The sequence below is a fragment of the Carcharodon carcharias genome, chromosome 14 (genome assembly GCF_017639515.1).
Source record: "Carcharodon carcharias isolate sCarCar2 chromosome 14, sCarCar2.pri, whole genome shotgun sequence".
Classification (NCBI taxonomy): domain Eukaryota; kingdom Metazoa; phylum Chordata; class Chondrichthyes; order Lamniformes; family Lamnidae; genus Carcharodon; species Carcharodon carcharias.
This window is the reverse complement of record NC_054480.1, coordinates 76563444-76851801: the sequence shown is the minus strand read 5'-3', so window position 1 is coordinate 76851801 and position 288358 is coordinate 76563444. Positions and strand designations below refer to the sequence as shown.

The window sequence follows — 288358 nt, the reverse complement described above, 5'->3', positions numbered from 1 at the left end:
TGAAATGGCCGAACAAGCCACTTAGTTCAAGCGCAATTAAGGTCAGGCAACAAGTATTGGCCTTGCCACTGATGCCCACATCCATGAAAGAAAAATTTACCACCTATTGGAGTGAAACTCCACAGTTTAAACTGTCCCCACTCTGGTCTGGAGAGGTTTTGTGTCATTGCAGGAATGTAAACCTATAAGAGGATCCTTGTGTCATTAAGCACCAGCCTTAACTTTCTGCAGTGAGTGAAATTGGTAATTTATGTGCAAACCAGCAACTGGCTGACAGTGTACTCCCAATGAGATGCAGCAGACCAACACTAATCATCCAGCAATTTGTGGCAATTCATAAGTATCTCTTCCTCAGCAGAAACTGCTGGGCCATTTACACACTGATATTGGTGCACTCATTAAACTTACTTCCCAGCAAATTAGGGGCAAATAAAACTGGACATACTAAAGCTAATTGCTGAAAATCAATTGGGAGGACTATTGCAGTAATAGAGATGCCTAAAGAATCTTTAGGAAAAACTAACTTAGGGAAGAGGACAAGTGAAAAAACAGTAGCCATAGTGCAGGTGCACAGTGAAGGCTCAGAATCGACGAAAAAAGTAGGGACAATACCTCTGATTAGTCAAGTAAATGTAGAAAAACAAATTACAGGAAGGTTTAATGGGTTTGTTTATCGAGGAGAGATGTTTCCTTATCCTTCTAATCAAGGAGGCAAACCAATAAAGATACTGAGAGACACTGATGCTGGCTGATGATACAATTTGTCTTCCAAAGGGGCTAATGAAGGAAAAAATATTTGTTGGAAGCATCCACAGAGGTTATAAACCGGTCCCATTATATGCAGTTGGACTAAAGAGTGATTTAGTGAGTGGAGAGGTTGCAGTTGGAGTAGTGCATCAAATCCCTGCAGCAGGAATTGGTTTTATCTTGGGGAATAACTTGGCTGGCTCAAAATTATTAGCCTCACTGAGGGTGTTGGAACTACCAGTGGAAGTGAAAGAAACTGAGGTGCTACAAGAGGAACATCCTGGATTGTTTCCTGACTGTGTCGTGACTAGATCTCAGGCTCATAAACTCAGACAAGAAGAGGGAGAATCTATACAAAAGGGAGATGGTGTAGAAATTAAGCTATCTGACATTATTTTCAAAAACGTAAGCAAAAAGGAGGAAGATGAAGACTGACATGATTAGCCCATCTTCTTTAGTAGAAATGTAACAGGCTGATCCTGAGTTGAGATAGTTGTGTCAAACAGCCTACTCAGAGGCTGAATCAGAACCAATGCCTGCGTGTGATTATTTAAAAGACAAAGTGCTAATGAGGAAATGGAGACTACCTCAAATACCAGCAGACAAGGAATGGGCAGTAGTTCATCAGGTATTGTAACAAAACTTTATGAGTGGCTTATGAACTTCCAGGCTAAAATGCAGGCTAAAATACTGAAACATTTTCATTGGCCCGGATTACATAAAGATGTGGTTAAATTCTGCCAGGCATGTCATACATGTCAGGTAGTGTAGAAACTCCAATCATCAATTAACTCTTAATTCGGATGCCATGTTTTGAAGAACCATTTAGCAGGGTCTTAGTAGATTATGTAGGACCCGTACCTAAAACCCAAAGTGGGGATCGGTATTTGTTATCAATTATGGATGTTTCAACAAGATTTCCTGAGGTAGTGCCTTTGGGGAAAATGATGAGAAAAGTGACAGTTGAAAAGTTATTCAATTTTTTTGCAAGATATGGATTACCTAAGGAAATACATTCAGATCAGGCCAAATTTTATGTCACAAATATTGAAAGAAATAATGAATAGTTGGGAATAAAGCAATTTATGGCTTGCTCTCAATTTAAGTCTTCAACTTATCATCCCCAATCGCAAGGGGCATAAGAAAGATGGCGTCAAACTTTAATGACCATGATTAAAGCCTATTGTCAGGAATGTCCTAATGATTGGAGTAAAGGAATTCTATTTTTACTGTTCGCCATTAGCGATTCCCATAATGAGTCAACAGGATTCAATTCTTTTGAACTGATGTATGGGCATAAGGTGAATGATCCCTTAAATTAAAGAAAAAATTATAAATCAAAGCTCAGAGACCACACATTCAACAAATTTTCAGGAAAGATCATCTAAAGCAGTGAGTTGGCCAAAGATCATTTGAAAATCGCTCAACAAATAATGCAAGCTAGAGCAGATAAAAATGCCAAAGCTCGAAATTTTGTCACTGGAGACAAGGTGTTACCTGTCTCTGGCTAATCGTTAAAAGCAAGGTTCACTGGACCTGATCAAATCAAAAAGAAACTTAATGATGTAAATTATATAGTGAGTACTCAGGACAGGAGGAAAAGTCAGCAAGTGTGTCAAATTAACATTTTAAAGCAACATTATGACAGGGAAGATAGTTAGGATAGAAGTGTATCCACAGTGGTATAAGATGTAGGGAGTGAAATAAAAATTTCAGAACACTCTGAGAATGAATCAAAAGTCGAAAATTCTAACCTCTGGTAATCAGATTGGATAATGCGGAGGTGCTTAAAAAGTTATATGTAATATTAAGCTATCTTCCAGAATATTGTCGAGGTGACTTATAAAAACTATTGCAAACTCATGAATCGATTTGTGTGAATAGGCCAAGGGTAACATCTTTGGCCATACATGATGTTAATATAGGGGATGTGTTACCCAAAAAGCAACATCCTTACAGACTAAATCCAGAGAAGTTAGCCCAAGTGAGGGAAGAGATCAAGTTCATGATGGGAAATGACATTATTGAACCAAGTCACAATAGCTGGAGCTCAACTATTGTAATGGTACCGAAACCAGATGGGTCATAGTGATTAGTGATCATAGTGATTTCAGAATGAAAAATGCTTCAGCGACTTTTCAAAGATTAACAAACAAGGTCATTGAACGATTATGCAACTGTGCGGTATATATTGATGATTTGGATGTGTTCAGCCAAATCTGGGAAGAACATTTATAACACTTTAAAGAATTCTTTGATCAGTTACAAGGAGCCAATTTGGTCATAAATATGGCAAAAAGTGAATTTGCCTAAGCGAAAGTAACTTATTTGGGCCACACAACAGGACAAAGCCAAGTAGCACCTAGAGAAGCAAAGATAAGGCCTAAGACAAAGTGAGAGATTTTGCAGTATATAGGCATGAGTGGATTCTATCAGAAGTTCGTTCTGAATTTCAGCACTGTGGTGACTCCCCTGACAATCTTGTTAAAGGCAAGAAATTTGAATGGACAAAGGAGTGTCAAATTGCCTTTGACAGCTTGAAAGCTGTACTGACTACCACACTGATTTCAGCAGCACCAAATTATGCGAAGCCATTTAAACTGGCGGGTGGCGCGAGTGATGTGGGTGTTGGTGCAGTTTTATTACAGCAGGACAAGCTGGGAATCAAACGGCCAGTCACTTACTTTTCTCAAAAGTTAACTTCTTGCCAGCAGAAATACTCAACTGTGGAAACAGAGACTTTGAGTTTGGAGCTGGCTCCACAACAGTTTGTAATCTACATATCTAACAACACTGCAGAGACTGTTATTTATATGGACTATAATCCTCTAACCTTTTTTGCAAAGTTTCATACCAAGAATCTGAGACTATTTCGTTGGAGTTTAATGCTACAACCATATAATTTGAAAATCATTCATGGAGCAGGAAGAGACAATATCATAGTAGATGCTATATCAAGAGCAAATGTGGGGGAACAGAGATGCCATGATCAGAATGGATTTGTGTAGAATATGATTTTTAAGGAAAAGTCCTTGTATATTTGATCTGAATACGCTGTTACTGCTAGAGTAAAATCTGTATAAATAAAATAGAGATAGTGATAAGAGAAGATTGTAACAGAAAATGAAAATGCCTCTTAAAGGTGCCTTTTCATATTTTTTCTGGTGGGAGGTGTTAGGAACAATGTATGACTTTAAGTTTAATTTATATTTATATTTGTGCATTAAGAAAGGTGGAACATAGTTTCAGTTTCATTTAGTTTTTTTGTGAGCTTAGTGCCAAGGAGTCTGGAGGCCCTCCTAGCAAAAAGGTCAGGTTTCCTGGACTTGTTTGTATACATGCCTTTTTAATTAGGTTTTACAATCCTTGAAATGAAGAGATGGGTTACAACTGGGTTAGTAGTTAATTGATTTTGGGGAAAGACACAAAGTAGAAAAAACTGTGCTGTTGCCTAGCAACGGGGGTCCAGTGAGAGGATGGGGGAGCTTATCAAAAACCTTGATTATTACCATGCTGTGAAAATTGAAAGTGAACGGAGACTCGCGCTGGATAGGCACGCATGCTGTAAGGAGTCCGATCAGTGGGTGAACGGAGATACAGGTCAGCTCTGATGGACAACTGAAAGAGAACCCCAGTAGGCAGCATTGAAAATGCTTGGGACAGTAAGATGAGTGTGAAAGATGAAGGATCCATGTACATGGGAGAGTGCTCGCATGAGCCTCCGAAAGGCACTGCCACACACACACTTCTCCCTCCAGATTTACTCCTGGTCTGGCTGCATGCAGCTGAACTGCTAAATGTGGGGAGGACTTGCAAAGCCTGTAAATGGATCTGAAAGACAATATTATACATTATTGAGTGAAAGTGAATATATTATCGGATTATAAAGTGACAAAATGTATTCGCCCTTGAAACCACTTGTGATCAGAAATTCTTAACTTTTCTAGGCCTACCACATCTTCTAGTTGCTGCCCTGACATCCTCAGTAGGGGCAGAGACAACCTGTGCCCTGCTGCCTCTGATGACTTTGGCGTGGGTCCTCTGGAGAGCTGAGGCCTTGAGGGCCCCAGCTTACTTTATTTGTCCTCCTGTGGGCCAGCTGCTCCCTCTGCGGTGACAGAGGATGAGGTTGAGGGGTCACAGGCAAAGGGGACTCAGAGGGTGAGGACAGCCTCTGAGATTTCCAAGTAGATGACCCAAGGGTGTCCAACTGCCACTTCTCCTCCCTTTGGGTGCCCGAGGGCCCCGGCCTGACTCCTTGAGGGGAGGGAGCGCCTGGAGGGACATCAAGGGGCCCCGTTACCCTCTCGCGTTGCCACTACAGGAACTCACCCATGCCTGCCACAATGGAGTGCAGGTTTGCACACATCTCCACATTCTGCTGGACCAGGGTCTCCATGGTGTCCGCTATCCTCCCCATGGAGACCTCTATATGCGCACCTGTGGGCACCACTTCATCTGAGAGCAGGCTGACACACTCTTCTGACTCGCATGCCGCTCTGTTGAGGCTTTCCAACAGTTCTGCGTGATGTTGCCCCACCTTCTGCTGACTCCACGATGAGTTGGAAGGTTGACTCAAGAGGCTCATTATCTGACTCAGACCTCACAGATGCTTCTTCCCCAGCAGTCCTCCGAGTGCCAGAGAGTTCGGCTGAAATTGCCTCCTCCTGCTGTGGACGCAAGCGTGTGCAGTGACCGCCAGATTGTGAAACTGAGCCTGCTCTAGATCTAGGTCCCACCGAGGTGTGTGTCTCTGCACTGGTGGTGAGTGTGGGTAAGCACTGTGATGGGTCTTCCAGGCTGCTTATTTCAATTTTCCAATGGAAAATTTTCCAATGCAGTTTTCCAATGGAAGTGGTGTCCTCTTGGCTGGAGAGGAGGACATGGATGAAGCTGAGGGATTGGCTGGCTGAGGGCGTTGGTCCCTTGGCAGAGCTAATTAGAGATAATTAGTGCATGGCAGCAAAGTCAAAAGCAGGAAAGAGAGCACTCACAGTTATGTTGAGAGAGGGATGATGTGGTATAGGGACCTCACGTGGGTGTTCACCACCGACCTCACCGTCACCATAGGCACGGTCCATGACCTCACCAGTCAGCATGATGGCATGCTCCTCAAAGTGAGTGAGGGGCCTAACTCCACCCCGGTCTTGGACCTCTTCCTGCTGTTGTGAGCCAGTTTGTCCTGCATGAAACAGATGGAGAGAGTGTGAGCAGAACACATGGCACTGGGTGGAATGTTTGTGTGGTGAGCGGAGCCATGGACAGGATGAGGATGCGAGCTCCAGAGGATATGAGCCTGATGGAGATGTGAGGGTGTGTGTGAGAGTTAGTGGTGTTGTCCCTTGAGATGAGAGATCCCTACAGATGCGTGATGGGTTTGTGTGTGTGTTGAGAGTGATGAGGTGGTTGATTTACACTGGCGGAACGGATGAGGCCATTCATCCTCTTCCTGCACTGGATGGCTGAACTCCTCTGCCCTCCATTGGCGCTAAGTGCCGCTGCCACCGCCTCCCAGGCCGGATTGGTGACTCTGGTGGACCTTCTGCAGCCAGAGCATGGGTAGAGGACATCATGCAAGCCTCAACAGTGTATAAAAGGCACCCCAGAGAGGCATCTCTAAATTTGGGGCTGCCTTCTTCTTTGATTTTGGAGCCATCTGTTGCCTGGAGCAGTCCTGGTTGTAGTCATGAAGTAAGCTGTGATCTGGAGCACTTTAAATATGGCGCCCAGGACAAGTAAGTGCTGAGGTCACAGCGTGGCAGGCAAATCCAAACCTGCCTGCCAGCGATCAGGTGTGTTTACCATGAATGCATTATTAATGAGGTGGGATATGTGGGAAGCAGACGATATGGTGCCTAAACCTGCCATTGGGACAGTGAGAAAAACTTCATTTCTCATGCCCATAGGAAAAGACAGAAAAGAAGTTCAGTGTGTGTGTGTCAGAGTGAAGGCAGGAGTTCTCGGCTCTCTGATAAAAAATACTGTAAGGCTGCTGGGGACTGAGTTTAGGGGACTCGTGTGTTTGCTCTGCAGTTGAAGTAATAGTGGGCTGAATTTTACCATCGGCGAGCAGGGGGCGGGGCCTGCTCCCCAATGCGTAAAATGATGCGGGATGACTTTGGGTGGAACCCCCGATGTCACCGCGCCCCATTTAAATTTTCAGGAAGGCTGGGGCGCAGCAAAATCAGCTGCGGGCCCGCCAACCTGACAGTGGCCAATTGAGGCCATTGACAGGATCATTTAAACAATTAAAGGACCTGCCTGTCCAACCTTAAGGTTGGCTGGTCGGCCAAGAGCCCTGGCGGCAAATAGAGAAAACATGAAAACTCATCCACCGGCGGGGTTTTAAAATTTTTAATAAAGTTATTCAGTAAATTATGAATATGTCCCAACTCATGTGACATTGTCACATGACAGGGACATGTAAGGGATTTTTTTTTCTATTTTTAATATTTTTCAAAGTCCAGGCGATCTCCCTGAGGCTGCACTTAGCCTCAGGGAGATGAGTGAGCTCTTTCATGCACAAGCGCAAAACAGCACACTCTCATCTTTAGGGAATCCACCCATGCCCACACAGGGAGCACATAGCGCTTCCCATCTGACATCACGTAAGGCCCGCCCACGTAAAATGACAGTGCGGCCCGCTTCGCTGGCGGGGATCAGCTCCCTGCCCACCAGAGATTGGGTCGGGCCTGCCCACCCGACAGGCAGAAAATTCTGCCCAGTGACTTTAGAGTGCGGTTTAGGGCGTCTCAGGGAGAGATACAAGCTGGAAAAAAGCATCTAGTGAATGCTCAGAAATCCGCTGGAAGAAAACCATTTGCAACTGGTCCAACCCAAGTAAGAAACCTTGGTGTTAAGGCAGTGGTAAATCTCCACTGGGATATGTGTCTGAAAGGGTACTGATGGGATAAAAGGAATAGTATGGGTTTGAATCGTTTTCTTATGTTTGTACTGAGATCCTTCCAACCTTTTTGCCTGGTGCAATATAGTTCTTTTCTTCCTAGTTTAATAAACGTTTTATCCTTTATGTTAACAGTTCATCAGCCGACTCCTGTGAATTTGTTCAGTAACTTTCCTCCATAGTTTCTAAAGAAAAACAAAGCTAGGACCTATGAAGCCAGGTTTCACTCTGGGATCTGACTTGTCCAGTAGTAACATCAGCTGGGATCATTACAGGAGCATAGTGTGAAAATGAGGGCCAGATCATTAGGTGGCGTAGTTAGAAAACACTTCACACACAAAGGGTGTTAGAAGTTTGAAACTCTTTTCCACCAATGATGCTAAATCAATTGTTAATTTTAAAAGGATAAATTTCTGTCATGCACAGGTATTAAGAAATATCAGCAAAAGTAGGTATATGGAGTTAGATTGCAAATTAGCCAAGATCTTATTGAACAGTAGAACAATCTTGAGCGGGTAAATGGCCTCCTCATGCTGTGTGTTCCTACGAGGTGCAGGGAGGTTGAGGGTGAGAGTTGATGGTGTTTCTTGTCTGAAGCAGCAGCCAAAGTGGGCAGAAAGTAGGAGCTTAGAATACATGGAGCAGAGCTAGAGCACGCAAAGAACATCCTGAGGAGCAGATCTTGGCACAAGGAGAGGACCAGTTCAATATCTTCAGGAAATAAAAACTGAGAGTGCTGGAAAAACTCAGCAGGTCTGGCAGCGTCTGTGGAGGGAGAAACAGAGTTAACATTTCGAGTTGAATAGGACTCTTCTTCAATATCTTGAGGACCTGTTTTAAGCAAAAAGCTGCAGTTCACTTAAAAAATCTTCTGTATTTAAAGAAACTGATTTGAGCTACAGCCAAATGAAGTCACAGTGAAACTCTGCCCTTCAATAGATAAAATTTAAATCCAAACAACTAAGAATGTGAAATAAACACAACGCATTATAAGACCATCACCACAAGCTCATCCCAATTTCAGTAGTCACCCTCTCACCCTACCCTACCTTGCTTTCCCTCCCCAGAAGTACATCTAATTGCCCCTTGCCCACTTCAAAGCCCTTTGCTGGAATTTATCCACAGCTGGATCACCCACTGGGTGAAGATATTCCCCTGGCATGCCAGGCTTATGTGCCCATTTTTGAATTTGCACAGAAGGGCAAAGAGGGGAGGGGTGGGATTTAGAAGAAGAAAAATCTAGTTCAGAAAGGGGAGTTCAGTGCCAGTCAGATCAGTGTGAGCCAAAGTTGTATAACCCAGGACCTCTCTCACATTCCGCTTTAGGTTAAAGCACAGCTGAAGCCACTTAGTAGCTGTGGCTGAAGGTGAAAGGTCAGTTCTCACACCTGGGATTTGTTTATATTTGCTATACTGATGGCAATAAGTCACCAAACTCCCAGAAACAGGACACACAAGACTGGCTCCTGACCTGTCAGCCCAGACAACAACTATTTCTGGTACTGCTCCCCTTTAATTATGAAGGAAGGCAGCGCAAGGCAGGACAGTAATAACAAATGGGGTGACCAGAGTTTACATGCATCTGAATGTTTTGCTTACAATCACGCACAAGGTGTCAGAGTGAGCAGGGTAGAACCTATTCAGCATTGAATATAGTTGGCTCCACTACCATCCCAGGGTCAATCCTCAGTGTGTGAAAAAGAGAAAGAGCAAACTTGTATTTATATAGCACCTGTCACAACCTCAGAATGCCATAAGTGATTCACAGCCCATTCATTTGTCTTTTAGTATAGGTAAGCACAACAAACTGTTCATGCACAGCAAGATTCCACAGTCAGTTATAAGACGCTGATCAGGTAATCTGCTTTGGTGATGTAGGTGAAGGGATGAATATTGGTCATACACTGAGAATATCATGGACTCTACCCACTCATATAACCTCCTTTTACCAAGATGTACATAATAGCCTATCATGAACTCTACACTAATCTCATGCCTTCCAAAGCAAGCAAAACTCCAACTTATTTATATTATACATCCTTTACCAGGACCCTTCTCTGAAATAATGATCCCTAATGTTTCCTTGATTGCAACAGCTTGGGAAACATGGGGTGGGGTGGTTTCATGGAGCCCCCAAGAGCAGGAAACATGGTGTGCTGGGTGACTGAATTAGGCAGGATGTGAAATTTCAATTTGCCGACAGTGGGTTGAGATGGAGAGATTAAGTCAGTGACGTGTTTGCAGTATGTTGATCTTCACAAAGTCCCGTGATGGGCTCGTACTTATAGTACATTTGCATGCCATGAAACCTAAAACAGTTTTCAATAAAGTCCTACTCTTGGGATAAAGTCAGGGTTGCATAAGAATCTCATTGCACCTGGTTCACATTCCTTGAAGTTAGCGGGCACCAATTGGCTTTGTGCAGTTGTGTTTAAGGTCAGGGGTTTTCCTTGTTGAACTCTACGGTACAAGGGAGGGGAACGGGGAAGTGGACTCTTGCATGGGGGCTCAGGACAGTCAAGAGTAAGTCAGTGATGAGGAGTTTGTGGAGTGGGGTCAGAGGCATGGAGGAATGGAAGAGGGGTCCAGGGGAGGACAGAGGGTGGGGTCGGGGACATGGAGGAGTGAAATGAGCAAGTTCTGGTGTACTGGCTGTGTTCGGGGATGGGGACAGTCAGTCAGGGTAAGAAAACGAGGGGCCTAAAGATCAGTGTCAGTACTATCTGAACGTGTGTCCACCTTAATAGTGTTGGCTGGCAGAGCCCTTACAGGGCTTTGAGTTCACCAACAACATCTCCATTATTCCCACTGAGAGTAATCTCAGACAATGTCCTTTACAATGCAGAGAAGGGAGGCCCAGCTGACCCTGCAAGTTCAGCCATGTCCCACCAGGCGATGAGTACAACACTGGACACTAACATGAGCATTCAAGAAAGAGTGAACAAAAAACACAGCATTGTTTCTTCCACAATAAAGTAAATGTCCCTAACTCCCCTGTAACCATCAGTGTGCCAACTATGAGGCATTCCCGTACATTTAGCTCTCTGACTAAGCTAGTCTCAACAAATAACAATGATACGCACATGAATAAAACTAAGCCAATGTAATATGGGATATTTAAAATTTAATTTTGAAAAACACCAATGCCACCTTTTTGCTCTCAAATCTTTTGTAAATTGCAATGGCATTGGGCAGGAAAATTTTGGCCATGACACAGAGCCTCCCCATTTGACCAGAAGACTCTTTATTCTTGTCATGATCTAACGTGAGAAGTTAGCAATCACATGTAGTGACAAAAGATCTACATAAGCCATCTGCAAAAAATTGGTATTAACTGCATGACAAAAAAAATCCTCACTACCTTTGCTGTTGAAAATTCCATAAAAACATTAAATAGGCAATAACATTCCATCACTCTGGAGTCCCTCTCTTCAAAGGCTGTGCCTTAAAAAAAATCAGCTATTACAATTAAAACAATACAGGGCCTGGCTACGCAGTGTAAAAATACAACACTAACTGTACACAGTTTTGTACAGTTTCTTCACACCTAAGCCATTGATCCAAACTACAAATAAGTTCACATTTCTTGTCTTCGCGAATAAAATAAAATAGATCAAGCTTAGACAAAGATCTATTTTTACATCTGGATTGATTTAATCGTCATCCTCATCATCTTCTTCCTCTTCATCTTCATCCTCTCCTTCCTTGCAGCCTGAGCAGGCTTGGCAGCAGATTTCTCACCAGTGTCGCCCTTGCATTTGGCACAATAGGCAGCAACTTTTTTTTCATAATTCTCCTTTAACTTGGATGCCTTCTGCTCATATGGTAGTTTATCCTTGGATTGCACTGTAGACCACATCTCTCCCAGCTTCTTTGCAACATCCCCAATGGACATTCCAGGAGATTCACTCTTGATCTTTGGACATTTCTCAGAGCAGCAAATTAAAAATGCTGATGGTGGTCTCTTAGGGGCATTTGGATCCTTCTTCTTGTCCCCCTTTTGAGGGACATAGTTCTTCATATCCCATTTAAAGCAGACCTTGTCATTCTTAGCCAAGTCTTCAAACTTTGACTTCTTTTTGCTTAACATGGTCTTCCACCTTTCTGAACATTTCTTTGAGAACTCTGCAAAATTGACGGTGGCTTCAGGGTGTATCTTCTTGTGCTCCTCTCTACAAGCCTGCACAAAGTATGCGTATGAGGGACATCTTGCCCCGGGATTTATTGGGATCTTTTCTAATCATGGCTGGTTTGTATCAGGCTCACACTACTCAAGGTGTCAATGGACTACAAAGCCACACATGGCGCTGGTTAACAGAGCTGCCAGTAGATGCAGCATCGTCAATTGATAGCAGGTTTCAATGAAAAGCTTCCCCAGCTGATAAACGTGACATGTTTTGTGTGCGCACCACTGGCATTTAGAATTTTAATTATAATCACGTGGAAAAAGGCAAAAAGAAAGTGGAAGTGACAACAGTTCCAGTACAACCTGGGGAATGACACATTGTTGACAAAATCCCAGCCATAATAGTTAACAGGACATGCAGCCAACCCTGTCTGAACAGTTCCTTGTAACCTTCAGGCAGAATTGATCATCCCTGTCTGTATTTATCCCTCTAACCTTCAGTGCTGCTCTGAATGTTGGCACGTGCGGTGACACAGTGAAAATAGTGGGGCCACTACAAGCCTCATGTTTATTCTTTTAGGATGTAACTCGTCAAGAAAAACCCAACTGGGGAAAACATTTATAAAAGCACAAATGATGTCACTGTACATGACAACGAGAGCAATTTTCCACATTTCCTTGGAATGGTATAACCATCATGTTTGATCAAACTTTATGCTGGTCTTGCCAATTGGTGCATAACACCAGCAACAGCTGGAGGGGAGGTTAACTGAAGGTCAGAGCATTTTGTGAGGTTTGAAATCCACTCTTATCGAGTCCAGTCTTTACCAAAGAAAAATAAATCCCATATGACCAGCCCTAAGTTCAGAAACCAACCACTCTGAGGTCAAACAGACCGCTCAGCAGGAGGAAAGGACCAACCTTGAAACAGTCTGCCCCGCAGCAATAACCCACCTGAGCAGGACAAACAAGCTGAGGGTCTGGCTTCTGCCCCACAGGGGACAGGAAGTCCCACCCATGGGATCTAGGAGCTAATCTGATTGGCCAGAATCTCCAGCAGTCCCAAAAGCGCCAGAATGATGTGGTAAAACAAAAACAGAATTACCTGGAAAAACTCAGCAGGTCTGGCAGCATCAGCAGAGAACAAAAGAGTTGACGTTTTGAGTCCTCATGACCCTTCGACAGAACTAGTTCTATCGAAGGGTTATGAGGACTCGAAACGTCAACTCTTTTCTTCTCCGCCGATGCTGCCAGGCCTGCTGAGATTTTCCAGGTAATTCTGTTTTTGTTTTGGATTTCCAGCATCTGCAGTTTTTTTGTTTTTATTAGAATGATGTGGTGGCGGCTGCTGGGACTGCAGGGAGGTGCAGGAGAAAGAGCCATGGTGACCAGAGAGAGACAGGGAGATCCCAGGCTTTCAGGGTGGGCAGGGATCGGAAAGCCGAGGGAGTGGGGGGAAAGGATGGTGGGGGAGGGGGAGGGGTGGGGAGCCGGATTTTGGAGGGTACTTGGAGAGGAACTGGGAAGTGACCCCCAAAGCGCACAGGTTATGCCCTGACTGAAATGCATCCCCCCTTCCCTCTCCCCTGCACCCCCATCCCTCTTCCCCATCCCCTCTTCCCACACACCTCCCCCGCCAGTTTCCCCATCCCCTCCCCTCCCCGTTCCTCTTCCCCCTCCCCTCCCCTCTTCCTCTCACCCTCCCCTCTTACCCCATCCCTCTTCCCCCTCCCCGTCCCTCTCCCCCTCCCCTCCCTGTGCCTCTCCCCCTCCCCTCCCTGTTCCTCTTCCCCCTCCCCTCCCCTCTTCCTCTCACTCTCCCCTCTTACCCGATCCCTCTTCCCTCTCCCCGGCCCTCTCCCCCCTCCCCTCCCCATTACCTCTTCCCCCTCCCCGTCCCTCTTCCCCCTCCCCCGCCCCTCTTCCCCCTCCCCCGCCCCTCTTCCCCCTCCCCGTCCCTCTTCCCCCTCCCCGTCCCTCTTCCCCCTCCCCGTCCCTCTTCCCCCTCCCCTCCCTGTGCCTCTCCCCCTCCCCTCCCTGTTCCTCTTCCCCCTCCCCTCCCCTCTTCCTCTCACTCTCCCCTCTTACCCGATCCCTCTTCCCTCTCCCCGGCCCTCTCCCCCCTCCCCTCCCCATTACCTCTTCCCCCTCCCCGTCCCTCTTCCCCCTCCCCCGCCCCTCTTCCTCTCACCCTCCCCTCTTACCCCATCCCTCTTCCCCCTCCCCGTCCCTCTCCCCCTCCCCTCCCTGTGCCTCTCCCCCTCCCCTCCCTGTTCCTCTTCCCCCTCCCCTCCCCTCTTCCTCTCACTCTCCCCTCTTACCCGATCCCTCTTCCCTCTCCCCGGCCCTCTCCCCCCTCCCCTCCCCATTACCTCTTCCCCCTCCCCGTCCCTCTTCCCCCTCCCCCGCCCCTCTTCCCCCTCCCCGTCCCTCTTCCCCCTCCCCGTCCCTCTTCCCCCTCCCCGTTCCTCTTCCCCCTCCCCCGCCCCTCTTCCCCCTCCCCGTCCCTCTTCCCCCTCCCCGTCCCTCTTCCCCCTCCCCGTCCCTCTTCCCCCTCCCCCGCCCCTCTTCCCCCTCCCCGTCCCTCTCCCCCTCCCCTCCCTGTGCCTCTCCCCCTCCCCTCCCTGTTCCTCTTCCCCCTCCCCTCCCCTCTTCCTCTCACTCTCCCCTCTTACCCGATCCCTCTTCCCTCTCCCCGGCCCTCTCCCCCCTCCCCTCCCCATTACCTCTTCCCCCTCCCCGTCCCTCTTCCCCCTCCCCCGCCCCTCTTCCCCCTCCCCGTCCCTCTTCCCCCTCCCCGTCCCTCTTCCCCCTCCCCGTTCCTCTTCCCCCTCCCCCGCCCCTCTTCCCCCTCCCCGTCCCTCTTCCCCCTCCCCGTCCCTCTTCCCCCTCCCCGTCCCTCTTCCCCCTCCCCCGCCCCTCTTCCTCCTCCCCCGCCCCTCTTCCCCCGCCCTCTTCCCCCACACCACCCCCCCACCTCTCTTCCGCCTACCATCCTCCCACGCATCTTACCCCTCCCCTCCCCCACCCCTCTTCCCCCTCCCCTCACACCTCTTCCCCCTCCCCCCTTCACCCTCCACCCACACCCCACTTCCCCCTCCCCCCACCTCCCTCTTCCCCTTCCCCTCCCCCACCCACTTCTGCCTCCACACCCCCCTTTACCCCACCCACATCCCCTCTCCCCATCCCCTCCCTCCTCCACGCACCTATTCCACCTGCCCTCCCCCACAGCCCTCTTCCCCCAACCCCCACTGCTCTTACCCCTCCCCCCACCCCTCTTGCCCCTCCCGCCACTCTTCTTCCCCCTCCTTTACCCCCAACCCTCTTCCACCTCCCACCCACCCACGTCCCCTCCCCCTACACCCTTCCCCTCCGTCCACTCGTTCCCCCTCATCCACCCCCTCTTACCCTCCAACCCCCTCTTCCCCTATCCCCCATTCACCTCCCCTCTTCCCCCTCCCCTCCTCCACCCCCTCTTCCCCCACCCACCTCTTCCCCCTCCACTCCCCCCACCCACCTCTTCCCCCTCCACTCCCCCACCCCCTCTTCCCCTCCCCTCCCACCCCTCTTCCCCCTCCCCTACCCCTTCCCCCAACCCCCCTCCTCTTCCCCTCCTCTTCTCCCTCCACCCTCTTCCTCCTCTCCCCACCCCTCTTCCCCCTCCCGTACCCCTTCCCTCCACCCCTCCTCTCCCCCTCTTCTCCCTCCACCCTCTTCCTCCTCACCTACCCCTTTCCCCCTACCCTATCCCCCACCGCTCTTCCCCCTATCTTACCCCTCATCCCCTCACCCCTCTTCCCCCTCCCTACCCCTTTTCGCCCCACCCCACTTCCCCCTCCCGTCCCCCCACCCCACTTCCCCCTCTCCCCCACCCCTCTTCCCCTACCCCTCTCCCCTCCCTCACTCCTCTTCCTCTCTCCTCCCCCCTTTCCCCCCTCCCTGCCCTCTCTTTCCCTCCCCCTTTACCCCTCCCCCACCCCTTCCTTACTCCTCTTCCCCCTCCCCTACCTCACCCCCTCCCTTCTCCCCCTCCCCTCCCCCCCTCTATCTCTTCCCCCTCCCCTCCTTCATCTCTCCTCCCCCTCTCTCTCTTCCCCCTCCCCCATCTCCACCGCGACACGGCCATAAAATTCCAGCTCAGGGATAACACCCCTCCTCTTCTTTGAAATAGTGCTGTAGGATCGTTTACATCCACCTGAAAGAGTAGACATGGCTTTAACTTCTCACTCGAAGGATGACACCTCCAACGGTGCAGCATTCCCTCAGTACTGCACTGAAGTGTCAGCCTGCAACATGTGCACAATTCTCTGGAGTTGCACTTAAACCCATATTCAGAGTGGCGATTGCTACACATTGAGCCACAGCTGGGTTTGGGGTTTGGGCTTAGACTTGGAGAGAGAAAACAGGAAGGGAAATTTGGGGGTTTTTCGCTCAAACAAAAAGAGGATGCTTGTAGCAAAACTGGAAGCTACGAGGCCAAAACTGGATAACCCTGGTGAACAGGTGCAGGAATTGTGATGAGCTGTTAACCCACGCCCTTCAAAGTGATGCAGGCAGAAAGCAAACTACAAGTTGTCTGTTGAGCTTGGCCTAAATAGCCAAGTGGTTATGGTACTGGGTTTGTAACCCCAAGATCAAGAGTTCAAATCTCACAATGGCAAACTATGTAACTTCATCTGAAACAGATGGAAATGGGTTTGTACTCGAAAGAGTTACAAGTTGTCTGTTAAGTGCAATGAAGTGTGCAGTCCATCGCTGAATGTGCTGTTGAGTGGCTCCACACCAAGTTCATATGAAGCTAACATCACTTAAAGCTAGCCTGCACTATTAAAGCTGGAACAAAAACAAAAATACCTGGAAAAACTCAGCAGGTCTGACAGCATCTGCAGAGAGGGATACAGTTGATGTTTCAAGTCCGTATGACCCTTCATCTATTAAAGCTGCACTGTGCCTCTTGAAGATGAGGTGCATTGTGGATGCAGCAGGAGCTGAAATTGATAACAGAAGAGTTGAAAGTCAGCAAGAAGCTGCCTTTATTAAACTACCAGAGTTATGGACTAATTCTGTTCCTGGGTTTGAAATAATGTATCACCTTCCTGGTCTCACTTGGAAAAAGGAAGACACCAGACAACCTGGAGCAAAGCTCAGTTAGTTGTATGAGCTGCGTGCCAGATCATCCACACTGAAGTACAAGGGCAGAAACAGATGAAAGAAGCTCCTCGATCGATAGAGAGTAAGCAACGCGGGCTGTAATACAATCATAGAGCTGAGATGATGTCAACTTGATGAAGGAGATTGAACTGTCAGCTCCAATCATCTCCAGGAATTTATTTTCTGTACAGACTTGTAAAGAGAATCAGCAGGTTCGGGGGCATCAGCTGCAAAGATTAGGTTTAATGGGGAAAGAAAGTTTACTTTTGATCAAAGCTTTCTACTATTTTACGTTGAAATATCGCCGATAAAAGTATTATTCGCCAATCTTAAAAGTCCAATTTTTTTGACCTGCCACACCTGATCCCCTCATTACTCAGTGACAGCCTGTACCCATGAGGAAAATTCAATTTCTGTATAGGGGCTTATCTATGAGTCAGGTGCCACTCACTTTGTTGGGGTATATCAATGACCCGGGGCGACACTCTGTGTTGGGGTGGAGGGAGGTGTCACAGACAGAATGTATGTGCCCTCTTACTTCCCACAATCGGTATGTTTTGTCTGAAGGGATGTGTGTGTCTTTTCTTACCCTTGAAGTGTGTATTCCAATTAAATAATGAATTAAATTCAGCAGCAAGCTTTTGTGAGTTTGAAATAAAGAAGGTTATTTATTCTCACAGCTTTCCCCAAGTTAGTGCAACGTCACACACTCAGTCTGACATGCACACAAAGGTTGGATACAGATAAAGATAGTGCACTTTTATAGATTACAGTTTTCCAGTCTCCCATGTGACAGGCCTGTGGTTTCTTGAATGATTTTGATGATTTAAAGTTGAAGTGACGGTCATGTAAAGCAAAGGGTTCACTGCAGGGTGTGAGGTTTCTTATCATCAAATACCTAGGAGGTTGGTTCTCAGGTGAACTTTGAAACCTGAATAGTTAAGTACTTTGGCTACTTGATGACTTGCAGCTTGTTTCAGAGAGTCTGGTTCTCAGACTGGCTGATGACTGATAAATCTGATGGGTCCTGGGATAAATCTGATGGGTCCTGGGATAATAAAGGTACAGTCCCTGAAACCAACTTTGATCACATGACTGCTGGGTTAACACTCCTGGGGCCCACTCGGTCTAGTTTGGAGGCTATCATGATACAATGTGAAGTTGATAGCAGCCATTGATCTTTGATCTTCCTTTTTGTCCAGTGTGAAACATGGAGACAAGCTACCTGGAAACTCCATAGTGTTTAGGTGTTGGCTCATCCTTAAACAATGAAATGTGTGAATTCCACAAATGGATGTGAGGTACTTTCACCTACGTCCATATTTAATTAGTTATTCACCGGACTCTTGATACTGGCTGCATTCCAAATGCCAAAAGTCACATTATTTGTGGAAGCCATCTTAACAGTTTGTTTGTGTCCAATCTTTAAAAGGATTGACTGAAAGTTCATAATATTACATGCCTGTACAGGGCATGATGGGATATCTGTGATCTAGGGGTCAGTCTCTGGCTTCCATTCTGAATTTTTTCACAGCTACAAACCACAACTTTGAGCCTGTCACTTCATCTCTCTGCATGCCAGGATATCACTGAGCTGCCTCTCTACAAATAAAGTTGCTTTAATGCTGTACATAGGGACAACAGAAAATATGAAACAAATAACAAGACTAGGATCCATTGGTTTAATAAGCCCACCCCAATTCTTCAACTGCATATTTGCACTTTACCCCATCATAGATCACATCCAACACCTTTAATCACCTTTCACAATGAGGTACTCTACCATACCTAAGCATCTCCTGAGGGAAAGAACTGTATAAAATGGTTAATTACTAAACTTCATAATATTAATTTCACATTGTCATTATTCAACCTTAGTATTACCCAACCTTAATGGAACTCCCTTTCGCCAAGTCCATGGATCAAAGACATTGAACTGAGGTGTATAGTATTTAGGAATTTGATCCAAAAAGCCAACGTAAATATACACATCAAAGGTTCGTTCCTACTTTTTATTATTTATGTCAATCTTTAGTCAATAAAAATCACATTTAGGGACTTTAATAAATGTCACAATGCAAATCGATATTTTTAACTCTATGCACACTTCCAGCTAAGTTTAACCAACCAATGTGCTCGGTCCTTTACCAATAAAGTCTTTAATTATCAAATCCAGTAAGTGGTAGTTTGAATGTACTGTCAGACAATTTGTTGGCTGGACACCAAGATTCACAGGATCAGGACTACGTGTGAATACATGGTAATGACGTGGTAGTAAAGGTTAAAGTCACAACATAGCCCTCAGTAAGATTAGATTTCAGAACACTTTGAAAACATGGGGCTGACCAGATCAGGACTGTACAAATTAGCAACACCCAAAAATCTGAACAGCACCAAAAAAGAACAGTTTAAAGCTAGGTTTGGAGGCACTGTTGGTTCAGCCAGTTTAATAACGATCATCTCAGGCATTCAGATTGGAAAGTTCTCATGCTTCATTCCCAGTTGACGATCATGTTAACATGCTAAAACTAGCATCAATATCCCTGGGTTAGCTGGGTTAGGAAGGAAAATCAGCCAAGAATTTAACTTCCTAATTTATGCCCATTGATTCATAGAGAGACTGGGTACAGTGGGTGAAAGGATTGCTTGGTGACAGAAGAGTTAATGACCAGATTTTTAACAGGGATATCCGAACATTGCTTGATACAGAGGATACCTGTTATTGCTGCATTAGACAAGATTAAAAGCTCTTTATCTGAATCCACACAGCATTCATAACAAGATGGATCAAATGACATAGAATAAATAAGTATTATAGGATAGCCATTACTGAGACATGATTGCAGGCTAACCTGAATATTCAAGGGCATTTGAAGGACAGGAAGAATGGAGAAGAAGATCAGGTTACTCTGCTAATCAAGAATGAGATCAGTACGGTAGTGAGAAATGATCTTGGTTCATAAGATCAAAATGCGGAATCAGTTTGGATGGAGATAAGAAATAGCAAACAAAAGAAGACACTGGTAGGAATGGTTTTTAGCACCCCCCCCCCCCCCCTCCACCCCCCCCCCCCAACAATGGCTACACTGTAGGACAGAGTTTAAACAAAAAAATAATAGGGGCTTGTAACAAAGGGACTGCAATAATCATGGGAGATTTTAATCTTCAAATAGATTGGATGAATCAAATTTGCAAAGATAGCCTGTTGGATGAGCTCATAGAGTGTATTCATGACAGTTTCTTGGAACTATATGCTCTGGAACCAACCCAGGGACAGGCTATTTAGGCCTGGTAATGTGTAATGAGCTCATAGTAAACATTTAGGCAAGAGTGATCAAAACATTTACAGAATTTCACATTCAGATTATGGGTGGGAAATGTGAATCTAAAACAATTGTATTAAACTTAAATAAAGGCAACTACAAGGCTATCAAGATATTTGACAATGTGGACTTGAAAATAGGTTATAGGATAAGACAATGACAGACTTTAAGCAGATATTTCATAACTTTCAAGAAAGATATATTCCACTGAGAAAGAAAGACTCTATGAGAAGGATGCACAATCCGTGACTAATTAAGGAAGCTAAGGATGGTATCAAATTGAAAGATAAAGTGTAAAATGCTGCAAAGATCAGTATTCATCTGGAAGATTAGGAACATTTTAGAAAGCATCAAAGGATGATGAAAAAAATAATAAAGGGAGAAATTAGATTACGAGAGAAAACTAGCAAGAAAAATAAAAACAGGCAGTAAAAGCTTCTACAAGTATATAAAAAGGGGGAATGTAGCTAAAGTAAATGTTAGACCCTTGGAGGATGAGACTGGGGAATTAATAATAGGAAACAGGGAAATGGCAGAGGCTTTGAACAAGTATTTTGTATCTGTCTTCACAGTAAGAATGTTTGATCTGATTATGATGCACATGATCATACTCCAATGGCTGTTGACATCGGTGAGTGAGTGCTTTATGCCATGTGGCTGTGCGATATTTAATTCTGTCACCAGGTAGCTAAGAGGCCCCCATTCCCCATCTCCCCATCCCCAATGGCTAGTGGCTGAAACTCGGCTGCTCTCCAGGGCCTCTTCCTTTATACATTAGCCATGAGATGAACCTTTGGTTCTCTGCCTCTCCCTCCTGTTCTGTGCTCTCACCTTCTGCAAGGAGGGAAAGAAGAAACCTATGAGGGTGAGTGATGGAATCTGCTAAACAGGTAGAAGGAGAGCATTTGTCAACAGTAACTATGTGGGAGAGGCATAAGATTGAATAAGTGAGCTTCAGTGGTTGATGGATAGATGGGGATGTAAGTGGATAGTTAGAGAGGGATGGGTTTACCTGTCAGGCAAGTTGGTGGGGGGAGTGATCTGCCTGAGTAGGCCTTAGAAGACACAGTGAGAGGTTTGGGGTGATGCACACATCAGAATGTAGGTGAATGTGGCACTATACACCTTTCCTGACCTGGTTGGGTTATTGCACCATTTCCTGCATTGGACCTAAGAACATGGTACCACACTCCCACTGTTAACCACTACCTCCAACCAGGAGTCCATCCAATCACATTACATCACACGGACAGGAAATATTTCAGTAATCGAGCTGAAAGGTTAACAGTAAATAGAGTTGTTGTGATCTGTTGTGCACTGTCTGAGGAAGATTAAATAATAACTTTCAAAAGACAATTGGAAAAATAATTGAAGGGAAAGAGCAGGGGAATGGGACTGCTCATTCACAGCTCTCAAGGAGCCAGCATAGGCACAATGGACTGAATGGCCTCTGACAAAGTCAGATTCAGCATTCTTTCACTTGCTCACCTGCTGATAAAAGAAAATCAGCCTGTGCCTACAGTCAGGTCCCAATTCTGTGGGGCTCCTGGGGGGGCAGTTTGGGACATTCAGAGGCCTCAACAGCAAAGTACCAATCATCTTGGCAGCAGCTCTCAGCAGAACAAGTAAACAGGAAGATGGGAAAGCACATGGTCCCACAGGATTGTGCTGTGGTTTGAGTCAACTCTGTCAGTGTCCCAATAATGACACAAAATACTGGAAATTATCAAGCAGAATTGTTTGTGTGACCCTGTGAGCAGAACAGGAGAAGGATGGGCATTGGGTAGTGGTGTTAAAGCTCAGTGAGTGGCTCCAGGAGAATGACTCCCCTGGTAGAAAACGGGAACAGCTATTCCATTCTGGCTTTTTCAGTAATTTAACAAGTACAAGTCAAGCACGTTATCATTCTCTCTCTCTCCCTCCCTCCCCCCTCCCTCTCCCTCACCATCCATCTCTATATCTCTCTCTCCTTCTCTGTCTCTCTCTCTCTCTCCCTCTCCATCTCTTCTTCTCTATCTCTCTCTCCCTCGCCCCCTCTTCATCTCCATTTCTTTATCTCTCTCACTCCCTCCATCACTCTCTCCCCCTCTCTCTCCCTCTCCCCCTCTTCTTCTGTTTCCCCCTCTACCTCTTTCTCTCCCCACTCTATCTCCCCCACCCCCTCGTTATCTCTTTCCCTCTCCATTTCTTGTCTCTCCCCATCTTTCTCCCTCTCCCCCCCTCTCTCTTTCTATGCCTTTTTCTCTCTCCGTCTCCCATTCTTGCCCTCTCTCTCACCCCCCCTCTATTTCCCCCCACTCCTTTCCTCTCTCTGTCCCTCTCTATCTCCCCCTCTCACCTTCTCTCCCTCTCTGCCTCTCTTTCTCTCTCTCCCTCTCTGTCTTTTCCGCCTCTATCTCTCCCTCTACCCCCCTCTCTCTCCCTCTCTATATCTCTCTCTCTTCCCCCTCTTTCTCTCCCTCTCCCCCTCTCCCTTTTTCCCTCTCTATATCTCTCTCCTTCTCTTCTCTCTCTCTCCCTCTCTCCTCTCTCCCTTCCTCTCCATCTCTCTCTCTTCCTCACCCCCTCTTTCGCCATCTTCATTTCTTTGTCTCTCTCTCTCATTCTCTGTCTCACTCTTTCCCCTCTCCCTCTCCTCTGTTTCCCTCTCTATATCTCTCTCTCCACCCTCTCTCTCCCTCTCCCCCTCTTTCTCCCTCTCCACCTCTTTCTCTCTCTCCCTCTCCATTTCTCTGACTCTCCCCTTCTCTCTACCTCTCCCTCTCTTGCCCTCCTCTCTTTCCCCCTCTCTCCTTCCCATCTCTCTCCCTATCTCTCCCTCTCCCATTCTCTCCATCTCCTCCATCTCTCTCTCTTCACCCCTCCCTCCCCCCCTCTCTTTCTCTCTTCTTCCTCTCCTCCTCTTCCTCTCTCTCTCCCCTCTCTCTGTTTCCCTCTCTATCTCCCTCTCCCTCATTCTCTCCCCCTCTCTCTCCCTCTCCCCCATCTTTCTCTCTCCCTCTCTCCTCCTCTCTGCCTCCCCTCTCTCTCCAACTCTCTCCCTTTCCATTTCTCTATCTCTCCCCCTCTGTCCCTCTCCTCCTCTCTCTCCCTCTTGATCTGTCTTTCTCTCTCCCCCTCTCCCTCGCCCCCTCTATCTCTCCCTCTCTCTCCCTCCCTCTTTATCTCTCTGTCTCTCACTCTCCCCCTCTCTCTCCCTGTATATCTCTCTCTCCCTCTCTCCCTCTCTTTCTCTCTCCTCCTCTCATCCTCTGTCTCTTCCCCCCCGCCCATCTCCCCCTCCCCACTTCTCTGGTAATCTGAGGTGCAATACACCTTTTAAGAGAATGTGAATAGATTAAACCATGTGACTGTATGACCCAATCGCTGTGTAGTGTGGGCTGTAATGTTAAGAGTTAGTCTAAAGTAGTGTCTGGTTGGAGAAGCACACGTCATGTTAGTGCTCTGTTGTCTGTGTAAATAAATAGCATGTGCTTCATTTCATAGTGGTCTCTGCATCTACAGTATATTGTAATCAACTCACCTGCCGACAGGTAAGCATGCAACTGGTTCGCAGGCAAAGCGGTCCCACAGTAGAACATAACACTCTCTCTTTCTCTCTCTAACTCCTTCTCCATCTTCCCCTGCTTTCTCTCTCTCCCTATCTCTCTCTCCCCCCCTCTCTCTCTCTCTCTCTCCCCCTCTCTATTCTTCTGCCTCTCCCCCTCTCTATTTTTCTCTCTCCACCCCTCTCTATCCCTCACCCCTCCACCCTCTCTCTATCGCCCCCATCTCTCTCTCCCTCTTCCCATCTTTCTCCCTGTCCCCCTCTTTCTCCCGCTCCTCCCTCTCCCCTCTCTCTCCCCTTCTCCATCTCTCTCTCTCCCACTTTTCTATCTCCCTCTTCCACCCCCCATCTTCCCTTCTATTCTGTCTCCCTCTCTCTCCCCCACTTCCCCTCTCCCTCTTTTCCTCTATATCTCCCTGTCTCTCTTCTCTCCCACCCTCACCCTCTCCCTACCCCCCTCTCTTTCTTTCCACCCTGCTCTTCTGAAGATATCAATACTCAGGATCCAGGTGACCTCCAGTCCCGTTATTCTCAGCCATTATTTGTGTGAGCACATCAGCAGCTATTTGGCATGGTGTGCATCACAGCCCAGCCTGCTCTGACCCTCATCTGACCTACAACATGCAGAAGTTTCCCAGCTGGATCTCAGACTCTCAGTGCTGGAAGAAAGTGAATGAACAGCATGAAAGTTAACAGATTAATTCGGAGAGCCTCTTTCATTTAAACTGTGACGGCAGGGGAACACAGAAACACACTCGGCTGACAAGGTCAGAAAGCGTTTCCTCAGGCAAACAGTGATGAGGATCTGAAATAGGTTCTCATCAGGAAAATGGATCTTAAACTATGAAGCCATACAAAGGCAGTTAGAGAGTGTGATGTTGGATTTTAAACAACTGTGGAAGGATGAGGTAAAAGGGCTGAATGACTTCGCTCATCCGTATTTACATTTTTGATCTTTCCTGAACTTAAGAAAGCTGTAAAAAAAACTGAGAGAGGGAGTGTGAGAAATGGAGAGAGAGGGAGTGTGAGAAAGTGTAAGGGAAAGAGTGTAGGAAACACAGAGGAAGGGAATATGAGAAATGGAGAGAGAGGGGGTGTGAGAAACTAAAAGGGAAGGAGTGTGAGAAACTGAGAGGGAGCATGAGAAAGTCAGAGAGTTAGTGTGAGAAACAGAGAGGGAGAGCCTGAGAAGCAGAGAGAGAGTGCAAGAAACAGAGAGGGAGTGTGGGAAACAGAGAAGGAATGTGAGAAACAGAGAGGGAGTGTGAAAAAGTGAAAGAGAGTGTGAGAAACAGAGAGGGGGAGTCTGAGAAACAGAGAGGGAGGGAGTGTGAGAAACAGAGGGAGGAAATGTGAGAAACAGAGAAGGAGTGTTAGAAACAGGGAGAGGGAGTGTGAGAAACAGAGAGGGTGAAAAAGTGAGGAGAGAGATTGTGAGAAACAGGGAGGGAATGTGAGAAACCGAGGGGGAGTATGAGAAATTGAGAGAAAGCAAATGTGAGAAACTCAGAGACCTTGGGAATCTGAGGAGAGATAGTCTGAGACACTGAGAGAGAGGGAGTGGGAATTTGAGAAACTGAGTGTGAGAAACAGAGAGAAGGAGGATGAGAAAGAGGAAGGACAGCAGGAACATTTAGAAGGAGGAGAAAATGGGGATAAGGGAGATCCATGTGTGACATGGGCTCTGGTGCCAGCATTATGGAGACCCAGAAGGTCCTGACCATTTCTGGTGCAGCCACGTACAACCATGTTGAATGCATCACGAGAGAGTCATCACATCAATCAGTTGTTCCAGTTGATCTGGGGCAACTTTGTCAAACTGTGCTTGTATACTGAACACTGTGCTACTCACTCCCAGCTGAACATGTACACTGAATGCTGTGCTTACTCACTCCCAGGTGAACATCTACATTGAACATTCTGCTACTCACTCCCAGCTAAACATGTACACTGAAAACTGTGCTACTCACTCCCAGGTGAACATGTACACTGAATGCTGTGCTACTCACTCCCAGCTGAACATGTACACTGAAAATTGTGCTACTTCCTCCCAGGTGAACATGTACACTGAAAGCTGTGCTGCTCACTCCAGCTAAACAAGTACACTGAACGCTGTGCTACTCACTCCCAGGTGAACATGTACATTGAACACTGCTACTCACTCCCAGCTAAACATGTACACTGAACACTGTGCTACTCATTTCCAGCTAAACATGTACATTTTCATGGTGAACCAGCTGTGCAGCAGTTCAGAGGGCATTGGTTACAGGGCCTCTGTGAGTACAGCATAGCAAGAAATGAAGCAGCGTCTGCAGTGAGGCCGAGAAGAGTGGGAGAAGGAGACAGGATTTACAGAGAAGGCCCTATTATCAGGCTTCTGAGAGCATTATTCTTATTCACCACATGTATGACATGTATGGGTCTTTCAAAGGGTGCAGAGAATTACCAGAACTAAGGATAAGAGATTTTAGCTACAAAGTTAGGTTGGAGAAGCTGGGGTTGTTCTCCTTGGAGCAAGTGAGGTTGAAGCAGGTTTGATGGAGGTGTACATGAGTGTGACAGGATTAGATATGTACACAAGGACAACCTTTTCCCATTGGCTGATGGGATATGGGAGATACTGATTTAAGGTTTTGGACAAGAGATGCAGGGGGAATGTGAGGAAGAACATTTTTATACAGAGTGGTAATGAGCTGGAACTCACTGAGAGAGTGAATGGAAACTCGCAAGAGTGGTGGAAACAAAGACGATCAATGATTTCAAAAGGAAATTGGACATAGATACATTGAAACATAAAAAATAGGAGCAGGAGTAGATCATTCGCCCCTTTAAGCCTGCTCCACCATTCAATATGATCATGGCTGATCCTCCATCTCAATGCCATACTGCTGCACTCTCCCTATACCCCTCGACGCCTTTAGAGCCTAGAAACCTAACAATTTCCTTTTAAATATATTCAGTGACTGGGCCTCCACAGCCTTCTGTGGTAAAGAATTCCACAGGTTCACTAGACCCCACCTCCACAGCCAGAGGAAATATCATTCCTGTATCCAGTTTGCCCATCCCTGTCAGAATTTTATGCTTTTCAATGAGATCTCCTCTCATTCTTCTAAACTCCAGTAAATACAGGCCTAGTCGGCCCAATATCTCCTCATACAACAATCCTGCCATCCTATGAATCATCCGGTGAACCTTCACTGCACTCCCTCTATGGCAAGTATATCCTTTCTTAGGTAAGGAGGCCTAAACTGCACACATTACTCTAGGTGTGGGTTCGCCAAAGCCCTGTACAGCTGCAGTAAGACATCCTTGCTCCTGTACCCAAGTCCTCTTGCTATGAAGGCCAACATACCATTTGGCTTCTTGGCTGCTTGCTGCATTTGCAAGCTTGCTTTCAGTGACTGGTGTACAAGGACATCCAGGTCCCTTTGTACATCAATATTTCCCAATCTATCACCATTTAAATAATGCTCTGCCATTCTGTTTTTCTTACTGAAGTGGATAACTTCACACTTACCCACGTTATACTGCATCTGCCCACTCATTGAACTTGTCTAAATTGCCTTCAAGTCTCTTAACACCCTCCTCATCACTTACATTCCCACCTAGTTTGTTGTCATCATCAAACTTGGAAATCTTACATTTGGTTCCCTCATCCAAATCATTGATATATATTGTGAATAGCTGGGGCCCAAGCACTGATCCCTGCGGTGCCGCACTAGTCACCCCCTGCCACTCTTAAAAAGACCCATTTATTCCTACTCTCTGTTTTCTGTCTGCTAACCAATAACTAATCCATGCCAATGTATTACCCCGTAATCCCATGTGCTTTAATTTTACACACTAACCTCTTAGGTGGGAATCTATCAAAAGCTTTCTGAAAATCCAAATACACCACATCCACTGGTTCTCCCTTATCTATTCTGCTGGTTACGTCCTCAAAAAACTCCAGTAGTTTTGTCAAACATGATTTCCCTTTCATAAATCCATCTTGACTTTGTCAAACCTATTGATATTTTCTAAGTGTCCTGTTATCACATTCTTTATAATAGGCCCTAGCATTTTCTAGCATAACTACGCTAGATATGTTAGATATACGCTAGATTTAACTAGACTGATGTTAGGCTAACCTGTCTGTAATTTGCTATTTACTCCCTCCCTCCTTTTTTTAAGCAGTGGGGTTACATTTGTCACCCTCCAATCTGCCAGGACTGTTCCAGACTCTACAGAATTTTGGAAGATGATGACCAACTTCTTTAGTTCCCTGGGATGTAGATTATCGGCCTCTTGAAATTTACCAGCTTTCAGTCCCATTAATTTCTCCAGCACCGTTTCTTTAGTAATACTAATTGCCTTCAATTCTTCCTTCTCACTAGATCCTCGATTCCCTAGTATTTCTCAGAAGTTATTTATATCTTCTTCCATGAAGACAGAACGGGCACTTGAAAGAAATAAACTGCAGGGTTACAGGGATAGTGTGGGGGAAGGGATTGCTCCATGGAGTGCCAGCATGGACTCAAAGGGCCAAATAGCCTCCTTCTGTGCTATACATGACTCTAAGGCTCTGTGACCTCACATAGAACCAGCCTGAGGCCACTCAGGTTCAACAAGAATGTAGACAGTACCACCAGTGGCTCTTAAGGTCACAATTTCATTGAACTTCGATGCACATAGATCTTTCCAGGTAAGAGCAGGTGACTTTTCCAACATCTCCCATTTCACCCACCATTGATATATCCAGGGGGTGACAGAGGCCATCTATGCCAAGAGAGGTAAATAAATTGTTTTCCCCCTCAGCAGAGAGAAACAGGGTGAGAAAGCACCAGGCTTTGCTAGGAAGGTGGGTTTCCCAATGGTGCAGGTGCCATTGACTGTACACACATAGCTCTGCACGCATGTCATTGGGGAGAGTTATAGGAACCACAAGGGCTACCAATCCATGAGAGCATAGTTGGTATGCAGCCATACACAGTACATTATGCCCGTTATCCCGACAGTTATTTGGATTGGTGCCTCCACAGAGAACCTGATCTGGCTCCTCAGGGACATTTCTCACGGCTCCCTTCCACCACCTGACCATGTGAGGACAATTTGCGCACAACGAGATCCAGGGAATCACCAGGAGCATCTTGGGGAAAACTATCTGCACTTCGGAAGCAACACTTCCGCCCCTGGACCACTTGAGGAGAGCTCTAGGGAACAATGCAAAGCAAGAGGTCCATGACCACACCATTTGCAGCTTCACTTCATGCAAATAACAGAATGATGTAAATTGTGAAGTGGGACAATATCATAGCTGATCCCATACTGCGGAGAACTATCTTAGGCTCAGGGGAAAGTGTGCCTCACCCTTACCAGTTCTCTTCTTCTTGTATTTCATGCCATTTTCTCCCGCAAGACAGAGGGCAGAATATCAGTGGTTGCTTTGTGCTGTGTAAGGGTGACATGCCTGTCATTGCTGAATAGCTGGAGGTATGTGGAGGCAGCAGGAGGTGGATATGAGGCTTCCACCATTGGAAGGTGATTTGTGAGGGTGAGTTGGGGTATCTGAAAGTTAGATGTGAGTCCTGAGTGCCAGGGGAGTGCTGCTGGGTGAGTGATGGTGGTGCGGTGCAGCATGAGCAGTTAGTTGTGGGGTGAGTATCACGTGAAGATGCATTCACTGACCTTAACACCATGAGGTCATTCAACTTCTTCTGGCACTGCTGCCAGGTCCTCTGGGCCAGACTCTGGGAGTTGGCCTCCCTGGCCACCTGCTGTCATTCCCTTCGGAGGGTTCCTGCTGAAGCATGGTGTCTGTCCTCCTGTTCACCTCCATGACTAAGGCCTCCAGAACCATACCCAATGAACCACCTCTGCCCCGGTGCTCCAATTCCCTTCTATCCAATATTGCAGCACTGACAGTCAGCAGAACCCTTCTTTGATTTAGTGCAGCTCCCCTTTAAGAGGTGCAGACTGCCTTTAAGAGCTAGAGGCTAGCTGGAGCTTATGCTAGCCTTGCACACTGTAAAGGCCCCTGTTGTACATGCAGCTAGTCAGCAACACAGGCTGCACTGGGCTGCACGCATAAATCATGGAAATAAGGGGGCAGCACAAAGTTAGTATGCCATCTGCCTGGACGGGAATGGGGGGCACAGGCAGAGTGGGAATCATAGAACCAGAGTAAAGTTACAATGCAGAAAGAGGCCATTCAGCCCATTGTGTCTGTGCCGGCCAAAAAGAGAAAAAAGAAACTAGCCACTCATTTTAATCCCACTTCCCAGCACCTGGTCCATAGCCTTTAAGTTAAAGCACTTCAGATGCAGATCCAGGTACCTTTTCAATGAGTTGAGCATTTCAGCCTCAACCACCAATTTAGGTAGTGAATTCCAGATATCTATCACCCTACAAGTGAGAAAGTTTGACCCCTTGTCCCCTCTAATCCTTCTACCAATCATCTTAAATCTATGTCCCCTGGTAATTGACCCCTCAGCTAGGGGAAACAAGTCTTTCCTTTCTACCCTATCCAAGCCCCTCATAATTTTGTACACCTCAATTAGGTCACCCCTCAACCTCTTCTGTTCTAAAACAACTCCAACCTAGTCAATCTTTCCTCATAGCTGCATTTCTCAAGCCCCGACAACATTTTTGTATTCCTTTGTATTCTCTCCAGAACAATTATGTCCTTTTGTAATGCAGTGACCAGTACGCAAAATTCCAGCTGTGGCCTAACCAGCGAATTATAAAGTTCCACCATTACATTCCTGCTCTTGTATTCAATACCTCAACCAATAAAGGAAAGCATCCCATATGCTTTCTTTACCACCTTATCCACCTGTCCATGACAACAATGCCTAAAAACTGGCTTAACGAATTTTTAGCCTATAAAGTCTGGGCAATTCCTGGGGGCTGTTCCTGTTCCATCATTGTACATGTGGCAGCAAAATCAAGCTAACGACAGGGGAGGGGGAAGTTTCCTAGTCATTTGGGGTAAGAGGCAAAGGACGCACCCTGTGACCTGAGGAGTAGAATGGAGTAGAGGCTATGGAGGCTGAGGGAGGAGATTTAGAAAAGTGAGTGGAGCTGTTTGTTCGGAGGATGAGGCATGGAAATCAAGCGCAGCTCAATAATGGAGCAACACTCCCATCTACTGGCACTCAATGACTCTGCAATTAAAATGTCTGGACCATTTAAATCTGGCAAGCACTGGAAGCTTATTCCCCAATCAAAGTACAATACATTACAAAGACAATCTTCAGTGGAACAAAAAAGCTTGCAATTTCTTTCCATTTTGAGACATCCAATCAGCTGTGATTCAACTGGTAGCTCTCTCACTTCTAATCAGAAAGGGCATGAGATCAAATCTCACTGCAGAGACTAGAGCAGTCTGACACTCCGGCGCAACACTAAGGGACTGCAGCACTATTGGACATTTCATCTTTCGCATGAGGCATTTAACCAAGGCTTCATATGCCTTTGCCTTCAGTTCCCACCACAAACTCCATTCTCTAACCATCAACACTCCCTCGAAACAATCTGTGACTGAACCAGGCTGTTTACAAATGTAGCGTCATATTTCACCCAAGACAAGTGTCTGACCACATGTGGGCGAGTGAGGCTGGATCGAGCTGTCACTTTCACGAAGGGGAAATAGTCTGTGACAGTCACCATCTAGACTAACACACAGGAATCGCCTGTGACAGTCACCGTCTAGACTAATACACAGGATTCATCTATGACAGTCACCGTCTAGACTAACACACAGGATTTGTCTGTGACAGTCACCATCTAGACTAACACACAGGAATCGCCTGTGACAGTCACCGTCTAGACTAATACACAGGATTCATCTATGACAGTCACCGTCTAGACTAACACACAGGATTTGTCTGTGACGGTCACTGTCTAGACTAACACACAGGATTCTTCTGTGACAGTCACCATCTAGGCTAACGCGCAGGATTCTTCTGTGACAGTCACCGTCTAGGCTAACACACAGGACTCGTCTATGACAGTCACCATCTAGACTAACACAGAATTTACCTGTGACAGTCACCGTCTAGGCTAACACATAGGGTTCTTCTGTGACAGTCACCGTCTAGGCTAACACACAGGATTCTTCTGTGACAATCACCATCTAGGCTAACACACAGGATTCTTCTGTGATAGTCACTGTCTAGGCTAACACACAGGGTTCTTCTGTGACAGTCATTGTCTTGACTAACACACAGAATTCACCAGTGACAGTCACCATCTAGACTAACACAGAGATTTCACCTGTGACAGTCACCTTCTAGGCTAACACACAGGAATCATCTGTGACAGTCACCATCGAGACAAACACACAGGAATCATCTGTGGCAGACACTGTCTAGGCTGACACACAGAATCCGTCTGTGACCATCACCGTCTAGACTAACACACAGGATTCATCTGTGACAGTCACTGTCTAGGCTAACACACAGGAACCATCTGTGACAGTCACCATCAAGGCTAACAAACAGGAATAGTCTTTGACAGTCACCATCTAGACTAACATACAGGATTCGTCTGTGACACTCACCGTCTAGACTAACACACAGGATTCATTTGTGACAGTCCATCTAGACTAACACACAGGATTCGTCTGTGACAGTCAACATCTAGGCTAACACACAGGATTCATCTGTGACAACCACTGCCTAGACTAACAGATAGGATTCATCTGTGACAATCACCGTCTTGGCTAACACACAGGATTCATCTGTGACAGTCACCATCGAGGCTAACATACAAGATTCGTCAGTGACAGTCTCCACCTAGACTAACACACAGGATTCAGCTGTGATAGTCATTGTCTAGGCTAACACTCGGATTCATCTGTGACAGTCACCGTCTAGGTTAACACACAGGAATCATCTGTGACAGTCACTGTCTAGACTAACACACAGGATTCGTCTGTGACAGTCACCATCTAGACTAACACACAGGATTCAGCTGTGACAATCGCTGTCTAGGCTAACACACAGGATTCATCTGTGACAGTCACCGTCTAGGCTAACGCACAGGATTCGTCTGTGGCAGTCACCATCTAGACTAATACACAGTATTCGTCTGTGACAGTCACTATCTAGACTACCACACAGGATTCGTCTGTGACAGTCACCATCTAGGCTAACACACAGGACTCATCTGTGACAGTCACCACCTAGACTAACACACAGGAATCATCTGTGACAGTCCAGCATCTAGACTAAGAGGCAGGAATGGTCTTTGATAGTCAGTGTCTAGGCTTACAGACAGGAATGGACTGTTTCAGTCAATGTCTAGATTAACTGCGAAACCAGAAGGCAGATTGCAAGCGGAGCGAGGTGATTCTCGTTTGGTGAGTGGAGAGTTTTAAGTATCCAGGTAACCAGTATCCAGTATTTGAAAAATCTGTTCTGCAATTAGTATTTAACTGGTACTTACGTAGATTAAGTTTCTTCCAGCCTTAGACAGGAATAAACAAGCGCTGCTGGGGAGCAGCTGATTAGTTAATTGGCTAACTAGTCCAATCTAGTTGTTGTAGTCTGCACCGAAGGCTACAGCTATAGAGGTCTAGATGCAAGCAAAGTGAGCTAATACAAATTTGAGTTTCTTTCTTTTTTCTTACTTTGACACGGTGGAAGGAGCCGGTCAGTGAATAACTGGTAAACCAATTCAGAATTAAGAAATGTATAACTATTAGTTGTAGGTGATGCTCGCATTTAATAAGCACAGTAAATTGTAGTATACATAGGAATTATAAATTGAGAAAGTAATTAAATGAACTGAATAACATGAGTTACATTGGCAGGATAGATGTTGTGTTACAGCTGTGGAAAGTGGAGCTCCTGGATGCCAACACAATCCAGGACAAACACATCAGCAGAAAGTGTAAGCAGCTAGAGGGATTCCAGATCAGGATTATTGATCTGGTAGCCAAACTGCAGACACTGCACAACATCAGGGAGGGGACAAAATACCTGGACACGTTGTACCAGAAGACGGTCACACCTCTTAGAAAATATCACCTGTTATGGTTAGTGGTGAGGGAAGGGACGATGTGACCATGAGCGTGACAGGTAATGGGACCGAGCAGACAATAGTGGAGGAACCTCAGTCTTTGCAATTATCAAACAGGTTTGAGATACTCACTAAACCTGTGAAAGCGAGGTCTTCAAGGTGGATGAGCAAGCTGAACATGGCACTGAGGTACAGGAAGCTGTTCAAGTAGGGGGACGAAACAGAAATGTAGTGGCAGTAGGGGACAGTATAGTGAAGGGGATTGATACTGTTCTCTGCAACAAAAGGTGAGATTCCAGAAGGCAATGTTACCTCTCCAGTGCCAGAGTTCAGGAAATCTGCTCAGGGCTGGAGACAAACTTACATTGGGAAGGGGAAGAATCCAGTTGTTGTGTTCATGTAGGTACCAATGACATAGGTAGGACAAGAAAAGAGGTTCTGCATAGTCAGTATGAATAGCTAGGCACCAAATTAAGAAGCCGAGCCTCAAAGGTAATAATCTCTGCATTATTACCTGAGACACATGCAAATTGGCATAGGACAAATAAGAATAGAGAAACTTATACATGGCTTAAAGACTAGTGTGGGAGAACTGGGTTCCAGTTTGTGGGGCACTGGCACCAGTATTTGGGAGGGTAAGGGTTGTACCATTGGGATGGTCTATCCCTGAAACCCGTGCTGGGACCAGTGTTCAAGCAAGCCGCATAACTAGGGAAGTAGAGAGCATTTTAAACTAAATAGTGGGGGCAAGGGATCAAATTTGGGAAGATGTGGTAAATCAAAGAGTAGAGACAAGGCAAGAGAGAAAAATATTAATAAAAGAAATGATAAACAGACTGCGACAGGACAGGAAGGGATAGAGAGTATAAATCAAAGAGTAAATCAGCAAATAAAGCTAGAGGTTACAAAAATAATAAAAGAACAAGACTAAAGGCTCTGTATCTGAATGCATGTAGCACTTGAAACAAAATAGGTGAATTGATAGTGCAAATAAATATGTACAATCTGATAGCCATTACAAAGACATGGCTGCAGGATGACATTGACTGGAACCTGAACACTGACATTTAGGAAGGGTAGGAAGCTAGGAAAAGGTGGAGGGGTGGCTCTATTAATTAATTAATGATGGTATTAGCACATTATAGAGGGATGATCTAAGTTCAGGGAACCAGAATGTAGAAGCAATTTGATAGGGATAAGAAATTATAAAGGCAAGAAGTCACTTGTGGGAATGATGTACACACCCACCCCCTCCAGACCCCCCTCCAGTAACCCCATGGTAGAATGGGGTACAAAGGAAGAAATAATGGGAGCTTGTCAGAAAGGTAAGGTGATAATTATAGCATATTTTAATTTACATATAGACTGGAAAAATCAGATGAACAAAGATAGCCTAGGTGAGGAATTCCTAGAATGTTTTTGGAATAGTTTCTTAGAACAGCACGTTCTGGAGCCAACCAGAGAGCAGGCTATATTAGACATGGTATTGTACAATGAGAAAGGATTAATTAATGACCTCATAATTAAGGCATGCTTAGGTAGCAGCAATCATAATCCGATTTATTTTTACATTCAGTTTGAGGGAGAGAAGAGTGGGTCTAAGACTAGTACTTTAAACTTAAATAAGGTGTTAGAATCATTTTTTTTTTATTCGTTCATAGGATGTGGGCTTCGCTGGCTGGGCCAGCATTTATTGTCACCCCTACCTGCACTTGATAAGGTGGTGCTGAGCTGCCTTCTTAAACTGCTGCAGTCCATGTGGTGTAGATTGTCATGAAGCTATTACTGTATATAATATTTTGGAAAATATTTTTCTTTTAAAATAGAGGTTTAGTCTGTGGGTGTGTCTTACTTGGATTAAAACCAGCTAGTCTGGGTGCTTTGATGTGTACTAGTTTTGGTATGTAAGAGAGATAGCGTAAATTTGCATTTTTTGAATAGAGAATTCAAGAAGTAGGGTGAAAACGGACACCTATCTAGCAGCTACCAAGCAGTATGTTTACATTATTATTAAAATTGGTACTATAAAAGGGGTTTTATTGTTAGAGAGGTTTAATTCAGAGGTTGTTGATACAATGAGAATTAACATTCAATGGGCACTGGTAGGTATAACAAGACAACCGTTTTGGGTGTGCAGAGCAGAGGCAATCTGAGACCAAAAGGCAGCTGCAAGCTTCCAACTGGCTCCACAGGAACCAAAGTGAAAGGAACCTCATTTTGAATTTGTAAGGTGAAAATACTTTGCCTGGTGTTTGGCTAAGTCTATGGGTTGCTGTTGCCTTAACGGAGATTAGTTTGGGAATTCATTAAAAGTTATGATGGTAGTGATTTGTAGCCATATGTATTATTTTAACCTGTGTAAATTAATAAAATGTTTCAATTAGTTTAATGTAAAATATCGAGAACTGGCGGTCTGATTCCTGAATTTAGAGTCACATCTCAAACATAACTCTTAAAATTATAGGCTATGACAGTTGTTTAAAGTTTCCCTCTGGAGTTTTTTAATAACTCTGCTTTACCAACTGCATTGGTCATGACATAGGTACACCCACAGTGCTTTTAGGAAGGGTGTTTCAGGATTTTGACCCAGCAACAGTGAAGGAACGGCAATATACTTCCATGTTAGGATGGTGAGTGACTTGGAGGGGGACTTCCAGGTGGTGGGGTTCCCATTTATCTGCTGCCCTTGTCTTTCTAGATGGTAGAACCTATTTGGTAATTGATAAGGAGTTGTTTGTTTGAACTGCAAAGCATTTTAATTAATGAAAAGCTGGGAGACAAAAAGGCAAGCACATGGCAGAGGGAAAAAATGCTGAAGTTGTGAACCTGCATGTTTGGAAGGCAGTCTTGTTGGAGAACAAGCTGAGGAAGGAACGCTACCTTGATTGGTTCCCTCTCTCTACCTTGCCTAAAATTGTGTGTGGCTATCAACCTGTAGTCAGAGAACCCTCATCTGAGTGTGACCAGTCTGCATTTGGACCTGCATAGCTGGGACCAGTGGTGAGGATGTCCAAGCATCTACCAGGACCAGCAGCCCATCTTCACACGAGAGAACTCCAGGTCGATAGCACCGAGACTCTGTGGACTTTACCCTTTATTTTATAATGACCATCCTCCAAAGCCCAACTCTGCAGAGAGACTCTATCTGTTTGTCATTTGTTTGTCTTGTGTGCCTCTGTATGTGTGCTAGGGGATTCCTTCTGGAAGAGATAGGTAGTTATACTTCCCCATTACAATTGTGTGTTAACCAGTACTGGCAACTTGTTAAAAGAAGTTTTGTTAAAAATAAATTATTCATTGAGTTTTTGAAAGAAGCCTGGTCTCTTTTCTTCTGGGTACTAGAGGTATAGGTACACAATTGGCCATTTTGGTGAGAAAATTAAACATTTAAATTAACGGTACGGCCTGTGGAATAGTGGGGTTTGATAATTCACCCACTCCTCCCATCCCAGTCGTAACAAAGGGCAATTATGAGGAAATGAAAGCAGAGCTAGCTAAAGTGAATTGGCAAATGAGGTTAAGGGGCAAGTCAATAGAGATGCAGCGACAGATATTTAAGGGGATGCTTCAGAATACACAAAATAGATACATTCCAATGAGAAAGAAAAATTCCAAGGGGAGGGCCCACCATCTGTAGTTAACTAAAAAAGTTAAAGATAGTGTCAAACTTAAATAAAAAGCATATAATTGCACAAAGATGGAGGCAGGTCAGAAGATTGGACAGAATATAAAAAACAGCAAAGACTGACTAACAGATTAAAAAAGAGAGAGAGATAGTAAGAGTTTCAGTAGATATTTTAAAAAGAAGAGTTAACAAAGTGGTCCTATAGTAAATGAGTCTGAGGAATTAATAATGGAAAATAAAGAGAAGGCAGATGAATTAAACAGGTAGTTTGCATCAGTTTTCACTATAGAGGATACAAGTAACATCCCAGAAATAGCTGTAAATCAGGAAATGGAAGGGAAAGAGGGCCTCAAGAAAATTACAATCACCAGGAAATGGTACTGAGCAAATTGTTGGAGCTACAGGCTGACAGATCCCTGGGTCCTGACGGGCTTCACCCTAGGGTCTTTAAAAAAGTGGATAGTGAGATAGTTGATGCATTGGTTTTAATTTTCCAAAGTTTCCTAGATTCGGGGAAAATTCCATTAGATTGGAAAATAGCTAACATAACTACTTTATTCATAAAGGGAGGGAGACAGAGAGCAGGAAACTACAGACCAATTAGCTTAACATCTGTCATAGGGAAAACATTAGAAACTATTATTAAAGATTATAACATATAGCAGGGCACTTAGAAAATTCAAGGCAATCATACAGAGTCAGCATGGTTTTGTGAAAGGGAAATCATGTTTCACCAATTTATTGGAGTTCTTTGAAGAAGTAACTTGTGCTGTAGATAAAGGGGAACCAGTACTGTACTTAGATTTTGAGAAGGCATTTGATGAAGTACCACATCAAAGGTTATAGTGGAAAATAAAAGCTCATGGTGTAGGAGTTATATATTGGCATGGATAGAAGATTGGCTAGCTAACAGAGTAGGATTTAGATAGGTTAATTAATTGGGCAAATGGAGTACAATGTGGGAAATGCAAAATTGTCCATTTTGGCAGGCAGAAAGAAAATGTATTATCTAAATGATGAGAGATTGCAGAGCTTTGAGATGCAGAGGAATCTGGGTGTCCTCCTGCATGAATCACAAAAGGTTAGTATGCAGGTGCAGCAAGTAATTAGGAAAGCTAATGAAATGTTATCATTTATTGGGAGAAGAATTGAATACATTGGTAGGGAGGTTATGCTTCAGTTGTACAGGGCATTGGTGTACAGTATTGGTCTCCTTATTTAAGAAAGGATGTAAATGCATTGGGCAAAGTTCAGAGAAGTTTTACTAGACTAATATCTGGAATGGGTGGGTTGCCTTATGAGGACAGGGTGGGCATGTTTCTACTGGAATTTAGAATAAGAGGCAATTTAATTGAAACCTTTAAGATCCTGAGGGATCTTGACAGGGTGGATGTGGAAAGGATGTTTCCTCTTGTGGGAGAATCTAGAATGAGGAGGTCACTGTTTAAAATAAGGGGTCACCCATTTAAGACAGATAAGGAGAAATTGTTTCTCTCAGAGGGTTGAGAGTCTTTGGAACTCTCTTCCTCAAAAGGCAGTGGAAGCAGAGTTTTGAATATTTTTAAGGTAGGACTAGATAGATTCTTGATTAACAAGGGGGTGAAAGGTTATCGTGGGTAGGCAGGAATGTGGGGTTGAAGTTACATTCAGATCAGCCGTGATCTTATTGAATGGCAGAGCAGGCTTGAGGGGCCAAGTGGCCTATTCCTGCTCCTAATTCGTATGTCCATATATATGTATGTAACACAGCAACTCAGAGAAATTTCTAAAAAGAGAGTCACTCCCAAAACCAGAATGGAAAGTGGAAAGAGAAATCTACAAGGAATGAAGTAAAAGATTTTAAACTTCCCGAAATAAGAAAAACTGGATATAACTTAGAATGAGAGGAAGAGTGGTAGAGAATAGAGATGGAGGGAGATTAGTTAGACAGAGGATATATGGTGTAGGAAGGTTAGAAATAGAATATGTCAAGGTAGAGTAGGTATAAGTGGAGTAGAGAAAAGATACAAATAGAACAGAGAGAGGTCGAGTGGAAAGAGGTCGGTGGAGGTAAACAGGTAGGAATTGTCACAATAGAAATGTTCACATTGAATGGGAGTAATTAGCCATGAACAGCATTTCCCTTGGGTCAGACACCATAACATACTTTAATATCATAGCCTAGGGTTGTAAACATTAACAGGTGAACAGTTAACACAGTCAAAGGCTTTCTGTACTGTGTTACTATTGGTGTCCGGTTATTTATGTTTGATGGTTTAGCAACAGCTGAAAAAGGGAGATCATATGATTGGATTAGTATCGGTATGATGATAGGCACAGACTAATTCCTCAGCTCAGTCTAACTCACACTAACTGCCTTGCAATCAGAAGCAGAAGCATTCACAGTCACAGGCCTTGCTGGACAATGAATACTGTATCTGTGATATCAGGAAAATGCTAGCTGCAGGCTGCATTTTACCAGCACACCACATTTTGCAAACAACTAAAGAGGAAGATAAGGAGTTAGAGAGAAAGAGGATTAAGAGAGAGAGAGAGATGGATAGGTTTTTGTTAGATGAGAATGTCAAGGGATATTGGTAAATGGGCTTAGGTACAAAGCAACCAGTGCCTAAGTGAATGGCTGAGCAGGCTATGGGGCTGAATATCCTTTCCCTGTTCCGAATGTTTCCAGACTACTAATCATAACAGAACAAATGAAAGTGCCTGTGAGGAGATGGCTGCCAGCTTCCTGGACCAATATTCAGAAGCTGTCTGCAGTTGGGTCCATTCCCTCAGTTTGAAGGATGCCCATGCAGTTCCAAGTTTTTTAAAAGGGAATCAGGCAGAAGGGGGTATAACTATAGGTCTAATAGCTTGACTTTTGGTAATTGGTAAGATGCTGAGGGCAATCATTTGAGGTACCATACAAAATTATAAGAGAGTGAAAGCCATATGCCAAAGCCATGCAACATGGTTTCTGGAAGAGAAAGCCCTGTCTCAGCGGTAACCTCCTGCTGTGGATTGAGAATCAGCTGAACTCCAACAGGTAAAAATGGATTTGGATCTGGTTGGAGATTGGTACCATTGCTGACCCTCAAGGATCAGGTTTCAGATCTTGGCTCTTTAATATTTTTATTTAGGTGCCGGTGTTGGGAGAATGATTTGCAAGACCTGTCCGAGAGTCAGGACCGTAGACTCGACTGCTCGACTACTGGAACAGATCACAATGGCCTGGTGACTAGCAAGTCAAGTTTAACTTAAAAAAGAGTAATGTTATTGCACGTGGGCAGTTGAAATGCTGAATATTTCTACACCCTACGGGGACCAGACTTAAAGGCAGTGTGAAGAGAGATCTCAGTGCACCAATCTCAAAGAGAATTTATGAACAAATCTGTGAGACTACAGCTAAAGCAACAGTGTTCAAAATTGTATTCACAGAACAGTTCACTACAAAATAAAACATACCATATTGTAGTAGACCTTGATCCAGGCTTGTCATTAAAAACATGCAATAATAAACTCACTATACACATAAAATACGATGCTTCTCAAATTGAAAGTTAGCCCAAGACAAAAATAATGAAAAAACAACTTCTACAGCAAACATTCAGCCAAATTGAATACTATTTAAATAAACATTTATTGATGTTTTAAAGACACATGATAGCTTTGACTTGAACTTTGATATGTTCCAGACACAGTTGGAATACTGTGTCCAGTTCTGATCTCCTCACATGATGGGTGATACTGAGGCTTTGGGAAGTATGTAGAGGAGAGACACCAGACTAATCTGCAGTTTAAAGCACTTGACATCAAGATAGGCTTAAAAAGCTGGAACTCTACATTTTAGACAAGTATAGACTTTGGGGTGATCTGATTAAGGTTTAGAAGATGATTATGTTTGAGTTGATGATTCATTGTCATTTAAATAGATTGCGAGGGCAGGGCTCACTATATTCAGTTTTATAAGATCAGATCGATGTTAGGTGTCAAGAGAAGGTTTTTTTGCCAGAGAACATTGAAACTCTGAAACAGGATGCCAGGTTATGTAGTGGATGCTGATTCATTTAATTCCTGTTTCTGGCTGGGGTGGAGATCACCTCTTATATGAGGTAGTTACTGTGAGGAATAATCAGGGCCAGGGTGATATGGATCAGTTTCTCTCACCAAGAGGAGTCAGAGAGGAATTTTCCAGCTTTTTTCTTTAATTGGTTTCTTACCTTTCCCAGGAGGTCACACGGCCCTGGATGGATGGGGTGGGGTGTGTCTGCGTTGTCATACATGCAGCACATGGTTGTAAGGGTCAACCTGGAGGGACCAGAATGTCTTTCCTTGCGTGTTCATTTGTGAACTGTGTGACTTAAACTAAATAGGAAATGGTAACCTGTCACATTATAATCCAGGTTATAGTGGCTTGTGGCTTAGGGGCCATCAATCAAACTCTGATGAAAGACACAAATCGTTATCTGTCCTGTTACTAAACATTGGGACATTATCTCCATAATACCCAAAACACCCATATTGCAAACTCAATATGCACACCAGCTTATCCGGCATCTATTTCACTTTGAACTGATGCATGGAACCTGGAGGGTAAATAATAAACCTGTTTTCAATGATCTGCAGACACTCACAATTATAGCACTCTCTTCAGACTTAGCACAGGTCTCCAGCGAGGTACTGAGACTTAAGCAATTCAATTAAAAATAAAATACTGAAGCAGCAAATGAATTTGTCAAATTATGTCCCAGATCTTCTGGCCCTAATGGTGGTGAACACTGAGATGTTCATTGCTACTGAGGGCCAGGCGAGCAGCACAACTTCTGGGGAGATGACTAATGCTGGAATCCGGGACTTGTGCTTAATCAGAAATGGTTCCATGGGAACCCATGTTCACCATCCCACCACGATCTGTCAATGTGTAAACTGATTGCCCGATACTTATCCAGTTATTTACACTGGTTTATTTAGGGTTGTTCCTAACAAGGTTAGAGCCTGTTCCAGGAGAGAAGCGCTTTAAATCACTCCAGCAACCACACCCACCCAACCCTGGCACGCCTCTGGCTCTGCTCACCCCAACCTTGCCCCCCCCATCCCCCAACTCTGGCTCTTCTCTGACATTGGTGAGACTGAGGAGGCATCCACCTCCCCTTCACTCCAGAAGGTCCAAGTCAATGAAATAGAAATCCAGGTTCAGTGCAATGAGCATTATTGTAATGTCCATCTCATTGGAACAGAGGATTTCCAGACCAGGAAGGACCTAACTCCACTTCTAGTTCACCTTCTACCAACCTGCAGGCCACATGGAACAATGATGGTTAAATTATATCTAATCTCATCAGTGGGGTCAATTTCTACTTTCCAGATGAGAACATATCAGTGAGAATGTTGACCATGGAGGCCATCATCACTAAGCGTGATCCTGAGCAGTGATGGCTTCCATGGCCAACTTTCCCTCTGATATATTGTAAGGGTGCCCCCTTTTCCCTCAGACACCCTCCTCATACTCATATTCATGACACCAGATTCGCAAGTGTATGGCTTAAACAGAATGATCAGCGAGACAGGTTTCTTCTGATAATCACAATTGTTTTATTGAATCACCCACAGCCCTCAGAGAAGGGCTGCATTCAGCAACCATGAAATACAGTTACAATTACAGTTACGTTACCTGGAACCCTAAATTATTAGAGGCTAAACCCCCACCTGTTCCTAATACAGATACTTCTGTGACTAACTAAAATAACACAGGAAAAAACAAAAATCAAAACATCATCATTAAAACATCAAGTTCCCAGTACCAAACAAAAAGTCACCATGACTCAGCTTAAACTTATAAAACCACAGGCAAAACACCACATCTTGTCTCAAAACCTTGCAACCCTTCGGCCATTATCACCACGATATGGCTGAAACCACTTATAGTCCCCAACATGGCTGGTCTGTCCAGTGTCAATTGTAGACCCTAAGTCAAGGTGACCAGTCCTGACCCTCCTTCCAACTACAGCCCAGATACTCAGATCTGCTCTTCTTCCATAATAATTTAACTCAGACATGTCAAAACATATTTCTCGTTCTTCCAATGTCCATTTAGTTGATTCCATGCAAAGTCCAGATAAATATCATCAGTTCCTGCTGGTTGAAACAATACAGGGTTTTCCAAGGAATTCACTCATTTCTGTTGAAGGGTCATGAGGACTCAAAACATCAACTCTTTTCTTCTCCGCCGATGCTGCCAGACCTGCTGAGTTTTCCAGGTAATTCTGTTTTTGTTTTGGATTTCCAGCATCCGCAGTTTCTTGTTTTTATCTATTTGTATATTGATGAATATTATCTATTCTCATTGTATGAGCAATTCTCTTGCTGTTTGAGGCGGCACAGTAACAGCACCTGGCTCCAAAGTTAATGAGGGTTTGAATGACCCTATTCCAGTACTATTGTTTGTGGTGCAGACCTTAATTACATAATTCCTTGAGTGTATTGTAATCAGACTTACTTGATTGCATCAGTCAGTGGCAGGTAATGGCATTTCCCTGTTACCATTGTTCCCTGATAGCAGTCCGTCAATGTCCAAACCCTTTTGCTGGATGTCTGAATTAACCGCTTGCTGTCCGGCCCTGTACTGTTGGCTGCAGCTTGGCTTTTGTACTTTTATAGCTCCAAACATGAGATCAAAACATGTCCCTGGATTTGGATTTTATATTCCATAAATTTCCCTGTCAGAGGGGATTCCAACCCTACAAAATTCTCACCTGAAGTGAGCTAAAATTGACAACATTGATAGTGATTAGTCAACCATCCCGCCATCATTGTTCCATGTGAGGAGGATAGGATCTTCCACACCATTCAACAACCGCCCCTACCCCCCCACCCCCCCCCAACGCCCCCCCCCCCACCACCGCCACTTCCCACATTGATCCAGTCTGTACAGCTCAGTAAACATAATAAAAATGACACTGGCATATTGGCACCACCTTACAAAAACACTCTGTACTGTACACTCATAGGTCTTATATTTGCAAACATAACAACCATCCTGCATCAGCACCAGCCTTGAGTGAGCAGGTAATCTTTTCTTAGTTGAGGGAGGAATGTTGACAAAGGAGAGTTCCCTGTCTGTTTCTGAATGGTGCCATGGGGGTGGGCAGGATGGATTCTGTGGTGAAGGTACTGGACTATCAATCCAGAAATAATCAACTCAAATTGATATCCAAGAATTTGGATCTAGGAAGAATGGCCATGAATGCAGTTGGTTTGTTAGAAAGACCCATTAGTTCATTCATGTCCTTCAGGGAAGGAAACCTGCTGTCCTTTTTTGTTATCCATTCATAGAATGCAGGCATCGCTGGTTAGGCTAACATTTATTGTCCATCCCTAATTGCCCTTGAGAAGGTAGAGGTGAACTGCCTTCTTGAACCGCTGCAGTCCATGTGGTGTAGGTACACCCACAGTGCTCTTAGGGAGGGAGTTCCAGGATTTTGGCCTAGCGACAGTGAAGAAACAGTTATATATTTCCAAGTCAGGATGGTGAGTGGCTTGGAGGGGAACTTCCAGGTGGTGGTGTTCTCATGTATCTGCTGCCCTTGTCCTTCTTGATGGTAGTGGTTGTGGGTTTGGCAGGTGCTTTCTAAGAAGCCTTGGTGAATTCCTGCAGTGCATCTTGTAGATGGTACACACTGCTGCTACTGTGCGTCGGTGGTGGGAGTGAATGTTTGTGGATGTGGTACCAATCAAGTGGTTGCTTTGTCCTGGATGGTGTTGAACTTCTTGAATGTTGTTGGAGCTGCACTCATCCAAGCAAGCGGAGAGTATTCCATCACACTCCTGACTTGTGCCTTGTAAAAGTTTAGGCTGCATGTAATTCTAGTCCCTCAAAAAATGGTTGATTCTTAATGCTGTCTGGCAATTAGGGATGGACATTATAAATGCTACCTTCCCTGTGCTATCCATAACCAGGGATAAATGTAAACCTGGATAGAGGCTAGGCACAACAGCTGTAAGCAGCTGGGACAGTGCAGCACTCCTTCAGTACTGGTCACAAATCCTGCCACCGAGCTCTAATCCACAACGTTCTGTCGTAAATATGAGAGTGACAGTAACTCAGCTATGAGGGTGTCTAGACAACTGATGTCACAGTCATGGGGAAAGGCATCCCAGCACTCCGGATCTTCATCTTGCACTCAGAACCTTTGGTCTTATCATCTGGCTTCAGGATCACAAAGGGAAAACTCTTCTCAACAGAGATGGAATTTCAGTAATTACTGGGAAGCTGCAAAACTGAAGCCTTTTTTTTGTTTAGTCTTTTACTAGCAACAGGGGCTGGGGTCTTAATGAGAATGGGAGCCAGTTCTCCACAGGGCAGTTTTTATAGGTTATCAGTTCCTATGTTTGTGCAGCCCTGATGACCCCTTGGCATCTGATTTAAATTGACTGCTTACGTTGGTGAGAGCAATCTGTCAGATGAAAAATGAAAGGAGATGTGTCTGCATCTTTATAGTGCTGCTTTCAACACTCTTATTCTACTAATACACTAAGTTTGCACATCTCAGCTCTAAAGTTATTTCAGGTTTGAACATCGGAGCTGAAACAGATGTTAAGAGCTATGACCTTGGAGGGTTTCTTGGCCCTCACAGATCAGCTCAATGCACAGTGTTCTTTTCATCTCCCTCTCTCCCTCCGCCACTTTCATCCACATCAAACCCGTGTCCAAAAATGGGACAAAAACCCTCAGCATATCGGAAGGTATCAGTGAAAATAAGAAGACTTCAACCCTTTCCAAGGCACCACTCAGACCTGGAGAGCTCATTAATTGAAGTCTAACCTCTGGTAGAGTTCTGTCTCTGACTCACAGATTCACCCCACTCTAAAAATTAATACCATCTTTGTTTTCAGAAAAATTAAATATTTCTGTTAGATTTAACATCAAGACCAGCCTTATTTATAATTTAATCCTCAAAACTATAAAGTGCTTAAACATTAATATCAGCATTAACTGATATATTAAGCATTCAGTATATATAATAATGTGTAAAAAGTTGTTAAGTCCATCCTATTGCTGGTTGGTTGGCGATTTAAACATGCTACAGTTCTGAGCTCAGTAGCACAAATGTTTACAAATCTAAACACCTCAAACATTTTGAAGGAATGATTCCACCATTAGCATAGTCGAAAAACTGGGTGTAAATCATACTTAAACATCAGCTGGTTAGCTAAAAGTTCAAGAATTCACTACAATCATTTGCATATTCACAAGCATAAAATAAACCATGAACCAGCATAATCAGACAGTGTTATCAAAGGTAATTGTTTATTTTCCTTTGCATAAAAAAATTCACTGATATATTTCAGATTAGTAACAGTGATTTATTTCAGATCAGTAACATTGATATATTTCAGATCAGTAACAGTGTTTTATTTCAGATCAGCAACAGTGATATATTTCCAATCAGTAACAGTGATATATTTCAGATCAGTAACAGTGATTTTATTTCAGATCAGTAACAGTGATATATTTCAGATCAGTAACAGTGATATATTTCAGATCAGAAACAGTGATATATTTCAGATCAGCAACAGTGATATATTTCAGATCAGTAACAGTGATTTATTTCAGATCAGTAACATTGATATATTTCAGATCAGTAACAGTGATTTATTTCAGATCAGTAACAGTGATATATTTCAGATCAGTAACAATGATAAATTTCAGACTGGTAACACTGCTGTATTTCAGGTCAGTAGCGCTGATGTATTTTGTAGAGTAAGGGGTTAATATCCAATGCATACATGATGCTGATTTAATAATGATGTCCAATTATACGTCTGAGAAGTAAGAGAGATCTTGGAGGGACCAGAGGTTCTTGTTTGGAGATCCGGACGTGTAAATACTTGCTAAAAATAACTGGGTCTTGCTAAGAAGACTATGGACTCCAGCAGCACACTTTTGTGAGACTAGACAATCCCCAATTCCAGTCTAAACCCCCACCACACAACAAAATATGGTGGCATTGAGTAAAAAACCCAGCAAAGGCTGAAAGAAGCTACAGGGCTGGGAAGAACAGAGAAATTAGAAGGAAGGAGAAACAAAAAAATTCCAGGACTCACCAAGACATCAAACAATTGCAGGAGCAGCAGAGGCAAACGATGACACAAGCCTGGAGACCAGACAGCAGTGAGCACAGGCCTGAAACAGCAAGCAGCAGTGGAGAGGATGATCAAATGCAGCAACAATTCTAGGGCTCAGAAGAAGTATGGAATCCACCCTACCAATCCTGGAACCATTTCAGAGTGTGGAAGACCCACAACAAGCCCAGAGTGGAACAACTGGAGAAAAAGGTTCACAAGGTACAGAACTGCTTCAGAATTGCATAAGAAGAGTCCAGAAAGCCAGGTCAGTAACCTAATTTATGCTGTAGGAGCTATCGCTGACAACTTGATAGCCAGAAAGGGGGTTGATGAGAATTCAGCTTCTTCAGAAGTTCTGCAGGCTTTTGACTCTTACCTCAGAACTTAAAAATAGAGAGGGCTAGTTTTAACAGAAGGAATTGAAGGCCAGCATGGATTCATTTATCATCAATCTCTATAGGCTGGCAAGGAACAATGATAATGGAATTTTAAAAGGCAAGGTGATTTGCAGTAGGATTGTTGTAGGGTGTTAGACAAAGCATTATCTGATCTCTTAAAGAATCAAGAGGATTTGACACTAGTGAAACCACTGCAGATTACGAGACAAAAGTAAGGAAGGAAACAGAACTCGACGTTTATTCATGTGGAAGGAGAGGTCCCGTGGAGAAGATCGGGCAAGACCATTCAATTTGTAGGCCATAAAATGGAAAACATGCCAAAGCCTAAGCCTGCCAAAAGGGTAATAAAAATTACGCCAAATGATATTTTAAAATGACCCCAGTGTGGTGGGAACAAACTACACAAATGAGAAGAATGTCCAATGGGGGCGGGGGAGCGGGTGTGGGGGGTGTCCAGTGGTGAGTGTTATGGCCCCTAGCTGAGGTTACCTCTGGATAAGCCTGATCCCAGAGTGGAACCCGGCTTGATAGATCCTAATTTTTATTTGTTTGTTTAGATACATGGAGAGGGGCTACTGAACAGAGTCACTGGAGCCAGCTGATGAACTTTTAACAAAAGCACAAAATATTTATTAAACAAGAAAAGATGAACTGTATTACAATACTCCTTCACTCAATGCTATACCTTTACAGGTATATACAGATTTGTAAGGATAACACAAGTTACAATAGCTAGTTTATACTCTAATGTTCACAGTAAGTGCACAGTCCATGTAAACCAATAGGCGACCTGTGGTCAAACACACCACGCTCTGAAACCAAGTGACAGATGCCACCCTGGACAGATGCTACAGATCTCTCCTCAGCTCTCCACAGACAACTGTTGCACCATCAGCCAACCAGTCTCACTAAACTCCAATTTTCACATGAGGTCTCATTTTGGAATCTTCTCCCAAACCGACGCTTTCTCACAGACGCTTTCCACAAGGGTTCACCTCCAGGGTTTCGAACTCCCCTGATGATGTTCCTCTCCCCTGGATAACCACATGCATTCAAGCTGTCTTCCATGCTCTTTGTCACCGACTCAGCTGTCAACAGTACACCACTGCTTCACATGCCGATAGCAAAGAGTTACAGACCTTCAGTTGTCTCTTTGGACCATCTGGCCTCTTGCAAGATGTTCTCACTTTAAATATGCCTTCTGCAGCTTTTGTATCTTTAAATCTGAAGCTTGGAGCCTTTCTCTCTGCCGCTCACTCTTAACTTCACTTAACAGAGCCCTTTCCAAGTTCCTGTCCTTCCCTTTGACTAGACGGTCCTCTTGGGACTTTATCCTGTTCCACTCCTGTGGATTTTGGGTTCTTTTCTTTAGCTTGGCACTGGCTATCTGTCCTCTTGGTTGCAGTCTCTCCTGGGCAGCCACTTTCAAAACCAACTGAACTCGAACAGCTTCCAAAACAAACTGTTGTTTCTAGCTTTTCTGTGTGTGTGTCTGTGGGAGGGACCTGGCTCTCTGGACCTCTGTTGCTAGGCAACAGCCCAGTTCCTGTACTCTTGTTTCTTTAACTTAGCTGCAACAGTCGTAAACTCTCATTAGATATGCAGGCACCTTTTAAAATGAAACTAAAACTCAATTTGACCTTTTCTTAACACACAGATGCAGAAAAACAAATCAAATTTAAACATTAAAGTTAAAACTCATTCCTAACATCCACAAATATGAATATAGCTTACTTAAACTATCTCTATTTCCTAACGGGGGCAGAATGCCACAACTGTGGAAAAACAGGTCACTTTAAAACTGTTTGTCAGTCAGAAACACTGACAACCTGTAGAAGGAAGGAGATCATTTTAAAGTAGAGCTTTGTACAAGAAGTGGAAGAACCACAAGAACATAAATTAACCTTGTCAGCAGAGATAAATAACACTGAAAACAAGTATTGAGTGCTAAACTTTAAGTGAATGACACCCCACAGACCTTAAATTAGACACAGGAGCAGGAGTTTCTATCTTAGCAGCTTTAGTAAAATGGCTCAAACAGATTACATTGCAACCATATAAATACTGTGGCTACAAGAGTAGGTCAGAGGCTAGGAATCCTGAGGCAAGTAACTCACCACCTGACTCCCCAAAGCCTGTCCACCATCTACAAGGCACAAGTCAAGAGTGTGATGGAATACTCTTCACTGGCCTGGATGGGTGCAGCTCCCACAACACTCAAGAAGCTCAACACAATCCAGGACAAAGCCTGCTTGATTGGTACCCCTTCCACAAACATTCACTCCCTCCACCACTGACACACAGTAGCAGCAGTGTGTACCATCCACAAAATGCACTGCAGAAACTCACCAAGCCTCCTTAGACAGTATCTTCCAAACCCACAACCACTACTATCTAGAAGGACAAGGGCAGCAGACACATGGGAACACCGCCACCTGGTAGCTCCCCTCCAAGTCACTCACCATCCTGACTTGGAAATATATCGCCGTTCCTTCACTGTCGCTGGGTCAAAATCCTGGAACTCCCTCCCTAACAACACTGTGGGTGTACCTACACCACAGACTGCAGCGGTTCAAGAAGGCAGCTCACCATCACCTTCTCAAGGGTAACTAGAGATGGGCAATAAATGCTGGCCTAGCCAGCAATGCCCACATCCCATGAAACACTTTTTAAAAACCTATTATATTACAAGGTCCTGGGGGACATTCACAGTGGAAGGCCAGCTCATGGTGAAGTTGAAAATGATTTTTTCATTCTTTCACAGAATGTGGGCATCGCTGGCTGGGTCAGCATTTATTGCCATCCCTAATTGCCCTTGAGAAGATGGTGGTGAGCTGCCTTCTTGAATTGCTGCAGTCCATGTGGTGTAGGTACACCCATAGTTCTGTTAGGAAGGGAGTTCCAGGATTTTGACCCAGCAACAGTGAAGGAACGGTGATATATTTTCAAGCACATCGTGTTGTTCCCACAATGGCAGCTGGTGAAATTTGAATTCAATTAATACATCTGGAATATAAAGCCAGCCTCAGTAATGGTGCCCATGAAACTGTCAGCAAATGTTGTAAAACCAATCTGGTTCACTAATACCTGTTAGGGAAGGAAGTAATTTAACTGCTCTGGCCTACATGTGACTCCAGACCCACAGTAATGTGATTGACCCTTAACTGCCTTCTGAAATGGCCTAGCAAGCCACACAGTTCAAGGGCATTTAGGGATGGCCAACAAATGCTGGTCTTGCCAGTGACACCCACGTCCCATGAAAGAAGAAAACAAATAAAAAAGATGTCAGGATGGTGAGTGACTTGGAGGTGAACTTCCAGGTGGTGGTGTTCCCATGCATCTGCTGCCCTTGTCCTTCTAGATGGTAATGGTTGTGGGTTTGGAAGGTGCTGTCTAAGGAATTTTGGTGAGTTGCTGAAGTGCATCTTGTAGATGGTACATACTGATGCTACTGTGTGTCGGTGGTGGAGGGAATAGATGTTGAAGGTGGTGGGTGAAGTGCCAATCAAGCGGGCTGCTTTGTCCTGGACGGTGTTGAGCTTCTTGAGTGTTGTGGGAGCTGCACTCATCCAGGCAAGTGAAGAATATTCCATCACACTCCTGATTTGTGCTTTGTAAATGGTGGATAGGCTTTGGGGAGTCAGGAGGTGAGTTACTCATCACAAGATTCCTAGCCTCTGACCTACTCTTGTAGCCACAGTATTTATTTGGCTAGTCCAGTTCAGTTTCTGGTCAATGGTAACCCGCAGGATGTTGATTGTGGGGGACTCAGTGATGGTAATGCCATTGAATGTCAAGGGGCAATGGTTGGATTCTCCCTTTTTGGGGATTGTCATTGCCTTGGACTTGTGCGAATGTTACTTGCCTTATATGTCACTTAAAAGTCCATGCCCGACTGTTGTCCAGGTCTTGCTGCATCTGGACATGAACTGCTTTAGTATCTGAGGAGTCGTGAATGGTGAATTGTGCAATCATCAGCGAACTTCCCCACTTCTAACCTTATGATGGAAGGAAGGTCATTGATGAAGCACTGAAGATGGTTGGGCCTAGGACACTAACCCAAGGAACTCCTGCAGGGATGTCCTGGAACTGAGATGATTGATCTCCAACAACCACAACCATCTTCCTTTGTGCTAAGTATGACTCCAACCAGCAAAGAGTTTTCCTCTGATTCCCATTGACTCCAGATTTGCTCAGGCTCCTTGATCAAATGTTGCCTTGATGTCAAGGGCAGTCATTCTCAACTCACCTTGGGTTGCTGCTCTTTTGTCCATGTTTGAACCAAGGCTGTAATGAGGTCAGGAACTGAGTAGCTCTGGTGGATTCCAAACTGAGTGAGCAGGTTACTGCAAAGCAGGTGCTGCTTTATAGCACTGTTGATGACCCCTTCCATCACTTTACTGATGATCAAGAGTAGACTGTTGGGGAGGTCATTGGCTAGATTGGAGTTGTCCAGCTTTTTGTGGACAGGGCATACCTGGGCAATTTTCCACATTGTTGGATAGATGCCAGTGTTGTAGCTGTACTGGGACAGCTTGGCTAGGAGCATGGGAAGTTCCGGAGCACAAGTCTTCAGTATTACTGCCAGAATATTGTCAGTGCCCATAGCCTTTGCAGCATCCAGTGCCTTCAGCCGTTTCTTGATGTCACGTGGAGTGAATCAAATTGGCTGAAGACTGACATTTGTGATGCTGGGGACCTCCAGAGGAGGCCGAGATGGATTTTCCCCTCAGCACTTGTGGCTGAAGATAGTTGCAAATGCTTCAGTCTTATTTTTTGCATTGATGGACATTGAAGTCCCCCACCCAGAGTACATTCCATGCCCTTGCCACCCTCAGTACTTCTTCCAAGTGGTGTTCAACATGGATGAGTACTGATCAGCTGAGGGGGGTTGGTATGTGGAAATCAGAAAATGTTTCCTTACCCATGTTTGACCTGATGCACTGGGACTTCATGGGATTTGGAGCCAAGATTGAGAACACCCAGAGCGTCTCCCTCCCGACTGTATACCACTGTGCCGCCCCCTCTAAAGTTGGTGATTGTGGTGCCTGGGTCATTGTCTGTAAAGTATGATTCATTGAGTATGTCAGGCTGCTGCTTGACTAGTCTGTGGGACAGCTCTTCTAACAAGCCCCCAGGGTTGATAGGACTGGCTTTGCCATTGTCGTTTCCAGTGCTTAGTGCTTAGGTTGATGCTGGGTGGTCCTTCTGAATTCGTTCCTTGTTTTAGGCTTTGTAACAGCTTTAATACAACTGACTGGCTTGCTCAGCCAATTGACAATGGTTTCATGGTCACTATTACCAAGACTAGCTAATTAATTTCAGATTTATTTATTGAATTTATTCCACCAGCTGCTGTGATGGGTTTTGAACCTGTACCCCCCCAGAGCATTAGCCTGGGCCTCTGGGTTACTAGTCCAGTGAAATTAGCACTACCCTCCCGCCTCTTCTTAATAAAGATTGAGAAATCCTTGAACCTCTCTATGCAATTCAAAATCAAGAATGCTCACTACTAAGTAAAAAGGCATGCCTAAATCTGAAATTAATCTGTAAGGTGGATAAAGTTGCTGATGAGAATTACAGCACTACATCTGAAACAAACTCCCAAAATTGTTTGCAGGTCTGGGAAAATTAAAGAACGAGTACCACGTCACCCTACAAGCTGGTGCCAGTTTGTCTCTTTCCACTGAGGAAAGTCCCTCACATACTCTTGGACAAAGCCAAGATCAAAATAGAAAATATGCAACAATGAGGGGTTATCTCACCGATCACCATGCCGACAAAATGATGTTCAGGAGTAGTTATGATTCCAAAGCCAAATGGCTCTATAAAAATCTGCGAGGATTTAACTCAACTAAACAAACAGTGGAACGTGAGATCCACTCAATGGCCTCAGTGAATGAGATCCTTGCCAAAATAGCCAAGAGTACTTTATTTACCAAATTGAATGTGAACAGTGGATTTTGGCAGTTGCCTTTGGCCAAAGAATCCAGATTGCTGACCACATTATGATGCCCATTGGTCGTTATCGTTTTAATAGATTGCCCTTTGGAATAGCGTCCGCTCCAGAAATTTTCCAGAGAACAATGTCTCACACACTAAAGCATGGAAGGAGTAATGTGCCATAAGGATGACATAATTATACATTGTTCCATGAGAAAGGAGCATGTTCGCAGGGCGAGTCCAGCCCTGAGAGCCTTACAGACGTGAGCTTGCCAAACCTAAGATCAATTTCTAGGTCACATAGTACAGGCCAATAGAATCAGTTAATCCACAAAAAACAGAAGTTACAAGAGATTTTCCACAACTCAGGACCATAACTAAGCTTCAAAGGTTCCAAGGGATGGTGAATCAAGTAGTCAAGTTCCTACCTACTTAGGCAGAGGTCAACGAGCACTTCAGGTTACTGCTGAGACCAGGTCGACAGTGGGGCTGGAATGTGGACCAGTGAAATGCTTTCCAAAGGGTTAAACATCTTCTAATCTCTTCTGAAATCTTGGCATATTATGACCCAGACTTGCCCTCTGGGGATAGTACTATTTCAAGTGCAAAAGGATGGCAAGCATAAACCAATCTACTATGCCTCTAGGTCACTGACAGAAAAGGAACAACAATACACCATGATCAAAAAAGAAGCTTTGGCAACAATGTGGGCATGTGAAAAATTTTCAGACAATGCTATGGGATTATGATTCAAAATCAAAATAAACCATAAACTACCAGTCACCCTTCTGAACACGAAAGAAATTACAGTTACCACCCAGAATCCAGCAGAAACCTTCCTTATCGATATTGATGATTATTCACCGATGCATATTATAACAGCAGAAACAGCCATTCAATCCCTGGAGAGAATCTAATCAATGCATGGGATTCCGATTATAGTAATGTCTGACAATAGGTCCCAATTTGCAAATGAGCAATTCCAAAACTTCAAGAATGAAATATGGCTTTGTTCATGTAACCAGTTCACCTCCCTATCCTCAAGCAAAGGAAAGGCCAAGAGAGGGGCATGAACCATTAAGGATTTATTAAAGATTTTGCTTTGACATTAATCCAGCTCTGAATATCAAAGTTCACCACTACAGACTAGTTTCTCACCATCAAAGTTACTAATGGGTAGGAGATTGAGAACACAGCTTCCATCTTTGACACAAAAATCCAAACCCAATGTCGCCACAAATGACCATGAGAGGGTAAAACAGTGTGAGAAAGAATGGAGAAGCAACCAGGCTTCGAGCTTTAATCACAGGCACAGAACAAATGTGTTACCAGTGCTGAAGCGTGGGGAGAGAGTATGGGTCAGAGACCAACAGAGGGAAGGTACAATCATTGAAAAAACTCCACAACCAAGATCGTACAGGATTGAGACAGACCAAGGTATCATATGGAGAAACCAGAGCGCCTTAATATCCTTGGAGAAAAAGCCACTCGAAACTTGGGTTTACTACTCAGATCCCGATGAAGAGGAAAGACTTACTACAAGCTGTACAGCCACCCAGGAGAGGAACACTCACACTAACAGAAGGGAGAGAATTGAATATCCTTAAACAAAAAAGGAGATTAGAACAAAGTCAGGGAAAATGGTCAAAGCACCGCCGAGACTAACCCTGTGAAGTCTGAGATTTGGAAGAGAGATGTGGGAGGATATATATAGTCAGGATAAAGACTTGGGCAGAGAAGTAGAATAAAGGGTTAACATTAGAAGCACATGATGCTGGTGTAATAATGATGTCAGATCATGACAGAGTAGTAAGCAAGATCGAGAAGGTTGCAGAAACTCTTAACTCATGCAGGTCCAAATGTGTAAAGACTCCCTGTAAATAAAAGACTAAGGACTTGGGCAATATACTTTTGGGAGACTAAACAATCCAAAAACCCCATCAAAACCCCTAGAACACAACAGCATTTTCTTTCAAATTGACAACACTGATGTATTCTGTAACACTGATACATTTCAGATCACTAACACTAATATATTTCAGATCAGTAACACTGATACATTTCAGATCACTAACACTAATATATTTCAGATCAGTAACACTGATACATTTCAGATCACTAACACTAATATATTACAGATCAATAACACTGATACATTTCAGATCACTAACACTGAAACATTTCAGATCATTAACACTAATATATTACAGATCACTAACACTGTTATAATTCACATCGGTAACAGATATATTTCAGGTCAGTAATACTGATATATTTCAGATCACTAACACATTTCACATCAATAAAACTGATACATTTCACATTGGTAACAGATATAATTCAGATCAGTAACACTGATATACTGATATACTTCAAATCGGTAACACTGATATATTTCACATCTGGTACTACATATATTTCAGATCAGTAACGCTGATTATTTCAGATCTCTAACACTGATATATTTCACATCTGGTACTATATATATTTCAGATCGGTAACGCTGATTATTTCAGATCGCTAACACTGATATATTTCACATCGGTAATAGATTTAATTCAGATCAGTGTCATGAAGCTATTAATGTATATAATATTTCTGAAAATATTTTCTTTTTGAAATAGTGGTTTAGTTTGTGGGTATATCTTACTTGGATTAAAGCCAGCTAGTCTGGGTGTTTTGATGTGCTACTTTGAGATGTAAACAGAGAGATAACATGAATTTGCATTTTTTGAATAGAGCATTCAAAAAGTGGGGTGAAAACCTGATGCCTTTCTAACAGCTACCAAGCAATATGTTTATATTAATAAAATTTGTAAAATGAATGGGGTTTCATTGTTAAAAGGTAAAGTTCAAAGAGACTGGTGATACAATGAGAATTTGAATTCAATCAGTGGTTTCAGTAGTTTTCGGGTGTGCAGGCAAAGGCAATGTAAGATCAAAAGGCAGCTGCAAACCTCCAACTGGCTCCACAGTGAAAGGAACCTCATTTTGAATTTGTAAGGTGAAAATGCTTTGCCTGGTGTCTGGTTAAGTCTATGGGTTGCTGTTGCCTTAATGAGATTTGTTTTAAAAATTATGATAGTAGTAATTTGTAGCCATGTGTACATATATTTTAGCCAGTGTAAATTAATAAAATGTTTCCATTAGTTAATGTAAGGCCTCAAGAACTAGTGGTCTGATTCCCGAGTTTAGAGTCGCATCTCAAACATAACACTTAAAATTATAGGTTATGACAGTTGTTTCAAGTTTCCATCTGGGATTTTTAAATAACTCCGCTTTATCAATTGCATTGGCCATAACGATCCTTAACACTGATATATTTCACACCGGTAACACTAGTATATTTCAGATCGGTAACACTGATATATTTCACATCGGTAACACTGGTATACTTCAGATCAGTAACACTGGTACACTTCAGATCAGTAACACTGGTACACTTCAGATCAGTAACACTGGTATATTTCACATCGGTAACACTAGTATATTTCAGATCAGTAACACTGATATATTTCACATCGGTAACACTGGTATACTTCAGATCAGTAACACTGGTACACTTCAGATCAGTAACACTGGTACACTTCAGATCAGTAACACTGGTATATTTCACATCGGTAACACTGATATATTTCACATCGGTAACACTGGTATACTTAAGATCAGTAACACTGATATATTTCACATCGGTAACACTGATATATTTCACATTGATAACACTGGTATACTTCAGATCAGTAACACTGACATATTTCACATCGGTAACACTGACATATTTCAGATTGGTAACACTGGAACTGGTATATTTCAGATTGATAACAATGATACCTTTCACATTTGATCAAGTGCGGCATCAAGGAGCCCAAGCAAAACTGGAGTCAAAGGGAATCAGTGGGAAAACTGTCCTCTGGCTGGAGTCATACCCAACACAAAGGAAACTGGTTGTGGTTGTTGAAGGTCAGTCATCTGAGTTCCAGAGCATCGCTGCAGGAGTGCCTCAGGATAGTGTCCTAGGCCCAATCATCTTCAGCTCCTTCAAAAATGACCTTCCTTCCATCATAAAGTCAGAAGTGGGCATGTTTGCTGATGATTGTACAATGTTCAGCACCATTCACAACTCCTCAGATACTGAAGCAGTCCATGACCAAATGCAGCAAGACCTGGACAATATCCAGGCTTGGGCTTACAAGCGGCAAGTAACCTTCATTCCACACAAGTGCCAGGCAATGAAAATCTCCAACAAGAGAGAGTCCAACCATTGGCCCTTGACATTCAATGGCATTACCATTGCTGAATACCCACTATCAAAATCCTGGGGGTTATCATTGACCGGAAACTGAACTGAACTAGCCATATAAATACAATGGCTGCAATTGCAAGTCAGGGGCTAGGAATCCTGCGGCAAGTAACTCACCTCCTGACTTCCCAAAGGCTGTCCACCATCTACAAGGCACAAGTCAGGAGTATGTCATGATCATAAAGGAAAAAGCACTGAATTGCATCTGGAAATAATGGACTTTAAAAATAAGACCAGAGTTTTTAACAATGCACACAAGCCACTGGCTGGAATGCTGCACTTGGACACCTTAAGATGTAATGGAACCCCACCCAAACAAGGTACTTCTAAAGATATCCAGAAACTAATTGCTCCCTCCGGTAGAGACAATGGGACATATTGGGAGATTAGTATGAAATCTTGTGGGCAATACCCAGACAGATTTGTGAATTCGCTTCCCACTTGGAATATACAAAGAAGGGGTTAAAAGTGAGCTGAAAAGCTGCCCTGGTGTTTGTCTGTTGGTGGGTGTTCTGAGAGAGCAAGTGTTGGAAGTTTGACTCAGAAGTAACAGCCACACACAGTACTCCTGCAAATTGCCATTTTGCAGCTATCCCAATCTCTCTCCCTCTCTACTGGAGTCAACTCTACTGGAACCTCAAAACTGACTATTCATCCACCAGAGCCAACTCTACTGGAACTTCGAATCTGACTATTCATCTACATGGTCAATTCTACTGAAATCGTGAATCGCAATGGCTATGCATGTGTTTTATCCTTTCTTGCTTTTAATAATTATTAACTTACTCTTACCTTTAACTCAACAAAGTCTGATCAAATTGGCTCGTTCAAAACCAGAACGATTGGGTCTGGGAAAAAGGTATCCGTGAAAGGGACCCTTTTTAGATTAAATCTTGTTGCAACCAACAGAAGGGTTGTGGGGGTTGGGGCTGCTGAATAAAGACAGGGAGCCAGTTCATTCCCCGTCACCCAGGATGTAACAATTTGGGGGTCCCAGCCAGACAGTGACAAATAGTGGGAGCTCACCTGGATCAACATCTTTGGGGAATCTCACCTGGGCGTGTGTCATAACAACTGTGATGGAATATTCTCCGCTTGCCTGGAAGACTGCAGCTCCAACAATACTCAGGACAAAGCAGCCGCTTGATTGGCACCCTTCCACAAGCACTGATGAACAATAGCAGCAGGCTCTCTGGGGGCAACTGCTGCCCGGCCTTGGAGGCGACTGTGGTTGTTGTCAGGGGCGGGGGCAACTGCTGCCCTGGCATTGGACCCCATGCACAAGAAATCGAGGTGGGGGGCAGGGTAGGTGAAGGAAGTGACCACACATTATAAATTGAGCATTCCTCTGCAACTGAGACAGATCAGGTGCAGTCACAGTGATATGGTTGGGGTCAGGCTCCTAGCCTACCTGCCCATGGAAACAACACAGAGACACTAAAGGGCCACCAAGCGCTCTATACCTTCCTCACTCTGCATCCCCCACCACCCTGGCACAGACTGTGAGTTTGCAACCTGCACACGTTGTACAATCTCCTCGCCAACACTGGCCATGTAGCAGTCACTGCTGGAGGCTCTCACAGCCCCTTGCAATCTCAGCATCCTGGTTTGGACCAGTGTCCCCCATGTTGCAGGTTGACAGGGCATCCATGCAGCGCACTCATCTCTGACCATCCGAGGGGTGACCAGCGCTGTCCGGGAAGCATTAAGGGTGGTCACACATGGCTAGGAAAGATGCTAAGTACACCTATGATCACCACGTCTCTCTCTCTCTTTCATGCTGCGGGGGGACTACGTCAGGATCATGAATCCTGGTAACCTAGCTGTGTGCCTGATGGCCTACAGGGACTGTAGAAGACAGAGGAGAGAACGACTGAGGCATCTGGCTGCACAAAGGCAGGAGCAGAAACCTCATGAAGAAGGGGCAGCTGGGGCTCCCGTACACGCTACCCAGGAGTGACAGTGAGCCCTGGCTGGTCGGCACCTAGCGATACCCAGGATCTATAGACGCCGCCTGCCATTCCTGCAGATGACTGAGAACCAGTGTCGCTGACGACTGTGCATGTTTAGGGACTTGGTGGCTCACACCTGTCACTTACTGCAGGACTTGTGCCAATGGGACATGGAGGGCATCCACTGCCAGTGGATGTGAAAGTGACTGTGGCGCTCAATTTCTATGCCAGTGGCTCCTTTCAGGGCTCCACAGGTGACCTCTGTGGGATTTCACAATCCGCCACCCAGAAATGCATCCATGAGGTTATGGATGCCCCTTCTCCATGGCACACAACTTTGTGCATTTCGCCTAGGACTGGGACAGCCAGGATGTAAGGGCCATTGGATTCACCCTGATCTCGGGATTTCCGCAGGTGCAGGGTGAGATTTACTGCACCCATGTAGCGCTCAGGTCTCCATCGCTACACTCAGTGGATTTCATCAACTGCAAGGGCTTCCACTCACTGAACGTGCAGCTGGTATGTGACCACCAGAAACACATCCTGCAGGTGTGCGCATGGTTTCCAGAGAGTGTGCACGACGCCTACATCCTGAGTCACTCGCAGATCCCTGGAGTCTTCCAGGGTCCTCAGAAGCTGCAGGGTTGGGTCCTCGGGGACAAGGGCTCCCCACAGAGGCCGTGGCTGATGACACCTGTGTGGCGGTCTCAGACTGCAGCAGAGCGACGCTATAATGAGGCTCATGCAGCAGCTCGTAACTTGGTGGAACAAACCATCGGGATGCTGAAGATGAGGTTCCGGTGCCTGGACCGGTCTGGTGGACCCTGAAATATAGTCACAGAGGGCGTCACACATCATCGTCATCTGCTGCACCCTTTACAATGTGGCACTGCAATGGGACGAGGAGCTGGCCGAGGAGGAGATGGAGGAGCTGCGTGTCTCTTCCGATGAGGAGTTTGCTGACAGGGATGAAGCTGAGGGGGTCCTTGGTGGTGACAATGATGGGGATGAGGCTCTTGCACTGGCCAGATGAGGCAGGTACACTCAGGAGACCATCATAGCTGCCAGATTTGTGGAGGATGATGACAACACGCAGTAAGGTGTCCCCGTAGATCCTCACATCGCAGTTGTGAACATTTGGCTCCAGTCTAGCTTATCTCAGCGCCAATACCCTCTGTGAGAATGCTCCTGTCATGGAGATACAGTGGAGGCCCTAATTGCTCAATCACAGGAGGATGATGACTACATGCAGTGAGGACACTCTATAGATCTTCACACAGTCTCTGAGAATGTCTGTCTCCTGTCCACGATCAGAGACGCAGCCAAGAAACTTTAGACACATCTAATGCTTTGTCCGCCTTCAGCACCTCAGCCCTTCAGGAGCTGGTACACACCATCACTGGTCGCAGATGCTGGTGTGATGGGGGCCAGCCCCACCTTAAAGGCGCTGAGAGCACACAGAGAGTATGAGAGAACTCTGTGGCGCCTGCCCACTACATTCTGGCAGCAATGACCAGCACTACCGAGGTGCAGGCATCAGTAATGTTTCCAGGGAGTGTGAGGCTGGACCATCACTTTGGTCTGAAGGCTGCACGGAGCACAGGGAAGAGGCCCTGGACTGAGATACCTGCCTTTATCTTGTGCAGAAAGGTTTCACATCTGAGTGACAGGAACACTGCTCAGCAGAACAAGGAGCCATAGGCAGGTAGACATTCTTGAGACTTTATTGACAATAGTGAACATTATGTACAAGTGATTAACACACATGCCCAGGCTGTGCAACTAATTCTCCTTAACTATCCTAATCCTGCCGCTACATCTTGGTGATCCCTGGACATCCACAGCAGAAGTGGAGACAGCCTGCTGACTGTGACGCCCTGTCTGTGATGACTTTGGCGGGCATCCTCTGGAGGGTTGAGACTTGGAGGGCCCTGGTCTGCTTTCGGGTTCCTGCTGTGTGGCAGTGGCACCCTCCTTGGCCTGTGGAGCTGGAGCTGCTGAGGTCACAGGAGATTCGGTCTGACACTCCCAGAGTCACCTGGATATATGGCCCCTGAGCATGCACCTGCTGATCCTCCTCCCTATGGGTGCCTGAGGGCCTCAGGCTGGCTCCTGGAGAGGAAGGGTAGCTGAAGTGAAACTGAGCTGTCCAGCACCCCTCTCATGTACACACTGTTGGAGGCCAATGATGGCATCAGCGATGGAGTTAAGCCCACACAGCAGTGCAGGAGCGATGTCCTGGACCAAGGTCTCCATGGTGGCCACCATCCTGCCAGTGTTGACCTCGGTGCGTTGCAATGCCGGCACTATCGCCTCAGCCTGAAGACAGACGGACTCCTCCATCGTGCCTTGCAATTTGAGGAATGCAGTGGACATCCCTTCCTGATGTTTCGGAACTTGCTTTTGCAGCTCCAGCAACTGTGACATGACTGAGTTCAGAGTCTTGTCATCTGCCCTCCAGCAGTCCTCTGAGTGCTGGAGACCTGGGAAGTCCCTGCTGCCTCCTGCTGTGGATCAGACTGTGCGATCTGCTCACCAGATTGTGATCCCGAGGCTACTCTAAAGCTAGGTGTCTATCTCTCTCTGGTAGAGGGTGTGGGTGAGCGCGGTGACGGGACATCAGGGAAGGTGCCTTCAGACTCCTCTTTGGAGGTTTCTTTGGAGCTTGATTGGAGGCCCTGGTTCAGGGACTCTGTCGGCTGTTTGGCAGATGTACCTGCGAAAGCAAGGGGAGAGAGTGCATAGCAGTACCTGTGAAAGAGGACACATCACTCACAGCATGGTTGTCTGATGGATGTTGCACTGCTGGACCCTCACTTGGCAGAGCAGCGACAATCTCACCGTCAGCACAGGACCCGTCCCGGTCATCGCCGGCCAGCTGGGTGGCTCTGTTTTCGAAGTCTGTGAGGACCTTGAATTCTGGCATCCCTCCACCTGTCTGCGACCTTTCCCTCCTGTTGTGAGCCAGTTTGTCCTGCATAGATAGAGATGGGGAAAGCGTATCATGATGCCTGCTGGGCCAGATGATAAGTCTGCCTGGCCTGTGTGGGTGGTGAGTGGTCCCATGGATGGGATGAGGACAATGACGGTGTGTGTGAAAGAGTGAATAGTAAGGTCCCTTGCACTGGCAGTGAGTGAGGGCCCTGTGGATGTGTGATGGGTTTGTGAGTGTGAGAGTTGGGAGTGATGAAAAGAGTGACTTACCCCGGCGGAATGGAGAAGATCATTCATCCTTTTACGGCACTGGGTGGCTGTCCTCTGAGTACCGCTGCCACTGCCTCCCAAGCTGGGTTGGTGACATTGCTACCCATCCTGCAGCTGGAGCAGGGGTAGTGCACATCCCGGCAGCTTCCACGGCATCCAGCAGCCTCACAGCATGGTTGTCTGATGGATGAAGCGGGGGCTGTAGTCTTTTTTCCTTTGCTGGCCATGTCTCCCAGGCAGCAGTGGTGAGCTGGTGGTGATGAGCGCTTTGCTGGCGGCTGCCTTTTAAAGATAGTGGCTAATGTGATGCAACAGCGGGGTGATGGCGAGAGGGCGAATGAGAGCCCGTCCACCATGGAAACGGTGTGTTTTCCAGGAATGCATAATGAGGCGGGTTTGAGACGATACAGCGTGAAAACCCACCATAATCCGCCAGTAATTTCAAAAGGACTTCAAAACTTGAAAGTATATCATTCTGTTATTTCATTGGTGTACCGAGGCAATGCCTTTTAATGTGTAAAAATCTTTAAATGTTCCAACCATTGCCCATGCAGGTAAGTATACCAGCTCAACATGAAGACCCTCCTCAAAGGGTCACAAATGGATACAATCATCTTTGACATTAGGTCAATCATCCCAGCTCCAGGATATCACTGCAGGAGTTCCTCAGGGTAGTGTCCTAGGCCCAACAATATTGAGCTATTTCATCAATGACCTTCCTTCCATCATAAGGTCAGAAATAGGGATGTTCACTGATGATTGCACAATGTTCAGCACCATTTGTGACTCCTCAGATACTGAAGCAGTCCATGTCCATACGCAGCAAGACCTGGGTTTGGGCTGATGAGTGGCAAGTAACATTCATGCCATGCAAGTGCCAGGCAATGACTATCTCCAGCAAAAGAAAATCCAACCATCGCCACTTGACATTCAATGGCATTACCATCACTGAATCCCCCACTATCAACATCCTAAGCATTACCAATGACCAGAAACCTATCTGGACCAACCATATAAATACTGTGGCTACAAGAGCAGGTCAGATGCTAGGAATCCTATGACAAGTGACTCACCTCCTGACTCCCCAAAGCCTGTCTACTATCTACAAGGCACAAGTCAGGAGTGTAATAGAATATTCTTCACTTGCCTGGATGAGTGCACTCCAACAACATTCAATACCATCCAGGACAAAGCAGCCCGCTTGATTGGCACTTCATCCAGCACCTTCAACATCTATTCCCTCCACCACTGACGCGCAGTGGCAGGAGTGTGTACCATCTTTCAAACCCGCAACCTCTACCACCTAAAATAACAAGGGCAGCAGACACATGGGAACACCACTACCTGTAAGCACTCCTCCAAGTCACTCACCATCGTGACTTGGAAATATATCGCCGTTCCTTCACTGTGGCTGGCTCAAAATCCTGGAACTCCCTCACTAACAGCACAATGTGTGTACCCACACCACATGGACTGCTGCGGTTCAAGAAGGCAGCTCAGCACCACCTTCTCAAGGGCAACTAGGGATGGGCAATAAATGCTGGCCTAGCCAGCGAAGCCCACATCCCATAAAAAAGAATATTTTCTTTAAAAAGTAGAAATTTGCCATGCTTATTATTTGAAGCCCCACTCCAGAGACCTTAGCCACATAAATTAAGGTTGATGCTCATTAAGGCTGATGCTCCAGTGCAGTACTGAGGGAGTTCTACAATGTCAGAGCTGGCTCCTTTCAGATGAGCCATTAATCCAAAGCCCTGTCTGCCTTCATTGGAAGATATGAAAGATTCCATGTATTTCAGAGAGGAGCAGACAATCTATCCCTGATGTTCTGGTCAATAATTATCCCTCAACCAGCGTCACAAAAAAATGATTATTTGATCATTATCTCGCTGCTGTTTGTAGGGACTTGCTATGGATAAACTGCCCTGTTTCCCTACAATACTACAGTGTCTATACGTCAAAAAGCATTTCAGTGGCTGTAAAGCATCGGGGGAGCCCTGTGTTCATAAAAGGTGCTATAGAAATGCAAGTTTATCTTTATTCACGAACTGGGAGTCAGGCCAGTTTTGTGTGCAGAGTTGGATTCTGAAGTAATGTTTTTTAAACCAGCATTAAAGATTGTCAAAATTTGATTTGCATATGATGTTTTAAATTCCACCATCTTTTGCACTGCTTTGGCCAATATCACCCAGATTGTGCTGATAAAACTAGTATAAGCGAGTGGAAACTTTCCTTTGCAACTTTTATACATCTCTCTTGCTCCCTCCACATGAAATTCTACACAATACTGTATGACATAGTTTTATAGCAATTAAATTAAAATATTATATAAAGAATATTTTAAAAGATGACATATACCCAGATGTTTTTTTTTGTTCAACTGCTTTTCCTGCACTTGTTTTCCACTAGGACTCAGTATGTCCAGGCATGCTGTTTAATTAGGTTCTTTGACCAAACTGACCATTGCTTTAAGGTCAGCTCTGGCTCAATAACCACTTTAAATTGATTTAAATCTCCCTACTTAACAGGCAAAGGCTAAAGGTTACTGTTGCTGTAACATAGAGATATTAATAACAGTGTGACATTAGCAGGCTTCAGGACAGCCTGATTGACCCTTTCCTTATACTCTCTCTGCACACGGCAACTTCTTTGCTTCATTGCAATCTTCACAACTGGCAACTACGCAGCTTTTGTAATGCCGACTGTACCAGAACCTTCAGCCCAAAAAAATGAAGAGCATTCAGATCAATCATACAGAGTAGCTGACCGACCTGCTGAATTGTGGACATTGGCTGAAGATACACAGTGTAGCATTGAAGTGATGCCTTCCACAATTGGATAGGGTCATGTGCACAGATCTGCAGTTGGCTGAGGCACCAGAGGATACCAACTTGTGTGGAACTATGGACCCTGAACAGGAGAGAAAAGAAGATCGAAGAAAACTATTAGATTTTCTCAATCTTCAGAGTGATGCCCTCTAATATGCAGTCATTGTCATTAATAATGGCCATTCTTCATCAAGGATATTAATAACAACATTCTAAGCTTAATCTTCAGCTCCCTGATCCCAAAATAATCACAAAGACTGGCCAGTCAATCCATCTTAATCCAACCATCCAGAACATTCCAAAAGACTCCTATAGACACATCTAACTGTTTTTTGAATCGTTCCAAAAATTTCTATCCCCATTGCATTATCTGGGCATTTATTCCTTGTGTTGGTCTCTCTCTCTCTCTCTGCAAGGAAGAATATCTTTACCCTTTACTTGTTTGAGCCTGTATACACATCTCAAAATTTAAGTTTTGAATCTTGATTCTCAATTTACATTGTCCATATCATGCTACTTCCTATTTGATTCTCCGTTCTTTCTCATTAATTCAGATTCTCAGACTAGGGATCAGCTTTGTGATCCTTCTCTGCATTGTCTCCAGGGCTCAATGAGTCCTTTGTGTCTGACTGTGGTTGGATGAGAACATTCTATAGACTGACCTTGACCTGCTAGGTTAGCCTTATAGTTCACCAGCTCACTGGTCTTGTTGCTGCTCTGCTGGCTGGATATGATGCATATCAGACTCCAAGCTCTCATTCAACAACTTCTGCAGCATTTCAAGAAGGCTGTTTACCACCACCTTCTCAAGGGCAGTTAGGAATGGACAATAAACGCTGGCCCAGCCAGCGATGCCCACATCCAGCAAAGTGATTTTAAAAGAAATTCCGACATCAGTCACTGATTGTGTTGGGAGTTTCACCTTCCCATGTGCAGTACTTTACACTCGTCCAAGTTAAATTCTACCTACCATTGTCCTGCTCCACACACACATTCTGTGTGCGTTCCCTGTACATAACCAACTCCCAGCTTTTGGATCTGCACTTCCTTTTTACAGCACATTCTCTGAAATACTCAATATTCTTTCCAGCCGGATGCCAGCAAGTATAAGAATCGATCCACGGAGGCACACAAAGAGAGCGATGATGTCAATAGAAACTATGGAGAGATCATCCTTTCATCTCTGGATGGGGTACCAGTCTAGGCTGGAAGAACAAAAGGCTTCTCTGTTTGCTAAGGACCTACCTGTCCTGGGAGCGTTTGATGGGGACAGTGTAAAGGGAGCTTTATTCTGTATCTAACCCTCTGCTGCACCTGACCTGGGAATGTTAAATGGGGACAGTGCAGAGGGAGATTTATTCTGTATCTAACCCTGTACTATACCTGCCCTGGGAGTGTTTGATGGGACAGTGTAGAGGGAGCTTTACTCTGTATCTAACCCTGTGCTGTACCTACTCTGGGAATGTTTGATGGGACAGTGTAGAGGACGCTTTACACTGTATCTAACCCCACACTGTACCTGCTCTGTGAGTATTTTATGGGGACAGTGTAGAGGGAGAATTACTGTGGATTTATTACCGTTGCTGTACCTGCCTCTGGTTTATTTGATACTAGAGACGATAAAATTATATGAAAATGCTCCATTCCGAGCACCTAGATTCTTCACCACGAACCTGAGATTTCCACAGAAAGGTTACAACCTTCGTGAGTGTGGAAATAATTAAATGAAGCAAATGATGTCCTTCAGGAAGTTTCTAGTGGAATGATTCTTTCCCAAGAGTCTGGGTGCCTTGTCTAGAGCAAAGGCTGTCACATTTCTCTGTTTGCCAGCTGTTTTTCTTGCTTTTTGAGCTTTTATGAGGTGCTTTAATTTAAAAACAGGAAACGGATTTGCCTTTCAGTTGTCTGTGGATCTATAGTCTTTATATTGCAACCGGTGAGCTATAACTGGAGAGTAATGAGTGAGAAAATATGTGTTTAAACGGACATTATTGTGCCAAGTCTTACCCACAGAGATCTCCCAGTCAGTCTCCAACCAGTCTCCCGGTATTCTCTCTAGAACCATGGAACAGGGAAACAGTCCAAATCGGTTTTACAATTGATTGAACCATCTCAGAATGACACAGCAGTGCCAGAGCCCTGAGGGGAGTTGGTGGTGTAGTGATATTGTCACTGGGCTAGTAATCCAGAGGCCTAGGCTAATACTCTGGGGACCTGGGTTCAAGTCCCACTAAAGCAGCTGGTGGAATTTAAATTCAGTTAATAAAATCTGGAATTGAAAAGCTAATTTCAGTAATGGTGACCATGAAACTCTCATTGGTTGTTGTAAGAACCCATCTGATTCACTAATGTTCTTTACCTGGTCTGACCTATGTGACTCCAGACTACAACAATGTGGTTGACTCTTAACTGCTCTCTGATATAGTCTAGTGAGCCACTCAGTTCAAGGACAGTTAGGGTAGGGCAACAATTGCTGGCCCTGCCCATGTACAATGAAAGAATACATTAAAAAGCAGCCCACCAAGCCTCTGTCTGCTCTCTTTAAGATCTACCCATTTGTTCCACTTCCTGTTCTTTCCTCAAAGTTAATATTTGCTTTTTAAGTATTAATCGACTTCTCTTTTGAAATACGCTTTCACCATCCTTTCAGACAACATGTTCCAGATCACAAAAACTCACTGAGCAAAGAAAACCCCCTCATCTACTACCCCCTGGTTACCTGGTTCTTTTCCCAATTATCCTAAATGTGTATTCTCTGGTTAACAGCCCTCCTGCCAGTAGAAGCAGTTTCTCCCAAGTCTCCTCTATCAAAATCCTTCATGATTTTGAACACCTCTATCGAATCTCCTCTCAATCTTGTCTGCTCTAAAGAGATCAGTCCCAGCTTTTCCAGCCTATCCATATAACTCCAGTCCCTTATCCCTGCTACCATTCTCGTAAGTCTCCACTGCATCCTCTCTAAGGCCTTGACATCCTTCTGAAAGTGTGGTGCCCAGAATCATACACAATACTCTAGCTGGGTCCTAACCAGTGTTTTTTAAAGGTTCATTATAACTACCTTGCTGTTTACTCTCTGCCTCTTATGTCTAAAGCCAAAGTCTAAAACCAAAGCAAAGGAGCAGGGAAGAAGGGCCTTAGAGTAATTGATATTATTTGATATTAAATATCTTCCAAAAGGTTTAAGTTAATTTAAAGGAATACGTCATGGCAGGACAGTTCAAAGCCATGGTGTGCTCCTCCTGCTCTTCGTGGGAAGTCGGGAACATTTCCAGTGCCTGGGGCCAGCATGTGTGCGGGAAATGTCTCCAGTTGCAGCTCCTGGAAGCCCAGGTTTTGGAGCTGGAGCAGCGGCTGAGGGCACTGTGGACCATCCGCAAGGTGGAGAGTATTGTGGATAGCATGTATAGAGAGGTGGTCACACTGCAAGCTAAGAATCCACAGGCAGGAAGGGAATGGGTAATCACCAGGCAGACCAAGAGGGCTAGGCAGACAGTGCAAGAATCTCCTGTGGCTGTTCCCCTGAAAAACAGGTATACCACTTTGGATACTATTGAGGGAATGGCCTCTCGGGGGAAGCAGCAACAGCCAAATTCATTGCAGCACAATAGGCTCTGCTATACAGGGGAGGAGCAAAAAGTGTCGGAATGCAATAGTTATAGGGGATTCAATTGTAAGGGAAATAGATAGGCATTTCTGTGGCCACAAGCAAAACTCCAGGATGGTATGTTGCTCCCCTAGCGCTGGAGTCAAGGATGTCTCAGAGTGGCTGCAGGACATTCTGAAGGGGGAGGGTGAACAGCCAGTGGTCGTGGCACACATTGGTACAAACAACGTAGGTAAAAAAGGGATGAGGTCCTAAAAGCAGAATATAGGGAGTTGGAAAGTAAGTTGAAAAGTAGGACCACAAAGGTAGTGATCTCAGGATTACTACCAGTGCCACATGCCAGTCAGAGTAGAAATAGCAGGATATATCAGATGAATACGTGGCTGAAGAGATGATGTGAAGGGGAGGGTTTCAGATTCCTGGAACATTGGGACTGGTTCTGGGGGAGGTGGGACTAGTACAAACTGGATGGGTTACACCTGGGCAGGACCGGGACTGATGTCCTACGGGGAATATTTGCCAGAGTGGTTGGGGAGGGTTTAAACTAAAATGGCAGGGGGATGGAAACCTATGCAAGGAGTCAGAGGAGGGGGAATCAAGGACAAGAACAGAAGACAGAAAGGGAAATAAGAAAAGTGATGGGCAGAGAAATCAAGGGCAAGAATCAAACAGGACCTCAATGAAAAATAGTGATAACGGGACAAGTAATGTTAAAAAATAAGCCTTAAGACTTTGTGCCTTAACATGAGGAGCATTCGCAATAAAGTGGATGAATTAACCACGCAAATAGATGTAAACAGGTATGATATAGACATGGCTGCAGGGTGACCAGGGATGGGAACTGAACATCCAGGGGTATTCAGTATTTAGGAAGGACAGACAAAAAGGAAAAGGTGGTGGAGTTGCACTGCTGGTTAAAGAGGAAATTAACGCAATAGTGAGGAAAGATATTAGCTCCGATGATGTGTAATCTGTATGGGTAGAGCTGAGAAACACTAAGGGGCAAAAAATGTTAGTGGGGGTTATATATAGACCCCCAAACTGTAGTGGTAATGTTGAGAATGGCATTAAACAGGAAATTAGAGACACATGCAAGAAAGGAACATCTGGAATTATGGGTGGCTTTAATCTGCATATTGATTGGGCAAATCAAATTAGTAACAATACCATCGAGGAGGAATTCCTGGAGTGTATACGGGATGATTTTCTGGACCAATACACTGAGGAACCATCCTAGACAGGGTATAGTGTAATGAGAAAGGAATAATTGGCAATCTAGTTGTGCGAGACCCCTTGGAGATGAGCAACCATAATATGATAGAATTCTTCATCAAGATGGAGAGTGACGTAGTTGATTCTGAGACTAGGCTCTTGAATCTTAAGAAAGGAAACTACGGTGGTATGAGGCACGGGTTGGCTATGATGGATTGGGAAACGTTACTTAAAGGGATGACATTAGATAGACAATGGCAAACGTTCAAAGAGTGCATGGGTGAGCTGCAACAATTGTTTATTCCTGTCTGGCGCAAAAGCAAATTGGGAAAGGTGACTAAACCATGGCTTACAACGGAAATTAGAGATAGTATTAGATCCAAGGAAGAGGCATACAAATTGGCCAGAAAAAAACAACAGACCTGAGGATTGGGAGCAGTTTAGAATTCAGCAAAGGAGGACCAAGGGATTGATTAAGAACGGGAAAATAGAGTACAAGAGTAAGCTTGCGAGGAACATAAAAACTGACTGTAAAAGTTTCTATAGGTATGTGAAGAGAAAAAGATTAGTGAAGACAAATGTAGGTCCCTTACAGTCAGAAACAGGGGAATTTATAATGGGGAACAAAGAAATGGCTGACCAACTAAATACATACTTTGGTTCTGTCTTCACAAAGGAGGACACAAAAAACATACCAGAAATGTTGGGGAATCCAGAGTTTAGTGAGCAGGAGAGGCTGAAAGAAATCAGTATTAGTAGGGAAATGGTGTTGGGGAAATTGAAGGGGTTGGAAGGCCGATAAATCCCCAAGGCCTGATAATCTACATCCCAGAATACTTAAGGAAGTGGCACTAGAAATAGTGGATGCGTTGGTGGTCATTTTCTGAGATTCTATAGACTCTGGAACAGTTCCTACAGATTGGAGGGTAGTTAATGTAACCCCCTATTTAAAAAGGGAGGTGGAGAGAAAACAGGGAATTATAGACCAGTCAGCCTGACATCGGTAGTGGGGAAAATTCTAGAGTCCATTATAAAAGATTTAATAACTGAGCACTTGGTAAACAGTGGCAGAATCGGACAGGGTCAGCATGGATTTACGAAAGGGAAATCATGCTTGACAAATCTACTGGATGTAACTAGTAGAGTTGATGAGGAGGTTTATTTGGACTTTCAGGAGGCTTTCAACAAAGTCCCACCTAAGAAATTAGCATGTAAAATTAAAGTGCATGGGATTGGGGGTAGTGTATTGAGATGGATAGAAAACCGGTTGGCCGACAGCAAACAAAGAATAGGAATAAACGGGTCTTTTTCTGAATGGCAGGCAGTGACCAGTGGGGTACCGCAGGGATCGATGCTGGGACCCCAGTTATTCACAATATAATGATTTAGATGAAGGAACTAAATGTAATATCTCCAAATTTGCAGACGCCACAAAGTTGGGTGGGAGGGTGAGCTGTGAGGAGGATGCAGAGATGCTTCAGTGTGATTTGGACAAGCTGAGTGAGTGGGCAAATGCATGGCAGATGCAGTATAATGTGGATAAATGTGAGGTTATCCACTTTGGTAGCAAAATCAGGAAGGCAGATTATTATCTGAATGACTATATATTGAGAGAGGGGAATGTGCAACGAGACCTGGATGTCCTCGCACACCAGTCGCTGAAGGTAAGCATGCAGGAGCAGCAGGCAGTAAAGAAGGCAAATGGTATATTGGCCTTCATAGCGAGAGGATTCGAGTATAGGAGCAGGGATGTCTTGCTGCAATTATACAGGGCCTTGGTGAGACCTCATCTGGAATATTGTGTGCAGTTTTGGTCTCCTTATCTGAGGAAGGATGTTCTCGTTATAGAGGGAGTGCAACGAAGGTTTTGCGGACTGATTTCTAGGATGACGGGACTGACATATGAGGAAGAGATTGAGTCGGTTAGGATTATATTCGCTGGAGTTCAGAAGAATGAAGGGTGATCTCATAGATGCAGGAAGGATGTTCCTGATGGTCGGGGAGTCCAGAACCAGGGGTCACAGTCTGACGATACGGGGTAGACCATTTAGGACAGAGATGAGGAGAAATTTCTTCACCCAGACAGTGGTGAGCCTGTGGAATTCGCTACTGCAGAAAGTAGTTGAGACCAAAACATTGTATGTTTTCAAGAAGGAGTTAGATATAGCTCTTGGGGTGAAAGGGATCAAAGGACATGGGGAGAAAGCGGGAGCAGGCTATTGAGTGGATGATCAGCCATGATCTTGATGAATGGCAGAGCAGGCTCGAAGGACCGAATGGCCTACTCCTGCTCCTAGTTTCTATGTTTCTATGGCCAGGATCTTTTGGTCGGCAAGTGGTGGGGGCCGGGGTGGGGGGGGCACTTGCCAACACGTAAAATGATGCAGGATGATGTCGGGCGGAACTCCTGACATCACCTGCGTCATCTCCATTTTCAGGTAGGTGGGGGGTGCAACCAAATCAGCTGTGCATCCACCGACCTGTCAACGGCCAACTGAGGCCATTTAAAAACTAATTGACTTAACTAATGGACCTGACCATCCAACCTTAAGGTTGGTGGGTAGGCCGGGAGCGCTGGTGGGCTTCCGAAAAAGCATGAAACCTCATCCATGGGGGGATAAGTTCTCATGAAGGTTTTTAAATATTTAATAAAGGTCAGAGTTAAAGTGATGGACATGTCCCAACTCATGTGACAATGTCACATGAGGGCACATGTCAGGGAAATTTTGTTTCTGCTCCTTGACCATTTTTAAGTTTGGCGCCAATCTCCATGATGCAACACTTAGCCTCAGAGAGATGAGTGCACTCTTTCGTGCGCATGTACAACAGAGCGCACTCTCGGCCTTGGGATTCCTCCACCCCCATCCACACATGGAGCACATAGCGCTTCCGAGCGGACGTCACGGTGGGCAGGCCTTAATTGGCCCGCCCACGTAAAATGGCGGCATGCCCCCGATCGGGGTGCCAATCAGAGGCATGCCTCCATGCGCCCGCTCCTGCACTACCGGCGCCCCCCCCACCCCCGAGGGGAAAATTCTTCCCTATGGGCAAAATTTTGCTGTCAGCGAGCAGGGGGCAGGGCCCACTCGCCGACGCATAAAATGATGAGGGATGACATCAGAAAGAACACCCAACGTCATCCCGCCCCATTTAAATTTTCAGAAAGGCGGTGCACAGCCAAATTAGCTGGCCACCCACTGACCTGTCAATGGCCAATTGAGGCCATTGACAGGAACAATTATACAGTTAAAGGCCAGGAGCCCAGGTGGGCAATAGAAAAAACATGAAACCTCATCCACTGGTGGGATGAGGTTTCATGTAGGGTTTTGAACAGTTTAATAAAGTTTTAGAGTAATTTATGAACGTGTCCCATCTCATGTGACATTGTTAAGGATTTGTTTTTTCTATTTTAAATGTTTTTAAAAGTGTCAGTGATCTCCCTGAGACAGCACTTAGCCTCAGGGAGATGTGCGCTCTTTCGTGTGCATGCGCAAAAGAGTGCACTATCGCTTTTGGGGAATCAACCCCACCCCTCCACACAGGAAGCACTTCCCACTGGACGTCACGCTGAGTGGGCCTTAATTGGCCTGCCCACATAAAATGGCGATGGGGCCTGCTTCTCCTACGGAGATCAGCTCCCCGCCCTCCAGAGATTGGGTTGGGCCCGCCCGCCCGACAGGCAGAAAATTCTGCCCTATGTTTCTATTCTGTGCGCCTTTTGAAACTGACTTCTTAATTTGGCCCGACACCAACATAGCCTGTTAAAGAAACAGTACATGTAAGAAAAATGCTGGAAGACGACAGCAGCGCCTGTCTGCGTCTCAATAGCCTTTGACTCAGTGGTGTTATTGCCACCTCTGAGTGGAAGGTGTAGGGCTCAAACCCACTCTTTCAGCACCAACAAGTGGAGACAGGGGCCCAGATTTTCATCCATGAGGCAGAAATTGTGAGTCAACCCATTTCACAAACTTCACGATCCTGCCCCTTGCCCAGCATTTGAAACCCATTCTATTTTCATCACAGGGTGGCAGGGAAGGGCTGAAGCCTGTGCTACGATCCCCTGAAGAGGATGGAGGCAGAAATGGGGGCAGGCAGAGGGTGAGGTGGACAGTTTAGAAAGCCTGCCTCAGTTCACTGGGACATCAACACAGTTCTGTCAACGACTGTTGGGCCTAGTCCTCACCTCCTTTACTCACCACCCCCTCAATACCCTATATCCCCTCATTCTCCCAAGCCCTTCTATGCCCCCTCCATACATCTGAAACCCATTCACATAGTATCATTGAGATGTTCATGAAACTGTCAAATAAACAAATAGCCTTTCAAAAACCTCCTGAAAAATTTTAATCCTTTTAGGAGCTCATAAAACTGCCAATCAAACAGCCAATCAAACTCCACTTCAAAAATAGTTAATTCTTTTAAGTGCTCCAAAGGGGGTCCTCAGGATTGTGTCAGTATAGGGGCCCATGGAAGTGTGTCAGTATTTGGAGCAATGCCCCAGCAGTGTGTCAGTACTTACAGTGCCCCCGGGAGTATGCCAATATGAACAGCTGGTCCCCTGGTGTGTGTCAGTATATAGAGGGAGTCCCCAGGAGTGTGTCATTATTTATGAGGGGAAGAATTTTTCCCCCATCGGGAGGACATGCAGGAGCTGGCATACCCCCGATTGTCACCCCCAGTCAGGGGCGCGCTGCCATTTTATGTGGGCAGGCCAATTAAGGCCCTCCCTTAAGAAGGTATGCTATTGTTTCATAAAGCTCTGGTTAGATCACATTTGGACTATTGCATTAGGATACTGAGGCTAAAAGGGTTAAATTTTGAGTACAGGTTACATAAGCACCACACCAGACAGACTGCAGAGATTCAAGAAGGCAGCTCACCATCACCTTCTAAAGGGCAATTAGGGACGGGCCTTGCCAGTGATGCCCACATCCCTTGAAAAATCTAAAAATACTAAGGGCTTGCATTCCCTTGAGTTTAGAAGATTAAGGAGTATCTAACTGAGGAGTTAAAGATGATTAAAGGATTCAATAGGATAGGGAGAAGCAATTTTCTCTGGTAAGGGAGTCTGGAACAAGGAAACATAACCTTAAAACTAGAGTCAGGGTGTTCAGGAGTGAAATCAGGAAACACTTCTTCACTAAAAGGGTGGTAGAAATCTGGAACTCTCTTCCTCCCAAATGGGGAGACTCAGGGGGACCCCTTGAAGCCACAAGGTTGAACATTTTAAGCACTGGTATTTTAGAAACTGCACCCCTTGCAGGGTGGATTTGCATTTAATGAAGGCAGACTGACTTGAATTTCTTTAGCATCTTTCACAACCTCAGAATGCCACAAAGCACTTCACAGCCAATTAAGTACTTCGGAAGTATAATCACGATTGTAATGTAGGAAATGCAGCAACTAATATGCGTCCAGTAGGATACCACAATCAGCAATGAGATACATGACCAGATAATATGTTATTACTGATGTTGGTTGAGGGATACTGTGGTAAAGTGGAGTACCATGTACCTTTTAGAGAATGCAAGTGGACTAACCATGTGACAGTACTGACCAATCATTGTACAGTGCGGGCTACTGGTTAACTGTAAGTCTAGAGCTGCAGGTGGTTTTGGGAGAATGCAAGGATTGAGTGCTCTGCCTCTGTTATAATAAACAATCACAGTTTGTTCTTATGTCGGTCTCTCTCCGTTACTGATAGTGAGCATCAACTAACAAGTGTATATGAGGGCGCGTAATTCGAGTTTATTCAACTAGTGAACTCATAGACCCAAAACATAAAAGGTACATTTTGACCAGGACACTGGGAAGAACTTCCTGATTCTTCTTTGATCAATTACCACCACATGAGAACGCTGACAGGGCCCTGGTTTAACATTTCATCTGAAAGTACTGATGGGGAGTTTCCGGATCTGTAATGAATGCTTGATGTGCAATACGAAGTGAGAACAAAAGCAATTCATGAGTTTCATCCAAGAGTTGGACGTTATTGTGAACTTTAACTTGACAGATTTCCCAGTGACAATAATGACATTTGTACCCCTGTGCTGCCAATCTGACATCCAGAAAAACCATGTTATAAAGGAGAATGAAAAGTGCAGTCGTTATGTTGCCCAATGAGTAATCCAGAAATCTAGACTAATAGTCAAGAGAACATGGGTCAGAATTTTACAACTGCTCGCGCGCCAAGGCCAAAATCCTGCCCATGAATTCTAGCCGGATTATGGCAGCTTGAGGATTTGAATTCAATTTTATTAAAAGGATGATATCAATAGCAGTGACCATGAAGTTATTGAATTGTCATAAAAACCCAACTAGTCCACACAAGTCCCCCTTCTAGACCATAATCCACGGCAAAATTGTCTCTAGGGGAACAGAATTAGTAGGAGCAGCTATATAGATTTATAGAAGGCAAAATGCATATGGAACATTTGACTGAGTTCTTCACTGAAATAACAGAGGGCTGTTGTGCACATTGACTTTTGAAATGCATTCGATAAAGCATCACATAAGATATCCATTACACGTGTTAGCATAATTGAAGTTCATGTTATTTAAGGGGCAATGGTAGCGTGAGTACACAATTGGCATGAAACAAGAAAGCAGAAAGCAGTGGTAAATGCTATTTGTTTCAAACAAGAGGGAAATTGTTCAGATACCAGAAGAAAGTATTGAAAATTGAAAATGAGAAGAAAGGACAGTTTCACATATGATACTGTGTACAATCAAGTTAATGGAAGGCAAACTTCCTGACCACCTGAATAATTGATTAAATTAGCAACCTGAAAACTCATTTACCAAGACCAAAACTGGGAGCGGTGGAGACTTTGACTGATGCACCATATAAAGTAATACACAAACCTATGTCATGTCCAGTATATTATTCAGTTAATACTGCTAAAAAAAAACCTGTTAAAATGGCTGCTGCAAACATACAGCCATTGGCATTTGGACTACAGACAGAAGCAAGTCTCAGTCAAATACCTAATTAAATATGGCATCCGCATTGCTTTGTTTAATGCAGGGGAAACCCAAAAAAACTATGAAATTACCCAACTGCCCCTCTACATGTCTCATACTGGACAAAAGATCAAAATTCAATTTGTGGCAGATGGGAGTGAATGCCACTATCAACTTCCTATTGTATCACGATGGTTTTCCCCATCCAAACTAGACTGGGTAGACCTCAGAGGTGTTACCCCACAACACAGGATGCAGAGATTTACCAGAATGGTACCAGGGGTGAGGGACTCCTTAGAGAGAGAGAGCATTCAGGGAATATTTAATAGAGATGTTCAAAATTATAAGAGGTTTTGACAGAGCAGATAGAAGAAACGGTTTCCATTAACAGGAGGTTAGTAACCAGAGGACACATAATTAAGATAATTGGAAAAAAATCCAGGGACAAAATGAAGAGAATGTTTTAATGCAGCAAGCCAGGGAAGAATTATAAAACAAAAGCAAAAATGCTTCAGATGTTGGAGATCTGAAATAAAGACAGAAAATATTGAAAAGCTCAGCAGATCTGGCAGTTACAGTGGAGAGAGAAACAACGTTAATGTTCCAGCTCCAACATGACTCTTCTTCAGAACTGAATTTTAAAAACAAGCCTGACCTTTTGTTGATGCTCACTTCTTAGGTTAATCTTTATCCAATTTCCCAGAGAGGTCTAGAAGAATCATTAGGCCCCTCATTTATATGTGTAAGGAGCTTGACACCTCTTTTATGTGGCAACTACCTGTCACCTAGAAAATGGCCCCATCGATATGGGGCGTGGCTTTTAGTCACACTTTGGACCCTGAACCTGATCCTTTTTTATGCTTGTAAATGGGTAACACAGATGGAATAGTGTCTGAAAAGTAGAAAGGAAATGGGAGAATAAGGAATGGTACCTGGTGTGATCATTTCGTAGCTGATATAAGGACAGATTTTTAAAAAATAACAGGTGAGATGAAGGGCAATATGAAATAGAGGGTCAGGGTAGCCATGATATAGATTCAGATGGAGCAGTTGAAGAGGAATTGAGAGGATGTATTTAGCAGCGCATTGCAGAGCCTAAATTGTATAGAACTCCTAGAGCAATAAGGAGTGTGACCTTTCCAATGCAAATTTACCAACATGAAAAGGCCTCCTTAGTCCAGAGAGAAAGGGCCATCTATCGTGGAGCTAAAAGCATGTTTATAGGTTGGGTGTCGGTGGGGGGGCAGAATCGACCCAGATTTGCACTAAGTGCAATAGCGGGTGGGTAAAACGACAGTCGGGATTTTCCGTGCCCACTGGGGTTGGGTGTGTTCGATGGCATTAGCGGACAATATGGTGTGATCGGTTTTACGATGGCATGAAACCAGTTGCGGTTGTCCGCTCAGCCCGCCAATGGATGTCAGGACCCTCATTATAATACATTTGCATATCATTATTAGGCCAGCCCGCCGGAATCGTGTCCCCACGCTGGATCGTCCACCCACATTGGTGGGAAAACACACCGCGTGTTTCACGACGGCACTTGGCGAGCTGCACTTCGCTCGGGACTTCGAGGTTTGTTTGTCTACCTTGCTTCGGGCAGCACTCATGGTCATCAGCACCAGGCTTCACAGGCAGCACCACATCACTTTCAGGGGGGCTCACGGCAGGTCTGTACCTACCAGATTAGCCATATGTGGATGGCTTTTCAACAGCTGCAAGGCTAGGTCTTGCTTGGGAGGGGGGAGAAGTGGCCTCAGTCAAGGGAAGGGGTTGCAGGACGGGGGCTGTACTGGGAAAGGAAGGTATCCCAGGGTGTTTGAGGGCCCACTTGTTGATCTGTGCAAGTGGCCTCAAGATGGTGAAGGCTGAGGAGGCAGACTCCAGAGGAGGGGGTAACGCAATATTGGTCAAGGAATCAATTACAGCAGTAAGGAGGGATGACATCTTAGAAGCCTCCTCAGATGAAGCCATATGGGTAGAACTTTAAAACAAAAAAGGAGCAATCACAATGCTGGGAGTGTACTATAGGCCCCAAACAGTCAGAGAGAAATAGAAGAGCAGATATGAATGCAAATTTCAGAGAAATGTGAAAATAATAAGGTATTAATAGTGGGGGTTTCAACTTACCCAAAATTAATTGGGTTAGTCATAGTGTGATAGGTTTAGAGGGAGTGGAATTCTTAAAATGCATCCAGGAGAGCTTTTTAAGCCAGTTCGTAGAAGTTCCTACAAGAGAGGGGGAGGTCCTGGACTTAGTTTTAGGGAATGAAGCTGGGCAAGTGGTAAAGATATCAGCAGGGGAGCATTTTGCAGATAGTGATCAAAAATCCATTAGATTCAAGATTGTAACGGAAAAGGACAAGGATGGGCCAGAAATCAGAGTTCTAAATTGGGGGAAGGCCAGTTTTAATAAGATCAGATATGATTTGGCCAGAGTGGACTGGAAGCAACCACTTTTAGGTAAATCAGAGCCTTGGGACTCATTCAAGAAGGAAATAGGGAGAGTACAGGGCCAACATATTCCAGTAAAGACAAAGGGTGGGACCAATAAATCCAGGGAACTCTGCATATTGAGGAAATTACAGGATTGGATAAAGAGAAAAAGGAGGCTTATGACAGATACCGAAGGTTCAAATCAGCGGAAGCCCGAGAGGAGTATGGAACGTATAGGGGAGATCTTAAAAAGGAAATTAGGAGAGGAAAAAGGGGGCATGGAAAAATATTGTCAGATCAAATAAAGGAAAATCCAAAGTTATTTTACATGTATATTAAGAGTAAGAGGATAACTAGGGAAAGAGTAGGCTCCATTAAAGACCATAGTGGTAATTTGTGTGTGGAACCGGAAGATGTAGGTAGGGTTTTAATGAATACTTTATGTCGGTGTTCACAAGTGAAAGGGACAACGTGGGTATGGAAATCAGGCAGAAGGACTGTGATATAATTAAAGAACTTAGCATAGAAAGGGAGGGGCTTCTAAGTGGTCTGGCAGGCTTGAAAGTAGATAAATCTCCAGGCCCGGATGAAATGTATCCCAGGCTATTGAATGAGGCAAGGGAGGAGATAGCAGGGGGGCTGGCAATAATTTTCAATACCTCTCTGGCCATAGGAGAGGTGCCAGAGAACTGGAGCACAGCCATTGTGCTACCGTTATTCAAAAAGGGAGGAAGGGATAAACCAGGGAACTTACAGGCCAGTCAGTCTAACCTCAGTGATGGGGAAACTATTGGAAGCAATTCTGAGGAACAGAATTAATCTACACTTGGAGAGGCAGGGATTAATCAAGGACAGTCAGCATGGTTTTGTTAAGGGGAGGTCATGTCTGACCAATTTGATTGAATTTTTCAAAGAGGTGACCAGATGTGTAAATGAGGGCAATGCATTTGACGTAGTCTACTTGGACTTCAGCAAGGCTTTTGATAAGGTCCTGCATGGGAAACTGATAATGAAGGTAAGATCCCATGAGATCCAAGGCAATTTGGCAAATTGGATTCAGAATTAGCTGAGTGGCAGGAAGCAGAGGGTGATGGTCGAGGGGTGTTTTTGTGACTGGATGCCTGTGTCCAGTGGGGGTTCCACAGGGATCGGTGTTGGGTCCCTTGCTCTTTGTGGTATATATAAACGATTTAGACTTGAATGTAGTGGGGTTGATCAGAAAGTTCACGGATGACACGAAAATTGGTGGGGTGGTAAATAGTGAGGAGGGTAGCCTTAGATTACAGGAGGATATAGACAGGCTGGTCAGATGGGCTGATCAGTGGCAAATGGAATTTAATCCAGATAAGTGTGAAGTGATGCATTTGGGCAGGACAAACAAGGCATGGGAATACATGATGAATGGTAGGACCCTGGGAAGTACCGAGGATTAGAGGGACTTTGATGTGCATGTCCACCGGTCCCTTAAGATAGCGGAACAGATAGATAAGATGGTTAAGAAGGCATATGGGATACTTGCCTTTATTAGCCGAGGCATAGGATATAAGAGCAGGGAGGTTATGCTGGGACTGTATAAAATGCTGGTTGGGCCACAGCTAGTGTATTGCGTGTAGTTCTGGAATCCGCATTATAGGAAGGATGTGATTGCACTAGAGAGTGTGCAGAGGAGATTTACCGGGATGCAGCCTGGGCTGGAGAGTTTTAGTTATAAGGAGAGATTGGATAGACTGGGGTTATTTTCCCTGGGGCAGAGCAGATTGAGGGGGGACATGATTGAGGTGTATAAAATTATGAGGGGCATAGATAGGGTAGACAGGAGGGAGTTTTTCCCCTTGGTGGAGGGATCAATAGCCAGGGGGCATAGATTTAAGGTAAGGGGCAGGAGGTTTAGAGGGGATGTGAGGAACGATTTTTTCACCCAGAGGCTGGTGGGAATCTGGAACTCACTGCCTGAAAGGGTGGTAGAGGCAGAAACCCTCATAACATTTCAGAAGTATTTGGATAGGCACTTGCAATGCCATGGTATACAAGGCTATGGGCCTAGTGCTGGAAAATAGGATTAGAATAGTTAGGTAATTGTTTGACCGACGCAGACTCGATGGGCCGAAGGGCCTTTTTATGTGCTGTAGACCCCTATGGCTCTAGGAGATGAGGCCAGATAAAGATGTGAGGGTACATGTGTGAGGACAGGTGGTGATGTTGCTTGTGCTGGCAGTAAGTGAGATGCTAGTGAATGTGTGATGGGCTTGAGTGCGTGAGTTTAGACTGATGAGATGGTTGCCATACCCTGGCTGCACGAATGAGATCATTCATCCTCTTTCTGCACTGGATGGCCAACTTCTTCGGTGCAGCAATGGCACTGATCACCAGTGCCACCACCTCCCAAGCCTGGTTGGTCATGCCATTGCCCATCCTGCAGCCACAGCGGGGATAGGGTACATTATGACCGGCCTCCACTGTGTCCGAAAGGCATTCCAGTGACACGTCACTAAAGCTGGGGGCTGCAATCTTTTTCCCTTTCATGGACATCTTCTGTGCAGCAGTCCTGGGCTGGAAGCACTGAGAGGTTTGCGTGTGACTGCACTTTAAATATCAAGCCTGGCATGAGAAAGTGGTGAGGTGATGGCATGGCGGGCGAATGAGAGCCCACCCTCGTGGTCAGTGGGCAAAACGTTGTTTTACCCTCCCGATACCACACTTAGTGCAAACCTGGGACGATTCAGCCCGAGGTTTTACCTGCCGGCTACAGCGGTGGCTTTTCATGCCGTTTAATCTCAAATAGGCTGCACTGATTGTGCAGTCCCGGGAAATACACAATTTCCATGGCAGGTCGGCTCTCATTCGCCCCCAACGCCATCACCTCACCACTTCAACATGCCGGGCGCCATATTTAAAGCCCAGCCATGCGCACACATCTCAGTGTTTCCAGCCCACAACTACTGAAGAGAAAATGTCCACAAAAGGCAAAAAAGACTGCAGCCCCCAGGCTTAAGGACGCATCACTGGAATGCCCATGGAGGCCCACCATGATGTCCTCTACTCCTGCTCTGGCTGCAGGGCAGGCAACAGCATCACCAATCCAGCATAGGTGGCCATGGCAGCGGTGGTCAGCACCAATGCCCTGCAAAACAGAACAGCTGCTCAGTGCCGCTACAGGATGAATGGTCTCATCAGGTCCACCAGGGTAATTCACTCTCCTCATCACACACACTCACAAACCCATCACACATCCACAGGGATCTCACACCTCAAGGGACAACACCACTAACTCTCACACACACCCTCACATCTCCATCAGGCTCATACCCTCTCGAGCTCACGTCCTCACCCTGTCCATGGCTCCACTCACCACACAAACATTCCACACAGTGCCATGTGTCCTGCTCACACTCTCCATCTGTTTCCATGCAGGAGAAGCTGGCTCACGTCAGCAGGGAGAGGTCCCAGACCGAGGGTGGAGTGGCCCACATTAGGCCTCTCACTCACTTTGAGGATTGTGCCATCATGCTAACTGGTGAGGATGTGGACCATGCCTGTGGCAATGGTAAGTTTGGCAGTGAACACCCACCTAAGGATCTTGCACCACAGCATCCCTCCCTCAATGAGACTAAGTGCTCTCTTTCCTGCTTTTGACTCTGCTGCCATGCATTAATTGTCTCTATGTTGGTTCACAGGGAGCTCTGTCAAGCGACCGACACCCTCAGCTAGCCAATCCCTCAGCTCCATCCACATCCTCATCTGCAGCCAATAGGACACCTCCTCCATTGAAGAACTGGAATTAAGCAGCCTGGAAGACCTGTCACAGTGCTTACCCACACCCTCCACCACCACAGAGACACTCACCTCAGTGGGACCTAGATCTAGAGCAGGCTCAGGTTCACAACACCTGTCCGCAGTAGGAGGAGGCAGGTTAAGTTGAGCTCCCAAGCATTCGGATGACTGCTGGGAAAGAGGCATCTGTGAGGTCCGAGTCAGATGATGAACCTCTGGATTCAGCCTTCCAACTCATCCTGGAGTCAGCAGAAGGTGGGGGAACATCACGCAGAGCTGTTGGAAGCCCTTAACAGAGTGGCACCCGAGTTGAAGGAGTGCATCCACCTGCTCTCTGATGAAGTGGTGCCCACATATGCACACATGGGGATCTCCATGGGGAGGATGGTGTACGCCCTGGAGACCCTGGTCCAGTAGAATGCGGAGATGCACACAGACCTGCACTCAATCATGGTAGCCATGGGTGAGTTCCTGTATTGGTAATGCGAGAGGGAAGTGGGGCACCTCGGCATCCCTTCAGGTGTTCCTTCCCCTCAAGGAGGCAGGCTGGGGCCCTCAGGCACCCTAGAGGAGGAGGAGCAACACTGGTCATCCACTCAGGAATCTCAGAGGCTGTCCTCTCCCTCTGAGTCCCCTTTGCTTGTGAGCCCCTCAACTTTGTCCTCTATCATTGCAGAGGGAGCAGCTGACCAACGAGTGATTCTGGAGGGAGAAGTGGATGTGGGGCAGGGCCTTTCAGAGCCTCGTGCAAATACTCTCCCACACACATGGGTCCATCACGTATCACACTCACCTCGATGTCCTGAGCATTTTGAACGCTGCTTGCTGGGGTTCGCTTTCAGTTGTCCATCTGAGCTGACCTGCATCAAACTCCTATGGAGCACTTGATTTCACCCACTATGATTCTCATTTCACTTTCGATTTGGACAGCATGGTCTGGATTTGCTTTTTCATCAGCTCCCCTGTCTTTTCCCCTACCACAGTCACCCATTTGCTTTCCACCATCACAGCTGACCGCCCCCACCACCCTCGCATCACCTTCCACCTCCCCTCCGTGACCTACCAGCCACAACCATTTTCCTTCTGGGATGTCCAGATGAATGTGCACATTCCCTTCCTTCCCAAAATCCACCCCCACCCCCGGCCACCCCCCACACCCCACATTCGCTTCCCCGGCCACCTCCTTTCCACCCCCAGGGTCCATGTCTGCTTCCACGTTTTCATCAAGCACCCTCGCCATCCCTCCTATCACTACCACTGCACCTTCACCCTCCCACCTCACTCTGTCCTCGGTTATTCCCACCATTTGTTCATACCATACCCACCCTCAGCTCATTCCCCAGGAGGAAGACATGGACCTATCTGACCCCTCCCATGCATGTTCACATGCACAATCCCCACTCTGCACCCCTTCCCCCCCTTCACACCACTTCCACCCCCCAAGCTCGACCCCACTTAGTCCCTCCCCTTCCCAACTCCTTCCTCCAGCCTTACACCTACCCCTTTCCTCCTTCCTCCACTCTTACTTCTCCCTCCACCCTTATTCCCTCCCTTCTCCGCCCCCTTTGTTCCCCTGGGTACCTTCCCCTCTCTGCACGCCTTGGACACTCTCCCCTTGCCTTCCCTTACACCTTCCACCCCCTCTTACAACTACCTTATCAGTTGCCAATATCTCTCCCGTTCTCCCTCCCCCAGCCTCCCTGACATCTTTATTCCCAACCTCACCTCCCGACACCTTCACTTCCCCCACCCAACCTCACCCCCAACACGTTCATTCTCCCCCCCCTCCCAACCCCATCCCGATATCTTTCTCTCTCAGCCAATCCTTGACCTTCCTCTCCCACCCTCTCTGTCATCAACCATTGTGAGCATCAACAGTGACTTTCCAATTTCCATGACTTGCTTCACAGCAGAACCATGTCCATGAGAATCCACCCAGCATGCCATCAATGCTGGCATCCTCCAGTGTGCCATTTGCTGTCGGGCTCTAGCATCTTCTGCTCCTCGGATGTCCGCGATGTGAGCAAGACCCTGGCGATTAAGTCCTGACTTCTGCATGTCACACTTGTCAAAATGTGTTCTACTGACGTGTTTTCCTGCTGACGTGTGCAGACGATCCAGTGGGGGGGGGGGGGGGGGGGGGGGTGTAATGATTCAAGCAGGCAGGCCTAATAATAATATGCTGATGTGTTACAATGAGGTTCCCGATGTCCGAAGGTGGAGAACTCAGCTCAATATAGGCAAGCTGAGCAGAATGATTGCGAACTGGTTTCACACCGTCGTGAAACCGATTTCACCAAAATGTCCGCTCACAGCACCAAACATGCCCGACGCTGGCAGGCATGGAAAATCCCGGCGTGGGTTTCTGAGGTTAAGCAGTAATAAGTTGACCAGTGCTCCACCAGATGGCACTTGTGACATCTCAAAGTTTGCCAGTGCCTCGCTCTGAGACTTTAACCACAACTTCCTCCAGTCAGTCAAAAACAAAGTTATAACTTCACGCAAATAGTGCAATTTTACTGCTATTTATACATATCAATGGCAAAGTTGGTAGAAGTCTTATCCCTCAGCCAGGAAGTTATTGGTAAAATTGTTGTTTATATAATAAAAGTAAAAAAGGAATAAAAAACCACTTCCACCCAAACCCTGTAGAGACTTTTAATTTTTATTTTTACACACCTGTATTGATAGGAAGTTAATAACACTTTTTAAAATTTATTCTTTCATGGGACGTGGGTGTCAATGGCAAGGCCAGCATTCGTTGCCCATCCCTAATTGCCCTTAAACTGAGTGGTATGCGAGCATTTCAGAATGAGTCTTGTGTGCATAATTTGTCTCTTTCAAAACAAGGAATATATTTTTTAAATTGGACAGAGAGGCTGGACAACCCATCCATCCCACACCAAAATTAACCCCATAGTTTCACTGAACAGCACTCCAATGTTTCAATAACCAAGCCAATCCTAGCTACTGTAGAGTTCCATCTCCAGGTAGTATGAGGCTTAATTTTATGGTGCAGACAGTGGCAGACCAAATGTGTTTTATAAAAAAACTCACATCTCTGAGCTTTTGAACTGGGTTGCTTGTCGGGGGACACTGTAAAATGGAACCGGTGTCTACATGCGAAAGACAGTTAGCGTTCATAAAAACTTAGACAGTACTTGCACATCATCTACAAATTATAAAGCCAACACTGACAGGTGTTTATAGGCAGTTCATCTTCCTGTTCCCTTGGCCAGGAAATAGTGTGTAGTGATGGGAAACAGTTAAACATCATGACAATTGGGTTTGGAATCAAAAAAGAAAGCAATAGAACTTTAATGCTTATACCAAACAAAAACTAGGAGCCATGTGGTATGGTCATACCACTCAAGACAATTTTGGCGGGGGAAGGCAGTGACATAGTGTTATGGGCACTAGACTAGTAATCCAGAGACCCAGGGTAATGCTCTGAGGACCTGGGTTTGAATCCTACCACAGCACTGCAATCTGAATTCAATAAAAATCTGGAATTAAAAGTGAAAAGAAACCATTGTGTGAAAAACCCATCTGATTCACTAATGCCCTTTAGGGAAGGAAATCTGCCATCCTTACCTGGTCTGGCCTACATGTGACTCCAGACCCACAGCAATGTGGTTGACTCTGAAATGGTCTAGCAAGCCACTCAGTTCTCAAGGGCAATTAGGGATGGGAAATAAGTGCTGGCCTAGCCAGCAACACCCCATCACATGAACGAATAAAAAAAAATCTATAACAAAAACAATGGCAGGTAGGGCAACAGGCCCCAACTCTAGACCAACCACTTAGAAAGTGTGACAGACTAATAGAATCTCCCCATTTGATTTTCCATCTACCTCTTTTGACCTCTTTAATCTACATCCTACCACTCTGTGATGCCATGTATGGTGGTTTCACATATTCTTCAGAAGAATTTTTAAGCAGTGGTTTCACCTGCCTGTTCCAGTGGATATTAAGAATCCTGTCTGGTTATTTGAAAAGCAGATGAATAAGTGCTCCTAATGTCCTAATCAAGATACCTCTTTCAACTAATTCCACTAGAAAAGATTGCGGTCATTTATCTGATTGCAGTCTGGAGGAACGTTGCTGCACTGTTAGCCTACAGTTGCTGTATTTCACAGTAATTCATTACACAGGATGCCATGAGACACTTGGTCAGCGATTACAGAAAAAGTAGCAATTTTCTTTCCGCCACTGAGGAGCCCTATTCACCCAGGATATCCAAAATCATCTCGATGTCAACTGAAGGATTTGGATTTCGTTACATGTGTTTTCTCTTTTCAATTACTAAACCAAATTTATAATATTCTCATCAGTAAGAAGGAAGGATATATTTCTTGCTGACAGTGACCAGTGCTTGTGGTTGAGTGTAAAACCTGATGCTCACAAAGAACATTTGGTGAAAATTTTAATTAGCCAGAGATGGACATGTCATCAGATACCTTAGCAAAAAATTATTTCAGTAAACAGCGGGCTGGATTTTAGCCAGATTGAGGTTGTAGATTGATAATGCATTGCTAGTCAGCACTTGCACCTTTCAAGGTACATTTTCAGCATATGGGTTCAATATCTTCAATATTTGAATAGCATCATATAAAGAGCAAGTTATTAACATCTCACATACTGAGGAGACCTACAAAACTCTACAAAAAAGTACTTCTCCTTCATGTAATAGCACAAGATGGGCTTTTAAAGATAATAAAGTTACATCTCATCAATTTAAAACTAGGCAGGGAAAGACAAGAAGTTTTTTAAAGCATTGCCAGTCATCTCAGTAGTAGTAAGCTGTGTGAGTGATCCAGTTGGGTTTTTCCTCTCTTGCCCGCTTAGCTGAGCTATGGGATGTGAAGATGGATTTGTAAGCCTCCGATTTCTCTCCAGTTTCTGTAAGAGATCGCTTGGTGATGCCAGAAGCAGGTTTACCAGTTTTCCCAGATGCAGTGGATGTGGAAGATGATGCTGACTGTGCATTTGCTAGAAAAAAAAGTAAATACGGAAACTATTAGTCATTTGCTTCTGTTGTGCCACCCTTCCCAACAGTACAGGCTTACAAGTAGAGTGGTGATAAGATTGCAGTGGTGAACTGGTGTTTCAGATTGGCCACTGGGAGCTCCTTTAAATTATGTCCTATGCCTATGAGCTATTCAGTTGTTAGTGGCTTGAACAACCCCCCCATCAATTTAACATGCATAATCACACTTCAAATAATGTTGAATCCCCAAATGATCACTGCCTATCTGTCAAGAGTAAGGCTCAGGTTTTACATCAAACTCAAGAGAATTATCTTCTAAACGTTCTGAATGACAGTGGCATCAGTTATGTTATTTTCTGGAAAACCACTAAAAACAGTTAAAAAAAATCCATCCTAAATGGTCTCACATTGCACACAAACATGATCAAAGATTGGCCCCCCCAATCACACACACGCTGTAGTTTGACATGGGAGGAAGATTTTTTACCTGAAGACAGAGCAACAGAGCATAATTTTAAAATTAGAATTAGGCCATTTAGAATTGAATCAGGAAATACTTCATCACATAAAGGATAGTGAAAATCTGGAACTCTTTTCCCCACACCCACCAAAACACTGCAGATGCTGGTGGTCAATTGAAATGCTCAAGATTGAGATCACAGATTTTCGTTAGACAGGGCATCATGAAATATGGATTAATGATCACCTGGAAAACAAAAGCCACCATTTTCGGACCTGGGCATAAACTTTATCCCCTCCTCAGCTCCCTATGCAGATTGAACCAGACTGGGCAAAACCTTGGTATTCTGTTCAATCACAGTTGAGCTTTGAATTCCAAAACATTTCTACCACCAAGACTGCTTACTTCCGCTTCTGTAATATTACACACCTTCACTTTGTTCCTTTACTATTACTGGATCAAAATCATACAATACCCTTCCTAACAGCACTGTGGGTGTATCTACAATATATGGACTGCAGCAGTTCAAGGTGGTGGCTCACCACCACCTTCTCAAGGTCAATTGGGGATAGGCATTAAATGTTGGCATAGTCAGCGATGCCCACATCCTGTGAAACAATAAATTTTTAAAAAATTACAACCAGTTCAGAACTCAATTGCACACATCCTGCTCTGCACTAAATTCCATTCACATTGCACTCCTAACCTTGCTAAACTCTATGAGCTTCCTATCAACTACTGCATTAAATTTACAACTTTCCAAACAGCCACTTTTTCCACTAAGCATTCAGTTCACTTCTCATAAACCTGCATCATAATTGGTTTCCATTTTTTTATTCCCTTAATCTATATTTTAATTCTCTCTCCCATACAAAGAGCTTTGGGATCTTCTGAATGCTAAAGACCCTAAATGAATATAAGGTACTCAAACAGTGCAACCTTTGGTCAACTCCCTCAGGGATGATTATTTTTGTTTTGGGTGACACTTGGAAACTAATCCAGGTAAAAATTTCAGGCTCTATTCAGTGGCATCCAAATCAAATACAGCTAATCAAGCAAACATGCCCAGTTAAACACAAAACCATCAATGCTTTTGTCTTCTATTAAAAATTACACAGTTTTTTTCAATGTAGCCATTAGCTACAATCTTGTAATTTTAGCGTAAAGAGTCAGCAGAGATTCAGGGCTTTAAAAGTAAATGACTGGTGTGTTAGACAGTTGATACATTTTTCCATCAACTTTTCCTCACCACTTCTCCTGAAGGAATTAATGTTTTGTCAGGTAATGCCGCCACAGGAGTTGGTCAACTATCAGTGTCTTCCAGAGTGGCTATTTTTCACTTAAAAGGCTGGGCAGTGAGCATCAACAGGCCATGGAGGAAATCACAGCAGGATTGATGGTGTGTTTACACCCCATGTTCAGACAGGCATATCTTTTAAGTACTGAATCATGACTGAAAGCAAGTACTGAGGTGACATTTCGTTCCCTACATAACATAAGAACATGAGAACTAGGAGCAGGAGTAGGTAATTCAGTCCCTCAATCCTGCCCCGTCATTCAATACAATCACGGCTGATTTCATTTCGGTCTCAACTTTAATTTCCCGCTCTCTCCCCATAACCTTTCAACCCATTACTAATTAAAAATCTGTCTATCTCCTCAAATTCATTCAGCGTCCCGGCATCCACTGCACTCTGAGGTAGTGAATTCCACAGAATCACAACCCTTTGAGAAATGTAATTCCTCCTTATCTCTGATTTAATCTGCCACCCCTTAGCCTAAAACTATGGCCTCTCGTTTTAGAATGCCCCACAAGAGGAAGCATCCGCTCCACGTCTTCTTTGTCTATTCCCTTTAGCGTCTTATATACCTCAATTAGGTCTCCTCTCATCCTTCTAAACTCTAGCGAGTATACGCCTAAACTGTTCAATCTCTCCTCATAAAACAAGCCGCGCATCTCTGGAATCAATCCTGTGAATCTCCTCTGAACCGCCTGCAGTGCAACTACATCCTCCCTCAAGTAAGGGGACCAAAGCTGTGCACAGTACTCCTGGTGCGATCTTGTACAGTTGCAACAACACTTCCCTATTTTTCTACTCTATTCCTTTAGCAATAAATGCCAAAATTCCATTTGCTTTCTTTATTACCTGCTGTACCTGCAGAATAGCTTTCAGCGATTCATACACAAGAACACCCAGATCCCTCAGCACTGAAGCATTCTGAAGTTTCTCTCCATTTCAACAATAAGTCGCCTTTTTATTCTTCCGACCAAAATGGATAACCTCACACTTATCCACGTTAAACTCCATCTGTCAAATTTTGGCCCATTCACCTAACCTGTCCATAGCCATTTGTAAATTTCTTATTTCTTCATTGCAACTTACTTTCTAACCTATTTTGGTGTCATCTGCAAATTTAGCTATAGTATCTTCTATCCCTGAATCCAAGTCAATATAGATTATAAATAGTTGGGGCCCAAGGACCAAACCCTATGGCACCCCACTAGTTACAGCTTGCCATCCAGAAAAAGACCCATTTATCCCAACTCTCTACTTTCTGTTGGTTAGCCAATCCTCTATCCAAGCCTATTACCATATTACCCCTAACTCTGTGTGATCTTATCTTGTGTTTAATCTTTTGTGCGGTACCTTATCAAAGGCCTTCTGGAAGTCCAGATATACTACATCTACAGGATCCCCATTATCCACTTGGCTTGTCACATCTTCAAAGAGCTCTAGCAAATTAATCAAACACAATTTACCTTCATAAAACCTTGCTGACTCAGATGGATTGTATTGGACTTTCCAAATGCCCCATTACTTCCTTAATAATGGATTTACTCAATGACAGACGTTGTGACATCAAGGTCACAAAGATCAAACAAAATGTCCCTATTATCGCTTCCATCTGAGATCAGCTAACTCAAGGAAGACAAAAAAAATCCAACTGCAACTTGCTGATTTATATAGCTTAATATTAAACTGAGGAATCTGCATAATCCAGTGACTCAACCAAGGTAAACACTTCTCTGAACTTTGACAAATGCAAAATAGAACCACCAAAAGAAATAGAAGCATTGTAATAGCTGTACAGTGCTTCTGACAACCCAAATCCACTCCCAGCTCTTAAGTACACTGCCAACCACAAAAGTAAAACAAGGCAACATTGTGGGAACATAGAAGCAAAAGACTGCATATGCTGGAAATCTGAAACAAAAACAGAAAATGCTGGAAAAGCTCAGCAGGTCTAACAGCACCTGTGAAGGGGAAAAAAGAGTTAACTTTTTGAGTCTGTATGACTCTTCAGAGCTAAAGAGAAGTAAAATGTGATGAAATTTATACTGTTTAAGGGAAGCGGAGCAGGTGAAGCTGGGTAGAAGGCCAGTGATAGGTGGAGGCAAAGGAGAGATTTGCCATGTCATGGACAAAAGGACAAAGGGGTGTTAATGATAGTGGTACTGGCTAAAAGAGGCACTGATAGTGGCATTAAGGTCAGAAAGCAGAATATGATAATAGCAGGACAAGGGTAAGCACTCTGGAAAGAACATGAACAAGTGACAGATGGCCCTTGTGGGGTCGGGGGGGGGGGGGGGGGCACTGGTGGTGGAAGGGGATTGTTTAGGCCTCTGTTCAAGGAAGAAGTGGAGACCCCTCAGACCATCCTGCACGTCCATGGTGAAGAGGAGGCGGTTGGGGCCAGGGAACTGGAAATTTTTGGTATCATGTAGGGCATCAGAGGAATCGCGGATGTAGGTGGGAAGAGACTAGACAAGGGGAGAGAAAACAGAGTCAAGATAGGAAGAAATTAGTTCAATGGGGCAGGAACAGGCTGACACGATCGGACTACTGGGACAGTCCTGTTTGTGGATTTTGGGGAGGAGGTAGAAGCGGGCAGTCCGGGGTAGGATTATTAACAAACAGGACTGTCCCGGTAGACTGATCTTGTCAGCCTGTTCCTGCCCCAGCTCATTTCTTCCTACCTTGACTCCATTCTCTGTTCCCAATTGTCTCACTTCTGCCAAATAAAAGTTGTGGCTATAGATGCCCACTTGGGTCCAAGTTATGTCTGTCTCTTTATGAGGTATGTGGAACATTCCTTGTTCCAATCCTACTTGGGTCCCCTCCCACAACTCTTATTTTGGTACATTGATGACTGTTTCGGTGCTGCTTCATGCTCTCGTCTGGACCTGGAAAAATTTATCAATTTTGCTTCCAATTTCCCTTCATCACCTTCGCATGGTCCATCACTGACACTTCCCTTTCCTTCCTTGACCTGTCTCCATTTCTGGTGATAGACTGTCCACCAATATTCACTCAAGCTCACAGACTCCCACAGCTACCTCGGCTACAGTTCCTCACACCAGCTTCCTGTAAGGACTCCATCCCATTCTCCCAGTTCCTTTGCCTCTGTCACATCGGTCCTGATGATGCCACTTTCCAAAACAGCACTTCTGACATGTCTTTCTTCTTCCTTAACCAAGGTTTCCCATCCACCATGGTTGACAGGGCCCGCAATTGTGTCTGACCCATCTCCTGCGCCTCTGCCCTCACACCTTCCTCTCCCTCCCAGAACCACGATAGGGTCCCCCTTGTTCTTATTTTTAACCCCACCAGCCTCCGCAGTCAAAGGATCATCCTCTGCCATTTCTGCCAACTCTAGTATGATGCCACCACCAAGCACATCTTCCCTACACCCCACCCCTGTTGGCATTCCGTAGGGACCGTTCCCTCTGGGACACCCTGGTCCACTCCTCCATCACCCGCTACACCTCAACCCCCTCCCATGGCACCTTCCCATGCAACTGCAGAAGATGCAACATCTGCCCCTTTACTTCCCCCCCATCTCACCGTTGAAGGGCCCAAACACTCCTTTCAGGTGAAGCAGCGCTTCACTTGCACCTCCTTCAATTTGGTCTACTGCATTCTATGCTCCCAATGCGGTCTCCTCTACATTGGAGAGACCAAATGCAGACTGGGTGACTGCTCTGTGGCACACCTTTGGCCTGTCTGCAAGCATAACCCAGACCTTCCTGTACCTTGCCATTTCAACACACCACCCTGCTCTCATGCCCAAATGTCCGTCCTTGGCCTCCTGCAATGTTGCAGTGAAGCTCAACGCAAACTGGAGGAACAGCATCTCATCTTTTGACTAGACACTTTACAGCCTTCCGGACTTACCATTGAGTTCAACGCCTTCAGACCATGAACTCTCTCCTCCATCCTCACCCCCTTTTTTATCCCCTTTTTTCAACATTCATCTTCATTTTTTAATTTTTATTTTTTCATTCTTATTTTTTATCCACTTATTTTTGTTATCATTATCATTGTTTTATCCCCACCTTTTATCCTATCTTCAGTCTTTTTCCCGCCATCATCCCCTCCCCCCAGCCCACACCCACAAGGGCCTTCTGTCACTTGTTCATGTTGTTCTTTTCTGAGTGCTTACCCTTGTCCTGCTATTATCACAGTCTGCTTTCTATCCTTAATGCCACCATCAGCACCTCTTTTAGCCAGTACCACTACCATTAACACCCCTTTGTTCTTTTGTTTATGACATCTTTGTCAATCTCTCCTTTGCCTTCTTCTATCACTGCCCTTCTATCCAGCTTCACCTGCTCCACCCCCCTTAAACTGTATAAATTTAATCACATTTTACTTCTCTTTAGCTCTGAAGAGTCATACAGTCTCGAAACGTTAACTCTTTTTTTTCTCTCCACAGATGCTGTTAGACCTAAGTTTTTCCAACATTACGGGAACATTGCACCAAGAACAAAATTTGGCTAAGTAATAGAAGGTTGATTTAACTTCTTAGCCACCAAGGGAAAGCTAAACTCTTGTTCCTCAAACTGACTGCACTGTTTTTACCCAGTGTGAACTAATTTTGAATACTAACCAATTAAAAACATATTGATAAGTGCCATTTATTATTAATGCAGTGGCAGACAGCATGCTTCCTGGCCATTACATTCAGAGAGAATGAGGTATGTGTCAGGTCATTTCAGCAACTCTTATTTTCTTCAAGTTGCCTCTCGGGAATGATATTACAAGATAAGTAAAAATTACTCATTGCACATCCCCAAATCTTGGCCAGGTAGCCTAGCAGCCTTGGTGTATCTGGGAAGGTTCTGAGCATTTCTCTGAACACCTCCCAAGCAATCAGAAGTGCAGGTGCACAGACTGGTGTGCAGAGATGTTTCATCTCATCAATGAACAGTAACACTTTATATTGTAATTACAGGATTTTAATCCTAATTCTGTTCCAATGGCAGGCAGAGTGGAATCCAAATTTTTGTTTAACAATCTCTTTCAATTTTAAAAAAGGAATCAAATATAAAAATCTTACAAGCTGTTTAATAAGTACTACATTAGAAAAAAGATTGAAAATCCCCTAAATTCAAATTGGAGATTCATTAATAAGTTGTGGTCACACTGATTAAACTACAACTTGATGCAGTTTTTCCATAGCTGATAATGATTGGTACTTTGTTACCTGGAAAGATCCTCAAAAACACAGCACAGCTACTGTCAAGCTATGTTTACAACCTCAATGATTTGTTAACGTCTTCACTGATGTCTATGTTGAAAGTCTATAGATTGGACAACAGCCCCGCCTACCCTACCAGCAGATCAGATTCCAGTTTGGGATGAGACTTGATCACTGTGTGGAGAAGGCTGGATGGACCTGTCCATCATTTTCATATGTATGTATCACCAGCATTTGCTGTTTATATTTGCCACTGACAGCTCTTTGAGTCTATGGCAGAGATGCCAGTTTCCACCATTGTTACACAACCTCCAAAGCAAGAGTATCAGATTACTTATCCAATTGTCCATTTCCATCAAAGGCCAACCCGTGGAGAAAAGGGCATCAGTAAACCAAATAGATAACTAGCAAACAGGGATTACTGGCTTGCAACTGATCACATTTATAAAGTCAGTGCACATGAGACAGTTCACTCAAGGGTTTTGTTATGTTCCTAGAGGGGACAAACCAAATTAAGTAGGATATAAGTGCCATTTTTCTGAAATCTTGAGATTAAGACAAGGCGACACAGTGCAAACTAGTAACTTCACACTGAAATTCTTTGTGCAGAGAGTGATCAAAACTTTGGAATGAATAATGATGGATGAGAACCATTGAATCATTCAAGAAACAATTGGAGATCCAGGATAAACACAATTTGCTTGAAAGTAGAAAAAATACAGACAGCAAATAAACTCTTTACAATGCAGTTTATGCCAGTAGCTGAACTTGAGATCTTATCTCTCAAGTACGACAGCCAGAACCGAAACAGACATTACAAGAGAAACCAACCTGTACTGGTAGTGCTTGAATAACCATTCAGCATTTTGTCAATGGTTGCTTTATTTTCTTTGGGTTTCTCGGTCGATGGCCCTGGCATTTCTATGTAAAGAAAATAAGAAACAGTGAGCAAATTTACATACTAATAATTTGGAATGTTGTATCAGGAGATTAAGAGTCTAATTTCATATTTATTTTGGAACTTTTCAGCCTTATGTTTATAGCTCAGCTACAACATGCCCCTGCATCATTTTCAATTTGAGCTGGTGCTGCAGCATTATTCGAGTGGTCGATCTTGAATAAGCAGAACATTTTCTCTTCCTTTCAAGGTCCTTGTGTCCTTGTTATTGTCCCACATGTGCTAGTCACCAAAGGTAGAGAGGCAGTAAAGTTTTGGGAGAAATTTCTAGAGCTTCGGGTCATGGTGGCTGAAAGCACAGCCACCATTGGTGGAACCAAAAAATCAGGGATATGTAAGAGACCAGAATTGGAGGAGTGCAGAGGTCACAAAGGCTTGCAGAGTTGAAGAAAGTTACAGAGATATGGAAGGCCAAAGCCTTGGAGGGACTTGAAAAGAAGAATGAGGATTTTAACACCGAGGTGCTTTCAGGTTGGGGAAAGTGTAGATCAGCAAGCAAAAGATGATAGGTGAATAAGACTTGGAGCAAGTTGGGGTATGGTTAGCAGAGTTTGGATGAACATGAATTTATGTAGCATGGAATGTAGGAGGTTGACCAGAAAAGCATTGGTATAATCAAATGTAGAGATAACAAAGGCAAGGATGAGGATTTCAACAGTAGACAAACAGGAACAGGGTCAACCTAACAGGGTGATGTTTGAGGTGGAAATGGCTGTCTTAGTGATGGACTGGATTTGTGGTCAAAAACTCATCTTGAGTTCAAACACAACACAAAGATTGCCAATGGTCTAGCCAACTTTAGACAGCTGCCTGGGTTGGAAATAGCTGGCCAAGGAACAGTGTATGACAGGCAAAGACAATGATTTCAGCCTTCCCGATATTTACGATTGGTGTAGCAAGGCAGTGTCAGATGGCAAGATCAAGACAGTGGCCGTGCATATGGGTAGGAAACTTAACATGTCGGGAGAGATTTAGGGAGGAAGAGAGGGCAGCAAATTCAGAGGAGACAGGGTAAGAAAAGTTGGGATGAGGTTGAAATCACAGGATGAGAAGTCATTCACATGTGACCTTTCCAGTAAAGCACTGATTGCAGACAGTGAGGGAAGGGAATTGCAAGTTTCAATTTATTTCTCCTCCCTTGTCCATAACAGTACTCTACCTCACAAACCCCAATCCTTCAATGTTTATATTTTCTACTCTCCTGCTGCCATCCCTGGCTGGATTCCCTCTTAGATAATCTTATAGGTTCCTTCAGTGTTTCTCTCTTGGCATCTTCTAAAAAGCCCAAGGCATGTCACTGCCACCTAACAAACAACCCCAGTCTACTCACTTCCCTGCCCTGCGTCCCTGCCAGGGGCTAATCTTTCCAACCTCCATCCCATCCCTCAAATTGCTGCCAGTTCTCACCCTTTGAATTTTGCAAATAGATCCACTATCATCACCCCTCTCCACATCTCCCTCCAGAATGTGCGTTCACTTGTGAACTAGGCCCTTGCCACCCATGAGCTTATTTGGAGATCACGTTCAGATCATGGTATTGATGAGACATGGCTCATGAGTGACGATACCTTTCCACATAATGAAATTTCTCCACCCAGCTAATACTTTCTACTGCTTGCCCTACTCAAACCATCACAGTAGCGTTGTAACCCTTAACTCTAAATCACACCTTAGTCTGTCTCCCTACCCCTCCCTGAGCTTCTTACCTTTTACAGCTCTTTCACATCTCTGTTTTAAAAAAAAATCTCATTCTCCGCCCAAGTATCTTTTCTACTTTCCTCCCTCAGTCTCTACTGGTGGATGTATGCGTTTCTTAGCCCTGGAGGATGTGGTCAATTTAAATATCAGCAGCAGACTTTCATGGGCTTAAATAAAGAAGATTATTTATTCACATACTCACCCCAAAAAATCTAAATGCTACGTCAGTCACACATCACACACTGAAGAATGATGCAGTTAAAGAAGATAGTGCACTTTTACAAGGGTTAACCCAAAAGAATAGTTCACAGATCATGTGTTTAGCTTGTTGTAGGAAAATCATTCTTTGTAGGTTTGGTGAAGAAGAAAGTCTTTTCCATTCTTTAATTGTAGTTTAGATGGCTGGAGTTAGATATTAGGATTGCCACATGATTCCTTTGAAAAGATGAATGTTCAGAAGGTCAAGAGGTTTGGCACTTGCAGCTTTTGTATCAGGTCCAAAATCTTTACTGATGAACTTGAAGTTTGGAATCAGGGTAAGAGGTGTTTTAAAGACTTTATAACCTTCCGGTTCTAAAGAGGCAGAGGTGGTACCGTCTTATTGTTTCTGTTGTTCTGCAGTCTTCAGTGGTCTCTTAAAAAAACTGGCCAAGCTTCTTACGGGGTCTTTAATTAAACTTATTATCTCAAGCAAGTTTCGATCACATGACCAATACTGGTTTTGTCCACCCGGAATAGACTAGCTGAAAGCCATTGCTCCAAAATGAAGATAAAAGATGATTTCTTCACACTTACTCAGGATGAACTAGTTTCTACCCAGCTCTCATCGTTAGGGTTCAAATTTGGAATCACAGAGTCTAGAGTTGTGTTTTGGGTGAATCTCCAAATGATAGCCAGTGTTCTGCCTGAGTGTGTCCATTCAAGGGGGAGGCCCCTTCCCATGGTTATTCAGGCAGGCACTTTTTGGAATGTTTGAGATAGTCTATGTTGAATAAGCAAGGGTCACCTGACTCATGGCAGCCATCTTAAGAGTTCATCAATGTCTATTTCAAAATATATAGACAACTCCAGAAGCTTCTATATGAACACAGAGTCCATATTTAAAGTTGTGAATAGGACATGCCTTCACTGGGCATGACAGTCATCGATAGCGGAGTAAAGAAAGGAGGCAGATGAATGGCAGGAGATGAAAAAGACCAAAGAAGAGGTAGAGAAAGTGAAATAGAAGTGATGGGCTCAGGTCCGAATAGCAGCAAAACCATTCATATGAATGGATACAGGGAAACTAATCTATATGTGCGTGGTTATGTGCTAGTTAAAAGATAGCCATGCTTGAAAATACACAAGTACTAGGGAGGAGACAACACTTGGGAAAAACTAGATTTAAAGTCATAGATCCGCTAAAATTGCCATAGGTTATTTGGTGGGAAGTGCTTCGTCATCTTAATTTCCAAAAATTGAAATATTTCCTGGGGCTGCTATGTACACTATGTTATGTATCCCTTTCAGAACCCCAACGCCAACTATCGTCAAAGACAATCAGTCCAAGAACCAACTAACCTAGAATTCCAGCCCAAGTATGAAAAGGTACCTCCCTGCCCTTGCAACTTCAGTCTATACCACCACACCAAATGAAGATACAGTAGAAAGTCAGTTGAGTATCCTTCATCCAAATATTCAGGTTCCATATTTCCAAACTCTTTCTACATCTAAAATGGAATTCACAACGGCCCTAATGTTTGGTATTCATCCAGTGGAACGGGTCAATGAGGATGTGAACACGGATGGAGGATTCTTCATCCTATTTATCCGGATCTGGTGGGTGCCGGCAAACATCATCCGTATGAAAGCCTGAGATATCCAATACACAGTGTGCCATCAACTGAAGTTAATGAGAGTTTTCCTTCCATGTCTGGTTCTACTGCTCCAATAATGCAGATTCTGCTGCATATGGTGTTTCATCTCACATATCATGAATCAGTGGGGTAGAAACCATTATGGCTAATAGAGGAAACTCAGCTGGCAGCCCACGACCTAAGATGCATTGGTAAAGGCTCTAGCATCAATCTATTCACTGGACCCTGCCAGTGAGTGATAGCTTCCATTCAAATGCATCAACACCATTTGGGTCCCCAAAAAGGAGGGTTGAGGAGTAACAAGTGGTTCAAAGTAGTTTATTGAGAACATACGAACATACAAATTAGGAGCCGGGGTAGGCCATTCGGCTCCTCGAGCCTGCTCTGCAATTCAATAAGATCATGGCTGACTAACTGTGGCCTAAACTCCACATTCATGCCTACCCCCTAATACCCTTTGACTCCCTTGTTAGTCAAGAATCTATCTACCCCTGCCTTAAAAATATTAAATTACCCTGCCTCTACTACTCTCTGTGGAAGAGTGGTCCAAAGACTTGTAGCCTGCAGAGAAAAAAAAATCTTCTCATCTCCATCTTAAATGGAAGATCCCTTACTTTTAAATTGTGTCACCTAATTCTGGTCTCTCCTAAAAAGGGACACATCCTTTCAGCATCCACCCTATCAAATCCCCTCAGGATTTTAAATGCTTCAATAAGATAAATGCCCACCCTTTCCTCATAAAATAATCCTCCATCACAGGTATCAGTTGAGAAGCAATAGTTTGAATACAACAGGTAATCAGAACAAGCATCGTAGACTTATGACAGGTGAGATGATTTCCCGGTCCTTGATCAGATAGACAGAACGGCCGAATCTCTGCTGCTTGCCATAACGATCTCTTCCACACCTTCAGACTGATCAGTGTGTTAAGCTGAAGTTGGTATGAATCCACCCCTAGGAGTCCGCTCCCTTCATTTGCGATTTTACATTCTCAGGTGCCCTTTTATATAAGTTTTATAAGTTTTGGGGGCTGGTAGCCATCTCCTGCTGATCACTCATTCAATCACATTGTCCCATTCAATTGTCCAATTACCAAAGTATAGGTGTCCAAGGCACTCTCCTGGCCTAGGTCTCAACATCAATATCATCTTTGCTCATCTCTTGTAAAGACATCTTACTACCTTCTTAGATATACGGACATGACTCCTCCGAACTTATCAGATCTAGCTATACTTAGACAAAGGTCTGTTCCTTGGTCAGATAGTGGCCTGATGAATAGACCACACGTCAGCAGAAAGACTTTAAACAGAGAAGGAGGGAGAGGGAGGTGGAGAGAGAGAGAGAGTATTCAATTAATTTCTTAAAATTTTATAAGGCTAATAGAAAGCCATTTCTTACACCATGGTGAACTGCACTTATTAATAGGACCACCCCATAATGACTGAGTTGGAGGTACAAGCCCAGGATTTACACCACCAGTACTGCTGTCAGCCAACAAATGTTCTATGGTTATGGCTCATGAAGGCAGCTCAGCACTACATCTTACTGTTCCACCTAACCTGTCATCATAATCCACTGCACTGTCAGATGAGGAATGAACAAATGTTAGTCAGTCAGTGCTAACGTTAACAAAGAAAAGGAGGATAATGAAACTCACAAATGCTTGGGTTCAGAAGAGAAGTCAGGTGAGAGGAAAGATTCCAAACTGTCAACCAGCACATCATGAACAAGTAGCCATAATGCCAAACTGCGCCCCTTGAGCAAAAAGCAAAAAGAGGCAAAAGGAGAGGGGCTAATAATAATCATGAACACCATCATGACATGACACCAATGAGGCCTCCAAGGAACCTGGATGCATGTGTCAACTCCACCATGACAATGCCAAACCACAAATAAAACTGCTTAATCTCCACTATGTTGTGTCAGTCATTCTCTTAGAACAAATCAGAGAGTGTAGTTTGAATCCAAAAGCTACCTTCTTAAATGGAGAGAAGAGAAGATTTTTGTATTAGTAGGAGAGCAGTCACTGCCCCTTTGGGCTGCACATCCTGGTCTTGGAAATAACCACAGTGCAGTGAACCACATGTAAGAACTCTATGTCACACACAAAAACAAAAATAGCTGGAAATACTCAGCAGGTCTGACAGCATCTGCGGAGAGGAATACAGTTAACATTTCGAGTCCGCATGACTCTTCATCAGAACTCTATGTGCCTGGTTTAGCTGAAGGCAATGAGCAAGAGAGACATGTCGTCTATCATCTTCCTCCCCATGGAAGAAACTTTGTTCTGCCAAACAGGTAATAAACTGGCAAATTCTTTCTGGGACTGATTTGCAAATGTTACGTGCATTTGTCGCATCCATCTAAAAGGGCGGGGTGGGGTGGGGACGAGTTGGCACAAATTGGTGAACCGCTGGATCTCTGCATCAAAAAATGTCCAAAAACAGCCCAAAAGGAAAAAAAAATCCTCTTCACAGTGCAAAAAAGGAGTTAGTGTCAATTTTTTTTATATCCCAGTATGCTTCAATGAAACTTACAAAGATGTGAGACTGTTTTGAAACAAACTTCCAAAAGTCCTGTTTTGCTTGCTTTATATTCAGTTAGTCATACTACTTAAGAAGAAAACTTTTGATGCCTTTGGCTTGCAGCATTCCGAGCAAAAGCACTTGTCTTATTCAATTAATACATGACCACTCCCTTGTAATTGGCTGGAAGGGATCATTAGTCAATGGACAAAATATTTTACAGAACTTCCCTTGCCTTTGTGATCAGATATATCTGGAGGGCCAACATAATGTACGCATTAGAAAAGCTAGTTCATTTCATCTACAGGGACTTATTTTATGTAAAATGAGCAAAACTATATTTTTGTGTTATTAGACTTTACAACGTTGTATTTTAAGGTAGCTGGGCATTATGTGTACTTGAAAATTGAAAGGCCTTTGATTAAGGCCCTTGGTAAGACTTATAATATTGCAACAGATAATTTTGCAGATTCTAGTTATTGAAGGTTTGTCATGGGCTTATTTAGATGTGCTACAATTCCTGCACATTGTACTGTTTAAACATAACTTATGAAAAACACAAAGAAAATCCAACATGGACTGACTGGACTGAATGGCTCATTGCTGCTATATTTATCCACAGCCATCCTGAATCATCACCATAACCACATGAAGCTGATGTATGAGCCAACTTCTAGAATGGGATTCTACTCCCTCTCTTGTTTTTCTCCCTTCTCAGAGCAATTTTTGCAGTGACAATTTTACAAGGACAAAGAAACCTTTGAGTGGGTTAAATGACCTGTAAGTAAAGCCTCCACTTTATTGGTTACTGAACCAACCGTTGAACTTGTTTGGAACTTCAACTGAAGGATGGCGTTTGGACCTTCACCCTGCCCATATGAATCCATATGAATGTGACCAAGAAGCATAACAAACAACAAACAGTTCCTGAGAAAGATCCTTGCTAGCACTTGATACGGTGGGAGCAGAGATGTGCTTCTAATGATTTCACAGTCTCTTTGCACTAAGTGGAGGCATATTTTAATATTCTTCTATTAAGATCATCTTGCAATTAAGTGGTCTTTTAGAGAAATGAAACACAGAAATGCTGCAAATATACAGCCTTTGTGGCCGCACCTTTGAAAAATAATGAAGCTTTGCAAGTTAAAATAGATGAGCTTGAAATATCAAAGAAAGCTATTCTCTATGTAATTGGGTTTCCAGGATTGGTCTCTGAACTGATACAAATAAAAGGTACGCACTGTGGGAAATGACACAAAGATCTGAAAATAATAATAAAATGTAAAAACTCAGATCCAGAGCAAGGGCTCAGACTGTACTGGAAAATTATATGGCTGCAGAATATGAACTTTTTAAAGGCATAGTGTGTCTGTTGAAATTTCCCATTGTTGGTGGCAGTGGAGAGTGGACGGGGAGGATGGCTGGGAAAGTGCATGAGGGGACAGGTTTGGTGGTGGCAAGCTGCAGCCTTGAGTCACTTTTGACTATGAACTGAAGTTACCCCAAAAATTCTGTTAAAATTCTATTACGGAGTGTGGGTGGGGGAGGGGGTGAGGGACACGGTGGGAAAAGTGAGTGAGGAAGGGTGGAATAAGTGAGGATGAGGAGGGGAAGGCTGGGGAAAATGTGAGGGCCAGGGTGGGGAGGGGGAGGGGCCAGAGTGGGGAGAGAGGGGACCAGGGTAGGGAAGGAAGGGGGAGCTGGAGATAAGGATAAGGGAGTGGGGAGGCAGAGAGGAGGGAGGGAAATGGGATGAATAATGAGGGAGGGGAAGGGGGTGCCCAGGGGCGGGGCAAGGGGCACACGGGGATGGGGCAGGGGCCATGCGAGGGAGCGCAATACATATAGTGTGCAAAGTGGTGCAAGAGAGAGTGAGGGAAAGAGTAAGAGTGAGAGCAGGAGCACTGGCTTGGTGGGGGGACACACACACACACACACACACACACACACACACACACACACACACACACACACACACACACAAGCAAGAGACAGTCAGAGGGGATGTGTGTTATTAGTAACAGGCCTGAATTAAGAAAAAGGAATTCTGAGGGAGTTCACAAGGCCAACTTTTAAGGAACAAATTTCCGTTCCTTATATGGAAACCTGATGCAGTTATCAGCATTTCTCGGCTATTTCTTGCCCAGAGTTATTCCTCTTAGAAATTACATTTTTTGAAAATGATTGCCAGCAGGAATACAAAGGAAAACAGAATGAACAAGGCAAAACATATAAAACAGGAAAATTAGTGTACATTTTACACGGTCTTGTATGTTACTGATAGTAACTTAGAAGACAGGGTATAACAACAGGACAATATACTATTAATACAAACTGCATTCTGGATATAAGCAAAAATTTACATTGAGGTAGAGCTATCCTCCTGCATATATCAATGAGAGAAGCTGTTTTCTTGGGTTGTCCCTTCATGCCAGCAGACTATAAGAGAGATCTACGTGCCAGTCAAGCAACCAGGCACATTGGCAGCAGTACTGATTTGAGTGGTGCCTGTGCAATTACAACATATATACATGATGTCATCTACACAAATTGCTGGGATCATACTGGGGTCAAGGGAGGTTTATTCAGTGGTAGCAGTTATTAACAGGATGCTGGTGCCCACGAAAGCATTCTTATTACTGAGAAGAAGAAATGATTGCAGCAAGGCCACAGGGCATGAAAATACCATTCTAGGGTGCCACTTTGGAAATCTAGCAAAATAACACTATTTCTTTTTGGAGTAGAGGGGAGTCCTGCAATGAGGAACATAACCCAGTAGTATGGGTAGAAGCTGGTGTCTCAGTTCCAGGAGGTGGGAAACAAACTTGTTTGTCTCCGCAATGTAAGCAATGTAATGAAAGGGTTAATGACTGACAACAAGTTCAGAGCAGTATTTGTTTTATGGAAATTGGATTGGTGTAATACCTCCTAATAAAATCGATACTTGTTAATGACAATGACACTGCTGAACTGAATAGGATAATTTACATTGAAATAGAAAAATTAATTGCAGTAAACTGACTGAAGCCAGACAGATAATCACAGCAGGATAGGAGGAAGTCCTCTTATGGCTAAGCCAATGGAAGACAACTAGGGAATATGCTAACCAACCAACAGCTGATCTTGCATCCAACTAATCAATCACACGCAGAGGAGATTGTGATGGTATTCTAAAAGCAGGTACAGTGTCTCTAAACCGGCTACATCAGGACCAAGGCCATGCTGGATTTCAGATCTTGCCAGATTTTGGGTCAGGCGTCTAGGGCCATGGGTGGTAGGGTGATCAACTCCTGGGGAGAAAAATAAGGGATACTCAGGTAAGAGGGTATGTTGGAGTAGGGTAGGTGGGGGGTGCTGCCAGAGCTGTAGGAGTAAGGAGGCGTGGGGTGGACAGCCAGAGCTGTGAGAGGGCGAAAATGGAAAGAGAATGGTTACTGCACATGCATGAGATCTATCAACCCAAATTAAACAAAAAACAGCAGCCCGGATGCATGCAACCTGGGTCACAGGACAGCGGGCTCAATTAAGGGACAATCCTGTAAAATAAGGGATGGTTGGTCACCCAGATGGGCGATTCCGATTTGATGGGATCAAGGGTCACCTGGAGCATAAAACTAGACCCGTGCGCATGCAGCTATGGATAAAGTTGCTCACCATCCTGACTTGGAAATATATTTCCGTTCCTTCACTGTCGCTGGGTCAAAATCCTGGAACTCCCTCTCTAACAGCACAGTGGCTGTACCTATACCACATGGACTGCAGCAGTTGAAAAAGGCAGCTCACCACCACCTTCACTAGGGATGGGCAATAAATGCTGGCCCAGCCAGTGAAGCCCATGAATGAATAAAAAAGAACTAGACCTAGTCTGGAGCTACACTGCACCAATGCAGCATCTAGCCGGATTGTCCAGGTAAGTTTTTTTTTATTTTACTCAAATAAAATTGATGCATGGCACAATCTACAAATGTTTGGTTTTTGGACAACTCAGCTTTGAGGCACGACTGTAGAAACAAAAGAACAGTGTAAAAACAAAATACTGTAGATGCTGGAAATCTGAAATAAAAACAAAGAATTCTGTAAATACTCAACATCTGTGGAGAGAAACAGAGTTAACACTTCAGGTGATGGCCTTTCATCAGAACTGAAGGAAGATAGATTTTTAAGAGTTTTATGCCTGTAGAAGGGGGAGGGGGCAGAAAGAACAAAAGGAAAAGTCCATGACAGGGTAGAGGACAGAAGATATTAACAAACACAAAGATTTCATGATATAAAAGCCAAAGATATTGGTAATCGGTATAGTTAAGAAACAAAGGTTGTGTCCCAGTGAGGCATGAATGGCTACATAGCAAGCATCTGAATGCAACATGAAGGGATAAAGAAAGAAACAGGGTGGAAAAAAAATAAATAAGCATGGAACAAGATGGAGGCAGAGGTTAGGGTATAAAGTCACTGAACTCAATATTGAGTCCAGAAGGCTGTAGGGTGTTGAGTTGAAATACGTATATATCTTTGTGTATATAAACCCTTAAAAAAAGCCCACACAGCAGAGGCTGCAGAAAGAAGGCAGAAGATATTTGTCGAATGGAAGAGTCCTGGTGAACCAAGCATTCAACCAATCTTGGTCACAGATCATACTTCAGTGACCTACAGTCATCTCAGACTGACCACTGAGGGGTAAATGCATGATTGAAAATGCTTAGTTTAAAATTCTCAATAAAGATATGGATTTAGTGTGGAATTGTGTCAATCATAATTCTTAGTCTCCAAGCTTACGAGGGGTAAAATCACCTACAGCATGCTGACACTTAGCTGAATCTTACAATCCCGCCTTCAGGCGTTATGGCAATCTTGGTGGAACATTAGAACAAGATTACACCAAACTCTGGCAATAATCCACCTATTTTTCAAATGCACAGGCATTCTGATTTTCTTGGAGACCACTCTATATAGTTATCATGCTTGTGTCCCATTTAAAAGTGGCAAGCAATAAATTAACTGCACTGCCAACTCCAATTCTTTTTAGGTGCTGCAAGATCAGGGACTTTCAGTGGCTTCTGGGTTGCACACACATGACATGGTATTCTGGAATTTTCGGTGTCTTGTGGTTTAAATGCCATTAATGTTAAGTTTTCTGTGTAACTGTACACAAGTAACAAGGTTAAACACACTGGTCCATAATTTATGCCAGTGGCAAAGTGGCAGTTGACTTTGAAGAAAGCTGCTCACAAAGATCTAGCAATCTCTGTAGCATGGATTTCACTTTTCCTGACATTAATTTCACTCCAACGTCAGCTTTAGGGGATCTCAGGCGTCCAGAAACAGAGGAAAAGCAGCCAATTACATTGAAGAATTATCTTTGGTAAAAAGCTCCGATTATCCTTCACCCTTTAGTCATTTAGCAGAAAGCAAAATAAAGATTGGGAATTAATCCCAGACAAATGGGATTAAGGTAGAAGCTGAAACCTCAGTCAGAGAAATAATTCTTCTTATTTTGAAAGTCTTTTTTTTAAATCAAAATGGAGACATTTGACGTTCCACAAATATAAAATTAGCTTTTCAGGACCAGAGAGGTTTAATAAAATAATTATGACATAGAATGCTGCTAAAAACCCCATTACCCCTCATTCAACAAGGCATAATTTTTTTCACATATTTATAGCAAGACGAACACATAAAAAGTGAAGGTTCACACCAAATCAAGTGATTTCTAAGGTTTCTGCCTACAAGGGCTGTAACAGTGCATTCTGTGGAAGAGCAGAGAATCATTGACAGCACTTGTGGATTTCTGCTGTGTAACAGCATCTGTACAAATGCGAGTTTCACAGAGCAGTGAAGACAAACGCCTACAGTTTTGACAATATCATAACCGCAAAAGACGGGCCATTAGAGTCTCACGCACAGGTCAGGGCGTCCTATCCACAAAGCTTTTTGAATCACTGGAAAATCAGGGACTGTGCAAAGCAGAAAGTCAGAGTGACCTGTGATTCCTCAATATCATTTTTAAAAAATAAATAAAAATCTTTAAGATAGTTTAGATTTCTTACAATGTTAATTTTTGTCTTTTGTGCTGCTTCAGAGTGAAGTGACATTACATGAAGTCACATAAAACAGTAAGAGCAAAAAAATTAGTTTTGAGTGTCTTGAATTACTGCATAACAATCAAATGAGAGCTGTACAAGCATCATGGTTGCTACAGACTGTTTTGTGGTCTACTTTACAAAGGCTGTGTCTGTGGAACATCTTGGAAGTTTAGAATTTGCTGCAAAATTATTCATTTCATGATCTTCGAGCCAGGGAAATGTATTTTAGTGACAAATTTTATACAGTACCTTCAGTAAGTGCAGACTTCGCAGCAGCCTGAGTTGCCTTAGATTTCTTTGCTTTCTGGGGGGGCAAAAAACAAGTGGTAATATCCAACATGAAAATAATATGCAGCAACATGATATAGTGTCGTTCACAGCTAAAAGGTCTGAAGCCAGCAACATGACACTCCACAGACAATGATGGTGAGGTTCTGCTCTTCCAACTGATACATTTAGCAATTCACAGAACAATGCAGAACTAAACCATACAATCATTGTCATCCTTATTCTATGCTGAGTTAGTTATTCCCAGTAAGGCATTACAATAAATCCTAACCTCCTTGAGTGAAAACAAACATGCAGGATTGTTATTTTCCGATCCTTATTCAATGATTCCCTGGTCATGTCCACAGCAGATAAGGGCAGGATGAAGTTTGACGGCACAGCCTCTAAATTTTATGCTTTGTCACTGCTTGCAGTGTAGCACACAAGGAATGACCACTTGTTCCATGGACTGGAAAGGCATGGAAAAATGTTTTCCAGCAGGAATCAAAGGCTTCAGGTGAGAATGAGAGAAAAAAAAATGGAGTGGAAAGGAAAAACCTCAAAAAAATTGTGAGGTTGAACAAAGGGTTTTAAACAAAGCTAAATAGAAATATAGAAACTAGGAGTTTCAAGAAACTTCGAGCCTGCTCCGCCATTCATTATGCTCATGGCTGATCATCCAACTCAATAGCCTGCTCCTACTTTCTCCCCAAACCCTTTGATCCCTTTCGTCCCTAGAGCCACATCTAACTCCTTCTTGAAAATATACAATGTTTTGGTCTCAACTACTTTCTGTGGTAACAAATTCTACAGGCTCACCACTCTCTGGATGAAGAAATTTCTCCTCATCTCAGTCCTAAATAGTCTACCCCATATCCTCAGACTGTGACCCCCTGGTTCTGGACTCCCCCACCATCAGGAACATCCTTCCTGTATCTACCCTGTCTAGTCCTGTTAGAATTATATAGGATTCTATGAGATCCCCCCTCATTCTTCTGAACTCCAGCGAATATAATCCTAATCAACTCAATCTCCCCTCATATGTCAGTCCCGCTATCCCAGGAATCATAGGAGTAAGTACATTCAAAGGTACAACTATGAATGTGTGGCAAGCAGGGGATGCAACCTTTCAATGCAGGTGGCACATGGAGAATGAACTTTCATACAACATGGTCGTGGGCTCCACACATTGTTCGGTTCCAGCTACCCTTTCCCATGCTACATGGGCCTGAGATTGCCAAATTTGACGGCGTTTTTTCTGGGACAAAAGTGGAGTAGGGGGATAGCGGGGAGGGACAATGCGGCTCGCCATTATGAAGGACCAATTGTGAACTTGCTTGGAACTGTAACGGGTTTGACTTGGGACCACTGACACCACAAAAGGAATGCCAAACTTTCAGTAAATTGTCAGACAAGCAGTTCAGAGTTTTGTACTCTTTGAAATAATGCAAAAGTTACTTTAAGTGGGGTTAGAACAACTGATGCTTGTTTTCATTGAACTGAAGCTGGGTAAAGCTCATAGATGCATACAGCACTGCTTAGAGGCTACTGCTCCAAAACAATATAGCCTAGTCTTACAAGTCAAAGAGAGCTGGCAATTTCCAGCAAATCTGTGGGATTTTCAGTTGTAGGCTAGATACATACCAAAAACAAATGCAATTGCTTAAAGTAAGCTGTGCCTAGGCCATGAAGTTCCATGAACAGATTGTCAGTGGTTCAATTAAATTGTTTGCTTATTACCACTGATGGCAGCCAATCCAAGCAACTGGGCACCTCCAGTTATTGTTAGTGTCTCCTTGTAACTTTAAGAGGACCTGCAAGATGTCACTGAAACATCATCTGCAAATGCATGAAGCTCAATCTTACCCAGCCACTCAGCGCTGCAAGCAAGACAATCAAAAATATGGTCACAGGCTGTATGACTAGGAAAATAGTGATAACAACAAATCCTTCAACGCTGTCAAAAGTTTCACTAAAATATTCTTTTTCATGTTGCACTATTTTTCCTCTTTTCCCAAGAGTGAGAAAGCAAGAAAATGTCACAGAGGTGAAGCTCATCCACAGTGAAAACAGAAGTGTTGTAGAGGCCTAGAAATTGACCCCAAAGTTTTTCCAGCCAGAAGCGTACAAGTCTTCATATTGGGAAAGGACAAACAAGAGGCCAATTACCCACACCTGAAACAAGCTTTAGGTCCTTAGCCTATGCAAATAAGGGGCCTAATGCCTGCTTGAGGTTCCATTCCAACATTGTAGGCTATACTCAGGGAAACCAGACCAACAGAATGTTTGCAACAAAATTGAAAATTAACTTAACCTGAAATTGGAGTTGTAGGAAGCAGAAATGCTTCTCCTGATCCCACAATAAAGGGCTTTGCTAATCACTGCTGCTCCCAACCCTAAGGTGCCCAGCTCCTGTTCTCCACCCGCCCACTCACCCGGCTCTCACAATTCCCTCCCCTGCAAATGATAATCCACAAGCCCCGATATTTCCCCAATAGGGAATTCAGAAGAAACTTCTTCACCCAAAAAGAGTAGTAAGAATATAGAACCAGCTACCACAGGGTGTGGTGAAGTGAATAGCACAGATGTATAAAGGGAACCTAAACAGGCATTTGAGGGATAAGGGGATAGAGGGTTATGATGGTAGATTTAGATGAGGAAAGATGGGAGGAGGCTTGAGTGGGGCATAAAAACCATCATTGACAGGTTGGGCCAAATGGACTGTTTCTGCATTGTGTAGCAAATGTAATTTCACCATCCCCATCCCCCCCAGCCCCAGTGACGACAAACCCCGAACACAACACACGGCCCCACACTCTTCCGCCATCCTCTTCCCCGATTGGACCCAAAGCACTTACCTGAGGGCCTCCTCAAATTAATTTCACAGAAGTCCTCTCCATTCACTGCCAGCAGGCTGTAGTGCCATCCTGACTCTAAGACAATGAGGGGTGAGGCCCAATATCATGGGTGCCTCAGGTCCCACCATTCTGATGCAGGGTTTATACTCATCACTACCCCCACGTGACCCAAGATGAGCTCTCCCAAATTTCTCAGTCAACTCAATAGCTTCGATAAAGTCCTTTCATTAGTACAATGGATCATGGGCTCCCTCTGCTTTCATACAACTCCTCAGCTGTCTTTTGCTCCCTTGCAAATATTGGGAATACTGCTATGCTTGTGCTAGACCATCTCTCTGGAAAAGTTATGAGCAACTAATGAGGATGTTGTATCTCGATTGTACTGAGGTGATCTACAATCTCCAATTCCTCCATAACTACCTGTTTTAAAAACCACACATTTCCTTTCGGTTTAGTGAGCAGCACAGTTAACATGGCGGAAATGGTAGCACTATTGGCTGAGAAAGAAAATATTACAGGATAGGAAATAGAGAGGTAAGAGGAAGTAAGCTAAGAAAATAGCCAGTTGTCCCGTAGCCTACCGAAACCCACCACGGACAAGAAGGAGGAAGATGTGAAATGTTAACAATCCTCACTATGTTTAACTTGTACCTTATGTGCGTGCAGATAAATGTTAAAATGAAATTGTAAGCTTTGTGTGAAAATCAGGAAAGCATTCTTGGAGCACAGCCAAAATAAAATGAACTTTTTGCGTGATTAATTGCATAAGTATGGTGGCCAGCTTGTTTTTTTAACTTCCCTTTTCTTTGTATTCTATGTCTCGTAGCCTGTGGATTGTGTTCTAATTTGATGCAACATATCTTGTAAACTAAAATAAAAGCAAAAAACTGCGGATGCTGGAAATCCAAAACAAAAACAAAAATACCTGGAAAAACACAGCAGGTCTGGCAGCATCAAGGAGAGGAACACAGTTAACGTTTCGAGTCTGAATGACCCTTCAACAGAATGAAGTAAAAATAGAAAAGAGGTGAAATATAAACTGGTTTTAAGGGGGGGGGAGACAGGTAGAGCTGGACAGAGGGCCAGTGATAGTTGGAGATTGCCGAAAGATGTCACGGACAAAAGGACAAAGAGGTGTTGAAGGTGATTATATTATCTGAGGAATGTGCTAATTAAGGGTAGAAAGCAAGACAAGCAAGATACAGATAGCCCTAGTGGGGGTGGGGTGGGGTGAAGGAATCAAAAAAGGCTAAAAGGTAGAGATAAAACAATGGATGGAAATATACTTAAAAATAACGGAAGTAGGTGGGAAAAGAAAAATCTATATAAATTCTTGGAAAAAAAGGGGGGGGGGGGGGAAATCGGAAAGCGGATGGGGATGGAGGAGAGAGTTCATGACCTAAAATTGTTGAACTCAATATTCAGTCCGGAAGGCTATAAAGTGCCTAGTCGGAAGATGAGGTGCTGTTCCTCCAGTTTGCCTTGTCCTTCACTGGGATAATGCAGCAAGCCAAGGATGGACATGTGGGCATGAGAACAGGGTGGAGTGTTGAAATGGCAAGCGACAGGGAGGTCTGGGTAATGCTTGCCTTCTGCCTATCCTTCTTTCTCCCACCCAAGGACTCCTATTTCACTTTCTACTAGCTGCCAGCACTCCCCTGTAACCTTCACCTCCCCTCCAAAGCAATACTGTTTAAGGTCATTTACTATCCTTTGTTTTTGATTGGATTTGCCAGATTAGAAAATTAAGCACAGTCTAGTTCTGTTGGATCTGTGGACCCTTTTACACTTGCCCCGTTTTCTGTCATAATTTCTGAAGGGTGCATGTAGGAAGAGTGGTTCCAATTTCAGTCATTCCACGCAAATATTGCCACAGCATCATGCACCTCATTTTCCATCACTTCCACCTTCTTTGTGCCATTTACTCTCATGGCAGGTATCCAAAGCTTTCAGGAAAAGACAGGAGGATATGTAAAAGGTCTAGTATCAACATTCATTACATCAGTTTAAAGCTAATTTCTGCCAAATTTTTAGAGGGTTTTTATATTTTAAACCTTCTTGTCAGCTACGTTGGTAACATCGACCTTTAGTCATTTCTCATGGACAATGACATTTTCTATCCCCCTGCACCTCCATTCCTGACGGGGAACAATAGGTATCCTATTGGGAATCTCACTGTACTGTTGCTTTTTGAAAGCTAAGGAACAGCAAAAGAAGTCAGGTTGGTTAGGCAGCACGCATCCACAGTATCCCCATGCCAGAGTATAAGCTATTTCATGTAAAAAGCTGACTCACAGAGCACCTCATCACAGGCATCTCATGGCCAGTGGCTATTAATATCAGGATTCCCTTACGTTTTTTGCTAGTCACCTCAGGCTGCCATTAATGATATTAGTCAGCTAGTTGTGTTCAGGTGCAGTGAATCAATCACAGACGCATTATTTGCTACAACATTTTCATTTACTTTTCATGAATTCATGACAGGGCACTGGAATTTTACAGACTAGCAGGATTTCTGAAAGTCTAAAGATTATACTTCATAATAGCCCCACCATTGATGGCCATGCCTTCAACTGTCTAGGCACCAAGCACAAAGGAAGATGGTTGTGGTTGTTGGAGGTCAGTCATCTCAGCTCCAGGACATCACTGCAGGAGTTCCTCAGGGCAGTGTTCTCGGCCCAACCATCTTCAGCTGCTTCATTAATGATCTTCCCTCCATCATTAAGGTCAGAAGTGAGGATGTTCGCCAATGATTGCACAATGTTCAGTACCATTCGCAATTCAGATACTGAAGTAGTCCATGGCCAGATGCGGCAAGGCCTAGACAATATCCAGGCTTGGGCTGACAAGTGGCAAGTAACATTCGCGCCACCAAGTGTCAGGCAATGACTGTCTCCAACAAGAGAGAATCTACCCATCACCCCTTGACGTTCAATGGCATGACAATCACTGAATCCCCCCACTATCAACATCCTGAGGGTTACCATTGACCAAAACTGAACTGGGCTAGCCTTATAAATACTATGGCTACAAGAGCAGGTCAGAGACTAGGAATCCTGCGACGAGTAACTCACCTCCTGACTCCCCAAACCTGTCCACCTTCTACAATGCACAACTCAGTAGTGTGATGGAATATTCCCCACTTGCCTGGATGAGTGCAGCTCCCACAACACTTAAGACGCTTGACACCATCCAGGACAAAGCAGCCTACTTGTTTGGCACCACATTCACAAACATTCACTCCCTCCACCACCGATGCACAGTAGCAGCAGTGTGTACCATCTACAAGGTGCACTGCAGGAATTCACTAAGGCTCCTTCGACAGTACCTTTCAAACCCACGACCAGTACCATGTAGAAGGACAAAGGCAGCAGATAGTAGGGAACGCCACCACATGGAAATCCCCTCCAAGTTACTCACCATCCTGACTTGGAAATATATCACTGTTCCTTCACTGTCGCTGGGTCAAAATTCTGGAACTCCCTCCCTAATAGCACTGTGGGTGTACCTACACCACATGAACTGCAGCAGTTCAAGGTGGCAAGCAAGCTCTGGAATTCCCTCCCCACACATCTCCGACCCTCTACCTCACTTTCTTCCTTTAAGACAGTTCTTAAAAGCTAACTCTTTGACCAAGCACTTGGTCACCTGACCTAATGTCACCTTTGTGGCTCAGTGTCATATTTTGTTTTATATTGCTCCTGTGAACCACCTTGGGACGTTTCATTATGTTAAAGGCATTATTTAAATATAAGTTGCTGTTGTTGTTGTGTATTCATGCAGTCCTCAATACTCCATTGTTCAGTGCTATTAATTACACCAATAGGAAAGCACTCCACTCTTTTTTAGTGTGTGTCGGGTTTACAAAATTCATAACAATGTTGATGCTTGCCCCGTTAAGCTGTTGGCAGTCTTTAAATCCTGCAGCAGCATGCTATTTTCCCTCCCAATCCGAGGCTATTCCAACACATGAAGCTCCACCCCAAATTCCAGGGTCTGGCAATGAAAGTTACAACAGGATCAGTACCAACAGCTGGTGGGCATGAACCCCATGCAGCCAACAAATCCAGGCCTTGATCTCTACAGCATATTAGTCTTTGTATTTCCTTTGATATTCAATTTTTAAACATTTAATTCTCATTGTGCATTATAACAGGCCAACTTCCAAGCTGCAATCCACTACCCTATCAAACACTTATAAAAGTTCAAAGATTCTGAATTTGATAACTTCTAAGAAATGAATGAAATAAAACAGACAGTTAAAGAAATACACAGTAAGCTCATCAGGATCTCAGATGACAAGTGACTGGCTAAATTCTTATATGTAGACCCTTTGTCAGAAATGAAACTTAACAGAATTGTTCAAAAATAATTGTTTCCTGTTTTTTAAAAGACAGTAAGTAATTCAGAACAAAACCAACTCTTCATTTACCAGTAATTTTTCCCCAAACTTTAACTCTATCTACCCCTTCAAATATTTGCTTTCTTATTCTAGTCCAAGAGAGTGAATCCCTACGAGCTTGCTCAATGCTTTTTAATAGATTTAAACTCAGTGATACTAAAACATACACTTTGTTTGCTCTGCTTCCTCTAATGTTCTTGTATTCGAGGTGTTGTTAATGACTGTTGTTGGAGTCATCCAAGGTAGGGTTTAACATCAATTTTATTCAAAACATGAGAGTAACTATATCTAGAATGAGACTTCATCATTGTTACTAGGTTACAAGAGGGAATCCAATCATGATAGTCCTATGATATCACATCTCTTCCAAGATGTTGTGAACTGTCTCATTTACATAAATCATTTCCACTACACTTCCTGCCTTGGAAAATATATCTGCATGTCCACAATACCAGTGCACATTTTTTCCATGCTTGTATTAGAGAAAGTGGCTTGCTGCCGCATATCATAATTCTCAGACAGGATGTTGTGTGGTTATGTTTTTACATGGAAGGTTAAGTGGGCCCATATACAGTTGGTTCATACTGAAAGCAAGATCAGCAGCAGATTGGAATAACTGAATTCTACAACAGCCCTCAAAGGTTTAACGGAAAATGTGTGTTTTGGATGTGGTACTTGAGGCAAAACATGAGTTGATGCTGGACAGAGCTGACACTACTACCTTTTAACTGTTCACAGTCTGCAATGTTTTTGCTACAAAAAGACTAGCAAGCAAGTGAGGCTATCTTTGTGCAGTTTACACATTGGCCAGAACTTTCCGTCGGTGATTTGGGGGTGGGGCCCGCTCGCCGACGGGAAAATGATGCGGGATGACGTCGGGAGGAATCCCCGACGTCATCCCGGTCCCTTTAAATTTTCAGGAAGGCGGGCGGACAGTGAAATCAGCCAATTGAGGCCATTGACAGAGTACTTAAAGTAATTAAAGGCCCTGCCCGTCCAACCTAAGGCTGACAGGCAGGCCAGGAGGCCAGGAGCCCCAGTGGGCTTCTGATAATACATGAAATCTCATCCACTGGCAGGATGAGGTTTCATGTTCCTTTTTAAAAACTTTAATAAATGTAATGTTATATTTATTAACATGTCCCATCTCGTGTGACATTGTCACATGAGGGGGACATGTTAATAATACTTTCATTTCTCTAATTTTAAAGTTTTTTAGACTGCTACTAATCTCCCTGAGACAGCACTTAGTCTTAGGGAGCAGTGCGTTCTTTCCCGCGCATGCTGGGGATTCCCTCTCTCCAACCCCGCCCCCCGCACAGGAAGCACATAGCGCTTCCTGTCAGGCAGGCTGCTGGGCGGGCCTTAATGGGCCTGCCCACTCAAAATGGCAGCGGGCCCCGTTTCGGTGGTGGGGGTCAGCTGTCTGCCCGCCGCCGAGCCAGTGGGGCCCGCACGCCCACCAAGGGCAAATTTGTGCCCTTTGTCAGGGATGTGGCCAGTAGCCTGTTCAAAAATCACACCAGAAGTCAAACATAATACCAAAAATACAAACTGACACGGTGAAAATGAACTTTTTAAAACTTGTTTCTGCACAGGGAGCAGTTAGTGTGAAGCCACCTTGTGATTTCCACTCCATGCCTTTCACATCTTAACTAAATGCTGTTTAACTAACTACTTTACAACACAGTTTAAAGCTGAAGCTGCAACATATGCACTGGATGAAAACTATAATAGAATAACTATCCATTAAAATTAGTTGCAAACAAACAATAGTAGAAGCAGAGTTCAGGCATGCATTGACAATAAAATCTCCAATGTATCTTTTTCATGGAAAGCATTCCTGATCACCCACATTCTACCCTCTGTAAGCTTCAGGTCATCCAAAACTCTGCTGCCCATGTCTTAACTTGCAACAAGTCCCATTCCCTAATCACCCTTGTGCTCGCTGATCTACACTGGCACTCAGTCAAGCAACTCCTTAATTTTAAAATTTTCATCATTGTTTTCAAATCTCTTCACAGCCTCATTCCTCCATACCTCTCATCTCTTTCAGCCCCACAAAGCTTGTAAATATCTGCCCTCCTCTAATTCTAATCACTTGAACATTCCAGATTTTAATCGCTCCAACATTGGTGGCCACGATTTCAGTGTCCTAGGCCCTAAAGTTGTGGAATACCCTTTTATACCTCCCCACATCTCTATCTCACTTTTTCCCTTTGAGGCACTTCTTAAAACCTACCTCTTTGGCCAAGCTTTTGTTTAATGGAACCAATATCTCATGTCTCCTGTCATACCTTTTCTTTTATAATGCTTCTGTGAAGCACCTTGGGATGTTTCATTACCCTAACGTGGCTATATAAACGTAATTTGTAGATGTAAACTTTAGATTAGATATTGTGGATTTGGAAAAAAGATTTCAATTTATGTTGTCCGCTCTAATCAATCTCCCATTGCATCCTCCAAATGTTTTTTGCCTCAAGACACCAAATGTGAAGAGTCCGTGAGGCTTTTTGAACCCTAAAACACATGGCATTCAATCTATCACCTCTACCTCCTCAGATCCCTCTAGCCCCAGCTGTACACTTTTTAGGTACTCTACCCCTTGTATATTTCACACTTCTTCCTCAATGTCCCCCCACTAACCTTATGTCAAGCTCACCACTTTCTCCTTTGACCTATCTGAGCTGATGACCATCATGTTCCCCATCTCAGTCTGATTTTCTTTACATCATTTGAAACTATTGTTATTACTGCCCTTCTGAGAGGGTTTATAATAATGCTCCTTAATAATATATGAACATACAAACTAGGAACAGGAGTAGGCCACTCAGCTCTTTGAGCCTGCTCCGCCATTGAATAAGATCATAGCCTCTTCTCCACATTCCCAACTACTCCAATAACCTTCCACCTCCTTGCTTATCAAGAATCTATCTACCTCTGCCTTAAAAATATTTAAAGGCTCTGCTTCCAATACCTTTTGTTCATTTAGCTTGGGAGAGGGACAGCAAGAGGGAGGAAATAAGTGAAGGAGCGAGAGGAGCTGTGAGTGGGGGAGTCAGGAAGGGAAGCGGCAAGCGGGAGGCCGGGTAGCGTAAGGGTTGACGAGCCGGAGGGTACAGTGAGCGGGAGGGCTTGGCAAAGGAAATGGTGAGCAGGAGAAAGAGATGGCGGCTGGGAGAGAGACAGCAACTGGAAGAGAAGTGGCGAGCAGGAAAGGATACTCCAAAATAGTACCAATTAATTCATCTGATGCTACATCTGCCTGGCATAAAATGACACTAAAACAGAAATCCTGACGCTAAGAGCCCCATTAAATGACATTAAAGTCAAATAAATTAAAATGAGGCAACTTAAAACAGGAACTTAATATACCTACTGCTTGGCATTCATGGCCTACTTCTGCTCCTGTTTTGTAGGTTCATATATAAATTCGTATGCTTCTTACCTCCTAATTGTAAAACCCTTGCATGTGGAGTATTGTAAAAATTCATATTGTTGTTGTACCACTTTTTTCTCCAGATTATACTTTCCCCCCTCTTCCTTCAGAATCTAAAACAAAGTCTTGCTTTTAGGTCCACTTATCTAAAATCATGATCCCATGGTTTATGCTAGGGAATGGGGTCTGGACCGGTTCAGTCCTTGCTTATTAAAGAATTGAAGAGAACACAACTTAGGACATCACCACTCAATACACATATACTTCTGCAATATGATCAAAAAGAAAGATGGCTGTGTTTAAAAGGATAAAATGGCAAACACAATATTACATCAGGAATCCCTAAAATGGTCGCAAGGTCAGACAAGGCTAGTTGGATAATCAGTAGTAAGAAAACTTAAATAACTGAGCTTAGCGGAGACTCCATGGACCATGGTGGCTCTTTTCTCTACACTATGTTTTTACCTTTTGATTTCTTACCTTCAACAGTTTGGCTTTGAGTTTTCTTTCCTCCATTTTTCTTTGAAGTTCTGCTATTTCCTCTTTACTTCCATTCAGTACAATCACATCATCTTCTTTGAAAGATTCCCCACACTAAAGAAAAAGGAAAAAATGAATTAAAATATTTATTTCACCGACCAGCCATATAAATACCACAAGTGGTCTTATTAGCCCAAGTGAGCAAAAACATTTAGTTATGCGATCAAAGAAACCCAACACTTGCATTATTATTTCAAGCATCTAAGGGGGATAGAAATGTGTCTGACTGTAGTTAGAATGTTTTACAAAAACATACTTGATGAGCCCTTATGTTAATCTTGCATTTATTTTGATTCTGACTTCCTAACACCTGCACGCAACTTTCTTCTACAAACTAAGCAAACAATCAGCCACTCAGAACAAGCCAGTTGAGAATAGCAATTTATAGGCTCCAACTGCATTTACGCAGACCACAATACACAGACACAGTCAAAGCATGATTGGACACATGTCAACAAAAGAAGATGGCCAATTTTTGTAATTTTAGGTCATTGTATATTCAGTTTGCTTGTTACAGTACAGCATAGTATAAAGAAATATCCTTAAACTTACACTCAGTTAGGTTTGTTAAAGGGATAGTCTTGAAGTTTTGTTTGCTAAGCCTGCCTGTACTGGAATACCACTGATACATAACTTGGCATGCTGCATTTCCATCATTGCGTCACTTCCAGTAACTGGGATCACTGCTTTAGTAGGCATCAATTCACAGAACCAGCTGCAACACTTAGTGAATGAAGCTTAGCTTGATGATCATTCCAGCTGCTGGACAAGCCTGGTATTGTGGCTCCTTCCTATCTCCCCCAGACTTGTGAATCCATTCACAGTGACTCTGGGGCGTCCTGTCTCCTCCCTCGGGATTCTCAATCAGCTGAGGCCCTGTTAATCCAGTTATTTGCCCATTTCCAGACCTTTTTTGGTCCAGTGCCTGCCCAGCGATCGCTTACCAATAACTCGCTCTGCCAATGCATCAGATCCCTGGCAAAAACAAAAATACCTGGAAAAACTCAGCAGGTCTGGCAGCATCTGCGGAGAGGAGCACAGTTAACATTTCGAGTCCGAATGACCCTCAGCAGAACAGTTCTGTTAAAGGGTCATTCGGACTCAAAACGTTAACTGTGCTCCTCTCCGCAGATGCTGTCAGAGCTGCTGAGTTGTTCCAGGTATTTTTGTTTTTGTTTTGGATTTCCAGCATTCACAGTTTTTTGCTTTTATCAGATCCCTGGGCCTGACATCGACCTTCCTGTTGCACAAGCTCTCAGCTGTGCTATTTGAGCAAAGGAAGAAAGTCAAAATAAGAACCCACAGCACGCACCCGAACAGCAACATCACAGCAATGGGTCCCGTTCGCATTTTATAGACTCCCTGGAAAGTTTCTAAGGATCCAGAGGGATCCACAAACCTCAACTTGAGAGCCACACATATAAGGGTGCACAAAACAAAATTAGTGATAAACTCATACAAGTCTTTAGTTGGACTGCAATTGGTAGATTGTGTGCAGCTTTGGACACTTCAATGCAGAAACAATATAAAAACAAATGAAAAGTTGTAGTGCAGATTCACTGGAATATTACCAAGGGTTACGGTTATGAAGAGACATTTGACAAGTTAGGGCTTTTCCCCACCAGAGTTGAAGAGGTTATGGAGTGACATAGTAAAGCTTTTCAATATATTAATGCAAGAAATAGGAGGCGTAGGCTATATAGTACCTTGAGCCTGCCCCACCATTTAATCAGGGCACAGCTGATCTCCTACCTAAACTCTACTTTCCCACCATACTCCCACATATCTTGATTCCCTTTGTCTTGAATATCTTCAACAACTGAGCATCCATAGCTCTCCGAGGTAGGGCATTCCAAAGATTTTCAACCTCCAAGTGAAGAAATTTCCCATCTCAGTCCTAAATGGCTGAATTTTAACCTGATTACACTACATCCACTTATCTAAGTCACCAAATCTTTGACTCCTAATTCTAGATTTCCCACCCAGGGAAAACAGCTTCTCAGTATCTACCTTGTCAAGTTTTCTAAGAATATTATACATTTCAACAAGATCACCTCTAATTCTTCTAAACTCCAGAGACCATAGGTTCATTCCACTCAATCTCTCCTACAGGAGGCCAGTCAGCCTGTTGAGTTTGCATCAGTTCTCTGCAAAATCAATTCATCTTGTCTCCCTCCCTCACCCTTTCCCAAAGTTTTGCAAATTTTCTCTTTTAAGGTGCTTATCCAATTCTATTTTGAAATCCTTGATTGAGTCTGCCTCCATCACCCTCTCAGGAGTGCATTCCAGATCCTCACCATTTGCTGCATGAAGTTTTTATTCATGTCATCTTTGGCTCTTTGCCAATCACCTTAAATCTGTGCCTTCTGGTTCTTGCCCCCTTCTGCCAATGGAAACAATTTTTTTTCCATTCACTCTGTGTGAACCGCTCATGATTTTGAACATCTCTATCAAATCTCCTCTCAACCTTCCCTCCCCATGGCCAATATTTATCCCTCAATCAACATCACAGAAACAGAGTATCACATTGTTGTTTGTGAAAGCTTGCTCTGCACAAATTAGCTGGCACATTTCCTACATTATAACAGTGACTACGCTTCAAAAGTGCTTAATTGATGATAAAAATGCTATGGAACTTACAGTGGTTGTGAAAGGCACTATATAAATGCAAATCTTTCTTTCATAGGAAACTGTCTCATCCCAGGAATCAATCTAGTGAAACTTCATTGCATCCCCTCCAAGACAATTACATCCTTCGTTAGATAAGAAGACTAAAACTGTTCACAATACTCACCTGGTGTGGTCTCACCAAGATCCTATCCAACTGCAATAAAGTTTCCTTACTCTTAGACTCCATTTGCAATAAAGGTCTTCATACCGTTTGCCTTCCTAATGCTTTATCTGCATGTTAACTTCTTGTGAGTCTAGTACAAAGACACCCAAGTCCCTCCACATACTAATGTTTACTTGCCTCACTTTTCAGAAAATACTCTGCTTTTCTATTCTTCTTATCAAAGTGGATAATTTCTTATCTTCCCAAATTACACTCCACCTGTCACATTCTTGCCTACTTAATTAACCGGACTATATACTTTTCCAGCTTCTTTGCACTTTCTTTACAGCATAACTAGTTTGAGATAGTCACAAACTTTGATACATTATACTTGGTTTCTTCATCTAAGTCACTGATAGCTTGTAAATAGCTGAGGCTTGAGCACTGATCCTTGTGGTTCCCACTAGTTAGAAGCTGCTAACTGAAAATGACTGTTTTCTGTCTGCTAACCAAACCTCACACCAAGCTAATATATTACCCCCCAATCTCACGAGCCTTAATTCTTGTGTAACAACCTCGTGTGGTACTTGACAAAAAAAATCATCTCTAATTGCAGTTGGCAATGTCGTGGTGAATTGCCTTCCTCAATAAAACAGAGTGGCTTCCTCAGCTATTTAAGAGGGCAGTTCAGCGTCAATCACATTGCTGTGGGTCTGGAGTCACATATAGGCCTAACTGGCTAAGTACAGCAGATTTCTTCCCCCTTCCTTTTGTTTTTTCCAATAAATTATATAGATTTTTCTTTTCCCACCTATTTCCATTATTTTTAAATATTTTTAAATCTTTTATGCTCGCCCCACCTCCACTAGAGCTATACCTTGAGTGCCTTACCATCCATTCCTAATTAGCACATTCGTTTAGATAATATCACCAACTTTAACACCTATGTGTTCTTTTGTTCTGTTGTCTGTGACATCTTTTGATGATCTGCTTCTATCTCTGCTTGTTTGTCCCTACAACCACACCAACCCCCTCCACTTCTCTCCCCCCACCTAAACACCCCTACCCCTCCAGCACACCTTAAACCAGCTTATATTTCACCCCTTTCTTGGATTCACTCAAGTTCTGTCGAAGGGTCAGGAGGACGAGAAACGTCAACTCTTTTCTTCTCCACCGATGTTGCCAGACCTGCTGAGTTTTTTCAGGTAATTCTGTTTTTGTTTTGGATTTCCAGCATCCGCAGTTTTTTTGTTTTTATTACAGCAGATTTCCTTCCCTCATTAGTGAACGAGATGTGTTTTTACAACACTTCAGTAATTTGATGGTTGCCATTACCAAAACTGGCTTTTTATTCTAGATTTATTCCATTAATTGAATTTGAATTCCCCAGATGTCATGGTGAATTTGAACTCGCTTGTCTGGATGATTAGCTCAAGCCTCTGGATTACTACGCCAGTAATATAACCACTATGCTACCATACCCCATACCTAATTAAATACCTTTTGAAAATGCACAATACTACATCCATTGATTTCTCCCTCATCTACATTTTCACAAAACTCAAATAGATTTGTCAAGCATAATTTCATTTTCATAAATAAAAACAGAAACTGCTCGAAATGCTCAGCAGGTCTGGCAGCATCTTTGGAGAGAGAAATTGAGTCAACATTTCAGTTCTGTGACCTTTCATCAGAATCTTTAAGATAGCCACACAGCTGCAGATGGACACATCTTAAAAGGATCACTTCTTTGTGCACTGCCTGTTTGTCCCTTGCTGCGTGGCTGCACACCCATGCAGCTTAGAGGAAATTTTGCAACTGATGTCAGGCTAACTGGCCTTAGTTCTTTGTTTCCCCTCTCTCATCTTTCTTCAATTGTGAAGGGTTATAATAGGATATGATAACTAGCCATACATGATTTCACTCTTCAATCAGCCCTAACATGAACTCCCCTATCCCGGCACCTCCTCATGCATGTGCAACAGATGCAACTGCCCTTTTACTTTCTCCCTTCTTACTATCCAAGGCATCTACATTCCTTCCAGTTGAAACAGAAATTTATTTGTACTTCTTTTAATTTATTACAGTGTATTTACTGATTACAACGTGGTCTTCCTCTTCACTGGGGAGATCAGAGTTTGGGTGACTGTTTTGTAGGGGCAAGTTTGTTCAGAAAACAGGCATGACTTAGTTTCTAGTCCCTTGTTATTTTACTTCTCTACTCCACTCCCATTTTGAACGCATCACTCTAGGTCTCCCAAACTGTCTAATGAAGCTCAACGGGAGTTTGACGATCAGCATCTTATTTTTCAACTAAGCCTTCCAGATTCAACAATAACTACAACAATTTGAGATCATAACGACTGCTCCCATTGTTCATTGGACAGCAGCTACCGGTAATGATTCTGCCATGCTCATTTATACCTCCTCTATCTTCTGTTACTTTTCTTGTCCCATTACCATTTTGTTTTGTCTTGCACCTTCATTCCTTTTGTCATGTAATTGGTTCTGCTTTGCACCCATCACAAATCTTTCCTTTTGTGTTCTCCCCTCCCCCCATTTTGCTGCCTCTGCATTTGTCCACAAACTTTTACAACTCTAACTTTTCCAGTTCTGATGAAATGTTAACTCTGTTTCTTTCTGCACAGATATTGCCTGACCTGCTGACTATTTCCAGCACTGTTTTTATTTCAGATTTTCAGCATCACAATATTTTGCTTTTGGAGTATTTAGAGGGCTCAAATTGAAGGTGGTTACACAAAGTATTAAATGAAAAGATGGAAAAAATTTCTTCACACAAGTGGTTGGAAAGCGAACATTGCAAGTGCAGAGTTCATTAATTCTTTCAACAGAAAATGAGATAGCAATTTGGAAGAGAATATGGTGAACAAGGATGTAATTAGGCTAGGTGGTTAATGTAGAGAAGAAACAGACCAAGTAGGTTGAATGATCTCTGTGCTGTACAATTCTACAACTTCATTGTTTCAAACATATTTAATTGGCCTGACTAGGAAATGGAAGTGGGGAGGGAAGTCAGGAAAATTACAGGCACCAAAGAAGTGGTACTGAGTAAATTGTTGGAGCTGCAGGCTGACAAGTGCCCTATGTGCTGATGGACTTCATCCTAGGGTCTTAAAAGAAGTGTCTAGTGAGATAGTTGATGCATTGATTTTAATTTTCCAAAACTCCCTAGATTCAGGAAGGTCCCATTGGATTGTAAGCTACCAAATGTAACTCATTATTTAAAAAGGGAGACTGAGGGAGGCAAGGGAGGAGATTGCTGGGGCCTTGACAGAAATCTTTGTATCTTCATTGGCTACGGGTGAGATCCCAGAGGACTGGAGAACGGCCAATGTTGTTCCATCGTTTAACAAGGGTAGCAGAGATAATCCAGGAAATTACAGGCCGGTGAGCCTTATGTCAGTGGTAGGGAAATTATTGGAGAAGATACTTCGTGACAGGATTTACTACCATTTGGAAGCAAACGGGCATATTAGTGAGAGGCAGCATGGTTTTGTGAAGGGGAGGTCATGTCTCACTAATTTGATCGAGTTTTTCGAGGAAGTGACAAAGATGATCGACGATGGAAGGGCAGTGGATGTTATCTACATGGATTTCAGTAAGGCTTTTGACAAGGCCCCTCATGGCAGATTGGTACAGAAGGTAAAGTTGCACAGGATCAGAGGAGAGCTAGCAAGATGGATACAGAATTGGCTTGGTCATAGGAGACAAAGGGTAGCAGTGGAAGGGTGCTTTTCTGAATGGAGAGCTGTGACTAGTGGTGTTCCACAGGGATCAGTGCTGGGATCTTTGCTGTTTGTAGTATACATAAATGATTTGGAGGAAAATGTAACGGGGCTAATTAGTAAGTTTGCAGATGACATTAAGGTTGGAGGAGTTGCAGATAGTGAAGAGGATTGTCAAAAGATATAACGGGATATAGATCAGTTGGAGACTTGGGCAGAGAACGGCAGATGGAGTTTAATCCGGACAAATGCAAGGTAATGCACTTTGGAAGGTCTAATACAGGCAGGAATTATACAGTAAATGGCAGAACCCTTAAGTGCATCGACGAGCAGAGGGATCTGAGTGTACAGGTCCACAGGTCACTGAAAGTGGCAATGCAGGTGGACAAGGTAGTCAGGAAGGCATATGTATTGAATATAAAAGCTGGGAAGTCATGCTGCAGCTGTATAGAACCTTGGTTAGGCCACACTTGGAATATTCCTGCAATTCTGGTCGCCACATTACCAGAAGGTATGGTGGTGTTGGAGAGGGTGCAGAGAAGGTCTGCCAGGATGCTGCCTGGTCTGGAGTTTATTAGCTATGAGGAGAGATTGGAGAAACTTGGATTGTTCTCACTAGAGCAATGGAGATTGAGGGGCGACTTGATGGAAGTTTACAAAATTATGAGTGGCATGGACAGAGTAGATAGTCAGAAGCTTTTTCCCAGGGTGGAAGAGTCAGTTACTAGGGGACATAGATTTAAGGTGAGAGGAGAAAACTTTAGAGGAGATGTGCGGGGAAAGTTTTTTTACACAGAGGGTAGTGAGTCTCTGGAATTCGCTGCTAGAGGAGGTGGTGGAAGCAGGTACGATAGTGGTGTTTAAAAGGCAGCTTGACAAATACATGAATAGGGTGGGAATAGAGGGATACAGACCCCAGAAGTGCAAAATGTTATAGTTTGACAGGCAATATGATCGGCGCAGGCTTGGAGGGCTGAAGGGCCTGTTCATGTGCTGTTCTTTCTTCTTGAAAGCGGAAAACTACAGACCAGTTAGTTTAACATCTGTTGTAGGGAAAATGTTAGAAGCTATTATTAAAGAAGTTATAACAGGGCACTTGGATAAACTCACGGTCATCAGGCACATTCAACATAGTTTTGTGAAATGGAAATCATGTTTAGCCAACTTATTGGAGTTCTTTGAGGAAGTAACATGTGCTGTGCATAAAGGGGAACCAGTGGATATACTGTACTTAGATTTCCAGAAGGCATGTGATAAAGTGCCACATCAAAGGTTACTGCAGAAAATAAAAGCTCATGGTATAGGGGGTAACATATTGGCATGGATAGAAGATTGGCTGGCTAACAGGAAGCAGAGAGTAGGCATAAATGGGTCAATGTAACGAGTGGTGTGTCACAGGGGTGATTGCTGGGACCTCAACTGCTCACAATTTATATAAATGACTTGGATGAAAGGACTGTTGCCAAATCTGCTGATGACTTAAAGATAGGTAGGAAACCAAGTTCTGAAGAGGACAAAAAGAAACAGATAGGTTAAGTGAGCAGGCAAAGACCTGGCAAATGGAGTATAATGTAGGGAAATGTGAAATTATCATTTTGGCAGGAAGAATAAAAGAGAAGCACAATTTCAAAACAGTGAGAGATTGCAGGGTTCTGAGGTGCAGAGGGATCTGAGTGTCTTGGTGCATGAATCACAAAAGGCTAGTATGCAAGTACAGCAAGTAATTAGGAAAGCTAATAAAATTTTATCATTTATTTTAAGGGGAATTGAATACAAAAGTAGGGAGGCTATACTTCAGTTGTACAGGGCACTAGTGAGACCACATTTGGAGTACTGTGTACCAGGATTGATCAACTTATTTGAGGAAGGACGTAAATGCAATGAAAGCAGTTCAGGGAAGGTTTACCAGACTAATACCTGGAATGGGTGGGCTGTCTTAGGAGGAAAGGTTGGACAGATGAGGCTTGTATCTGCTGGAGTTTAGAAGAGTAAGAGGCGACTTGATTGAAACATATAAATTCCTGAGGGGTCTTGACAGGGTGGATGTGGAGAGGATGTTTCCTCTTGTGGAAAAGTCTAGAACTAGGGGTCACTGTTTAAAAATAAGGGGTTGCCCAGTTAAAACAGAGATTAGGTGAAATTTTTTCACTCAGATGATCGTGAATCTTTGGAACACTCTTCCTGAGAAGATGGTGGAAGCAGAGTATTTGAATATTTATAAGGCAGAGGTGGATAGATTCTTGGTAAGCAAGGGGGTGCTAGGTTATCAGGGGTAGGTGTGATGCAGATTTCAGGTTACTATCAGATCAGTTGTGATCTTATTAAATGGCGGAGCAGGCTTAAGGGGCTGAATGGCCTACTCTTGCTCCTTGTTCGAATCTTCCGAACAGCAGTGATGACATGCAGATTATTGCTGCATTCGAAGATTCACACAATCCAACCTGCTGCACATTTCTTCTGGGATGTCCCGATCACGGCTGTCAAAGAAGTGTACAGAGCAGCATCCCTCGGGGAACTCCGTTGGAGCAGTGATGAGGTGGGTAGGTGGATAGGTGAAGGAATGAGTAGTTGGGTGGTAGTTGGGTCAGGGCAGGAGGGTATTCCGATTGGGCTGAGGAGTAGTCAAATGGTCAAGTGATAGTTGAGTGCTCGAGGGCAGGTGATTGGGGTGAGCGTCAGTTGTGTAAGGTGTTAGACTACATCTTAACCTTGTCTTACATTTGCTGGATAACCATCCAGGTAAAAACTGCAGAACTGTCCAAAGTCCCCAACTCCAGTTCAAAATCAGAAACTTTCAGAGGATCCCAGGGAGCAGGGGAATTGCCCATCAGAAGTTTAAACTTCCCAGGAAATTTCTACCTAGATCCACATGTCAGGACTTCCAGAGAGTCCTATCACGCACCTTCAGTCCTATGTCCAATCTCGGACTATCCAGAGACTGGAAGGTTTGGCTCATTATTTTTATTTTTAAGATTCTTCTCTTGTCCTCTACACTGATCATCACTCATCTCGTACTCCCAAAGGGACTGGACAACACAACTAAGTGGAGGCTGAAGGTTTTTGAATACCCCAGCCAAGACATCCTTCATAGGTGAGCCCAGATTCTCCAGGAGAAATTTTATACTGCTCTGCATGATGGACTCTGGGTGGTGGCAGATTTCCCACCCATCTTACAACACCTAATTTTCTTTCCCACTGATTTTATGCAGAATTTGCTTGTCATGTTTTCCTTCATCACAACAGTAACCACATCTCAATAGTTCTTCATTGGCAGTGAAGTGTTTAGGGGCACTGAGGTCATGAAAGGCATTACATCAACATAAGACACACTGTGTGAGAAGGTCCAAACTTCTACTGCAGCTCTGAATTTAAACACTTGGATGAGAATTCTAAATTCGAGATGTTGGGGACTAGGAATTTATCCCCTATCAGCAATTACTGGAATGCTAAGTGAGCAGAATCTAACGTGGGATACAATACGAACAACAGGTTCTTGGGTAATGCTTAAGGGGGTGGGGGGCGGATCACAAGAGTATTGGAATAATTCAGTCTGGATGTGAGAATGGGAGGTTTCAGTGATAGGATAGGCAGAGGTAGAGTTGGAGGCAAACGACATTGCAGGGAAGTAGTTTTTGTGACAGAAAGCATGTAGTCAGAAACTCAGCTGATGCTCGAATGTGTCACTCAAATTGCAAACAGTCTGGTTTAGCTTGAGAAAATGGCCAGGGGAGTGGATGAAATTTCATTGAGCAATGGGGTATTTTAACACAGAATTTGCTCTGCAGTACATGTAATACCCCATAAGCATGACCCTCTAAAATTTAAGCAACCTAGGTTGGTGAGTGTCTGAATCAGGCCTGCCATATAATAACTGTGGTGCCCTTGGACCCTGCTGCTGATTTAGCGCCATCATTGGAGAACTTGCAGAACCACACCTCATTGCAGTGTTCTGTGAGGATCTGCTGCATGTAGCAAGGAAACTGCAAACATGGTTGCAGTAACTGAAGGGGTTAAATGAAATAAAACACAGAAGCTTTTACAGTAAGTTGTTCCATTCCCTGAAATGAATGTAAACACAAATGATAAAAATCAGCACTTGAGCTCCAATATCAACATTAATCTCAGATCACTGAACCAAACGTTCTAAAAATTGACTTGACGATAATGTTCAGAGATACACAGCTGTGATAAACACAGCTGATAGCCCCTTAACAGACAAGCCAAAACTACTTTCCCAGGACATGCTTTTCCACCATATTGTCTTTTGTTCTGTTTCTTGGAGAATCTATTATAGCCAGTGTTTTGAATAAGAATTCAACACACTCTTCAACGTGTCTTGTAGTGCCTTTGTTTATACGTCATTCAGTGCTTTAATGTTTACATTTGGAGAATGGGAACCTGTCCAAGAACATTTTAATCAAAAATAAATTTTCCAAAAGCAAAATAACTGCAGATGCTGGAAATCTGACATAAAAACAGAAAATGACAAAAATACTTAGCAGGTTTATCACATCTGTGGAGCGATAAATAGTTAACATTTCAGATCGATGACCTTTCATTCAAAGATCAAAACTGAAATGGTAACTCTGTCTCTCCACAGATGCTATGTGGCCTGATTATTTCTAGAATTTTCTGTTTTTATAATAAACTTTCCATCTCTGGCTGCTCAATATCCTTCAAATTGATCTTGCATCAGTGAACTGAGGTATCAATAATTCATTCAAAGGACTGTCAGATTTCACAGCTTTTATTTGAGAAACAGATATATTCAATGATGTGTTTTAATTTATTCATTCATGGGATGCGGGCTTCGCTGGCTGGGGCAGCATTTATTGCCCATCCCTCATTGCCCTTGAGAAGGCGGTGGGGAGCTGCCTTCTTGAACTGCTACAGTCAATGCAGTGTAGGTACACCCACAGTGCTGTTAGAAAAGAAATTCCAGGATTTTGACCCAGTGGCAGTAAAGGAATAGTGATATAGTTCCAAGTCAGGATGGTGTGTGGCTTGGTGATGCTCTAATGCACCCCTTGTCCTTCCAGGCAGTAGAGGTCACAGGTTGGAAGGTGAGCCTTGGTGAGCTGCTGTAGTCCATCTTGTAGATGGTACACACTGCTGCTACTGTGCGTCGGTAGTAGAGGGGGCTGCTTTGTCCTGGATGCTTCTTGAGTGTTGTTGGAGCTTATCCAGGCAAGTGGGCAGTATTCCATCACACTCTTGACTTGACCCTTGTAGAAGGTGGACTGGCTTTAGGGAGGCAGGGGTGAGTTAATCTCCACAGAATTCCCAGCTTCTGACCTGCTTTTGCAGCCACAGTTGTTTCTGGTCAATGGTAACCCCGCAGAATATTGATAGTGGAAGATCCAGTGATGGTAATGTCAAGGGTTAGATCCTCTCTTGTTGGAGATGGCCATTGTGTGGCACAAATGTCACTTAGCAACCCAAGCCTGGATGTTGTCCAGGACTTGCTACATAAGGACAGGGACTGTTTCTATATCTGATGAGTCACGAATGGTGATGAAATTATAAAATCATCAGGGAACATCCCCCCTTCTGACCTTATGATGGAGGGAAGGTCATTGATGAAGCAGCTGAAGATGGTTGAGCCAAGGCCACCACCCTGAGGAACTCTTGCAGCAACATCCTGGAACTGAGATGATTGACCTCCAAACAACTACAACCATTTTCCTCTGTGCTAGGTATGACTCCAACCTGTGAAGAGCTTTCCCCGATTCCCATTGACTTCAGTTTTGCTAGGGCTCCTTGATGCCACATTAGGTCAAATGTTGACTTGACGTCAAGGGCAGTCACTCTCACCTCACCATTATACCATTGGAGCTATAAGGAGGAGTTGCCATGGGGGTGGGTGGGGGGTGCAATGGGTTATCATGGATTGGCATGTATGGGTCGTGAGTGGAGGGATGAAGATATGTGAGGGGTGAGGGAAAGAGGGCCTAATGTTTAACAAAACAATTAGGTTGTAGTGCCAGAAAGCTTAGATGCGCCTTTTAAACAGCATGCCTCGGCAGCCCTTGTGGCCGCCTCTGATCTGTGTCCAGGGCAGCAGGTCTGACTTAATCACGTACCTGCCACCCCAAATGGAGCCCACCATTTGGGTGTTTCTCTGAGGCGGGCATGGCAAGCCAGGACATTTCCTGGAGGCTCTGCCTGCCCTCTTAGGTGGATGTCTGGGATGAAGGGCTTATCCTATGAAAGGTTAAACAGGCTGGGCCTATACCCATTGGAGTTCAGAAGAATAGGAGGTGGTCTTATTGAAACATTTAAAATTCTGAAGGGACTTGGATACCAGGAGGATGTTTCCACATGGCAGAGAGGAGAGGGGGTGGGAGTGGCTGCCAAGCCGGTTGGGGGGGGCGTTCCAAGAGTGTGGAAATGTGGCTGCGAGCAGGAGGGAGTAAGCAACCACCAGGTGGGGGAAAGAGACTGGCTGCTGGCAGGCTGCGGGGGGTGGGGAGTGGTGCTGGTGGTGAAGAAAAGATACGCTGCTGGTGGGGGAGAAGAAGAGGCTGGCTGCTGGTGAGAGCGCGTGTATGCCTGAGTGCGAGTGAGAGCACGCACACGTGCCTAAGTCAGCGAGACACTTTGTGTGTGGTTGGGTGCGTGCGTGCGTGAGTGGGAGTGCGCATGTTAGAGACAGAGAGAGAGAACAAAAAGTGTATGAGTGAGCAAGAGAACGTGTGAGCAAGTGTGTGTGTGAGTGTGTATGAGAGACTGCATGTGCGTGCAAGAGAGAGTCTGGCTCACTCCGTCTCAGAGTTCGCACTCACCCTCACCCCCCACACACCAACACACTCACCAACTCACACAGTGGGATTGGGTGTGGGTAAGGGTGAGTGAATAAGTACCCAGAGACTGAGAGAGAGCCGGAAAAACACAATTTGATCTCTCACACTCTAATATTAATTACTCATCATTTTAAATCATCAATTTAATGCTTTGACATTGCCTTATTTTTGCTCAGCAAGTTGTTTCTTTTCTTCATACCTCAAAGTTTTTTTGAAATTCATGTTCAATGTTGCCCCAAATCTTATCTTTTCAAAATTTGCTCATCTGTCCCTTATGAGAGAAAAAAATTGAAATGTGGCCTCTTGCACAAAAGGATTTGACAAGCCTGAGTTAGAGTGATGTGTCCTGTATGAGCTGGCCCAAATATCGAGCCGAATGCCCTATGTGCAACAAGAAGACATATTTATAAAGTAAAAACAGAATTACCTGGAAAAACTCAGCAGGTCTGGCAGCATCGACGGAGAAGAAAAAAGTTGACTGGTTTAAGGTGGGGTGGGGGGGAGAGATTGTGGAGGGGGGAGGTGGGGTTGTGGTTGTAGGGACAAGCAAGCAGTGATAGGAGCAGATAATCAAAAGATGTCACAGACAAAAGAACAAAGAGGTGTTGAAGATGGTGATATTAGAAAGGAAATATGGCTGTGAAAGTGGGTTTTAGTAAACACCTTATCAAACACCAGGAGAGAAATGGAAAGCAATGAAGATGAACAAGGCAAAAGAGAGATATGGAAATCCGGTCGGAGAGAGGAGCAGTACTTCTTCAAGGTAGGCACTTCTTGAAGAGAAGTGACAGTCAATAAACGAGTTTTTCCAGGTAATTCTATTTTTGTTTTGGATTTCCAGCACCTGCAGTTTTTTGTTTTTATCTCTGTGTTTAATCACCACCCCCCCAACTTCTCTCCCCCCACCACCCCACCGCCCCCACCTTAAACCAGCTTATATTTCACCCCTCTCCTAATTTTACTCAGTTCTGTTGAAGGGTCATGAGGACCCGAAACGTCAACTTTTTTCCTCTCTGCCGATACTGCCAGACCTGCTGAGTTTTTCCAGGTAATTCTGTTTTTGTTTTGGATTTCCAGCATCCGCAGTTTTTTGTTTTTATATTTATAAAGTGCTTTTTAACATAATAAAGCATCCCAAGGCACTTCACAGGAGCATTATAAAACAAAATAAGACACTGGGCCACATAAACAAATATTAGGTCAGAGGACAAAAAAGTTTAATTGAAGAAGCAGAATTTAAGGAGCGCTCAAAGGGGGAAAGTGAAATAGAGGGGCGGAGTAGTGTAGGGAGGGAATTCCAGAGCTTAGAGCCTAGACAGCTGAAGGCTAAAGGAGAGATTAAAATCGGAGGTGCTTATGAGGCCAGGTTTAGGAGAGTACTGATATCTCAGAGATTCAAGAGGCTGGTGGAGATTACAGAGATAGGAGAGGGCAAGGCCATGGACGGATTTGAAAGTAAGGATGAGAATTTTAAAATCAAGACTTTCCTGACCAGGAGCCAATGAGGTCAGCAAGCACAGGATTGATAGGTGAAGAGACTTGGTGCGAGTTATGACATGGGCAGTAAAGATTTGGATGACCTCAAGTTTACAGATGGTAGAATGTGGGAGACTAGCCAGGAGTGCATTGGAATATTTAAGTCTAGAGGAAACAAAGTGATGAATGAGCATTTCAGCAGATGAGCTGAGGCGGGGTGGAGTCGGGTAATGTTAGGAAGGTGGTCCTAGTGACGAAATCAATATGTGGTGAGAAGCTCTTCCCAGGGTAATATATGACGCCAAGAAAATGCTGGAAATAGTCATCAAGTCTGGCAACATCCGTGGAAAGAGAAACAGTTAACATTTCTGGTTTATGACCTGTCAGCAGAACAATCTGCTTTAGCTTCAGGCTGTTGCCTGGGAGAGGAATGGAGTGGGTAACTAGGGAACTGACTTTGCAGCAGGGACCAAAGACAATGGCTTCAGTCTTCACAACATTTAATAGGAGAAAATTTCTGCTCATCCAGTACTGAATATCAGATAAGCAGTCCGATAATTTACCGACAATGGAGGATTCAAGAGAGGTGGTGATGAGGTAAAGTCTAGTGTTGTCAGTGTACAGTGAAAAGTAATGCTGTCCTTTCAGATACTGTCAGTGGGGGGCAGGTAGCATGCATGTATAAACATAGAAACTAGGAGCAGGAGTAGGCCATTCGGCCCTTCGAGCCTGCTCCGCCTTTCAATATGATCATGGCTGATCCTCTATCTCAACGCCATATTCCCGCTTTCTCTCCATACCCCTTGATACCCCTAATAACCAAAAAATTATAAATTTATTTCCTGAATATACTGAGTGACACAGCCTCCACAGCCTTCTGTGGTAGGGGCTTCCACAGGTTGACCACCCTCCGAGTGAAGAAATTTTTCATCTCAGTCCTAAATGACCTGCCCTGTACCCTGAGACTGTGGCCCCTGTTTCTAGGATCCCCACAGGGGAAACATCCTCCTGCATATAGTCTGTCTAGCCTTGTTTGAATTTTATACGTTTCAATCAGATCCCCTCTCAATCTTCTAAACTCTAGTGAATACAGGCCCAATCAAACCAATCTCTCCTCAAAAGACAATTCTGCCATCCCCGGTATCAGCCTAGTGAACTTTCGCTGCACTCCCCTATGGCAAGTATATGCTTTCTTGGGTAGGGAGACCAAAATTGCACGCAATACTCCAGGTGTTGTCTCACCAAGGCCTTGTATAACTGCAGTAAGATATCTCTACTTCTGAACTCAAATCCTCTTGCAATGAAGGCCAACATAGCATTTCCCTTCCTAATTGCTTGCTGCACCTGCCTGTTTACTTTCATTGACTGGTATACAAGGACACCCACATCTCTTTGTATGTCCATATTCCCCAATATATCACCATTTAAATAATACTCTGCCTTTCTGTTTTTTACACCAAAGCGTATAACTTCACATTTATCCACATTATACTGCATCTGCCATGTGTTTACCCCAACACTCAACTTGTCTAAATTGCCCTGAAGCCTCCTTACATCCTCCTCACAACTCTGCTCAGTTTTGTGTCATGGAGTTATACAGCACAGAAACAGGCCCTTCGGCCCATCACGTCTGTGCCAGCCATCAAGCGCCTATCTAATCTAATCCCATTTCCAGCACTTGGCCCCTAGCCCTGTACGCTATGGCATTTCAAGTGCTCATCTAAATACTCCTTATATGTTTTGAGGATTCCTGCCTCTACCACCCCCTCAGGCAATGTGTTCCAGATTCCAACCACCCTCTGGGTGAAAAAAATTTTCCTCAAATTCCCTCCTGCCCCTTACTTTAAATCTATGCCCTCTGGTTGACACCTCCACTAAGGGGAAAAGTTTCTTCCTATCTACCATGTCTATGCCACTCATAATTTTGTATACCTCTAAAGATCCCCCCTCTGCCTCTGATCTAAGAAAAACAACTCTAGCCTATCCAGTCTCTCTTCATTGCTAAAACACTCCAGCCCAGGCAACATCCTCATGAATCTTCTCTGCACCTTCTTCAAGTAATCACATCCTTCCTATAGTGTGATGACCAGAATTGCACACATTTCTCCAGCTGTGGCCTAACTAGCATTTTATACAGCTCCAACATAACCTCCCTACTCTTATATTCTATGCCTCGGCTAATAAAGGCAAGTATTCCAAATGCCTTCTTAACCACCTTAGCTATCTATGCTGCTGGACATCAATGGACATGTACACCAAGGACCCTCTGATCCTCTGTACTTCCTAGGGTCCTACCACTCATTCGTGTTAGTCCTCCCAAAATGTATCACCTCTCAGTTCAGGATTACATTTCATTTGCCACTGCTCTGCCCATGTTACCAACCCATCTATATCATCTTGTAATCTAAGGCTTTCCTCCTCACGATTTACAATGCCACCAATTTTCATGTCATCAGCGAACTTACTAATCATACCTTCTATATTCACATCTAAATCATTAATGTACACTACAAACAGCAAACGTCCCAGCACTGATCCCTGCGGTACACCACTAGTCACCGCCTGCCACCTGGAAAAATACCCATTTATTCCCACTCTCTGTTTCTGGTCTGTCAGCCAATTCTCAATCCATGCCAGTATATTACACACCCCCACCCCCCCCATCCCATGTGCTTTAATTTTGCCCACGAGCCTCTTAAGTGGGACCTTATCAAAAGTGTTCTTGAAATCTAAATACACCACATCCACTGGTTCTCCTTTATCTATTCTACTAGTTACATCCTCAAAAAACTTCTGTAGATTAGTTAAACATGATTTCCCTTTCATAAACCCATGCCGACTTTGTCTAATCACGTTAATGCTTTCCAAGTGTTCTGTTACCAAGTCCTTTATAATAGACTCTAGCATTTTCCCCACTACTGATGTTAGGTGAACTGGTCTGTAATTCTCTGTTTTTGATCTCCCGCCTTTTTAAATAGTGGGGTTACATTTGCCACCCTCAAATCTGCAGGAACTGTTCCAGAGTCCATAGAACTTTGGAAGATGACCACCAATCCATCCAATATTTCCAAGGCCACTTCCTTTATTACTCTGGGATATAAATTAAGATAGAGAAATAGGAGGAGTCCAAGCATAGACCAGGGGGAATGGTGCAGGATCAGGAAGATAAGATGTTGCAACTGATACTCTGGCTACAATTAGATAAATAAGAATGGAACAGACAAATGCAGTCTCACCAGCTGGACGACAGTGGAGAGGCATTGGAGGAGGATGGTATGGTCAACCATGCCAAAGGCTGCAGACAGGTCGGGAAGGACAAGGAGGGGTAATTTACCTTTGTCACAGTTACTTAGGATGTCATTTCAGTACTGTGTCAGGGACAGAAACCAGGTTGTAAGGATTTAAACATGGAGTTTCAGTAAAGATGGGTGCAGATTTGGGAGGTGACAACATGTTCAAAGACTATAAGAGGAAAGGGAGGGTGAAAGTGGAGCGGTAGTTTGCAAGGATGGTAGAGTCAGAGCTTGATTTTTTGATGAGGGGGAGATGAATACAAATTTACAGGAGACAGGACCAACACCTTAAGAAAGAGAACCATTTGTACTACCCGCTAACATGAGGACCAACAGGGAAAATTAATCAGTGGTCAGCAGCTTAGTGGAAATAGGATTGAAGGTGCAGGAGATGGTCTCATGGGCAGGATGAGCTCAGGAGGGTATGAGGGGAGACAGGAGAGAAACTAGAAAAACATGAGAGTTCAGAGCTAGGGCAGGTGGGAGCTTTAAAAGGAAGTTTCACCTGGTGAGCAAATGGAAAGTGAGGGGGTTGGGGAGGGTTGCAATTGGTCTTGGATCTTACTGAGAAAGAAGACCCTGTGGTCCTTACACTTATTGTTGGAGGTAAGGGTGGAAAAGATGGGGAGAGCAGTTTAAGAAGACAGTCTGCAGTAGATAAAAAAAGCTGAAAGTTATCTTTGCATTCCAGGATGATCATGTAACACTAAGCAGTTTATCAGATGGGAACAAGGCCTGATATTGCTTTATGCCCAGTCAGAAGTAGTGGTAGATGGGGAAGTATGCCAATGCCTTTCAAGTCTGTGCTTCTTGGGCTTAAAGGGGTGAGATAAATGCCAGGAGGGGGAAACAGAATGAGAGAGAAAGTAATGGTTTTATTGGGGAATAGGGCAAAGTGAGAGTTGAGGTCCAGTTGAGTAAAAAAGTAGCTTCAGAAATATTGTAGCGAAGAGTGCTGTCACGAAGAGATTGATGTCAATAATGTTATTGGAAATTATTTTTAAGTTGGAATTGTATTAGGGTCTGTGTCTGTGTGACTCAATTGGATTAAAGCCAGCTAGTCTGGGTCCTTTGATGTATGGTAGTTTGAGATGTTAATTAGATAAACATAAGGATAGAAGGAAAAGAGTACATTTGCATTTGTTGAATAAACCATTCAAAAGAATGGGTAAAATCTTGCACCTAGCTGGGAGACACCAAGCAATGTGCTTATATTACTAATAAAATTGGTGCAATGAAAGGATTATTGTTTGAAATAAAATTAAAAACCTAGTAATACAATGGAAAATTTACATTCAAAGGGGAAGCTAGGTATAAACAGAAAAGGAGTTTGTGCGAATAGGTCAGAAGCATTTAATATTTAACCAGTCTGTAAGCCTACAACTGTGTCTGAAAAGGAACCAAATTGAAAGGAACCTCATTTTGAATTTGTATTGTCAAATGTGCTTTGCCTGGTATCTGTTCAAAGTCTATGGGCTATTGCTGCCTTGGTGAAGATTTACCTGGCAGAGATTAATTTGGGGTATTATGGTAGTAATTTGTAGACACATATGTATTTAATTAGTTGTTAAATTAATAAATGATTAATTTAGTTCTAGGTAAAAAACCTCTTGAGACTTGGTGGTTTTATTCCTGAATTCAGAGCTGCATCTCAAACATGCCAAATTCTTTATTTCATTTGAGAAGATAGCTAAACAGTTGAAATGGCCACAGGAATACTGGACATTATTATTACAGTCTAAGTTGGTGGATAGAGTGCATGAAGTATATGCTTCTCTGTCTGAAGAAGTATCGACGAATTATGATGTAGTGAAACAGACTATATTGAGTGCATGTCAGTTGGTTCCTGAAACATACAGGCAGAAGTTTAGGAATGTGAGAAAACAGCCTGGGCAAACTTATTATGAGTTTGAGAGAGTAAAACAAATTAATTTTGACCAGTGGGTACTGGCATTAAAAATAGGCACAACATATGCAGCCCTTAGGGAAGTAATTGTTTTAGAAGAATTTAAAGACTCAATTCCTTCCGTAGTGAGAACTCATGTGGAGGAACAGTGGGTTGATTCTGTAAGGCAAGCAGCAGAAGTAGCTGATGATTGAGAGTTATGTCATAGAGCTAAACCTTTTTTCCGTCACCCTTTCAAATCCGAAAAGGATAGAAAGTGGGAAGGTGAAAGGAAGGTATGTAGTCAGGGAAGAGGAGCAGCTGGAAATTCCCAGGAAGGTTTTTCTCAGAATAAAAAGGAAGGTGCTGAGTGTAGGAGTGACATTTGAAAATTGAGGTAATAAATATAACAAAATGGGGCACTCAAGCACAGTGTGTTGGAAATTACTGAGAAAATTTGTTGGAATTATTGGGGTGCAGAAAGATTCTGGAAGTAAAAGTACTGTGGGTTCTACGGTTCAGGCACAGGAGAAACCAGTGGTTTGAGTACAAGTAAAACAGGAAGAATTGGTGAAGGGTAAAGAAGTAGGAATGTGTTCACAATTTACCCAAGATAATTCTGAGAAGCAGTTGCTGAAATGTTTAAAGATTTTGTGTGTGAAGGGCAAGTCTTTTCATGTGCACACGGTGGAGTAGGTAAAGATTTTAAAATTTTAAGAGGCACAGGGGCAGGTCAATTCTTAATGTTGTGGGATAGTGATATTTGTTGTTCAGAAGGAGTACTGCAGGAGCAGGTAATGACATTATCATCGTTGAATTCCCCACTATCAAAACCTGGGGGTTATCATTGACCAGAAACTGAATTGGACTAACCATAAAAATACCGTGGCTACAAGAGCAGGTCAGAGGCTAGGAATCCTGCAGTGAGTAACTCACCTCCTGACTCCCCAAAGCCCGTCCACCATCTGAAAGGCACAAGTCAGGAATGTGATGGAATACTCTCCACTTGCCCGAGTGCAGCTCCAACAACATTCAAGAGGCTCGATGCCATCCAGGACAAAGCAGCCCGCTTGATTGTTTGTGGATGGGGTGCCAGTCACTCCCTCCACCATCAGGGAACAATGGCAACAGTGTGTTTGCAGCAACTCACCAAGGCTCCTCAAACAGCACCTTCCATAAGATCATAAGATGTAGGAGCAGAAGTAGGTCATTTAGCGCATCGAATCTGCTCCACCATTCAACGTGATCATGGCTGATCTGATAATCTTCAACTTCCCTTTTCCTGCCTTTTCCCCATAACCTTTGATTCCCTTACTGATTAAAAATCTGTCTATCTCAGCCTTGAATATACTTAACGACCCAACCTCTACAGCCCTCTGCAGTAAAGAATTCCACCGATTGGCTACCCTCAGAGAAGAAATTCCTTCTCATCTCGGTTTTAAATGGGCACCTCCTTACTCTGAGATTACGCCCTCTGGTCTTAGACTCTCTCCCAAGCAGAAACAACCACTCAGCATCTACCCTGCCAAGCCCCCTAAGAATCTTATGTTTCAATAAGGTCACCTCTCATTCTTCCAAACTCCAATGAGTATAGGCCCAAACTACTCAACCCCTCCCCATAACAAAATGCCTTCAAACTCAGGGTCAACTTAGTGAACCTTGTCTGGACTGCTTCCAATGTCAGTATATCTTTCCTTAGATAAGGGGACTAAAATTGTTCACAGTATTCTAGGTCTGGTCTAACTAGTGCCTTGTATAGTTTTAGCAAGACTTCCCTATTTTTATACTCCATTCCCTTTCAAATAAAGGCCAACATTCCATTTATTACCTGTTGAACTTGCATGTTAGTTTTTTGGAATTCATACAAAAGGACTCCCACCATCTACAAGGCAGAAGTCAGGAGTGTGATGGAATACTCTCCATTTGCCTGGATGAGTGCAGCTCCAACAACACTCAAGAAGCTTGATGTCATCCAGGACAAAGCAGCCCACTTGATTGGCACCCCATCCACAGACATTCACTCCCTCCACCACCCACGACCACTACCATCTAGAAGGACAAGGGTAGCTGATACATGGGAACACCACTACCTGTAAGTTCCCATCCAAGCCACAAACCATCCTGACTTGGAAATATATCACCGTTCCTTCATTGTCACTGGGTCAAAATCCTGGAACTCCCTCACTAACAGCACTGTGGATGTACCTACACCACAGGGGCTGCAACTGTTCAAGAAGGCAGCTCACCACTACCGCCGAATGGGCAATAAATGCTTGCCTAGCCAGCAATGGCCACAACCGTTGAATGAACCAATAAATGAATGATTATAAAAAAAAGTGCAGTTATAAGTGAACTGGGGGACAGTTTTCTTCCAGGGCAGATTCGGAAGCTGGTCGGGTTGGAATGTGGTCAGGCTGTGGAGTGGAGAGTGACACAGGGAAGTGATGAGAGGTGACTTTATTTGTAATCGATATGATAGGACTAGCAAGACCAAGTGAAATGGCAGGGAAAAGGGGATGGCCGTGAATATTGGTTGGGTTCAGATGAGTCTGTGCCAACCCGATTTGGCTTGTGAACTCCAAGTACACATTAGCTCTGATATCTAGCTACAGTTTCAGAGTGAATATCAGTGGGTTAAAGGATTACTAGTCACAGATAGCACATTGGGGCATTACATATAGTCAGTTATTGTGTTACTGTTGTTTGGAAGAAGGCGAGCATTGCTATTTTACTACCAATCAGTGCAAGCTCTAAACTAAGTTTGCAAAACATATATGTAAATACATGTCACATGGCAAATAAGATTGGTAAGCAGCAGGAGCAAATAGCCACATGGATATATGATATCATGGTGATAACAGAGACCTGGCTCAAAAGAATGGTAGGAGCAGGTGCTAAATATTCCCAGATACAAGGAAGGAAAGGAGGGGTGCCTGTAATGGTTAGAGAGAATGTAATACAGTGCTTTACAGAAAGGATGTCCTGGAGAGGCCAAAGAGAGAGTAGTGGTGAAAGGTTGTTTTCCAGACTGGAGGAAGATATGCAGTGGGGTTTCCCAAGAGTCGGTACCAGGACCAATGCTTTTCTTGAACTATATTAATGACTATGACTTGTGTGTGCAGGGCACAAGTGCAAAACATATAGATAATGTAAAACCTGAAAGCATTGTAAACTATGAGGAGGATATCGACTGACATCAAGAGGGCATAGACAGGCTGGTGAAATATGCGAATGCGTGGCAGATGAAATTTAATGCAGGGAAGTGTGAAGTTGTGCATTTTGGTAAGAAGAATGAAGAAAGACAATACTAGATAAAGGACACAATTATAAAGGGGTGCAGGAACAGAGAGATCTGGGAGTAATGTGCACAAATCATTGAAGGTGGCAGGGCAGGTTGAGAAAATGGTTAGAATAGCATGAGATCCTAGGCTTTATAAATAAAGGCACAAAGTTCAAAAGCAAGGGAGTTATGATGAACCTTTATAAAACACTGCTTCAGCCTCAACTGAAATATTCTGGGCACTGCACATTAAGGAGGATGCAAAGGCTTCAGAAAGGGCGCAAAAAAGATTTTAGGAATGAGGGACTCCAGTTACATGGATAGACTGAATAAGTTGGGGCTGTTCTCCTAAGAGGAGAAAACTGAGAGAAGATTTGACAGAAATGTTCAGAATCTTTGAGGGGTCTGTACAGAGTAGAGAAAGGAAAACTGTTCCCATTGGCTGAAAGGCCATGAATCAGAGAACACTGATTTATGGTGAATGGCAAAAGAACCAACTATGGCAACATGAGGAAAAATGTTTTTAGTATCAGAAATGCACTACCTGTGGGTGTGGTGTAGGCTGATACAAGCTTTCAAAAGGGAATTTGATAACCATTTGAAATTTAAAAATGCAGGGCTATGGGAAAAGGCTGGGGGAGTGGGACTAGTGGAGTTTCTCTTGCAGAGAGCTGGCATGGATTCAATAGGCCAAATGACCTCCTTCTGCACTATAACCATTCTATGATTCAACTTCAATGAGTTACCTTTACTTACTATCAAAATCAAAGATAATCCCACCTCTAGTTTTCCCCCTGCAAATTGTTCCTCAGGCCTCAGTTCCCTTCTCCTTCACCTGCTCACAGGTGGCCTCTTGGTTCTTGGAACGTTTTGCTGGCTGGTGTGAAACCACGACCAAAATGGCTTAAAGGACAGAAACGCAATTTAACGTTCCTAGTTACAGGGATTCAAATGGCATCGAGAAGGGTGTAGAAAAGCAGCATGGGGGAGGGAATCACAATATGAGAGAGTGTGAGAGAGTGTGTGTGTGTGTGTGTGTGTGTGTGTGTGTGTGTGTGTGTGTTTATATAGTGTGTTCAGCAGTGCTGCTTTAAAGGGCCGTCACCTGGTCATGGTTCCAGCAGGCACCCAACACAGCATTACCTGAACAAGGATAGTAAGACAAAAGTGGTGTTGAAGTTGGTGATATTAACTAAGGAATGTGCTAATTAAGGGTAGAAAGCAGGACAAGCGAGGTACAGATAGCCCTAGTGGGGGTGGGGGTGAAGGGAAGGGATCGAATAGGCTAAAAGGTAGAGATAAAACAAAGGATGGAAATACATTTAAAAATAATGGAAGTAGGTGGGAAAAGAAAAATCTATATAAATTATTGGAAAAAAAAAAGGGTGTGGGTATCGGAAAGGGGGTGGGGTGGGGATGGAGGAGAGAGTTCATGATCTAAAACTGTTGAACTCAAGCGACAGGGAGGTCTGGGTCATGCTTGCGGACAGACCAAAGGTCTTCTGCAAAGTGGTCACCCAGTCTGCGTTTGGTCTCTCCAATGTGGAGGAAACCACATTGGGAGCAACGAATGCAGTAGACTAAATTGAGGGAAGTGCAAGTGAAATGCTGCTTCACTTTAAAGGAGTGTTTGGGCCCTTGGACAGTGAGGAGAGGGGAAGTAAAGGAGCATGTGTTGCACCTTCTGCGGTTGCATGGGAAGATGCCGTGGGAGGGGGTTGAGGTGTAGGGGGTGATGGAGGAGTGGACCAGGGTGTCCTGGAGGGAACGATCCCTGCGGAATGCCGCCAGGGTGGGTGAAGGGAAGATGCATTTGGTGGTGGCATCATGCTGGAGTTGGCAGAAATGGTGGAGGATGATCCTTTGAATGCGGAGGCTGATAAGTGAGGACAAGGGGGATCCTATCATGGTTCTGAGAGGGAGAGGAAGGTATGAGAGAGGACACGGCCCATCTCCCGCACATCCGCCCTCACACCTTCCTCTCCCAGCATGACCCAGACCTCCCTGTCGCTTGCCATTTCAACACTCCACCCTGCTCTCATGCCCACATGTCCATCCTTAGCCTGCTGCATTGTTCCAGTGAAGCTCAACCCAAACTGGAGGAACAGCACCTCATCTTCGGACTAGGCACTTTACAGCCTTCCGGATTGAATATTGAGTTCAACAGTTTTAGATCATGAACTCTCTCCTCCATCCCCACCCCCTTTCCGATACCCACACCCTTTTTTTTCCAATAATTTATATAGATTTTTCTTTTCCCACCTATTTCCATTATTTTTAAATGTATTTCCATCCATTGTTTTATCTCTACCTTTTAGCCTATTTTGACCCCTTCCCTTCACCCCACCCCACGCCGACTAAGGCTATCTGTACCTTGCTTGTCCTGCTTTCTCCCTTAATTAGCACATTCCTTAGATAATATCACCACCTTCAACACCTCTTTGTCCTTTTGTCTATGACATCTTTTGGCTATCTCCAACTATCACTGGCCCTCTATCCAGCTCTACCTGTCCCACCAACCTCCCACCCTTTTAAACCAGCTTATATTTCACCTCTTTTCTATTTTTCCTTAGTTCTGTTGAAGAGTCATACGGACTCGAAACGTTAACTGTGTTCCTCTCCTCAGATGTTGCCAGACCTGCTGAGTTTTTCCAGGTATTTTTATTTTTGTTTTGGATTTCCAGCATCCGCAGTTTTTTGCTTTTATCCTCCTTAAATTTATTCAGTGTCCACAGATTCGCGACCTTTTGAGAGAAGCAATTCCTCCTCATCTCTGATTTAAATCTACCACCCCTTAGCCTAAAACTATGACCTCTCGCTCTAGAATGCCCCACAAGGGGGAACATCCGCTCCACGTCTTCTTTGTCTATCCCCTTTAGCATCTTATGTACCTCAATTAGATCTCCTCTCATCCTTCTAAACTTTAGCAAGTATAGGCCTAAACTGCTCAATCTGTCCTCATAAGACAAGCCCTGCAATTCTGGATCTCAAACTAGTACATATCAAAGCACCCAGACTAGCTGGCTTTAATCCAATCAAGACACCCCTGCAGATTAAACCTCTATTTTACAAGCAAAATATTTTCCAAAATGTTATATACATTAATAGCTTCATGACAGAGTCTGTATGGTGTAGTGGAGAAAGAAATCTAGAAGGACACACTCACAAATCATTAAAAGTAACAATTTAATTAACAAAACCTTTTAAAAAAACTGGTGTGTGGTGGTTCATTTGTAGAGAAATGGAATTGAAAAGCAAGGGTGTTATGTTAAATATATATGGAACATTGATTAGACCACAATTAGGGTACAGTGTACAACACCCAAGAGCTGAGGAGCCAGAAGAAGACAACAATCATGGTGACATGATGGGAATGGCATCCCACCTTCTAACCTTTAAACATCAGCTTATCAAAGACTCTGTGCCTGCTTCCCATCATTTACCAAGTCTCATTCAGCCAGCACCCTTGTCCTTGTTGGCCTTTTTGTTTGTTTTCACAATATGGCCATCACCGGCAAATCTGCATTTATTGTGCATCACTGGTTAACCTCGAAAAAGTTGTGGAGGGCCTTTACCTTTCACAATTAGTTGATGGTGTTCCCAAAATGGTGTTAGGTAGGGAATTCCAGGATATTGAAGTAGCAACACCGAAAGAATGGAAATATATGTCCAAGGATGGTGTGCAACTTGGACAAGAGCATGGAAGTGACATCATTCCAATGACATTACTGCTCTCGTTCTTCTCAGTGTCAAGGCTGTGGGGGTGGGGGGAGGTACATTTGGGTAATCTTGACACTGCTGCAGCACATCCAGTACATTGTATATATTACAGCCACAGTTGGGATGGATAAGGAATCCAATTGCAGGAGTACCAACAAGTTTGAGACTGGATGGTATCGAGTCTCTTGTGTATTGCTGCAGCTTCAAACATTTAATTGAGTACTCCAGCACACTCCTGACATCAATCGCGTAGATGGCTGCAAAGCAGTGAGCCAACCATTGCAGAGTATCCAGTCTCTGTCATGCTCTTATTGCCAGTGTTGATATGGTTGATCCAGTTCAGTTTCTATCCACTAGTGATGCCCAAGATGCTGATAATGAGGGACTCAGTTATGCCGTTAAAGGTCCAGGAGCGATGGCTTGGCTTTCTTTTGCTCAAGTTAGTTATTACTTGGCACTGATGTGGCAGAAATTGTTACCTGCCAATAGCTTACACAAAAATAAATGTTATCCAAGTCCTGCTGTAGGTTGGCATAGGCTGATAGGGAGCTATGAATGGAGTTTAACGTTGTTGCATCATCAATAACCTTATTATGCAGGAAGTTGGTTGAACAGCTTCTCTGAGAATCTCCTGCATTGGGATTGCAATGTTCAGCCTTCAATAATCATGACCATCTTCCTTTGCATCAAGTATAACTCTAGCTACTGGAAAACTCTTTCTTCTATCCCTAATGATTTCAGCTTTCCTTAGGCTCTATGCTTCCATAGTGGATCAAATGTTGCCTCACTATCAATGCAGTTACTCTCATCCATTTCAGCTCCTGGTCACTTAATTCCTCAAATTTTAAATACTCATGTTTAAATCCTTCCATAACCTCTTCTCTGTAATCTAATTGTGCATTGATGCATTATGGAAAGGTTTTTTACACTGAAGACCCATATAATTGCAAATTATTGATTGTCATTTCCATTCTGACTAGCCTGCAGTTGTAAAGACCAACCAGCTATAACTAAATTTCTGATCGGGCTATTTCTTCCATCCCCCATTTCCAAAGTGTAGATTCTCAGCAAAGAAGCCCGTTCAGATACAATGATAAGGAGTAGGAGAAGGCCATTGAGAGATTATTGAGGGAAACCAAAAGTAATGGTGTGGGAGCGAGAAGGGAAGCCATTACAAGTAATTCCATTCTACAATTAGTTAGATAAGAATGGAACCAGGCAAGTGAAGCGATCCCAGCTGGATGACAGCATTGGAGAAGTGTTACGATTATGAGGTTTATATCATTGTTATGTTTTGGGACTGTCTTCAATTTAGGTTAAAATAAAGTTTGCCTGACAACAGGCCTGGGTGACAGAGCCGTTAAAAGATTAAAAGGGAAGCCCAGGGGGTTTTTCTGAAAGGAAGGTGTAAGGTGTTCACACTTTGAGACAATGGCAGTGACATCTGTACTTACAGTAGTTAGACTGTTTGACTCCAAGGTCCCAGGAAGGTGTTGAGAAAGTCAGGTTGTATACAGTTATGCTTTGAATTGTCCTTTTACTTCCGAGATAGAAAGAGTTGTGTCTAAAAAATACTAATCCAGATTTCTACCTGGATACAAGGCCCATGTGATTCATGTGACCATGGAGGTAGAAACCCCTCCCCTCTCAAACTCTCAGATATGGGCAATCTGCCAGGATCTGGGGGAGAGGGCGCAGCTAAAGGCCCAAAGTCTCTATGGTTCACCATGCAAGAATACATTGGAAGCTTGTACTCTGATTCGTGAGGGTTTGAAATGAGGCTGAAAGATTTGCCCAGTTTGCACCAGAGGGATTATCGCCAGGAGAAACCCTCACCATGAAAGACCATTCTGCAGTTGGTAGTTACCAGAGTAGGAAAGGAAAGGAACTAAATTAAACCCCCAGAAGCTAAGAATCACGTTGGACTGGGAAAATCAAATGAAAACTTAAGGGACATCGTATACCGGTGAGGTGGACTTTTTGGTTGTGTTCGAAGTAAAAGGGGAAAGTTCTGTTCTGTAGTCTGAAGTATAAGTTGCCTATGTCATGCCCAGTCATATTTGTGACTATTAAGATATGAACATTATTCAATGTGGACCCTTTAAAACGGGCCTTTATTTTAAAAAAATCTATAAAGGTGGTCATAGGTCAGTTGACCTGGCATGTGTCTACAAGAACCAACTCACGTCTCTGGAAAGTCATTAAATTGTAAATATACATGCGTGGAGTCCTCTTCTTTGAAAAGGCATGCTGGCTACAAAATCACCTGTGAATTTACACTTCCTATTATCAGGACATCTACAAAAATTCAAATATAATGGTCCTTCCAGACTTCCAGAATCAGTGTCTGCGAACAAGAAATTTTAACAAAGGGAGTGAGGTGAAACTAGTTTATCACAAGCAGGACTAGTCAGGAGCAGTTAAGTCTGAAGACCAACAGGACACAAGACAGATCATTGTCCAGGAAGACGACAGGGCCCGTTCCTAACAGCTAGTTAGCTGAGGCGGAGAGAGAGGCACTAATTTGTTCCACCTGAAAAAGAAAACTCCTTTTTCCTGAAGCTCGGCTACAACTTCATAAGAAAAACGCACAGACTTTTAACTTCCATTTACCTTCAAAGAACCATGAGAGATTCGTTCTAGACCTGCAATGCTTGCATCTTAAAAGGGCTGATTTAAACACATGATTGAATGTCTTGTTATTTTGTTAATAACCCAAGTGCATGCTTCATCTCTAGAATTCATATTTTCTTGTGTGTATGCGCACGTACGTCTGTCAGTTTTGAAGGAGTGAGCGTTTTAATTATGTTTACATTTTGGGGTGTTATGTGAATAAACATTTATCTTTTCTTCTGATTTAAGCTTATCAGAAAGCCTGTTTCATGTTCTTTAGAGTCACAACACTAATAAACGGGTTTAAAACACTCCACCTAAAAATATACATCTTGTTGAGGACAAGAAAAAGGTGAACGAAAAGGGGAAAAGCGATCCCACCACCTCTCCCCATCTGTAACACCTACAACAATAGTGTTTAGTGAATAATACTTTTAGTCTGTTAAAGTCTGAAAATATGAAATCTTGAACAAAAACAGAATTACCTGGAAAAACTCAGCAGGTCTGGCAGCATCGGCGGAGAAGAAAAGAGTTGACGTTTCGAGTCCTCATGACCCTTCGACAGAACTGGATTTCCAGCATCCGCAATATGAAATCTTGGCTGTGTCATCCTATCAGGTATCAACTGGAAGTTCACATTTTTCTTTTAAAGTTATTGGTCTCTACAAGGATCACAACAGTATGATCAACCTTGATCAAGGAGGACAAGGGCAAGTTTATCTTTGTCACAATCACAGGATATTATTTGTGACTTTGATAAGAAATCATAAGCTAGAGAAGGAAAATCCATCTTTAGGGACAATAAATTGAAGCTTTGTTTTTCATAAACAGAATATTAGGAAACAGCTTGATCTTACTGTATGGAAACTGTACTTCGCATTCATGTGTTAGGAACATAGGAAATAGGAACAGGATTCGGAAAAGGAGAAAGTGTGATGTGAGGAAAAATGTTTTCACCCCGAGGGTGGTTGGAGTCTGGAACAAACTTCCTGAAAGGGTGGTGGAGGCAGGCTCAATCAAACTATTCAAAAAAGAACCACCTGAAAAAAGAGAATGTGCAAGGTTATGGGGATAAGACAGTGGAGTGGGACTAGGTGCAATGCTCTTTCAGAGAGCCAGTGCAGGCTTGATGGGCTGAATGGCCTCTTTCTGCACTGTAAAGATACTGTGATAGGAGTAGGCCATTCAGCCCCTTGAGCCTGCTCCATCATTTAACTAGATCATGGCTGATCATTTACTTCAACGCCAATTTCCCACACTATCCACATATCCCTAGACGTCTAGAAATCTATCAACCTGTGTCTTGAATATACTCAATGACCGAGCCTCCACAACCCTCTGGGGTACAGAATTCCAAAGATTCACCACCCTCTGAATGAAGAAATTCCTCCTTATCTCAGACCTAAATGGCCTATCTCTTATTCTGCGATAGTATACCCTGATTCTGGACCCCCACAGAATGCTAGCATTTCCAAACTCTGATGCAACTGCGTATGTATCTAAGAATGGAGTCCCTTACAAAAAATAAATCTGGGACTGTGTAATGGATGAGAACTGTTTAGACAGTTAGGTCCTCTACTAAAGGTCAGAACCTTTTGATCTCAATTGGATATTAAACAAACCACTTTTTTTATTAGGACATTCAGCAGCGTATTGTTCCTGTAGCACTCAGCTACATATTGCAAAATCAGTGATCTGTTTCATACCTTAAATATTGTATCAGTCACCAGCCCACAAGGCTTGGCATCAAACAACCACCACTACAGCACAGTGTACTGAACCAAACACTTAAGGCTTAAACATTTTTACATCACTGATTATAGAACCTTAGAAGGTTAAAGCACAGAAGGAGGCAATATACCCCATCATGGCCATGTTAGTTCTCCAAGTTCAGTTCAACTACTCCCACTCCTTCGTTCTTTTCCCGTAGTTTTTTTTCTGTACAGATAATTATCCATTTTCCTTCGAAAGCCATGATTGTATCTGCCTACACCACATTCTCAGGCACTGCATCCTAAAAAGGCTTTGACTGATATCATAACAATCATAGGAAATTTATGACACAGGAGACCTTTCCGCCTACCATGTCCATGCTGGTCAATGAGGAGCTACTCAACATAATCCTACCTGCACTAGGTCCATGGTCTTGCTGGTCACAACTCTTCATGTCGCCTCTGGCATTTTTGTCAAACACCTTAAAACGGTGTTCTCTGGTTCTCGACTCAATGGCAATGGGAAATTTCTCCCCATCTTCCAGGCCCCTCATGATTTTGAACACCTCTCCTGACAACCTTCTTTACTTGAATGAGAACAACACAGCTTCTCAATCTATCCACATAACTGTAGTTCCTCAACGCTGGAACCACTCTTGTAAATCTTTTCTGCACTCTCTCTAATGCCTTCACATTCTTCCTAAGCGTACTGTCTAGAATAAAACAAAATAGGCCAGTTGAGGGCAAATCAGTGTTTTATAAAGTTCTCCAACCCTTCCTTGTTTTCAAAGAGGTACATGCTGATGAAGCTTCTAGCCTTGCACTCATCAGGATAAATGCACGAATACCAAATCCCAAATGACCACAAAAATCCACGCCACAGGAGAAAAAGCCACTGACTGGCTGGCAAGTTGACTCTGATTGGCCAAGATGTTGCAAAGGGGCACTATCGGCTTGCCAAGCTCACAGGCAAAGTATTTCAAAAATCTGAGCAACAGATTAAGCAAGCCATTTCACACTGCTACTATGCAGTGGCTACTTTCCATTAACAGGATGCTGCCATTAAGTCCAAAAAGACATTCTGCCTACCACACAATTGAGCAATGACTTGTAAATAAACCATCTGTCGTCTGAAGCTATTCCTCCTAGCCAACATGTTTTTTCAGTCAGCTACAGTAAACTGAGCTGAATTCACATTGCACTACATGATATATCAACAGATAGTATACGGAGTAAAGATCCTGTTTCAATCCCTGGGCCATACTATTATTGAATAAAATAATAACCAGAAAAAAGGTGCACTACTGATAGTAGAGGACACATGGTTAGCTTGTGGGAATGAACAATGACCTCACGAGAATATCTAACATGAAAATCCAAAAACTGTGATAACTACTGTAGAATTACAGCTCAAGATGTTGTGAGGCATCTTCTGCTTAGGAGTTTGTTCTGTACTCATAAATTGTTTGTTTTTAATTGAAATTTCTGGATGTATAAATTATTCATTTTATTCCCGATTGACCCCTCAAACTTATTTCATACTCTGTTGCTCTTTTAATGCTTTTTCATTGTCACATTGAGATCTTCAAATAGCAGCCAGTTTTCAATTCTAGTTATGAAAAAGGCTTCTTTTGGCATCCTATCCAGTATCTCTTCTTCTCCCATTTCGTTTTCTTTAATTTGACTAAAGGGCTCACATCCTCTAGCAAAGACGAGGGATCCATACCCAAAACATTAACTTGTCTTTTCTGTCTCCTGAAGGACTTGTTGCTCTGTATTCTTTGCATTCTCTCTTTTTATTTAAATATTAACTTCTCAACATCATATTTGCTGGTGATCTGTTACTGTACACTGAAATGGTTATTTTTGTTTTTAACCTCTGACAGATTATTCTCCATGATTCAAGGACAAAGTGAGGTCAAACACAGTTCAATGTTTCATACTTTACAGTTGACTGTTTTCACTTCAGAATCATGTTCTTTTCCCAGGGTTGAAAGTAAAACTATTCAAATTTGAGTGGGAAATGCTTTATTCCATGGTCCAAAGTCTGAACCTTTTAGATGCCTGGACAGAAGCAAACGTAACACATGGGAGTTATTTTATATTAGATTTCGTAATAATTTGGTGCACAGTAAGAGGCAGAAAGTAGTTGCAGCACTGACAAGCTCGAACTGTAAAGCAAGTTTTAATCATTTATGACTGAAAATCATATAATGGTTCCAGCACAGGAGGCCGCCATTGGGCCCATCAAGTCTTGCAAGAGGAATCCAGATAGTCCCACTCCACTCCTTTCCCTGTCGCCTAATTCCTTTTCACTAATCTGATCCCTTTTTGAAAGCCATGATTGAATCTGCCTCCACTACATTTTCAGGCAATGCATTCCAGGTCATAACCACTCACTGCGTATAAAAGATTTTCTCATATTACCTTTGGTTTGTTTGCCAATCAACTGAAATCTGTTTCCTTTGGTTCTCGATCCATCTGCCACTGAGAACAGTTTCTCCCTATCTACTCTGTCAAGACCCCTCACAATTTTGAACACCTCTATTAAATCTCAAAACCTTCTTAATTCTAAGGAGAATAACCCCAGCTTCTCAAATATATCCCTGTTACCAAAGACCTTCGTCCCTGGAACAATTCTTGTAAATCTTTGCTGCACCCTCTAAGGTCTGTACATCCTCCCTTAAAAGGCAGTGCCCTGATTTGGATAAAATACTCTAGTTTTTGCTTAAAGTGTTTTATAAATTTTTGTGATAAATAATTAAATAATTGAAGATACGGATAAAGATTATCAATTTGCTTAGTTTTAACTTTAACTGTATAGACTGATAACATTTTACATTTTATTGCAACAACCTTACTGAAAATTTCCAAATTATCACCAAAAAAAAGTTATGCTTTCATTACCTCACCAATACTCTCCTTTTCTTTCCTGAAGGAGCAACCTTGAAGTGCCTGGCTCCTCCTGAGCTGCCCTTTAGGTCTACCCCAAATGTGAGCCTAGGCTGTATGCTACCAGAGAGACAACAGCCAAGCCCCATCATGCCCTCAGTATAACTACATTTTTGTAAAGCAATCAAGAGTAGGAACTCTAGCTGAGTAATTGTTAAATTAGTAGATGTGAATGGTAAAGTGAAGGGCTGGTTGAGCAAATAAGGTCCTAAACCTGAAACTGTTTTTAAATCTATATACTAAATAAAGGTCTTTCCATGGTATGTACCTCCAGGCACAAATGCTGCTTCGGCATTGGCCCAGAACTTCCATGGATTGGCAATCACCATTGGATTGCCACTCGGCTCCTTTTTACATACCCAAGTCTGGGGCTTTCTCACCCAAACTTCCAGAAGCTCCAGGAGTCCTTTCTGTGCAGAGTAGCAAGTGCTGGGGGAAGTGAAACCACACCCTATTTTTATAGCACAAGCTGCCATCAACCAGTTTAAAGATCCCAGTCACTTTGACTGAAGAGGAGATTAGAGCCACTTTGACAAAAGAGGAGATAAGGTAAGGCATGTGCCAGTGTAAGGTAAAGTATGATGGGTTGAGCGGGAGTCGGGTGGTCAGAGGACAGGTGGGGGGTAGTCGGGGGTGGGGTCGGTAGTGCAATCGGGGTGGGGTGTAATCAGGGATGCGAGGGATGGAGCGTGGAGGGAGTAGTTGGGGGAAAGTGGGTAGTCGGGGGAGTTGTTCAGGGGGTTGAAGGAATGGTCTGGGGTGGTGGGGAGAGGAGGTCAGTTGGGAGGTGAGGGGGTGGTAGTCAGAGGATGGGGGGTGCTGTTGGGGGAGTCGGAAGGGTAGTTGGGAGTTGGGGGAGTCAGGGTGGGAGTCGGGACATCGGATGGGTAGTCGCAGGGAAGTCGGGGGATCAGTAGGGTAGTTGGGGTTGGGGTGTAATTGGGGGGCAATGGGGATGGGAGGGTAATCAGGGTGTCAGGTCACTAGTACAGTTACCCAGGAGTGAGAAGTGGTTTTATTATTTCTATATTTTCCTGGATAGTTAATTATTCTGCTAAAAGAATCAGAACCATTTGAAATCTCTGATTTAAATTGGGTAATTTCTCAACGGAAGTTTAAACTTCCCAAGCAATTCCAGTGCAGCCCTTGTGTGGGGACTTCCAGGGGGGCCCCCCATCGCCTCTTCTCGGGTACCTCAGGGGTATGGCCCGCTGGGGAATGGAAGACTTCAGCCGACGTCAACTTCCTATGAAAGCATTTATAATGGCAAAATCTCATCAAATCTCAAAATTTCACCATTGCACTCCATTGGTAAATCAATCAAGTCACTCAAAAAGCCTTCTGTAAAGCAATTCCTTGTCTTTTTTCTTATTGACTCAACTTTCTAATCCGTGTCAGATTGTAGATATAAAAAAACCCACATATTTCACAATATGATTTAACTCATCCACTGAATTGTCTTACATGTTTATTATCTTCATTAAAGATTGGAGAACAATCTCTTCCAAAATTCTTGCCTGAGAATGGAATTTTTTCCACAGTATGGTAATTCTGTAAATCGAAGGCTGATCCTGTGATTTAAACTGCAGTGCATAATTTCCCAAAATGCAGAAATTACATTTGAGCTAGCCAAATAATGGGATACATATCTCAATCTCTAATAAATTATGTTTGGCTTTTTTCTAAGAAAAGGTAGAGGTCAAATTTCAACGAGATTCTATATATGCGAGAGAGCTAAAAACATGGCAGACTGTACAGGTTCCATACCTTTTGCAGCTTTTGTTGGTTTTGATATGTAAATACCCTCATTTGAGAGAGCTGACTGAGACACGCTCCCTCATTCTTCAAAATCATTTGAACTTTTAATTTGAATTTTGAAAACAAACAAAACCTCATCATCTGAATTTTATTGATAGTAAGAAATTGTAAACATTCTCCTAACTGATCCCTGAGGCAAAGGCACAGATGGGGGAGGGAAGGCAAACAATGACAAATAGCGAGACACACTTACGTGTAGCAATCACAAAAGATCAATTTAATTAGAAGTTGAAATTTGTACTACTGGCCCGAAGATGTTCCTACCGCCATTTTAAGCCTTAAACTGGCATGGTTTAAGTAAGTAGGCAAAGGAATATATACGTTCACAACACTTACACTGTCCCAAATTATTTGTTATAGGTGCCAATTATACTGTTGCTCCTTAAACTATGTCAACTATTTTGGACACTCCAACAGCTGTTCACACCTCATGATTGTGTGTCATTAAAAGTCTTGATTGTGAGACGGTGACAATGAAGGAACTGTGATATAAATCCAAGTCAGGATGCTGCATAACTGGAGGGGAACCTGGAGATGGTGGCGTTCCCATGTGCCTGCTGGCCTCGTCCTTCTGGGTTGTACAGTTTGCGTTTAGGAGGTACTTTCAAAGTAGCCTTGCAGAGTTGAAGTGCATCTTGTAGATGGTACACTCTGTGCCAATGGAGGGACTGAATGTTTAAGGTGGTGGATGAGGTCCCTATCGAGCAGACTACTATGTCCTGGACTGTGTCAAGATTAGAGTGTTGTTGGAACTGCACTCGACCAAGCAAACAAAGAATATTCCATTACATTGGACTTGTGACTGGTAGATAGTGGAAAGGCTTTGGGGAGCCAGGAAATGAGGTACTTGCCACAGAATACCTAGCCTCTGTTGTGTTCTTGTAGCCACAGTAATTGTGTGGTTGGTCCAGTTAAATATATGATAAATGGTGATCCCCAAGATGCTGACAGTAGGTGAATTCAATGATGGTAATGACAATGAATGTTACAAACAGGTGGTTAAATTCTCTCTTGTTGGGGATGGTCAATGCCTTGTGCAGCACTATTGTTACTTGCCACTCATCTGCCCAAGCCTGCATATTGTCCTAATCATGCTTTATGTATCCAGAGAATGTTTCGTTATTTGAAGATTGCAAATGGAACCAAACATGGAACCACGAGAAAACATCCCCAATTCTGATGTTACAATGGTCATTGGTGTACCAGCTGAAGATGGTTGGGCCTGTTCACTACCCTGGCGAACTCCTGCAGCGATGACTCGCTTCCAACAACCACAAACACCTTACTTTGTACTAGGTATGGCTCCAGTCACTGCAGAAGTTCCACCCAATTCCCATGATTTAATTTTACTTGGGTTCCTTGATGCCACACTCAGTGAAATGCTGCCTTGATGTCAAGGAATGTGACTCTCACCTCATCTCTGGAATTCAGCTCTTTTGTCTATAAGGCTGTAAGGGGGTCTGGGGGAACTCAAACTGAGCAGTGAGCTGGTTGTTGCTGAGTAAGTATTGTTTGTGATGGGGTGGTAAATGGGCGGATTGCACTTGTTCTGCTTTTGGTGGAAAGGACATGAGCTGGGTAATTTTTCACTTTTTTGATTAGCTAAGAACATAAAAAATAGGGGCTGTAGACCATTCAGCGCTTCAAGCCCACTCCACCATTCAATGAGATCATAGCTGATTTACTTCATCACCATTTTCCTGCACTATCCCCATATCCCTTGATGTTTTTAATATGTAGAAATATATCAATCTCAATCTTGAACATACTCAACAACTGAGCCTCCGCAGCCCTCTGGGGCAGAGAATTCCAAAGATTCGCCAGCTTCTTGAGTGAAGAAATTCCTATTCATCTCGGTCGTATTTGGCCTGCCCATTATTTGGAGACTGTTCCAGCCAGGGGAACCATTCTTCCTGCATCTACCCTGTCAAGTCCTGTAAGAATTTTGTATGTTTGAATGAGATCACCTGACATTCTTCTAGACGCGAGAAAATAAAGATGCAGCCTATTTAATCTTTCCTCATAGGACAATCCCCCCCATCCCAGGAATTAGGTTGGTGAACCTTCGTTGCACTCCCTCTAAGGCAAGTATATCTTTCCATAAGTAAGGAGGCCAAAGCTGCACACAATACTCCCAAGGCTTTATATAATTGCGGTATTACATCTTTATGTATATAGTCAAATCCTCTTGTAATAAAAGCCAACATACCATTTGCCTTCTGAATTGCTTGCTGTACCTGTAGGTCAGCTTTCAGTGACTCAAGAACAAGAACACCCAAGTCTCTTTGAAGTTCAACATATCGCAGCCTTTCACCATTTAGGAAATGCTCGTATTTTTGTTTTTTACTACTGAAGTGAATAACCACACATTGCTCCACATTGTATTACATCTACCAAATTTTTGTCCACTTGCCTAGCATCTCCAAATCCCCTTGAAGTATCTTTGCATCCTGCTCACAACTCACATTTCCACCTAAAATGAAAGCAAAATACAGTGGGTGCAGGAAATCCAAAATAAGAGTCATACAGACTCAAAATGTTAACTCTGTTTCTCTCTCCACAGATGCTGCCAGGCCTGCCGAGTTTTTCCAGCATTTTCTGTTTTTATTTTATACTTTCACCTAGTTTTGTGTCACCTGCAAACTTGGAAATATTACATTTAATCCCCACATTCAAATCATCAATATAGATTGTGAATAGCTGGGGTCCAAACACTTACCCTTGCGGTACCCTACTAGTCACAGCCTGCCAACTTGAGAATGACCCATTTATTCCTCCTCTGTTTTTTGTCCGTTAACCAGTTCTCAATCCATGCCAGTATATACCCCCAATCCCATGTGCTCTAACTTTGTTTACTAACCACTTGTGTGGGACCTTACCAAAAGATTTTTGAAAATCTAAATATACCACATCCACCGATTCCCCCTTATCTATTCTGCTAGTTTCATCCTCAAAAAACTCCAAGAAGTCTATTGAAACATGATTTCCCTTTCATAAACCCATGTTGACTCTGCCCAATTCTACCATTATTTTCTAAGTGTCCTGTTATCATATCATTTAATATAGATTCAAGCACTTTCCCCACAACTGATGTTAGGCTAACAGATCTGTAGTTCCCCGTTTTCTCTCTCCCTCCTTTCTTAAATAGTGGGGTTACATTTGCCACCTTTCAATCTGTAGAAACCATTCCAAAATGTATAGAATTTTGAAAGATGACCACCAGTGCATCTGCTATCTCTTTAACCACCTCTTTCAACACTCTGGGACATAGATCATCAGGTCCAAGGGATTTAAGTCCCATTAATTTCTCTAGTACTATTTATTTTTAAACTAATATTAATAGCTTTCAGTTTCTTGTTTACACTAATCCCTTGAATTGTCCAGTATTTCTGGGAGGTTTTGGTATTTTCCTCCGTGAAGGCAGACACAAACATTGTTTAGTTTCTCTGCCACTACCTTATTACCCATTACAAAATCTCCTGACTCTGTTTGCAATAGACCCACATTTGTTTTTGCTAATCTTTTCCTTTTTACATACCTTTGGAAGCTTTTACAGTCACTTCTATGTTTCTCACTAGTTTACTCTTATATTCCATTTTTCCTTTCTTAATCTTCTTCTTTGCCCTTCTTTGCAGAACTCTAAAGTGTTCCCAATCCTCAGGCTTACCTTTATACACCTCTTCCTTCGATCTAATACAATCCTTGATTTCTTTTGTTAGCCACGATTGGGACACTTTCATTGCTGGGTTTTTATACATTAAAGGAATGTATTTTTGATGTAAACTATGTATTAGTTCTTTAAATGCTAGCCATTACCTATCTATCGTCATACCTTCTAAGGTAGTTTCACAATTCACCATAATCAATTTGCCCCTCATACCTTGATAGTTTCCTTTGTTTAGGTTTAAGACCCTAGCTTCTGAATGAACTACATCATTTCCAAACTTAATGTAAAATTCTATCATTTTATGGTCACTTGTTCCTCAAGGCTCCTTTACAACAAAATTATTAATTAGCCCCTTTTCATTGCACAATACTAGGTCTAAAATAGCGCACTCCATAGTTGGTTCCTCAACATGCTGCTCTAGAAAATTATCTCACATACATTCCAAGAATTCATCCTCCACAACATTAGTAATAATTAGGTTTACCGAATGTGGCATCAAGGAGACCTAGCAAAACGGGAGTCAATGGGAATCGGGGAAAACTCTCCACAGGTTGGATCCATACCTAGCACAAAGAAAGATGGTTGTGATTGTGGAGGTCAGTCACCTCAGCTCCAGGACATCACTACTGGGGTTCTTCAAGGTAGTGTCCTCAGCCCAACCATCTTCAGCTACTTTATCAGTGACCTTTCTTCCATCATAAGGTCAGAAGTGGGGATGATCGCTGATGATTGCACAATATTCAGCACCATTCTCAACTCCTCAGATACTGAAGCAGCCCATGTCCAAATGCAACAATATCCAGGCTTGGGCCGACAACTGACAAGTAACATTCACAGCACACGTGTCAGGCAATGACCATCTCCAACAAGAGAGAATCCAACCATCGCCCTTTGATGTTCAATGGCATTACCATTGCTGAATCCCCCACTATCAACATCCTGGGGGTTACCATTGACCAGGAACTGAACTGGCCATATAAATACTGTGGCTGCAACAGCAGGTCAGAGGCTAGGAATTGTACAACGAGTAACTTGCCTCCTGACTCCCCAAAGCCTGTCCACCATCTACAAGGCACAAGTCAGGAGTGTGATGCAATACTCCCCACTTGCCGGGATGAGTGCAGCTCCCACAACACTCAAGCTTGACACCGCCCAGGACAAAGCAGCCTGCTTGATTGGCACCACATCCACAAATATTCACTCTCTCCACCACCGACGCACAGTAGCAGCAGTGTGTACCATCTACAAGATACACTGCAGTAATTTACCAAGGCTCCTTAGACAGCACCTTCCAAACCCACAACTAGTACCATCTCGAAGGACAAGTAAAGCAGACAGATGGGAACACCACCACCTGGAAGTTCCCCTCCAAATCACTCACCATCCTGACTTGTAAATATATCACCGTTCTTTCACAGTCACTGGGTCAAACTCCTGGAACTCCCTTCCTAACAGCACTATGGGTGTACCTACACCACGTGGATTGCAGTGGGTCAAGGCAGCAGCTCACCACCACCTTCTCAAGGACAACTAGGGGTGGGGAATAAATGCTGGCCCACAGCCAGCGAAGCCCATGAATGAATTTTTTAAAAACCCGATCCATATATAATTTGAAATGCCCCATGATTACCGTATTACTTTTGTTACACATGCTTCTAATTTCCTGGTTTATACTGTGATTTACATTACCACTGCTGTTTAAACAACTCCCATCAATGTTTTCTGTCTCTTGCTGTTTCTTAGTTCCACCCACACTGATGCTACATTTTGATCTTTAGAACAAAGTCATCTCTTACTACAGTACTAATGCATTCTAATTCGGTGGGAGGTGGTGGCACAGTGTTATTGTCACTGGACTAGTAATCCAGAGACAGAGGGTAGTGCTCTGAGTACCTGGGTTCAAATCTCTCCACAGCAGGTGGTGGAATTTGAAATCGCAATCACATCCTCCTGTCCCTCAACCTAAGGGGTGAGATTGCCTTCTGGAGCAGAAGTACATAGGTAAATTTCCCCCTCCCTGATGCATCGCAATGTCTGCAGCTCAGCCTGCAGCTCATTAGCTCGGAGCCAAAGCACCTCAAGCCGCAGACACTTACTACAGATATGGTTGTCATGGATTGTGGTGGCACAGAGGAGCTCCCACATGCTGCAGCTGCGGGACATCACCTGTCCTGCAATCTTTATTGTGTTACTTAAATTTATTTTTCTTCATTAATTTATAGTTCCCCTCTTCACCGAACCCCCTCACTCACCAAGCTCCTGGCTTCACAATCAGCACACTCAATGCAGATGGCAATGTTGTAGCTGGACTGGACAACTTGGCTAGAAGCATTGTTAGTTCTGGAGCACAAGTTTTCAGCAGTACAGCTGGGATACCCATAGTCTTTCCTGTGTCAAGTGCAGTCATTTCTTGGCATCACATTGAGTGAACTAAATTGACTGAAGACTGACAGCTGCGATGATAGCGACCTTAGTAGGAAACCGAGATCGATCATCCACTTGGCACTTTTGGCTGAACATGGCTGCAAACATTTCAGCCTTGTCTTTTGCACTTGTACTGGACTCCGCCATCATTGAGAAAGGGTATATACATGGAGGCTTCTCTGCTCATTAGTTGTTTAAATGTCCACCAACATTCATAACTCTATGTGGCTGCAGAATTTTGACTTTGGGATCACTTACCTCTATCATGTTTTGTGGTTTCACAGGTTAATATCTCATTTTTAGGTACACCTGGTGCTGCTCTTGGCATGGTCTCCCAAAGTCCTCATTGAGCCAGGGTTAGTCGCCACAAAGTTTGAGTGCTGGTCGCTCTGATCAATACTAGCATGGACAGATGGATCTATGACAAGTATTGTCAAATGGATTTTTCTCTCATGTTTGTTCTCACCACCCTTCTGCAAGCCCAATCTGGAAGCTATGCCCTTCAGGACTTGGCCAGCTTAGAAGTACTGATGCTGCTGAGCCTTTCTTAGAAATGGATATTAAATTCCTCCTCACAGTACACTTTGTGCCCTTTCTATCCTCAGTGCTTCTTCCAAGGAGTATTCAACATGGAGCAATACAGATTCATTAGATGGGGGAGGGCAGTAGGTGGAAACCAGCAGGAGGTTTCCTTGCCGATGTTTGACCTGATGTCATGAGATTTTATGGGGTCCAGAGTCAATGTTGAGGATTGCCAGTAACATTTTTCCTGGACAGTATATCACTGTGGTAGGTCTGCCCTCAGATGTTGGCTGCAAGTTATGATTCTTTGAGTATGATTGTCAGGCTGTTGCTTGACGAATCTGTGGGCCAGCTCTTCCAATTTTGGCACAAGTCTCTACATGTTAATATGGAGGACTTTGCAGAGTCGACTGAGCAGGATGTATCTTTGTCATGTCCAAAGCCAAAGCTTCAGTCAATGCCAGGTGCCCCATCTGGTTTGATTATTATTGTAACTTTTGAAGCCGTTTGGCCACTTCAGAGCACAGTTAAGAGTTAATCACATTGCTGTGGATCTGGAGTCACATATGGCCCAGAACAAGTCAACACCAGGTACAGGACATTAGTGAACCAGATGGATTTTTTATGACAATCTGATATCTTCATGGTCACCATTAACAACACTAACTTTTTTATTCCTGATTTATTCTAAGAGATGTTGATTGCCTGCATAACACACTGAAGCCACCACTGGTCGCATTCCAATCTTTCTCCAGGTTCAAGGGATGCTCCTTCCAAAGGCAGACTTCCTTTACCAGAATTACAATGTTCCCTCTGGGATACTTTTAAAGCTGGTTTCAAATTGCATTCTATACCAGAGCCTGGCAGGATAAAATTCCATCCTGTCGAGAAACTCCAGTTTTAGTGCCTTGGTATCATCATTCTCCAAATTCCAGAGTGGATTCAGGTGCCCAACGTAAGTAAGTTTGTCACTCTGCTTTATAAAAATGCTTTGGCTACATCGGCCACTACTCAACAACTTGTCATTCAATGGCAAGATTTAGGGTCATAACAAAGAAACTGCTTTGCTATATGAACTAGGTACAGAAATCGCACACATGCCTGCACATGCATTTCTCCATCCTTCCTAATACTAGGTTGATTTGTAAGATAAATATGAAAATAAACTAACAAACCTATTTATTGTAGTTAATAAATGAACATATTGTAGTTATCAAATGGGAATAAGCTAGTTTCGCATTAACAGTTGCACATTAATTTTCAGTATTTCAGTGATTTGTCACTATTTATTGATTTTTTAAAAAACTCAGCATTAATCACACTATCTTAAGAACTGTTACACCTCCCTGCCCTTGCTCCTATCAGGGCCTGCATTCCTCTCAATGGCCCACCCAATGCCAGTTTCCACTGTTGATGCACTAGATCAGGGATCCCTCTCTCACTATCAGTCATGATGGTGGTCCCAGCCAGTTCTCCAAGCCACAAACCATCCTGACTTGGAACTATAATAACCATTACTTCACTGTTGTTGGATCAAAATCCTGGAACTCCCTCCCTAACAGCACTATGGGTGTATCTACACCACATGGGCTGCAGCGGTACAAGGCAGTGGCTCACCACCACCTTCGAAGGCAAATAGGGATGGGCAATAAAGAGGCTGGCCTCGCCCCATTAAAGAATTTTAAAAAGTAACAGATTCATAAACCGGGGCATTGAAGGGTCATGAGGACTCGAAACGTCAACTCTTTTCTTCTCCGCCGATGCTGCCAGGCCTGCTGAGTTTTTCCAGGTAATTCTGTTTTTGTTTTGGATTTCCAGCATCCGCAGTTTTTTGTTTTTATCTCATTCTTGAGATGTCAGCTGTTAGTCAGTTTTTGCTTATTTTTAAGGCTAATTTGCATGTTCCCATTAGCTGCACCAGCCCTGCTTTGGGGGCTGGCAGTGTGTTCTTACTGAGCAGTTTTATTCAGAAGGGTAAAACCACAGCAGTAATGTCAGTAACAATGGCTCAAGTCTAGACTTTTCTTGCTCATTACAGTTTCAACAGAAAGGCAGGAGGTTTTTTGCAGTAGGGGTCAAAATCCAAGAGATGCAAAACTTTAAACATGATGAAGTGCCCAGATTGCAACTTTGAAATTCACACTTAATATATGTCTGCGTTTTGCATGTATTTTGTGAGCAGCCAGTTCTTGCAGTATAGATACTACCGCAGGCTTTTGCAAACATTAGCTTTTTGAACAGAGAGCAGCAATAAAGATGCGCTGATCTGTACTAATTAATTCCGTTACGAAGAGTAGTTAAACATTAACATTGCTGCCACCATTCTCCAATGTTTTTATGCCATTTTGGGTCAACATTTTTACAGGTTTGTTTATTAATCCGCTCAAGAAGTCAAAGATTTTCACAATTAGTATTGAGAGTTCAATTCCAACAGCAGATTTCCGCTTTAGTTTTCAGTCGTAACTAACTGTAGAGGTTGAAGATACTCCTTCCATAATTGGTTTTGGTTAGAGTTGCTTACATGACATTGAAACAAACTGTTCTTAAATCAATATGGGTCTAGTTCTGTGACCGTCTTACCTTGCTTGGTGGTGATAATTTCATCCTGCACCTGCACAATATTTTACAATAGCTTTTACCATTATTAATCATCTTACTAGGTCACTAGTCTTCAACCTAAGGCACAGTAAAATTTACAAGGGATCTTCTTGGAACAGGAGCAGAAGTTGAAGTGCTCAATGCAGGATTAGTTTCAACTATGGTTTCAAACAAGGTTATAAAGGTTTGGAGAAAAGATGAAGTAAATCAGAAAGCAGTCAGGAGGTGACGTCAATTGTGAGATTTCTTTTAAAAAAAAGTTTAAAATTATGGGAGGCAGGGAAACCTGGAGGTCAGGAATTCAAAAGCATTGAAATTTAGGAAAAGCACAAGTTAAAATAGGATGCAAAGAGAGTCATGACTCCAGGGAAAGGAGTAGCACTCAGCAAGGCACTACTATGTTTGGTGCTTCTGTCATTCAGGGGCAGGCGGCCAACATCTTTACATTTGTATTGTTGAAGACAGCTTCCTTAACATGTCAACAGAATTTGGAAGGCAACAAAAATGAGAAACTATTATTCTGCTTCAAGGAAAAAGAACTGGCTTGCCAATTTGAAGGCAGGGAGTCAGAGCACAGGTATTCTCTGGCTAGAGGTGATAAACATACAAGTACATTAACATAGCACACAGAGCTTTGATATGAGCAAAGTTCAGAGGAGCACCACCTATAGTTTCAGCAGAATCAGAACAACAAGGTAGATTCTGATGGATAAAGACGGTGTGGGAGGTGAGAGAAGAATTAAGTATCTCATAAGATCCTTCTATAACAAAATCCTGTTCCCCTTTTTTTAAAAAAACTGTTGCCTGTCACAATCTAATCAACAGCATGTTAATCATGCAGCCAGCATTCAAAGTAATGGATTGGTGCAACGATGATAACCAATCCGTATCGTGCTAAAAACTCCTCCCTCTTCTGAGCAAATTCTCAGAAACAACTCCTAAGTCAACTGCTGATGTCGACTGCAGCTGCCAGCTAAGGAAGTGCTGCTTGCTTGTGACACAACCAGCTTTTCTGGGCGAAAATACAGCATGTTGCTGATCGGTGAAAGCAGTGTGTGAATTCACATCAAACTCAAATGTTTTACCAGCATGGTGCTACACGGAATGACTAATCACAAAGCTTGCTGTCATTCCACATCATAGTGATGCAAGGTAAGGTGTCCATTTTAAAACTCAGTTTTTATACTCCATCAGTCTCATCTCTGAAAGCTGGGACTCTTGCTAAAACTACAACCGTAGTGTGGCATGGATCCATTTAAAGTCAATGAAATGATCAAATGGGAATGTTGTACATTAGAAAGTAGGAAAACAGCACGGATACATTAAGTTACTGCTGTGTCCATGCACAGCAAGTGAAACGTCAAAGCGACAAGGCCAATTCTACTCAAGAACATTTCATTTCACTACGAATCTGAAATGTGCCACATTAACCTTTCTTACATAACTGCATCAGAGATATAAGTATATTCAGATAGAAAGGAAACAAGATTTAAAAAGAGTTATTTAGACTTCACAAATAATTCAAACTTGTGTAAAGTATACACTAAAAACCATAGCTAGCACAGGAACAAAGTCTGCAGTTCTGTTGCCTCAAGCATTTCCAAAACAAATAAATTCAGCTCAAGTCTACATAGTGCAAACATGTTGTTTCAAACCATTTTTTAAAAATATCAGCGCTGAATGTACAAACGTAAAACAGGCATCACTGTCTTTGCCTTCAAAGTGTACTGTGCTTTGAACTCTGAATGTTATAAGAAAAAAATTGTTTGCCTTTTCCACGTAGCTTTTTCACCCAGAGAGAACTGCAACAAACCACCGGTGGCCAGATCAGTTAGAACATTCTTTCAACAGTCAAAAACCCTTCTTCACAGTGCAGAAGCTTATAGCCCTTATCCGTCTAATGATTTTGGGAAAAGCATATTACAAATGCCACAACCCGACAACAGTTTTGCCCATCAACAATTCAGACTGGACTGCAAAATGATATAAGGGCCCTGAATCTGTAAGAACATAATAATAGCATGGAATGACAGGGGTCACTGAATCTGGAGAAGGCAGGTTTTCACTATTGAGCAATTCTACAAAAGTGAATGCACCAATGCCTGAAACGGAGTCAAGGCACTAGATCATGACCTTAAAGCTGCCTTCACATTATCACAATACCTCCACTTTATATCAGAACAACATCTAATTGTTACAGTTAGATACTTCTCTTCAATAAACACCACATATAGTTCAATAGTCCACCTCAAGGAAAAAATACATGTTACAAGTATACTTCAATAAGATAGGAAACATTTCAACTTCTGATGTAGACAGAGGTAAGAAACTGTGGTTTCCATCCGCCTGCTATATGACAGCGCCCCTCAAAAAAGTGCCTTATTTCTCTATGACCTTCAGATAGTACTTGCTGCTAAGAGGCATAGCAGCTCTAATGCAGTATCAACCAGGGTGATTGCACTGGAGGGGGTGCAAAGGAGATTCGCCAGGATGTTGCCTGGGATGAAATATTTAAGTTATGAAAAAGGTTGAATAGACTTGACAAAAACAGAATTACCTGGAAAAACTCAGCAGGTCTGGCAGCATCGGCGGAGAAGAAAAGAGTTGACGTTTCGAGTCCTCATGACCCTTCGACAGAACTATTCTTCTCCGCCGATGCTGCCAGACCTGCTGAGTTTTTCCAGGTAATTCTGTTTTTGTTTTGGATTTCCAGCATCCGCAGTTTTTTTGTTTTTATCTCTGTGTTGAATAGACTTGGGTTGTTTTCGTTGGAGCAGAGAAGACCGAAGGGCGACCTGATCGAGGTGTACAAGATTATGAGGGGCATGGACAGGGTGAATGGGGAGCAGCTGTTCCCCTTAGTTGAAGGGTCAGTCACACAGGGACATAAGTTCAAGTGACGGGCAGGAGGTTTAGAGGGGATGTGAGGAAAAACTTTTTTACCCAGAGGGTGGTGACGGTCTGGAATGCACTGCCTGGGAGGGTGGTGGAGGCGGGTTGCCTCACATCCTTTAAAAAGTACCTGGATGAACACTTGGCACATCATAACATTCAAGGCAATGGGCCAAGTGCTGGTAAATGAGATTAGGTAGGTAGGTCAGGTGTTTCTCACGTGTCGGTGCAGACTCTATGGGACGAAGGGCCTCTTCTGCACTCTGATTCTGTAACCAGGGGTGTTGATGAGGATAATGCATTTGATTTGGTCAAAATGGACTTTAGCAAGGCTTTTGATAAGGTCCCTCATGGCAAGCTGGTCAAGAAAGTGGCAATGTTGGATCCAAGGCAAAGTGGCATGTTGGATCCAAAATTGGCTGAGAGGCGGGAAGCAGAGGGTGATGGGACAGGGATGTTTCTGCGATTGGAAGTTAGTTTCCAGTGGGGTTCCGCTGGGCTCGGTGCTGGGGCCCTTGCTGCTTGTGGTGTACGTAAATGATTTGGACTTATATGTAGGGGGTATGATCAAGAAGTTTGCGGATGACACAAAAATTGGTAGGGTGGTAAATAGCGAGTAGGATAGCCATAAACTGCAGGAGGATATCAATGGATTGGTCAGATGGACGAGTAGTGGCAAATGGAATTCAACCCAGAAAAGTGTGAGGTAATGCACTTGGGGAAGGCTAACAAGGCATGGGATTACACTATGAATGGTAGGACCCTGGAAAGTACTGACGATCAGAGGGACCTTGGTGTACATATCCAGAGATCCCTGAAGGTGGCAGGGCAGGTGGATAAAATGGTTAAGAAGTCATATGGGATACTTGCCTTTATTAGACGAGACATAGAAAACAACATCAGGGTGATTATGCTGGAACTGTATAAAACACTGGTTAGACCACAACTGGAGTACTGTGTGCAGTTCTGGTCACCACATTATAGGAAGGATGTGATTGCACTGTAGAGGGTGCAGAGGAGATTTACCAGGATGCTGCCTGGGCTGGAGGGTCTGAGATATGAGGGAAGATTGGATAGGCTGGGGTTGTTTTCCTTGAAGCAACAAAGATTGAGAAGGGGCCTGATAGAGGTGTATAAGATTATGAGGGGCCTAGATAGGGTGGATAGGAAGGCATTTTTTCCATTAGTAGAGGGGTCAATAAGTAGGAGCAGAGATTTAAGATAAGGACTAAGGTAGAAGGCTAAGAGGCAAGTTGAGGAGAGTTTTTCACCCAGAGGGTGGTGGGTGTCTGGAACTCGCTGCCTGAAAGGGTGGCTGAGTCAGAAACTCTTGTAACATTTAAGAAGTGCTTAGACATTCACTTGTGTTGCCATAGCCTTCAGGACTATGGGCCAAGCACTGGAAAATGGGATTAGTGTAGTCAGATCTTTGTTGGCCAGTGCGGACACAGTGGGCCAAATGGTCTCCTTCTGTGCTGTAGACGTCAATGAGTCTATGAACACATTCCAGGACAAAGGAAAGGTGGGCTGTCAGGGAATTTGTTTGAGGTTATGCTTCAGTTATACAGGGCATCGGCAAGACCACATCTGGATTACTGTGTACAATATTGGCCTCCTTAATTAAGGAAGGATGCAAGTGCATTGCAAGCAGTTCAGAGAAAGTTGACTAGACTAATACCTGAAATGGGCAGGCTGTCTTATGAGGAAAGGTTGGACAGGCTAGGCTTGTATCTGCTCAAGTTTAGAAGAGTAAGAGGTAACTTGATTGAAACATATAAGATCCTGAGGGGTTTTGGCAGGGTGGATGTGGAGAGGATGTTTCCTCTTATGGGAGAATCTAGAAGGGTCACTGTTTAAAAATAAAGACAGATGAGGAGAAATTTTTCTCTGCGGATTGAGACACTTTGGAACTTTCTTCCTCAAAAAGCATTGGAAGCAGTCTTTAAATATCTTTAAGGCAGAGGTAGATAGACTCTTGATAAGCAAGGATATGAAAGGTTATTGGGGGTAGGCGGGACTGCGGAGTTGAGTCCATGATCTTATTGAATGGCGGAGAAGGCTCAAGGGGCCAAGTGGCCTACTCCTGTCCCTAGTTTGTATGTTCATATATTATTATGGAGCATTATTATAAACCCTCTCAGAAGGGCAGTAATAGCAATAGTTTTGAAGTATGTAAAGAAAACCAGAGGCAGAGATGGGGAACATGATGATCATCAGCTCAGACAGGTCAAAGGAGAAAGTGGTGAGCTTGACATAAGGTTAGTGGGGGTACATTGAGGAAGAAGTGTGAAATATACGAGGGGTAGAGTACCTAAAAGGTGTACAGCTGGGGCTAGAGCGACCTGAGGAGGTAGAGGCGATAGATTCAATGCCCTGTGTTTTGGGGCTTATAAAGTCTCATGGACTCTTCACATTTGGTGTCTGAGGCAATGAGTATTTAGAGGATGAATGGGAGGCTGATTAGAAGAAATGGATAGTGATGGTAGAGACACCAATTTCTCTCCATCACATGGCTGACCCATGTTGAAACCCTCCAACTCTTAGCACCCACCGCTGGTGTATGTTAGAAGGACTTACAAGTTGATACTCAACCTGTTTGGTTGCATTACGGACATACCTTCCTTGGCCATCAATTCCTGGAGTGGGACTTGAACCTGGAGCTTCTGGCTCAGAGACAGGGCGCTACCACTGCGCCACAAGAACTTCTTTAGTGTAAATGACAGTGGGTTAATTTAATGTCAAAAAGAGATCAGATTGGGAGAAAAATAAAGGCTATAGAAAAGTTAAAAAGTGGCTTTTATTTTTATTTTCACATTTAAAATGTTCAACAATTAAAGCCTGAAGGAATAAGACTCAAGACCAGTACTGTAGATGGCAGTTTATGAAGGTCAACCTGATGCCAAAAATCAAGCTTTTGCATTTATTTGTTGTATTTTTCCGCTATGAAATGCTATGCTCACATTAGTATTCGGCCTCAAGTTTTCATCCCAGAAATGCATGTTTTACTTACCTTACACTGTAAGCTGGTGCATGGGATCAAGCAGGCAATACAGGCTGGGCTGCCAAGGTGCGCCCACACGGGCTGGGCTGCCAAGGTGCGCCCACACGGGCTGGGCTGCCAAGGTGCGCCCACACGGGCTGGGCTGCCAAGGTGCGCCCACACGGGCTGGGCTGCCAAGGTGCGCCCACACGGGCTGGGCTGCCAAGGTGCGCCCACACGGGCTGGGCTGCCAAGGTGCGCCCACACGGGCTGGGCTGCCAAGGTGCGCCCACACGGGCTGGGCTGCCAAGGTGCGCCCACACGGGCTGGGCTGCGAAAATGCACAGGAATTTAACATGCCCATATACAGCAGACCGCACATGGCATGGTGAGTGAGAAATAGAAACGGGTCCTCCAGCAAGATGAACAAAGTAGCAAGTTGTTTTCAAGCTAACAGTTGTAGGAGTTGCTAACCCATCAAATAACCACGATGCAACGAGAAAATTTGGGGCTAGTAAAAAAAACTGGTGTGAGAATGAGGGGAAGAGAATCCGCTCTGAAGAAGATACCCAAGACCAAATGCACCTTGACAACAGGCACTGGCCAGTTCTTGAGTAGCATGGGTTGGAATGAGTCCTCAAAAATCAGTGGAATGGTTACATCATCACCAGAAATGCAAATACACTTAAGCGGGCCAAATCAAACTCTGAGTTCAGCAAAGGTTTCAAACCAATAGCTAGTTGGTGTAGCCGCTATAGGGAAAAAAACAGGCTTGCATTGCAGCAGGTGACCAAGATTGGTCGGAGACTACCAAAAGACCTCAATGTCAAAACGTCCAGCTTCCAGCAACTCATCATTCAGGCAGAGGCAAAAACACGAGTACCCATTATGTCGCATCAGCAACAGCGATGAAAGCCTCTGAGTTTCAATATGCCCAGCAACCAAACTGTAGCATGGAAAGGTTCGAAAATATTTCTAGTGAAAATGACAGGACATGAGGAGACAAGATGCACAGTGGTACTAGCCGACATGGCTGATAGTACATAATTAAAGCCTATGGTAATTTTCAAACATAAAACCATGCTGAACATCAAGTTCCCTGCAGGAGTTTTTGTGCATGTCCAGGACAATAGCTAGTTGGATTAGGAATGAGTGAAGTTATGAGTTGATAATGTATAGAATAGGCGTCTTGGTGGCGTACGTAAAGCATGCAGCTTACTCATGTGGGACATGTTCAGATCCCATATAACTGACGAAATTAAGAGATGCCGGTGAAGAAATAACAGCCACATTGCAGTTACACCAGAGTTTAATGTCTGTAGTTCAACCTTTGGATGTGTGCCCCAGCAAACCATTCAAGGATCATGTTCACGCCGAATGGAATAGGTGGATGGTTGACAGAGAGAAACATTTACAAAGAGTGGCAATGAGTATTGATGTTTTGTGTGGCTTCATTGGCAAATTGTGGGACACTATTAATGTACCAAGTGTCAAAAGATCATTCAAAAAATAAGAATATCCAAGTCAATGGATGGAGATGATGATGATGATCATTTGTTGTGGAAGGATAATACTAAAGCAAAAGCACCATACCTGATCCAGAGTGGGATCCTCACAATGATGTCATAACCAAGCTGACTCAGAATGAGTTCAATGAACTCTTTGCATCTGATGCAGAAAACAAGAATTTGACGGTTTTAAACCACTTTGATTGTGGTTGAAGGTACCTTTGTACAATTAATTAATTCAATAAACTATGCCACATTAATTTGAATTATCATTATGCTTCTTTTTCACATTTCAAAATGGTGGTCAGCCACACCGGCAATTTGCATTTTGTACTCGACATATAAGTCGACCCCTTTTTTGGGAGGATTTCTCGAGGTTTCATAGATTGACTTCCACGCTGTGATCCATGGTAATAGTTAATTTTCAATGCCAGAGTTTCACTGCCAGTAATTAAAGGCTACTACAGCATTAAAAGAATCTGATCACTAATCTAGGATTAATTAATATGCGAAGATTTTAAATGGCTCCAAAAGACTCCTTTGTCATTTCAGATCAGCTCTAACTTTCTGTGGTGAGTTCAGTTTGTATATTATTTAGTTTATACAGCAAGTTCACACTGCTCAATTCATTTCAACTGTGAGCAAGATAGTGAGATGCTGTTTTTGTGAAGCTAATAGCAGAGTATCACATCTCGAATAGCATCTTTTGAATTTGTGTTTAATCGTGAATTTGCCTTCATTAGAAGTTGCTGTAGCATTTGTGAAGATATTATTTTGACAGCAAACTATTGGCTATTATAACGCATCAGCTCTGATGATGCCACCTTCAACAACAATAATTCTCCAATGGCCTCCTTTAGCCTTAGCCAAGGTTTCTCCTCCATCGTAGTTCAAAGGATCCTTTAATGAACCCATCCCATTTCCCATGTGTTTGCCCTTATTCCTTCTCCTCCCTTGCAGAAATGTTTTTTAAGGTCCCCCTTAGCCTTAACTTCCACCGCCACCAGCTTTCCCATTCAAAGGATTGCCTTCTGTCACTTCCACAGCCTCCAGAACAATCCCATCTTGTCCACCCCTCCATTCTCACTTTCTGATGAGACTGTTTCCTGTGACATTCTGATTCATTATCTCCATCGCTCTTATTACCTGCTCTCCTACTTCAATACTTCCCACGCAAGTGCACAATATACAATAGCTACTCATTTACCATCTTCCACACAACTATGCATGGTGGTGGGAACACCACCACCTACAAGTTCCCCTCCAAGCCACATACCATCTTAACTTGCAGCTATATCACTGTTGCTTCAGTGTCAGTGAGTCAAAATCCTGGAATCCCCTTCCTAACAGCACTTATAATAGTACCTGCACCAGGTGGACTGCAGTGGCTCAAGAAGGTGGCTCACCACTTCTTTCTCGAGGGCAACTAGAGACGGGCAACAAATTCTGGCCAACACCCACATCACACAGAAGAATAATAAAAAAAAACATTATTCCTGCATGAGACAGCAATTTATATATAGCTCTGCCAAACTGGTATGCTGCGTTCACTGCTCATTATGTAAGATGTACAGCACAGAAACAGGCCATCTGGGCCAACCAATCTTTCTTCCCAGGACAATCCCACCAGAAGCTGCTAAAGGAAATAGTCACAGCCCCATTACTTGACATATTCAAGACTCATCTTTAGATTATTTCCATTTAAAAGATTTCATTATCAGGACTACAATTTCAGCAGGTCATGCCTGGTTTAGCTAGCGCTACCCACATAAATATTGGCTATATTAGGATAAAAGTCTGGTATGCTGACACAATTAAAGCAAAAGTAGAAATCAGTTCATGCCAGAGTTTATGCTCTAGTCGAGCCTCCTCCCATCCTTCCTCATCTAAATCCATCATTGTAACCCTCTAACTTAAGTGAAGTGCAGGAAATAACTATGGTTTTCAAACAGAGACCAGATATTTCTATTCTGTTTAAAGAATTATATATTTAGAAGGAGTATGTAGAACACATGAACATATTTAGGTGGGTAGAATTTAAAGGAAAATTGATTACTTGGGCTTAATAACTTCATAACTTTTGTTTTCAGTGTGTTCAACAATGCAGTTGTTAACTTTGGATGTTCCCAAACATCATGCAGAGGCAAAGCTGCAGTAACAAACATAAGAAAATCTAATCAGCAGTTAGAATCAGTGTAACTGATTCAATTGGGCACTAATAATGACTATTTTTCTTTCCGCTTCCACCAGCATTGTCTTTAACATCCAATTATTGCTAAAGTGTTTGGAAGTTTATTAAGGGGTAAATGATTAACTTATTTGTCATTTTGACCTGGAGTTTGTGGTCAGCAGAGAAACAAAAACACTCGCTGATCTCAAAGCAAGTCTCATTGGAAAATCGAACAATCTGACAAGCATTTTGCCTCTATCACCATGCAGTGATGCTGCAACTGACTGCAGCGCTCTTTATTGGGGGTTTCACAGTGTAAGACTGCAGTGATGGCATAAGACTGCCCAAGCAGCCCTTCATTGAAGGATTTTCAGTCACCCAACTGAAATAAAACCACTGAGAAATGTTTACATTGAGCAAATTAAAGATAGAGGCATACATACGGGATGAAGGTAGATGCTAAAGTATTGTGAAGAAAATTCTTAAATTTAAAAGAAAAATTAGCTTAAAAATCTATTAAACCTTTAGCAACACCCCAAAATTACAAAATTATCGTATCAACTTTATTGTTCAAATTTTGCTGATCACATCACTTTTAAAAACTAAATTACACCTGACTGAACAAGCTGTAACATTTCATGTGGTTTCTAACAATGATATGAGGTGGGAAAGTGGAAGCTCTGTCTGATTTCAGTGATGGCTAGCACTGCGGGATGTCCACAGTGCAGCCCATGTTGGAGAACTGAGTGGCAAACCGCAACTTCAGGATTTCCATGCTCAACAGCACATGCCGGATATCCTGAAGTTACCATCAGTTTCAGAGGAGTAATTAGGGTGAACACTGGCAGTCACCGTCAATTTTCACAACCCTCAAAATCCAGGCCAATGTGCTATTTACTTTTCAGGATACTTCATTCAGCTAATATAATTTAAAACAAATATAAATTCTCAGAAAGGTTTTGTTACATTTTAGTATGATAAAGTGCTAATAAATGCCAGTACTAATACAATCAGTTATTTAAAAAATTAGGTATATGGAAGTAGACAATTAGAAAGAGAAATAGACAGATTAAATGAATGGACAAACCTGTAGCAAATACAGTTCAATACAAGGAACCATGAGTTCATCTACTTTGGATCCAAGAAAGACCAATCAGATTATTTAATGAGAAACTACAGAAGAGGTAAGAGATTTTAGTATCCTGGCACACAAATTCATTAAAAGCTGATGCACAGGGACAGTAATCAAACATGTTTAATAAAATGTTATAATCACAAGATGCTGCAATACAAAGGGGAAGAAATTATACTTTAATTGTACAGAGAATTGGTCAGACCTCATCCAGAGCACTGTATTCAGTTCTTGACACTAAACCTCAAGAGAATCTAATGCTTTTGGAGGAGATATAATGCAGATTCACCAGGATAGCACCAGGGTTTAAAGACTGTAATTATGAGAAAAGGTTGCATAAACGTGACTTGAATTTTCTTGCGTTTAGAATGCTGAAGGGTGATTAAATTGAGTTGTTTAAAATGATAAAACAATTCAAAGTAGAAACAAAGAATATAACTCCTCTATGGTGGATTTTAGATCAAGGGGGCACAATCTTAAAACTAAAGCTCTACCATTTAGGACTGAAATCAGGAAGCATTTTGCACACAAAAGGTAGTGGTAATCTATAACCCTTCGTGTGGCGGTGAGGTGAGGCCATGCGGGGGTTTGAAAATGAGGGCAAGATTTTTAAAATCAAGGAATTGCTGGACTGGGAGTTAATGTAATGATCTGGATGAACAGTGGAACAGGCTCAAAAGGGATGAATAGCCAATTCCTATTCCCATGTGAGTGAGTGCAGGGGAGATGGGTGATGGGACTTGTTAATATACAAGTACCAGAGCTGTGGATGAGTTTAAGTTTAAGGAGGGTGCAAGGTAGGAGACAGGCCCAGAGTGCATTGGAATAATTGAGCTTAGATGTAAGAGATGGATGAAGGTTTCAGCAGCTGAAGCAGGGGCAAAGATAGGCAACATTACAGAGGTAGAAGTGGATGATCTTGATCCTGGGGAGGATATGGGAAAGGAAACACATCACAGGGTCAAACAGAATGCGAAGTCTGCAAATGTTCTGCTTCAGCCTCAAAAAGTTGCCAAGGAGAGGGTTGGAGTTTGTGGCTAGGGAATGGTGCGTGTAGTGGGGATCAACAACAATGGCTCAGTCTTCCCAAAAGTTAATTGGCAGCGTGACAAATCAGAAGCAGTGGATGGGTTCAGGATGTTGTGGTGAATGAGAACAGTGTGCAGTCAACATCTATGTGGAACCTGATGTGATTTCAGATGGTGGTGCTGAGGGGCAGCATGTAAGTGATGAATTAGAGGGAGCCAAGATAAATTTTTTGGGTCTCCAGAGGCAAGGAAGAACAGCTGTTGCTGATGTTTCTTTGGCCGCTAATGGATATAAATAGACCCAAATAAGTGCAGTCCCACCTAATTGAGCAATGGAGGAAAGGCGTTGCAGGGGGATGATGTGGTCAACTATGCAAAAGCTGCAGACAAGTGGAAGAGGATGAGGAGGGACAGTTTACCACAGAGTAAGAATATCAAGGAAAATGGATCAAAGGTGGATAAAAGGAGCCGAAATATATATTAGCCACAAGCTAAAACAGGCTCAAAGAGCTGAAAGGCCTACCCTTGTTTCTATGCAAAATACGAAATAGGTGGAATAAAATAACTTTTCTTTTGCTATGCTCCTTAAAGTAGGAATGTCTGTGCTATTTAACAACAATTGACCACCCTATTTTAGAATCAAGTAATTTATGTACATACAGCATTGGTCAGATGCAAAGTAACCTTTTACAGTCTCAACAATGAACCTTCAACAGTAGACTGTCCTGCACAAATCAATGTAACATTTTTCACTCCAACACTAATTATTCATTAGTCACAGTATTTTACAGGACACATGGAGATAATTGTCCATGAAACCCATGAGGGCAATGGTAGCATAATGGTAATGTTACTGGATTAGCATTCCAGAAGCCTGGACTAATGCTTCAGAAGTACAGACTCAAATTCCACTACAAGAGCTGGGGAAATTTAAATTCAATTCATTAATAAATCTGGATTAAAATGTTAGTCTCATTAACTACCGGATTGAAGCCTGGACTAATGTTTCAGAGGTAAAGATTCAAATTCCACTACAAGAACTGAGGAAATTTAAATTCAATTAATTAATAAATCTGGATTAAAATGCTGGTCTCATTAACTACCAGATTGTCGTTTAAAAAAACTCTGGTTCACTAATGACTTTCGGGGAGGAAATCTGCCATTTTTACCTGGTCTTATCTTTCCACGTCTTTCACTTCACCAAAAGAATAAAGGGAGAGGTTTGGAGAAATTTCTTTGCAAAGAACATTAATATATGAACTCCTGTGCCAGAAACGGCAGTGGATACAAGCTTTGTAATGGAATTGCACAAATATTTGGGAAAACGTAAAAGGTTACGGGGCAAGTGCAGGGGAGTGAGACTTCACTACATTTACTCCTCTTTCAGATTCTCATCAACTTCTAAGAATCCTCCAATCCATCAATCCATCCTACTGATATTTCTGTCGCACTTTGCTAATTCTAGCTTGAACTAATCTTTGTTAAGAATTTCTCTTCTTTACTCTATTTTGTTTGACCATTGTAACAGACATGAGGTTTAATTCCCTTGAGGATTGTAAGATCATCTGGACCCTGTCAGAATCATTCCATTGTCCCAGGACAAACATACACCTATGCTATACTATTACTTTAATCTCTCTTATGCCCAGTCCCCTACTCCACTGGAAATTTAATCACCACACCCTTTTCAAACTACCTCATTCCCATACTTATTTGAGACCGCTGCTAATTCCCCAATTACTCATCATTTTAAACACCCTAGTCTGATTCAAGACAGTTTTAATATGGCCTTGCTGGTTGCTAAACCAGGAGCTCTGCACTCAAGCGCTCCAGTTAATCAATCAGTCATTATCTTGGACATCTCAAATCTTTGACCATGTACAGCATGTCAATTTATAAACTACTCATACAGCCTCCTACTAAAGCTGTTTCTCTCAAATTATCCACATGCTGTACTTAATGGCTTATCATAGACTTTAACTCTATTAACTCAGGAGTCCATCAGGATGCTGTTGTATAATATAGCCTCTTCTTCATAGCACTGACATCTTTCAACAAACAAGCAATCCTTATCCAATGTCCAAATCAGGATGACTCTTTTGCCAATGCTGAAATAGCCATTACACCAAGTAATGTCATTTACCGAAATACTGCAATGGCTGCAGTCTTTACTAAATGAGCAGAAACAGTGATGGTTTCACTAAAATCTGATCACTTAATGTTGCATTCAGATGGGCTCCCATAGCACTGACTATTTTCCAAGCTGTAACTTCAATTATGCACACTAAACGTGATGTTGCAACTTTTGCAGATCATTGGCAATTTCAGTTTGTTTACAAGAAAAGTCTCAATTGCTTTTAATCCAAAGAAAAGGGAATTCATTTTACAGTGCTCATATACCTATCCAAAACACTATGGAATTGTTATTTTTCCAGGTAACGTTCTGCCGATACATTGGGGTCAACCTTTTTAACTTGCTTTGCACAGGCTCTGTCATTACCTGCAACCTCATGGTGGCTTTGGCTCCAAGAGATTATCCTGGATTTTGATATACTTTCTTGGGACACATAAGGCTGAAAACTAAGTTTCGCATTCACTCTTGTTTTTGCAGAGATCTGTAAGCCCCATGCCAAGGCACTGTACATTCATTTTACAGTATGAATGTCTTGAACAGGGAGTTATGGGTAAGATGGTCACAGAGCTGGGTGGGAGTCAACAGCATATTCACGCAAGTTCTGTCGAAGGGCCATGAGGACTCGAAACGTCAACTCTTTTCTTCTCCGCCGATGCTGCCAGACCTGCTGAGTTTTTCCAGGTAATTCTGTTTTTGTTTAGCATATTCATAAACTTGATCAAAATGGAACATTGGATAGTAGAGGATACCTGCAGAGGATGCATGGATTGAGGGTGAGCTTTTCAGGAGGAATGTGATGACTTATTTTGTAAGGGAGTAGGGTGATGGCCACTGAAAGGGAAATACTGACCATATCAACTAGAATGGAGACCAGCTAGATAGTGGTTAGGCATTGGGTCAGAGAAGAATCAAGGTAATAGCAAGAGTGTCAAAAACAAAATTAATTTGGAAAGCGTGGGGAGCAAAAGATGGAGCTATTATCTAAAATAAGAATTCAGAACTAGACTGGTAGGATAATAGGAGCTTTGGAGCAGAAGAAAGGAAAGTGATTTGGATCTTCAAAGCAAAGAAATCCACAAGCTTGTTTCCACATTTGGGATTTGAAAGGAAGTGGTTTAATGAGATGGGTGGTTATGAGGGAAAAAGAAAAAGAGCCTGGATTGCGTGGCTTCCAGAATGAACCGGAGTAGTCAGTTTTGGCTGCAGAGAGCAATGTATTGCATGATTCAGCATGGTTGCACGTAAATATTTTTATTCATAGAAGACTAAATTTTGAGTTGAATTGCACATCTAAAAACAAGGAATTCATAACATGTTTTCTAAAGCTGAGGGTATCCAGAGATACTTCTACCACCTCCTGCTTCATTTCTTCTCAGTCTTATCAAACTTGTCTCTTCCATGACACCCCAACTATTTGCACTCTGGACCTTGCAAAAGCAGTTCTGTCCTTGGCCCCATGCTCACAGACAACCTTATTTCATCCTGACACTGGTCTCTAATTCCTTGCAAAACCACCATCATCACACTCCTTTGACTCAGGCAACCAGTCCTCCTGAAATACTCTCCATAAATGAATGCACCATGCTACCACTTTGTCTTAAAAACCCCTTAAGGGCCTGTGTCTGATAACCCCCTCCTCCTTCCATGAAATTTCTCTCCTTGATCTACTCATTAACAACCTCACGGTCTTAAATGCTCAGAGATTTTTTTTCTTAAAGAATGCTTTCTGGATGCAAATTGCTGTAGTGGCAGAACAGTTTCACTTCCAAGGTTATATAGGAAGGGACCCATTCTGCCAGCAATATTTGATGGGCTTTAGCCCTTAGTATTGTACTAACACTTTTACTGATTGCAGTCACTGTATTTTAGGGCTATAATACACTTCAGTAGTAGGTTTAAACAGATTCGACTTTAGGACCACTTCTCAAAAATAATTAATTCAACATTTTTAAAAAATTTGTTCAGTGTTTCCTATTTGTAAAGGCATCCTTATCCCAAAATTACGAGCTTCAGCATCAGAAGATACTTAGAGAAACTATGTGCTTGTGTGGGAGGAGCCTGTATGAACAACGAAAGATCATGCTTGTGAGATCATTCTTACAACTGCACGTATTAATTCAGCTCTTCCATGTAACCACTACAAACTCAGTCAAACAGATTGCATTCCTCCTGGCTTGCCTCTTCAATGTTTTAATAAAATATTCCAAAAATGACTAATTTATTTTTAAGATGTTTAACTAAGACAGAAATTAAATTTCTGAACGACTAGAGCACCCCCTCCTGATTGTTATCAGTGTTTCTGGCCAGAAAGTGAGTGACTGCACATTGAACGACAGCTGGGTCAGGGCACACAGGACAACTGGCTGTGGCACTTTCATTGTCTGCCAAACCAACGTATAGAGTCACATACCTCCAACAGCTACTTGACTGAGGTACCAGATGGCAACTAGAGTCCATGAACCCATACTCCTGGAGTCAGCACTTCCAGTTTAAGAAAGGGGAGCAAATGCCAAAAACATTTCAGAGGCTCACCATTGTCTCTCTTTCAAAATACCTGTGAGAAAGCAAATCAGCAGGTTTGTGACACAAATCCTACAGGTGCTCAGGGTCAACTGGAAGGAAGACATCAGGTTCATGTAAAGATTTAGACAAATTTAATACCTATGCTCATTTCTAAGCAGCAGGAAAGCTGTGTGAAAAGTTCAATCAATTTTTGTTTTTCAAACTCGAAAAGATTATGTAGCCAAATAGGGAAGAGAGTCTAGAGGGGACCAACACTAATGCACTGAACAAGTTAATCACCTGCCAGCTCTCACCCAGTTGCATCCCCTGCAACAGTCATTAAGCAGATGCCTGTGCTTCTGAAGAGTGCTGAGCAGTTCATGTTGGGACCCCGACAGGTTAGATTATTGCAATCCATCATACACAGTGCTCAGACTATTCCCAATATGTGCAGTAATAACATCAACACAATGTTATTATATCCAAATCCAAATAATCCAAAGTTACTTGAAGAACAAATCATGAAAGCAAACTCAGGAAAGCTTGAGCTTATGTTTCAAGTAGTAGGGGCCGTGAAGATTTGCCGGACAATGCTGAATGGTAACACACTGGCAATATTTCTGTCGCTTAAGATTATAATCAGAGGTTGCAAATGAGTTCATACACTTCAATCCAAATTACTAAATTATATTTACTGTAATTTCCTGCTAGTACAAATATGACATAGAACGCAGCTCTTCACAGCTAAGAATTCAGTATACAGTTCAAGAACAAATGCAACTTTAGGATAAAGGGTCACCCATTTAAGACTGAGATGAGGAGAAATTTCTTTAGAGTTGTGAATCTTTCAAATTCTCTACAGAGCTGTGGATGCTCAACCATCGATTATATTCAAGACTCAAATCAATAAGACTTGTGGACACCAAGGGAATCAAGACATGAGGGAATAGAATGGGAAACTGGAGTTAAAATCAACGATCAGCCATGATCTCACTGAATGGCAAAGCAGGGATTGTATGACCTACTTTTGTTCCTATATCTTATGTTATTATGTCAAATTATTTCCCCGCAGAGCAAAGGCTACATATTCCTAATCTCTATTCAATGCACATCCATCTTTCCTGTGCTTAGAAAAAATCTCTTTCCTCTCCACATAATAAATGACTCATCACAAGTAAGGGGAACTTATTTGTTGTGGCTGAAATGCCTCTTTTTCTAAAGAAGCCTTAGGGGAACAGAGCTACAATCTGAAACATTCCTTGCGCAAGATTGCTGATTCGCTCTTCCTTCCTAAGTGGCTTCACTTCCTTGATACACATTCAATATTGTCTCTATGGTTGCAATTTAAGTTCCTATCGAAAGTGCAGAGCTAAACATATCAAATTGTACAAGCACCATGAGGCTAGTGTTACAGATAGTTCCATTATGACAGTAAAGGAAAGGTTAGTCAGGTGGGGAGGAAATTTAGTGCTTTGGTGAAGGCCTTTGTGGGGAGGGATGGTTAACGCTGAAATGGGGCTTACTATGGTGGCTTAGTATTGAGGTGTGGGTTTTACTGAGGGGATTAAATTGTGTGGTCTAGTCAAGGGGTTACATTGAGCTTAATTTGCCACGGTGGCATTCTAGTGAGGGATCAATGACTAGGCTGGGCACAAGAGTTGGGAGGGGGCATTGGCTGCCATGAGAAGGGCCAAGGAATGGTACACCTGCATGACAAGATCACATCCATGTCTGTGGTGATCTAGGCCATGCCAGCTAGTGCCTTCTAACCATAACAACAACTTCATGAGTTAATGGCTAAGACAGTAAACCTGACAAAATCTGGAGTGCAGTCCCACCGGGCAGTTAGTGTTTCCCTCAAGTTAGCACTTTCTGACAACTCCTGTAACCACTAAGCCCCAGTCATATGAGCTTTAGTCTTTCTTCTGCATACCAGCTTATGATGCTACTCCTATAGATGCTAGGGAAGTCTGCACCCTCTAAAACCTGGCCTAGGCTATGCAGCAAACATAAAAAGGTAACCTTTTGGCTTGGAAGCTGGAATGTGAGGACTATACGCCTTGGCATGAAAAAAGCCCCATATTTCACAGCAAGTGTACATAAGGCGGTCCTGATTGACCGTGGAGTACACAAGATTGGTGTCAACATTGCTGCTCCACAAGAAACCAGATTAGCCTACACAGGCTCTACTCATGAGGCTAATTACACTTTCTATTGGTGTGGAAAGAGCACTGTAAGCATGGTGTAGGTTTTGCAGTGAGCAACCGGCTGACACAGTCAATTAAGTCACCAGTAACAACCTTGGAGCGCTTCATCTCCCTGCAGCTATCACCTGGAGGTGCAGTCAACATCATATGCACCCACGCACTAACGCTATGTGCCAGCATCTCCAACAAAGACTTGTTCTGAGGAATATTTAAAGTGCCGAGAGGCTATTCATCCTAGGTGACTTCAATGCATGAGTTAGGCAAGACAGTGATTTATGGCCAACGTTGCTCAGTCGTCATGGGGTGGGCAAGATCAACAATAATGGAATACACCTTCATGAGCATTGTGCCCTGAATGAACTCTGCATCATCAATGCCTTCTTCCAGGGCAGACATCACAAGGTATCATGGTGTCACCCAAGGTCTGGACATTGGCAACTAGCCTAGGTCATCATGAGAAGGTGCAATCTGCCCAGTGCTCTCTACACCTGCATCTACCACAGCGCAGATCACGACACCAACCACTCTCTCATCACATGAAGGTGAATACCAAGAGTTTTACATTCCAAACACAACGACAAACCATACATCAACATCCTTGCGTAAGTAATGAACTAAATACCAGCACTTCACACTGTCACTAGAATGAGTGCTAGCCATCAAAATTTTACCAGGAAGCATCGATGCTGCTATCAATGAAGCCTGGAAGTAGCTAAGCTCAGTTTTCTGTGAAGCAGCATTTAGTAAAGGCGGAACCAACAACAAGGCCTGGTCTGCGACTTACTCAGCTGATATAACATCTGTCATTCATGCAAGAACAAAGACTACATGATGCACAACATAAACCCAACAGCTAAAACACTGTACAACCTGAAAGTAGTCAAGACAGCCATGCAAAAGACAGGGAGATACTGCGCAAATTAACACTGGATCAACTAACGTCAAGAAATCAAAACTGTTTGCAACAATGGAAATATACAAACTATGTATGCAGGAATCAAGAGGGGGCTTGGTCTTACCATCAGATAAATTGCCTCCCTGAAGTCAGCAGATTGTAAAGTACTCACTGACAGAAATAAACAGAGGTCCTGCTGGTCTGAATACAACTGTGAACTACTCCTGTCAGACAGAAATCTCCCAGTCACGTTTAACACTCTCCTGTTAATTGGATCCTTAATTGGGTCCACACTGGTTGATGAAGTTAAAACTAAGACACAGTGTCTTTCTTTGCTGGAGAGAGTCTATTGACTTAGTTCACAGTCAACACTAGACAGACACCAGTGTCCCAGCCATCCCCATTTATAGGTGTTCCAATACCCATCACTTGGTTAACAAAGTAATGGACATTAAACCTCAACAATGTAATAATAAAACATTGACACCCCACAGCTTCCTGTCATGGAATTAGATGAAGAACTCTCAACACACAAACCCGAGAAGGGCATTGACTGCTCAGCAAACAGAAAGGCACCTGGCAAATATGGAGACCCAGGCAAACTACTCAAACACTGACAGTCCCATCTATTGCCATACCTTTATGATCTTCTCCTTCTCTGCTGGGAAGTAGGCTCCATTCCACTAGATAAAAACAAAAAACTGCAGATGCTGGAAATCCAAAACAAAAACAGAATTACCTGGAAAAACTCAGCAGGTCTGGCAGCATCGGTGGAGAAGAAAAGAGTTAATGTTTCCAATCCTACTCCGGCCCCCTTCCACAACTCTTTCTCCGGTACATTGATGATTACTTCGGTGCTGCTTCATGCTCTCGTCGGGATTTGGAAAAATTTATCAATTTTGCTTCCAATCTCCACCCCTCCATCATTTTCACGTGGTCCATCTCTAACACTTCCCGTCCCTTCCTTGACCTCTCTGTCTCAATCTCTGGTGATAGACTGTCCACCAATATCCATTACAAGCCTACCGACTCCCATAGCTACCTCGACTACAGCTCCTCACACCCCACTTCCTGTAAGGACTCCATCGCATCTGTTCCGATGATGCTACCTTTAAAAACAGTTCCTCTGACATGTCCTCCTTCTTCCTTAACCAAGATTTTCCACCCACGGTTGTCGACAGGGCCCTCAACCGTGTCCGGCCCATCTCCCGCGCATCTGCCCTCACGCCTTCTCCTCCCTCCCAGAAACATGATAGGGTCCCCCTTGTCCTCACTTATCACCCCACCAGCCTCCGCATTCAAAGGATCATCCTCTGCCATTTCCGCCAACTCCAGCATGATGCCACCACCAAACACATCTTCCCTTCATCCCCCCTGTCGGCATTCCGTAGGGATCGTTCCCTCCAGGACACCCTGGTCCACTCCTCCATCACCCCCTACTCCTCAACCCCCATCTATGGCACCTCCCCATGCCCACGCAAAAGATGTAACACCTGCCCCTTCACTTCCTCTCTCCTCACCGTCCAAGGGCCCAAACACTCCTTTCAAGTGAAGCAGCATTTCACTTGCATTTCCCCCAATTTAGTCTACTGTATTCATTGCTCCCAATGCAGTCTCCTCTACATTGGAAAGACCAAACGTAAACTGGACGACCGCTTTGCAGAACACCTGCGGTCTGTCTGTAAGAATGACCTAAACCTCCCTGTCGCTTGCCATTTTAACACTCCACCCTGCTCTCTTGTCCACATGTCTGTCCTTGGCTTGCTGCATTGTTCCAGTGAAGCACAACGCAAACTGGAGGAACAGCACCTCATCTTCCGACTAGGCACTTTACAGCCTTCCGGACTGAATATTGAATTCAACAACTTTAGGTCTTGAACTCCCTCCTCCATCTCCAACCCCTTTCTGTTTCTTCCCCCTTACTTTTGTTTTTTCCAATAAATTATAGATTTTTCTTTTCCCACCTATTTCCATTACTTTTAAATATTTTGAAATCTTTTATGCTCCCTCCACCCCCACTAGAGCTATACCTTGAGTGACCTACCATCCATTCTTAATTAGCACATTCGTTTAGATAATATCACCAACTTCAACACCTCTGTGTTCTTTTGTTCTTTTGTCTGTGACATCTTTTGATTATCTGCTCCTATCACTGTTTGCTTGTCCCTACCACCACACCCCCCCCTCCACTTCTTTTCCCTTACCCAACCCACCCCCCCCCCCCACCCCCCACCTTAAACCAGCTTATATTTCACCCCTCTCCTTGGATGCACCTAGTTCTGATGAAGGGTCATGAGGACTCGAAACGTCAACTCTTCTTCTCCACCGATGCTGCCAGACCTGCTGAGTTTTTCCAGGTAATTCTATTTTTGTTTTCCATTCCACTAGAGATGCATGAATCATCACACTATACAAAAAAAGGCAACAGAGGAGGCTGCAACAAATAAAGGGGCATCTCACTCCTTAGCATAATGGGGAAGGCCTCAGCTTGGGTCATATTTAAAAGACTCCGCCAACTCTCATACTGAGTGTACCCAGTAGCACAATGCAGTTTCCATGCCGGCAGATCTACTGATTTTCGACATGATTTTCTCCATACACCAGCAATAAGTGTAGGGAACAGGGGATATACCTCTTTACCTTACTTTCATGGATCTCACTAAGGCATATAACACTGTCAGCAGAGCAGGACACTGCAAGGTTCTGGAGAAAATTGGCTGTCCATCAAAGATCCTCAGTTTCATCCGCTCCTTCCAAGACAACATGCACTGCACTGTGCAGTTTGATGCTCCACTTCCGACAACTTCAAAGTGAAAATTGGAATGAAACAGGGCTATGTTTTAACCCGGACTCTGTTTGACATCATCTTCTCCATGCTCCTGACCTTTGCCTTCCAATATGGAAGGAGTCCAACTTTCACACTAGGTGAGATGGAAAGCTCTACAATCTACTAAAACTGAAAATGAAGACAAAAACACATCACATCCTCCTCATGGAACTCCTCTACACTGATGACATTGCACTAGTCGCCCACACGGAAACTCAGTTTCAATTCTCAAGGACTGTCTCTTCCATGCTCATAGCTTGTTCTCCCTGACTATAAAGTGTCAAAAAAAGTCTGATCATGGGACATCTCCCTTGTATCTTCTCCCTTGATCACTTGAAGTAACACCCCACTCAAAGTGGTTAACAAATTCTGCTACCTCAGGGCCATGGTGACAGACAATCTGTCTCAATGCAGAGCTTGATGCATGCACAGGGAAAGCAGCCACCTTTGGCTGACTCAAAACTCACATGAATAAATAAAAACTGACCATTACGATCAAGTTGATGGTTTATAAGGCCTATATTCTCAGCACCTTGTTGTATGATTGAAACATGGACAACTTATAGATGCAAGAAAAGATCAACAATTTCCATCTTCGCTGTCTGTGGCAAATTATGGGTAGACCCTGGCAAGATAAATTCATGACTGCGGCAGTCCTCTCAAAGGCAGAGCTCCCAAGTTTGTTGATACTCATCAAACACAGATGGCTTCATTGGTAGAAGCACGTCGGCAGGATGGAGGTGGTCGCATGCTCAAGGACTTTCTGTATCGTGAGGTAGCTGGAGCCAGATGACTAGTAGAAAATCCAAAGCTCTGCTTCAAGGATGCTTGCAAGCTTAATATGGAGGCCCAACATCACACCAGGGAGTCACTAGCTGAAGACTGAGGAAAATGGCAATACCTCCTGCGGATCAGTGTACACTACCACAATGACCAGCGGCTACAGCAATTTGGTAACAGACTCTAACGCCAAAAACAACAACCCACAACGACACTTGGTAGCTTCATGTGTGGAACTTGTGGCAGAATCTGCCTCTAAAGGATTGGCCCCTTCAGCCATGAGCATACGTGCACCATATGAAGACACCCCACCTAAAATGGGCTGTTTGCCATGTGTCCAACATCGTTCATTGATGGTGACATAGAATTATGTTAAATTTACAGCATGGAAACTGGCTATTCGGCCCTACAAGTATTTAGGTGCCACAGAAGCCTCCTTCACCCCTACTACATTTCCTTCTGTTCCTTTCTATATCATCTATTATCTAGCTTCCCCTTAAATGCATTTCCCTATGGGTGAGTTTTCTTTACAACATGTTATGACACAACAGTTGGTAAAGGTTGAATTGTTTAAATCCCAGAGGGAAACTTGAACACCTGTCATAACCTATATTTTCAACTGGTACATTTGAGATGCAGCTCTGAATTCAGGAATAAAACCACAAAACCGAGATTTTTTAATATAAAACTAAATTAAACATTTATTAATTTAACAACTAATTAAATACATATGTGTCTACAAATTACTACCATAATAACTTTTAAACAAGTCCCCAAATTAATCTCTCCCAGGTAAATCTTCACCAAGGCAACAATAACCCATTGACTTTAAACAGACACAAGACAAAAGCACATTTGACCTTACAAATTCAAAATGAGGTTCCTTTCAATTTGCAGACAGTTGTTGGTTAGATTTTACATTCCTCTGACTCACACCCACAAACTCCTTTCTATTTATACCTAGCTTCCCCTTTGAATGTAAATTTTCCATTGTATTACTAGGTTTTTTCAATTTTACCTCTCCTAACAATAATCCTTCCATTCCATCAATTTTATTAGTAATATAAACTCTTGGTGTCAGCTAGGTGCAAGATTTTATCCATTCTTTTGAACAGTTTATTCAACAAATGCAAATTGCACTTTATCTTTTACTGCTTAAGTTTATCTAATTAACATCTCAAGCCACTATACATCAAAACACCCAGGCTAACTGGCTTTAATTCAATTAAGACACACTCATAGAAACAGGCCCTACCACAAATCCAAGATCTCTTCCTGACTTATTGTCTGATTTCTATTCCTTGCTCACTGACTCTTAGAAACTAAAATTGAGGAGTCCAGTGTTAACAGAGCAGTCAAATACTGTATTGCAAAATCTAACTTTCAGTTTCCTTCACTTTACAAATATCCAAAAGGTCTCAGTACCTGACATTCTTTGCAATCACTAAATATCAACATAGGTTTGAAATCAGCTCCACAGGGCTATTTCCAACACTCAGCAAGAAAGGATTATTTTTAAATCATTTTTCCAAATATTTCACACAGCTTTCTCACGTTCATCAGAAATATTCTAGTTTGCTATCACTTTTTTTTCATTTGAACATTATAAGCAGAAGCAGGTAACAATTCCTATATGCAAATCCCAAATGTGGAAGCAAATCTATTCAGATGCTTAGTTTTTAAAATACGTCCCTGGTTGTTTGATAACTAAATCTTTTAACTATTGTTGTAACTAATTTTGAAAGTCACAGGTGAATTCTGGAAAAATGTTGCTTGAAGTGTTAAACCTCGTATTTGAGTGTTTAACTTACAGACAAATATGTATGACACGTAGAACAAAAACAAAAATATCTGGAAAAACTCAGCAGGTCTGACAGCATCTGTGGAGAGAAACAGAGTTAACGTTTTGAGTTCGTATGACTCTTCATCAGAACTAAGGAAAAATAGAAAAGAGGTGAAATATAAACAGGTTTAAGGGGTGGGACAGGTAGAGCTGGATAGAAGGCCAGTGATAGGTGGAAATAGCCAAAAGATGTCATAGACAAAAGGACAACAAGGTGTTGATGGTGGTGATATTCGCTAAGAAATGTGCTAATGGGGACATTAAAGGTAGAAAGCAGGACACAGGGGACAGATAGCCCTAGTAGGGGTGGGGGGGATCGAAATAGGCTAAAAGGTAGAGATAAAACAATGGATGGAATACATTTAAAAATAATGGAAATAGGTGGGAAAAGAAAAATCCATATAAATTATTGGAAAAAGGGGGGTCGGAAAGGGGGTGGGGATAGAGGAAAGAGTTCATGACCTAAAATTGTTGAACTCAATTTTCAGTCCAGAAGGCTGTAAAGTGCTTAGTCGGAAGATGAAGTGCTGTTCCTCCAGTTTGCGTTGAGCTTCACTGGAACATTGCAGCAAGCCAAGGATGGACATGTGGGCATGAGAGCAGGGTGGTGTGCTGAAATGGCAAGCAACAGGGAGGTCTGGGTCATGCTTGCGGACAGACCGAAGGTGTTCCGCAAAGCGGTCACCAGTCTGCGTTTGGTCTCTCCAAAGTAGAGGAAACCGCATTGGGAGCGGCAAATACAGTAGACCAAATTGAGAGAAGTGCAAGTGAAATGCTGCTTCACTTTAAAGGAGTGTTTGAGCCCTTGGACGGTGAGGAGGGGGGGAAGTAAAGGGGCAGGTGTTGCAACTTCTGCGGTTACATGGGAAGGTGCTGTGGGAGGGGATTGAGGTGTAGGGGGTGATGGAGGAGTGGACCAGGGTGTCCCGGAGGGAACGATCCCTGCAAAATGCTAACAGGGGTGGGTGAAGGGAAGATGTGTTTGGTGGTGGCATCATGCTGGAGTTGGCGGAAATGGCGGAGGATGATCCTTTGAATGCGGAGGCTGGTGGGGTGCTAAGTGAGGACAAGGGGGACCCTATCATGGTTCTGGAAGGGAGTGTCCTCACTTATTACCTCACCAGCCTCCGCATTCAAAGGATCATCCTCCGCCATTTCCGCCAACTCCAGCATGATGCCACCATCAAACACATCTTCCCTTCACCACCCCCCGGCAGCATTTCGCTGGGGTCGTTCCCTCCAGGACACCCTGGTCCACTCCTCCATCACCCCCTACACCTCAACCCCCTCCCACTGCACCTTCCCATGTAACTGCAGAAGGTGCGACACCTGCCCCTTTACTTCCCTCCTCCTCACCATCCAAGGACCCAAACACTCCTTTCAAGTGAAGCAGCACTTCACTTGCACTTCCCTCAATTTAGTCTACTGCATTTGCTGCTTCCAATGTGGTTTCCTCCACATTGGAGAGACCAGACACAGACAGGATGACCGCTTTGCGGAACACCTTCGGTCTGTCCACAAGACTGACCCAGACCTCCCTGTTGCATGTCATTTCAACACACCATCCTTGCTCTCATGCCCACATGTCCGTCCTTGGCCTGCTGCAATGTTCCAGTGAAGCTCAATGCAAACTGGATGAACAGCACCTCATCTAACGACTAGGCACTTTACAGCCTTCCGGACTGAATATTGAGTTCAACTATTTTAGATCGTGAACTCTCTCCTCCATCCCCACCCCCTTTCCATTCCCCCCTTTTTTCCAATAATTTATATAGATTTTTTTTTCCCCACCTATTTCCATTATTTTTAAATGTATTTCCATCCATTGTTTTATCTCTACCTTTTAGCCGATTTCGATCCCTTGCCCACTACCCCACCCCGCACTAGGGCTATGTGTACCTTGCTCGTCCTGCTTTCTACATTTAATGTCACCTATTAGCACATTCCTTAGATAATATCACCACCTTCAACACCTCTTTGTCCTTTTGTCTATGACATTTTTTGGCTATCTCCACCTATCACTGGCCCTCTATCCAGCTCTACTTGTCCCATCCCCCCCCTTAAACCAGCTTATATTTCACCTCTTTTCTATTTTTGCTTAGTTCTGTTGAAGAGTCATACGGACTCGAAACATTAACTGTGTTCCTCTCTGCAGATGCTGTCAGACCTGCTGAGTTTTTCCAGGTATTTTTATTTTTGTTTTGGATTTCCAGCATCCGCAGTTTTTTGCTTTTATCTTAATGTACAACAACAGTTGGCCTCTTCAACAATTTGGACACAATAGTTTTTATTTACTAGAATGGTTTTTTATTCTTTCACGGGATGTGGACATCACTGGCGAAGCCTGCATTTACTGCCCATTCCTAATTGCCACTGAAGATGGTGGTGAGCTGCCTTCTGGAACTGCTGCAAGCCATGCATGTAGGTACGCCCACAGTGCTGTTAGGAAGGAAGTTCCAGGATTTTGACCCAGTGACAGTGAAGGAAAGGCGATATATTTCTAAGTCAGGATGGTGTGTGGCTTGGAGGGGAACTTGCAGCAGTGGTGTTCCCATGGATCCAGTGTCTTTGTCCTTCTAGGCAGCACAGGTCACGTGTTTGCAAGGTGCTGTCAAAGAGGTCTTGTTGAGTTGCAGCAATGCATTTCATGGATGGTACACACTGCTGCCACTGTACATCAGTGGCAGAGGGAGTGAATGTTGAAAGTGGCAGATGTGCAGGGTGCCAATCAAGCGGGCTGCTTTGTCCTTTATGGTGTCAAGTTTTTCGAGCGCTGTGGGAGCTGCATTCATCCAGGCAAGTGGAGAGTATTCCATCACGCTCCTGACTTGTGCTTCGTAGATGGTGGATAGGCTTTGAGGAGTCAGGAGGTGAGTTACTCACTGCAGGATTGCAAGCCTCTGAACTGCTCTTGTAGCCACAGTATTTATATTTGTGGTCAAGTTCCGTTTCTGGTCAATGGTAATGCCCAGAATGTTAAAAGTGTGGGATTCAGTCTTGCTACTGCCATTGAAGATCAAGTGAAGTTTATGTCTTGCTAAATTTATATTAAATATACTTAAATAAATGGTTATAACTAAATGGGAGAAAGAACTGATTACTATTGCTCTTTTTCAAACCCCTCAATTTTCTGATGTCTTTTCCTGAAGATTAAGTCATTGGTTTATTTAACCAAGGGGCAACAAGAGAGTCAAATCTTGTCTTCACCCTATATCACAGAGCACATATTCAAGTATAGATCACTGAATTGCCTGAACCCTGAAGTTATTTGCCACACCCGAATCCTACCCTTACTAAGATCATAAAATCCAACACAATATAGTGCCTTGAAATTAGCAGTAATCAACTCTTTACATCTAATTCAATATCCAAAATATTAACTTTTTATTCATGCTGCATTTAAGGTAAACGAAACAGGTCATTAACCCTGCTATTATTCTTTGCAGATAAACAGACAGGAAAGCTGGCATCTCAACAGCGACATGGTCTCTGACAGAGGGTTAAAACTTTAATATGACCAGATCTAGAATGAAAAAGTACTTCGGGTCAACTCTTCTAATAAGTGTAATCATATATGCAGCAGTCACCATATTTTTATATTATGCTAAGAATACCACTGTGCAAAAAAACAGCAACAGTGGGTCTCAGTGCAATTTCAGTAGATACTGTCCTGCAATTTTAAATGGTGAGGAGGAAGCATACCAACTTGGAGACAATTGTCAAAAGCAGTGGAAGCCAGAAACATTTCACATTCAAGAACCAGTTAACTGCTTCCAAATCAAACGAGAACATCACTTCATAACAGGTGTTCTGTCACAAGAAGAAGCCAGCTATCCCCTAGCCTACATTATCACTATTCACAAAGAGCTTGAAATGTTTGTAAAACTTCTGCGAGCAATTTATAATCCACAAAATGTTTATTGCATTCATATTGACCAGAAGTCACCAGAAGATTACAAGAGAAAGGTAAAGAGCTTGACTGACTGCTTTGATAATATCTTTATAGCTTCGAAATTAGAACGTGTAATTTATGCTGGATTTTCACGCCTGCAAGCAGACATAAATTGTATGAAAGATCTTGTAAGCTCAAGAGTTAAATGGAAGCATGTCATCAACCTCTGTGGACAAGATTTCCCAATTAAAACTAACCAGGAAATCATTTGGCACATCAAAAGTAAATGGGAGGGTAAGAATATCACACCAGGAACACGGCAACCACCAAATATGAAATACAGGACACAGTACAGTTACAAAGAGGAGATCAATAATGGTAACGCTTACATTTATCAACTTAACCAGAAGAAAACCAAACCACCATTGGAGCTCACTATTTATTTTGGAACAGCATACTATGCACTCACAAGAAAATTTGTGCAATTTGTACTAGAAGATGCATATGCCAAAGCACTTCTTGAGTGGTCCCAGGACACATACAGCCCTGATGAACATTACTGGGTGACACTGAATCGCTTAAAGGGTAAGCTCAAAAAAAGTCAGCTTGACTAATCGCTAATTAGACATTAAGTAAAAGGTTTCTTATGGATAATGGAGCTGAACGTGATGGGGTACTTTTTAGAAACAAACATGTCCCAAGTTTCATGTCCCAGGAACACAAACCAGTCATTGAGGGTAGCGTGCCCAGCTTGCAGCCGATATTCAGCCTGCACTTGGGCTGCACACTTACCAAAAAAAAGTGTTAATATCAAAGTCTGTTCTCAGGTCTGCATAAAGGGAACAAAGTCTCAAACAGGCAATTTGTTAACAGAACAAAATGATACAAATTAGCTGGCGGTGTCAGAAAGATAAAATGTAGGAAACAAGAATGCCCAACAGATAAGTAGAAGTGCTCTTTCAGATTTGGACTGTGGACGTAGTGCTGAGCATTGTGGTTTTATACTGTACGTACATTCCTACCTTGTAACATAAATTAAACCACTTGCACACCAGGCACTCAAAAAGTGTACAGGTGCTCCTTTTTCAGTAATATTCACCCTCAACTAGATGAATTAAAAAATATTTTTATTTCCTACATTTGTCCTCTCTGATATACCAATATGTAGCAGTTTTGTATTGTTAACAAACTGCCCCTTAGGAACTAGGTTGACATTCATTTCACTTGGGGCTTTTATTAGCCAGACCAGGCAGGAGACTTTAATATTACGGCTCAGAATTTACTGCGTTGGTGTTATTAGTGCCAATTGTCACAAGTATGAGTGTTGTTCCTACTCTGATCCAAAGCCAAGATTCCCTGAGAAAATCATCATATGCACAGAGCTAGTAATGGTGATCCAAGGAGTTTTCAAGCAGTTTTAGCTAGAACTCTAGTCAGAGAAACCATATGCATAGGGCTGGTTCATTCAGAGACAGTGGTGCTACTGTTCAACTGTCCTTCTAAATTAGTATATTAAATTAATATAAAAACAAAAAAACTGCGGATGCTGGAAATCCAAAACAAAAACAGAATTACCTGGAAAAACTCAGCAGGTCTGGCAGCATCGGCGGAGAAGAAAAGAGTTGACGTTTCGAGTCCTCATGACCCTTCGACAGAACTTGCGTTCGAGTCCAAGAAAGAGTTGAAATATAAGCTGGTTTAAGGTGTGTGTGTGGGGGGCGGAGAGATAGAGAGACAAAGAGGTGGGGGGGGGGGGGGGGTGGTTGTAGGGACAAACAAGCAGTGATAGAAGCAGATCATCAAAAGATGTCAACGACAATAGTACAATAGAACACATAGGTATTAAATTGTTTTGTGATATTCTTGAAATATACTTTTGCAGTTACATCCCAGGACGTTGTTATTTCATAAATCCTAAATGAGCATGGCCAAATCAGAGGTGTAGAACTTAACTGTACCTCTGCAATTGGTTCAGCATTTCTAAAGGTAAATTTGAGTTTAATTCTGAAAAGGAAGTGGTGATTACTATCAAAAGTCAGTACTTTCAATAACTTGGTTGGTCTTTGTAGGGATAAAGTAATTATCATTTTTAAAAGCGACCCACGAAGTGTCTATAATTTTTGCACCCTTGGGACCAGATACCCATTATATTGTTGTTGAAAGATCAGCAGTATCACGAAGTCATCTTTTGCTACACTACATTTGAATTTAATCAGTTGTCTATCTCACGATTGTACCAGCAGTAACTGATTTATTGAGCCCAACTCTCCAGTGCCTTTCCAAGCTGATGTTTTAAAGTGGCAAACAGGCCTAAATGCAACACATTGGACCTAGATATGACCCTTTCCAGATTTTGCCAATTGTTCCAGCAGAGCAGTACTGATATCTCAGCAAATTATGGCATTGCTGTTATTCACTAACGCCATAATTTCCCACGATTTTAATAGCAATAGTGATGGCATTCTCTATTATTTCATCATTGCTTTGGCACTGCGACCTAACTAATTGCAGATCAGCCAGTCTTGGCAGGATTCAAACCCTCGCTCAGGTCTCTCTAGTCTAATATATTTTCACCTGTAGATATACTTGCCCGATAACACTCAGTAATTTTTCCTACTAGATAGCGTTCCAACTTGCTCACTTAAATAGAGTCTATTCTACAAATGTATTATTACACACATGCTTGGAGGGAGCTGGGATGGGTGACTCTTCAACATTCCATTGTTATTTGAGGCTCATTAATTATGTACTTGTGTCCTATAGCTCCAAGTTCAGAGTAAATAAATGAACCATAGTCAATGCCAAGTTACTATATCCTTTTTTTTCAAAAATGTTTGAAGGTTTAGTTCAGAACATGGTTGAGTGTTAAAATATGGAGGCCAAGGATTGAAAGATTTTATGGATTATGATGGTTCTTGAGTTGATGAGATCATCTACCTTTCACCAAGGATGCCGAGAATCGAAATGTTTTGCTTGATTCACCTTTGCTAGCCAGGGTAATATTTTCTGTGGAGATTGAATAAGTTAGGTTAAGTTCTAAATGAGAGTACATTGCAAATAGTTTGTGAAGAGAACCCATTTGATGGGTTCAATGGCCCTTTCCAATCCATATTTAATCTTCATTTTGATTCTACTGACTGCTGCTGTCTACTCTCTCTGTTTTCATTTTAGCTATCCTCCAGTGACTTTTTAGACACATTTTTTTGAATTCTTGCATCTTTGAAAAAAGTTCGAGTTTTTGGGTAAATCTGGCCACCTTATATAGCCACTGTGTCCGTTTTTATCTACATTTTGTCTATTTACTCGCCATCACTTCCCCACTCCATTACATATTTTTCAGCCAGTTGGAAGAGGAGACCAGTAGTCACTTTTTACTCAGTTTTAGATTTATTCACAAAGTGAGACATTTCAGATGTATAGCTTCAAACACCACAAGTATCCTTCAGCAGTGTCAACAATTGTCTCATTATATGTGGGCAAGTAATTATCCAATGAGTGCCCCTATCTATAAACATTTAAATTTATACAGTTAACAGGTTCCCTTTTTTCTTTCTCTAAATAAAACTAAATAATACTCAAAAACAATATTTCAAAATAAATCAAAGAGGAATAAAATAATTTTCATTGTTTTCTATAAAGCATCTCATTAGAAAATGCCCCACTTCTCGGACGCCCAATAATCTTTTGGTATAAACCCTCGCTTTTCGTGAAACAATTAGATAATTGATGACTTGCATCAATCCATTTGATCTTGGAGGCTTCCTTTTTTTTCTAACATTTATTTCATTCTAGCAGGGTCAGTCTTTAATCTTTTCTCACACACTTTTTGTTGAGTGAACATTATCCTACAAGAACAATTATTTAGGTAACATTCAACAGGCAAACTGTTTTCAGTGCACCCTTTTCAATTTCCTCTAACATATTTGACATATAGAATTCCACATCCACTGCTTCCACAAAAAGCAGTGTTTTTGCTGCTAAAGTACCTTTAACAACCCATTTTATTTTCTTAGCTTCTCAGGCCAAAGGACAGCATTTCCAATTTTCACTTACCAAAAATATCATAAACGTAGCAATACTCAAATATCCATCTGGATGACTGGCATGATTAGTGCCTCTAAAAAAAGAGTAATTTCATGTCTTTTGGGTCCCCCAAGGCTGGAAACTGAGTACATATTTTTCCATATTTAATTTTAAAAATGTTTATTTTCCCTTAAAACATCATCAACTTTAGGATGCTACATCGTAGTACTTAGTCCCAATACATCAAAACTAGCATCTTATCCAAGTGCATAACCGATTCAACTGACCAACCAAGCTTTGCAACTGCTCGGTTTCTCCATTAGGTGTGACATAATCTTTCTTTGATACCTAGCACGATTAACCAGGATAGGAGTAACACTCTTTAAATAGGGTTGCTGATTCAAAGTTATTCCAGACATATTCTGCTTAATGTCTAAACCAATATATTTAAAAGCCCCTGAAGCCTGACTTCCAATCTTAAATTCCACTTTAATCCAATTAATAACACATTTCTCAAATTCCACTGGACCATCACATAAGAGAGCCTTGTACGCTATGGCATTTCAAGTGTTCATCTAAATAGTTCTTAAATGTCGTGAGGGTTCCTGCCTCTACCACCCTTTCAGGTAGTGAGTTCCAGATAACTCCCTGGGTGAAAAAGATTTTCCTCAAATCGCCTCTAAACCTTCTGCCCCTTACCTTAAACCTATGCCCTCTGGTTACTGACCCCTCCACTAAGGGGAAAAGTTTCTTCCTACCTACCCTATCTATGCCCCTCATAATTTTGTACATCTCAATCAGGTCCCCCCTTCTCCGCTCTAAGGAAAACAATCCCAGCCTACATAGTCTCTCTTCATAGCTGAAACGTTCCAGCCCAGGCAACATCCTGGTGAATCTCCTCTACACCCTCTCTAGTGCAATCACAGATCTGCACACAGAACCCTAGAACTGCACACACTACTCCAGATGTGGCTTAACTAACTAGCTCCATCATAGCCTCCCTGCTCTTGTATTCAGTGCCTCGACTAATAAAGGCAAGTATCCCATATGCCTTCTTAACCACCTTATCTACCTGTCCTGCTGCCTTCAAGGATCTATGGACATGTACACCAAGGTCCCTCTGGTCCTCTGTACTTCCTAAAGTCCTACCATTCATCGTGTACTCCCTTGCCTTGTTAGTCCTCCCAAAATACATCACCAAACACCTTTCAGGGTTAACTTCCATTTGCCGCTGCTCTGCCCATCTTACCAGTCAGTCTATATCGCCTTGCAGTCTAAGGTTTTCCTCCTCGCTATTTACACCATCAATTTTGTGTCATCTGTTAACTTACTGATCATACCTCCTATATTCATGTCTAGATCATTAATGTACACTACAAACAGCAAGGGACTCAGCACCAAACCCTGTAGCATGCCACTGGACACAGGCTTCCAGTCACAAAAACAACCATTGACCATCACCCTCTGCCTCCTGCCACTAAGGCAATTTTGGATCCAATTTTCCAAAATGCCCTGGATCCCATGGCCTTTTACCTTCTTGACCATCTCAAGACTGTCTGGAACCCTCATTGCATTGTGTAATCTATTCAAGCTTCAGCATCTACTTGCACTTCAATGTTTCTTGGGACAAATACTGTAAAATCCTCTTTTACAAAATTGAAGACTCTCCAATACGTGATTGTCTTCTAACAGAGTCACTCAAAGGCTCACTATTAGAACTCGAACTGTGCTTTCTTACTTTCTATTCTTTTACCCCTTTCTGCCATTCCACAGACCTCAACTCTTGGCCATCATCTTGAACATTTAACCAATAGTTAAACTTGCCAGTAGCTTTTCCTGCGTCACCCACGCTAGTTGTATCACTCCATTCAATGGACTCTTCTGGAACATATGTCATCCAAGTGCCCACTTTAGGCAAATGGCCTTTGGATGTGATAGAACTAACCTGTCTGACATGATCACTCAGCCTACAACCACTCAACACTGATCTATTTCTAAACACATGAATATGTGAGGTACAGGATGCCTCATCACTTTCTATTAGCTGCTCAGATTGAGGGTTTGTAATCAATCCTGATTTACTGTGAGGAATGAACCTTAATAGTTTGATTAACATGTTGGATAACCACTGCCTTACCATCAATTCCCTTACCAGGACCTTTCCATTCCTTATGGCTCCCTCTTTTGTAATACACAATATCCCCAGAATCAAAGATGATCTCAGACTGTCTTATGCAATGCATTGGAGCTCTCTAAAGTTTCTTCGAGATCTCAGCTGTGATGAAAGCCTTTTTTCCTGCATGTATAGCATTCAAAATGTGCAGAAATAATGGAACGAATCATAGTTCCCTCTATGGCCCAGCACAGAAGGTAATTTGGGATTCCTCGCATAGACCATTTGATGAGGACTATACCCTCCAACCACCTGAACTGAGTTCTTAACAAGAACTGCCCATGCCAGTGCAGTCATCAACTTGAAGTTTGGTTGCTTTGCTAAGATTTTATGCAGCATGTCATCTACCACCATGTGATTCCTTTCACAGGTTCCACTGCTGAAAGGACTTTCATAACCACAATGTTCATATTTTCATACATCTCTAAAGTTGTCATTAGCAAATTCCCCTCCATCATCAGTCAGAAAGTCAGTGCTCCAAGTCCAGTCCCTGTCCATTTCTCTTGGACTTTACCTACAATTACCTTTCGTCCTTGCTATGCATTATTGTTGAAAGACTAAATCTGGTTACCATGTCTATAAAGTGTAAAATGTAAATATTTCAGTTTTTGTCCCATACCTTTAGAGCTACAGCAACTCTCTCACTAAAATCATGTGCCAATGGAAGGCTGACAATAGGACATGCCGTTTGTGCCGATACCTTTTACATAGTTCAAATTTTGCACTAATTTCGATAAGCCTTGTATACTCCTCATTAACCGCACCCACATCCTTTAACAGCATTTTTAGTCTTTGACAAGGGTGAGCAAATTGTCGATGCAGCTTTAAGACAATATCACCTGACACTTTTAACACTTTTCTAATATTTTGATTAGAAACAGAAGGTTTCATTAAAGGGATACAATTACACCCCGATTGGGAAAACTGCAGGTCCACTGACCTTCCAAAAACAATTGATTTAGCATATTCCAGGTTCAGTTCCATTTGTGCCTTTTTCATGGAAGGCTTACTTAACAGCAAAGGTATCTCACTGGAGACCACATTAGTACTAATAAGGTGGCCTACTGCTGCTGTTTTGCGTAGCATCGCCAAACTTTTTAGTGGCCTCGATGTGTTGTCATGCAAAAACCTAGAACAATTAGAACTTTCATACTTCCTGACCTTATGCCATCCTCACCACTGAGTGAATCTAGATAACATTTTAGCCAATCTGTTCCACACACACACTGCCAAGGTGCAACCACTATTCAACACTGCACAGTTAAATGAATCTGTGACTAATAAACTCATCACCAGACTAAAGCTTCTTGTGAGTAGTACAATTCCTTCAGGCTGATCATTGTCGTCTTCAGCCTCTGAACTGCCTGTGCCATATGTCACTTCGAGAACTCTGCTGTTCTGCTTTGGGCAGTTCATCGCATAATGATATTTTTGAGTCACACGTGAAGTATCTGTTAATTGTTCCCCATGCATTCCAGGGGTTCATTCACATACTATTGCTGCTCCAATCCTGTCATCTACTGAGGTATCCAATTCTGCCAAAAGTACTTTCATCCTCATTGCCTCCGTCTTTAGCTCTTCCTTTGTGCTGGCAGCTGCAACCAGTATCTGGACCATCTTGAAATGCCACAATCATTGGCTCCTCCATCCTTAGTGACACTGCGGAATGTCCCACTCGTGCCATCAAGGCTGCTGGAAAGGAATGCTTTCTCAGGAATTTTTCCAAGGCCCCAGCCATCTGCTCCAAGAGTTAGTCTCTTTCCAAGAACCAAACGCCAGTTAAGACCAGAAGCCTGTTCGTGTTTGATACCTTAGCACAATCCAATAATTTAAATGCAAGCAATGAACAAGGAATCGCCAAATAAATTTCTGCAATCCTTTATACAGTACGTTAAAGTCTATGAAATATTCTCAATGGAATGACTGTCCGTCCTTTGAAATCTACCAAAACCTGACCATGTCAGGTAGGCTTTCAATAAATCATCTTTTTAGTAAATTTCATCTATGAAACCTAATGGAAGAGCCAAACCTTCATCCATATCCAACCAAAAATACTTGGCTTCTGATTTTACTTTTGTTAGGAACCGACAATGCCAAGGCCATATCTTGTTTCCTCTTTGGTAGAGATGTAAACCAGGCCCACATATTTACTTCATTCTTCCACTGGTCATAAGATTCAGACTCTGAGAACATTAGGTAATCATACCCTGATAATTTACACTTGTTTTCAGCCATTCTTTACAAAAGCTACTCTGAATGTAATCTTCTGTCTTAAAATAAATCTTAGCTTCTAACCTTTACCTTTAGACAACCATCCTTTGCTTTCATATTACATATCTCATAGCCAGTTGGTGAAGGAAACCAGAAGTCAATTTTCACACAGTTTAAGATGTATTCACAAAATTGACATTACAAATGTTCCTAACTCTACAACAACAACACCAGTGTCAATAAGTGTCTCTTTATATATGCACATATCTAGTAATTATCTACTGACAGTACCCCATCTGTGGGCACTTAACCTTAATTTATATAATTCATACCACCACCCCACAATGTAGGGAAAAATGTTCTTTCCATGTTGTTTAAGTAAAGAAATTTTTAAGGGCATTTTGGGGTATATACTGTTTAAGAAAATCCCGTTATTCATTTCTCTCCAGATGCACCTGGTACAACTCCAAATGTTTCATGGGAAGGCAATATACGGGCAGTAAAATGGGCACCTATTGCAGGACCATCACTTGATGAATGTTATGGTAAGAAGCAGAGAATGCTTAACTCTATTTTATTGTCAAAGCCTCTTAAGGTGTTTATGTGCGCACATGTCTCTACCTCCCCTGAAGTAGATAGATTCTTGATAAACAAGGATGTAGAAGGTTATCGGGAGTAGGCGGGAGGTTACAATCAGATCATCCATGATCTTATTGAATGGCAGAGCAGTCTCAAGGGGTTGACTTGCCTACTCCTGCTCCTAACTCATATGCTCCTAAGCATCTTCACTGAATTGTAATTTAACAGTTCTGGAGTCGTGGTCCAATCCAAAGTAAGACAGTACAAGATTCTCTGAAGCAAGCTGTCCTTCATTGCATAGCTTAATACTGCAAGGAATATAATTCCTGTACAGCATTGAACTGGGATTATAAATTTACATGCTGTTTTTGTGTGGACATTCCTTAAAACAGTTAAATTTTAACTTTTGGGAAAGGAACTCTGTATGCAAGTGCAAGTTCACATTGTGCAAGGCTCTCTCCTATGCAGGAGAATTGCAGATAGAAATAAGGTACTACATGTGTTTAAACAATTGAGTTGCCAGTCTCAGATTATCAGCTTTGTTGTAGCGTACTGAGGATCAGCACTTTATTAAAGGATGTCTTTATTTTTCAGGACATTATGTCCACGATATCTGTGTGTATGGACTCAGAGATCTAAAATGGATCATTGCACAGCCAGATATGTTTGCCAATAAATTCGAAATGTCAACATCCCCTCTGACTGTTAAGTGTATGGAGCACTGGTACAGGAATCGCGTACTTGATCAAACCTCAGCAACTATACAGCCGCACTGGTTCCTTGAGGACTAAGAGCATTTTGTTATGAAGATGAAGATTCAAACAAGAAGGAAAGTCGCTTCAAAAGCAAATACTATAATTGGAAGTTACTCTCAGGGACATTCTAGAACATATTCTCTACACGTCCACCACAAAGCTTTTAGGTGTAAATCATTTTGGGAAGTAGCTGTTTTTGTTCATGGGTATCATGAAGATTAATGCAAATATATAACACAGTGAATGAACTATTAATTCCTTATTGATCCATATAAAATACATAGATCTATATAAAGTGCATTCTGCTTGGGACCATTACTGTAATTTTGTTAATGGAAAATATCACTTGCGTAGCCACTGTATAGCGACAGCGTGAAACAGCTTGCTTAACATTTAGCTCTGAAAAAGTCATATGGACTCAAAACGTTAACTCTGTTTTTCTCTCCACTGAAGCTGTCAGACCTGCTGAGTTTTTCCAGCATTTTTTGTTTTTGTTTCAGGTTTCCAGCATCTGCAATATTTTGCTTTTAGCTTGCTTAACATGTTGTTCAAATTTTGGAGATAGTTTGCATTTCCAAAGTAATTTTAGATGGACTGGGCATTTTTCAAGTCCAAAAATGACAGCTTTTGGTCTATTTGTAAGTTTGAGCAATACATAGCAAACAATGATCAGATCAAGATAACCAATATTCTGCAGAATAGCTTTGATGTGCTCTATTTCTGCCTCAAGCTTGAAAGGTGAGCAAATGCTAAGGCCCATTTACAAGATTGCTGATAAGGCCAATCTTACAGTGTGTGGAGCTACAGGAATCCCAACACATATATTGACCAGGGAAGGTAAACTTGTGTTGGATAGTAGTGAAAAAAACTTTAGCGCATTTCTCAATTAGCATGTTAAGGAACAGGATGGAGTGGTTTCTGTCGAGGTTCATCCCGAGCAGTTCTGTGACACAGGACTCTGTGCTCTACAGGCTGTTCCCAGGGACACACACCGAGACAAACATCAACTGCAGCTGGAGGATCATCAACTCGGTGAAAGATGTTCTTTGGTCTGCACGAGACTTGTTGGTCTTCCAGTGCAAGAGTTGTCCCCGACCGAGTGTTGCAGACTGGCACATTCCAAAGTCCAGGACTACGTGCTGAGGGACGCACTAAAGCTCGGGGCAGCCACCACAAAGGTGCAATGGGGAAGGGTTGCTGTCTAAGACCTTTCTGCCAGTGCACTGAGGGACTGGGAACTGTTTAGAGCCCCTCGGGCTGTACAGCTCAAAATGAATGTCTGCATATGATTGTAATATTCATTTATTGTATTAATGCACATCATGATACATGTTGTAAAAGTTGAACCTGATTGTACCTTTGTGATGGTGATTTTGAAATGGTTTGGTATGTTCTTCCAGATATTTTATCAATAAAGTATATTTTTCCAAAAAAAAAGCATGTTAAGGAACAGTAGCAAGTTAGAATGCCCCATTTCAAAGTTAATTTGGGTGCGGGATGGAGCATATTAAGGTGTGTAAGGAAATCCTTACATGCGGCTGCAGATTCAAAGATCAGGAACAGATCATCTACGTATTGAAAATAAGCACAAGATAGGAGGTTAGGACTTATTCCATCAAAAAATCGGAAAAGTGCCCATCTACCTCAAATTACCCTGGAAAGGCAAAGTTTCTGCATTTTCATTTAAAATGGTTCAAACACACAAGCATAGTACAATTTCAATTTTCATGGATCTTAGTATTATATTTTATCATGTCTTAATATTTATGTACATATATTCATTTAATAAAATTATCAAATTTAAAATTTGTACAATTAAACTTAATTACATTACTAATATTAAATCCACAATTTTGTTAAATGCATGTGCTGAATAGGTAAGGTCAAAAAAGATAAATTACTGTACAATAAAATAGGCTATTGTCATGACTAGTAAGGATGTCATATTCCCAACTTTCAAGACACAGACTTCAGTTGATGTGGACTTTTTGAAATTGACTTAAAATAGTGAACAATGCTGCAAAGATGCCAGCTGAGACACAGGTGACTTTTATAACTTCAGCACAAAGAAGTGCCTCAGGTCTCCAGAAAATTCTTAGTGTAAATGATGGTGGATGGGGTGCCCTCCCTGGGATGGGCAAACTGGAGATGAAGCCACTTGTGTAAGTCAGCAGGTCTGACGGCATCTGCTGAGTTTTTCCAGGTATTTTTGTTTTTGTTCTAGATTTCCAGCATCCGCAGTATTTTGCTTTCATCCACTTGTAATTTACAGCCTCATTGTCTGTGTATTTACCAAAAATCAAAATCAATAGCACCCAGACACAATGTGTGCAAGTTCGATCCAAGAGAGGTGCAGAGTAACCAGTTTATCACAAGCAGGTGCGAATAGCCACCATTAAACCCCAATTCTGTTGGAATGGCTCCTAGCTTCGAATCATTCATGTGGACAATAGAAGAATTGATAATGTGGTCACATGATATTATTCCAACAACCAGGGAGAAAGTGATCAGTTTGGAAAGCATCGGGACAAGATGCACCATTCCTTCAACCAGAAGGACAGAACCCTGCCTAACAACCAGTCAACCCAGGCAGTGTGGGCGGGGGTGGGTGAGGAGTGGGAATGACACTAATCTGTTTTCACTTCTACAGAAACTCTGCCGTAAGCTCATGTGGAAAGCCAAACACTTCCAACTTCCACTCATTTCCAAAGAACAGGAGAGAACCCATTCAGGCCTGTAACATGTGCATCTTAAAGGACTATTTATTTAACGACGTGATTTGCTTCTTGTTATTCTGTTAATTATCTAGTTGCATGTTTCGTTCTCGAATCCATCTGTGTGTGTGTGTGTGTGTGTGTGTGTGTATGCGCATGAGGGAGTATTGCTTTTACGTTTCACAATGTCATATGAATAAACACTTTCTTTTCTTCTGATTTAAACTTAGCCGAAAGTCTGCTTTGTATCTATTACTAAAAGTTGCAACACTCAAAAGGTTCAAGGCACTCCTTCTAAGCCACACATCTTGTTGCGGACAACCAAGAGATGAGGAGAATGGGGAAAAGTTATCCCACTATCTCTCTTCTATCCGTAACCCTCTAAACAGGGATTCCAGAATTCCGTAATTCCACGTCTGGTGCCAGCTTACTTCATTGGTAGCCCTCTGATCTCTACATTGGAAGGCTGTAAATTCAAGGTTCAATACAGAATTTGAGCAGAAAATCTAGACTAACAGTCAGTGCTGTGTCAAGGGTATGCTGAATTTTTGGAGGAAGATGTTGATCCATTCTGAAGCCAGATGGTGAAGCCTAGATTTATTTACAGATTGCAACATTATAAATGTCTGTCACCCCCTAACCAACACCCAGTGTCCCACAAGTCTCTCTTTATCTGTACTCAAAGTACTTGAGTACTCAAAGTACTCAAAGTATCAATGACCTCCGACTGTATGCCCTTAACCTTAATATTAAAAAATGTCCTTAACCTTATTACCATTAGCAGATGCCCTTTTTTAATTCAAAACTTTACAACAGACAAACAATATTTCAAAATAAATCAAAAAGAAAAGAAAATGAGAAAAGAAAATATTATCCATATTCTATATACTGTAATACAAGACACTCCTCTTCTAGGACGTCCAACAGTCTCTTTGTGCAACCAACCCATTTTGCAAAACAATCCAATGCTGGAGTTGCATCGACCAATTTTATTTTGGAGACTTTTATTCTTTCTAGCATCCTCTTACACTAACAAGGTCAATCCTTGGCCATTTTTCAGTCACAGCTTTTTGCTGAATGTACATTATCCCACAGAGAATGATTATCCATATAATGTTCAATGGGAAACTATTCGCAGAACGCCCCTTATATAGAATTTCCCCTAAAATACTTGATAAGTAAAATCACATCTCAATTGCTTCTACAAAAACCAGTGTTTTCACAGCTAAGTGCTTTTAACCACCCTTTTTATTTTCTTACCAAGGCCAAGGAACAACATTTTCCATTTTCATTCCCATCCTATTATAAAAGCAGCTGTATTCGAATACCCCTCCGGAAGACATCACTAAAAAAGACCAACTCCATGTCCTTTGGGTTAAGGTTGACCAAGGCTAGAAACTTGAGTACGCAGTTTTCCAATTTTTTTGTTTGGTTTGCCCTTAAAATATTCGCAATTGCAGCATGTTTCATCATAGCACTTAGTTCGAATACATCAAAACTGGCACCTGGTCTTGTCCGAGCGCATAGCCAGTTCGACTGTCCAACGAAGCTTCTTAACCGTCTTTTTCTTTAGATATAAGATCGTCTTTCTGTGACGAGCAACACTGTCTAGATAAGGTTCAAGGTTACTCCAGGCCTATTCTGCTTAATTTAGCCTACATATGTAAACATATGTAGCCTACATATGTAAAGGCCCCAAAGTCTGACTTCCATCTTAAATTCCCCTTTAATCGTATTTATATCAAATTGCTCAAATTTCACCGAACCTCCCCAGAGAAAATCACTGGATGGATCATAAAGATGATTGAAAGAAAGAAAGAAAGGAAGACTCTAGGAGAGGGATACATCATCCATGGCAAACTAAGAAAGTTAAGGACAGTGTCAAATTTAACAAAAAAGTGCACAAAACTGCAAAGCTTAGTGGTAAGTTTGAACAAATTTTAGAAAGCTGCAAAGAAAGGCCAATAAAATGATGGAGAATTTGGAGCATGAGAGAAAGCCAGCTAGAAATATAAAAACATATCGTAAAATCTCCTAGGAGTGTTTAAAAAGGAAAAGAGTAGCTAAAGTGATCACTTATCCCCAAGAGGGTGAGACTGGGTAATTAACAATGGGAAACAATGAAGTGACGGAACTGCTGAACAGGTGTTTTGTGTTTATCTTCACTGTGGAAGACACAAAAACATCCCAAGAATACTTGAAAATCAAGAGGCAAAAGGGAGGGAGTGGCTCAAAACAATCACAATCACTGGGGAAAAGGGTTTTTTTTATTCACTGGGTGTTGGTGTCGTTGGCTAGGCAAGCAGTTATTGCCCATCCCGAATTGCCCTTGTTCAGAGAGCACTTCAGAGTCAACAACATTGCTGTGGGTCTGGAGTCACATGTAGGCCAAACCAGGTAAGGACAGCAGATTTCCTTCTGTGAACCAGATGGGTTTTTACAACAATCAACAATGGTTTCATGGTCATCGTTAGACTTTTAATTCCAGGTTTTTATTGAACTCAAATTCCACCATCTGTCGTGGCAGGATTCGAGCCTGGGTCCCCAGAGCATTATCCTGGTCTCTGGATTACTAGTCCAGTGACAATACCACTATGACGTTGTCTCTCCCAAAAGGTACTAGTAAAACTATTAGAATTAAGTCTGACAAGTCCCCTGGGCCCAATGGCCTGCATCCTAGGGTCTTAAAAGAAGTGACTGCAGAGATAGTAGGTGCATTGTTTGTGATCTTCCAAAATTCTCTATATGCTGGAAAGGCAGGTTGTTAAATCACAAATTCAAGAAAGGAGGGAGACAGAAAGCAGGAAACTATAGGCCAGTTAGCTGATCAAAGGGAAAATACTAGAATCCATTGTTAAGGAGGTAATAGCAGGACATTTAGAAAAATCATAATGCAATTAGGCATAGTCAACATGGTTTTTGTGAATGGGAAATCATGTTTGACCAATTTGTGTACTTGGATTTCCAAAAAGCATTCAATAAGGTACCACATTAAAGGTTACTTCACAAAATAAGAGCTTGTGTACACAGCAACATATTTGTATAGACAGAAGATTGGTTAGCTAAAAGGAAGCAGTGAGTATGAATAACTAGGTCATTTTCGGGTTGACAAGCTATTACTAGTGAAATGCCACAGGGATCAGTGCTGGGTCTCAAATATTTACCATCCATATTAATGACTTGGAAGAAGGGACTGAATGTACAGCAGCCAAAAATTTGGCAGATGGAGCATAATGTGGAAAAAAATAAACTTGTCCACTTTGGCAGGAAGAGTAAAAAAGCAGTATATTATTTAAATAGAGAGAGACTACAGAACTCTATAGTAGAGGGACCTGAGTGTCCTGGTACGTGAATCACAAAAAGTTAGTATGCAGGTACAGCAGGTGATTAGGAAGGCAAGTGAAAACGTCGGCATTTATTGCAAGGGGAATCGAATATAAAAATAGGGAACTGTTGCTACAGCTGTACAGGGTCTTAGTGAGATCATATCTGGAGTACTGTGTATAGTTTTGGTCTCCTCACTTAAAAAATGATATAATTGCTTTAGAAGCTGTTCATAAAAAGTTCGCTTGACCGATTCCTAGGATGAAGGGGTTATCTTATGAGGAAAGGTTGAACAGGTTGGGCCTATATCCACTGGAGTTTAGAAGAATGAGAGGCGATCTCATTGAAAGATAAGATCCTGAGGGCACTTCACAGGGTGGATGTTGAGTGTCTAGAATTAGGTGACCCAGTTTAAAAATGAAGGTCTCCAATTTAAGACTGAAATGAGGAGAAGTTTTTTTTCTCTCAAAGGGTTATGAATTATGTTCCAGAGAGCAGTGAAGGTTGAGTCATTGAATATATTCAAGGCTGAGATAGATAGATTTTTGATTGACAATGGAATCAAGGCTTGTGGGGAGGGCAGGCAGGGAAAGTGAAGTTGAGGCCACCATCAGATCAGCTATGATCTTATCAAATGGCGGGGTAGCTCAAGGGTCTGAATGGTCTACTCCCGCTTCTAGTTCTTGTGAGAGCTTCCTTTGTGGTACCAATAGAATATTGCTGAATCTGCTTTCAGTTGGGTACAGCCTACTTTCAGCAAGACAGACCTAACCGAGAAATACCTTATTTGTTTCAATTCCACAGCTTCCCTTCTACATCACTTGCATCTTTGGGCGATTTCAAAAACATTTTTCCCTAATTTTTTTCTTCCTGAAAAATGTAGCTTTTACATTAATTAACCTACATTCCCAAAAATATGTGGCCAATAGAGCTCAGAAAATTTCCAAGGTTACTTTTCCCATTGTAGAGGAGTCCACTGTAACATCTTGACCTCTAAGGATCGCTTCGAAATCCTAAGGCACTAGTCTCTCTATAGCCTCATAAGTCCCACTCGGGGAATTTTTTCCATACATATCCATCTATGAATAAGGCTGGCAGTCTCCTTTCTGGCACTTCAACAGTAAACACCAAACTCCTTCCAACTAATCAACTCTTTTTCTTTTGCCTCTCTTACTAATTTATCTTCTAATTTGTTGGCAGCCAGCAAAACATCCCCTCTAAGGACTTATACTTCTATTAGTCTCCTTTATTTGTTCAATAATTTTTGTTCTATTGCATAATCTAGTCAAATTATAGCCTCTATTTGCACTTCTGTGTCTTTCTGGACTACTACCACATGCCTTTCAAAATCTATCAAAGTCTGGCCATGACCTGTAGGCATCTAATAGATCATCTTTTTTGTAAATTTCATCCAGAAGCTTAATAGAGGGTCCAACCCATCATCAGTATCCAACTGTGGGCATCCAGCTCACAAAATGCTTTCTTCTGATTTTACTTTTGTTAGGAAGCGACAATGCCAAGGCCATACTTCTGTTTTCTTTTCAGTAAGGATTATATAACACGTGTCCACATGTGCACTTAGCTTTCTGCTGGTCATAAAGTTCAGATTCAGAGAACATCAGTGGGTAATCATACTCTGATACTTGCTTTCAGCCATTCTTCACAAAAGTAACTCAGATTACCATCTTCTATCTGAAAAAAAAATCTTAGTTTTCAATCTTCATCTTTAAGCAACCATCCTCTGCTACCACAGTAATTCATTCTGAAGCCAGATGGTGAAATAGGAAATCAGATTTTCATTTACTATCAGATTTATTTACAGGGTGTAACATTACAAATGTCTGCCAACTCCTTAACCAAACCCAGTGTCCCATAAGTCTCTCTTTGTATTTACTCAAGATACTTAATTAATCAATGCCTCTACCTGTTTATCCTTAATCTTAGTAATACAATTATTTACATACCATTAACAGAAGAGTGAGGGCATTCCCCCAGTATCCAGCCATAAGTTGCCCCTCAAATAACTTTATCAAAACAGATTAATTGCGTTCATATTACTAATGTGCAACCTTGTTGTGAACAAATTGGCTGCCATATTTTGCTTACATAAACCAGTAGCTACATGTCAAGGAATAATTACTGGTCCTGAGGACATGCAAGCTGCTTTATAAATTCAAAATGAGCAGCAGAATGTTACTGCATAAACATGGAAAATGGTAGTCACAGGGACTGTCATTACTGCATCAGTACATACCAAATATAAATCCACACACACCAGTGTCACAGATGGTACTGAAACATTTAAAATGTAGTCCAATAATGACCATAAAATACAATGCAAAGGTCAGGATAGTGGATTTTCGCAATCAAAACATTCAAGGCCAACAATCTGATCAATTCATTATAATATTAATACAGCAACAAAGGAAAACAGCACTGAAATGTTTTCAGTCCCCGAATGTGATTCTTGTAAATAAAAACATTTCAAAACTTATGCAACATACTTCTGTTTTAATTTTCTACCTCAAATTACTCAGGAGGGCCTCCCTCATTCAAAACTAACATACTGCTGGCCCATTAGGTTGGCTGAGACATAGGCCCACTTGCAGTCCCTTCCCTTTTCAAAATGATTAAAATTGTAAGGATGCTTCTGGAGACAGTGCTGTAATATAATTAGTGCATTAACTGATCATATCAAGCCTTGACTTTGAAATCAACTTTAAAAACATCAAAAACAGGTAAATAGATAAAAGCTTAACAAATGGAAGGAGAAAGGCTTCACTGCAACTAATTCCACTTCTTAAAAACAAAAGTGATAATTCATCAAGAAAAATGGTCACAGAAACTAATGAATACCCAAGATTCTTCAATGAAAAGTTAAAGATTTCAGCTAAAGAAATATCATTGAACTGAACATAAGAGCTAGAGTTGGCCATGCAGCTCCAAGGGGTTATTCCATCATTCAATTAGATCATCGCTAATCTGCACCTCAAATCCATTTATCTACCCTTAAAGGCAAAGCATTCTAACAATATCAGTCTTCAAAATTTGAAATGATCCAGCACCCATAGCCTTGGTGGGGAGAGCATTCCAGATTTCCACTACTATTTGTGTGTAGAAGTGCTTCCCAATTTCACTCCTAAATGGCTGAGCTCTAACTTTAAAATTACGCCATCTTGTTCTGGATTCCCCACCAGAAGAAACAGTTACTCTGCAATTACGGTATCAAATTCCTTTCTCAATTTAAACACTTCAAGTAGATCACCCATCAACTTTCTAAACTCAAAGGAATACAACTAAGTTTAAAAACCTATTCTCATAATTTACCCCTTCAAAACCTGGTATCAGTCTTGTTAATCTGTGCTGCAAAGCCTCTCCAAGGCCAATGCAACCTTCCTAATGTGCAGTGCCTATAACTGAATGCAGAATTACAATACAGTCTAACCAAGGCCCTGTAAAACTGACACATAGCTGGTTGCTCTGTGATCCAGCCCATATGATCAAAGCCAACATTGTGTTAGCCTTCTTGATCAGTTTTTGCAACTGTACACTGGTTTTTAGTAGTTTGAGTTTATGGCCTGTAGATCTCTTTCCTTCTCCATAGCTTCTAGTTTCTCAACATTAACAAATATTCTGATTTGCTTTTCTTAGATCCAAAATGGATAATCTCACACTTCCCCACATTGGAACTCCATCAGTTTTGCCCTCTCATGTAAACTGTCTATATCGCTTTGTAACTTTCTGCTCCCATCTACACAATTTTTGTTAGATTAAAAGGAAATCAAAATGCAGGGCAAGTCCTTTTTGCAAAGTGCTTTCCCATTTTTTTTAAAAAGGTCAAATCACCCTCTTACAAGGAAACTTTGATTGCACAAACTTTAAAAAAGGATCAATTTTATAGCCACCATAGACACTGCAATTGGGGTCTCTATGATAGGTCACTTTGTGTACCCCACAGTATTTGTATTGCAAACAGTGGGACACAACTCCAAACTAGCACGAGCGCCATTCTGGGACCACTGCTCCTACAAAACCATACAAAAGGAGTGGCATGCACTCCCAAACGCTGGGCATCAATGGCTTTGTGAACAATTCAGTACAAAACAGACAATGCAGTTGAAAAATATTCAGTTACACGCTGGATACAAGTCAAGTGGAGCCTGAATGCAATTTCATTCTCGTTAGTTATCCAGAAATCAAAGACTACATTTAAAACATCTGCTTACTGCTGGAAAAGTCTCCTACCCTCACAGATGATTAGCAGTCAAACCACCGACGTTCTGGATTTACAACATCTCCAACCAGTCTGCATTTGCTATAATTGACGAGGTTACAATTGCCGGTTTTCAAAAATAATATTGTGGAGATAGAAATAAGTGTAAGTAAGGAGGCTGAAGCAGCAGCAATATGCAAATGCAAATCGTTGTGGAGAAAACCTAATTTTATATTGGAGAGCTAGATATAGTGAGGAAAGAGGAAAGATAGGGGTTGGTGAGAGGAGGCAACCAGTCCAATATCTGAATATTTAACTTGAGGCAAAAGGAAGTTCTCAAAGAGGCAGAAATGAACACAATTGTTTTCTCCAGCCAGACACATTTATAGCCTTATTGTAAACATTCAGCAAGACTTAAAGTTTATTGGACACAGCTTTCCAATTTCCTACCTTGTGGCAAACTTCAGTCTTTATCTCTTTCATAGCACGCTCTGAGAAAACACAGCCACAGGCACGGAGGTAGCAAAATCTGTAAAGAAATCAGTGAGATTACTAATGACAGCAGTGAACCAACCTCAGACCTTGTTTAACTTGACCTAGATTCTAAATGCAGAGGTAAAGAGGGAGATGGCATGGGGGAGATGGAAGGGGCGCATGGGGGAGATGGAAGGGGCGCATGGGGGAGATGGAAGGGGCGCATGGGGGAGATGGAAGGGGCGCATGGGGGAGGGGTGTTGGCAGGAAGACAACACAGGGGTGTACAGGGAGACACATGGTGGGAGGGGAAGACAGCACGGGAGGGGAGAGGGGGAATGCTGCTAATATCCAGCAGTTTTAACTGATATAGTTGTCGATTTCACTGTCCTTCTGCACAATAATTGGTTGATAAACACTTCTGAACACAAGTCTCCCAGATCGCCTCCATTGGGAGTAGGTCACTGGAGTTCTGCTGTTAATCAGTTGATAATCTGTTCAAGTGACCTTCCAGTTAATGTTGACTCAAACTTTCCCTCTTTCACTCTCTAATAAACAGATGAATACCAGAGGACAAACCTCCTGGTTTATCAAAAAATTGCAGATATCAAGATGGAGATATAGGAACAAATATTCCAAATATCTGGACAAATTGATTTTGAAACTTTGGGTCCTTTGTCACCACAGTAATAATCACCATCTAACTGTTTCCCAGAATGGCAGCAATGGTGAAATAGCAGCAGAACGAAACTAACCATACAGGAAAAAAATGAGATAGCAGAAAGAAGCATTTTAGGTTGCACTCAGAGTAAACTCAAGGGAAGCACTGCAGACTTAAGGGCAGGCAGAATGCCTTCTTTAATGGTCATTAAAAGTTGTCCTGGCAGAAGATTTTTTCATTTTGTACAAAATCCAAACATTTATCTAGTTTACAACCCATTAATTAAATGTATTTGCATTTAAACGCATTAGTCACATTCATTTGTGCCTACAATTCTCACCAGTCATACAGGCCAGATGTCAAAGATAAATAAAATTCAAACAACTCACTTCTGTCGTCCATTCATTTCCAAGCCAACCACGGGACAGATGAAAACAGCTCGCTGCAGATCCTCAAACTTGTCACCTTTGGTGTTGGCCTTGTCACCTTTCCAGGCTGGATTGTCAGTCAAATTTAGCTCCTTCACATCCTGAGGATCAAACAAAGCACAGCAAAACAAGTCACAATATCGTGTTCCAATAAACTTCATCTGGGCAGGTGGAATTGATTGCTTTGTCTTGGTGCGCAGTTTGACTTCAGGTCTTGAGACAGAATGCATTTTAAAATCCATATCCACCTCAGAGCATCTTGGCTCAAATTAACAAAGTTTATCTCATTAACTCATTGATGCCCTGAGAACATATGGCCACAGAGGTAGATTTTAAATTAATCTTCAGGGGGAAAAAATGCTATCCCCCATGGTGCACTGTTAAAAGAAAAAAAATCAACAGGGAACCGTAAAGAACCTATCTTTATTTTTCTTGGACTGCAGTTTAAAATTGGACTGTGGCTTTATAAACTACCACGGCTGCAGTTGAAAGACATGCTGACTCGAGCAGGATGAGGAATATACAATGTTGCTATCTCCTGGAACAGCGTGTGCCAGGTTGGGCAAAATGGTGCCAGAAAGGGGAACTGCCTAGCAACAACATTTTATCTGGATCCTGATCAGGTGACCAAGGTTTTGTGTGATAGCAGGGAGCAGAGAAATCCTAGCCTATAAAGAAAACACATTTAAAACCTCTCTCTCCTGTGTGTGTAAGATTCCAGTAAATCTATAAGGCGAGCTAGCTGGCTTTTTCTTCATACCTCTGTAACCTGCACTCTCTGAAAAATCCCGTCAAGAAAAAAATCACAATTAAAGACATCGAAAGGCAAGTTTTCAACCAGTGAACTACAGACTGAAAGTGCTGAAAGACCATCTTGTGTCATTAATAATGAACTGCAAAGAATTTGGGAAGACATCAGTCAAAATCAACCCATCTAATCCCGAACTCTGGATTGGTGCTATTGAACTGATTTATCTCACCCTTAAAATCCATGTTTTGTATGTCATGTGTGCGCGTGTGTAGGGCTGCATGTTTGTGTATAGGGGTTAAGAAGGGGTAGAGTTTAAGTTATAAAGTTAAAAATTAGCAGTTCATATTTATTTCTTTTGCCAATAGTTAAAGACGATTTGTTTAATAAATAGTTATTTATTTATTAACTTTACAAACCTGGTGCTCGTATTCTGTTAAATTAAACAGTTAGGTAGAATTGGGCAATTTGGTAGTCTAATCAAACTTTTCACATTTGTCTCAGCTCGGGGAGCAGTGGGGCTTGTTATTACAGTGCACTAATCCCATTGAGTCATGACAGAAACCAAACAGCTTGTCAGATGGAAACACAAATAACCATCACAGAAAGGTGAAAAAGACCCCTTGGCAGTTTTGGCTGTAAGCCAGGTGAAACATTGCCTAAATCCAAATAGAAAACATACAGAATGGAAGCTGTCACCATTAAGGGAAGTAACGCCTGAGAACGGGCATCATATGAGGGCAGGGAGGAAGCTCTAGAATACCAAATGCAGAATACTTGCATAGGAGGTCTGACTTGCAGACTAAGCAGAATGACTACAACATAAAGGACTTGGCAACGAGACAGAAAATATTCAATGTTAAACATGATGGCTGAAATGGAGCAGCATTAGTAGATTGTACATTAGCACAATGCCCAACTCCACTGGGATGTGAATCCAGCTCAGACTATTGAAATGAAGGTTGTTGCTCTGTCTCTATGTCTATCTCTCTCTCTGGTGCCTGCAAAAGTTCTATATAACATGAGTATGAATTTTCTCAGCCCCAAGTTTAAGTGGGTATGGACTCAGCAGAAATGTGCTGTTTCAATATTAATTGGCAATTTAATTCAGATAAGTCATCAGGATCTTACATTAGGATAATGGTAATCTTAAACTACTGCAAAGCCACATTCCTAAACAAGAGCAAAGAGTTTTTAATTGTTTCTACATTGTTACTGACTACTGTCATGGGTGATTCAACTGGTTAAGTAAGACAGCACTGAAACACTGGCTCACTTCAAACCATATTAACATTCTTTTTTCAATTATCAAACATGCCTTTACTTCCTGAAGAACCTTCAATTGTTCAATGACCTTCACAACAACTTCCAAGTACCACCTCTCAATACTGAGAAATACCTGCTCAAAAGCCACAGAAATGTTTTTTTCTACTCCCAAGGCTTTGATTTATTTAACTCAGCATGAACATCTTGTCAGCAAATCCATGTTTTATTTTGAAGTCCTGCAACCTATACAGAAACATCATGAAACAGGCAAACGGCTCCAGAAACATGGCATTCTTTCCTATTATTGCTAGTTATTTCCAAAACTGAGCTATTTTGTCCTTTGAATAACATGAAGGGGTCACTTTCAGATACCAGGCATTTTCCTCTTTTTTCTACCTCACTGCTTGTTCAAGCCTCTTCAATATCACTCCTATTCATTCAGATTGATCTCCAAACAACCCCATTACCTTACTTGCCCTGATGCAAGTCTTAGTTTGGAATTTTACAGGTTCCTGAAATTGCTGTTCCCACAATCACCTTATCCAAACACAGGGCAGGACCAGAAAGTTGAAGTGACTTGCGCCGCAGAACGGGGAGGGCAATCATGTGCACCCTGCCTCAATGCTTATGCATACACACGGTTCGTGTCAAGTCGCTTGGCGGGGCAGGCAGAAAGTCAGCTTCTCTGCCTCATGTCCGGACACCATATTTAAAAAGCACCCAGAGAGCCAATCATTAACAGCGCCAGGACCCTGGAACAAAGATGAGCAGCAGAAGGCAGCAAGCTCCAGCCCCACGGTTTAGCAATGCCTCCCTGGAGCATCTCCTCTAGGCCACCAAGGAACAGCAGGATGTCCTGTTCCCAAAGGATGGCAGTAGGGGGCCCACCTGACTGACCACGGCAACCTGGGAGGAGGTCATCAGAGAGGTCAATGCCAGTGGGGTCCAGAGGAGGATCACCCTACAGTGCCACAAATGGATGAATGATCTCATCCGCTCTGCTAGGGAAGGTGAGCCCCAAACTCTCCCAAATCACATCACCACTCATTTTGTGCTTCTGTTATGGGATGCGGGCATCACTCTCAAGGCCAGCATTTCTGTTGTCCATCCCTAAATGCCCTTGAGATGGTGGTAGGCTTCTGTCTTAATGAAGTGCTGCAGTCCACGTGATGTGCAGGATTGACCCAGCCACAGTGAAGGCATAACCATGGGGTGTGAAGTAGAGGGTAACTTGCAGGAGGTGCAGTTCCCATGCATCTGCTGCCCTTGTCTTTCTAACTGGTAGAGTTTGGGATTGGAGGGTGCTATTTTAAGAAACCTTGGTGACTTGATGCTTGCATCTTGTACTTGGTACACACTGCTGCCACTGTACATCAGAGGTGGAGGGAGTGAATACTGAGGTGGATGGGGGATCAATCAAGCAGCCTGCTTTGTCCTGGATGGTGTCCAGCTTCTTGAGTGTTGTTGTAGCTGCACTCATGCAGGGATGTGGAGAGTATTCATCACACTCCTCCCTTGTGCCATGTGCATGGTGGTCAGGTTTTGGGGAATCAGGAGGTCGGTTATTACAGCCTATGGCCTGGTCTTTCATCATAAGTGCTCACAATCCAATTATCCGCCTTTATGCAGGAGAAAACGGCCTACAACAGGAGGGAGGGGGAGTTGCCTAAGCTCAGGACCCTAAATTTGAGTAGCAGTCTGCTGAGCTAGCAGAGGAGGATTGCAGCCATCTCTGTGCTACGGATGAGGTTGGCCTCCCCCAGGCATCTAATGTATAATTCTGAGAACCTCACAGAATCAAGATGATTGAGGGGGGGTCAACACTTGAGCCAGCCTATGCAGTCAGTCATTCTCTCTGCTCTAGGTGCCAACAGGAGGTCAGGCCCTGCATCAGAAGTGAGCCCCAGGCCACAGAATACCCCGGAATAAGACGAAGACCACTTCACACCTGCAGAGCCATCACAGCGTTCACCTGCACCCTCCACCAGCTCAGAGAGACACATCTTGGTGGCTTATATATCTTGTTTATGTTCAGGCTCACATTCTGGTGGTCACCTTACAGACACATGTCAACAGCAGGAGGCAGTGACAGGCAAGGTCTCTGGCACTCAGAGGAGTGCTGGAGAAGAGGCCCCTGCTAAGTCTGAGTCAGATGATGAGCCTCTGGAAGCAGCCAAAGAGACACAGGGAACATCAGGCAGGGCTATAAGAGGCCATCAACAGAGTGGCACAAGAGACGAAGGAGTATGTCTGAGAGTTCTTGCAGCTCCAGTATGCGAGTGCATGGAAATCCCCATGGGGAGGATGACAGACGCCATGGAGATCCTGGTCCAGTGGAATGCACAATTTCTTCCAGATTTGGGCTTAGACCTGCACTTCATTGCTCTAGCTATGGTTGTGCTTTTGCAATGGCTATGCAAGAAGGGGATGGGGTACCTCGACTTCTCTCCAGGTGCTCCTTCGGGATGGGTCCTCGTGCACCCAAAGGGAGGAGGAGCGTTCTGGGGACACTCTGGGGGCATCCACCCAGGACCCTCCAAGGGTGTCCAGGTGTACTCAATCCCCTCTGCCTGTGAACCCATCAGCTCCAGCTTCTGAGGCCTCAGAGGGTGGACCTGCTCCTGAGCAGGAGACTCAAAGAATGCCAGGGCCCTCCAGGCCTCGGACTTCCAGAGGGCACCCACCAAAGTCATCACAGACAAGAAGACATGGTAGTTGGCAGGCTGCCTCTACCTCTGCTGCAGATGTCAGGAACGTACCCAGACGACAGGGTAGAGTGGGGAAAATTAAGAAGTTTTAAATTAACACTGGCGGCGCAGGTGTACAATCATTGTATATCATTTTGGCACTTGTAAATATATGTTAGCATGCACTAATTGGAAGCCTCCTGAATTCATTCTTGCTGCTAATTGTTTTAGTGGTCATGTGCACTCCACCCCTTCCAGGGTAACCAAGGGCGGGTCATCCTCCCCTAAGACTTGGCTGCATATGGAGACATTGCTCTTTGACAAGGGTGATGATAGCCATTTGCAAGAGGCCACTCACACTATTATGTTTGTCACCACTGCCCTTGAGACTCTATAGAGACACCTCATTATAATGGAAAGATTAACCACATGAGCGCTTGTCAGGCAGGTCCATTCCCCGGCAGAATGGAAGTCTGCAGTCACGAGTTAGCTGCTATTCACCTGCTTGCCCCTTGAAGGAATCCCCCTCCATCCCCCCCTAACTCTGACTGGAGTCGAAGGCAAATCGCTCAAAGTGAACGGCAACACTACACCTTGCTGAGATCTCATTGTAATGAGAACCCTCTAGCCGCTGTATTGGCTTCACCAGACATTGAGGATTTGCAAAGCAAAAAGCTCTCAAGCGGACATGATTATTAGGATATCCCTTTAGTTGTCCAGTTGTGCTGATCTTCAGCTCCACCTACCTGGGAAGGCCCTCCCCTCAGCTTGATTTTTTGCGTTGGACATCGAGGTTGTTGCCTCGGTGTTGAGCTGCCTCTATCTCAGGATGGTGCATGTCACGTATTAGACTGTCTCTACTTCCTTTTCCCCTCCTCCCGTCACCCACTAATCTTCCCCCATCACCACTGAACCCCTCCACGTGACTTTCACTCGCCCCTCGTTAACCCTCGAGTCTCATGAGGGTGAGGGGGTAGGGTGGCAGATCAGTGGGTATGGGGGTAGGATGGGTGTGGCACTTGGGCGGGTGAGTGTGAGAGGAGCACCCTGGGACAGGCAGTCAGCAGCATCTAGAGGAGAATGCGAGAGCAGGACCCTGGGACAGGCAGTCAGCAGCACCTAGAGGAGAGTGCGAGAGGAGGACCCTGGGCAAGCAGTCAGCAGCACCTGAGAGTGAGAGAGGACCCTATGACAGGCAGTCAGCAGCACCTAGAGGAGAGTGTGAAAGGAGGAGTCTGGGACAGGCAGTCAGCAGCACCTAGAGGAGAGTGCGAGAGGAGGAACCTGGGCAGGCAGTCAGCAGCACCTGAGAGTGAGTGAGGAGGACCCTGGGACAGGCAGTCAGCAGCACCTAGAGGAGAGTGCGAGAGGAGGACCCTGGGCAGGCAGTCTGCAGCACCTGAGAGTGAGTGAGGAGGACCCTGGGCTGGCAGTCAGCAGCACCTGAGAGTGAGAGGAGGACAACCCTGTGACAGGCAGTCAGCAGCACCCAGAGGATCCAGTCTATCTAGAGGATTTAGCATCTAGTCTATACTCAAGTAGGAGTAAGGGTAAAATAAAAGCAAGGGTCCACATTCCATTTAGTTAAGATATGTCCGGGGAGCTCAGTCCTGTGATTTGCACATCCCGTGCTATGTGGGAAATCCTAGACGCTCCTGGCGGTCTGGATGACCATGCGTGCAGGAAGCAACTCTGGAGCAACTCGAGCTCTGGATTTTGGAGCTTGAGAAGCATCTAGGGGACTACGATGCATTCACGAGACTGGGAGGTTTGTGGATAGCACGTTTCAGGATGTGGTCACCCTGCAGCTTAAGGAAGGGCAAGCAGAGGGGGAATGGGCGACCACCAGACAAAAGAAGGGGACCAGGCAGGTAGTGAGGGAACCCCCCGAGTGCATCTCGCTCGCAAACCGTTTTTCGGCCTTGGAAAATGGTGAGAATGACCATTCCTCTGTGGAGGCCAACAATGACAAAGGCCATGGCACTGTGGGTGGTCCAGGTGCTCAGGACAGGTGGAAGAAGCGTGGAAGGGCAATAGTGGTAGGGGATTCATTGTTGAGGGGAGTAGACAGGCGCTTCTGCGGCCATAGACGTGACTGCAGGATGGTATGTTGCCACACGGGTGCCAGGATCAAGGATGTTATGGAACGGCTATAGGACATTCTGAAGGGGGAAGGTGAATAGCCAGAGATCATGGTCCATGTTGGGACCAATGACATAGGAAGAAAGAGAAATGAGGTCCTGCAAGCACACTTTAGGGAGTTAGGTAGGAAATTGAAAAGCAGGATTTCAAAGGTAGTAATCTCCAGTTCACTCCCAGTGCCACGCAGTAGTGAGTATAGGAACAGAAGGATAGAGTAGATGAATGCATGGCTGGAGAGATGGTGCAGGAGGGAGGGCTTTAGATTCCTGGGACAGTGGGACCGTTTCTTGGCAAGGTGGGACCTGTACAAGTTGGACAGGTTACATCTGAACAGGAATGGGACCAACATCCTCGCAGGGAGGTTTGCTAATGCTTTTGGGACGGATTTAAACTAAATTGTCAGGGGAATGAGATCCTGAAAAGTAGTTCAGAGGGGAGAGAAGGTGAGATGGAATTAGAAGTTAAAATGCTAGTATGAGAGCCTGGAAGGCAGAAGAAACATAGGCTAGATAGAAAAGAAGCGAGTTTAGCTAAATGGAATACATTTTAATGCAAGGAGCCTGAAGAATAAGACAGATGAGCTGAGGGCACAGCTAGGCACATGGAAGTATGATATCATAGCTATGACTGAGACTTGGCTAAAAGAAGGGCAGGATCAGCAGCTCAACATTCCCGGTTATAGGGTATTCGGACGAGGTAGAGGAGGGGTGGTGCAATATTGATCAAGGAATCAATTATAACAGTGAGGATATCTTGGAAGGATCATCAAGTGAAGCCATATGGGCAGAAGTAAAAAACACAAAAGGGGCAAACACGGTGTTGCGGTGTGTACTATAGGCCCCCCATCTCAGGGAGAGATAGAGGATCAAATATGTAATGAAATTTCAGAGAAGTGTAAGAATAATAGGGCAGTAATTGTAGGGGATTTTAACTACCCAAATATTATCTGGGATAGTTTTATTGTGCAAAGTAGGAAGGGAGCAAAATTCTTAAATTGCATCCAGAACTTTTTTAGCCAGTACATAGAAAATCCAACAAGGGAGGGGGCAGTTCTGGACTTAATATTCCGAAATAAGCCCGGGAAGGTGGGAGGCATATCAGTAAGGGAGCATTTTGGAGATAGTGACCTAACTCAGTTAGATTTAGGATAGTTATGGAAAAGGATAAGGTTGGGCCGAGAATAAAAGTTCTAAACTGGGGAAAAGCTAATTTTACTAAGATGAGATGCGATTTGGCCCAAGTAGACTGGGAGCAGCTACTTGCAGATAAAACTGTGTCAGAGCAGTGGGAGGTATTCAAGGAGGAAATAGCGAAAATACAGAGCAAATATGTTCCCGTAAAGGCAAAAGGGGGGACCAAGTCCAGAGAACCCTGGATGTCAAGGGACATAAAGGTTAGGATTAAGAAAAAAAAGCTTATGGAAGATACCAAGGGCTCAATATGGCAGAGTCCTAGAGGAGTATAAAACGTGCAGAGGGAAACTTAAAAGGAAATTAGGGAAGCTAAGAGAGTGCATGAGAAAGCATTGGTGGGTAGAATAAAAGGAAAACCCTAAAGGAATTTTTAATATATAAAGGGTAAGAGAATAACTAGGCAAAGAGTAGGGCTGATTAGGGACCATTGAGATAACCTGTGTGTGGACCTGGAAGATGTGGGTACAGTCCTCAATGAATACTTTACATGGGTCTTCACAATGGCAAAGGACGATGCAGATATAGACATCAGGGTGGAGGACTGTGAAATATTAGAGGATATTAACATAGAGAGAGAGGAGGTACTAGTGGGTTTAGCAGCCTTAAAAGTGGATAAATCCACAGGCCCAGGTGAGATGTAACCCAAGCTGTTGAGGGAGGCAAGGGAAGAGATATCGGGGGTCCTGGCAGTAATTTTCAAATCCTCTCTGGCCACAGGTGAGGTGCCAGAGGACTGGAGGATTGTTAACATTGTCCCATTATTAAAAATGAGAGGAAGAGATAGACCAGGAAATTACAGGTCAGTCAGTCTAACCTCGGTGGCAGGTAAGTTACTAGAAAGAATTCTGAGGACAGAATATAGCTGCACTTGGAGAGATATGGATTATTCAGGGATAGTCAGAATGGATTTTTTAAGGGAAGGCCGCGTTTGACAAATTTGATCGAATTTTTTGAGGAGATTACCAGGAGTGTTGAAGAGGGTAATGCATTTGATGTAATCTACATGGACTTTAACAAGGCTTTTGATAAAGTCCCTCATGACAGGCTGGTCAAGAAAGTAAGAGCCCATGGGATCCAAGACAAAGTGGCATGTTGGATCCAAAATTGTCTGAGAAGCAGGAAGCAGAGGGTGATGGGAGAGGGATGTTTCTGTGACTGGAAGTTAGTTTCCAGTGGGGTTCCACAGGGCTCTGTGCTGGGGCCCTTGCTGTTTGTGGTGTACATAAATGATCTGGACTTAAACGTAGGGGGTATGATCAAGAAGTTCACGGATGACATGGAAATTGGTAGGGTGGTAAACAGTGAGGAGGATAGTCGTTAACTGCAGGAGGATATCAATGGACTGGTCAGATGGACAGAGTAGTGGCAAATGTAATTCAACTCAGAAAATTGAGAAGTAATGCACTTGCGGAGGCTAACAAGGCAAGGGATTACATTATGAATGGTAGGACCCTGGAAAGTATTGAAGATCAGAGGAACCTTAGTGTGCATATTCAGAGATCCCTGAAGGTAGCAGGGCAGGTAGATAAGGTGGTTAAGAATGCATATGGGACTCTTGCCTTTATTAGCCAAAGCACAGAATACAAGAGATGGGAGGTTATGCTGGAACTGTATAAAATGCTGGTTAGGCCACAACTGGAGTACAGTGGGTAGTTCTGGGCACTACATTATAGTGTATAGTACAAGGGTGATTGCACTGGAGAGGGCGCAGAGGAGATTTACCAGGATGCTGCCTGGGCTGGAGGGTCTGGGGTATGAGGGAAGATTGGATAGGCTGGAGTTATTTTCCTCGAAGCAGCAAAGGTTGAGAGGGTACCTGATAGAGGTGTTTAAGATTATGAGGGGCATAGATAGGGTGGAGAGGAAGGCATTTTTTTCCTTTAGTAGAGGAGTCAATAACCAGGGGGCATAGATTTAAGATAAGAGGTAGAAGGCTAAGGGGAGTTGAGGAGAAATTTTTTTTACCCAGAGGGTGATGGGATTTTGGAACTCACATTCTAAAAGGGTGGTTGAGTCAGAAACTCTCATAACATTTAAGAAGTGTTTAGATATTCACTTGCATTGCCATAGCCTCCAGGGCTATGGGCCAAGCGCTGGAAAATGGGATTAGTGTAGTCAGATCTTTGTTGACCGGTGCAGACACGATGAACCGAACCACCTCCTTCTGTGCTGTAGACATCTATGAAGTGAGAGGGAGCGTGGCAGATAAGTAGGTGAGGGGGTAGGGCGTAAGTGGGTGGGTGAATGGTAGGTAGGTGGGTGAGGGGTAGGGCAGCAGCTAAGTGGGTGATGGGGTAGTCGAATGGTCAGGTGGGTAGTCAGGTCAGTGGGGGTAGTCAGGTAGTTGCCGGGGGCTAGCTGGAGGGTAGTGGAGTAGTCAGGTCAAGTGGGTAAGGAGGTGGTAACCAATAGTCAGGGATGGGTAGGGGGGGCTGTTGGGTGGTCCGAGGTAGTCAGGGGGTCGGGGGGGTGTGGTTAGTTGGGTGGGGGGCAACTGAGGTTATAGTCGAGATGAATAGTCAGCTGGTCAGGGTAGGGGCGTCAGTGGTTTAGTTACCAAAGAGTTAGAACTGGTTTTAATCCTTCTAGCATTTCCTTCATAACTACTCTGGTAAGGAAGTCGGAACCATCCAAAGTCCCCAATCTCCAACTCTTAAGTTAGAATTTCAGAGGGTTCCAGACACAGGGGAACTGCCCATGGGAACAAACTTCCCGGACAATTCCCACATAGTCTGTGCGGGGAAACCTCTGAGGGGGTCTCCTGGTACATTTTGGGGTACCTTCACGGTATGACCATCCAGAGATCAGAAGTTCTGGGCCCATCGATTGATATGATCAGTAGGTACCCATTATGCAGGTCACAGCCATCTTCCTTGAACAAGGATTTCCCCATGTCGCATCAACACACATCACTGCACAATTCCACTATGTTCTACAAGCTCCATTTACAGGGCAGCATCAAATCCAATGGATAGAACCTTCTCAAATAGCAGGTGTAGAACTTTTTTTTTAACCCAGCCTTTATCCAGATTGACTTTCTTACATACCATCTTTACAGCAATTGACTGGTCAATATAACATTGCAAAACTGGTCAACAAGCTTTAGTATCTGATCTGCCATTAATGCATTTGAATATAGAGCAGAGGCATATGATATGGACAGAGCAGTCAGAGACAGCCGGGAGAGCCTTAATAGCTTTAGAGGTAGATGAGGAAGCAGCAGTAAGAGTAGCCATATGACTGGAAAAGACAAGCTACACTGCTAGGGGCAACAGGTTACAGGAAACAGTGGGATAGGCTTCAACTATATTTTGTTATTAAAATATTTGGTTTGAAATCTAAAGGCTTAAAAGGTTAGAAATAAAAGAAGTGTTCCAATAAAAATTAACAAATAAACAGTTTAAATTTATTGTTGAAAAATGCAGCATGAAAATGTAAAAAAAAATCACCAAGTATTTGAATTGGCAAAGGAAAATACTGTGGACGCTGGAAATCAAACAAGAACAAAAAATGCTGGAAAAACTCAGCAGGTCTGATAGCATCTGTGGAGAGAAAGACAGAGTTAATGTTTCGAGTCCATATGACTCTTCTTCAGAGCTAAAGGGAAGTAGAAATGTGGTGAAATATATACTGGTTAAGCAGGGTGGGACAGATAAGCTGGATCGAAGGCCAGCAATAACTGGAGGCAAAGGAGAGATTGCAAAAGATGTCATAAACAAGTGGGGGCAAAGGAGAGATTGCAAGAGATGTCAAACAAGTGGAGGCAAAGGAGAGATTGCAAGAGATGTCATAAACAAGTGGAGGCAAAGGAGAGATTGCAAAAGATGTCATAAACAAGTGGAGGCAAAGGAGAGATTGCAAGAGATGTCATAAACAAGTGGAGGCAAAGGAGAGATTGCAAAAGATGTCAAACAAGTGGAGGCAAAGGAGAGATTGCAAGAAATGTCATAAACAAGTGGAGGCAAAGGAGAGATTGCAAAAGATGTCATAAACAAAAGGTCAAAGGGGTGTTAATAGTGGTGGTACTGGTTAAAGGAGGTGCTAAGGGTGACATTAGGAGAAGAAAGCAGAATGTGCTAATGACCAGACCAGCGTAAGCACTCTGAAAAGAACAACATGAGCAAGTGACAGATGGCCCTGATGGGGTGGGGGGGAGGGAACAAAAGATCAAAACTAGACTAAAAGCTGGGGATAAAACAATGAATAAAAATGGAAATAAATTTTAAAAACAATAATAAAAATAAGTGGGAAAAAATTTAAAAATAAAAACGAATATTGAAAAAAGGGGGTCAAAAAGGGGGTGAGGGTGGAGGAGAGAGTTCATGGTCTGAAGTTGTAGAACTCAACGTTAAGTCTGGAAGGCTATAAAGTGCCTAATCAGAAGATGAGGTGCTATTCCTCTAGTTTGCATTGAGCTTCACTGGAACATTGCAGCAGGCCAAGAACAGACATGTGGGCATGAGAGCAGGGTGGTGTGCTGAAATGGGAAGTGACAGGAAGGCCTGGATCATGCTTGCGGACAGACCAAAGGCGTCCAGTCACCAGTCTGGTTTTGGTCTCTCCAATGTACAGGAGGCCGCATTGGGAGTAGCGAATGCAGTAGACCAAATTGAGGGAAGTGCAAGTGAAATGCTGCTTCACTTGAAAGGAGTGTTTGGGCCCTTGGACAGTAAGGAAGGGGGAGGTGAAGGGGCAGGCGTTGCACCTTCTGCAATTGCATGGGAAGGTGCCGTGGGAGGGGGATGAGATGTTGAGGGTGATGGAGGAGTGGACCAGGGTGTCCCAGAGGGAACGGTCCCTACTGAATGCCAACAGGGGGGTTGAAGGGAAGATGTGTTTGATGGTGGCATCATGCTGGAGTTGGCAGAAATGGTGAAGGATGATCCTTTGAATGCGGAAACTGGTGGGGTGAAAAGTGAGGACAAGCAGGTGCAGAATATGAATTTGAATTGGCAAACCTGACTCGACTTTAAATTTGAGATAGATGGCAAAAGTCATAATAGCACAAATATCCAATTAAAAATAGTTACATTTCCAAACAATTAATAAAACTGATCAGGTAACAATTCTGTGCATCTACATTACCAAAAACCAGTTGCATAATTCAAGATTACTGATAAAATGGCCACAAGTGTGGCTGAAAGGCAGTCTGATTGCACTGCCACAATGTCACTGTACAGGTGTTTTATGTCCCCTATTGGCTAAGATTAGGTACCACATCAGGAAGGCAGGAGCATAGAAACTGAAATAAGTTCATCCATTACAAAAATTCTAGCAACCTCAGCTTGTACACCTGTCCTCATTAACAAAGTAAAACCCAAAAATATTCTTTCAGTATTCCCTCAGAGGTGCTTTGAGAACTCTTGAGATGTGGCTATCACTGACAAGGTCATCGGTTATTCTTGGGAAAGCAGTGGCAGGCCTTCTTGTAGTGAAGGTACCCCCAAAGTCCTGTTAGGTAGGAAATTACAGGATTCTCACCCAGCAGCAAGGAGAAATGGTGATATATGCTTATGTCAGGTTGGCATGTGACCAGGTGGAGAACTTGGAGGTGATGATGATCCCATGCCCATTTACGGAGAACATTCTGAAAAATATCTTACAAACAAATTTTCTAACTACACATGGTCAGGTGGCTTCTGATCACTCTGGTAGGTGCTCTAGAGTAGCTGCTCTAAATTTGGATTCAGGTGGGAGCAGGCCTGGCATTGCCTGATTCTAGGAAAGCCTGCCAGAAGGTGAGTTCACTTTATGAACCAAAATAAGACTGCTCTAATTGATTACTTTTCAAATTAAAGTCACAGGTATTCTCCTTCGATTTTCCTCCCTATTAAGACCAGAAATGACAGAAGTATAAATGCATTGAATATTTTATAAATATTTGAACCAAACAGTACATTTTGAATCAGCAGCACATCGGGGCTTGCAGAGGCAGCAGTGGCTCAGAAGATTTGTTTAAAAGGTCAGACCACAGCATGCACACACCTAGAACTGAAAGGTTTTCTGATAATAACAGTCTGGAAGCAGTTCAATAAAAACCTTTGGATGAAGTGCTACATATTTGGCTAGTTAATAGCATACAGCCCTGTGGGATTAACAGGGTATTCTTGGGTTGGATAAGGAACTTGTTGCATTCTCAGACAGAAGGTGTTGTTAACAGCAATTCTATTTGCTACTGCTGGAATTCCACACAGATCAATGTTAGAGCCACTCTGCACCACTTTTATTAATGATCTGGCAGAAGTGCCACAAGTTTGCAGATAATACTAAGAATTGTGCTGATGTCAGGAACTTAAGTGAGAAATTAGGTCAGGGTAAGTCTAGATGCAATGGGAGCAAATATCATTGTTTGGCATATGTCATTTAATATGCCTAAATGTAGTGCTATACATGCAGATAGAGTCAACATCAATCAAGTGTACACCAAGCAGGGTTACAAGCTAAAGGTCATTGAACAAGAGGAAGACTTCAATGTTATAAACCATGAACCTCTGAAGGTTCATGACATGAGAATATTGTGAAAGCCAACAAAGTATTAGGATGATAAAAGCAAAATACAGTGAATGCTGAAAATCTGAAATAAAAACTGAAAATGCTGAAAATATTCAGCTGGTCTAGCAACATCTGTGGAGGGGGAAACAGAATTAACGTTTTGTGTCCAATATGATTCTTTTTTGGAACTGACTTAGACCTTTACTTGCCTAGTGGCACATGAGGCAGACAAAGCACATGCTTAATTTGCTTTCCATAGCTAGCTTTTTCTGGAATACATCACCAGCCTGTTGCCAGAGGCTATAGCTTAAGGAGAACCACTCCACATAAAGCATGGCTGGCGAGGAGACTCTCCCACTCTTACCGGCCCATGTATCAGAAGGATTTACAGGTTGATAATCAACCCACTTGGTCACATTATAATCACACCTTCCACGGCCATCAAGTCCTTCAGTGGGACACGTTTGGAACTGAAGAGAGGTAGAAGTGTGATGGGTTTCACATTGTTGAGAAAGGCAGGAGGGTCAGGTAGATCAAAAGGGAAGATCAGGATTGGTTAGAGAGTGGGAGAGACTAAATGACAAGGATGTCATAGAACAAAAGATAAAGGGACTGGTAATGCTTATAGGAAAGAAACAAAACATTGGTCCAGAAGAAGTGTTAATGGCAGAATAAAGGACAGCTCTGTCTGAAAGCAAAAACATGAAAACAAAATACAGACTGGTTCTTGGCAAAAAAAAAAACAAAATAGAGGACTGAATTCATGATTTGAAGTTGTTGAGCTCAATGTCGAGTCCAGAAGGCTGCAAAATGCTTAACTGGAAGATGCGGTGCTGGCTGTTCTCCAGCTTGCATTGGGCTTCATTGGAACATTGCAGCAATCCGAGGACAGAGCATGAGAGCAAGATGGTGAGTTAAAATGGCAAGTGACAGGAACGTTGAGGTCATGCTTGCAGACTGAGCAAAGGTGTTCCACAAAGTGGTCCCCCAGTCTACATTTGGTCTCCCCAGTGTAGAGGAGAAGCATTGTGAGCAGCGAAATACAATCTTACATGACAGTAACTCAAACCTGATTTCCTCTAGCACCTTGAATCACTCCACACCTAGAAGGTCATCATCCACAATTTTGTCACCAATGAAATTCAATACAAACTATGTGCCTTAATTACAAAAGTATCTGAAGGAGTCTGAGGGCAGAAGAACTTCCCACGTCCATTTAAGGTAGTGGGTAGAAATAGGAATGATGGAGGAGGAGGAGGAGATGAGAAAAATAGGGAGATTTAGTTGGAAAAAAAATCAGGTAGAAGGAAGAAAAAGAAAAAAGGAAATGCCAAGGGAAAGGGGGAGGGAAGCAGAAAAAAGGAAATGGAGGAAGCCAACAACAGAAAATGGTTGTACAGTGGCAATGTTACTGCATTCATACTTCAGAGATCCAGACTAATGCTCCAAACACAGGAGTTCAAATCCCAGGAAAAACTCAGCAAGTCTGGCAGCATCGGCAGAGAAGAAAAGAGTTGATGTTTCGATTCCTCATGACCCTTCAACAGAACTGAGTGAATATAAGGAGAGGGGTGAAATATAAGCTGAAGGAAGCATCTGCCAGACTGGACCTGCGGCTGCTGGTGGAAGAACCAAGAGGAGGGGAAAACCTTGTCCTCACCAATGTACCTGTTGATGGCAATTTATATAGAAGTAACCACTGCACAGTCTGTGCGAACCACCTCCAAGCTAAATTGGATAGAGTCAGACAGATCTAAAAGCTCAAAACTGGACACCCATGAGGTGCAGTGGACCTGCCATATAAATGCTGTGGCTACAACAGGAGGTCAGAGGCTGGAAATTCTGCAGCAACAAACTCATCTCATGACTCCCCCAAAGCCTTTCTACCAAATACATGGCACAAGTCAGGAGTGCAAGGGAATACGCTCCACTTGCCTGGATGAACATAGCTCCAACAACACTCAAACAGCTTGGCACCACACCATTCCTTAAACATTAACTCCCTTCAGCAGTGATGCAGAATGGCAGCAAGTGCACCAGCTACAAAATGCATTGTAGCAACTTACCAAAGCTCCTTGGACAGCACCTTCCAAACTCCTGACCTCTACCACTTTGAAGAATTAGGGCAGCAGACACATCAGAACACCACCAACTGCAAGTTCCCCTTCAAGTCACACACCATTCTGACTTGGAAATCTATTGCTGTTCCCTCACCGTCATTGAGTTAAAATCCTGGAACTCCCTCCCTAACAGCACTGTGGATATATCTAACCCACCTGGTCTGCAGCTTTTCAAGGAGGTGGCTCACCACAATCTTCTCGAGGAGAATAAATGCCCAGTGACACCTACTTCCCATGAAGAATTAAACAAAATGCAGGTATAGAATGGGTAGCCAGTTTTATAGCCATAAATGTGTTAATTTGTCAGGTAACATACTCACCTTAAGGCTCTTAATGTGCTTTGCAGTCTCTATAATACATTTCTCCGGAGATGTGTCCAATAAATATTCAATGACAGCATCTTTGTTGTACAATCTAAAATGAAAACAATGATTCTTCAGACAGAATATCAACAACCAAATGTGAAGCATCAGATAAAGAACTGCAGTAAAAATAGGGGAAAAATGAGTTAAACTGTGGAAAAAAACTGCAAATTGATAGGAGACCACAGAAACTGAAGAATTATAGAATAATTGAAGGTATACATAATAGCACTTTACTGATGCATTCCTATTCGGTAGCACAATTGAGTCACCCAGCTCCAAAGAATCATGCTCCTCAATCTGGCATGACCATAAGACTGAGCTGCAAATAGAGACCAGGGCCTCTCAGTTAATTCTTTCACAGATTTACAGAACCCCAGAAAAAGCAAAACAGGACTCAAAAACACCCAAAAATAAAAATATATTTCTGAAAAGGCCTATCATTTCTAAAATTTCTCTAATAGATCCTCACCCAATCTGGTTCAATGGGGAATTTACAGGTGCAGTAAGTTCTGGGTAAGTTCTGAACCTATGCCAAGGAAAACATACAGATTAGAGTTACTCCCCAACCAATGACAGATATGGTTTGAGGTCTGCAGAGACTACAGCTCAAAACTGGATACCCATGAGGCAATGTGGCTATCAGCAGCAGCAGAATTATATTCAACCACCATCTGTAGCCTCATTTGCCTGGCATATCCTTCACTCTTCACTGCTCAATGAGGAGTGTAAGAACATGCTAGGAGCAGCACCAGTCTTACCTAAAAATGAGGTGCCAATCTGGTGAAGCTGCATGCATGTTAGACATCAGATGTAACATGCTACAGACATTGCTAAGTATACCTATAACCAATGGATCTGGCTCTGGAGTCCTGTCAGTCAGTTGTGAACGGTGGTGTACAATTAAACAACTAACTGGAAGAGGGAGCACAAACATCCCCATCCTCATTGATGGGCAAGTCCAGCACATCAGTGCAAAAGATGAAGCTGAAACATTTGCAACCACCTTCAGCCAGAAGTGCTGAAAGGATGATCCATCCTGATTTCCTCCCAAGGGCCCCAGTATCACAGATAACAGTCTTCAGCCAATTCAATTCACTCGACCTGACATCAAGAAACAACCCATCAGACTGGATATGGCAAAGGTTATGGGCCCTGACAATATTGAGTATAGTGTTAAAAACTTGTACTCCAGAACTCCTATAACCAAGCTGTTTCAGTACAGTTACAACACAGACAAATATCTGAAAATGTGGAAAATTGTCCAATCACATCCAGTCCATAAAAAGACAAATCCAGTTTGGCCAATAACCGCCCCATCAGTCTATTTTCAATCATCAGAGTGATGGAAGGGTTTGTCAACAGTGCTATCAAGTGGCATTACTCAGAAATAACCTGCGCACCAATGCTCAGATTGGGTTTTTCCAAGGCCACTCAGCATTAGACCTCATTACAAACTTAGCGTACAGTCGACAGCATGGACAGAAGAGTTGAATCCCAGAGGTAAAGTGAGAGTGACTGACCTTGGCATCAAAACGGTATTTGACCAAGTGGGGCATTAAGGAGTCCTAGCAAAACTGAAATCAATGGCACAAAGGAAAATGGTTGTGCTTGTTGGACGTCAATATCTAGACAACATTCAGACTTGAGCTGATAAGTAGCAATAGCATATACACCACACAAGTGCCAAGCAATGACCATCTCCAACAAGGGACATTCTAACCATCTCTCCTTGACATTCAATGGCATTATCATCGCTGAATTCCCCTCTATCAATATCCTTGGGGTTACCAATGACCAGGCATCTAACTAGACTCACCATATAAATACTGTGGCTACAAGGGCAGGTCAGAATCTGGGAGTTCTACAGAGAGTAATTCATCTCCTGACTCCCCAAAGCCTGTCCACCATCTACAAGGCACAAGTTAGGAGTGTGATGGAATGCTCTCCACTTGCTTGGATAAGTGCATCTCCAGCAAGACGCACAAAGCCCAACACCAAAGTTAAATAGCGCCCCATCTATCATCTTAAATAATTACTCTCTCCACCACCATTGCACAGTGGCAGTAGTGTACAAGTTCACAGTGCACAAGTAAATCTACAAAATCAGGGTTCAAAATACACTGGAAACGGCAGGCAAACTCACACTTAAAAGGCCCCAAAAAGACCACGAAAAATCAATGGTGGGGCGTCAAATAAGAGAAAATGTGGGAGATACAGGATCCATGATAAGTGCTCCTCAATCACAGATTTTGTCTCTCCTATGCTCATTGCCCCAGCTCCTCCAATCACAGGTTCTCTCTCTTTCATCATTGCTGCTCATCATAGACAGAATCTATGACTGGAGGAGCAGCCGGAACAGAAGGAACCTGTGGTTGGGGGAACTGGAGCAGTTATTTTGGCTGGTCTCACTGCCATCATCATGCTGAAACTGAACCTGGTTGAGGAAGAGCAGGATCTGAACAAGCAGCAAGCGGCCTCACTCAGTGGCGCTCACCCAAGGTCAGCCTGGTTGGGTGTGGGACCTGGTTTAGGGGTGGATAGGCTAGAGTCGGGGATGCAGGCGGGGGAGGGAAGCAGCAGCTACAGGAGGGGCACTCACAGGTCGCGATGATTGAGAAACAGTGGGGCCTCCAACCGAATAGAATTCTACTGTCTCACTCTCAAATTCTTTAAAGGCACCCACCGACAGCTCCGCCTGCAGAGGCACTCTCAAGAGGACTACAGACTGTGACCCTCTGTGCCAGGTGGAGCAGGAGTGAAGCCACATTTAGAAATAGAAGTTGTGAAAGGTTTTCTGTGCCAAACAAAGGGCAATAGTGAGTAACTCAAGTGATAGAAAATCTCACGGAAGTTGTGGCTGCCTGGTGATTCAATGGTGGTGCTGTTGGCTGCACTGCTGCCGGTGAATTTTCTCCTGAATGTTTATTTTGCTTTTCTTTCTTTTTTGGTATTTTACTTGAATTAATTGTAAAACTTACCTTAATTCAATCTCTGACTGTGAAGGGAGTTGATTTTAATAAATCAATAAATAGATAATAATACTTTGCAGCAGGGTGTGAAGAATTAGATAAATATCCAAAGGGAAGAAGTTTTGCAGCGCCATGGGGGAAAGAGTAGACGGGAGTGGGGGACTAATTTGATAGCTCTCTCCCAAAGAGCCAGCACAGGCCCGAGGGGCTGAACTGCCTCCTTCTGTGCCATGACATTCTATGATTTCAGATAGCCAGCATGCCTCTGACTGTTTTTACATTTCTGTATAGACTTTCAATGTCCATTATAAAAAGTATGGCATTGGAGGGTACAGTTAGTGAGTTAAACACCTCTAAAAATGGCATTCATCTTAAATGTCACTGGGGTGTTTTTGTGCTGAAGAGTTCCAATCTATGTTTCATTAAAGCACGGATGATCATGTAAGGAGGTGCATTAGCTTGGAAAAACAAATCATAGAAATGAAATATATGTGAATTACACCATTCATTACCTGATGGGTTAGCTTGGTGCTACAGAATTAATTTGTGTGTATTCCCCTTGTTGCACAGTTGGGTCTTTGGAAGTCAGTATCCTGATGTATTTGTCAGTACTCACTTTAAGCAAAATTATTGAGGGGAAAGAAACTAGAAATTAGCGAAACAAAATCTAAGGATGCTGAAGAGTACTAAAATCTTGCAATTAACTTTTAAAAGATGCTGCAGAGGTGAGTTTCATTCCCAATAAATTACCTTGTGCCAAGTAGAATTTTAATTTTGTAAACTGAGTATAGGAGAAGTGAACTAAAATATTTTTGTTGTTTGGTGGAACAGAACTTGAGTATTGCTGAAAAAAAGAGACATGTCAAGCTTTTTGTCCTGCACTCATCAGGACACTTCACAAGTATGCCAATATAAGGGGAAAACAACAATTTATACTCTATGTGAAGAGTGTTGATTAGTTGGCAAGTGGACTCGAATTGGTAGAGGCTTTGCCATGGAAAATGCACCAGTGATGGTGACTGACTGTTAACTGCCAAGCATTGTTTGAAATTTAAACCAGGAAGCTTGACGCTTATTGGTCAAGGTATTGCCCTAAGGAATGAGTCAGAAAATGGCTGTCACTTATTTTGTTTCGTTGAAACAGGAGCAATGGATGTACATGTTCTTTCTGCCTTCAAATATATGTAGCTTCCAGTACACTTAAATGCGCCACACTGCAAGCCCAACTGACAATCTTAAATTAGTTGTCAGCATAATTCTTAGCACCCTGAGGATTATTTAGCAAGTGTTGTCCAGTTGCAGAAGCACATCTAATGTCAGACACCATGTTTTGAGTTTTGCAAGCATGGGCTGGTTGGGTAGGGTTTGTACCTTGACCATTGCAAATAGCAGCTGGGACATGCTGTTTGATACGATCCGCCAGTCTTTGGGACATATGGCCTACATACCTAGCATCACACTAGCATTGAAATTCATATACCACATTATTCATTTGTGTGATGGACAGGACGTCATTTTGGCTTGTCGGCAGCTTCCGATGAGCAACACATGAAGCTAGCTGCTACTATGCAATAGTAACACAAGTGGTATTCGCCACTAGCAGGAAGCTGCCGTCAAGTCAACAAGACAATCTGCCTTTCACACAAATGAGTACTACAGTATATGAATTTCAGTGTAATGCTAGGTATGTACGTCCCAAAGTCTGGCGGATTGTTATCAAACAGCATGTCCCAGTTGCTGTTCACAACGGTCAAGGTACAGGTGGTACCCAGATAGCCCATGCTTGCAAAACTCAAAACAGTGTCCAACATTAGATGTGACATTAAATGTTGGACAACATTTGCTAAATAATCCTCAGTGTGCTAAGAACTCAGCTAACAACCAATTTAAGATTATCAGTCAGAGTCACAATGTGGCACATTTACATGTACTGGAAGCTACATATATTAATACACAGGGCCCTCTTCTTTGCAGACGGAAAGAATGTGTACACAAATTGTGCCTGTTTCAGCTAAACAAAATAAGTGACAGCCATTTGCAAGTTCATTCCTCAGGGCAATGCCTTAACCAAGAAGTATAAAGCTGCCTGGCTTAAATTTCAAACAATGCTTGACAGTTAACTATCAGTCACCATCACTGGTGCATTTTCCGTGGCAATGCATCTACCCATTAGAGTCCACTTGCCAACCAATCAACAGTCTCTTCTCATACAATATAAATTGTTGCTTTCCCCTTATATTAGTATTCTTTTGAAGTGTCCTGATGAGTACAAGACGAAAAGCTTCAGCAATACTCAAAAATATTTTATTTATAGATTTCAAGTTAAAAGATTTAATAATATATAGTCTTTGATATTTATGCTATGTTATCTATCTGAAGGAGGAAACATTAAAAATATTCAATATCAATACAGTAAATAATGCTACAACGTGACTGCTTTGCCTAATAAAGGGGTTCATGCGGATGAAAAAGGTTCATGCGGATGAAAAAGGGGCATCCGAAAACCAAAAAGTAGCTCTCAAGAAAACCTCAAGAAGAGCCAAGGCTCCTTCAACAGCACCTTCCAAACTCCCGAGGAAAGGCTGAGCAGGTTGAACCTAAACCCATTGGAGTTGCCAAGAATGAAGCTAATCTTATTGAAACATATAAGATCCTGAGGGAACTTGACAGGATGGAGGCTAAGAGGATGTTTCCCCTTTTGAGGAGTATAGAATTAAGGGGCACAGTTTAAAAATTAGGGGTCTCTCATTTAAGACAGGGATGAGGAGAATTTTTTCTCTCTCAGAGGGTGGTTAGTCTGTGGAATTCTCTTTCTCAGAGCTGTGGAGCTGGTTCATTGAATGCAATCAAGGCTGAGTTAAACAGATTTTTGATCATCTGGAAAGTGCAGTTGAGGCCACAATCAGATCTGTCATGATCTTACTGAATGGAGGAACAGGCTCAGGGGGCTGAATGGCCTATACCTGCTCCTAATTCTTGCATTCTTGTGATCTCTACCACCTAGAAGGAAAAGGGCAGCCAATGCATGGGAAACACCACCACCTGCAGGTTTTCTCCAAATCACACACCATCCTGACTTGGAACAACATCACCATTCCTTCACTGTAATGAGTCAAAATCCTTGAACTTGTTGCCCACCAGCACTGTGGGTGTATCTACACCACACTGACCACTGTGATTCAAGTGAGTCACCACTACCTTCTCAAGAGTAATTAGGGATGAGTAATAAATGCTGGTCTTGTCAGCTATGCCCACATCCCTTGAACAAATAAAGGTATATTTTAACTCACCCAAAAGTTATCTCTAAATTTAATACTTTTCCCAGGACTCCACGAACATTCTGCCAGCCAACCCTCACTACCACTGCCTGCACATCCACCCAATCCCAACTAAACTCTCCAACAAACCCCTCAAGCACATCTCCATCTTTCGTACCACATTAGCTTCCAGATCAAAAGGACAAAGTTTTACATTTTACATTTAGTGAATTACTTCAGACCACCACAGAGATGCCTGTCTAACCTTGGCTGACTTTCTACATGCTAGGTGAAAGCTCCTGAACCTTTGGCTAACTTGGGTGAAGTTGGGGCTGGAAACAGATTACGGTGGGCCTACGGTGGAATTTCAAAGAGATGGTAGCTGCTGGAAAATCTCAGAACATTTCCTCAAAAATAATTCTGTTGCTGCTCCTGGGCCATACTTCAAGAGTGACTGCAGAAACTCATCTTCAAGAAAACTTCTTTGATTTTCACTCCTTGAAAGATCCATTTAATCCTGGTGTTTTTATATTTTAAAATCCCTCAGGAAGAGAAGGGGCTGGATCAGTGTTTCTCATTTGTGATAATATAAATGGATCAATGCAATGTGAACAGTATGCCAATTCTTGCCACCATTGCTAAGGAAATTCTATCCAAAATATCTGACCAAAAATTACATAGCGAGAAAATATTCACAGGGATGAATCATAGGCAGGTGTCAGTAAGTGTACAAAAATCTGCTGCCCACAAAAAGCATTTTGGATTATAAGATAATTCTACTAAATACACCCAATTGACTATATTCTCCTAATTTAGCTCCTACCTTCCAAGCTCACAAGCGACAATGGGTTTCCTCAGTGGTCTCTGACTGATAGCACAATAATTCCAGCGGGCAGCCAATGCTGCATTTTTATCAACCTGAAAAAGAAATACAAATCTATAAATATACAGAATGGCAAAGTTGTTTCACAATAGGAGAATGAAATCTATTACACAGGTCAACATGGATTCTTTGCAATAAAGGTATGAGAGAAGAGGCTTTGAATTGACTGAATTGAAAATGTCCTAAAATTAAAGGAATTGAAAAAAACTAATGCAGGAAAATCATATCAATTACAGATAACATCCCTCTCCATCTGCCTTCCCTGTTCCACTCCCAACCAATGTTCCCTCTAAGCTGCGCAGCAACCCAAAAGTTCCCTACAAGCCATGAACAAGTCGGCCTTTTAAGTGATCGAATGTTTGCATCTGCACAATAGCCTTTTAAGGGACCATGCACTTAAACTAATCGTCCATGCAGTCTAAAGAAAATAATTAAGAGGGTACATCGTTTGCAGCCCAATTTCCTTCTGTATCTTCCTCTGGAAAAATCTCTCCCCCAATTACTTACAAGTGACTTAGATCAAAATACTACAGAAAAGTCAAATACAAACAGAAGCGAATGGACTACCCGGTATCAACCTAGGCACCAGGAACAGCAAATGCACAGCCCAGCCCATTCGAATCTACATGTCCTTCTCATTAACATCTGGGGGCTTGTGCTAAAATTTGGAGAGCTGTCCCACAGGTTAGTCATGAAACAGCCCGACATAATCATATTTACAGAATATTCCCTGACAATGTCCCAGTCACCACCATCACCATCCCTGGTGGGACAGAACATACTCATTAGGGGTGGCGGCACAGTGACATACATAGGGTTACATGGAATGTACAGCACAGGAACAAGCTGTTCAGCATTATTTATGCCTCACTGACAGAGTAAAGGGACGCACGGAAAGGGGACTATGCTGCAGTGAGGCATAGGCAGTGTGTGTCATTGGGAATTTGGTTCAGATGGGAATTTGGTGCAGAGGAGAAAAGAGGTGCCGTTTTCTACTTTTTTTTCCCACCTCCAACAATTGGTGAGTTTTCTTCCTCGTCTCCAAGCTGTAGGTGATCGCAACTTTCTATTCCTTTATCTGTATAAATTATTAACTAATTGACTAATTAAATAAATAAGGTTGGGCAGAAATGGTGTGCCATAACTGCAGCTTGTGGGATTCTGTGAAATGTTGCAGACACTGCAAGGCATTAGGGAGGGGGAAAAGAGTAATCTGAACAGCTTGCTCCAGGAGGCAATCACAGCCTATAGGTTGGGCAGAATCTTAGAGTTGGTCAATGGTCAGGGCCAGGAGGGTGTGACTGCAAATCAGGCAGGTATAGGGAATCAGCAGTTGTGATGGAGGAGCCTCAGCCCCTAACTTTGTCCAACAGGTATGAGGTGCTTGCTACCTGTGTGGATGAGGAGAAGGACTGCAACGTGGATGAGTGGATTGGCCATGGCACCATGGTGAAGGGTGCCATTCAAGTGCAGGGAGTGAAGAAGAATTTTGCAGTGAAAGGAGACAGTATAGTCAGGAGGATAGATACTGTTTCTGTAGCTACAACTGGGAGCTCTGAAGGTTGCATTTCCTGCCTGACGCCAGGGTTAAGGACAGCTTCTCGTGGCTGGACAGGAACTTGTCATGGACCATGTGGGAACCAACGACATAGGAAGAAATAGGAATTATGTTCTGTTAAGAGAATTTGAGAAGTTAGGGACCAAATTAAAACACAGAACATTAAAGGTAATCATTTCTGGATTATTACCTGAGCCATGTGCCAATTGGCATAGGGTCAAGCAGATTAGAGAATTATTAAACATAAAGCCCAAAGAATGGAGTGAGAAGAAGAGGTTTTGAATCAAGGGGCACTGGCATCAAACACTCAGGGAAGAGTGAGCTATTCCATGCGGATGGGCTCGACTTGAACCGGGCTGAGACCAGTGTCCCGGCCAATTGTGTAACTAGGGCTGTGGACAGGCTTTAAACTTTCGAGGGAGGTGCGGGGGATGGGTCCGGGGAGAGTTTGGGTGAAAAGAGATTTCTAAATCCAAAGAGAAAGGTCAAGGCATCAGAACAGTATAGCAATATGGGTAAAGGCAAGCAAAGTGGGGCAGGAAAGCAAAGTTTAACAAAAATTGTACATCGGCGAATAAGGACATTGTGGGAAATAAAAGTAAAAAATTGAAATTAAAGGCTCTTTATCTGAATGCACAAATAATCTGCAATAAGATAGATGAATTAGTGGCACAAATAGAAGTAAATAATTGAAATTTACGGAAACATGGTTACAAGGTGATCAAGGTTGGGAAATAAATATTCCAGGATACACAATATTTCAGAAAGACAGAATGGCAAAGGTGGAGGAGTAGCCCTGATAGTAACAGATGAAATAAGGACATTAGTGAGAAAGGATCTGGCCTCAGAAGATCATGAAGTAGAATCAGTATGGGTGGAAATTAGAAATAGCAAGAGTCAGAAAATACTGGTGAGAGTACTTAATAGGTCCCCTAACAGTGCTTATACCATTGGGCAGATCATTAAACAAGACAACATTAGAGCTTGTAACAAAGAAAATGTGTTAATTTGGGGAGTGAACAGTGGGAACCATTTTAAAAACAATTCAAAATCTTTAACAAAAATAATTCTATTGAGAAACAAAGACTCAGTGATAAAGGCCCATCCATGGCTTACTCAGGAAGTTAGATTAAAAGAAGAGGCTTACAATGTTGCAAAAAATAATAGAAAGTCTTTAGAGAGTATTTAGAAACCAGCAGAGGGCCATCAAAAATATGATAAAAAGGAAAAAAATAGAATGAGAGAGTTAACTAGCCAGAAATATAAAAAAGATTGTAAGAGCTTTTATAAGTATATAAAGAGGAAGAGAGTAGCTGAAGTAAACTTTGGCCCATTAGAAGCACAGACAGGAGAAATTATCATGGGGAATGGGGAATTAGCAGAGGCAGTGAACTCTTTTTATACTTATAAAAGTTCTTACAATCTGTTTTTATATTTCTGGCTAGTTTACTCTCTCATTCTATTTTTTGTATCTGTCTTCACAACAGAAGATAAAAGTTTCATACCAGAAATAGATGGTAACCTAGCAGATAAAAAGAATGAGGAAATTAATGTCAGCAGAGAAAAGTATTCGAGAAACTTAAGGGACTAAAATCCAACAAATCCCCAGGGCCTGATGATTACACCCTGGGGTTCTAAAAGAGGTAGCTGCAGAGCCAGTGGATGTGCTGGCTATGATTCTGGAATGGTCCTATTAGATTGGAAGTTGGCAAATGTTACACCACATTTTAAGAAAGGAGAGAGAAAAGAGTGAATCACCGGCCAGTTAGCCTAACATCAGTTGTTGGGAAAATGCTAGAATCTATTATTAAGGAAGTCTTAATGCACTTAAAAAAGCATAGTATGATTAGAATAAGTCAACATGGTTTTACTAAAAGGAAATCTTGTTTGACAAATTTACTAGAGTTTTTCGAGGGTAGAAATAGGGGAACCAGTACATGTAATATACCTGGATTTCCAGAAGGCATTCAATAAGGTGCCAAACATAAGGTCAATAGGTAACATAAGGGCTCATGGAATTGAGGATAATATTTTAGCATGATTAGAGGATTGGTTAACGGATAAAAAGCAGAGAGTGGGCATAAACAGGGCTTTTTCAAATTGGCAGGCAGTGACTAGTGGAGTGCCGCAAGAATTAGGCTGGGGCCTTTTGTATAAATTTACAATCCATGTTAATGACTTAGATGAAGAGACAGAGAGTAATGTATCAAAGTTTGTTGATGATACCAAGCAAGGTGGGAAGGTAAGTTGTGAGGAGGACACAGAGAGACTGCAAAGAGATATAGACAGGTTGAGTGAGTGAACAACAAGATGGCAGATGGACTTTAACGTAGGAAAGTGTGAAGTCATTCGTTTTGGTCGTAATAATAGAAAAGCAGAGTATTTTTAAAAGTTGTGAAACTCGTAAGTGTTGATGTTCAATGAAGCTTGGGTGGCATTGTCCAAGGAATGCAGAAAGTTAGTATGCAAGTGCAGCAAGCAAATAGGAAGGCAAATAGCATGTTGGCCTTTATTGCAAGGGGATTGGAGTGCAAGAATAAAAGAGTCTTGCTCCAATTGTACAGGGTTTTGGTGAGACCACATCTGGAATACTGTGTGCAGTTTTGGTTCTCTCATTTATGAAAGGATATACTTGCATTGAAGGCAGGACAGCAAAGGTTTACTAGATTGGTCGCTGGGATGAGGGGCATGTCCTACAATGAGAGGCTAAGTAAACTGGTCTTCTATTCTCTAGAGATTGGAAGAATGAGAGGTGATCTCATTGAAACATTCAAGATTCTGAAGGGGCTAGGCAGGATAGACACAAAGATTGTTTCCACTGACTGAGGAATCTAGAATACAGGACACAATCTCAGGATAAGGGGACGATCATTTAGAACTGAGGTAAGGAGAAATTACTTCAAAGGGTTGTGAATCTTTAGAATTTTCTGCCCCACAGTGTTGTGGATGCTCTATCATTGGATACATTTAGGACTGGGATAGGCAGATTTTTGGTCTCTCAGTGAGTTTAGGGATCTGGAGAGAGGGCAGGAAAATGCAGTTGAACCCCAAGGGTAGCCATGATCATACTGAATGGCAGAGCAGGCTTGACGGGCCATATGGTCTACTCCTGTTCCCATTCCTTATGAAGATTTTTCCCATCTTTCCTCACCTAAATCTATCATTGTAACCCTCTCTCTTTCTCCCTCACATGTTTGTCTAGCTTCCCTTAAATGCATCTTTACTATTCATTTCAACCACTCCCTGTGATAGTGAGTTCCACATTCTCACCACTCTGGGTAAAAAAGTTTCTTCTGAATTCCTTATTGGATTTCTTGGTGACTATCTTATACTGATGCCTTCTTCCCCACAAGAGAAAACATTCTCCATACGCTTTCTTTTTTCAAGAGAAAAGAGACCCAGTCTGTCAACCCTTTCTTGATATGTATACCCACGTATTTCTAGCACCATCTTTATAAATACAACATGGAAGGCATCTACCCAACAATTTGGAAAATTGGCAAGGTAAGTCCTGTCATCTACTCAGCAATAATCTGCTCTTTGATACTCAGTTTAGGTTCTACTAGGGGCACTCAGCTCTAGACTTCATTAAAGCCATAGTCTAAAAATGGACAAAAAGGCTGAATTCCAGAGCTTCACTGAGGGTGACTGACCTTGACACAAAGGCAACATTGGCCAAAGTGTGGCATCAAGGAGCGCAAGCCAAATTAAAATCAATGAGAAACAGGGAAAACTCTCCATTGGTTAGAGTCACACTTAGCACAATCTCAGTTGTTGTTATCATCTCAGCCCCAGAACATTGCTGCACATGTTCCTCAGGTAGTGCCCTAGGCCTAACCATCTTTAGCTGCTTCACCATAAGTTCAGAAGTGGGGATATTCAAAGATGACTGCACAATTCACAAGTCCTCAGATACTGATGCAGCCTGTGCCCGCATGTAGCAAGGCTTGGACAACATGCAGGCTTGGGCTGATAATTGGCAAGTAACATCCACACCACACAAATGCCAGGTAATAACCAGCTCTAACAAGAGAGAATCTAACCCATCTCTCCATAATGTTCAACAGCATTACCATCACTGAATCTTCCACCATTAACTCCTGGTAGTCACCATTGAGCAGAAACTGAACTAGCCATATAAATACAGCACCCACAACAACAGGGCAGAGACTGGGAATTCTGAGGCAAGTGACTCACTTCCTGACTAAAACCTATGTACCACCTACAAGGCACAAATCAGGAGTGTAAAGGAATCTTCGCCACTTGCCTGAATGAGAGCAATTCCAACAACACTCAAAAAGTTCGACACCTACTAGGGCAAAAAAGCCCGCTGGATCAGCACCCCACCCACCATCTTAAACATTCACTCCCTCCACAACCACCACATCACGGTTCGAGTATGTCCCATCTACAAGCTACACTGCAGCAACTCACTAAACCTCCTTAAATAACACCTTGCAAATCCAAGGGCACTGCCAGCTAGAAAGATAAGGGCAGCAGAAGCTTGGAACACCACCATCTGCAAGCTCCCCTCCAAGCCACTCACCATGCTGACTTAGAATTATACCATTGTTCCTTCACTCTCACTGGTCAAAATCCTGGAACTCCCTCTCTAATAGAACTGTGGGTGTACCTACACCACATGGACTGCAATGGTTCAAGAAGGCAGCTCACCACCACTTTTTCAAGGGCAATTAGAGATGGGCAACAATTTTGGCCTTGCCAGTGATGCTCAGATCTCATGAACTAATTTAAAAATAAAGGGAGTGTACCAGTCATAACATCTTGCAATCTGAACTGAATACTTGTATCTTTTGCACTTTCTGCTTCTTCAGTCTCTCTGAAAGCAGCCTGAGTAACACTGGAAAGACGATATTAGTTACAACTTATTGCACTGTTTTATTTCAAAGCATATGAATATTCAATTCCCCACTTACAATTGAATTCAGTTATTTCAAATCAGTAGAACTTGCCTACGTAATTATACAAAACATTCAAAATGCCATGCTCCCCCAGATGGGTCATACTGCTGAAATTTTGCTACTCTCCTGTACTCCAAAATTCTCATAGCCTTCACTAGACCTCATTATCCTAATAGTTGTCTAATAAAAAATAAATGACTATGTTTGCTGCACCTTACTGGCTGCCTATGTCTTGATTTCTATTTTATCCCCCTCTGCTGACAGTCCAAAAGGATCAGGGGCTTCTTAACACTAGGGGTATCAGTGCTAACAAATTGGTTATTTACAGCGCATGGACAACATCAAAGATTAGCATTTTAAAAACCTTACATCATTTAAAAAAAATTCTGCACTTTGCTCTAAGGTTCCAATATTCGTTAATAATAGTTTTCGCCAAATGCTTTTGTGGAAAAACCTTTTTAAAGAATTGAAAACATGACAGTGGGGTTGATCGCTAAAAGGACGTGTTGGGTCTAATGGTTCCAGTTCCTAAAAACTTTCATGCTTTGATGATTTTCAAAGCGCAATTGTGACTCAAGGAATCTACAGCTACAGAGACCTTCTACCATAAACTACACCTGGGCCCAAATAACACAGTGAATATTTTTGGTGTTATTCACTTTTGAGATGTGAACATCGCTGGCTATGCCAGTATATATTGCCCATTCCTAATTACCCTTGAGAAGATGGTGGTGAGCTGCCGTCCATGTGATATAGGTACATCCACAGTACTGTTAGGGAGTTCCAGGATTTTGACCCAGTGACATGAAGAAATGTCGTTATGGTTCCAAGTTAGGATGGTGAGTAGTTTGTAAGAAAACTTCACTGAGATCACCTTTCATTCTTCTAAACACCAGAGAGTATGGACTCAATTTACTCACCCTCTCATCACAGGACAACTCTCTTACCCCAGGAGCCAATCTGGTGAATCTTTCTTGTACTGCCTCCAATGTAAGTATATCCTTCCTTAAACATGGAGATGAGAACTGTGCAGAATGCTCCCAGTGTGGTCTCACCAAAGCCCTATAAAGTTGCAGCAAAACCTCCATGTTGTGCTCCAATCCCCTTGCAATTGTTCGGGGGAAGAAAGTAAATGAGAATTTATGGTAAGGGAGAATTCATAAGGGAATGAATTACTTAAATTAGAATCTATAGGCAGGCCAATGCAAACCAGTAAATCAACAATTAAACAGTTAAACCAGATGAACCTGATACACTCTCAAACTTTGTACACCCTCAGGGTTTGCAATCACCAGCAAGGTCCTGGGAGTTAGACTGGAAACTTAGGTTGGAAAACAACGAAAATTAAGTCTGCTCTTCAACAGATAGGGGAAGAACAGATGATCCTAGTTTAGGTAGGAGGGAAGGTCTCTAACCTGGGTGGAAAAAATAGGGACGTACTGTGCACGTACTTGTTCCCAGAGATATCTGTTTAATGTAAACCTATAAGTTGATGAGATCGGAATCTGGAAACTGTTCTTGTACGTGACCAATAATGTATAAATATACTGAACACTTGTAATTTAGCAGAGTGCTATCTCAAACTGCATCGAGATGGTTCTCCCCTTGCAATTGCTCGAATAAATGATCATGACCTGTACCTGAGACTCCCGTGGTCCCGTTTGTCAAAGTGACCACAACACAATAAAGGCCAAAGTGCCATTTGCCTACTTAATTACTTGCTGTACCTGCATGGTGATTTTCTGTGCTTTTTGTACAAGTGCACCCAAGTCTGATGTCAACATTTAGAAGTTTCACACCTTTAAAAAAATTCAACTTCACTATTTTTACTACCAAACTGAATAATCTTAAACTTCCCAACATTATACTCCATCTGCTACCTTGTTGCCCACGCATTTAACCAGTCCGTATCTATTTGCAGTCTCTGTGCCCTACTATGGCATTCCGCAGGGAGGAGGACCCCAAGCCAGGCGGCCAGCAGCACCTAGAGGAAAGTGCGAGAGGAGGACCCCAAGCCAGGCAGTCAGCAGCACCTAGCACCTAACATCACAGGAGAAACATAAGTTAATTGGTTGGTGAGAAGCTGCTGCTAGGGAGTGTCATCAAGTAGCTGAGAATTAGAAAAAAACATTCTTTTTAAATGAAGGGGCTACTTACATTTAAGTAAGAAACATAAGCAATAGGGAAATAAAATTAAGTCGAGGCCAGGTAAAATAAAGTTACATAAGTAAGCCAAAGTAAAATAAAGTTAATGCAGGAAGTAAATTGAAGCCATGGCAGGGCAGCTTGGCTGTGTCTTGTAATATGTGGAAAGTTGTGGATGCTACAACAACAACATGCAGAATGCGTCACCAGCCAGAGGTTGTGGTCCACATTGATACGTATGACTTAGGTAGGAAAGGGGATGAGGTCCTGAAAGTAGACTTTAGGGAGCTAGGAAGGTGATTGAAAAGCAGAATCTCTAAAGCAGTAATCTCAGGATTAGTCCCAGTCCCATATAAAAGCAAGGATAGAAATAGGAGAACTGAGCAAATAAACACATGGCTGGAAATCTGGTGTAGGAGGGAGGGGATCAGATTTCTGAGGCATTGGGACCGGTTCTGGGGAAGGTGTGGCCTGCACAAGCCGACAATCTACACCTGAACAGGACTGAGGTGAATATCCTCACACGGAGATTTGCTAATGCTGTTGGGGGTTTTAAACTAGATTGGCAGGGGAATGGGAACCTGAGGACAAATTCCGAGCAGGGAACAGGAGATGGAGAATTAGTGAGTGACTCAAAGACAGAAGCAGCACAGGTTACAAAGTGTACAGTATAGGAATTTGGCAGTGTTAAAAGGATAAATGTAAATGCAAGTAGCATAGTAAATAAAGTCGATGAGCTGAGGGCACAGATAGACACATGGCAGCATGATATCGTCGCCTAATGGAAATTTGGCTTAAGGAGGGGTAAAAATGGCAGCTCAACATCCCTGGATACAGAGTTTTCAGGCAGGATAGGGAGGGGGATAAAAAAAGGTGGGGGTGTGGCATTATTGGTTAAATAATTAATTACAGCTGTGAGGTGGGATGATACACTCAACGAAGCATCAAATAAGGCCATATGGGTTGAGCTCAGAAATAAAAAAGTAGCCGCACTGCTAGGGGTGTACTATAGACCCCCAAATAGTGGAAGAGAGTTAGAAGAGCAAATTTCTGAATGCATAAACAATAGGGCAGTATCATTGGGGATTTCAACTACCCTAATATCAATTGGGATACGAACAATGTGAAGGGCACAGAGGGCACAAAGTTCTGGAACTACATTCAAGAGAACTTTTTTTTAGCCAGCACGTAACAAGCCCAATAAGAGGGGGCACAATTCTAGATTTAGTCCTGGGAAATGAAGCTGGGCAAGTGGGTGAACTAGCCATGGGGGACCATTTTGGAGAAAGTGACTAATAATGTTAGATTTAGCATCATTATGGAAAAGGACAAAGATATAACAGGAGTAAAAGTTCTAAACTGGATGAAGACAAATTTTACAAAGCTGAGAGGTGAGCTGGCGAGAGTGGACTGGATACTGCCATTAGAAGGAAAAACTGTGTCAAAACAGTGTGAGGTATTCAAAGGCGAGAGTCTACGAGTACAGTGTAGACATGTCTCCGTAAAGAAAAAGGGTAGCACTGCCAAATCTAGAGCCCCTGGTTATCCAGAAGCATACAGGCCAAGATAAAGGAGAAAAAGAAAGCTTATGGCAGTCACAAAAGAGTTAATGCTGTGGAAAGCCTAGAGGAGTATATAAAGTACAGGGATGAAGTAAAAATGGAAATTAGGAAAGCAAAGAGAGGTTATGAAAAAATATTGGCAGGTAAAATAAAAGAAAATGTTTTATCAGTATTATGACACAGCCGATGGTAAAGGCCGAGTTGTTTAAATCCCAGAGGAAAACTTGAATCAACTGTCATAACCCATTTTTGCAATTTGTATATTTCGAGATGCAGGTAATAAGACCACCGAGTCTCAAGAGGTTTTTTTATAAAACTAAATTAAACATTTATTAATACAAGAAAGATTGTAAACGCATAAATACATCTACAAAATTACTACCATAGAAACTACAAAAATCCCCTAATTATTCTGACTCTCAGTTACACTCCCATTAAGGAAACAGTAAATTTCAGTTAAAGAGACACCTGGCAAAGCACACCCTGGACAGTCGCATTCAAAATTAGTTTCTTTCAGCTCTGGGTTCTTGCAGACAGACTGGAGGCTTACAGGGTGGAGGCATCTCACACTTGTTGGATCTTAAAATGCCTCTACCTTACACACAAACTCCTTTCTCTTTTACACATATCTTTCTCTTTGAATGTAAGTTTTCCATTATATCACTAGGCTCTTGACTTTACCTCTTCCAACAATATCTTCAAGCAGAGCGGGGCTGTAAAGAGCGAGACTTCAGGGAGCGCAGCGGGGCTGTAAGGAGCGAGACTTCAGGGAGCGCAGCGGGGCTGTAAGGAGCGAGACTTCAGGGAGCGCAGCGGGGCTGTAAGGAGCGAGACTTCAGGGAGCGCAGCGGGGCTGTAAGGAGCGAGACTTCAGGGAGCGCAGCGGGGCTGTAAGGAGCGAGACTTCAGGGAGCGCAGCGGGGCTGTAAGGAGCGAGACTTCAGGGAGCGCAGCGGGGCTGTAAGGAGCGAGACTTCAGGGAGCGCAGCGGGGCTGTAAGGAGCGAGACTTCAGGGAGCGCAGCGGGGCTGTAAGGAGCGAGACTTCAGGGAGCGCAGCGGGGCTGTAAGGAGCGAGACGTCAGGGAGCGCAGCGGGGCTGTAAGGAGCGAGACTTCAGGGAGAGCAGCGGGGCTGTAAGGAGCGAGACTTCAGGGAGCGCAGCGGGGCTGTAAGGAGCGAGACTTCAGGGAGCGCAGCGGGGCTGTAAGGAGCGAGACTTCAGGGAGCGCAGCGGGGCTGTAAGGAGCGAGACTTCAGGGAGCAGAGCGGGGCTTAAATTTAAGGAAATAGTCTCTTAATTAAAATTTAAAATGAAACAAGAAGTATGGCAAGGGATCTCAGCCCCGTGTTGTACGGCCTGCAGCATGTGGGAATTCTTAGACACTCCTTGCCGTCTGGATGACCACAAGTGCAGGAAGTGCCACTGGCTTGACCAGTGAGAGCAATGGGTTTTGGAGCTTGAGCGTCAGCTGAAGACACAGTGTTGCATCCACAAGACTGAGGATTACGTGGATAGCGCGTTTTTAGATGTGATCACTCTGCTGCAGTCAGAGAGGGAATGGGTGACCACCAGTCAGAAGAAGGGAGGCAGGCAGGTAATCAGGAAAGCCCCAGAGTGCATCTCACTCAAGAACAATTTTTCTGAGTTGGAAAACGGTGAGGGTGAAGGTTCCTCTGGAGAGTGCAGCCAGAGCCAAGTTCACGGCGCTGTGGGTGGCTCAGCTGCACAAGGCGGGAGGAGTAAGAGTGCAAGAGCAATAGTGGTAGGAGACTCAATAGTAAGGGGTGCAGACAGGCACTTCTGCTGCCGTAGACGTGACTCCAGGATGGTGGATTGCCTCCTTGGTGCCAGAGTCAAGGATGTCACAGAACGGCTGCAGGGCATTCTGAAGGGAGAGGGTGAACAGTCAGAGGTCGTGGTTCACATTGTCACCAATGAAATAAGTAGAAAGAGAGATGAGGTCCTGCAACAAGAATTTAGGGAGCTAGGTAGCAGATTAAAAAGCAGGACCTCAAGGATTGTAATCTCTGGATTACTCCCCATGCCACCTGCTGGTGAGTATAGGAATTGGAGGATAGAGAGAGTGAATGCGTGGCTGAAGAGATGGTGCAGGTGGGAGGGCTTTAGTTTCCTGGATCACTGGGTCTGCTTCTGGTGAAGGTGGGGCCTGTACAACTCAAACAGGTTGCACCTAAACCAGAACAGGACCAACCCCCTTGCAGGGAGGTTTGCTTGTGCTGGGTGGAGGGTTTAAACTAATTTGGCAGGGGGATGGGACACAGAGTGGAGGTACAGTAGAGGGTGATGCACAGCCAAATATAGAAGAGAAACTAAGTCAGTCTGTATAGACCTGTTAAGGCACAAGGGAATAATACAAGGCTGGATTGCACCTATTTTAACACAAGGAGTCTTACAAGATGAACTGAGAGCACTGATTAACACATGGGAATATGATATTGTTGCTATCACAGACACATGATTGTGGGAAGGGCATGACTGGCAGCTCAAAATTCCAGAGTATAGAATCTTCAGGTGTGACAGGGGTGGGGTGTAAAAGAGAAGGTGGCATTGCATTATTGATCAAGGAGTCAATTACTGCAGTAAGGAGGGATGGTATCGGAGAAGGTTCCTCAAATGAGGCCATTTGGGTAGAACTTAAAAAACAAAAAGGGGGCAAACTTTGCTGGGAGTGTACTATCGGCCTCCAAACAGTCAGGGGGAGATAGAGGAGCAGATATGTAGGCAAATTTCAGAGAAGTGTAAAAATAATAGGGCAATAATAGTAGGGGATTTCAGCTTACCCAATATTAACTGGGATAGTCTTAGTGTGAAAGGCTTAGAGGGGGTGGAATTCTTAAAGTACATCCAGGAGAGCTTTTTGAGCCAACATGTAGAAAGTCCTACAAGAGAAGGGGGCGGTACTGGACCTAATCTTCGGGAATGAAGCCAGGCAAGTGGTAGAAGTGTCAGTGGGGGGGCATTTCAGGGATAGTGACCATAACTCTGCAAGATTTAAGGTAGTTATGGAAAAGGACAAAGATAGACCGGAAATAAAGGTCCTGAATTGGGAAAAGCCGATTTCAATATGTTAAGACAGGATCTGGCCAAAGTGGACTAAGAGCAGCTATTTATAGGAAAGTCTACATCAGACCAGTGGGAGTCATTCAAAATGGAAATAGTGAGAGTTCAGGGCCAACTTGTTCCCGTAAAGGTGAAGGGTAGGACCAACAATTCCAGGGAACCCTGGATGTCAAGGGATATAGAGGATTGGATAAGGAATAAAAAATGGAGGCTTATGGTAGATACAAAGGGCTGCAAACAGCGGAAACCCTAGAGCAGTATAGAAAGTGTATGGGGGGTACTTAAAAAAATAATTAGGAGAGCAAAGAGGGGGCATGAAAAAACACTGGCGGGCAAGGTAAAGGAAAATCCCAAGGCATTTTATAAATATATTAAGGGCAAGAGGATAACCAGGGAAAGAGTAGGGCCCATTAGGGACCAGAGTGGCAATCTCACGTGTAGGTGAGGTTTTGAATGATTATTTTTCATCTGTGTTCACTATGGGGAAGGACAATGTAGGTGCAGAAATCAGGGAGGGGGACTATATTATACTTGAACAAATTAGCATTGAAAGGGAGGAGGTATTAGCGGTTTTAGTGGGCTTAAAAGTGGATAAATTCCCAGGCCCAGATGAGATGTATCCTAGGCTGCTATGTGAGGTAAGGAAGGAGATTGCAAGGGCTCTGACACTAATTTTCAAATCTTCTCTGGCCACAGGGCAGGTGCCTGAGGACTGGAGGACAGCGAACGTGGTACCATTATTCAAGAAGGGTAGTAAGGATAAACCAGGTAATTACAGGCTAGTGAGTATAACATCAGTGGTAGGAAAACGATTGGAAAAAATTCTGAGAGACAGGATTAATCTCCACTTAGAGAGGCAGGGATTAATCATGGATTGTCAGCGTGGCTTTGTCAGGGGGAGATCAGGTCCAACAAATTTGACTGAATTTTTTGAGGAGATGACTAGTTGTGTAAATGAGGGTGTTGCGGTTGATGTAGTCTACACAGACTTCAGTAAGGCTTTTGACAAGGTCCCGCATGGGAGAGTGGTAAAGAAGGTAAGAGCCCATGGGATCCAGGACAATTTGGCAAATTGGATCCAAAATTGGCTTAGTGGCAGGAAGCAGAAGGTAATGGTCAAAGGTTGTTTTTACGATGGGAAGCCTATGACAAGTGGTGTACTGCAGGGATTGGTGCTGGGACCCTTGCTGTTTGTAGTGTACATTAATGATTTAGATTTGAATGTAGGAGGCATGATCAGTAAGTTCGCAGATGACAAGAAAACTGGTGGCGTTGTAAATAGTGAGGAGGAAACCTTAGATTACAAGGCAATATAGATGGGCTGGTAAGATGGGCAGAGCAGTGGCAAATGGAATTTAATCCTGAGAATTGTGAAGTGGGAGGACTAACATGGCAAGGGAGTACACAATGAATGGTAGGACCCTAGGAGGTATGAGGATTAGAGGGACCTTGGTGTTCATTTCCATAGATCCTTGAAGGCAGCAGGACAGGTAGATAAGGTGGTTAAGAAGGCATATGGGATACTCACATTCTATGCCTCGGCCAATAAAGGCAAGAGCAACGAGGTTATGCTGGAGCTGTATAAAACATTAGTTAGGGCACATCTGGAGTATTCTGTGCAGTTCTGGTCGCCACACTCTAGGAAGGATGTGATTGCACTGGAGAGGGTTCAGAGGAGATTCACCAAGATGTTGTCTGTGCTGGAGTGCTTCAGCTATGAAGAGGGACTGGATAGGCTAGGGCTGTTATCCTTAGAGCAGAGAAGGTTGAGGGGGGGACCTGATAGATGTATACAAAATTATGAGGGGCATTGATAGGGTAGATAGGAAGAAACATTTCACCTTAGCAGAGGTGTCAATAACCAAGGGCATAGATTTAAGGTAAGGGGCAGGAGGTTTAGAGAGGATTTGAGAAAAACCTTTTTCACCCAGAGGGTGGTTGGAATCTGGAACACACTGTCTGAGGGGGGTAGAGGCAGGAACCCTCACAACATTTAGGAAGCATTTGGATGAGCACTTGAAATGCCATGGCATTCAGAGCTATGGGCCAAGGGCTGGAAAATGGGATTAAAATAGAAAGGTGCTTGATGGCTAGCATTGACATGATGGGCCAAAGGTCCTGTTTCTGTGCTGTATAGCTCTAACATCCTTTCATCCCACCAATTTTATTAGTAAGCTGAAAAAAAAAACACATTGCTTAGCATCTTCTAGCTAGGTGTAAGATTTCACCAGCAGTCTTGAATGGTTTCTTTTAACAAATGCAAATTTACACTTTACCTTCTACCCTCCTTACATTTATCTAACTAACATCTCAAAACTACTATACATCATAGCACCCAGACTAGCTGGCTTTAATCCAGTTAAGACCTACATAGACACAGATCCCACTAGAACAATGCATTAAAATAATTTCCAGTAACATTCTTATATCTCCTAGACACCAATATATTAAGAGCAAGAGAATAACTAAGGAAGAGGTAGGGTATATCAGCCCTACAGTACATTGGTAACTTATGCATTGATGCTGAAGATGTGGGCACGTTCTCAATGAGTACTTTGTCTCTGTCTTCAGTAAAGAGAGGGATGATGCAGACATCCTAGTTAAAGAGGAGGGGTGTGAAATATTAGATACCATAAACATAGTGAAAGGGAAAGTACTGGTGGGACTGACATCCTTGAAAGTGGATATATCACCAGAGTCAGATGGATTGTATCCCAGGCTGTTGAAAGAAGCCAAGGAGAAAATAACAGATGCTCTGAGGATCATTTTCCAATCCTCACTAGATACAGGCAGTCCCAGAAGATTGGAGGTCTGCAAACGTTGTGCCATTATTTAAAAAGGGTGAAAGGGATAGGCCAGAAAATTATAGGCCAGTCAGTCTGACTTCAGAGGTAGGCAAGTTATTGGAAACAGTTCTGAGACAGGATAAACTGTCACTTAGGAAGGCACGTATTGATCAGGGATAGTCAGCATGGTTTTGTTAGGGGAAGATCGCGTCTTACTAACTTATAGAATTTTTTGAGGAAATAATAAGGAGGATTGATGAGGTTAGTGCAGTGAATGTTGTCTACATGGATTTCAGTAAGGTATTTGACAAGGTCCCACATGGCAGACTGGTCAGGAAAGTGAGATCTCATGGGATACAGGGGAAGGTTGGATCCAAAATTGGCTCAGCGACAGGAAACAAAGCGTAATGGTCGATGGATGTTTTTGCGAATGGAAAATGGTTTCCAGTGGTGTTCCAGAGGGCTCAGTGTTGGGGCCCTTGCTGTTTGTTGTATATATTAATGATTTAGACTTAAATGTGGGAGGCATGATTAGGAAATTTGCAGATGACACAAAAATTGGCCATGTCGTTGATAGTGAAGAAGATTCCTGTCGACTCCAGAATGATACCAATGGTTTGGTTGAGTGGGTGGAGAAGTGGCAAATGGAATTCAATCTGGAAAAGCATTTGGGGAGGGCAAACAAAGCAAGGGAATACTCAATAAACCAGAAGTTATTGAGAAGGGTTGAGGAAGTGAGAGACCTTGGAGTGCATATCCACAGTTGCTTGAAGGTGGTAGGACAGGTGGATAAGAAGGTAATGAAAGCATAAGGAATGCTTTCCTTTTTTGGGCGAGGTCTCGAATACAAAAGCAGGGATGTAGTGCTAGACCTGTATAAAATGCTAGTTAGGCCACAGCTGGAATTGTGTGCATCATTCTGGTCACCACATTCCAGGAAGGACATAAGTGCTCTGGAGAGAGTACAGAGCAGATTTACAAGAATGTTGCAAGGGTTTGAAAATTGCAGCAATGAGGAAAGATTGGATAGGCCAGGGTTGTTTTCCTTAGAACAGAGGAGGCTAAGGGGTGACCTAATAAAATTATGAAGGGTCTAGAAAGGATAGACAGGAAAAACTTGTTTCCACAAGCTGAGGGGTCAATTACCAGAAGGCAGTTGGCAGAAGGATTAGAGGCGATGACATAGTGGTATTGGACGAGTACTCCAGAGATTCAGGTTTAAGTCCCGCCATGGCAGATGGTGGAATTTGAACTCAATAAAAATCTGGAATTAAAAGTCTACTGACCATGAAACCATTGTCAATTGTTGTAAAAACCCATCTGGTTCACTAATGACCTTTAGCAGAAGGAAATCTGCTGTCCTTACCTGGTCTACATGTGACTCCAGACCCACAGGAATGTGGTTGACTCTTAAATACCATCTAAATTAGGGGGCAACTAGGGATGAATAATACATGCCAGCCTGGCCAGAGACACCCACATCTCACGAACAATTTTTTTAAAAAGGCAACAGGAGGAAGGATTTTTTCACTGCCTAAATTAATTGAGGCTGAAACACTCAACTAATTTAAAACGTACCCGGATCTGCATCTGAAATGCTGTAACCTGCAAGGCTACGGACCAGGTATTGGAAAGTGGGATTAAAATGAGCAGCCAGTTTCTTTTTTCTCTTACTGGCTGGCGCAGACATGATGGACTGAATAGCCTCTTTCTGCATCGTAACTTTACTTTGGTTCTAGTCACAGCTTGCCAACTTGAAAATGCCCTATTTATCCCTGCTCTCTACTGCCTGTCTGTTAGTCAATCCTCTATCCATGTTAATATATTACCCTCAACTCCATGAGCCCTTATTTTGTGTATTAGCCTTTTATGTGGCACCTTATCGAATTCCTTTTGGAAATCTGAGTACACTACACAGACTGGTTCCTCTTTATCTGCCCTACATCCTCAAAAAACTCTAATAAGTTCAAGAACCATGTTGATTACATCTGATCATACTATGATTTTCTAAGTGCATTGTAAGACTTTCTTAGCAATAGATTGCCACCTTTTCCCAACAACTATCCAGTGGCTCCACATGGTCTGGGTTTCCAACATAGGCATGAAGCTGCAACTCTACATGTCCATAGTAGTACCAACTGCAATCTATGCCAATGAGACGCGGAGAGGACAGCAAAGGTGTCACACAAGTTGGACATCTTTCACCAGTGTTGCCAAAGTAAGATCCTGGGAATCATATGGAGAGACATCACCAACAAATAAGTGCTAAGAGAACTGATCAGAAGCACCTACAGGACATTGTGTCAGAGAGACAACTGAGACTGGCAGGACATGAATTTCACCACCTGGATGCATGTCAGAGTGGCAGTAGAATAGGGACCACCAGATGGAGAAAGAGGACAGGGTCAGCCAAAGAAAACCTGGTGAAGTACATTTAAGGAGAACACTAAAGTGCCGGACTGCACTTGGGCTTGAGTGAGAGAAACTGCAATGGACTGGGAATGGTAGCAAAGTCTTGTTGCCCATTGTCCCACGCAGGACCAGAGGAACTAAGTCTAAGTAAGCGATATGTCAGACTAACTGGCCCAGTTTTCTCTCTCCCTTTCTTGAATAACAACGGGGCTTCCAATCTGCTTGGACCATTCTAGGATCAAGGGAATTTTGGAAAATCATGACCAGCGCATTCACTATCTCTGCCTACCTCTTTTCAACCACTAGGCTATTTTCCATTGCTCCAATGTCCTATCCACAACAGGGTGCTCAGAACATAAACCACAACTGTGGAGTTATAACTAGACTCTGGCTCCCATACTCCCAAAAGATTACTCAATTTAAGAAGACAACACCACACATAACAATGTCAGCGTCCTTGCAACAAGTTAATTCGCGAAACTAGGAGCTCTAAGCTCACTATCGTTGCCTTCCAGTCTCAAACATCTAGACCAACACTAGAGTTGAGATGGGCATTGGGAAAAATTCGAAAATGTAAACCCACAACATCTGATTGTTCATTCTCTCCTCCCCCTCTAGTCTAGTCTCTCCCCTACAATCCTCCCTACCTAAGTAACCTCCTCCAGCTCCTATACCTGAGGCTTCACCTTAGGTCCAGGCCGTTATTGAGCTGATTCAGCCAGCGGAGAGCACGGGCCGTGTCCCACCCCTGCATCGGACTAAAACTGTCACCTCTCCCCCGCAGCCAAGCCCTGGAATCAGGACAGCCCCAGCTGGCGGACCGCTCTGAAAGCCTAGCGTCACCAGGCCTTGCCCAGCACTGGCAGCTGACGGGGCTTCAGTGGGGGGGAGGGGGGGTGTTATTTCTCACCTGCTCCACCTTCTTTGGCCCTTTCACCAGCTCATGCCTCTTAGGGATGGTGCCTCCATCACAACCCATCGCGTCGCGAACACTCGAAACCGAGCAGAAAGACAACGGCAAAACAACCCACTGTGCACATGCGTGCTCCGCTAAAACACTCGCACTCCCACTGACCCCACCTCCCACTGACCACACCCCTTACTGACCCCGCCTCCCACGAACCCCGCCTCCCGCTCTAATCCGCCTCCCGCTCTGACCCCGCCTCCCACTGACCGCGCCCCCTGCTGACCGCACCTCCCCACTAACCACGCCTCCGACTGACACCTCCAACTGATCGCGCCGCCCACTAGCCCCGCCTCCCACTGACACCCATCTACAACTGACCCCGCCTCTCACTGGCCCTGCCTACCATTGACCATGCCCTCTAGTGAACTTGCCTTCCACTGACCACGCCTCCAACTGACACCTCCTCCCACTGACCACACCTCCCACTAGCCCCATCTCCCATTGACAGTGCACCCCGCCTTCTACCGTCCCCACCTCCCACTGACCCTGCCTCCCACTGACCCCGCCTCGCAATGGCCATGCCTCCCTCTGACCCTGCCTCCTACTGACCCCGCCTCCCACTCTGACCCCACCTCCCTCCACCGCTGATCCCCAGCTTCTAACTCTATTCCCATCCCATTGCAGTGGAACTAACCACACCTGGTATTTTATGCCCTCTTCCATGGTAATTTTGGAGGCAGGAAGGGCATTTAATCAAACAGGATGGTGACAGACCAGGGGGTGTATTTCCTGCAGCAGCCACCCACTCGGTGTGGCACTGCTGAGCACAGGAACTGCAGACTCTAATTGGCTGACAGCTCTCAGCGGGTGCAACTTCCTGCTCCCCAAGGGCCCGATCCCATGAAAGGCACATCTATCGCCTGTTAATTGCCAGATTAGGTTGCAATCCGATGGGTCATCCCAAAAGGAGGCAATGTCGGCCTCTCACTAGCTCTTCAGCTGGCAGTCGAGTCCCAATCACCTCCATAAAATTCCCCTCCCATTTGCAATATACAAGTTTTAGATGGTTTCTCCTGCTGTGACTAATGCTCTCTTTCAATCCATATAAAAGTCTTCATGGGAGTTGATATTCACGTAATACCTTTTACTTAACCAGAAAAAAACAAAACAAAAATTCTGAAGTAACAAAATCCTGGATCAGATCTCTGTGCATTTGAACAGTTTAGCATTTCCATACAAAGATACATAGACACAGGAGTAATCCTTCAGCCCCTGGAGCCCATTGTGCCATTCAGTTAGGTTGTAGCTGAACGAAAAACGATCTTAAAATCAGAACTGGGTCATTTAAGAGTATAACTAGGGTTCACATTTTCACACAATGGGTACTGGAACCATAGAGCCTCCTCCTCCAAAGGAGGATCATGCAGCACAGAAAGGCCTTTCATGCCTGAGCTATTTTTCTGGAAGAGCTACTCAGTCAGCGCTACTTCCCTCTTTCTTCTCCATAGCCCTGCAAAGTTTCCATTTTCAACAATATATCCAATTCCCTTTAAAAAGTTACCAATGAACCATCCCTCACCACCCTTTCAGTGAGTACATTCCAGGTCAGAACAACTTGCTAAAATATGTCCCCTCTTCTGGGGAAGCGTAGTCTGTCCCCATGCACATCTGGTGCTTGTGAACAACAATCATCATATTTATATTAGGCAAAGGTATTCATATGTGGTTAATATTGTTGCTGACCAGATAATGTTAAAACTAGAGGTATTAGTGGTGATGCATGCAGAGAAATACTTTTCAAGAAAATATATTAAAATGTGCTAAAGAAGCCAAATTTTTCAGCTTTATTTTAGATTGTTCTCTAGATTAAGTCATACTGAGCAACTTTCATTTACAATAAGATTTTTAGATGTAGAAGATACTTTAGTTAAGGAGCATTTTCTGAGCTATAAGCCAGTTATAGATACGACTAGAAAATGATTGCATGATAGGATACTTGATTTCTTAAGAGAATGCAAGTTGGACTTACAAAACCACAGTGGTGAGGGATATAATAACAGGTCCAATATGAAAGGAAAAAATAATGGAGTTCAGGCACGAATCATAAAAGAAAATCCACAAGCAGTTTATATGCTGTGTGGATGTCATTCCCTGAACTTAGTAGTTGGGACTAACGGTGCTAGTTGCCTGGAATCGACTTCATTTTTTGGAACTCTCCAGGGCATATATGTTTTGTTTTCTGCCTCTGATGTGCAATGGCAGAGACTAAAAAAAACATGTTTAATGTCTCACTATCAAACCTTTATGAGAGAACTGATGGGAATGCAGAATAGAATGTCTCAAAGCTATTAGATATGAAATTATTGGAATCCGAGATGCACTTCATGAGCTTTCAGGAATGCCAATTTCTGGTTGTGCGATGTGACATGAAGCAGGAACGCTTACATCACAAATAGAAGATTTCAAATTTTTAGTTATAATGTGTCTCTGGTATGATATCTTACTCAGAGTAAGTGTTGTCAGCAAAACTGCAGAGTGCCTCTGTGGAACTGTTTACCACAGTTTCATTAATGAATAGCGCCACTGTTATTTAATTGATTATTGTGCAAATAGTTACGAAAAGACACTGATATTGGCAAAAGAAGTAGCTGCAGAACTAGATATGGAGCCTGTTTTTAAAAATACAAGAGTAAGGCAATTTTAGCATGAGAGTGTAGATGAAATTCTTAATGTAGAAAATCTTGACAGCCTGTTCAAAAATCATGTGTTTAATGTTGTAGTAGACACAGCCACAATGTCTTTATCAGGAGGATTCGAAAAGTTACAACATTTCAATTACTCATGGAGGTTTTTAAGTAACCTAGAAGATTTGTCAGGTAAAAATGAACTGATGGGTGCATGTCAAAGATTGGGTGATAAGTTAACTTATCAAGAAAGCAGTGATATTAATGGCTGCGACTTACTGAGTGAATTAGAAATTACAAATGCAATATTTCCCGAAAGTGTAAAGCCCCCAATACAAAGCAGTCATGAATAATACTAACAAGTTATAAAACTAACAAGTTACAACAAGCTTTAAGAAGGCAGCTCACCACCACCTTCTCAAGGACAATTAAGGGTGGGTAATAAATGCCAGCGACGCCCACATCTCATGAATGAATTTTTTAAAAGTTACAGGATGTTATGACAAACCTGTGGGTTGCATTCAGGATCATGCTTATAATCCCAATAACTGTGGCCCCAGGAGAAAGAAGCTTTACTAAGCTGAAACCGATAAAGGCATACTTCAGGTCTTCCGTGACACAAGAAAAACTAAATTTATAGCAATTTTGACAATAGAAAATCACTTGGTCAGAAATATTAATATAGTTGGTGCTCTAAAAATTTGTAGCACTAAAGTCAAGGAAAAAGAAATTTAGTTTGGATAATGTAAGGATTTGGATGTCTCTTCTTGCGTTTGATTTAGCTTTGTTTTTTCTTACTCTTTCTTTTTTAAATTATTTGCAAGGGGCAATAACTTAAGTTCTCTTTTTCCTTTCTTCTAGCTATTATCATTAAAAAAAATTCTTAAAATTGTAAAATTATAGTGGGATAATGCAGGTATTTGAACATCTGTTGCATTTGATTTTTTCATTTATCTGTGATAAATTATTTCTTGCTATATTTGTAGTTTTTGTCATTATGAAGTAATTATGAAAATGGCAAAAAGTCTTCATAGGTGCTGAAATTCAACTTTCCCATGGTGCTAACAAACCTCGAGCCAGCCCTGACCACATCCACTGTTTTTCCACTCATCCAGCCTACTAGTTAAGTCCTCAGAAAACTCGTAACAGCACTATTTCCTTTTCATAAATCTCTGCCATCTGTGCTTAATCATATTATGAGTTTCTAAGTGTCATTACCAAGTTCCTAATAGTAGATTCCAGTATTTTGCTAAATGAACTAACTAACTGGCCTATGGTTTCATGGGTCAAAGAAAGAGTAAGTTTATTATTTACTAGAAACCTGAGAAAAAAATAATAAAAATGCAACACACATGCACACAAATCAGAATGAGAAGTTGAGTCCAAAAATAAAAGTTAAAAATTTGAGAATCAGTCCTTAGCTTGTCTGTGAGGCGTAGATGGCGAAATGTTGTGTCCGTTAAGTTGGGTGATTCCTGTAGAGCTGACTTTGGCAGTTGAGCAGTTGATTTGGAGACACTTGGTTCTGCAAGTTAGCTGAAGAAGTTGTCCTATTTCCTTTTTGATTGTGGATTGGCTGACTTGCCTCCAGCAATAGAGAGGGAAAGAGAGCCGTTGCTTTCAGTCTGCAAAGGGCTGCCTAGTTGATCTTCTGCTGTAGCTCTCACTAGCACACCAGAACTAGAACACACAGATCAGGCCTGCAGCTAGTTTTTTAACTCCTTTGCTTGTGTATTCCTGGAAGGGAAAAAATAAACATCTCTTTCGCCCAAAGTCCATTTTCTTTTTACTCAAATCAATTTCACCTTCTGAGATAAAGCTCAACAGGAGATGGTTTCTGCTAAGATGTAATCAGTCTCCATTGTTCCCACACCCACAGGAGTTTAAAATTCAGTGTCTGCATTTCATCTCTTCCTTTCAATTGAAGTGGGCCTTGACACCTTTTTAGGTGCAACATTCCATGGTCTCTCTGGACTAGCTGGTCAAGTATAACCCATGGAGGAAATTTCCAGAAAGTGGTTACATAACGTTCTCAACCATCTTTTGCTTGTATGTTTTTTTTTAAAAATGTCTTCCTTAAGAGTGCAATATGCCCGTAAGTAATTTAGGGCTGCAATCCAATGCTGTAACAATGTACTCAGATTTACTTTCACTAATCTCTTTTTATTTTCACACCTACAGAAACATTTACAGTCTGTTTTATGTCTCTTGCTAATTTACTATCATATACCCTTTTCTCCTTCCTTGTCAATTTCTTGATCCTCCTTTGCTGAATTCTAAAGTGCCCCTAATCTTCAGGCTTACTACTCTTTGGTAACATTGTAAGTCTTTTCCTTTGATCCAATATTATCTTTAATCCATCTTATTAGCCATGGTTGGAACAACTTTTCTGTAGGATTTTTGTGCATTAATGGAATGTATAATTGTTACAAATTATGTATTAATTATTTAAATGTTAGCCATTGTTTCTCTACGATCATATCTTTTAATGTAACTTCCCAATCTGTCTTATCCTACATGCTCCTCATACCTGCATAGTGTGTTGTTTAGAATTAAGATCCTAGTTTCAGTCTTCACCAAGAGACTTTCAAACTCAATATAAAATTTTATCATATAGAAGGTCACTCTTCCCTAGAGACCCCTTTACATAACTAGTTATTAATTAACTCTTTCTCATTCCACAATACAAGATCCAAATGGCTTGTTGTTACCATGTTGGTTCCTCAACATAAAAAACAGAGAACTATCTTGAATGCATTCTGTGAGCTCATAATCCACACTATTACTGCACATTTGGTTTGTTCAGTCTATATGATGATTAAAGACCCCCATGATTACTGCATTAACCTTGTTACATGCACTTGTAGTTCATTATTTATACTCTGTCCTGCACTAAAACTATTGTTTGGAGCCCGATAAACAAGTCCCAATAATGCTTTCTGCCCCTTGTTTTATCTTAGCTCCACTCAAACTGGTTCCACTTATTGATTTTCAGAGCTAAGATCCTCTCTCTCCACTGTATTTTTCCCATTCTTTATTATCAGGACTACCCCTGCACCTTTTCCCTTTTGCCTATCTCTTCTAAAAGTAAAGTATCTCGGAATTTTAAATTCCTAATCTTGGTCTCAAGCCCATTCATTGCTATCTGTGTATTTAATTCACCCAATTTGCTGGAAATGTTCACTCATTTGGATACAGAGCCTTTAGCTTTGACATTTTTCAAATCTTTCCCTGTGGTTACCTTAGTCAATAATGCCTATTCCCTCTGTTATTTTCACTGTCCATTCTTGGCCCACTCGGTTTATTTTTACCCAAAACACTGCTCTGCTCCAGATCCTTGACACTTCCCTTGCTGCTTTTGAATTTACCCTTTCCCGAAGCCAACCAACCCACCCCTCCCCCCCCCCCACACTTTATTAGTATGAAGCCCACTCTACCACCCAGTGACTTGATTCATCAGAACACTGGCCCCCGTCCAGTTTAAGTGGACTCCATCTCAACAGAACACATTCTTCTTTCCCCATTACTGGTGCCGTTGGTCCAAAAAGCAAAAACCCTGCTTCCCACATCAATCTTTCAGCCATGCATTTAATCTTCTAATCTGTTTATCCCTATGACAACTGGCATGTGGCTCAGGTAACAATCCAGAAATAATTACATTTGAGGTTCTGCATGTTTACCACAATAACTGGAGCCTTCCCCTCCGATTCCAAGTTTGTTTCCAGCTGTAAGCAGATGTCTTTAATTCCGGCACCGGCAGACAATGCAATATTCAGAACTCCAGGTTGTGGAGCTGCAGAAAACAGTGTCTATCCCCGCTCAAATCTGAATGCACACAGCATTCATAAGAACATGGATGAGTTGATAGCACAAATGGAAATAAATGATTTTGATCTGGTAGCCATTACAGAGACATGGTTGCAAAGTGACCACAGCTGGGACTTGAATATTCAAGGTTATTTGACATTTTGGAAAGCCAGGAAGAAAGAGAAAGGAGGGATGGTAGTTCTGTTAATCAAGGATGAGATCAGTACAGAAATTATCTTGGGTCAGAGGATCAACATTTAGAATCAGTTTGGGTGGAGATAAGAAATATCAAAGGAAAGAAGTAATTGTTGGGATTGGTTTATAGCCCCCCCTCTCCCCACCCCCACAATAGTTACACTGTAGGACAGAGTATTAATCAAGAAATAATGGAGGCATGTTAAAAAGATACTGCAATAATATTGGGAGATTTTAATCTTCATCTAGGTTGGATGATTTAAATTGGCAAATGAAGCCTGAAGGATGAGATCATAGAATATATTTGGGACAGTTTCTTAGAATAATATTTTCTAGAGCCAACCAGGGAGCTGGTTATTTTAAACCTGATAATGTGTAATGAGACAGGGTTAATAAATTACCTCATAGTAAATTATCCTCTAGGTAAGAGTGATCATAACAGGGTAGAATTTCACATTCAGTTTGAGGATGAGAAATTTGGGTCTAAAACTAGTGTCTTAAAATTAAACAAAGGCAATTACAAAGGTATGAAGACAGGGTTGGCTAAAGTGGACTGGGAAAATAGGTTAAAAGGTGAGACAATAGAGAAACAGTGGCAGACATTTAAGGAGATAATTTGTAACTCTCAATAAAGACATATTCAATTGAGAAAGAATGACCCTATGAGAAGGATGCACCATCTGTGGCTAACTAGGGAAGTTAAGGATGGGATCAAATTAAAGGAAAGATGCACAATGTTGCAAGGATTAGTGGTGGCCCAGGAAATTGGGAAGATTTTAGAAATCATAAAAGATGACTAAATAAATTAAGAAGGGTAAATTGGAGTATGAGAGAAAATTGGCAAGAAATATATAAACAGATAGTAAAAGCTTCTACAAGCATATCAGAAGGATAAGAATATCTAAAGTAAACATTGGATCCTTAGAAGATGAGACTGGGAAATTAATAATGGGAAACAAAGAAATGGCAGAGACTCTGAACAAGTATTTTGTACCTGTCTTCTCAGTAGAAGACACAAAAAGAAGAATAGTAAAAAATCAGAGGGGAACGGGAGACAGGAACTTAAAACAAGCATGATCATGCAAGAAAAATAAGAGATCTCCCATTTAAGATGGAAATGAGGAGGAATTTCTTCACTCAGAGGGTCAGTGGTCTGTAGAAATCTCTTTCAAAGAGAGCAGTGGAATCTGGTTATTGAATATATTCAAAGCCGAATTAGACAGATTTGTGATTGACAAAGGAGTCAGGAGTTATAGGGACAGGCACAAAAGTGGAGTTAGGGCCACAATCAGATCAGCAATGATCTTATTGAATGGCAGAAGAAACTCGATGGGAGGAATGGTCTAGTTCTGATCCTATTCTTATGATGTTCCATCTTCCATTACTTATCACTATCACATTCCTTCGTGCTCCAACCCACTTAAATGGGCTCCTGCACCATGGTGACATGGTCAGTTTGCCCACTCATCCTGCAGTCCTTATTCCTGTTCAAGCAGGCATTAATTACCTTGTACCAGTTGGTAAAATTCAAGAGCCGATGCTCCTCCATCAGAAAATTCTGGATCTCCATATCTGCCTGACTCACAGTCACGCCCTCCTAGCCCTGACCATTGACCAACTGTAAAGTTCTACTTAAGCTAAGGGACGAAAATCATCCAGCTTCAACCAGTTACCATAGGTATGGTTGTCCGGGATCACAATGTTCTGCACAATCTCCCATATGCTGCAGTCACAGTGGACCATACGCCTTGCTGTTTCTGTGTCACCATATTAATTTATTGATTTGTTTAATGAATTATCTTTAAAAAATTGAATTGATTATTTTAGTTCTATTAATCAGTTTATGTAGCAAAGGTTACTAATTTAGTTTTTTTGTTCAGTCATGGGGTGTGGGTGTTGCTGGCTAGGCCAGTATTTATTGGCCATCCCTAGTTGCCCTTGAAAAGGTGGTGGTGAGATGCCTTCTTGAACCGCTGCAGTCCATGTGGTGTAGGTACACCCACAGTGCTGTTGGGGAGGGAGTTCCAGGATTTTGACCCAGAAACAGTGAAGGAATGATTATATATTTCTAAATCAGGATGGTGTGTGGTTTGGAGGGGAACTTGCAGGTGATGTGTTCCCATGCATCTGCTGCCTTTTGCCTTCTTGGTTGTAGAGGTCGTGGGTTTGAAAGGTGTTGTTGAAGGACCTTGGTGAGTTGCTACTGTGCATCTTGTAGATGGTACACACTGCTGCCATTGTGCGTCGGTGATGGAGGAAGAGGATGTTGAAGATGATGGATGGCATGCCAATCAAGTGGACATTTTTTTTCCTGGATGGTGTCTGTAGTAATTATAGTTTTGGGAAATGTAGGACTGTAACTTTAAGAATAACCCTGTGCTGTAAGATCACATGATCTGTGTAAACCAATGTGTTAACAGCATGGGGAACATCTACAGGAGAGAGTTCTACTTTTGTTATGGAGTTTGTTGAACATGCGTAGTTGCTGCAGCTATCTTGCAAATAAAGTTAAATGTTTCCACTAAGAAAAGTTGTCTGAAGATCAACTCTATAACAAACTGATGATGATGATAATTCAGATTTGGTGCTGTACCTCACCCAGCGATTGTGAGTATCTAAGTTTGTTAAAAATAAAAGAAGATATACTCATCCGAAATGCCACAGTTTGACAGAATCGATCCCTTTGAGCCAACCACAGATGATTGGTCTTAATATATAGAATGTCTTGCATTCTTCTTTCAAGCAAACAAATCACGGGGGGAGGGAAAGAGGAGAGCGATTCTCCTGAGTATTTGTGGGAGCAAGGCCTACAGTTTAATTCGAAGCTTGATGGCCCTCAGTGCCCATGTTCGAAGACTTTCAGTGAATGACTAGAGCTTGTTATGGGACATTTTCAACCTAAGCCCTCAGTCACAATGCAGAGGTTCAGGTGCAATTCATGGAATAGAGCCCCGAGGGAGACAATTGCTACCTACGTGGCGAAAGTAAAACAATTATTGGAATATTGTGATTTCAGTGAAACTCTGAGTAACACGCTCAGGGATCATATGTGACATGCAGGAAGACATTATTCAGTGAAGATTGCTGACTGAAGTGAATCTTGATTTTAAGAAAGCATTAGAAATAGCGCTGGTGGTGGCAAACGCTGTAAGGGATTCACAAGAATTTTAAGGGGTGCAAAATGGCACCATTCTCCTAGTCAGATGGAAACAATCAGCCAAAAGAACAAAGAACAAAGAACAAAGAAAAGTACAGCACAGGAACAGGCCCCTCAGCCCTCCAAGCCTGCGCCAATCATATTGCCCGTCAACTAAAACATTTTGCACTTATGGGGTCCGTATCCCTCTATTCCCATCCAATTCATGTATTTGTCAAGCTGCCTCTTAAACACCACTACCGTATCTGATTCCACCACCTCCTCTGGCAGCGAATTCCAGACATTCACTTACCTTTGCGTAAAAAACTTGCCCTGCACACCTCCTCCATAGTTTTCTCCTCTCACCTTAAATCTATGTACCCTAGAAATTGACTCTTCCACCCTGGGAAAAAGCTTTTGACTATCTACTCTGTCCATGCCACTCATAATTTTTTAAACTTCTATCAAGTCGCCCCTCAATCTCCATCGCTCTAGTGAGAACAATCCAAGTTTCTCCAACCTCTCCTCAAAGCTAATAACCTCCAGACCAGGCAGCATCTTGGTAAACTTCCTCTGCATCCTCTCCAACGCCTCCATATCCTTCTGGTAATGTGGCGACCAGAATTGCATGCAATATTCCAAGTGTGGTCTAACCAAGATTCTATACAGCTGCAGCATGACTTCCCAGCTTTTATACTCAATACCCCTGCCGATGAAGGCAAGCATGCCATATGTCTTCCTAACTACCTTATCCACCTGCGTTGCCACTTTCAGTGACCTGTGGACCTGTATACCCAGATCCCTCTGCCCGTCGATGCACTGAAGGGTTCTGCCATTTACTGTATAATTCCTGCCTGTATTAGACTTTCCAAAATGCATTACCTCACATTTGTCTGGATTAAACTCCATTTGCCATTTCTCCGCCCAAGTCTCCTACCGATCTATACCCCGTTGTATCTTTTGACAATCCCCTTCACTATCTGCAACTCTTCCAACTTTAATGTCATCTGCAAACTTACTAATTAGCCTAGTTACATTTTCCTCCAAATCATTTATGTATACTACAAACAGCAAAGGTCCCAGCACTGATTCCTGTGGAACACCACTAGTCACAGCTCTCCATTCAGAAAAGCACCCTTCCACTGCTACCCTCTCTCTGTCTTCTATGACCAAGCCAATTCTGTATCCATCTTGCCAGCTCACCTCTGATCCCGTGCGACTTTACCTTCTGTACCACTCTGCCATGAGGGATCTTGTCAAAGGCCTTACTGAAATCCATGTAGATAACATCCACTGCCCTTCCATCATCAAACATCTTTGTCACTTCCTCGAAAAACTCGATCAAGTCAGTGAGAAACGACCTCCCCTTCACAAAACCATGCTGCCTCTCAATAATATGCCCATTTGCTTCCAAATGGTAGTAAATCCTGTCACGAAGAATCTTCTCCAATAATTTCCCTACCACTGACGTAAGGCTCACTGGACTGTAATTTCCTGGATTATCCCTGCCATCCTTCTTCAACAATGGAACAGCATTGGCCATTCTCCAGTCCTCTGGGACCTCACCCGTAGCCAGTGAGGATACAAAGATTTCTGTCAAGGCCCCAGCAATCTCCTCCCTTGCCTCCCTCAGTCCTCTGGGGTAGATCCCATCTGGCCCTGGGGACTTATCCACCTTAATATTCTTCAAGATGCCTAACACCTCCTCTTTTTTAATCTCAACATGATCCAGGCTATCCACACACGCTTCCCTAGACAAATCGACCGCTAAGTCCTTCTCTTCGGTGAATACTGATGTGGCACAAAAAGTCAGGACTCCACTGCGAAGTGGGAAACAGCCCCCACAAATGAAAAATGAAAGGAAAAAACTTAGCAACTGAATCAAAAAATAACTTTCATCGACATGGAAACAGTCAGACTTCTAGTGATTGACAATTTTGAAAAGTAGAATGTCATTTTTGTCACAGAAAAAGAACACTTGGCTAACCTAGAGGATGTCCTGAAATGATTTTTAGAAGGAGTGCACCTGAAGAAGGAAAAATGCACTTTTCAAGCTAATGAAATTATTTATTTGGGCCACCAGGTAGATGCCTAAGGGTTACATCCGGTTGAAGAGAAGGTTAAAGCAATAAGAGAGGCACCTGCACCCAACAACACCTCTGAACTTAAATCATTTTTAGAGATGATACATGATTATGGGTTATTTCAATCAAATATACCCACAGTTCTAGCCCCTCTACCTTCACTGTTAAGAAAAAAACTGCGTTGGTTTTGGGAGGCACTCCAAAAAGAAGCCTTCATGAAACTAAAGCAGCGCTTACACTCTTCAAATTTGTTAGTGTATTATGACAGAAAAATGAATTGCTGCTAACCTGCGATGAATCCCCCTATGGAGTGGGAGCGATACTATCTCACAAAATGGTCGATGGTACAGGAAGGCCGATAGGCTATGCATCCAGGACACTTACCACAGCTGAAAAAGGATATTCTCAGATCGAAAAGGAAGATCTGTCGATTATTTTTGGTGTAAAAAAATTCCACCAATACGTGCATGGGTGACATTTCAAGATAGTATCAGACCACAAACCACTTTTGGATCTATTTAGCGAGGAAAAGGCTATGCCTCCCATAGTTTCTGCACAAATTCAAAAATGGGCCCTAATTTTGGCAGCATATCAATACACCTTTGTACAGAGACCAGGGATTCATATAACAAATGCCAATGCCCTAAGTCACCTTACTTTGCAAGAGAATGATGAACATGTCCCAGTCCCACAGGAGCTTGTATTAGTGATGAATTTTCTAGATTCCTCACAGTCTGTGCCAGGCATATAAGAAACTGATCCAGTCCTGTCTCGAGTGAGAGACCAAGTGTTACATGGTTGGTCCCAGGAACAAGTATCTGATGAATTGAAGCAGTTTTTGAACTGAAGATACGAGATGAGCAGTCAAGATGGTATTTTATTATGGGGTTCATGGGTAGTAGTTCCTGCACAAGGAAAGGAACCACTTTTAGCAGAGCTACACAGTGCCCATCCAGGGATCTCCTGAATGAAGACGATAGTGCGGAGTTATCTTTGGTGGTCGGGGATGGTTGGTGATTTTGGAATGTGGTAAAACACCATGTGCAATGTCAACAGCTGCAAATGTCACTGGTGGCAGCTCAATTACACCCAGAGGAGTGGCCTGGTAGACCCTGAGTGTGAGTGCACATTGACTACGTAGTTCCTTTCCTTGGAACAATGTTTCTGCTGATTATAGATGTTCATTCCAAGTAGTTAGAAATTTATGAGGTAAAGTCGCCAACGTCAGGAGCTACTATAGAAAAACTACACCAGAGCTTCACCATCCAGAGATTGCCAGAGGTAAACGTCTCAGATAATGGTACTGCATTTACGAGTGCTGATTTCCAACAATTTGTCAGCATCAATGGTATCAACCACGTGAAGACTGCAGCGTACCATCCGTCATCAAACGGACTGGTAGAAAGGGCAGTGCAAACTTTTAAGGCGGCAATGACAAAGTTAACAGGTGATTCGTTGGAGACCAAACTTGCTCATTTACTATTTCGCTACAGAATGACCCCCCACAATACGACAGGAGCAACACCTACAGAATTACTGATAAGGCGCCATCTTCGAACAAGACTAAGCCTGATACTTCCTAATGTGGAGGAGAAGGTGGAGAAAAGTCAAGGGAACTAAAAAGTAACTCATGATTTCCATAGTTGTGAGCGACAGTTTACTGTTGAAGAAGCACTATATGTAAGGAATTTTGGTGGAGGACCAAAGTGGTTACCTGGTACAGTGAGTTCTGTGACCAGACCTTTGTTGTACTATGTGGAAGTGGAGGGCCGGATCACCCGTAAGCATGTGGATCATTTAAGAAAAAGAGAGATCCCCAATAAAATGATGTAGCAATTAATGAACCTGTGGTTCCTGTTGAAGTTGCTCAACCAAGGACAGACACGCCCGATGTCTCTGTCGGAGTGGAAGACACTGAACTGCCTGTGCCTAATGAGGTACCTGATGTTAATGCAGTTCCAGAGAATGTGTTTCCTACAAAAGAATTGTAAGTCATGGAGCTATCACATTCCACACAGATCAGGAAACCACCTGAAAGACTGAACTTGTAATTTCATGATCTGTGTAAATATTGTAATGTCATGAGATAAATATCCTTATAAATACAAAATGTATGGAAAAGTTAAAGGGGGAGGGATGTAGTAATTATAGTTTTGGGAAATGTAGGACTGTAGCTTTAAGAATAATCCTGTGTTGTAAGATCACATGAACTGTGTAAACCAATATGTTAGCAGCATGGGGAACCTCTATAGGGGAGAGCTCTTCTTTAGTTATAGAGTTTGATGCAAGCATGTAGTTGCTGCTGCTGTCTTGTAAATAAAATAAAATGTTTCCACTAAAAAAAAATTGTCTGAAGATCAACTCTATAACAGTGTCGAACTTCTTGAGTGTTGTTAGAGCTGCACTCATCCAGGCAAGTGGAGAATATTCTGTCATACTCCTCACCTGTGCCTTGTGGATGGTGGACAGGCTTTGGGGAGTCAGGATGTGAGTTACTGTCCACAGAATTCCCAGCCTCTGACCTGCTCTGTTAGCTAATATTCATATGACTGATCCAGTTCTGTTTCTGGTCAATGGTTGTTGATAGGTTGTTGATAATGGGGGATTCAGTGATGGCAATGCCATTGAATGTCAAGGGGAGATAGTTAGATTCTCTCTTGTTGGAATTGGTCATTGCCTGGCACTTGTGAGGTGCGAATGTTACTTGCCACTCATCTACCCAAGCCTAGATATTATCCATGTCTTGTTGCATTCGGACAGGGACAGCCTCAGTACCTGAAGAGTCGCGAATGGTGTTGAAAATTGTGCAATCATCCCCGAAAATCACCACTTCTGACCTTATGATGGAGGCAAGGTCATTGATGAAACAGCTAAAGATGATTGAGCATATGACACTGCCCTGAGGAAGTCCTGCTGTGATGTCCTGGAGCTGAGATGATTCACTTCCAAAAACCACAACCATCTTCCATTGTGTTTGATATGACTCCAACCAGCAGAGAGATTTCCTCCTGATTCCCATTGATTTCAGTTTGCTAGGGCTCCTTGGTACCACACTCAGTCAAATGCTGTCTTGATGTCAAGGGCAGTCACTCTCACCTCACCTCTTGAGTTCAGCTCTTTTGTCTGTGTTTGACCCACAGGAGCTGACTGACCCTGGCAGAACCCAAACCAAGCATTAGTGAGCAGATTATTGCTGAGTAACTGTTGGTTGATAACACTGTCAACGACATGTTCTATCACTTGGCTGATGATTCAGATTAGAGTGATGGGGCAGTAATTGGTTGGGTTGGATTTGTCCTGCTTTTTGTGGACAGGATATGCCTGGACAATTTTCCACCTTGCTGGGTCGATGCCAATGTTGTAGCTGTTGTGGAACAGCTTGGCTAGGGGAAAGCTAGTTTTGGAGCACACTACTTCAGTACTATTGCCGGAATGTAGTCAGGACCAATAGCCTTTTCAGTATCCCGTGCCTTCAGCCATTTCTTGATATTAGGTGGAGGGAATTGAAGTTTCTGAAGGCTGGCATCAGTGACACTGGTGACCTCAGGGGGAGGTCAAGGTAGATTATCCACTGGGCTCTTCTGGCTGAGAATGGCTGCAAGTGCTTTAGCCTTGTCTTTTGCACTGATGTTCTGGGCTCCCCCAACATTGAGGATGGGAATATTTGTGGACCCTCCTCCTCCAGTTCATTGTTTAATTGACCACCACTATTCACAACTGGATGTGGCAAGGCTGCAGAGCTTAGATGTGATCCGTTGGTTGTGGGATCACTTAGCTGTCTATCACTTGCTGCTTCTGCTGTTTAGCATGCAAGTAGTCCTGTGTTGTATCTTCACCAGGTTGACACCTCATTCTTAGGAACGCCTGGTGTCTGGAAGATATAGTAATTTTCATAATGTTATTGGAATTTATTGTAAAGTAGTGCAATAGAGGGGTCTGTGTCTATGGGTCTGTGTGTATGACTTAATTGAATTAAAGACAGCTGGCCTGAAGGCTTTGTTGTATCAGAAGATAAGCTAGGTTTGAAATGTTAAGTAGGTAAACATGGGTGAAGTTTTAATGTGAGGTGTAAAGGGAACATTTTCATGTTGAAATAAGCCAGACGAACTTGAATTCAAAAGAGGGGGTGAAATATTTCACCTAGCCAGGAAAAGTTAAGAAACTGTGGCCAGAATATAATGCTCGTCGGACAGGCGGCACCAGACCTGACTGAATGTAAAACGATGTGCAATGATGTCAGGCAAGCATCCCAGCATCATCGTGCACTCGTACTTTATTTTGGTTGGCAGGAGCTCGTAAGAGTTGGCAGTGCGTCCGCCAACAATTAAAAGGCCTATTAAGGTCATGAAAGTTAGAATTGAAAGAAATTTTTCACTGCCCATCCAACCTTACGGTTGGCGGGCAGGCAAAAAGGCCAAGCGGCCTTTGCATTTTTTAGGAAACGTCATCCATGGGCAGGATGAGGTTTCCAACAGAAAATAAAAATAAAATATAAATTTTAACATTTCATTAATAACTTGTCCCTGCTCATGTGACAGAGTCACATGAGGGGACATGTTTTATAACATTTTAAAAATCTTTATTTTTAGTGTTCAAAACTCTTCATCTCCCAAGTCAGCTCTGTGCCTCAGACAGCTTTTCCAGCACGCACCTCTCACACAGGCAGTGCTGAGTACTGCTGCACGCGTTTCACGTTGGGTGGGCCTTAATTGGCCGGCCAGCATGAAATCGCAGTCCGTCCCCGATTGCGGGCGGTGGGCGGCTCCCTGATCACCCCCGTCCATCCCCACCGAGCCTGCCTGATAAAGGAAAAATCTTCCCCAGTGTGTTTATTTTTACAAAAGATTACTGGTAAAATTGTTACCATGATAGATTTTTATTATTAGAGAGGTAATGTCCAAAGTCATAGTGAAACAATGGGAATTTGCATTCAAAGGGGAAAATATGTATGAAGTAGAAAAGGCTGTGTGTAAGGGAAGGCATTCTAAGATCTAACAAGTGTGAAAAGCCTCTAGCCTCTAAGCCTCAAACTGCTGTCCTCAAGAATTGATGTTAAAAAAACTCACTTTGAATTTGTTTGTTCAGGGTATCGTGTTACTTAGCCTGGGTCTTTTAAAATATACATTTTTACTGTTGCCTTAATGGAGATGCAACTGGGAGTTAGAGTAATTAGGGAAGCTAAGAGTTACTATAGTGGTAATTTGTAAACCTATCTATATGCTTAAAATATTTTTTTTTCTATTTAATAAAGGTTTAACTTAGTTTTGTAAGAAATCTATAAGACTCAGTGGTCTTATTACTACAGAATTCAAATCACGCATCTCGAAATACATACAAATTGCAATAAAGTTGTGGCAGTTGTTTCAAGATTCTGTTTGGGATTTGAACAGTTCAGTATTTACCATCAGTTGTGTCATAACACTGGTGCTGCTCCTGGCTTGCCCTCTTGCACTCTCACTGAACCAGGCTTAATCCTCAGCTTAATGGTAATGGTGGAGTGGGAGATATGCCAGGCCATGAGGTCATGGATTGTGCATGCATACAAATCTGCTGCTGCTGATGGCCTGTAGTGCCTCATGGATGCCCAGTTTTGAGCTGCTAGGTGTCTTCAAAATCTATCCCATTTAGCATGGTCGTAGTGCCACACAAGACGATGGAGGGTATCCTCAATGTGAAAATGTTACTTCAGCTCCACAATGACTATGCGATGATCACTCCTACCATACTGTCATGAACAGATGCATTTATGACAGGTAGATTTTTGAGGAAGAGGTCAATTAGGTTTTTTTCTCTTGTTGGTTCCCTCACCACATGCCGCTGGGCCAGTCTAGCAGCTATGTCCTTTAGGATTCGGCCAGTTCAGTCAGTAGTGATGCTACCGAGCCATTCTTGGTGATGGACATTGTAGTTGCCCCATCCCCCACCAACCCTGAGTACTTTCTGTGCCCTTGGCACCCTTAGTGCTTCCCCCAAGTGGTGTTCAACATGGAGGAGCATTGATTCATCAGTAGATGATGGAGGGATAGTTGCTAACCAGCAGAGAGTTTCCTTGCCCATGTTTTACTTGATGTCATAAAACTCCATGGAGTCTAGAGTCGATATTGAGAATTCCCAAGCCAACTCCCTCCTGTCTGTACATCATTGTGCTGCCACCTTTAGTGCAGGGATAATGATGGTGGTGGCTGGGACATTGTTTGTAAGGTATAATTCCATGAGTATGACCATGTCAGGCTGTTGCTTGACTAGTCTGTGAGACAGCTTTCCCAATTTTGGCACAAGCCCCCAGATGTTAGTAAAGAGGACCTTGCAGGGTCAACTAAGTTGGGTTGAAGAAAGTGCGAGGGGAGGATGCGGGGACAGGCAGTCAGCAGCATCTAGAGGAGAGAGTGAGAGGAGGACCCTGGAAAAGGCAGTCAGCAGCACCTAGGGGAGAGTGTGAAGAAGAGGACCCTGGGACAGGCAGTCAGCAGCACCGAGAGGAGGACCCTGGGTTAGGCAGTCAGCAGCACCTAGTGGAGAGTGCGAGGGGAGGACTCTGGGAAAAGCAGTCAGCAGCACCGAGAGGAGAGTGTGAGAGGAGGACCCTGAGTTAGGCAGTCAGCAGCACCTAGAGGAGAGACTGAGAGGAAGACCTTGGGACAGGCAGTCAGCAACACATACAAGAGAGTTTGAAAGGGGGGCTCTGGGTTGGGCAGTCAGCAGCACCTAGGGGAGGGTGCGAGAAGAGCACCCTGAGACAGACAGTCAGCAGCACCTAGAGGATGAGAGAAGGACCCTGGGACAGGCAGTCAGCAACACATACAAGAGAGTTTGAGAGGAGGACACTGGGTTGGGCAGTCAGCGGCAGCTAGAGGAGAGAGTGAGAGGAGGACCCTGGGACAGGCAGTCAGCAGCACCTAGGGGAGGGTGCGAGAAGAGGACCCTGGGACAGGCAGTCAGCAGCACCTAGAGGAGAGTACGAGAGGAGGACCTGTTTCTCCCTGTCAGAGCCGAAGTGTGACGTCAAAGGATAACAGGTAGGTGATTGTTGAGACATCAGCGTGACATTAGTCATCGCAATTTCTCTGCTCCTCTCACCCACTCTAACCTGTCTCTCTCTGAACTTGCTGCATTCCGTTCTCTCAGGTCCAACCCTGACATTGTCATCAAACCTGCTGACAAGGGTGGTGCTGTTGTTGTCTGGCGCACTGACCTCTACCTCACAAAGGCTGAGCGTCAACTCGCAGACACTTCCTCCTACCTCCCCCTGGACTATGACCCAACCACTGAACATTAAACCATTGTTTCCAGGAATGTTACTGACCTCATCTCCTCTGGAGATCTTCCTTCCACAGCTTCCAACCTCATAGTCTCCCAACCTCGGATGGCCCGATTCTACCTCCTACCCAAAATCCACAAACAGGACTGTTCCAGCAGACCAATCATGTCAGCCTGTCCCTGCCCCACGGAACTCATTTCTCACTATCTTGACTCCAATCTCTCTCCCCTTGTCCAGTCCCTTCCCACCTACATCCGTGATTCCTCTGACACCCTGCAGCATATCAACAATTTCCAGTTCCCTGGCCCCAACTGCCTCCTCTTTACCATGGATGTCCAATCCCTCTACACCTCCATCCCCCACTGGGATGGTCTGATGGCTCTCTGCTTCTTCCTCGAACAGAGGCCCGAACAACCCCCATCCACCACTACTCTGCTCCGTCTGGCTGAACTTGTTCACACACTGAACAATTTCTCATTAAACTCCTCTCACTTCCAAATAAAAGGTGTGGTATGGGTACCCGCATGGGCCCCAGTTATGCCTGTCTCTTTATGGGGTATGTGGAACATCCCTTGTTCCAGTCCTGCTCTGGCCCCCTCCCACAACTCTTTCTCCGGTACATCGATGATTGCTTCGGTGCTGCTTCATGCTCTCGTCTGGACCTGGAAAAAATTATTAATTTTGCTTCCAATTTCCACCCCTCCATCATTTTCACGTGGTCCATCTCTGACACTTCTCTTCCCTTCCTTGACCTCTCTGTCTCCATTTCTGGTGATAGATTGTCCACCAATATTCATTACAAGCCTACCGACTCCCACAGCTACCTCGACTACAGTTCCTCACACCCTGCTTCCTGTATGGACTCCATCCCATTCTCTCAATTCCTTCGCCATGGTCGCATTTGTTCTGATGGTGCCACTTTCAAAAACAGTTCCTCTGACATGTCTTCCTTCTTCCTTAACTGAGGTTTTCCACCCACAGTGGTTGGCAGGGCCCTCAACAGTGTCCGGCCCAGCTCCTGCGCATCAGCCCTCACACCTTCCTCTCCCTCCCAGAACCATGATAGGGTCACCCTTGTCCTCACTTATCAACCCACCAGCCTCCGCATTCAAAGGATCATCCACCGCCATTTCCGCCAACTCCAGCATGATGCCACCACCAAACACATCTTCCCTTCACCTCCCCGGCGGCATTCTGCAGGTATCATTCCCTCCGGGACACCCTGGTGCACTCCTCCATCACCCCCTACACCTCAACCCCCTCCCACGGCACCTTCCCATGCAACTACAGAAGGTGCAACATCTGCCCCTTTACTTCCCCTCTCCTCACCGTCCAAGGGCCCAAACACTCCTTTCAAGTGAAGCAGCATTTCACTTGCACTTCCCTCAATTTCGTCTCCTGCATTCATTGCTCCCAATGCGGTTTCCTCTACATTGGAGAGACCAAACGCAGACTGGGGGACCGCTTTGCAGAACACCTTCGGTCTGTCCGCAAGCATGACCCAGACCTCCCTGTCATTTGCCATTTCAACACTCCACCATGCTCTCATCTCCACATGTCCATCCTTGGCCTGCTGCATTGTTCCAGTGAAGCTCAACGCAAACTGGAGGAACAGCACCTCATCTTCCGACTAGGCACTTTACAGCCTTCTGGACTGAATATTGAGTTCAGCAATTTTAGATCATGAACTCTCTCCTCCATCCTCACCCCTTTTCCGATCCCCCTTTTTTATCCAATAATTTATATAGATTTTTCTTTTCCCACCTATTTCCATTATTTTTAAATGTATTTCCATTCATTGTTTTACCTCTACCTTTTAGCCTATTTCAATCCCTTCCCTTCACCCCACCCCACCCCACCCCTATTAGAGCTATCTGTACCTTGCTTGGCCTGCTTTCTACCCTTAATTAGCACATTCCTTAGATAATATCACCACCTTCAACACCTCTTTGTCCTTTTGTCTATGACATCTTTTGGCTATCTCAACCTATCACTGGCCCTCTATCCAGCTCTACCTGTCCCACCCATCCTCCCCTTAAACCAGCTGATATTTCACCTCTTTTCTATTTTTCCTTAGTTCTGTTGAAAAGTCATACGGACTCGAAACATTAACTGTGTTCCTCTCTGCAGATGCTGCCAGACCTGCTGAGTTTTTCCAGGTATTTTTATTTTTGTTCAGGTGATTGGTGAGTATATCTTCCCTGTCTCTTATGAAATGCCAAATGGTTTAAATCAGATGTTATTACAGCTGAAGAGTACAGTTAAGAAATTCACTTTTAAAATATTTAACATCCAAATTAATTAATTAAATAGAATAGAGATGGCTGGGCAGGCGATGTGCTGCAGCTGTAGTATGTGGGAGATGATGGACACCAGTGTGATCCACAGTGACCATATCTGCAGCTCAGGGCATTTCTGCTCAGAGTTGAGGAGCTGGAGTCTGAGCTGTGGACACTGCAACACATCAGGGAGGGGGAGAGTTTCCTGGACACTGTGTTTCAGGAGACAGTCACACCCCTTAGATTAATTGCATTAAAATTTGGACCATAGTCAGGGACAGGAGGGTGTGACTGTGAGTGAGGCAAGTATGTGGATCCAAAATTTAGCTTTGGAGGAGCCTCAGCCAGTGCCCTTGTCCAATAGGTACAAGGTTCTTGCTCCTGGTGTGGGCAAGTGCACAAACTGCAGGGAGGATGCATGAACTGACCACAGCGCTGTGCTACAGTGCGCCATTTGATTTGGGGGAGAAAAAAGAAAATTGTAATATGGGATAGCATAGTTAGGGGAATAGCTACTGTTCTCTGCAGCACAGACAGAGAGTCCCGAAGGCTGTGCTGCCTACCAGGTGCCAAGGTTAAGGACGTCTTTTCTGGGCTGGAGAGGAACTTGGAGTGGGAGGGGAAGGATCCAGTTATTGAGGTCCATGTAGGTACCAATGGAATAGGTAGGGGTAGGAAAGAGGTTCTGCTGAGGGACTACGAGCAGCTTGGGCCCAATTAAAAAGCAGAACTGTTCCTCCGGATTACAACCTGAGCCATGTGCAAATTGGCAGAGGGTAAATAAGATTAGAGAGGTAAATGCGTGGCTCAAAGATTGGTGTGGCAGAAATGGGTTCTGATTCATGGGGCACTGGTACCAGTGCTAGGGAAGGAGACAGCTGTTCTGTTGGGACAGGCTTCATTTGAACCATGCTGGGACCAGTGTCCTGGTGAATCATACAACTAGGGTTGTAGATAGGACTTTAAACTAATTAGTGGGAGGGAGTGTTCAATTGAAGGGAAATTTTAAAAATTAAAAATAAATAAGAGAACAGTGGTGAAGGGTAGTGAAGTGGTGAACGATAATCAAAGTGCCACAGGAAGGGGCAGAAAATATAAGCAACAGAATTCTGCAACAGAAATCAGAACCAGATGAGTAATAGTGGTAAAAAGTCAAAGCTTAAGGCTCTTCATCTGAATGCACACAGCATTTGTAATAAGATAGATGAGTTGATAGCACTAATAGAAATAAATGAAAATGACTTGATAGCTATTACAGAAATGTGGTTGCAGGGTGACCAAGACTGGGAATTCAAAATATAAGGGTATTTGACGTTCTGGAAAAACAGGCAGAAAGGTAAAGGAGGCACGGTAGCTTTGTTAATAAAGGAAGGTATCAGTGTGGTGCTGAGTAGTGATCAGGTGCAATAGATCATGATGTGGAATCAGTTTGAGTGGAAATAAGGAATAGTGGAAATAAGGGGAAGAAGTCATGGGTCGGAGTCGTCTATAGGCCCCCAAAGATTTGCCTCACTGTGGGACAAAGGATAAATCGGGAAATAATAGAGGTGTGTAAGAAGGGAGCTACAATTGTCATGGGTGATTTTAATCTGCATATTGACTGGACAAATCAGATTGGCACGGGTAACATGGAAGATGAATTGGTAGGGTGCATCAGGGATTGTTTCTTAGAGCAATACATTGCAGGACCTACCCGGGAACAAGCTATTTTAGATCTAGTAATAGGTAATGAGGTGGGGTTAATGAGACATATCATAGTTAAGGATCCTCTAGGCGATAGTGATCACAACATGGTAGAATTTCAAATTAGGTTTGAGGGCAAGCAATTTGGGTCTCAAACCAGTGTCCTCAACTTAAATAAGGGCAATTACAGACCTATGAAGGAAGAGTTGTCTAAAGTGTGCTGGGAAAATAGATTAATGGGAAGGTCAGTGGATGAGCTTTGCCAGACATTTAAGCAGATATTTCATAACGCTTAGCAAAAATTGATCCCAGTCAAAAAAAAGGGCTCGATGAGAAGGATGAACCACCTGTGGTTAACAAAGTTGGTCAAGGAGAGTATCCAATCAAAAACTTAGGCAAACAAAGTGGCAACAACTAGTGGTAGGCCAGAGGGTTGGGAATGTTTTAGGAATCAGCAGCGGGTGACTAAAAAGCTAATAAATATGGAGAAAATTGATTATGAAAGTAAATTGGCAAGAAATATAAGAACAAAGAGCAGGAGCTTCTATGTGTATATAAAAAGGAAGAGAGTGGCTAAAGTGAGCGTGGGACCCTTGGAGGATGTGATTGGGGAATTGATAACGGGGAACAGGGAAATGGCAGATAATTTAAACCAATATTTTGCATCGGTCTTCACGGTAGAGGACACTATAAACATCCCAAAGATATCAGGTAAGCAAGGAGCTAATGGGAGGAAAGATCTTGTAACAGTCTCTATCACAAAGGGCAAAATATTTGACAAACTACTGGAACTAAAGGCAGACAAGTCGCCAGGACCAGATGGCCTGCATCCAAGGGTGTTAAAGGAAGTGGCTGCAGATATAGTGGAAGCATTGGTCAAAATATTCCAGAACTCACTGGATTCTGAGAGGGCCCCAGCGGATTGGAAAACTGCTGGAACTGACGCCCCTGTTCAAGAAGGGAGGAAGACAAAAGTCAGGAAACTATAGGTCAGTCTGCCTTTTATTTGTCATTGGGAAAATGCTAGAGTCCATTATTAAGGAAGAAATAGGACATTTAGAAAAGCTTAACGCAAACAGAGTCAACATGGTTTTGTGAAAGGTAGATCATGTTTGACAAATTTGCTAGAGTTCTTTGAGGATATAACAAGCAGAGTTCAACTGGTAGACAAAGTGTATTTGGATTTCCAGAAGGCATTTGATAAAGTGCCACATAAAAGGTTATTGCACAAGATAGGAGCTCACAGTATTGGGGTAATGTATTAGCATGGATTGAGGATTGGTTAACACATAGAAGACAGAGAGTTGGGATTAATGCGTCTTCTTCAGGTTGGAAAGACATAACTAGTGGAGTGCCACAAAGATCAGTCCTTGGGCCTCAATTATTTACTATCTATATTAATGACTTGGAGGAGGAGCAGAGTGTAATATATCCAAATTTTCTGGCGACACAACAATAAGTGGGAGGGCATGTTGTGATGAGGACATAAGGAATCTGCAAGGGGATATAGATAGGTTGAGTGAGTGGGCAAAAGCTTGGCAGATGGAGTTTAAAGTAAGAAAGTGTGAGGTCATGCGTTTTAGTAAGAAGAATCAAAAGGCAAACTATTATTTAAATGGAGAGAAATTCCAAACAAGTGCAGCACAGAGGGATCATATTCTTATGGGTGTGCCATTGTCATTCCTGGTGCCTAGGTCAACGTCTGGTGGTCCATCCGATTTCATTATTCCTTTTAGGCTTTGTAGCAGTTTGATACAACTGTGAGGCTTGCTTGGCCATTTCAGAGGGAATTTAAGAGTCAAGCACATCGCTGTGGATCTGGAGTCGCACGTGGGCCAGATCAGGGAAGGATGCCAGATGTCCTTCCAATTGAGGCCAGTTATGCGCAGGCGCAGTTGGTTTGGGGCGAACGGGCCGACTGCCGCGCATGCGTAGTTAGTTTGGCGGGAGCCGGCCCACAGCCACGCTGCAATTCTTGGATGTCCCTCGCGTTGTCACCGACCTTCAATGGAGCGTTTGCTGCAAGTCGCTGACTTCGGGGTGATGGAGCGGCACCAGGCGGTTTTGCTGCAGTCCTTGCGGACGGGGACTGAGGTTCCCGGCGGCGGGCAGCAGCAGCTGGTGCGGGCGAAGCCACTGGGCAGGTAAGGGGATTGGATCCGGAACCAGAGCAAAACCTTTCCCTTCAGCAATCCCTGTGATCTGAACAAGTGATTGCAAATTGTCAAGAGGCCAATCTCCACAATAACTGGACACGGCGGCCCTTTCTGCATGGAGGGGGTGAGCATTAGACTTTACAGTTGTTAGTGACTCGGATCAGAACTAATGGTTTGGATCCACAGTTAATTTTTAAAGAAATGCAATCTGTAGTCAATCGTGTGACTTTACTGTGGTGGGTCATCTTGACTTAAACAGACCAACTGTCTGTCTTGTACTTTCACGGCTTTCTGACCTTTTGCTGCCAGGCTACCTTATTGTCTTAAATTCTGTCTTTAAATTGGTGTCAAAACGCCCTCCAGTAATCATAGCAGATTTTAATCTTCATATAGTTTGGATGAATCAAATTGACGAAGATAGTCTGGAGGATGAGTTCACAGTGTACACTGGGGACCGTTTTTTAGAACAATGGGCCATAACTTCCTCAGAGTGGCAAGCATTGTCGGATTGCCCACTTACCTACACCAAATCTTCCGTGCCTGTCTCACCCAAACTTCCGACTCAGGCCAGGCAAGATCCAGGCAGCACATCTGCCTGTGAAGCCCAGTGTCGCAGTCCAGCACTGTCTAATTAAAGGAGCACTAGCTGCTGTAAAATGGGCAAGTTTAAAGGTCTGAAATTGACAGATCATGGAGAAGGTAAGTGGATAGCATTTTGGGGGTGGGGGGGATCAGACATCAGGAGTAGGTGGAGAGTTTCAGACTTCGGTGGGGAGGTAGGGTTGGACATTCAGGAGGGGGTGGGGATGTCGAACATTGGGAGGGAGCTGGGGGGGGGGTCGGACATTTGGGGTGGTTGGAATTTCAGGGGGTGGGGGGGGGTTTGGGTGAGGAGTCCCATGGGAGGTCAGGGAGTGGGGAATACCATGGGGGGGTGGTGGTGGTGGTTAGTTAGGGGTGGGGGAGTCCCCTGGGGGGTTAGGGGAGTCCAATGGGGGGCTCGATCTGGGTATTTACAGTTATTACCCAGACGTGCGAAGAGGTTTTAATGCTTCTAACATTTTCTGGGTAACTATTGCTGTAACCCTGTCGGAACCGTCTGAGATTTGAGTTTATAATCACATTTTTGGATGGTTCCCAGTGCAGCGCAATTGCTTAGAGGAAGTGAGCACTTCTGGCCAATTGCCATGCAAATGCTTACTGTGACGTTCCAAGAGGGATTCCTTAGCGCATTTTTGGGTACCTCCCCAATTCAATACCAAAGCTCAGAAGTTATGGCCCGATATGTTCTGGAACCAACCAGTGAACAGACTGTACTGTGCCTGGTAATGTATAAAGAGGCAGGATTAATTAATGACTTCATGAAAGATGCTCTTGGTAAGAGTGACCGTTACCTGATGGAATTTCACATTCGGTTTGGGATGAGAAATGTGGGTTTTAGAGTCTTTAACTTCGAGATAATTACAATGGTATGAAGACAGAGTTGGCTAAAGTGGATTGGAAAATAGGTTAAAAGGTAAGATGGTAGAGAAGCAGTGGAAGACATGTAAAGAGATATTTCATAATTTTCAACAAAGATTTTTTGTTACAATTATGAGGTTTATAAAAGTGTTATGATTTGGGACTGTCTTCAGTTTTGGGTTAAATGACGGGGTTTTGTGACCTGTGCTGAGGTTTGCCTGACAGCAAGCCTGGGTGGTTTGATTTTTAGAGATTAAAGGAGCCCCAGATGGTTTTACTGAGAAGGTACACCATATTTACACTTGGAGACAATTGCAGCAGCCTGTATGCTAATAGTGGAGACTGTGAGCCTCCAAAGCCCCAGAAAAGTGTTGAGAATGACATATTGTAAACAGTTGTGCGTTAAACTGTCCATGTAGTTCTAAGATGACAGTTGTGCTCTTGTGGAAAGCTAATCAACATCTCTACCTGGATACGTGAGCTATGTTATTCGTTTTGCCATGGAAATGGGCTTTGAGAGGGGATGGATTTCTAAAATATCCCTGAAAGCTCACAGACACAGTTAGTCTGCTACTGTCCGGGAGAGAGAATGCAGCTTGGGGCTGAAGGTCTCTATAGTTCACTGCGCTGGAATGCTTGTACTCGGATTGGAAAGACCAAATTTGTGTGGAGTTAAAATGATTTGCCTAGCTTTATCCAGAAGAATTTTCCAGGAAAACTTGCACCGTGAAAGACAGTACTGGAGTTAAAAGATTCTATGCTGAGAAAGGAAAAGAACAGAAGCTAAAAATCATTTTGAACTGATTCTGGGAGAATGCAACGTCTAATTAAAGGACAGCGCAACATATAACATAGTGTTTTTTCCTGGTTGTGAAAAGTTCTGTTCTATAGTTTAAAGTACAAGTTGCCTACAAAAGTAGAGTTTCGTCAAAAGTGTTTTTAGTCTGTTATTATCCTTTCAGCTATTAACTGGCTGTTCAAATTTCTTTTAAATGTTATCGGTATCTACGAAGATCATAACATATTCTATTGAGGAAGAAAGACTCCTTGAGAAGGATTCATCATCTGTGGCTGACTAAGGAAGTTAAGGATGGTATTGAATTGAAAGAAAAGATACACAATGCTCCAAAGATTTGTGGTGGGTCACGTTATGAGCTCGACTGATTACCTTAAATTGGTTTGTTTCTCATTTATACTTGCTCAAAGCGACATACATTCTATACCTGTTCTCAATAAATGAAAGGAATATGTTCAAACCTTGCACCTTTTTTGAATTACCTGGGAGCTTGGGGAGCCTATGGTTCCCCGTGTCCCCATGGCAAAGCCTCGGCCAATCAGCTGCTATGACAGAATCTAATAAAAGTGAAACAGGACAGATCAACCTAGGCAATGGACATGAGGAAAGGCACAACCACCCTAGTCAACATTGCAAAGTCCTTCTCATTATCATTTGGGGACTTTAGAAAATTTGGGAAAGCTATCCCAAAAACTCAACAAGCAACAGCCTGGCATAGTCATACTCATAGAATCATACTTTTCAACCAATGTTCCAGACTCCTCCATCACCATCACTGGGTACATCCTGTACCACATGCCTACCAAAGGTGATGGCACACGGGTACATGTTGCGAGGAGATGACCCTAGGAGTATCAAGATTGACTCCAGATGCTGTAATGTTTTGTAGCATCTGATGAAACAAGGGCAGGGAAAGCTCCTGCTGATTCCACCTAACACCCTCCCTCAGTGATGAATAAACCCCCATTTGGAGAAGCATCAAGGATTGCAAGGGT

At 43.1% G+C, this 288358-nt stretch overlaps 2 protein-coding genes and 1 pseudogene across 5 annotated transcripts; 1 reads left to right on the top strand and 2 right to left on the bottom strand.

Annotated features, from left to right (window-relative positions):
• Positions 1-11304: 11304 nt before the first annotated feature.
• Positions 11305-11895, bottom strand: LOC121287143 (annotated as a pseudogene).
• Positions 11896-88556: 76661 nt separating this feature from the next.
• rtf2 (replication termination factor 2) lies at positions 88557-260014 on the bottom strand. The gene is made up of 9 exons (XM_041204081.1): positions 259828-260014; positions 240389-240483; positions 233295-233388; positions 216288-216427; positions 215214-215292; positions 120640-120753; positions 109443-109497; positions 96908-96997; positions 88557-89135 (listed from the first exon to the last, which is right to left on the bottom strand). The coding sequence occupies exons 1-9, from the start codon at positions 259894-259896 to the stop codon at positions 88933-88935; spliced, it is 939 nt and encodes a 312-aa protein (XP_041060015.1). The 5' UTR covers positions 259897-260014; the 3' UTR covers positions 88557-88932.
• On the top strand, positions 166905-205557 carry gcnt7 (glucosaminyl (N-acetyl) transferase family member 7). Of its 4 annotated transcripts, none has more exons than XM_041204079.1 (5): positions 166905-167133; positions 180303-180375; positions 194326-195356; positions 203628-203723; positions 204352-205557. In XM_041204079.1, the coding sequence occupies exons 3-5, from the start codon at positions 194393-194395 to the stop codon at positions 204546-204548; spliced, it is 1257 nt and encodes a 418-aa protein (XP_041060013.1). In that variant the 5' UTR covers positions 166905-167133; positions 180303-180375; positions 194326-194392; the 3' UTR covers positions 204549-205557. The 4 variants fall into 4 exon arrangements, with proteins under 4 accessions (XP_041060013.1, XP_041060011.1, XP_041060010.1 ...); XM_041204077.1 differs by having other exon boundaries at positions 180303-180506; XM_041204076.1 differs by lacking the exon at positions 180303-180375.
• Positions 260015-288358: the final 28344 nt, after the last annotated feature.

What these genes read in the sequence shown, in the direction of transcription:
- gcnt7 (XM_041204076.1), top strand. Translation starts at nt 194,393, where the DNA reads ATGACCAGATCTAGAATGAAAAAGTACTTCGGGTCAACTCTTCTAATA. An exon ending in GACACTGAATCGCTTAAAGG is followed by an intron (nt 195,357 to 203,627) that starts GTAAGCTCAAAA and finishes ATTTCTCTCCAG; the next exon opens with ATGCACCTGGTACAACTCCA. An exon ending in ATCACTTGATGAATGTTATG is followed by an intron (nt 203,724 to 204,351) that starts GTAAGAAGCAGA and finishes TTTATTTTTCAG; the next exon opens with GACATTATGTCCACGATATC.
- rtf2 (XM_041204081.1), bottom strand. Translation starts at nt 259,896, where the DNA reads ATGGGTTGTGATGGAGGCACCATCCCTAAGAGGCATGAGCTGGTGAAA. An exon ending in AGCACATTAAGAGCCTTAAG is followed by an intron (nt 216,428 to 233,294) that starts GTGAGTATGTTA and finishes TTTGATCCTCAG; the next exon opens with GATGTGAAGGAGCTAAATTT. An exon ending in AGACTGAAGTTTGCCACAAG is followed by an intron (nt 120,754 to 215,213) that starts GTAGGAAATTGG and finishes CTTTTTCTTTAG; the next exon opens with TGTGGGGAATCTTTCAAAGA.